At 52.8% G+C, this 244,203-nt stretch overlaps 3 protein-coding genes across 10 annotated transcripts; 2 read left to right on the top strand and 1 right to left on the bottom strand.

The window, feature by feature from the left end:
* Positions 1 to 5,459: 5,459 nt before the first annotated feature.
* NUFIP2 (nuclear FMR1 interacting protein 2) lies at positions 5,460 to 36,253 on the top strand. Its single transcript, XM_063294510.1, has 11 exons — positions 5,460 to 5,694; positions 7,452 to 7,635; positions 9,272 to 9,405; positions 9,618 to 9,780; positions 17,890 to 17,969; positions 18,375 to 18,548; positions 21,894 to 22,505; positions 22,634 to 22,774; positions 29,301 to 31,058; positions 33,473 to 33,505; positions 34,244 to 36,253. Exons 1-11 carry the CDS (start codon positions 5,460 to 5,462, stop codon positions 34,294 to 34,296), a joined length of 3,567 nt encoding a protein of 1,188 aa, XP_063150580.1. The 3' UTR covers positions 34,297 to 36,253.
* A 24,347-nt stretch (positions 36,254 to 60,600) lies between these two features.
* MYO18A (myosin XVIIIA) lies at positions 60,601 to 181,124 on the top strand. Of its 8 annotated transcripts, none has more exons than XM_063294989.1 (42): positions 60,601 to 61,688; positions 105,150 to 105,269; positions 107,460 to 107,547; positions 108,019 to 108,128; positions 108,227 to 108,403; positions 110,291 to 110,501; positions 111,576 to 111,718; positions 112,350 to 112,450; positions 112,808 to 112,871; positions 113,318 to 113,462; positions 118,579 to 118,752; positions 119,556 to 119,646; positions 120,905 to 121,097; positions 123,155 to 123,241; positions 130,956 to 131,097; positions 133,066 to 133,225; positions 133,520 to 133,706; positions 134,148 to 134,385; positions 140,179 to 140,288; positions 140,490 to 140,555; positions 142,084 to 142,212; positions 144,142 to 144,285; positions 145,390 to 145,479; positions 146,119 to 146,238; positions 146,979 to 147,090; positions 147,384 to 147,511; positions 147,963 to 148,117; positions 152,511 to 152,634; positions 152,804 to 153,004; positions 154,322 to 154,432; positions 157,917 to 158,021; positions 158,118 to 158,264; positions 158,456 to 158,569; positions 160,059 to 160,175; positions 161,159 to 161,242; positions 161,348 to 161,485; positions 163,018 to 163,203; positions 166,195 to 166,334; positions 166,959 to 167,003; positions 170,872 to 170,994; positions 173,206 to 174,554; positions 179,793 to 179,909. In XM_063294989.1, the coding sequence occupies exons 1-41, from the start codon at positions 60,690 to 60,692 to the stop codon at positions 174,551 to 174,553; spliced, it is 7,467 nt and encodes a 2,488-aa protein (XP_063151059.1). In that variant the 5' UTR covers positions 60,601 to 60,689; the 3' UTR covers position 174,554; positions 179,793 to 179,909. The 8 variants fall into 8 exon arrangements, with proteins under 8 accessions (XP_063151059.1, XP_063151108.1, XP_063151091.1 ...); XM_063295030.1 differs by lacking the exons at positions 60,601 to 61,688; positions 105,150 to 105,269 and adding exons at positions 100,433 to 100,529; positions 101,558 to 102,226; XM_063295038.1 differs by lacking the exon at positions 173,206 to 174,554 and having other exon boundaries at positions 179,793 to 181,124.
* Positions 181,125 to 195,444: 14,320 nt separating this feature from the next.
* PIPOX (pipecolic acid and sarcosine oxidase) lies at positions 195,445 to 207,534 on the bottom strand. Its single transcript, XM_063295228.1, has 8 exons — positions 207,376 to 207,534; positions 207,044 to 207,192; positions 205,548 to 205,761; positions 202,581 to 202,763; positions 200,298 to 200,450; positions 199,830 to 199,991; positions 196,903 to 196,978; positions 195,445 to 195,821 (listed from the first exon to the last, which is right to left on the bottom strand). The coding sequence occupies exons 1-8, from the start codon at positions 207,493 to 207,495 to the stop codon at positions 195,691 to 195,693; spliced, it is 1,188 nt and encodes a 395-aa protein (XP_063151298.1). The 5' UTR covers positions 207,496 to 207,534; the 3' UTR covers positions 195,445 to 195,690.
* Between the last annotated feature and the right edge of the window lie 36,669 nt (positions 207,535 to 244,203).

The following is a 244,203-nucleotide window of genomic DNA, read 5'->3' as shown; positions in this document are numbered from 1 at the left end:
GTTTCATAAAATTGCGTTGGCAGGAAAAGCGTTTGTAAAGCCGTCGGAGCCCCGTTAAAGGGGATGAAATAGGCTGGCAGGAGCGCCGCAACCGGGCATCGAAATCCTGCCGCGGTCCGGCCGTTCCGCGGCGTCCGGTCCGAAAGCGAACCGTGGTCGCAAGGAGGTCGTGGAGGGGGGTCTCTGGCGGGGACGGGGCGCGGGGCAGCAGGCGCGAAGGCATCGGGGGCGCGGGCGGGGGAGTCGGGGGCGTCCGGGAAGCTCCGGCGTGGGCCGGGGCCGGGGGCGCTCAGAAGCGGGGGGGGTCCAGGCGGAAGGGGGGAGGGAGGGAGGGGGGAGGGGGCGCAGGGGGAGGGTCGAGAAGGGGCCGGGCGGGTGTTTGGGGGAAAAGCAGGGGGTCGGGAGGAGGAAGGCGGAGCAGTGGCGGGGGGGGCGCTGGCGAGGGCCGGGAGCGGCCCGGGGCCAGCCCGCCAGGGCTCCCCTCCCGCCCCTCCGGCCCCTTTCCCACGCCTGCCGCGGGGCCGCTTGGCCCGGGACCTCCGGCTGCCGGCCGGACCGGGGGGGTCGCCGCAGCGGGCGGGGCGGGGCGGGGGCGGGGGCGGGGGGGAGGCCAGCGATCTTCCCCGCAGCCCCCACTTGGCTCAAAGCGAATGAAGCGCGTTGCCTTTTTCCCCCAAGGGGCAGACCGTCCGCGGCCCTCCAGGGTGGGTCGAAGGGCACCGCCTCTCAGCCCGATCCAGCAGGGCACTGGCAAAGGATGATGGGCGCTGTAGTCCAACAGTAGTGTGGGCCTGCAAGGCGCCCATCTCTGCACTGAGAAGAGCTTGCCATTTCTTACTCCTTTCAGCACTGAATAACATCCCTGATTCAGAAAGTAAACTGTCACGGGTATGTGTGTATGTATGTGAAGCTGGCATGTTGTCAAGGAAGTGAAAAATAAATAACCTGGTTTTATGAATTGTGCCAAGCCATCATTATTAGATAAGCCACCATTGGCTTAGTTTGCACACCGTGCAGAGCCATAAATCATGGTTTACAAGCTATACCAGCTGGATGCACATCACACCCTAATCGAGCAAAGGACGGGAAAGGTTATTACAATGAGCAAACTCAGTTTCATCCGCGTATGGCTGTGAATGCCATGAAGCCGAGAAACGTGGTCCTTTAAAACCACTTTGTCCCTCGCAAAAGTCCCAGAAAGTTCTCAAACCAGGGATGGCCCATGTCTGCTGTGAGGAAGCTCTTCTACTCACCGCAAAAGGGCCACTGAAGAGCGCAGGGATGCCACTGAGGAACAAGGTTTTGACCTGCAAAACCTCACCAGGAAAACTTGTTACAGGCTGGAGAGATCAGGATTGTGCATGAATCATGGTTGCGGGCAGGCAGAAGATTGGATTGCAACTATGAAGACCAAGACTGAAATCTCTGCTTGTCCCCCAGATAATGAGGGGCCAAGCTTTGTCTCCCTCCCTGGGTGCTGGTGAGAATAACCCACAGAGAGGAGGTGAACTAGAAATGAGTCAGGAAGATGACCTGGATGGAGATACAGGTAGTCCTCACTTAACAACCATTCATTTAGTGATGGTTCAGACTTAAAACAATCCTGAAAAAAACGACTTACAAATGGTTCTTACACTTAAAACCATCGCAGCATCCCCGCAATCACGTAATCAGGATTTGGGCACTTGGCAACTGGTTAATATTTATGACCATCTCAGCATCCCAGGGTCACATGATCGCCATTTTTGACCGTCCCAGCTGGCTTCTGGCAAGAAAAATCAGGGAAAGAAAAACTGCATGATTTGCTTAACGACTATGTGGTTCACGTAATGCCCACAGGGATTCGCTTAACAACTGCTGCAAAAAAGGTAAAATTGGGTCAGATTCACTTAATGACTGCTTTGCTTAGCAGCTGGAATTCAGGTCTCAATTGTGGTCATTAAGTCCTCTACCTGCATGCAGGTGCTGTGCCTAGGCAAATGGGGCTGAAACAAATTTTAAGTCCAGAAGAGCAAGATAAAAAGCAGCTCAGGCAGGCAGCTCCCTGATTCCATCAAGTATAAGAAGGCGAAGGCACAAGCCGACTTGCCAGATTCTGCTGTTCAAGCCCATCTCGGTAAAAGGAGTTTTAGCCTTCCGGTAGAGCTGATTTCCTGCTTTGGTCTGCCGTGGGGGCTGACAACATGTCATCCTTGCTCCTGGAAAGAAAGGTGATATAGCCCATTTCTTGGCTATGCTAACATCTATGCATTGTTTACTTGGCAATCATATGTATTTATTTTGTACTGTTTAATTGTGTTTAATTGCTTTGATTTATTGTTTATGATTGTAAGCTGCCCAGAGTTATTTGCTGAGATGGGCAGCTATAGAAAACAAACAAACATACATTTTTCAGTTTTTTTTATCCCACCTTTATTGTTTTTGTAATAAATAATTCAAGACAGCAAGCATACCTTACTCCTTACTCCTCCTATTTTCCCCACCACAACAACCCTGTGAGGCGGGTTGGGCTGAGAGGGAGGGACTGGCCCAAAGTCACCCAGCCGACTTCCATGCCCAAGGCGGGACTAGAACTCACTGCCTCCCGGTTTCTAGTCTTAATAGGCAAAGACTTTGCAGATATTAATGGCCATGTTGCCTGCTGCTTTCATGCTTGTGCTCTGTGGCCCTGGCTGATTTTCACTGATCTTGAAACAATTAAGCAGCGCCTAACCTTGTTAGTCCTTGGAAGGAAGGCCATCAGGACATTCCAGCCCTGTCAGACTGGGAAGGGGGGGGAATCCCCAAAGAAGGCAACACAACCCCCTTCCCCTTGGTTGCTTTGAAAGCCCCGTGGCTATGCTTGATCGGGGTCGCTGGGATTCAGTCTTGACCAAGGGACCCTTGACCGTTGTTATTGATTGATGATTGATTATATGCAGACTTGCAACCTTCGGCAGAATGATCCAATAGAAAAAGTGGATCATTTGGAACGGCTGCAAGGATGAGAGAAAGCCTTCTGCGCAAGCAAGGAATAAAACGGCCAGATTGGGGCTGAAAAAAACAAGCATCTGAGGGTGAATCATACATCTGCTGAGCGGAAGAGCCAAACACGGAAGAAGGAAAGAGGCGCAGCCGGTGGATCAATAGATGTGTGGGTTTTGGTGGTGTGTGTGTGAGAGACACAGATATGGGCCTCTGCAACTCTGCCAGGGAGGGAGATGTTCGCCCCCTAAGTCAAAATCAAGGAAGTCACGTTAACTTATGGGTGCCAGTCTGCTTCCGGGTCCAGTTCGAGGTGTTGGTCATCACCTCCAAAGCCCTACATGGCATGGGGCCAGGCTACCTGAAGGACCGCCTCATCCCCGTTATGTCAACCCGTCCCACCCGGTCAGGCAGGGAGGGCATGTTACGAACCCCGTCCGTGAGAGACTGTTGATTGGCGGGGCCCAGGAAGAGAGCCTCCTCTGCCGTGGCCCCCACCCTGTGGAACACTCTCCCCGCAGAGGAGAGGCGCCCCCCCAGCCTTCCGGAAGGGGGTGCAGACCTCTCTCTGACATCTCTCATGGGGCGGGAGGGGGATAATAAATCGTGGGGGTGGTTAGTGCCTTGAAGAGGCCCCAAGGAATTATAAATTACGATCTTTGGATTCTCTGTCTTGGATTTTATATTTATATTTTTATGAAGAATTTTGCTTTTATTGTATTTTAATCTAGTTATTTTAATTTTATTGTAAACTGCCCAGAGTCGCTCTTAGTGAGATGGGCAGTGACTAAATTTGAAATATAAATCCACTCCACTACAGTGTCCACAGGGAGGTCAAAGAAGTCAAGGTGGTACCCACAACGATGCGACGGAAGCCCCGCCCATTTTTTGTACATTGGGCATAGAAAGGGTAGGGCTTTGTTCACCCTAACCCTTACAGGAGCCCCTGACTTGAGAGAGAGCTTGAAACCTTTGGCCATCACCACCGTGGTTGGCCATGCTGGCTGGGGCTTATGGGAATTGCAGTCCAGTGTGTCGGGTTGAAGGTGGCTACCTTCACCTGCAAAGCCACGTGGTCACCCCCAAAGTGTGCGCAGGGCTTGTTTGGAAACAAAATGAATGCCCCACTGATTCGTGTTAAGAAGGTTGCTGTGCTAGTAATTCAGGGCAATAAGCAGAGTTGCTTTCGGGGTGAGATGGGCAGTGTATAAATTTAATAAATAAATTTTAATAAATAAATCAGCTAGTAATAATCCTGTGATTCCATTTATTCAACAAAGAGATTGAAATATGCTCCCGGTTTGTTGATGGACTACACCTCCCAGCATCCCCAGCCGAGAGGGGCAGGGGCAAGATGCTGGGAAATGTGGTTCAGCAACATCTGGAGACTGACCAGCTCCTTCCACCTGTTATTAATTGGTTATTTTTGCAAACTAGGCTTGGGGTAAGATGGTAGTCCTCATGATCACCAAGGAAGTGTGAATGGTGGTAGCAGAAGAAGGCAGCCTGGGCAGATGAGCTTCACATGGCCAACATTGGGCCTGGAATGGGCTGAGGTCTGTTTATTACAATTGGGTGGGTCATGGGTCATCTGGACTGTCCAGACTTGGATACCCGAAGAGAGCAAACTGTAGTAGCTCATGTGCTTCCATCCAAAAATTTTTGCTTCTGAGGTCTTGTGTTCAGCCTCCCTGTATGGAAAGAAATGCTTTAGACCAGTGTTTTTCAACCTTGGCCACTTTAAGATGTGTGGACTTCAACTCCCAGAATTCCCCAGCCAGCCATGGCTGGCTGGGGAATTCTGGGAGTTGAAGTCCACACATCTTAAAGTGGCCAAGGCTGAAAAACACTGCCCTCTAGATAGCCTTCCCATCCATACTGCTGCAAAGCAGCATCAGAAAGCCAGCACGGTTGAGCCTTCGTTAACTGTAGGAAAGATTCACTTCAGTCTGGTTCTGGATTTATACCCAGCTATTCTGTAGGGAAGCCTAATTGTAGCACTGCAAATGAGCAATGCAACAACACAGTGCTAATTACATACTCATGGGAGCAGAAGTTAACAAACTCCAGTAGCAAAGAGCCCTGGTTTTGAGAACAGCCAGCAGAACAAATCCGGAAGGAGTTGCTCGTGACCTCTATCAGCACAGCTGCACAGGCTTCGTGTGCGAGAAGGGAGGCGGAAAAGAGGCTGGGAAGCGTGCCGATGAGGGATGGGATGGAATCCAGTATAAGAAAGAGAAGGAAAGGGGAAAGGATCCGATTGGAAGGGACTGGAATCAGGTATAATAGGAAGGGAAAGATTATCATCATCATCATTATTATTATTATTACCCTCAAAGTTGACCCCAGCCAGAGCATAAAACGACTAAAAGAAGTTGTACAAGATCAGAAAATCTGGAGAGAGCCAGTCCGTAGAACTGCTGAGGATCGGACACAATTGAACGGAGAGCGTCATCATTGTCATCTATTTATTTATTAAACTTGTATGCTGCCCAATGGTCAGTGACTCCGGGCTGCTCACAACCATCAAGCGAAGGAGGACAGTGAGAGAGGAAGAGAGTCCCGAGGAAGAAAACAGGAGGCACCTGAACATTGGTGGGGGTACCTCTGAAGTTTGCCGACGGAGTTCTGACATCCCGGGTCACGGAGGGGAAGACCCCTGCCGGAAAGCCGTATCGCTCTTTGCTGACGCGCTGGAGCAAGGCGGGATCCTGGACGTGCCGCAGCCCAGTAGCTGTTCCTGCTTCTGATGCTGATTGTTAATGTGTGGGTTCCCAGCAGCCTGGCCAAGCACTACCACCCCGCTCTCTGCTGCTGCCTGGGGGTCGGCTTAGCTTGGACCCAGCTGCTCCCCGGGCCCCGCTCAGTCACGCTCCCTGATGCTGGGCCCCCATTTCAGATTCCCCCCATGCCTTTATGTCACATCGCTCTGGGGTACTGTGTGAATTTCAAGTGGTGGCTTCCAGACGTTACCCACGCCATCCACGGTGTTATCGCCTTGCCTTTCTGCTGTCTTTCCATTGTGGAAATACTCTGGCCACATTCCCCCAGAATGCCGACTCGCATGCATGTCAACATTCTTCAGCTGAAGTAACCCAACCACCTGGCTCACGCCATGCGAAGGTACGCAGAGCCACCAACTAGCTAAGCCTGATTGCCTCCCAAGTCATCGGACAGCTTAACCATAGCTTTGTGCATCTGCCATGATCGGCCTGATCGTTGCAGCCTGCTGAGCCACAGCCACAGTTTACGAACTACCACAGCTGGGTTCGTGCTTATGCAGTCTCCGAGCCCATCCTGTTGCCTGACTCAGAACAGTTGGTTTTATGCTACCTTTTAATTTATTGTGCTGCTCTGGACCTGTTTTGAGCAAGTTTTGAGCAGAGCAAGTTTGCACTGGAATCTCATCTGGTGGGGACACCAAAAAACCCCTGTCTCCATCTGGCCTGCCTGAGCACTGCCCCAAAAGAAATTCCTTTGAGCCCATTCTCCCTCTCTTCCCCTCCCCTTCCTTCCCCTTCCCCCCTCCCATGTCCCTACTTCCTGCCTGCCTGCCTGCATCTTTCTGTGCTCCCTGTTTTAATTTTGGGGTGCCCTGGCCCAGAGGCTTGCCTGTTGTCCCCCACATGGACAGGGGCCCCAGCTTGGCAACGGAACTGCTGCTTTAGAGGCATCTGGCGTGCCGGCAGCTGAGTCTGCTGCAGCAAAACAGGTCACCTGCCACCGCTGCTCTTCACTGCCCAGATCCCGGGGAGGCTGTGCAGAAGCTCTCTTTGCGGGGCCCGGGGCTGGCGCAGAAAGGCCCTAAAGACCGAGGCCCCACTGATTCATCCCCACCCAACAGACCTCGGAAGTTGCCTCTCCCCTTCTCAGCCCAGGGCCTGGCTTTGGATGCCATTCACCTTTATTTGGCAAGAACCAGGGCAATTGGGCTGTGGCCTGTCCTGGCAATAGTGGAGCTGAAAGCATCCCCCAGCAACTGAGGTGCATTTTGCTTGCATTCCCCTTCCCTTGGGTAAAGGCAGCTGGTTGCAGACTGGCATTAAAATGAGACCCTTGGCCGACAGAATGGAGCTCTCAGCCGCTCTGGGGATGCCGTGCTGTGCGGAAATAACACTCCCCCACAAAACCAAAAGGGGCTAAATGGATGCGGAGTGACCCTCAGAAAGGAAAAAAAAACCTGAAGGGGTTCCCCCTGGGACACTAGGGGGAGGGGCCTTCAATAGCCAATAGTGCCAATTTGACATCTGCCTTCCTCAACCTGGTGCCCACCGGCTGGCTTGGACTTCAGGTCCCAGCGTCCCTTTGGCCGTGCTGGCTGGGAACGCCAAGAGTCCAAGCTGTCATATCTGGAGTGCCAGGCTGGACCCCAGTCGCCCATGGCTCTGAAGCAACGGCTGGGCCCCGTACCAAGAACCCTCTGCAGGACGAGCGCCAGCTTCCTAGCTGTGACTCATGGGCCCTGTGTCTCCCTGTGTGCCTGGAAGGTTTGGCGTTTGGTGGTGGCAGCTCCAGCCAAAACACCCCTGGGTGGAGGCATGCTGCTGGACCCACTGAAGGGCCGTATCTGTCAAATCAACTCCCGGTGGTTGGGTTGGCACGCCAGAAACCATGGTTCATGAAACGCTGGCCAGTGCACAATATGTCAACACAGGCCGACTGCATCATGGCGTAATGAACTTGGCCAAACCTTCTATCTTGGCTTAGCATATTCTGGACTGTCCACCACAGCCTTTGGCTCAGCAAGCCGCCTGAACCCAGCCAGTGTGATCTAGTCAGCTGCCATGCATAATGGCAACCCGAACGTGCAGCCTCCTTGGCTTGAGTCTATCCTCAACCACGGTGGCTTATTCAACCATAAAGAAACCACAGTTTAATGCACCACGTGAAGTTTGCCTGAGCGGAGGCAGCATGGTTAAGTCCCAATCGAAGCAAATATTTGTAGCTAAGGGTTGAACTGTGGAGTCCCTGGTGCTCTCTGAGCCTGGTTGTTTTCTTGCAGACGTTTCATTGCCAGGCTAGGCAACATCTTCAGTGCGAAGAGGGAGTGGGCCTTGCTCTCAGTTTATAGACCGTGGCTTGCCCTGCAGACACATAAACAACATTGACACACCATTCAAAAGAGACAGTGGAAAAGCCAAAAGACCAGGACACTCCGTTGCCAGCAATCGACACCCAGATATGCAAAAATCAGCACTGGGATCAACACCAGATATACCATCAAACAGCACAATACGCCCCAATCAAGGAACTGTTAACTCAGGCAATCCACCCAGCAGCAAACAGCCCAGTCAAGGAACCCCCAAGGAGAGAACACCCCCCCCCCAGCAATGCAAGCAGGGCAAGCCACGGTGTATAAACTGAGAGCAAGGCCCCCTCCCCCCTCGCACTGAAGGTGTTGCCTAGCCTGGCCATGAAATGTCTGCAAGGAAACAGCCAGGCTCAGAGAGCACCCAGGACTCCATGGTTCAGTCCAGCCAGCTTTGCACCCATGGCTTATCCCGTGACGAGGTGGGGAGAATGAAAGGTGTCCATCGCGCTGGGCTCCGAGGAGGTTAATAGTAATTTATAATAATTTTTATAAAATAAACAATGACACAGTGCAATACATCCTGTGTTGTTGTTCATCTGAGGTTGCATTTGCCTAGTTTTAAGACCTGCTAAGGACCAGATACTGACCACAAAGGTCCACATAGTCAAAGCAATGGTGTTCCCCGTAGTAACATATGGCTGCGAGAGCTGGACCATAAGGAAGGCTGAGCGAAGGAAGATAGATGCTTTTGAACTGTGGTGTTGGAGGAAAATCCTGAGAGTGCCTTGGACTGCAAGAAGATCCAACCAGTCCATCCTCCAGGAAATAAAGCCAGACTGCTCACTTGAGGGGATGATACTAAAGGCAAAACTGAAATACTTTGGCCACATCATGAGAAGACAGGACACCCTGGAGAAGATGCTGATGCTGGGGAGAGTGGAGGGCAAAAGGAAGAGGGGCCGGCCAAGGGCAAGGTGGATGGATGATATTCTGGAGGTGACGGACTCGTCCCTGGGGGAGCTGGGAGTGTTGACGACCGACAGGAAGCTCTGGCGTGGGCTGGTCCATGAAGTCACAAAGAGTCGGAAGTGACTAAATGAATAAACAACAAAAAGGACCAGATGATTTTCATTATGTCCTGATACGTAAAACCATAGAACTCCAAGGGGGTGTACTTTCCTTTTCCCACGACGGTATTTTGTCTGTTTTTAATACTTCTGTCTGTCAACCACATAGGGAGTCACCTCTGCCACTTACTTTTTGCCCCGTTTTCAGCCAGGATTGTATGGATGATCTCAGGACCCCCTGCAAGCACACCCTTGTAACGGACTCCTTTGCCCCCATCTCGATGATTTGGTCAAAAGCCGTAGGAAGCAAGCCTTCTCCGCAGACCTCCTCAGCTGCCTGGGGTGAGGCCACCAACTCGCCAACTTGAAAAGGAACTTAGGCAGCCACTGTCAACAGTAGCACTTCCACCTTCAGAGGCAGTCTACCTCTAAGTAGAAGCTCAGAGTTCTTGTCCCAGAGCTCAGCCAAAGTCGACACAGCCTGGATTCCTCCTGTCCTTTGAGCCCCGCTTGCTCATCGCCTGCTCTTCCTCTCCTCCCCCCTCGCCCCTCAGGGTCCCAGGAGGACAACCGGGACGGTGCCGGACTGGGCATCAGCCGCCAGAGATTTCCGCCTGTCTGGTCCTGCCCTCTAGTGGTCACAGGGGAGAACCACACCCTTGCCCGAGGAAGCTTGAGGGTCTCTTCGGCGATGCTCCCTCCGCCCCGCTGGCTGCTGTTTGTTTGCAATGCCACGTTCTATTTTGCTTACAAGCGTTGGAGGAACTTTCTGGAACCGGAAACAGCAACTTCATTTATATCCCTTTCCTGTCTAAGAAGGCAGGGTATGAAAGGGAAAAGAGGGAATTGGAAGTATTATTTTTTTTACTTATTATTATTATTATTATTATTATTATCACAGGATGTCCTCGTTTAGCGGACACAATTGGGACCGGCAACTCAGTCGTTAAATGAAGAAGTCACTAGCTGAATCCTTGACGGCTTACAATTTTCCTTCAGCTTTCCTTTACTTTACAGACCTGTGAAGGTCGTAAATGTGAGGATTGGCCACAAAGTGACTTTTTTCATCACTGTCATCACTGCGGTCACTAAATGAGGCAGTTGCTAAATGAGGCAGTCGCTAAACAAGGACGACCTGTTTATTTTACACCCCGCCTTTATTTTGTATAACTCAAGGCAACATACATAATGCTCCCCCCTCCTACTTGTCCCAGAACAATAACCCTGCCAGGTAGGCTGGGCTGAGAGAGGCCCAAAGTTGTGCAACCAGCTTTCATTCCTAAGGGAGAACTCGAACTCGCAGTCCCCCAGTTTCCAGCCCAGCACCTTCACCAGTACACCGGACTGGCTCCAATTAGTTTTTAACCTTAAAATGTTCCAGGATTCCTAAAGCGCAGGCAAAGAATGACCAAGCAGCGTGATTCAACTGCAGAAAAAAAAAATCCACAATTTCAGGCTGCATCCATTCCCAAGTCATGGGAATGAAAATCAGGAGTGTCTCTGGTCGTGCTTTTTCTAAGAAATTTTATTAAAAAGTCTCAGCATTCATGAGATGCAGCTCCTTCATCAGAGGTACGGAGTGTTGTAAGATTTAAACTATGATTCGGGATTATTCTGTTATTACATTTTCTTCCCCTTACTGTTCTTCTGCAAGGAGAGTTCCTATGGCTTTGCAAAAATCAGGACGAGTCTGGGAGCACCTTTTCTGATTACCACATGCTTACTTGTGTATAACACATAATTTATAATATTTACTATTTTTTTCTCAGTCCTGGCTTCCAGATCCCGGAAGGCGATTCTGATGGAATGTCAGGAAAAGCTTCCGAAGAGGAACAGTCGTCGGCCAGGGGAGCCTGTGAGCCGGGGGTGGAGCCCACTTCCCTGCAGGGGTCAAGGAGAGGCTGGACAGACACTGGCCAGGGAGGCTTTAATTTGGAGTCTGCCCTGAGCAGGGGAGGTGGATTCAAAGGCCCTTCCAATCTTCAGATGCTGTCAGCCTTGCGAGGTAGTCCACACAATAAGCACCACCAGGAGTACTAGCTCTGTCTTTATTGTAAGGTCACATTAACAGAATCTCGCAAGTCTGGAAGTACATCTCTCCCCTGGTCCCCTTTACAGCCGGAGAAACGAGGGAGGGTCCCTTCTGAGCCTCTTGCCCTTCCCATTGTCCAGCTGCAGGGTATGCCCTCTCTTATCTGACTGTTCCCAGGCAGTGCCTCTTGGCCCCATCTCCCAAGGTCTTTCCCACACAGCATTAATCCATCGTCTTTATAGCCCAAGAAACTAGGGAGGGACCTTCTGAGACGTTTGCCACGCCCTCATTCCTGCTGTGGGCTCAGCGGCTGTCATGAGTAAGGATGGCGAGCAGGGGGCTCCCATCCAGACTGTCAAGCGCATGCGTAGCACTGAGGAACTGTTCAGCCATTCAAAGAGACACAGATTGGGACCGCCTTAACCCTTGGGGGTTATATGTCTGGGTTTTTCCCACGCTTCTTCAGTTTGTTAGGATTCTTGTTAAGTACTAGTAATAAATATTAGAGACCAGTTCCTTGTCTCAGTGTGTTTCCTGGTTGTTAGGACAGCGGCCTCTTATCCAACCGTTGCCGACTAGCCTGCTGCTCTTCCTCCTGTCTCCCAAGGCCATTCCCACAGACCATTACAGATGCTCTAATTCTACAAAGCTGGTTTCTTTCCTGGGTTCAATTCCTCCTTCACTCTGTTTCAGAGTCTCAAGGGACCCCTCCATTTCGTGCAGAGGCCTGCCGCTCGGCTAGCCGGTGTGCTAAGGAGTGGTGCTTCGAAACTTTAAAAGAATTAAATACGGCAAGAGCAGCCGCAACAATTTCGTTTGCCCTCACGGAACGAGAAGGTCAAGATCAGGACTGGGTGGGGGCACCAAACAGGTCTGGGTTTTCCTTTCTTGGCCTCCTGCCTCCTAGCCCCGCGGGCCAGCATCACCCACCACACAATTCCCTTTTGGGGTCAGCAAGGCTGTGCAAAGGACGGAATGGAGGTAAGAGACAGGAGGGCAAAGGAGTAGAACGATTGGGATAGGAAAAGCAGCAGGAGGAGTCTGGTAGCCCCTTTTCCATGCAACTCACAATTTTATTCAAAGTATCGGCACGAAAGCTGGCTGGGGAATTCTGGGAGTTGAAGTCCACCCAGCTTGAAGTTGCCGAGGCTGAGAAACACTGGCCTAGACCAACAAAAAGAAAAGGAGATTCTGTCCCCCTCCACACTTTTCTATTTCTGCAATTCATCCTTCTTTCCTCCTCCACCTCCATCCATCACTTCATAGCTTGCCTTTGTCCTTAAATTTCCCGCTTTTTCTGGATCTCATCAACTCCGTCCCTTCCTCTCAACCCATGGCTCTTCCCTCAACTATCGGCTGTGGAATAAGATTCTCCTCCATCCTCTCTAGTTGGCCAAACCGCCGCAATGTCCTTCGTCCATGCCGGTCAGTCAATTTTGTATGTAGTCTATTTCCTATCAGCACCCTCTCGTTCCCACACTCTTCTTACGCACCCCGTTCCCACTGAATTCAACCTATTTTCATGCTTCTCCAGACAGACCCCATTCTGACTTCTGTAAAGCAAAGTGGGCAGAAACATATTCTTGTGCAGGTTGTTGTCGTTGTTAGTTGCCGTCGAGTCGTTTAGGACCCTACGTATAACAGAACGGAATGCTGTTTGGTCTTGCGCCGTATGCCTGCCTGTTCCAACTTCTGCATCCATTGTTGCGGTAATTGTATCAATCCATCACAATGAAGGGCCTCCTCTTTTGAGAATTTCAGTCGCTAACTGATGCAGTCGTTAAGCGAATCCAACCCAATTTTACGACCTTTTTTGTGGCAGTTGTTAGGCAAATCACCACGATCGTTGAGTGAACCATGCAGTTCCCTGCTGATTTTGCTTGCTGGAAGCCGACCGGAAGGTTGAAAATGGCGTTCATCTGACCACAGGACGCTGCAATGGTCGTAAATGTGAACCAGCCGACAAGCACCCAAATCACCATCACGCGACCGCAGGGATGCTGCGACCGTCGTAAGTGCAAGGACAGGTCATACTTCAGTTTTTTCAGCACCGTCGTAAGTCCAAACCATTCCTAAATGAATGGTCATTAAGCAAGGACTTGTTGTTGTTTATTCGTTTAGTCGCTTCCGACTCTTTGTGACTTCATGGACCAGCCCACGCCAGAGCTTCCTGTCGGTCGTCAACACCCCCAGCTTCCTCAGGGACGAGTCCGTCACCTCTAGAATATCATCCATCCACCTTGCCCTTGGTCGGCCCCTCTTCCTTTTGCCTTCCACTCTCCCTAGCATCAGCATCTTCTCCAGGGTGTCCTGTCTTCTCATTATGTGGCCAAAGTATTTCAGTTTGGCCTTTAATATCATTCCCTCAAGTGAGCAGTCTGGCTTTATTTCCTGGAGGATGGACTGGTTTGATCTTCTTGCAGTCCAAGGCACTCTCAGAATTTTCCTCCAACACCACAGTTCAAAAGCATCGATCTTCCTTCGCTCAGCCTTCCTTATGGTCCAGCTCTCGCAGCCATACGTTACTACGGGGAACACCATTGCTTTAACTATGTGGACCTTTGTGGTCAGTGTGATGTCTCTGCTCTTAAGTATTTTATCGAGATTGGTCATTGCTCTTCTCCCAAGGATTAAGCGTCTTCTGATTTCCTGACTGCAGTCAGCATCTGCAGTAATCTTTGCACCTAGGAATACAAAGTCTTTCACTGCTTCTACATTTTCTCCCTCTATTTGCCAGTTATCAATCAAGCTGGTTGCCATAATCTTGGTTTTTTTGAGGTTTAGCTGCAAACCAGCTTTTGCACTTTCTTCTTTCACCTTCATCATAAGGCTCCTCAGTTCCTCTTCGCTTTCAGCCATCAAAGTGGTATCATCTGCATATCTGAGATTGTTAATGTTTCTTCCAGAGATTTTAACTCCAGCCTTGGATTCCTCAAGGCCAGCTTGTCGCATGATGTGTTCTGCGTACAAGTTGAATAGGTAGGGTGAGAGGATACAGCCCTGCCGTACTCCTTTCCCAATCTTAAACCAGTCTGTTGTTCCGTGGTCTGTTCTTACTGTTGCTACTTGGTCGTTATACAGATTCTTCAGGAGGCATACAAGATGACTTGGTATCCCCATACCACTAAGAACTTGCCACAATTTGTTATGGTCCACACAGTCAAAGGCTTTAGAATAGTCAATAAAACAGAAATAGATGTTTTTCTGAAACTCCCTGGCTTTTTCCATTATCCAGCGGATATTGGCAATTTGGTCTCTAGTTCCTCTGCCTTTTCTAAACCCAGCTTGTACATCTGGCAATTCTCGCTCCATGAACTGCTGAAGTCTACCTTGCAGGATCTTGAGCATTACCTTACTGGCATGTGAAATGAGTGCCACTGTTCGATAGTTTGAACATTCTTTAGTGTTTCCCTTTTTTGGTATGGGGATATAAGTTGATTTTTTCCAGTCTGATGGCCATTCTTGTGTTTTCCAAATTTGCTGGCATATAGCATGCATTACCTTGACAGCATCATCTTGCAAGATTTTGAATAGTTCAGCTGGGATGCCATCGTCTCCTGTTGCCTTGTTATTAGCAATGCTTCTTAAGGCCCACTCAACCTCACTCTTCAGGATGTCTGGCTCTAGCTCACCGACCACACCGTCAAAGCTATCCCCGATATTGTTATCCTTCCTATACAGGTCTTCTGTATATTCTTGCCACCTTTTCTTGATCTCTTCTTCTTCTGTTAGGTCCTTGCCATCTTTGTTTTTGATCATACCCATTTTTGCCTGGAATTTACCTCCGATGGTTCTAATTTTCTGGAAGAGGTCTCTTGTCCTTCCTATTCTATTGTCTTCTTCCACTTCTGCGCATTGCTTGTTTAAAAATAATTCCTTATCTCTTCTGGCTAACCTCTGGAATTTTGCATTCAATTGGGCATATCTCCCCCTATCACTGTTGCCTTTTGCTTTCCTTCTTTCTTGGGCTACTTCTAGTGTCTCAGCAGACAGCCATTTTGCCTTCTTGGTTTTCTCTTTCTTTGGGATGTATTTTGTTGCCGCCTCCTGAACAATGCTGCCAACTTCTGTCCAGCAAGGACTACCTGTACATATTTGGTTTTATTCATTTTTAAAATCACTCCTTGCAAAAGGCTACATGCTACTCACTGCCTTTCTACCCGCATTTGCATATTTCAAAACTTTTCCACGTTGTCCTCTTACTAAACGTATCTAGTTGTTTGCTACTTACGTACAACTTGCAGTTGCTCACTCCGTTACCCTGTCCACATAACGGTATATTAATTTCAGATCCATATTCCTTATTTTGTCATGCAATCTATCTAACATTTGCTGCAAATCATTCAGGTTCTCAGCAAAAACACAGCATTATCTGCAGATAAAATACATGCGCGTTCACACCCCTGACCAACGCTCAAGATCATTACGAGCGGTCACTTTACCTCTGAGCATGAATGTGCTGAACAACCAAGGAGACATGAAACACCCTTGCCTCACTCTCTGCTGCCTGTTGAATCACTTACCAGGTATTTTCACACACCTTTCACTTCGGTCACAGTTCTTAACACATTGAACGATCAACCTTCAACTCCGTACTTGTGCAAAATATTCCATTACTCAAGCCTGTTCACTTTATCACACACCTCCTCTAAAAGGCCCAACAAACTTTCTCATGTTCACGTGTGCCTTGGTGGCCTCCCAAACGGCAAAAACCTGCTCTGCCGAAACACCGCATTGCACTTCTGAATTCGCTCACCGTCACGCTGGGTCCTCTTGTCGTTCTTCCTCTGAATCCCTGAGTTCCAAGCAATTCTTCCTGTAGTTCTCGCCCAGAGATGCAGCTTTCGCACACACATTGAACCAGTGGCGCACTCCTCCCATGAGCAAAACGCATCCACAGTTTTACGTGCAGCCTTGTACCGTCGTGGTCTCCTCACGGCATTTAGGACTTCCTCTTTAAATTATTTTTCCCGGACACAGGCATTTTCAGCTCCACTCTTCAGCTGCCTATCGCTTTCCCTGCCACACAAATCTCTCCCTGCCCCTTCCGGCAGTCACTCGCTTCACTTTCCTCCCACATCTTCCACCTAACCTGCTGGCAGCTTCTTCCCAAACCCTTTACCTGAATCAAAATTCCTCTGCATTTCTCTTTTCGTCTTAATTACCCTTGCTGTCTTTCACAACTTCCTTTGCGAGTATCTTTCGGCCCCTCTTTGAGCATCTCCCTCTGGGGCGGCAATCGTTCCCTTACATGCATTTTCCTTCCGTCGACAGCCACTCCACTTCCATCATCCCCCCAAGTTTTTATTCGTGTCTCCTCAGCACAACCACGCACCCCCAGGAAAGTCATTTGGGTCACGGTTCCAAGCAGCTTTCACATCCCCTTTTCTTACATCCTCTTCCTGATGTTCACTCTGCTGGGGGATTATCAAAGACCTTACTCATATGAGACTCTTACTTTCTCTTCCTGCAATCAGCCCACTTCCACTCCCACTTCCTTCACTTCTTTCAGATCTATTTTTACCCAAGATCCACTCTTGACACTATCAAATAATTATCTGTCCTACACTGGCAGCCTCCCCATCTCTCTTGTACATGTCACCAATTCTTTCGCCAAAACGATCAAACCGATAGCGCTTATAGATTTATATTCATTCCTTTGCATGACATGTGCATGCATGTTTTTTTTTTAATCCGTTCAATCGTGTCCAATTCTCGGAGACTGCCTGGACAAGTCCCTGCAGTTTTCTTGGCAAGGTTTTTCGGAAGGGGTTTGCCATTGCCTCCTTCCCAGGGCTGAGAGGGAGTGACTGGCCCAAGGTCACCCAGCTGGCTTTGTGCCCAAGGCAGGACTAGAACTCAGGGTCTCCTGGTTTCCAGCCTGGTGCCTTGACCACTACATCAAACTGGCTCTTGAGAAGGTTTAGGCCAGTGTTTTTCAAACTTGGCAACTTTAAGCTGGGTGGACTTCAACTCCCAGAACTCCCCACCCATCGTAGAGTTTCCAAGTTTGAAAAAGACCAGTTTAGACCTTTCCTTTCACTTCCCTGCATTTATTCCCATGCACGCCACAAAATCAGACCACCTTCACTCAGATCTATTACATTCTTCCCATTCTCTTGGTTTGACGGATGCACAATACATCTATGAATTACCTTCGGGTAATATGAAAGTTCGGGGGGGGCTCGGCTCTCCACCCCGGATTGTCGACTCGGGAAATGGGTTAGTCGGCTCCTCAAGCTCCCCGGATGCTAGTTCCGACTCTGCCATCGCTAACTGCTTCCCTCACAAGAGTTGGTCTTGGTAGGAGCTAGCGGTGTATTTTGGAGATCCTCAGCTTTATGTAATGGTTGCCTATCCTAAAACACTCTCAGACTCACAAGCATGAGCTTCATAAAATCTGGTTTATTTAAGAATAGTGTGCAAGTACAAAGAAAGCTGAGAATGAGAAAAGCGCGCCAAATGCAAACTAAAAGCCCTCGGTGCAAACGAGATCCCTCCCCCCATAGACTCTTCCCAGGCTCACAATCCCAGGTGCTCCAACGGCTCCTGATGGTGCAGTGGAAAAGTCCTTGAGCAGCGCACATAACCCAAACACATTCCATTGAAATAAACATAGATACAGAGCTTGGCAGGAGGTTTCCCAGCAGCTCCCTCCCAACATCAACGTGCGCTAGCATCATGGCATGTGAAACGTTACGATGTACAGTGCACATTGAAACAGCGAACATGACAATCTATTTCATTGGTTAATTCCTGCGCGTTACCTAACCCTAACCCTCTCCTCCTCTAAGTTGTGATCTTCAATATGGCCATCAGCAGACGGACCCGCTGAAGCGTTCACATAATGATGCTAAAATGGGAGTACGCATTGGTACGGGGTACAAACCAGGTTGCCGGCTTTAGTCACATCCATGCCACGGGTGGCATTCCTTCCTTCCTTACGGCAGGGACAGGACCAGTCAGTTTGGGCCAACAGTTTCCTTCATTCTGTATTGGCAAATTCTCTCCCTTGGGGTCACTTTTGAAAAAGCCATTTCTAACCCGTGGCCCCGACTGGCAAACGCCCGGGTTGGTTTTGCCAGGACTGAGCAGGGTCTAAGGATGGCAGGTGGGTAGGTCAACCAATCAATTCCAGAGTAAAACTGGAACCGGAAGAGCATTGATCAGCCACAGTGAGGAAACAGACCTCTCGCCCAGCAGCCAGCCCGGGAGGGAGGGGAAACCCCAGAGCCCCCCAGGCAGGACGGCCCCTTTGCGGCTCTGCTGCCCTTGGCAGGATGCAAAGCTTTTCCTGGGGCCTCCCGTGGCTCAGGGGACCTGCAGAAGAAGGCCCTCCCCTGGGCGCTCGGGAAGAGCCTGTCCGATAGTGTTTCCTTCAAGGACCCAGCGGTTCTCCTGGAAAGGCAGAAGCAGCAGGAAGAACCATACAGAGATGATGATGATGATGATGGTAATGAGATGATGGTCGCCCTGCTGGTCATCCTATCCTTCTCAGGCAGTGTTTCTCAACCTTGACCACTTGAAGATGTGTGGACTTCAACTCCCAGAATCCCACTCAGATCCGCAGGATGGAGGACGGCTGGGGTCTGTTCTCGGCCCTGTCTTGTTCAGCATAATTATGAATGATGTGGATGAGGGGTTATAAATACGATGATCAGATCTGCAGATGGCTAGGGGAAAGGAGTGCAGCAGGGCTGTATGCTCTCACCATACCTACGGAACCTGTACGCAGAACACATCATGCAACATGCTGGCCTTGAGGAATCCAAGGCTGGAGTTAAAATCGCTGGAAGAAACATGAACAATCTCAGATATGCAGATGATACCACTTTGATGGCTGAAAGTGAAGAGGAACTGAGGAGCCTTATGATGAAGGCGAAAGAAGAAAGTGCAAAAGCTGGCTTGCAGCTAAACCTCAAAAAAGCCAAGATTATGGCAACCAGCTTGATTGATAACTGGCAAATAGAGGGAGAAAATGTAGAAGCAGTGAAAGACTTTGTATTCCTAGGTGCAAAGATTACTGCAGATGCTGACTGCAGTCAGGAAATCAGAAGACGCTTAATCCTTGGGAGAAGAGCAATGAAAAATCTCGATAAAATAGTTAAGAGCAGAGACATCACACTGACAACAAAGGCCCGCATAGTTAAAGCAATGGTGTTCCCCGTAGTAACGTATGGCTGCGAGAGCTGGACCATAAGGAAGGCTGAGCGAAGGAAGATCGATGCTTTTGAACTGTGGTGTTGGAGGAAAATCCTGAGAGTGCCTTGGACTGCCAGAAGATCAAACCAGTCCATCCTCCAGGAAATAAAGCCAGACTGCTCACTTGAGGGAACGGTATTAAAGGCAGAACTGAAATACTTTGGCCACACAATGAGAAGACAGGACACCCTGGAGAAGACGCTGATGCTGGGGAGAGTGGAGGGCAAAAGGAAGAGGGGCCGACCAAGGGCAAGGTGGATGGATGATATTCTAGGGGTGACGGACTCGTCCCTGGGGGAGCTGGGGGTGTTGACCGACAGGAAGCTCTGGCGTGGGCTGGTCCATGAAGTCATGAAGAGTTGGAAGTGCCGAGTCCTACAGCATAAAATTGAGAGAACACACTGGCTATACAAACTGCCCAGAGCAACCTTTATAGTGAGATGAGCGGCATATAAATTTAATAAATAATAATGTGAGAAGGGTCTGGCTGCCTTGGCAGCTCCTAAGTGGAATATGAGCCCTAAGTGTGATGCAGCTGCAAAAAAGGCAAATGCAGTCCTTGGTTGCATCACCACATGATCAAGTTCAAGAGAAGCTGTTGCTCTTCTCTTCCATCAGACCATTCATAGAATATTACGTCCAGCTCTGGCCCTGACCTTTTAGGATGGATGCTGACTATCCAGGGTGTGTCCAGCAGAGAGCAACCAAGATGATAAGGGGCTTGGAGGGGAACAAGGAACAGTTAGCCTGGAAAGCAAATGGCTAAGGGAAGCTTTGTTGCCTGTTTCCTTCCTAGAGAGAGCCAGTTTGGTGCAGTGGTGAAGGCACCAGGCTAGAAGCCGGGAGACGGTGAGTTCTAGTCCCGCCTCAGGCATGAGAACAGGTTGGGTGACCTTGGGCCAGTCACCCTCTCTCAGCCCTAGCAGGGAGGCAGTGGCAAACCACTTCCGAAAAACCTTGCCAAGAAAACTGCAGGGACTTGTCAGGCAGTCTCCGAGGATCAGACATGATTGAATGGATTTTTTTAAAAAAAGGAAAGACAAGAAGACAGCCTTCAAATATCCTACGGGGCATACACAGAGGCTGGATTGTCCTGCTGAGCTTAAATTCCGAGGAAGTAGATTTTGGCTGGACCTCAGGGAGAATTTCCTAACAGGCAGCATGAGGCGGGGGTCTTTTCTTCCCTGGAGGTGTTTAGAGGCTGGGTGGCTCTGTTGGGATGCTACAGCAGTAGATTCCTGCATGGGGCAGGGGGTTAGATTAGATGACCTCCAAGGTCCCTTCCATTCTATGATCCTCCTATAGATTGCGGTCCAAACTTTAAAATCACCTGGTCTCTGCATCCCACCAACAGCAGCAGCTGCTATTGCGGGATGGGGCTTCCTCTGTACTTAGTAGGGGAGGGTACCCTGTGACCCCTTTATGCTCTTTTGATTCAACCAAGCTTTTAAATCACATTTCAGACGAACTTTGGACATCCACCCTGTTCACACAAGCAAGTGAACTACAAACCAGTAGGCCCTGTGTGCCAGGAAGATGATTGACAAGCACCAGGGACCTCCCACCAGCCCAGCCCCGCTCTCTTCTGCCCTGGAGCCGGCAGGTCTGTTTTTCAGCCTGACGCTGGAAGAGATGTGGCCACTTTAAAGGGTCAAACACAGTTAAAGCTGCCCGTTTTTCACACACCTCTAAAAGTCGCCACGGGGTTTTTCTGCCACGGCCACGATGGTATCCCCCGCCACAGCCCATCTCCAAGCCAAGGTCAATTTTCAATTTCCAAATTGATGCAATGTGGCTTAATTATTAAAACTCCCAAATTAAGCTGACCGAGGGCCAAGTCTATTCTGGGAAGCATCATGACCTCGCACAAGGTCACCCCACTTTCCTGATGTCATCACAACACGTATGATGTCATCACAGCCTCCACTGGTCAGCAGTGCCTGTTTACAGACTAAGCTAAGCCATGGCTAATGTTGCTACCTCTTACTGAGTGAACCACTCATGTCTGGATTGATACAACACTATGCCATAAACCATGGTTTATAAGCAGATATGCCACTATATTGTAACCGGGTTTGGTTTCAGCACAGCGTGGATGTGAATCAGGCCTGTTTGTAAAAGGCGATGGGGGGCAGGATTTTGTTAACGTTTTAGGGGGAAGAGTCAGGACGCAGGCAATGTCTTTTTCTGCCCTGGTTTCATGAGAGCACCGTGCCCTGAATTATATTTTATATAAATAGTGTTATAATTTATCTAGTCTAATTTCTCTAATCTGTTTGCTCCAGGGAAGGAGTGGAAAAACAAGCCCTTTGGTCATTCCCACAACACCCCAACAGTGGGCGAAGGCAACATTTTTGCGAGTTTCAGGGGGTTAAGAGGCAACATGTGACAAACCCCTAAAGCCCGTCCACGGAAAATCCGTGCACCCGGTTCTAAGCAGCTGGCGGCGGTCCCCGATCCTTGCCTTTGCTTGCAACAACCCTGTGAGGTGGGCCAGCCTAACCCAACCGAGCCGCACAGCCACCTTTCCTTCCGCCAACGGGTGCCCTGGCGGGGGCTGATGGGCCTTGGAGTGCCGCGCCTTCGGGACCGCCAGGAAAGGCGGAACTGCGTTCCTTCCAGATCTCCCCCCAGGATTCCCCCCGGCCCAGCTCGCTGCCCCGAAAGAGGGGGGGGGGCGCTGCCAGGCTTCCCCGGGAAAGTCGTTCCGAAGCAGGGGAGGGGGCTTTCACCCAGAGGCCGGCTTCCTCGGGCCCCCGGCGCCCCCGAAGGAGGCGGCCTGCGTCCCCACCGCCCGGGGGGGAGCGATGGGCGCGGGAGTCCAGCCAGCAGCCCCGCCCGTCCAGGGGGGGAGGGAGGGGGAGGGGGGAGCGCCGCCGCCCGGCCGCGCTCGAAGGCTCCAGAAGGGAGGGCGCCGTCCGCGCCGCCCCGGCCGCTGCCCGCTGTCCACGTCTCCCTCCGGGGGCGGGCCGGGGGCGGGGCGGGGCGGGCGGCGCGCGCGCGCGCACTGGCCGGCTGCGCGTGAAAGCGCCCTTTATTTTGGCCCGGCGGGGAGCAGCCGGCCGCCCAGCCGGCCAGCGGGGGAGCGGGCAGGCGGCGGCGGCGGCGGGCAGGCCGGGCAGCGAGGCGGCGCGGAGGGGCGCCGCGGGGAGACCCGCTCGGGGCGGGGCCGGCCGGGCCGGAAGCGGCGCGTTGCTGGCGGCCGGCTGTCAGTCCGCCCGGGCCCCGCAGGCCGGCGCCGGAGCGGGGTGCCCGCCGCCGCCGCCCTCGCCCGGAGGCCCCGCGGCTTCCCCATGGAGGAGCCGCCCGCCCCGCTGCCGCCGCCGCAGGCGCCCCCCGCGCCGCCGCCGCCGCCGCCGCTCCAGCTCTTCTTCTACGGCCAGGGCCGCCCCCCGCCCGAGCCGCGGCCCGAGGGCGCCGGAGCCAGCACGGCCGCCGCCCGCCACGGCGCCTCCGGAGCGCCGCCCGCGCGAGCAGGTCTGCGGGGATGCGGGCGGGCGCGGGGCGCGGGGCGCGGGCCGGGCCCGGCTGCCTCCCCGGGAAGGCACCGGCGGCGGGGCGAGGCGAGGCCGGGCCGGGCCGGGCGGCTCCCCTCCCCTCCCCTCCCCTCCCCTCCCCGCTCGCCGGGCCGGGCCGGGCCGGGCCGGGCCGGGCCGGTGACCTTCCGCGCGGCTGCCGCCCCGTCCGGCGCCTCCCGGCCCGCCGCGGCCCTCCCCGCCGCCATGTTGGGCGGGAGGCGAGCCGGTGGCCTCGTGTGCCGCCGCCCGGCCCGGCCCGGCGGCCCCCAGGGCAGCGCGGCGGCCCCGCGCGGGAGCGGCAGGAGCGGCGCTTGGGCCTCCGCCGCCGCCGCTACTGGGCAGGCCGGCCGGGAGGCGCCGGGGTCCCCGGACGGAGCGGGCTGGAGGCGGGGAGGCCGTGCCTGGCGCGTGCAGCCGGCGGGGAGAGGCGTTGCGGCGCCCCGGCCGGGCCGGCGTGGGCGTCGGCGCCCCCCCCGTCCCGGGGTGGCAAGCGGGAAGGCGCCCGCGGGGTGCCCGCTCGGCCAGGCTCGGGAGGGCCGGAGCGCCGCCGCCCGGGCTCAGGTCCAGGTGGGAACGGGCCCCTGCCGGGGAGCAGGCGAAGCGGGGCCGAGACGTCGGTCGGTCGACCGATCGATCCATTGGTCGGGGCCATCGAGCCCGCGCCCGCTGCCAGCGCCCCCCCGGGCAGATCTTCCCCAGGACGACCGTCCCTAACCGGGCCTTCCACCCTCTCGGGGCCGCCCGCCGGTGACCGTGATGGGGGTGGGGGGCGAGCAAAGGGGGCGCCCTTGGGGCTGGTGCAGGGCAGCGCCTTCCCCGGAGCTGCGGGTTTTACAGCCCTGGTCCTTCCTGCGAAGCAGGCCGGGAAGGCCAGGCTGGCTGCTGAACATGGGACTTGTAGTTGCGCCCCTGTGGAAGGGAGGAGGCTCTCGCTCTGTCTCCCACGCTTTTCCGATTCGGCCTTCCCAGGAAGGCCCACCAGTGATCCAAAGTCCCGGGGAGGGCATAGACCAGCGGTTCTCAACGGTGGGCCCTTTAAGAGGGGTGGACTTCAACTCCCAGAGTTCCCCAGCCAGCATGGCTGGCTGGGGAACTCTGGGAGTTGAAGTCCACCCCTCTTAAAGGGCCCACCGTTGAGAACCGCTGGCTTAGACCCAACCGGCATAGCTTGAAGGTTCCCCGACCCTCATTCTGTGTTGTAACTGCTGGTGAGGAAATGGTGGGTCCCTGTTTGTGTGGCTAGGGCAGGTGCTTAAATCTCAAGGAAGCCACAGATGAGGCCCACACATGGGTTGTGTCTAAAGAACCTGCTTTGGAGCTCGGTAACCCCCCCACCCCCCGCCGAAGGAATCTAGGATGTCGCCTGGTACCCATGCTGCGCTATGTGAAATTTAGCCTGCTTGTTTTTTGTGTGCACCAAGCCAGTTGTGGTTTGTAAACCATTTTTGTGGGCTTAATGCATTTCAGCCACTTTGAGCTTAGTTATTAACCGTTCTCCACTATTAATTTAAAAGCATATGCCCTTGAAGGGCATTTTGTGAATGGGAAATGGGGCTAGCAGCTCCTGAGTTGGGGTAACACAGCTCCCTTCCTGCCATGTCTTAGCATCTTTTCTGCAAAAGACCCTTGCCTGAACATTTGGGGAAGTTCGTGCCTTTGCGAGAGCAGATGTTGCACAGCTGCATGGAGTAATTTGGTGAAGGGGAACTTTAGAAGTTCCTTCTAATGCTCTGATGCTTTGGGGAGACCCTTGTTCTCCCATTGGAGTTTTGTGTACAACTTGAAGAATACTAAGAAAAGAATACCAGCCCTGTCCTGAATTTAGGGAATTTAGTTCTAACGTTAGGGCCCGCTTCCAGTCAAAATTCTCATTAGCTCATTTTGGAGTGGCCTAGACTTCTTCCCCATAGTTAAGGGAAGAGCCTTTGGGAGAACATTTTTATTGTTGGAAGTGACTTGTTGTCATGAAATAATAAACAGCTAATCACGAAGTACACAAGGGAACTTTCTGGACCGCGGGCTGTAAAAATTATTTTGGGGGATGATCAAATAAATTCTGTGCTGCTGATTGTAAGGTGAGGTCATTGTTGATACTGATCTAACCAGAGGCATAATCATAGCATTTATGTCCTTAACCGTTAAGTTAGCCCATGAAAATATTGATTGAGAAGATCCTAGCCAGATCGATCTAAAGGTTGGACGGAGTCTCATAGCTCGTTTCTCGTTCTGAAGACCCACCAGGCGGTGATACTTCACAGGCTTTGTTTAACCGTCAGGTCCTGCCTCACCAGAGATGTTCCTTGGCCTGGGGCCTCCAAAAGCATTGGGACTCCCTCTCCCATCGTCACTTGCCAGCATGGCAGTTGAGGCTGATGGAGCCTGCAGCCCAGCACCTCTGGAGGAGGACACAACATTGGCATTTTACTTATTTGCTGGGCTTACGTGCTGCTGCCAAACTGAGAGAGCTGGTAGCGTTATTTTGTGCTTCTCAACCTTAGCAGCTAAGATGTGTGGACTTCAAATCCCAGAATGCCAGCCAGGGAAGTCTGGGATTTGAAGTCCACACAACTTAAAGTTGCTGAGGTTGAGAAGCACTGATCGAGATAGCTATTTTAGTAAGTTAAAAAATGCTTGGAGTTTCTACCTGTCTTAAAAGCCTGGGGAAACTCAAAACTAAGCATATTTGGGACCAATCAAAGGAGATCCAATTTGGGATCCCCCTGCCTTAGCCAGAGCTTCTTAAAATGTGCCGACACAGTGTTCACTCCCCCTCCCAGATGAATTTTCACCATCAGGGTCGCAGCTGTTTCCTCCAGAGTAAGGGATGTTCATCTGCAAGTATTGTTGGCCTCTCGGTTGGCTGACGGTCATTCCAGATTGGTGGTTATTCCTCATTCCGTTGATTTCAGCTGACTGGTTCGGCCTTCTCCAACATGGCACTCTTTGGATCTGCCCCTTGTTGGCTTGCACGTGGGACTGGAGAAGCTTCTGGGGGACCACGTGGGGCCGTGAAAAACATTAGGATAAACTTAACTGCCATTCAGAGTAGCCTTTTCTTCATTTGATGCAGGGCAGCCAAGCCTTTTTTGAGTGAGGTTCTGCAGTTTTTAAGCCTCAACAGACCAGGGTATGGTAGGTTGATGGAAATGGGATTTTCGCCCCAGATTTTTTCAGGTTTTTTGGGGGGAGTTTTGGGGGTGATTCAGAGAAGGGCACTAACCCTCCCTGAGAGCAACAGTACCATTTCTGGGCTTTCACACATTAATCTTCCAAAATACTTTTTTTTTTTTTTTTTTGAAAAACAGCAAAAGGAATGGCCCGCATATGAAGGAATTGTTTTTTTTTTTTTTTTTTAAATAATTGTTTGTTCCTCATCTTTCAGCCAAGACTGTCAGATGTGGACCTTCGTGCTGAGGAATAGTGTGTGGTAGTTTGAATTGCAATCCAGGACATGTGTATAGACACACACACACACACACACATCACATCAGTTCTTGTAACATTTTGGACCACGCTGACAATCTTGGGACAACCAAATCATAAGCTGCATAGCATCAGGGCTAAAAAATGTTCTCATGATCTTGGTTTGCCCTTCATTGCTTTTGATGTTGCCAGTTTGGTCAGGAGAATTTAGGGTTCCTCTTGTTCATATCTCCCCTCCTCAACCTGATGACCTCAGTTTTTATAACCGTAGTCAATATGGCATGAATGAGGGTTATTGGCAGTGAAGTCCAGCATGCCTGGAGAGAATTGGCTTGGCACAGGAGAGCTTTCTTTTGCTTTAGGAAGTGGCATGCTGGCTGTCGTGCCCATTGTGAGATCTTAGCTAGCTCTGTGGCAGTCTTGCTTCTGAAGAGCTGAGTCCTGCTTTGCTTGGAATTGCAGGGGCTCTGCTTGGTCCTAGGACGCTGTTCTCTCTGTTCAAGCGCTGCCTTCTGAGCATTTCCTCGCACTTCTCTCTGTTGGGCCTTGGGCTTGAGGTGCAACTCCTCAAACACAGCATAAGATGAGACTCTCTGGGGACTGGACAGAATGGTGCTCCCTTATCAAGGAACACCTTTTTCTTACAGCAGCTTCTGTGCATAGGAAAAGTGCCTCCTGCAGTGGATTTTGGGTTGTATCTGTCATGCTAGAAGAACTCAGGAGGTTGTGAGCTGAGCTGACTTGGGCTTACCTAGAACGCAGCTTGCCCTGGTCCCAGGGGGTGGTTGCCTCTCTTCGCGAAGCTTCACACCCAACCTGTGCGGCATCCCCCCTTCTCCACACCTGGGGAGGCTGCAGAGTTGGGCCCTCCTGCTTCCCCCCACCTCGGCTTCTAAGTGGATGGAGGTACAGGTAGTCCTCACTTAATGACCACAATAGGGACTGGAAAACTGGTTAAGAGGTGCAGACTTTAAGCGAGTCAGCTCATGACCACAGCCAATTTTACGACCATTTTACGATGGTTAAGCAAATCCAGCTTCCACAACGGATGTTTTTTTGCCAGAAACCAGCAAAAAAGGTCGCAAATCGCTATCATGTGACCACAGAATGCTGGTCGTAAATGCGAGCTGGCTGCCAAGTGCCCAAATTGCAGTCACGTGACTGCGGGGGTGGTGTGATGTGTGATGGTTGTAAGTGTGAGTACAGGCCTTAAAGCACTTTTTCGGAGGCTGTCGTAACTTTGGATTGTCATTAAACGAATGGTCATTAAGCAAGGACTACCTGTATAAGATCAAGCTGCCTCTTGGGTAGATCTGCCTTCAGTCTGAGTGTTTGAAGCTCACAGTAAACTTTCTTTCATGTTGGACTAAGCTGAGCTTTGCTTACATGCTTTTACGCACTACTAAGACTGATTGGTACAACCTGCGGAGGTGAAACCCAGATACCTGGTTAGGTTAGTTTTTCTAAAGGGATGCTATTGGCCCCCTTTCCTGATGCTCCTCTGCCCTGCAAGAAGAAAGAGGTAGACATGGGAGAAGGGCCTGCTAACATCTTTCCCATCAGCTCAGAGTCAGGACATCTCTCCTGGTGCTGGCCAGCCTTGCGAGAGAAGGATGGTTTTGGTGGGTGCTGACGCCAAATGAAGTGCTCAGAAACTAGTCCATTTGTAGCTTTGAACCCCCTTCTGACAAATTCTAAGGCCAGACCTTTCCCTGGTATCTTTTGCCAGCCTCCCCTGGCCTGAAAGTTGTGGGTAGGAAAGGTGCCTGGGTGTCCTTCCAGTTTGTTCTGCCCGCTAGAGTCCCCCATTCTCTTGATGGGGGGGCAGGGTGGAATAAATCTCCAGATAAGAGCAGTTGCTTCCTATATGCAGGAAGGACGGCCTTGTGGCAAATTGCTGGGCCCAAAAAAGGACGGGCATCTGTGGTGGTTCCAGGTGTGTTGTATGTGTAGCGTGCTGGGATGTCCTGTACAACTGGTGGCGTGGTCGGACCATGTGAAGGGCAACTGTGAGGGTGTTGGTTCGAAGATCAGGATGGTTGTGAGCTTGTGCATGGGATTTAGGAGAATTTAGGCTAATCTGGAAGCAAGAGCTAAAGAGGATGGGTTCTCCACTCGCTGCTCTTCAGGCTAATGACTGAAGACACGACGGGCAGTTGAAGGCACCACTCACCGCCTTTATGCCTGGTCTGAACACAGGTTGGACCAGTTCATGCAAGTCCCTGGGGATGAAGGGCTCTTAGGCCCGCAGGCAGTGGGACTTCCTCTGAAGGCCATCTACTGGGAGACTTACGGGCTTTGTGGTGCAGTTGGTTGGCTCCGGGAGAGCAGGCTGCTGAACAGGATGGTCCAGGGGTCCTATTTTCTTATGGCTGAAGAACCAAGGGTAGAGGTTGTTTGGGGTCTGCTTGGAATGGGGTGTGGACTCTTCTCTAAATGGGGAACAGCGGATGCACCTCTCCTAGCAAAATGCAACTGCCAGGGCAGGTTTCTAAGGCTTTGGGTTCAGAGCTGTTTTGGCCTACACAGGGGATCTTACGTAGTTCTTGTCTGCAACTCCTTGAAGCAGGCAAGCCTTTGCTCGGGATCGCATGCCCCCCACTCCCGGACCTTTCTTCTTCAGGACTCAGTTTTGTCCCTGCACCCCCAGCTTCTTCCAGCATCATCTCAGGTCTGGGAATCTAATGATTCCGGGTTCCTGAATGCTGCTGGACGCCCAGATTTATTTTTTATTTGAAATTTGCTTTAGCAACCACAGCCTCTGGAATCTCCTGCGTTTGCACAAAAAGCACACGGTCACGGCCTTCCTGCCTGTGCGTCAAAATGTCGTCTTCCTTCTCACCCTGCCCCCGGGGCAGCGTTGGCCAAATAGGGGCAAGGCCACCGCAGATGTGATGGGGGCGGCTTGCGCGTGGGGAAGATACTTTGACAGCAAGTGTCCGTTGGCAGTTTGGGGTGTCAAGAGAGTGTAAGAACTCGGGGTGTGTCTGAAAGTCTTGTGAACATCTTCAGGCAGGAGATTGGGCTGGATGCTTCTGACCTTTTGCCATTCCTTCCCACAGGCTATGGTGAGCTCAATGGGAGCATCGGTGAACAGGAGCCCTTCCTGAAACCTCCCAGCGCCGGTGACTTGCCCTGCCCGCTTTCCGCGGTTCCCAACGGCGGCCAGCCCTGCAGGGAGCCCGGCCTCGCCCTCAAGCAGACCATAAAGGGTGGCCTGTTTGTCAAAGCTGGGCTGAAGGCCAAGAGCCTCAGCCTGAAAAGCGGCCCGGAGAGAAAGAGCGAGAGGTACTACGAGAGCAAAGCACGGGGGAGCCCGTCCTGGGACAAGGCCGAGACGCACCCGGTCCCCAACGGCATCATCGTCGTCACTGGCGGCAGCCCGGAGTGCGTCGCCAACGGCTGCGTCAGCAGAGGGGCCGACAACGACGGGAGCGGGTCGGAGAGCGGCTACGCCACCCCCAAGAAGCGGAAGGGTCGGTGCAACAGCGGCAAGGGCTGCGAGAACCTGAGCCTGGCACGGGAGAAGACCGTGCCGTGTGGCCCTCCCGCCCCGGCCCTCGTGGCCCCGGCGCTGAAGCTGGAGCCGGAAGCCTTCAAGCCCGATGGCGGGGACCCGAAGGCGGGGCCCTGCTTGGACGGTCTGAAGCCTGCTTGGAAGTGCGAGGCGGGGGGCTTGGGCGCGGGGCGGGGGAAGCCAGGGGTCGGGGACGTGCTCCGGAAGATCTCCGATGCCAAAGTCGGGGTGGCCGGTAGAAAGTTTGAGGAGCGTCCCAAGGGGAAGCACGTGCTGGTGTCCTCGAAAGAGGACTCCTGGACCCTCTTCAAGCCTCCCCCGGTTTTCCCCGTGGATAACAGCAGTGCAAAGATCGTTCCCAAGATCAGTTACGCAAGCAAAGTGAAAGAGAACCTCAACAAGGCCGTGCAGAACTCGGCCCCTTCTCTCTCCTCCTCCTCCTCCTCCTCCTCCTCGTCCTCCTTGTGTTCGTCCTCTGCCGTGGAGGTCCAGGCCTCCAGCCGCCTCTCCCAGGTCCCCATGTCCGCCATGAAATCCGTCACGTCCGCAAACTTCTCCAACGGGCCCGTCTTGGCAGGGGCCGATCGTGGTGTGTGTCCAGCGGGGGTCCAGTCCCTGCTTGTGCCAGCTGCTAGTACGGTCCTTTCGGCTTCTTCCAAATCGGTGTCCCAGGACACCGGTCCCTCCGTGGCGGCTGTGGACCAGCAGAAGTCGAGTCTTTTCATCTACCCCTCAAATATGCACGGCCTGTTCAACGTGGCTGCCCAGGCCGAGTCTCCGTTTCTGGCGACCCAGCAAAACTTGGGGGATATCTTCCAGAACCAGTGGGGGTTATCGTTTATAAATGAGCCCAGCGCGGGCCCGGAGACCACCACCAGGAAGCCGGCGGACAATAAGCCGGCCGAGGTGACCTTTCAAGGGCCCTGCCCCGGCATGTCGGTTTCTCAGGGGGCTGAGACGCCTTCCCCTGGACCCGGCCAGCCTGCGTTCCCCAAGGCTTATGAGCTGGCCAAACGGACTAGTCCCCAGCTCTTGAGTGGCCTCCTCAAGCTGGGGACCGCCGGGGAGGAGAGCGACCTGCTGCTAGAGCCCCACCCGCCGGGCGACCTGCACCAGGCTGAGCTCAGCGGCCCAGGGGCGTGCGTGTTCCTCGCCAAGGACTATAACGTAGACAGTCGCCTGTCTTCTCCCACGGACACTTTGTTAGTCTCCACCAAAGAGCAGAGGTCCCCGTGCGGCCTAGAGAGGAAAGAGAGCTGGGGGGAGTTCGACCTGAGGGCAGCCGTTCTATATCACGTTCAAGGTAACAGCTCTCCAGCTTCCTTGCCTGCCCTGCACCTTCCCCGTCAGGAGGGGCTCCATTTCCCGTCGGCCCCAGGGAACATGGGGAACTGTACTCAGCTTGTGGTTGTTCGGGTAGAGGAGGAGGGGTGTGGACCCTACCCGCCTGAGCTGGCGTTTGGCCTCCTGGGGGTCTGGGAGCTGGGGAGGGCCAGCTGCCACCCCTACCTTGTCCACCCCTTTAATTTTTAATCCTTTTTAAAGTCATCCTCCCTTTTTAAGAGTGGGGGAGTCCCCTTGAGTTGAGTCTTTCTGGATTCGTGTTGGGAGAAAGGCCCAGAAATGGCTGGGGTCCTGCGCAGGGCAGGGGGTGGGCTGTTCTCAGCCCCTTCCCTGCAGGGTGGTGAACCTCTGGGCTGGGATGTTGAGCGGGGTGGTGGTGGAAATTGCTTGGTATCAAAGCACCTAATGGGAGGAATATGACCTGCGTGTCAATATATAATTGTGTTGGGGGTTGTCAACACAGGTGTTCATTGTGCATTGCAACTAAGGGCCTGTTCTGCCCCCGGCAAGGGGCTGTGGGCCTGGGAAACGGGTTCGGGTTGGACCACAGTCTGTTATTCCTGGCCTTTGCGAGGCTGAGCCCGAGCTAAGCCCGGGTGGCCTTGCGAAGAGCGGACCCCTCTTCCTGGCCTTGTTCAGCCAGCAGGATGCCTGCCGAAGTCCTCTCTGGGGATGGGGCCTGCCCGATGGCCTAGTGGTATCTTTTCGTCAGATGCCAGCCACCCACCGGTCCAGCTTCTCTTGATGGTGCAGCTGTGGTGGTGGGTTTCCCCGTGGACAAGAATCAGGCAGTCACTGCAGGTTCGGTGTTCACTCAGCCCCATCATCTGCTGTGGGCCACTCTGCTTGATGGGAGTCGTAGTTCAGCTCACCCAGGAGTGCTGGGTGGGAATGGCAGCTCTCCAGGGCTGGTGTGTTTCTCAGTCGCCTGGCCTCCATACAGAGGTTGGAGTGGCCTGTTTCCCCCCTGACTTTTTTGACCCAGTCCCTCCCTAAGGAGTCAGCTTTGCACCAACAGGTCTCCAAGCATGGCCGGGTGAATTTGTTGCTGAAACAGTGGGAAATCGGCTGGCCATCCCTTTGGGGAGACTTGCTGCGCCCCCCAGTAAGCTTGGGAGATGTTGCAGCAGGGCCGGGTTAAGGCTAGCTGGTGTTTCTCAACCTCGGCTGTTTTAAGATGTGTGGACTTCAAGTCCCAGAATTCCCCAGCCAGCATGTTTGCTGGAGAATTCTGGGAGTTGAAGTCCACACATCTTAAAGAGGCTGAGGCTGAGATACACTGCCCTAAGGGCAGCCTAACAGTGGTGCCCCTCGGTCCTTCCATTGCTTAACTGACAGTAAGACTCAATAAGTGCTGATGGTGAAACAGAAGACTGAAAATGCTGTTTTCTTCCAGGCCAGACCCACAACTCTATTAAATATAAACTTTTTGAAAACATGGTATTTATTTAACACCAAACAGCAAAATAAGCAAATTATTTATTTATAACCAGGACAGTAGAAAAAAAAACATTCCATACAGTACTTTTTAATGTATTTTTAAAGTAACATTGGTATAAGGGGGGAAAATGTTATCAAAAATTTATTGAAAACTAAAGTCGAGTGTGGCAGTGAAAGAGTTAAGGCATGTGCCCCCTTCCCCTGGTGCCCTAGGCACAGGCTGGTTTCCTCGTGGCTGATCCAGGACTGGGCCCCAGCTACTTTTCCCAGAGGAGGACCCCCGTTTCCTTCCCTCAGAGGCTGGCAGGCCCACCTCTCTCTGACAAACACCCAGGCAAAAATGGGAAGACTTAGAAGGATTCCGTTTGGTGTTTTGTCCTCCGTTTTTGAAAGCGTAGCCCTCAGAATCGCAGAGCTATTTGTGGAGAGGGTCTGGGGGCTGCAAGTGGTGCTTCTCCCGCTGGCCCATTTCGGTGGGCATCGCTTGCTGGAAACAGGCTAGAAAACGCGATGCAGGATTTGCAAGAGGGCACCTGGCGGGGTCTCCTACAGAAGGCGGCAGCTTCTGGTGCTCCTTGTCCTCCTTGCTCCCCCTTTCTTGTTCGTGACTTTGGGTAAAGGCCTTCCCCAGCCCCACCCCTGCAGGGGCTCCCCAGCCTTTGTTTGGCTTAGCTGGGAATTGGGGAGTTGTGGGGCCAACGGGCCTCGAGAGCATGAGGTCGGAAGCCTGCGGGGTTTGTGGCTTGTGTTTTGTTTAGTGATTTCTAAGGGGCTGCATAAATCAAACGGGGGTGAGGAACAGGTGGCAGCGGGGCCTGCCTTGTCACCGGGCGCTTTTGGAGCCGGGCTCACGACGGAGCCCAAGTCTCTGGTTTCCAGCTTTGTCAACGTGTCCTGCCATACTGACCCTGTTTCTCCTTTTTGTCTCTGCAGAGATGGAATCGATTTGTAATTTGCAAAAGCGAGGTAAGGAGCGGTGCATGCTTGCCTTAGTCTCCTTAGGAGCAAGCCCTTTATTTATATTTGTGGGGGTTGAGGTGAACCACCAGGGTGGCTTGTCTTGATGCTGGGAGCGGATCTGGCCAAAAGCTCCCCAGCTCAGCGTGGCTTTGAAACCGGAGCTCTTTGGGCCGCCTGGCGGCTGAGTCACCTCTCCTGGGGAGCGTGGGGGGGGGGCGGCCGTTCGGCAGATGCCTGCCGTGCCGCGAGGTCTTTGGTTTGGGCTCCTTGAGGTTCTTCAGTGGAGAAATCCTTCATCCAGAGCTCCCTCGCCAAACAGGGTGGCCAGTATTCCTCTGGGAAAAGACCCAGCGTGACTTTTAGCCCAGCTCAACATTTCAGTCCGGGCGTTCCTTTCTAACATACCGTCTGGGTCATCTTACCCCACAGCCACCCTGCAGGGCACTTTGGCCAGGTCTGGGCTGGGCGCACGCAACGTGCTGAGCCATCCACCTGCTCACAAACCACCCTTGCTGGGCCACGAGACACTCTCTGCCTGCCCAAAAGATGCCACCCGGCTGCAACTGCGCCTTCCGCAGCACTGCTGACAGCCCAGCAGGGCTCCCCCAACGGGCTGGGCTCCCACCCACCCCAACCCGGCCGGGGCGGCAGCTGGACTGTGGCTGGGTTCGGGGCGCTGCTGAGCTTGGCTTCGGTCCGACGCTGGACGGCCAGTTCACGCGGGTCCTGCACTTCCTCTTCCAGACCCCAAGCGGATAATCACTTACGCTGAAGGCCTCGATGGTCCCAGCACCTGAGAAGCAGCCGAAGGTCTCCCTGGGCCCGTGGCGAGCCCCCTGCACCGTCCCTGGAGGGGCCGCTTGGCAGCTCCGGCAGCCCGAACCCAAATCGCAGGATCCTATCTTCAAGTGTGTGTCCGTGTGTATCCCTGTACACACCCACGTAACACAATATATATACTGGGCATGATGAAACTTCACACCAAGTTGGCAGAGACTCCCATGCGATTATTTAAACCCCAGTTCCAAATGTTCAATTCTTTCCCGACTCTCTTTTTTTTTTTCCATTTCATTTTTCTTTATATTTTTTTCCTCTTAAAAGAAACCAGGTGTGGGTAGAGACTTAGCTCGTCCTGGGGCTCTGGGCGTTGCGAGCAAAAGCGTTTCAGGTTCCCATCTTGGTGTTTTTGGGGGCTTTGCAATCATTGGGAACACACTAACCAGGAGGAGACGGGGATGGTTGCCCCCCTCTTCCGCACCCCAGCTTTCTTCACTGGGGGGCAACAATCCTGAATCATTGTGTCTCCCCACCCTGGCCCAAAAAAAAAGTGGAATTTAATCAGTTGCCAAAATGCTGGGTTACACTTTGGGGTGGGGAGTAGAGGCATCGTTTCCACGGAGATGTGTCCATCCTTCAGAACCCTTGACCGTTGGGGTGAGCAAGGTATTTGGGTCCTACTAAGGTATCCAGGGTTGGGGTGTGAATGTGTCTCTGTGCGCAAGATCCAGAGAGAGGCACTCTCTGGAAACCCTTTCCATCACTGTACGCAGAATCCCCCAGGATCAAGCAAAAAACTGGATTTGTTCTGAGTTTTCCCTCCTGCGAGAGGTAGCTGGCAATTCCTGAGTGTTGATTCTTCGCTGCAAAGCTGAAGCCTCTCCTTTTGCGAACGGTATGCGTTGCATGTGTGAGTGCGTGGACCCCCAATGCACATGGCAACTTTTATGGAAGTTAATTTATAAAAGGGAAACAGAACATCCCAGTGCATCTGACTTCCCTCTCGCTGTTCCCCCCCTTCTCCTGGGGTTTGCCTCCCCCCCACTTCCCCAAGCCTGCTTTCCCTCCCTGGTGGTAACTCTGGGCCCCGAGGGCCTTCTGGAGGGTGGGCTGTGCACTTCCGTCTGTCCATTTTTCTTACCCGTTCCTTTTCTTGCAAAAGCCATGTGGAGAAAGGAGAGCGGTTGGCTGGAAACTGGAAACGTTTCAAAGAATTCCTTGGGGTTAAGTCTTTGTTTGGCGGAGCAGGCAGGGTCAGGGATGGGCTTTGGCGCATCCTCAGCTGCAGCCAGGTAGGGCATTCAGAGAAGGGGGTCTTCGGCCTGAGGCAGTTGCCCCCCGATAAGGCAAAAGGCCCTGCCGGGACAAGCAAGGGCTGGCGAATTCTGGGTTGTGCTGCATGCTTTCACAGACAATCCCCAGAGCTGCTGGGCACTACAAGAAATTGCGTTTTTGGGGGGGGGGGAATTGTTTTGATCCCACGAAAGTCTTTTCACAGGGTCTTGATCTCCCAAGGGGAGAGGTTTTGCCACTGTTTTAGACTCCCCCTCAGCACACGTGATGCACGTCCTGCGGCGTTTCCACCCGTAGTGCGTCTACTCAAATGGTTCCTGAGACGATTTTTCCTCCCCTTAGAAGTGCTGCTTTTATTCCGCGATGATTTACTGGCTATCCCGTTGCTTCGACTCCCAAGGAACCGGTTGGGTGGTAGATCCTCCTGTGGTTTTATTTGGGCATCCTGGTGGACACAACTCTTTCCTCCCCTCCCCGAGTGCTTGTATTTTTCTGTGCCCCAAATAGAGCTTAATGATTGTCCTGTAATATCTTCATGGGGGAATTGATCTGTTCCTTCCTGATTATGGACAAAATATTATCCCCTCCCCCATATAAACTTCCCTTGTTTTAAGCCTCCCTCTTTTTGGAAAGTTCTCGCAAAATTCTCTGACAGCTTATTAAACAGAAACACTTCCGTAACCCGCCCTCTTTGTTTAATTTTGTGTTGATGGTGGGAGGGGCAATTCAGTGGAGCTGTGAATGACGTAGCACATGAAAATAATGTATAGAGGTATATATAAATATATATTTTCCTTTTGCTCAAGAGTATTAGTACTGTAGCATAAACCAAACCTGGGCAGAGCTGAGGATGTGTGAATGATGGGAGGAAGGGAGGGTGGTCAGTCTCTCTGTAGGGTGATCGTCGCCTGCAGGATAGCTAGAAACTTGCTGGTATCTGAGGCCAAGATTTAAAACCTGCTGCCAGCTTCCGGTGCTCTGAGCTGGGACTTCGGCCCATTCTTAATGGAAAACAATTGAGGATTTGTGCAATATTCTTTTTGTCCTGCAAAGGGTGTTGAGTGGTAGATGAGATGCCTCCATGCCTGCAGTTTTTCCTGACACTCTTCCCATCCCCCCTCCATTAGTGTTTCGGGAGAGGGCAGCGTACCCACTACAGTCTTGTGTAAATGAGAATGACGTGTGAGAGGTTGTGAAACGCACACCTTGACCTACCTCCCCAACCTGGCACCCTCTGGCTAAATTAGTCTTCAGTTTCCCAGAATCCCAGTGGCTGTGCCATTTGGGGATTCTGGGAGCTTGAACTCCAACAGAGAGAGAGGACCCTGCTACAGAAGACCTCCCAATCGCTCCCCGTCACGGGCGAGTCGAGCATTTGGGCAAGAGATGCTTCCCGTGAAGATGCCTTTCCCCAGCTGCCTGTGGGGATGTGAACTCCAAGACAGACAAAAACGCTGCCTGCTCCCAGCCCATCTTCTGAACCTGGTTTTTCACTTTTGATCTAGCCATTCTGAAAAATAAGCCAAAGCTTGGGAGACCCTTTCCTGGAGGAAGGCGGCCTCTCTCAAATGGTACACTGGAGGCACGTCTGGTGAGAGGGACTGCCTCTTGGGGGCCCAACTCAGGGCTGGGGACCAGGGCCATGCGGTGCAGAAGAATCATCTCCTCAAGCAGGTGGGGACGAGAAGGGGGCATCTCCTCTCCCGGTGGCCCAGAGCAGCAGGAGAGCATCCGCGGGTGAGGGCGTGGGTGTGTGCAGAAGCTCACTCAAAAGCAGAGGTGCCCTTGAGCTGTTGTGACAGTGCAAATCTCCTGTTTGTGAAGAGAAAAGGACTGTGTACTGGTTTTTCCTAGGGACAGGAGGTCACCCTTGGCCAGCGTGTTCCTTAGCCTCCCTCTTCCCATCTCCGTTGAGAAGAAGGGGCTGCCAGAGGCGGGCTCTTGGTGAGAAGATGGTGGCCGCCTCGGCTGGGTCCTGCTGCTGACTCACCTGCCGGGCCCCTCTGCAGGCCACCCTTTTCAGGGTCCTTGTTCTTTCTCAGGTGCAAGAACAGGTGTTTTCTCTCAGGGGGCTGCCCTCGGTGCCTGCTCTCGTGAGACCAAAGTTGCGCTTGACTGAGAAGACCAGCCGAAGGAGGCCAGCCGGAACGGAAGGGCAGCCGAGTTTAGCGGCCTCCCAAGGACCCCAGTGAGCGGCCAGCTCTTGGCGAGGAAGCCCTGTGTTGCTCGCGAGTGCCTCTTCAAGGCGCATGTCAGCCTGCCGCGTAGGTACATTCGGAAGCCGTGCCGCTAGTAGAAACCGCGCGCCGAGTGCGAGGGCTGACACCTACCTCCAACATCCATCGTGTTCCCTGGCTAGGGTGGCAGAACCCAGAGCAAGGAACCAGGGCAGATTTCTGGGGAGCACAAGCCCCTTGGCGAGTGCCGCGTTGAAGGCATGTAAGCGAACTGGGCCAGAAGCCTGCAAGGGTCTCCCACAGCGCTAAAGTGGAGGCCGTTTTCATGCACTGTCCTGGCCCACACGAAGCGGCTGTTGTCTTGGGGGGGCTGGGGGGCGTTAGAGCTGGTAACTGATGAAGCGGGTGGGCTCCCCCTCTTCAGGTAAGGCCGACGGCGGCCAAGGAATCTTGGTTTAGCTTGGGCTGGGATCTGGGGTGTCTTCGTGGTAGGAAAATAGGTTTTTAAAAGTGGAGCAACTCCATAGGAACATTGGGTCTCTGTCCTGGGCAGGTTTGACTCCCATCCTCCCCCATCAGTGGTCCCAGGCTGTCCTCCTGCTGAAAGCTCTTTCGCATCTCTGCACTAAAGTATTCCTTGCTTACGTGTCTTGTGCCTTTTTGTAGTAGGTGGGTGGTTTTTTTTTTTAATGTTTAAGCTGCTCCCTGCCGTGTTTCAGCCCTACATAGTAACGGCTTGGCCTCGTCTTTATCCAGGGACACCTAATTTTCAGCCTCTTGGATTTGCTGCCGTGATGATTCACCACCCAGAAGTCTTTTGACTTGTAACCTTCGTAGCTGAGCCCGATGCGAAGTTTGCATCCTCTTCTTGTATTTCAGGACAGGGTCCAGCAGTCCAGGAAGTGTGTGTGTGTGTGTGTGTGTGTGTGTCACGCGCTCCCGTGTGCTTGTTCTGAGGGTGTAACACCACCCAGTTCAAGTTACTTGCAGGTTGGTGGATCTGAGCTCTTTTTGGAGACCTTAAGCAAGAATGGAGCCTATCTTTGTCGACCAGGAATGGGCAACATGGTGCCCTTCAAATGTATTGGATTGCCACTCCCTAATCCAGTGTTCTTCAACCTTAGCAACTTTTAAGATATCTGGACTGCAACTCCCAGAATTCCCCAACCAGCCGGGAATTCTGGGAGTTGAAGTCCACACATCTTAAAGTTGCCACAGTTGGGAAACACTGCCCTAATCTCTTGCCGCTGGCTGGCATCAAGGCCTCCCCGACGTAGCCCATTCGTTTGGTGTCCCTGCCTGTTTTTTTTTTGTTTTTTTTTTAAGGAGAAAGCAGAAAAACCACCTTGCATTTAAAGTAAGATTGGGTGCATGTGATCTATGGTCAGTGAAATTAAATGTGAATCCCCAACTGTGTATTCTCTCTTTTTTTCACAGCACACATACATACTTCATAGGAGCTCAGGTGTGCTGGTGTCTCTTGATTCCTGGTGCTGGGTGCTAATGGGATGTTGAGAGCTTTGGGCATCCTTTTTTAATGGATGTTGCGCACTAGAGATTCACAGAAGCTGAATGGGGAAGGCATTTGATCCTTAAAATACATTAATAAAACCAGAGCCATTGCGGGGGTGGGTGGGGGGAAGGAACAATTTGTGAGTCATTGATTGAACCATCCTCTATGTGGTCCGGGGCCCTTTTATTAAAAGTGCAACCCTTTACTTTGAGGGTGGTGACTCTAGGAAGTGCATTTCTCAGTCAAAGCTTGTATGTGTACCTGTGTGTTAAGTCAAACCAAAAATTGAGGGCACCTTTTCTCTCCCAAGAACGGTTGCTGATGCTTTTTGTCTCTCCCGTGTGTGTGTGTGTGTGTGTGTGTGTGTGTGTGAGCGTGGTGGTGAGGCCAGGGCTCGGTTTAAGCCAGCTTTGCACACAGCGTGGCTCCCTCAAAGGCCCAGGGCCGGCTCACCTTTTTCCTGCACCTCTTCACCGCTTCAGTCCTGTTCTGAATTATAGGCAGGTGACAGATTTGTTTGATTTTCCCTGTGCTAAGCTCAAATTCTGGAAAGTTTGGCTTGGTTCACCAGATCCAGACTGTCCATTTTATCCAAAGCACTGTGGGGAGGGGGGGTGAAAGAAGGGGGAAATGGCCTTTGCAGACTTGTGTGCATGTGACCGGCGCCCCCTCCCCTCCGTATTAATGCTTCGAGGCCAATGCATGGAGGGAGACAGGCACTGCCTGACCGAACCGCTTCCTCTCAAGGGCTGCTTGGGCCATGCCTCAGGACTGTTCTGAGTTCCTGGTCTTTTCCTCTCGGCCCCCACACCCACAGCGCCAGACATGGCTTGGGGGGGCTTTGGGAAGCTTAGCTTCACCTCTTTTCCCCCTCCCTCTCCCTCCCTCCCTCCCTCCCTCTCTCTCTCTGGATTAGCACTAAACCCGCCCTTTGGGTCAAATACTTGTTTGATTGTTCTGGATTCAGGGGTTGTATTTTTTGCTTGTAGCTTTTCAGTGGTTTTCCGGGTGCCCCCGTCCCTCCCCCCCTTCAGGTACATGGAATCTGCACCTGATGTGCTTCCTCCGTTTGACAACGATGGGCTTTCAGGTTGGCCCAGATTTTCCTTGCCCAGGGGGTGGGGCATGGGGTTTGCTTCTAGCTACTCCAGCGCATGCACACACACACACCCCCGTCCTGCGACCAACTGCGCAAACTCAAGTTGCTGTTCTTTGCCAATAACGGGGCGGGGGGGTAATAGGCTGTTTGCGGCAATCTCTTCCCCAAGAGGAAAATAAAACGGTGGTGGCGTGCTTGGCTCAGTGCCAGATTTGGGAGGGACAGAGGGTGCATCAAAGGTTGGCAAATGAAGCTCCCCTTCCTGGCTGGGGGAGAGGTGGTGAATTTACTTCTTCCACACTCCCCATGTTTTTTCTAGCTGCAGAAACAAGTTGTGCTTCTCAAACTAGCAAAAAAATGGAGGCAGGAGGGAAGCCAAGAGACCCAGAGGCCGGGTTTTCGGTGCGGTGCCCTGGGTTCACCACCGGACAGCCTTGGCTTGGTGGGACTGTGATTTGGGGCGTTGCGTCATCCCAGCCAAAGGCTGAATCCTCCGTCTGTTGGGAGCCATGTGGGGAAATCCTGACCCAGTTGAAGCTCTGCAGGGCATTTACTTCAGACCAGAACCGGGGAGCCAAACCTCCTTCCCTTTTTCTTTCCTACTTCATTTTGAATTCTATTCCACGATAGTGCTTCAGTGCTTAAGTTAACCACCCACCCCATTTTTATATATATTTTAATGAAGAAAAAAAGTGGGCAGAGATGTGTGTAGAACAAATAAATTAAAGAGAGATGCTACATAATGTAAAATTGTTGATTAAAGAACTAAGTTTCCATGGCTTTGGCTCATGTTTCCTTAATGTTGGTTTCTTCTCCATTCCTCAACGCCTTGCATGTCATCCAAAGCACCGTTTCTCGGCCAGCCAGCGTGGGGAATTCTGGGAGCTGATGTCCACACCTCTTAAATTTGCTGTGGTTGAGAAGCGCTGGTCTGAAGAGATGGCAATCTGTCGTGCCGGTCAGGCCTCCAGGCCGCCATTTGCCCACCTTGGACGCTGAAGAACTCCTGCGTACCAGCTGAGCCCAGCAGCAAAACTGGCATTTGCCCTGGCTGTCTTGGGAAGGAGCTCCTTGTCCCTTGTGTGCCCTCAGCAGACATGGAGTTCCTGGCTTTGGTTCATGTGGGAGGGCCCCCCACCCATTCCCTGCAGTTTATAACTAGCCAACTTTGCTATCTTGGGTCAGAGACTGGAGCAGAACTATAGGCCTGGACATAGGAGACCCAGCCGTGCCGGAGCCCAGGCACCTACTCCGGTGGTCAGACGCCTGAGGTGGACTGGGTGCGGGCCTGTCTGCAAGAGGGGAGGTGGGGTTGGCGTGCTGGGCAAGGCAGCTCAGGGTGCCTAACCCATCCCATGCTCCAGTCACTCCTCTCCCCAGCACAGGGCTGCAACTGGGGGGGGGGGCAAGTGGGGCGTGTGCCCCAGGCGCCACGGGGGGGGGTGCGCTAAAATGGGTGCGGGATCCATGTTTGCCCCGGGTGACAGAGACCCTAGTTGCGGCCCTGCCCCAGCGTTATGGGAAGCCCGTTCCGTCCTCCCCGCCACACTTAGAAACTCCCTGCTCCAATTCCAGCTTGGGTCTTGTTGAAAAGATTCGGTGGGGGGCGGTGGAAAGAGCTTTACAAGCCAGGCAGGGCCAGCTGGCTACAGAGGGCAACTGTCTGAATGGCAGAAATGGGGAACCTGCCCTTCTGTGAGCGTGGGGGACGCTGGGGGCTTCCTCCCAGAATTCAGTTGAGAAGGTCCGGCAGCTGCTTTGAGATTGCCAAAGTCTTCAGAGTTGGATTTATTGGCAACCAGCTTGCCCTGGCAGGCCCTGGGCAAACTACATGTCCCCTGCCGTAGCTGGGCCAGAGCTGCGGCTCCTTCCAGCCCGCTAACGCTTCTCCTGACGGTTCCTCCTGAGGAGCCGCAGGGCATCTTGATGGAATTCATTTCATTGTGGCCCCCACCTGTGGCTTGCAGAGAAAGGTGACTCTGGTGGACGTCCCGCCTGTGTTCCAGCGACTTGTTTCAGAAAATGGGGGTAGTTTTGCAGCCCTGGGGGTGCAAAGGCAGCCTAGCATGCGCCATGGCCCAGCCCCACCTCCTTATGAAAAAGCGCATTTGGCGGCTGAGGGAACGACGAAGGGTTTCCACCTGGGCAGGACAGAGTCCCAGCAACTTTCTCTCTGCAAAGCAAGTCAGATGGCTGCTGTTCCCAAGAGCAGCACAACGTTGTCACTGCCCGGGCAGCATCAGAAGGGCGCTCCGGGGCGTTGGGGAAGAGGGTGAATTTGATCTGTTTCCCCAGGAAGTTCTGGTGATTTGAAAGGGGAAAGCGCTGCCAGGAAGCTCTGTCTCCGTTCTGCTCTTCCTGAGCAGAAGTTCACCAAGGTTACAGAGAGCTCCTGTTACCTGTTTTTTGGGGTCCTTTAATTGACCTTTTGCTCCGGAGCATGCCTGCATATATGCATGTACGTACGTCGGGGGGTTTATAAGCGGCTCCAGGTAAACTGACTCAGCAGCACACAATTCCTTCACTCTGTAATCTGAGTCCAGAACAGATGAGATGACAATAACAATCATCTAAACCAAAAAACTGGGTCACAACTATGCGTAACCGCAGCATCTAAGCACTGAAAGCCCCGACGCCAGCACACTGGCCAGAGAAACAGCTGAGTCCTGCTCCCAAGGCTTGATGGGACCAAAATGTCTTTACAGTCTTTCTGAAGGTCGGGAGGGGGCCATTCAGACACCTGGGGGGCCTTACACCAGAGGAGAGGACAGCGACTGAAAAGGTATACAGGTAGTCCTTCTTAACAACCATTCGTTTAGTGACAGATCGGACTTAGTGCTTGAAAAACCAACTTACAACCAGTCCTCACGCTTACGACCATTGCAGCAACACGTGGTCACGTGATCATTTTGACCTTCCCAGCCAGCTTCTGGCAAGCAAAATCAATGGGGAACTGCGTGATTTGCTTAATGACCATATGGTTTGCTTAACACCCATGGCGATTCACTTAACGACCACTGCAAAAAAGGTTGTAAAATCTGGTCAGATTCACTTGATGACAGCTTCACTTAGCAATGGAAATTCCAGTCCCAACTGTGGTCGTTAAGCGAGGACTGCCTGTGCTTCTGTGGTCCCTGCTGATAACAGCCCCTGACTGTTATGGAGACTGCAGGTGAGGAAGGAGGGGGTTTTTTCCCCCTCGATCTCCATAGCACTGACTGAGGGAACGTGGAGAGCCCCCACTCTCAGTCTTCAATCCTATCCGTCAGATGGATGTGCCTGGGAAAAGCCATTATTGGCTTTAAACACGTTTTCAAGCCCCTGAAATTGCACCCGGACGCCAACCGGCAACCAGTGCGGCTCTTGGCGCAGAAGCGTTACATGGGCATCTCAGGGCGCATCGTAGCTTCTCAAGCCACCACGTTCTGGCCAGTTGTGGCTTCTGAAGGCCCTTCAAGGACAGCCCCATGTCGAGAGCATTGCAATAGTCTAATTGTGAAGTGGCCGAGGCACGAGCGACAGCGAGCAAAGCCTCCCATCCCAGGAAAGGCGGTAATTGGTACACCAGATGGAGCTGGCGAAAGCTTCCTTGGCCACAGCTGCCTCCCTCCTCGAAGGAGACGCACTTAGCCTTGTTGGCTTCCTGTCACAGCAAGTGGCATTGACTGATCTTGGGAAGCAAAGCAGGGTCGACTAGTTTATTACGTGGATGGGGACTGAGGTCAAAATACCATTCTACAAGTAGGGAAAGGCGAAAGACATTCTTCCGTGTTGCCGAGAAAATTGGCATGGAAGAGAAACCTTGAAGTCACCAAGAATCAAAGCTGAGTAGGGGGACGCTGTTTCATTCATTGCTAACTTCTGGACTGCCTAGTACGGAAGTGCAAGCGGTTGCTGCTGTGGCTGCCACCTGCACAGGACGGCTGCCAAGGAGAGTGTCCCTGGCGAAGCAGGGAGCTGACAGAGTAGACAGTCTTCAAACTCAGACTTCTCCAGCCTGGTGGTCCCGGTGTTCCCCCTGGGAATTCTGGAAGCCACATCCCAACAGAGATGTTAGGGAAGGTTGCCTGAAATCATGATAATTCTGCTTGACTCGAAAGCAATGCAAGACTCTTTGCTGTGTCAACCTGGGCTGTGACATTTGGAAGATACCTTTTTTGGGCCACGTGGTGCTGGCTGGTGTTCTTCTGAGCCGCCTTGGATGTAGGGATGAAGCAACCAAGGAGGGGTGGGGAAAAGTGCAACCTCATCCTCTTGAAATCTGCTTTTCGGTACCATGGGTGAAGTGTGCGTTTGACCCCTCCTTTAGCCCTGCTTTTTCGTGCCAACGGTGGTGTCTCCAGCAGAGGGCAACATCGGGCAGCTGTGGTCCCCCTCAGCGATGGCAAGAAGTCTCCCAGGGCAGATGCGCAGGAAGCTGAAGTTCCACTTTTTGTTTTCCTCTGCAAAAGAATCGTTTTCCAAATGGCCCTGGATCAACAGGCAGACTGGAGAACTGGAAGCAAAGCTGTTGCTAAGAAAGGGTCAGGCTCGCTGGGAAAACACGAGACTTGCGATCCAGCAGGAAGAGCTGGCTCCAGGCGAGAACGGCGACAGCCTGAACTCATCTGGGATTAGTCCAGCTGAACTCGAGTTTACATCCGAACTCTAAAAATATGCCGGATTTCACAGAGCTTTATCAGTTCTATAAAGCCACTAGGAGGGGTACAAATATTAAATGGGTTGCATGTAAAAACATAAAATAAATGTCTGGCCTCCTGTAGCCACTCAGTGACAGAGCATGAGTCAGGATCAGAAAGCTGGTGGGTCCCTAGAGACCATCTAGCCCTACCCCTTCTCTAAGCAGGGGAGCAGAGCTGAAGTGCCTCTTTCCCCTTTTCCTGTCAGGTTTTCCCTAGTATTTAGATAAAATCTACCTTGTAACTTAAATCCATTTCATCTTTTCTTGCTCCCTTGTACAAATTCTCTCCAAGTGTGGGCATAAACCAACCTTAAGTGCCATCCGAAGCTCAGTGGAACAGAGTAGCCCCTTCAATGCCCACCAGAAGCAGAACGAAGCCTGGGAAATGAGCCGCTCGGGGGTCAGGAGGCTATTACTGAAAGGGGCTTGTCTCGAGGACCCCCGCTCTTGCGCTTCTCACTGGTGGGAAACAGAAGATAGTCAAGTTCTCTGGGCTTCAGGCGATCAATACCAAGGTTATTGATGGTTTTGTTCCTGGTGAAAACAGGATATGAGCATTTTCTGTTGGACAAAGTCCAGTTTGGGGCTAATTACATCTCAGATCTCTAAGCGAACTGAACGTTACAAGATACTCCATGGGCTACTTACCGAGCAGGCTGGCTCTGCTGTACTTCCATGGCTCTCTTGGTCAGACAAGCCTTGGGTCAGTGCACACACAAGGCATCTTGGGCCACCCTGCCTCTCTTGGTCCCCGGAGACTTCAGCAAGGCCGCTCTGCTGTCCAGGTTGCGTTCTCGGCGGAGAACGTTTCCGGTGTGCTGGCTCCGTGAGGGAATGTCTGGCTGGTATTCCACACTTCACGCATTTGGAGAAAGGAGAGGCCATGTGTCTCCTGGTCATGTGTCTCTTTCCATCCCTGTGACAGCCCAAGCTAGCAAACAGCTTCAGAATTGGGCCAAGTCTTAGCAAATGCAGGTAGAGGGCTACCTGGCCGGACTGGGAGGACACTAGAATGACTGTGTGAACCCTGCTGAGGGTGACATTTCTCAAACAGGTCAGGAGGAAAGGTCACGTGTACGTTGGGGAAGAAAAGTAGAAAATGAAGTGTTTTGCAGGAAGGGTGATTGACCACCTAGAAGAGAGAAAATGCGGTAACGCGATGCTGCTTTATGGCGCCTGCCAGAGAGTCTAACGAAAAATCGATGTGCCTCTGCAGGGAAGCCCTTCTGGTTGTTTTGTGTTGGTGCGGTGTGAAAAATTGGACTCTCACCTCTCCATTACAGACCTCCCTGGCTAGGCCCGGAGCACAGGAGACCGCGTCCAAAGGCTTGGGGCCGACCTCTGTAAATCACCAGCAGAATGGCTGGGTTTGCCCACCCCACTTGGCTATTGCACGGTTCAGGGCGTGTATGTAAACCCAGCTGGTATGGTTAGTTTATTATTCAGTCTGTTGTGCATTTCCAGTCAGCTGGTTAATTGAGTTAACTATGGCATGCGCATTGCCTGAATACATCCGTAGAGCCGGTGTGTCCCCCGCTCCCCTCCATCCATTTAGCCAGTCAAATCACCTCACCTGTCATCTGGCAACACACAGTCCCACTAACTGGGTCAAAAGCCACCACCTGGAGAATTCAAAGACCCCCATACTTTCTCCCGGAAGGACCAAATACTTTCCCCGACAGAGTATTGCTAGCTTCATGGCATGCCTAGCTCACGCCAGCTTGACTCCAAAGCGGTTTAAGAGAAGACTGTCCAGACTGAGAGGCTTCAGCAGCAGCTTGCAAAGCATTCACTCCAAATTGCAGGCTGCCATCTTCTCTACCTGGACAGTTCCCCTGCTGCTGTGTCCTCGCCACCGGGACAGCTATGGCCAGTCACCTCATCCTGGGCCCTGCGCTGTCCCACTTGGCTACTGGCGACCCAGATGACACAGAGCCCGGAAAAGTGGCTGATACTTAAGAGAAGGGAGAGAACTTTCAAAAAGGTCTCGACAGTCTGAAATGAGCAGCAGCTGAACAGGGAAAAATGAAAACTCTGCATCTGGGTAGGAAAAAGGGAAGTCACAAGGACAGGGTGGGGGAGGCTTGGCTTGGAAATAATGCATGTGAACGGGGTCTGATGTCCGGATTCCTGCACTGAGAAAGGAGTTGGGACAGGGAGCTTGGATAGCTCCTGCCACCTCTAGGATCCTAGGCCTCCAGCCGGGTACAGCAAGGCTTGCAAAGGGGGCAGGTTTTATCTGGGAAAATAAGCTGAATCAGGTTTCACCTTGGACATTAGAAGACAAAACAGGTGGACACCGGAGAACGGGTTTTTCAGTCAGCTAGCAGAACAGGATTCTTTTGGGTGGGTGGGGGTGTTCAGGAAAACCATGACCCCTGAGGATTAGTTTTGTTTGTCCCTCCGCTTACTTCCAACGGCTCTCTCCGGAGCTACCCCCAGAGCAGTCTTCTCTACTGCGGCGTTTCGCACCGGTCGGGGACTGTGAAATGGCTGCGTCCGGCGAGTCTCCCAAGCAGCCTTCGCGGTGCGTGTTGAGAGGGGGGTAGGGCAGGGTCTCCTGTTTCTCCTGACCTCCCACCTGCAGGGAAGCAGCATTCGCTGGCGGCACGGGCTGGCAAGGGAGAAAAAAGAGGAAGAAATATTCCGCCACAGCGGCGAACCCAGAACAATGGATGCGGAGTCACGAGGTCTGGGCACTAACTGCTGGATGGTTTTGTTTTTCCTTCACTCGGCAGGGAGAGAAGGCCTCCCACGGGGCCCAGAATCACATCCCGGTACTGTCGCTTGCGCGCTCATCCAGGGACGTTGTCTTTATTGATTACGTAACAGGTCCAGGGCTTTCAGGGTCTGCATTTCGGATCAGGGGTCTTCTAGGAAGACAGCTTGAGATGGATCACAACAGTCACGCACACCTTTGTGAATACTCTGGGGGTCGATGACAGGCCAAGAGAAGGGCCGTGAACTTGTGTTCAGTGCTCTGGTATTTGCATCTCAGGAACTTCCTCTAGGATGGTGAGCTGAAAGGTATCGGTAGGACCTCCAGCGAGGCCGGGGCATCTCCTTCCAGGAGATGCTCCATGATGGATCTCAGTTTCCATACAGAAATTGTGGCATTTGATGGCCAGTTTACTGGCATGAGGTCCAGGATTCCACACTACTCCTCGTTCTGCTCGGGAACAATGAAGGATGTTTCTGTTCTGCACCTCTATTCCTTCTGTTTCTCATACTTCCACTGTAACTTCTTTTTTCTTATTTTTAATTGGTACATTACGGAAAATAAAAAACTTTACTTCGTAGGGAACAATGAAGGATGTGTGAAGAGTATGAACCTGAGAATCGGTTGCCTCACGGAAACTGCTCAGTTGTCTGCATGCCAGGAAGGTGGATTTCCTAAAATATTTGGGGATAATTATTCCTAGCAAAATATCTTTGCTGGTGAAAAAGGGTGAAAGGTCCCCTGTGCAAGCACCGAGTCACGTCTGACCCTTGGGAGGGAGGCTGCTTTTGCGACGTTCTCTTGGCAGGCTATAGCGGGGTGGTCTGCCATTGCTGGTAGACCCGACGATTTCGAATTGCATAACACAAATTAATGGTGATATTAATAGATGGTTAACAATACTTATCAGGCTACTGTATGGAGAGGAATAAATGTTCTAAAAAAGAACATATATAACTTCACAATTGTTATATAGTTTAACAGGGATGCCTGTGTTAATTCCCCTCAGATATTTTCGATAATTTAAAATTATTAAATTTGTAAAGAATGGTGAGACTCTAAGGTTATCTCTTTCAAAGTTGTGACTCCCATATGAATGTGGGTGTTTTAATTTTCCAAATTATGACTGTATCATTGAGAATATTTATTAGCCCTTGTTTTTATTGGTATAAAAATTCTACCAGATATGTACCATTTGAGGCACAGTTAGAGAGTTATTATCTGGCAACTCTGAAATCCTGGGAAATATTTTATTTCTAGCATTAGAGGCAATTAGACATACTGGGCTGTTATTGGGGAAAGAAATTAAATTCTATTCTTATTCTCATGAGAAACTGACTCTTTGAAATAACCTTTTTTAAAATGGCAGGTAAAGCAATCCAGTGCTTCTGATTTTACAAAGTCAATGACCTCATGCCTTTAAAATGTACAGGTAGTCCTCACTTAACAACCATTCATTTAGTGATGGTTCCAACTTATGATGGTGCTGAAAAAAACTAACTTACAGCCGGTCCTTACAACCTACTTATGACCGTTGCAGCATCCCCATGGTCATGTGATTCACGATTTGGGTGCTTGACAACTGGTTTGCGTTTATGACCGTTGCAGTGCCCCGTGGTCACGTGATTGCCATTTTTGACTTTCCCGGCCAAGGTTCTGGCAAGCAAAATCAATGGGGAACCACGTGACTTGCTTAACAACCATGTGGTTCCTGTAATGCCTGCCACAAAAAATTGGGTCATAAAATTGGGTTGGATTCCCTTAACGACTGCTTCGCTTAGCAACCAAAATTCCAGTCCTAATTGTGGACGGTAAGTGAGGACTACCTGTAAATATGCTTTTTATGATCTTAATAATGAACGCAGCCAATGAGAACTTCTGCCTTTTAACAAAATGCACGGGTTGGAAAAAGGGCTACCAGACTCGTCTTATTCTTTCCCTTTGGATTTCCCTTGGAGCACCTGGCTAAAGCTAAGGTTAGGGCTAGGGCTAGGACTAGGACCAGGACTAGGACTAAGATTAAGACTAAGCGTGCTGCGCTGCGAGAATAGCCTCGAGGGACAGGAGGAAGAGCCGCAGTCAAGACAATGGCCAGACTAAAGAAATTTTAGTCGGAGGCGGCAGCATCGTAGTTTGAGAAAGTTGCCTGGACCCTCCTGGGCCCTTTGGGGGTGAAGGCAGGGAAGGGGAAGTGCATTCAGACTTGCAAGATTCTGTTCCTGTAACCTTGTGATAAAAGTAGTCCAGGATTAGCATTCTTGGGTTTCTTAGTCTGGTCTACTCTGAAGGGCTGACTTTAGACCAGAGCTTCTCAACCTTGGCCCCTTGAAGACAGTGGACTTCAACTCCCAGAATTCCCCAGCCAGCAGGGCTGGCTGGGGAATTCTGGGAGTTGGTCCACCCTTTAAGGGCCAAGGCTGCGAAGCACTGCTTTAGACTAAGCCGGCCGGCATTTCCCTTGGAGCAGGTCCAGGTCCAGGTCCAGGTCCAGGTCCAGGTCCAGGTCCAGGTCCAGACTAGGATTAGGGCCGGACCAGGCCGGCGTTCTCTGAGGGGAGCCCCACTCCGGGCCACAGGAGGGCATCAGGGGGCTTCCTTCAGCGAAGGAAGGACCCTAACTCTGAGCGAAGCGGCCCCGGCCCGCGGGACCCCCCGCCCCCCTCGGCCGCCCCGCGGCTCCCCCCCTCAGCGAAGCGGCTCCGGGCGCCCAGCAGGGGAGCCGGCGCGCGCCCTCCGCGGTTGCCCGGCCGACCGAAGGCCCGTCTCGCCGCGCGCCCGCCTCCCCCTCAGCGAGCCCGAGGCCGCCCCGCCCCGCCCCGCCGCCCCGCCCCCCGCGCGCCCGCCCCGTCGCCCGATGCCGGCCCGGGAGCGGCCGAGGCAGCCGGAGAGGTGAGGCGCCGCGCGGCCGGAGCGGGGCCGGGCCGGGCCGGGCCGGGCCGCGGTGAGGGAGCGCCGGGCCGGGCCGGGCCGGGCCGGAGGGGCGGCGGTGGCAGCTGTGGGGAAGCGGCGCCTGCTCGGGAGGGCTGAGAGGAGCCGCCAGGCGCGCCTCGGCCTCCCCGGCGCACGCCTGGCGCTGACGCGGGAAGGCGCGCGTGCCTCCTCACGCGTGTCTCGCTGGGGCTGGGCGGGCGCGGGGTGGCTGGAAGGAGCCTGCCCGAGCGGGGCGGGGGGGCCGCGGCCGAACTACAGCCCCCGGCAGCCCCGGCCGGCGGGGCGGGGGCAAGGGATGCTGGGAGCTGTAGTTCGGCAACCTTCGGAGGGCACCGCGGAGCACTGGACCAGCCCGGCGTCCGGGGGGCGCCGTCTTCTGCCCGCTCCCGCGCGATGCCTCTTCGGCAGTTCCGCCCAGGAGGGCTGGGCAGTCCGGGGACGACGGCCGCCGGGGGCTGCCTGCGGTTCCGTGACAGGGTGCTGGGAAGCGGCGCAGGAGAGGCTGGTGCCTCTGTATGTGCCCGCATCCCTCCGCGCGCCCGCTGCCTTTGAAGTGGCCTGGGTGTGTGGTACACCGCTGCCACCGGGAAGGGGCTGGGGGAGACAGCGGTCGCAGGGGGGGATGCTGCAGCATCGCATCCTCCTTGGAAGTAAGAGAAGAAAGGCTGCCCAAAGAGGGCCGGGCGTGCCTGCTAAATCCGGGGTGTAACTGCGCCAGGTTTGGGTGGGCACCGCCAGGCCCCTGAGTGCTAGACCGGAAGGGGGGGGTTGCATGAATCTGCGGAGAGGTGTGTGCGTGCCTGACCAACCCTTGCTGTTTGGAATAGCCTGATCCAGCGCAGACGCCTCCTGGGGTGTGCGTGCTTTTCTTTTGTTAACTTTGTCCCGGTTCTAGCCCTCTGACACACACAGATTGTGTTGCAGGTTGGCACGCCCGATTTCTTTCCAGACAGGTTGGACTCCTATTCCCAGCCGGCTGGTTGGGGAGCCTTGGAGGTGATGTCTTTCACAAGCTTTTGGCGGTGCTTTGTGTGTGCATAGCATGCCGGTGCTCCCCGTCTGATGTGTGGTGCAGTCCGAATGTATAGAGAGGGGTGTGTGCGAGTGCGTATGGGGGCTCTGCTCTTAATCTGTTTGAGGAGTAAGGCATGTTCCCATCCTCCTCGTCCTTCTAGGGCAGGGTTGGCATTTGGAAACCCCTGGCTTTTATAATTTAAGTCCTGGCTTTGATGTATATGGTGCTGTTGACAAATGAAGCAATGATGGAGAACAGCTTTACCTGTTGGACAGGCAGTGTCTTGGTGCGGTTTGTACATTGCAGCAAGGGCTGCGCCTATACTGTTCAGCATCTGTTGTTTTTTGGCCTTTCTGCTTCCTCTGTGGCCCCCCTAAAAGCTGTCACCCCCAACAGAGAAAGAGGTTGTCAGAAAGGGTTTACCCCAGGCTGAACCTCGCAAGTGGAGTTGGAGATGCCAGCTTCCTTGATTAGATCTCTCCTTTTGCCATCCTTGGATCAGCGATACCTCGGTGTGGATGGTCCTGTGTGATCTTCCATTTATTGCTGCACAAGAGCTGCTTACTGAGTTATGGATACTGAACATGCAGTGCATCAGGAGAGATGAACATGAATGTTGGCAGAGGCCCAGCTCGTAAGAGCGGATATGCCAGGGGTGTTCTCAGTCTTTCGTAGAGTCTTATCAAGTTGGGAGTGACCCCAGGGCTCAGCCACCTGTGCTCTGGCTCGTAGCTAGCATGCTGTTTTGTGCGCTTTTGTCAGGCTGATGAATGAATTTGTAAGACGCGTGTGTTTACAAACAAGGGTTGTTGCATTCATTCACTGTGTATTTAATACACCTTTAGTATTTAAGGTTTGCAATAAAAAAGGGAAAAAAAAGGAATACGCAGAAGGACAATTTAATAGTTGCAGTTGGAAGAGGGCTGTCCTGTGTTTTCCATTACAGGGGAATTTTAACGTTGCTTGGACTGAATGTGTTGGGAGCCATTCTTGCTGAGAGCCCCACGAAGGCTGTTGTCAGAGAAGACCATCCCAGGTTAAACGGTCAGTAACTGTGATGCAGTAAAAGGCAGCTTCCTATATTGCTTATTAGTTATGTCCCATCGTTTGCGTGTGCTTCTAGGCAGCTTGCAGTGCTCTTAACAATGAGGGTTTTCCAGCAATGCTGAGTTCTGCCTTTTACGAGGGCCAGTAACAAAGCTTTCTGTGTTGAGTGCAAAAACCACGCCAAGCAGAAAATCCAATCCTGTTTCTGAACTGTTTGTAGGCATTTTCAAGGAGACTGCCTATCAAGGGAAAGATACAGGAATAAAAAGACTTAGGTTAAAGCGTGTTCATTAAATTAAAGCATCTTTTCATGTGTGGAAAGCTGTGGCCTGTGGCCTGTCCACAATCAGGTACGTAGCTGACTCGGCTTTGAAATTCTGTCTTAAGAACCTCAGGAGAGCAAGCAGAGGCAGCGGATTGACAGGATTCCCTTTTCATCCCATCACAGGACATGCGTGTCTGCAAGGCACACTTGGATGGGACGGGGCGCTCGGATTTTTGGCTGTCCATTAATTGTACTGAGTTTGTGGTTTCCATTCCCGGAGCTTCGACCCTTAAACCGCTGTGATTTGAGCCCAGGGGGGAGGGGTGAGAAGCCGTTCCTTGTTCTGGGCTGTCGACGAAGCTACCTCTTGTGCGCTGGCTGCGTCACAGCATACCTGGCATGCTTGTTCAGTGCTTAGGCGTGGGTGTGCCTGAACTCCCCAATCAGGGAAAGCAGGTTCCAGCTGTGGGATGGGGAGGGTGGCTTTTCTGCCTTCCCACCTGTGGTCGCCATTTTTCACCTGTGCAACCTCTCTCTTTACTGCCAATGCCCTACTGGGTTCTAGTCCAGCCTTTGTGGTGAGGGTGGGGCCCTGGTGTGCAAACACTCTGTGTACATCCTCTGGACTCACTCACCTGCCTTCAGGGGGCTGTTCCTGTCTGGAGCGGAGGAGCCTTCAGGGAATTGCTTTTGCCAGCCTTAGCTTGGGGGCCAGCCTCCTGTGAAGGGGCCCGATTGTGGGGGTCCTTTGTGGGAGTGGTTCCGCTGGTGGGTGGCCAAGCTCCAGAAGGCTTTGCAAATCTCTTCGGTGGCATGAGGGGCTACCTTATCTTCCTCTAGGTCAGTGTTTTTCAACCTGGGCAACTTTAAGATGGGTGGACTTCAACTCCCAGTCAGCAAAGCAACTTTAAGATGGATGGACTTCAACTCCCAGAATTCCCCAGCCAGCAAGGCTGCCTGGGGAATTCTGGGAGTTGAAGTCTACCCATCTTAAAGTCGCCAAGGTTGAGAAACACTGCTCCAGCTGTTCCAGTCTGATCTTGGCCTGAGAATTAGTGGCCTGTTCAAAATATGCGTAGGAGGGCTGCTTTGCGTCTTGTGCAGAAATCCCAGGAAGGAGGCCTCGAACTGTTACTCGGTGAACAAAAGTCTGGCGATGGGGGAAGGAAGAGCCGTTAAGTAAATCTGCAGAGGGAATGGACTGTCTTCCTGGATGAGCAGAGTGTTTTTCTCTGCTACATCTTCCCCACCAGAGTAGCCTCCATTTGCCCCTCGAGAAGCCACCAGCTGGCCATGAAAGGAACTGCTGGGAACAGGCTTCCTCTCTAATAATTACACCTTGGTGGTAGTTGAGTTCTGTTTAATTCCAGGCTACATGGCAGGAGAAACCCTGGGAGCTGGTGTTTCGTGACGAGTTCGGAACACGCTGTTAATCATTTATCCATCCTGGCACTGAACTTGATCTGTTTATAGAGTGCAAAGGTGTGGGGAAGCAGTGAAGGAGTTGGGCTAGAAGCAGGCAGACCTGGGTTCTAGTCCATCTTCAGCCACAGAAGCTCACAGTCAGCTTTGGGTCAGCCACCGTCTCTCAGCCTGGTCCACCTCACAGGGTCGTTGTGGTGGGGAAAAGTTAGTCTTGTTCTACCCTTAGACATAAGTGCCTAGCGAATAAAAATGCTACCACCGCTGCTCCTTCCAAGCACCGTCTTGCCTAGCGTGGACTTTAGCAAGGGTCCGTGAAGGTCGCCTTCGGCTTTTAAGTCTTTCTATGTTCCTGTCCTTTTCACCAAAAATAAATAATTGCGCAGTGCCTTTAACTGGGAGCACCAGGAACTTCCCATCTGGAGGCCTCCAACATAAATTAGCAGCTGTTGTGCATGGTGCTTACATGGATGTTTTGGCTGGAGAGGTGCGGTCTCTTCAGGTAGTGGATGCTGGTGATCAACAGAGGAAGGGTGACTATTCCCAGCCCTAAATTTGACATTTAGGGGGAAAAGGCGGTGGGGTTTCCTTGGCCCAGGTAGTCTCAGTGCAACCTGAAACCTGTTTGCACCTTGCAGAGATTGAGCGAAGTAAACTGTTAACACCTCCCTCCTCCCATTTCAGGGCTGTGGACCATCTGTATCTGTTGAGGCCCACCCTCTTTCCATTTTTGCTTTATAAACCGCCTGAATTCCTAAAGCGAGCTGGACGTTATGTTAGTCCTTTGTATGTAGCATTGATGCATCCCATCACACGATTTCTTTTTGGTGTCAGTAGCTAATGCAAAGTTATTAACAGAATGAGAGAAGAAAAAGGGAAGAAAATGTAGCTAAATCAGTTTACACAAACAGTCCACTACACTTCTCCATGTCTTCATGTTCTTTTAAACCACCCTTGCTCCCCTCACTTTAAAATCCTCCCTGTTGTAAACTGGGAGGACGGTGGCCTGCAGAGGGGGTCCCAGCTCTTTTCTTGCAGGTGGAAATGAGAGGACCGCTCCCAAACTCCGTGGGAGGAAGAGAGGGGCGGCTTGCGCCAGCCAGCTCAAGAGGGGCAGGGTTTTTTCCCCCTTGTCCTCAGAAGAGTCTCTGTTTCTGCAACAAGGGCCTTCTTTGTGAACGATTGAGAGCCTGGATGACTCTCGCTGCCACTTGAAGAATGGCTTGCTTACGGCGGGGACGTAAGCCCGCTCCGCTTCAAGAGCCGTTTAGCACGGACAGAGTCATCCTAGGCAATCCCTTGAAAATTGGAATGCCCTTTCTTAAAAGTGGAATGGACTTTGATGTCTTTCAGTCAAGGGGGTCCGCACTGTGTGGTCAAAAAAGCCAAGATGGCGGGCATAACAGTGCAGTTGAAGCTCCACCGGGTTTTTGGATGTCACATCTGTGACACACATAAAACAGACGGAGCTTTGACTGCACCGTCCCATCTATCTGGGCTTTTTTGACCGTACCTTGCGAACACCCCTGCACTTGGTATTGTACAGGTAGTCCTCAACCTATGACCATTTGTTTAACAACCGTTTGATGTTATGACAGTGCTGAAAAAAGTGACTTACAACCGGTCCTCGCGCTTATGACTGTTGCAGCGTCTCCACGATCATGTGATCAAACTTCGGGCACTTGGCAACCAGCGTGTATTTACAATGGTTGCAGCATCCCGGGGTCATGTGATCGCCATTTGTGACCTTCCCAGGGGGCTTCCGACAAGCAAAGTCAGTGGGTGAAGCTGGAATTGCTTGATGACTGAGGCAAAAAAGGTTGTAAAATTGGGTGCAACTCACTCAGTGAAGACGTTGCTTAGTGATGGAAGTTCCAGTCCCATTGTGGTCGTAAGTCGAGGACTATCTGTATACTGGATGGAGTGCTAATACTGGCCCAGGAGAGAGAAAGGCCCAACTCCAGCTCAGCAGTGGAGGTTTCTGGTTAGCTGGGTAAGTGTTGCTCCTCTTTCAGCCTACCTTATAGGTGTGTTGAAAGTAATATGCATGGCTGGCTGGGAGTTGAAGTCCACCCATCTTAAAGTTGCCAAGGTTGAAAAACACTGGTAGAAAGGGTGGCAGTTCAGCAGTTAAGCACTGGCTTTGCCCTTAAAAAGTCCAGAATTACTCCCTGTTAAAGGGCTGAGAAAGACCCTCGCCTGTCCTTTTTCATTAAGTGAAAGATGGTGGAAAGCAGTCCTGGGAGATGTCCCGATTTAAGATACTTTGCCTTGCATTGAGTTTGTTCAGGGCTACTTGGCCCAGCATTCCTGGCCAGAAGAAGCCATCGCTCTTGCTTGGAGAAGCCAAGCCATAATTACGAAGGCGAGGGATGTCTTAATAACCACACGCCGTGGGCGTCCTCCTGGCTAAGCCATGTCTTGCAGGTTGGTTGAATGTGCGTTTGGATCTGTCGGTAACAAATCAGGTACGCAAGGGTTCTCTGTGCTGCCTCCTGGTCCTGTCTGGGCTCAGAAGCGAAGCAGAGTCAGCTTTGGTTAATGCCTGGGTGGGAGGCCTGCAGGGCTGTGAAGGTTGAGAACTTTTGTGTTGCTGCCAAGAAAATGGCACGGACCAGCCCGTGAAGTAATCAGGAGTGGAGCTCGGCTTGAGCTCAGCTTGCTTTATGCAGAGAGTCACTCGTCCAGCAGCTTAGGGCAGAGAAGATGGGCTTCCGGGCACCTGTGCTGTACACCCCTGCAGCTTTTTAAACCTCTCACAAAGGACTGATGCTGGTTTCTGGGCCTGTTGTGGTTTAAAAGGGCCACCGTGTGTAACACTGAGGCCTTGTTTGTGATTCTGCAGCAGAATTCAGACTGCTGATGAGCTGTACTCAGCTCCGAACGAGTCACTCTCGGCGGATTTATTTATTTATTTAGCTAGCACATTTATACAGTCGCTCATCTCACCAAAAGCGACTCTGGGCCACATGCAGCAATTTATTTCGATTTATTTCCTGCATTTCTGCCCTTAGTGTCCTCCCAGATGGTAAACAGACTGGTCTTCAAACTTGGTTACTAGCCTGCAAAAAAAAAGTTAGCTTGCAGTAGGCTGGCAAAGGAGCAACAGAGCGCTGCGCTTTTTCTTCAGCAACTCAATATGTTTTGGGGCTGGGAAGGGTGGAAAGAAAGAGAAGGGGATGACCAGCAGGAATGGGGATGGACTCAGTGACAGTGGCAATGGGTGCATCCTTGGAAGAGCTGAAGGACCAGGTTGGGGACAGATCTTCCTGGAGAAGGTCTATCTGTGTGGTCACTAAGAGTTGACATCGACTTGATGGCACATAACCAACCAACCAACCAACCAACCAACCAACCAACCAGTCAATCAATCAATCAATCAATCAATCAATCAATCAATCAATCAAGGAGCTCTGTATTGGCTACCAGTAGCTTCTGAGTACAATTTGAAGGCCTATTTTTTGCCCTGTGAAGCCATGGAGGGCTTGGGCCCAATACCTGTAGGGGTTTCTACTTCAGGCAGAAGTTCCCCATCCAGTCCATGTGTCCTCTGCAGTTACCTTGAAGAAGGAGCCACTACACAAAAGGAAAAATAGATGGAAAAAAAGGCATAGTCGCTTGTTGAGATGGGCAGCTACAGACATCAAATAAATAAATACAAATAAATAGAATAAAAAATAAAATAGTGGACGAAGAATAAAATATCAGTAAATAAACAAAGGATTTACCATCATCATAACATTTAAAATTAATTATTTCATTATTTTGTTAATTCATTAAATGTACAGAACTGGGTTCCTTGTATCCTCTTCAGAAATAACTAAGTATTTCTATAAAACTCTAAACCTTGACATCACCACTCTCATTGTTCCAGAAATAATGCCCATAATCGTCTAACGGGAAAGAAAAGGGGAAAAAAACATTGTATATAAAAAAGAAGAAAAATCACTAAAAATAATATCGAGTTCTAAATTCCCTGCCATTGTACCCAACCGGTGATTGCATGAAAACATTTACAAACATTGAAATTGCTTCTAATTACTATCTTTACCGCACTTATTTGCTCCTCGAAAACCGTGCCTGAGTTTGCCTTGTTTGTGTGTGATATATTTATAAGGCAATTGTTCCTACTTAGCCTCAGTCAGATCTCTGTTCTGGATGCATACAGTACTGTCAATTTTACCATTTCCCCAAGTTCATGATAACTGTTGGCAGAGTGTCCCTTTCCCAGTGTTGGGCCAAATTTGTCCTTGCAGCTGTCAGCACATATCTCCATAAATTGTGATACTTTTTAGTCATTTGTCCTGGAACAATTGCTAGTCAAAAAACCTGAAGTTTCAATTCAAGCTTTGTTTTTATTTATTTTCTTTTAAACAATGCTGTGTATTTATTAACAGTACTTTGTTGTTGTTTTTAACTGTATCACAGCATTTCCAGCCTTTTTTATTATATGATTTATCTGTTTTTGCAGTTATTGGCAGAATGATATACCATCTGTAAAACATTTTGTCCTTCGTTTCTCTTGGATTATAGCATGGGGCAGATTTTGCTGAGTGTTCCATAAATCCTCTAATCCTTGGAATGTAATGGTTTCTTTAAAATTTTGTATCTGCTTTATCATACCATTTTTTATTTGTTCTATCTCCGTGTCATATTTTAATAGCAATTTATATATATACATCCCAGTAGGTGGTCTTGGTTCCGTACAAGGGTTTCAAATTCTACATTTGTCTTAAAAACCCTCCTTTCTTCAGGTCAAGTCGCTTTTTATTCTTCCAGCAATCCTTAACAAATCCATCAACCACAGTAATTTTTGGCCTTCACCCAATAATTCTTTCTGTGTGCTTCATCTGTTTCTAGAGTCAGGATGTACCATATCCACGCATGTAATTATTGTAAGAAATTATCTCCAGAGTAAATGGTGAGATTGTTGCATTTCATACTGTTTTTGTGGAATTCTGTGTTTTTATCAAACTCTGTCTTACGCCTTTTTAAGTTTGTGTCTTTTGTATCCTTATACAGTAAATACCTGTGAAGTCCATAAGCTCGGCTGGTAACTTTCTAATATTGACATTCTGCTATTTGGGGAGTTTATGCATTTGATTATCCATGGCAAACAACTTGCATGGTGATATAATTTAAGATTTGGGAGAGCAAGCCCACCTTGTAACATTTTTTATTTTACTCTAGGTTTTTTTCTTTTCCAAATGAATTTATTGACTGTTCTTTGCAATCTTGTAAATTTTGGTTCCATTTGAAACAAAAAAAGTTATCTTAGGTAATATATTCATTTTAATAGTTGCAGTGGATCCTAACTAGGAGAGTGTTTTTTCCAACCTTCAAAATCTTTTAAAAATTTCTCTCCATAATTTGGTGTAATTATTTTGAAATATAGCTTTGGTTTGTTTTTTTTTAATTAGTCATGTCTGACTCTTGGAGACTGCCTGGACAAGCTCCTGCAGTTTCCTTGGCAGCATTTTCAGAAGTGGTTTGCCATTGCCTCCTTCCTAGGGCTGAGAGAGAGTGGCTGGCCCACGGTCCCCCAGCTGGCTTGTGCCCAAGGCAGGACTAGAACTCACAGTTTCTAACCTGGTGCCTTAACCACTACGCCAAACTGGCTCTCATATCTTTGTTAATGCCTGCCAAATGCTGCATAGTCCCAAATATTTCACTAGGTCTTTTGTTGACTGACAGCCTGACTCGTTCTGCACAAAGTTTCCTTTTTCTTGGGATGAGTGCCTCGTTATTGTCTTTGTTTTCCTGGTAGGCTTTGATGAGCTTGTAGGGATACTTTGCACAGAATAGATGCAGGGCAGACAAGGGGATGGTCAAACCAGAATCCATCTCTTTCCATCTATCTGGGCAGCTGAATCCATCACCACCGAGATCTGTGCTTTCCTATTCTCTCCCCAGTCCCTCCCTGTGAGCCTGAAGGCAGGGATGGTCTAATTATGACTGATTTCTGAAAGCTTCTCTGGGGAGCCTTTCTGGCTGAACAGCAGGAAGAAAGGCTTTAAACAAACAAGCAAACAAATGTATGTCACAGCAGGAAACTGGCTAGTTCTGTAGACTGCAGTGTGCCACAAACAAGGAGCAGAGGCATGCGGCTTTCGGACATGAACTTACTTATACGGGTGTTTTTCTGTGCTGTATCCATCACAGGGACGCTGGCTGGATGAAGGCTCTGGAGCCCCTGCTTGCTGGCCTCTGCCTTCTCTGAGCCTGGACCTCTCCCCGGTCTGTTTTCCACCATGTTTCACTTAATAAAAAAGGACCGGGACGGGTCCAGGAGGGAGAAGAAGGAGAAGAAGGAACGAATGTCAGCTGCTGAGCTGAAGAGCCTCGAGGAGATGAGCGTGCGCCGGGGATTTTTCAATCTCAGCCGGGCTTCCAAGAGGGACACGAAGAACCGGCTGGAGATCTCCAACCCCATCCCTATCAAGGTGGCCAGTGGCTCTGACCTCCACCTGACGGACATCGACTCGGACAGCAACCGGGGGAGCGTGATCTTGGACTCCGGGCACCTAAGCACGGCCAGCTCCAGCGATGACCTCAAGGTGGACGACGCCAACTTCAAGGGCTCAGTGCTTCAGCGGGCGGCCAAGTTCGGCTCACTGGCCAAGCAGAACTCCCAGATGATCGTCAAGAGGTTCTCCTTCTCCCACAGGAGCCGCGACGAAAGTACCTCGGAGACCTCCACGCCCTCGGAGCACTCGGCGGCCCCTTCTCCGCAGGTGGAAACGCGCACACTGGAGATGCAGCTCGCTAAGCAGGACATGGCTCCGGGGCCTCCCTGTGCCCCTTTGGCCTCTGCCTCCCGCACCCAGTTGCCCGAACTGGTGAGCAAGAGGTTTCCTGCAGAGTTGAAACTGCCCACGGTGGTGCCTCCTCAGCCCCCTGGGCCCAGGCAGCTGGAGCTGCAGCGGCGCAACACAGGCGACTTTGGCTTCTCGCTGCGCCGCACCACCATGCTGGACAGGGCCGCCGACGGGCAGGTGTACAGGCGGGTGGTGCATTTTGCTGAACCGGGCGCCGGGACCAAAGATCTGGCCTTGGGCTTGGTGCCAGGCGACCGGCTGGTGGAGATCAATGGGTGCAACGTGGAGAATAAATCCCGGGACGAGATTGTGGAGATGATCCGGCAGTCGGGGGAGACGGTGCGCCTGAAAGTGCAGCCCATTTTGGAGCTGAGCGAGCTGAGCCGCTGCTGGCTGAAGAGTGGGGAGCAGCTTCACGGAGTAGCCTTTGAGGTGAGTAGCTGCTTTTTGCAGGAGCGTGGCTGGGGGCGGGCGGGGGCCCAGAAGCCCTCCTTGCTAGTTGAGGCCGAGTGCTGGGTTTTGGCTGAGGCAGATTCCTGGGCTGCCTCGGTGGGTCTTGTTATGGCCCCGTCTGTGGTGTTGTGTGGCTGTCGTGGTCATCCCTCCATTTCTGTGGCTGTGGTATGGGAGACTTGCAGTGGAGGAGCCCTTTCTTCTTGTAATGCAAATGATGGGGGACCTTTAGAGGGCCTGGCTGTTGCCCAAATGTGAGGGCTCCTGAAAACTTAATTCTGGATTTCAGCAGTTTTCAAAAGCCCTTGGGGGGCTTTTTGGTGATGATTTTGGTGATGATAGGCAGCCCTGGGGGTGGTTGGTGGCTTAAAACACTCTCTCTGCCTTTTAGTTCCCCTATTTTATCTTCTATTTTTTGTACTTTTCCTATTTTTATAATGGTTTTATAATTTTTGTTTGTAAGCCACCCAGAATCACTTTTATAGTGAGATGGGCAGTGTATAAATTTAATAATAAATACATACATACATACATACATACATACATACATAAATGGTTTTTAAATGATCAGGGATTATGAGGGGTGTATTTCCAAAAAGATTCCTCTACATGGACCAAGAGTGGCTGAGAATTAAAAGAAGAATGCTGGCTAGTATTTTTAGTTGACTGTGGGATCTGTGGGGAAGACAAAGAAGGAACATTTGTTCCCGTTCCCGTGCTGTGGGCTTGGATGGGGATTTAGACCTGATAGATCAGTCCTTCTGAGAAGTCAGATTTTTGCTTAGCTGAAATCCCAAAACCATCCAGTTCTATGTGGCTTGCATGGAAGCTGTGAAAAAAAATAGGGGGGGGTGTTTTCTGGGTACGCTCTCTCCGTTCTCTGTTACGCGGTTGGTCAGTATCGTAGCACTGACAGTGCATTGTCAAAATGTTTTGTTCGCGCACAATAATTCTTTGCGTGTTTAAGTGAACCTGTGGCCTTTGAACCCTAAGTGGGATTTAGAACTCTCCAGCATGTAGCTCCCGCCCTCTGGAACGTCCTCCCCGCAGAGGTGAGGCAGGCCCCCTCGCTCCTGGACTTTCCAAAAAGACTAAAGACCTGGTTTTGCCAGCAGCTTCGAAGGGGAGGGGGATAGCCACACCCGGGGATGGCCAGCGCCCTCAGTCGCCCTGGATGGACCTATCACGCTCACGGACTGATAAAAGAACTCTCAGCCATCTAGATTCCATGATACAGTTACTTTTATTGTATTTATCGTATCCATAAATGTTTCTGATTTTACGTTTGTTTTTTATTGTAAACCGCCCAGAGTCCCTCCTTGGGAGGGAGATGGGTGGTGGTAAAGTCTGATAAATAAATAAAGAGATAAATAAATGTGCTCTTTGGCTGAGTTGGATGCGTATTTTTAGAAGGGCTGGTGATTCAAAACGTATTTTTCTTCTTCACGAAAGCTATTCTGGGAAAAAGTAGCAAAGTCCCTCAGGCATAATTCCATTCAAAATAAGGATTTGTCAGTGCTGACATCTTAAGATTTAAGTGTGATACTAACTGTGGCTGAAGATGATGGTATGTGATTATAGTATGATTTTTCCTACCAGATTATACAGGCTCCCAGAAAGAAAAAGCTGGTAGTCCCAAGATCATTTTACCAGGCTTAACCCTGCCTCTTGTTCCCTTACGTATTCTGCCCTTTGTCTTCATCTTTACTTCGGTTGGAGGGAACAAAATACCACACTAATTGCTGTTCTTCTGATCTGTACAGTATCTAGTACAAGGCTGGTAATATCCTTGGTTGTTTTGGCACTTTGGAGGGTTCCAGTGAAGGATTTTCCCACCCCTGATCAAAACGCATTATGAAACTTTTCTTTTTTTCGTAGATGATTTTCTGCAGAAAGAAAAAAGGTGGAAGTAGTGAGGAATAATATAGAACAGTGTTTCTCAGTCTTGGCCTCTTTAAGATGGGTGGACTTCAGCTCCCAGAACTCCCCAGCCAGCAATGGCTGGGAGTTGAAGTCCACCCATCTTAAAGAGGCCAAGACTGAGAAACACTGATAAAGAAAGATTATAAATGGAAGGCATTGTCTGGACTCGCTTCCCTGTTAAAATTGTGCAGATGAGGCTGGATGATCGGATGAGAAAGGCCTAATCTGGAAGCTCCTTCTGGTTTGTGATTAGCGTCCATCTGGATACAGACTTTTTCTGTCTAAGCCACCCACCCTCCCAAGGCATCGAGGTGTAATGTTTTGGGAGAGAGTGCCTTGCATAATACAGCACCCCTCCCCTATTCAGTAAATGAGGGCACCCTTTTTAGGTTTCCGTGTGAACCAGAAGTCTTGCCTGCTTTAAAGGGTCAGCTCATTGAAGCTAGTGCAACTTTTAAAGCAGCTGCATTCAGTCTTCAGGTTTGTACCGGACCCTGAAAAAGAACAGGCTGCTTTAATGAATAGCAGAGAGATGCAGAGCTTGTGCTCACGTAAGGTCCAGCATGCTTCTTCCGAATCATATTTGAAATGCGTTCAACTTGGTTAAGTTAGATTCACTGCTACAGTTTTCATTTGTTTTCTCTGCTTTTCAGAATGGGGTGGTGCTGATCTTTTTTACTTCAAAAAAAAATTATTGAGGAAGTATAACATGCAAACAATAACTACAGTAATGGAATGCACCAATGGCTGTATTTCCCTCCACCCCCCTGCCACCCCCCAGCATAAATTGGTGGAGTTGATCTGACCGCTGCTGTACTGTATCGGTCCTTCCTGGGAAACCCTGTGCCGTCTGGGAGCATTGTCGCACGTTGTGTGGATGGAAGGGACGGTCCGTAGACCAAGAGTGAAGGCATCGCGGGTAGCAGCGCAATAGCCAGGTGTCCCATATTCTCCTTGTTAACTGCAGCACACTCTTGCTGAGTGCCAAGTCAGAGCCTGGAATGTGGAGACTGCCAGGGCACTTGACAGGGTTGCCCCTGAGTGGCCTCTCCCTGTTTGCTGAACTTGGAGGTCTCCAGAAAATTAAGCAGCAGAAGAGGTGACTGGAGTGGTGGCGGCCGAAGGCCATAAATGAACTTGGTTGCGCTCAAGTCTGAGCCTACACGGGTGATCATGAAAGCAGTAAAGCTTTCTTACTTCTCTGCCCTTATTGTGTCCGGAGAATGTGCTCCAGTGCCCGTATTTAGGGTGACCTGCTCCCTTTTGGTTAGCAAGGTGCAGCGGGAAGGTCCATCTGAGGGTCACCAAGAGATGCTGGTGCTGGACTTTGTTGATAAAATGGCTCAAATTTGCTCCATCAATGCTGCCCGGGCAGGGTCCAAAGAGTCAGTGGAACAGTACCTTGTGAGGCCACCTGGATTTTGTTCAGCTGCTGATTCTGAGGACCTTGGTCGAGCAATCTCAGGAAGGAGCTCTGCCACCTGTGGGCTAGACCCATGGCCAGGCTGGTTTCTGTGTCAGGCGAGCAGTTGAGTGAGGCCAGGAGGTGGTCGGTGCCTTGCTGGGGGAGGCAGTGATTTGATTGCCTTGGAAGGGGCAGCGTCGGGTTCCCTCGTGAAGATGTCCTTCCTGGATCTGGCCAATTTAGGTAACAACTGCTCAGACTCTGACCATCTCTTTTTAGGAAAGGTTGTTGACAGTGGGTGGACCTCCAGCTGCAGAACAACCTACCTAAGGCAGACCATCTGAATCCCTTCCAGTCAGGGTTTAGGCCTGAGCATGGGATGGAAACAGCGGTGGACGTTTCGCTTGATGACTGTCAGGACCTTGGTGTGGGAATTGCACCGCTCCTGGTCCTGTTAGTCCTTTCAGCAGCTTTCAGTGCCTTCAGCTGCAGTGTCCTTCAGGACCACCTGCAAGGGTTGGTAGTTAGGGGCACTGTTCTTCGTCATTCTGCCCCTTTCTAAGTGGGTCGTTCCAGCTGGTGGTGGTGGTGGCGAGGATAAGTCATCCCTGCTCTCTGTCCTCCCTGCTGTTTACTATCTGTATGAAACCACTGGGTGAAGTCATCACCAGCCAGTTCAGTACAAGGATCATCACTATGTGATGGTGTGTGTGTGTGTGTGTGTGTGTGTAAGAGAGAGAACGAGAGAGAGAGAGAGAGAGAGGGAGAGTCTCTTTCCAATCCAGGCCCAAGACTCTGCTAAATTCTTGATCTGGTATTTGAAAGTTGTAATGGGCTAGAGCAGAAGGCAGCAGCTGAAGTATTTCAGTAAGATGGAAACCATCTAAGGTGGCCTTCACCCAGTGCCAGTTGGTGTTTCAGTTATGACTCTTCCTGGAGCAGAAGGCCTGATAGCAGTTGCCCTGCCCTGTTGCCTCTAAGCTGGATTACTGTAATGTGTGCTACATCGGGCTGCCTTTGAAGATGACTCAGAGGCTGCAATGGGTACAGAAAACGCACCGCATTTTCTGGTGGGTGAGAGCCACCACAATCATACAACATCAGTGCTATGGGCACTGCCCCTGTTGCTAGTAGGCTGCTGAGTATCATTCAAAGTTCTGGCTGCTGTCTTGAAAACCCTCCATAGTTTCACCCTTGGTCATCTTCAGGACCGTCTGCTTTGTCAGGTGCCAACTGGTCCAGGACATGCTTTCCCATAGGAGGATCAGGAAGAGGGGCTCCGTCCCTGTCCCCAGATATTTGAATGGTGCCCTCCCTAATGGCTTTTAGAAAGGCAGTCAAAACAGTTCCAGGGCATTTGATCTCCGGTGTCACCGCGGGTTGTCGTCTGCTGTAATTTACAGGAATAGTTTTAGGTAGCTTTTGACATTTTAAGGGGTCTGCGTGCATGTAAATGGCCAGGCTCCCAACTGGAACTGGCTGTCCAGATACACTGTCCTCTAAGGGGCTACTGGCATTTTAGTGAGATTTAAATGTTATTTAAATAAAGAATGTTTAAATCTCATTAAAACCCCTGTGGCCCCCTGGAGACCTACATAGGCCTTGTCTTGCATAGTCTAATCAGGAAGCCAGTTAGAGCATTTCTTTTGACGTGAGAATGAATGGATGAAAGAAAGAGTCCCCCCCCCCCCCCGTGGAAGGGAAGCACATGGTATTTCCATCCCTTGAGTCAGGTGTGCAGCATGCGATGTCAAAAAGCACATGCAGAGGAAGCTGCCAAGACGCTGGGAGGAAGCGTGATGGAGTTACGGGGCACACGTGGAAACTGGCGGACACTGAGGAAGCTCTGAGTGAGGGACCCTTCCCCGAAATCTGTGCCAAGTGGAACTGCCGCTGGGAGAACCGTTTTCCTTCAGGTGCCGTTCTGGATGCTTACCTTAGACAGGGTTTCTCAACCTTGGCCACTCGAAGCTGTGTGGACTTCCACTCCCAGAATTCCCCAGCCAGCCATGATGGCTGGGGAATTCTGGGAGTTGAAGTCCACCCATCTTAAAGCGGCCAAGATCGAGAAACACTGCCTTAGATGGCTGTGGGGGTGCCGTGCCAGACGTCCACCACAGCAGTCCACAGTTGTGGGATGTGGCTTCTGGCTCTGAATTTAGCGGAGTCCCTGGTGCTCTCTGAGCTTGGTGGTTGGTTTGCAAACATTTCATTACCCTACCAGGTAACAACATCAGTGGGAGCGAGCACGGAACTTGCTGCCTGTTTAGATACAGTATTGATACTATCGAATTTAGCATCCTGTGAATAGTTATAAATTGGTGTGCTCAGGCATGCAGATTAACGCATTGTGTAGAAAGTGTTGGCCTAATATTTTTATTAAGGTGGACATACTTGCTTTAAGCCTCTTCATTAGGATGTGAGCAGCTTGTTGTTTGTTTCAGACCTGTTTCTCTCCAAGCCCATTCATCTTTCCTGTCTGGCTAAACCCTTTCACCTTTCTTGTGATTCCCTGGGAGCTGCTGAAGCTTCAAAGAAAAGAGAACAAAACTTCAAAGGAAAGGGAACAAGAGGCAGAGTTAAGCCTGGTAAACTGATCTTGGGACTACCAGCTTTTTCTTTCTGGGAGCAACAAGCAGCACCTTGTTTATTTTGGGGATAGAGGCAGTCCTCGACTTATGACTGCAATTGGGACTGGAATCTCCACTGCTAACGGACTGCTGTTCGGTTTTCTGTGTCTTATATAAACCCCATACATACGGGCAATATCATAAATGAATCTATCCGTCCTGTTAAGAGCTTATTGTGCCAAAATATTTGTGTAAATGTTTCCTTTAAAAGGTAGTCCTCGACTTACGACCATTCGTGTAGTGACCAAAGTTACGATGGTGCTGAAAAAAGTGACTTGCGGCCGACTGGTCCTCACATTTATGACAGTTGCAGCATTCCAGGGTCACGTGATTGCCATTTGCAGCCTTCCCAGTCAGCTTCCAACAAGCAAAATCAATAGGGAAGCCAGATTTGCTTAACGACCATGGTGATTCGCTTAATGAGTATGACAAAAGGTCGTAAAATTGGGCGCAACTCACTTAACAACCTCCTCACTTCGCAACGGAGGTTCCAGTCTCAATTGTGGTTGTAAGTCGAGGACTACCTCTATCCCCAAAATAAATAAGGTGTTGCATGTTGCTCCTAGAAAGAAAAAACTGGTAGTCCCAAAATCATTTTACCAGGCTTAGCTCTCCCTCTTGTTCCCCTTCCTTTGAAGCTTTCAGCTGCTAAGCTGTCCTTCTAAGCTCGCATCACAAAGAAACCCACATTCTTCACAATGGCTAACAAAAACCTTCTTTTTGTCAGCTCTGGCAGGAAGAGCAGGGTGCTTCTGGGGGTTTCGTCTGTTGAAGCTGGGCTTGCCAAAAGGTGTCATAATCTTGGTTCTGCACAAATTCATTTGGAAATGGGCGTGTTCATGAGCATTTCGTAAAGTTTGATGAAATAATTTTTAAGAAAACAGTGCAATCTGTTTTCCTGGTGTCTTTACTGTGACATTGTTTAATGCATTCTTAATTTTTAGCTTGCCTAATCCACCCTGGCTCTGTCTAAGTTGGACCTTGCAGTAGCAGCTGCCCTTGTTTCTGTGGCTTCTTCAGCCCGATGCAAAGCTTTTCCCATCTGGCACAGATGGGTGAGAACTGCCGTTCCCAGCATTCCGTTGGCTGTACTGGCTAGGAATGCTGGGAGTTGTAGTTGGAACACCTCCGGAGAGCGCCAGTCTGGGGCAGGCTGCTGTCCGAATACAAGTCCAAGATTGCAGGGCCTAAATGCGGGCAGCGGGTTTTGTTAGAGCCACGGCTGTCACTCTGGGGCTGTGGGGAGGGGTAGGCTGGCTTATCTGGCAAGTCTCTTCCTCTGGAGTGCTTGTCTCGCTGTGTTTGCTGGAGTCTTCTGGCGCTCCTTATCGTGTTAGGAGCCCTTTTGAGCCCCAGGACTGTGGCTATTGCTTGCACACGATAACCCCTGGCTGGGTGTTGCGCTGCTCTGAACACCTGAGTGTCCTTGAAGACTGTTTGAGACTCCAGCAGGTACTGGACGAGGAAGGCTGACGGCCTGGGCATTTGCACCCTCTGCCCATTCGAGCAGCCCAGGCCTGCCCAGCTGCATCTTTCTCCCTTTAGCACGGAGGTGAGGCCCATACAGATGTGGGACAGAGTGTTCTCTGCAGTGGCATTCTCCTTAGGGAACTTTCTGCCCTTGCTCCTTCTCTGTTGCAGCACCTGCCCTATGGGACAGCCTCCCCCCTGAGATCTGGGGGATCCTTACCCTCTTGGCCTTCCAGAAAGTGGCGAAGGCCGGGAGTTTTTCCCGGGCCTTAGGGCCAGCATGCTGGATGAGCCCAATGTGAGAACCCGCATGGTGCAGGGGTGAAGGTGCTGGTCTAGAAACTGGGAGACGGTGAGTTCCAGCCCTGCCTTAGGCACAACAGCCAGCTGGGTGACTTTGGGCCAGTCACTCTCTCTCAGCCCAGCCCACCTCACAGGGTGGTGGTTGTGGGGAAAATAGGAGGAGGAAGGCGTATTAGGTATGTTCCCTGCCTTGAGTTATTTATAAAAATAATAAAGGTGGGATAAAATAACAATAACAATATAGGCGTGCAACCGTTATACTGTATTGTGCCTCTGTTTTTCTTCTTTGCCCTGGATTATTTTTAATTTTAGTTATGTGGTTTAAAAAAATTTTTTTTTGTACTGACCATTCACCACCCAGAGTCACATATTTAAGAGAGGCAGCTGTATAAATTTTCCAAGTAAATAAATAAATATTTACTAGAGGATTTTATGGGTTTTTTTGGGGGGGGTGTCTGGGTATTAGCATTATTACCCAGACACCCCTGCCTTCTTCAGCAAAGGATCGTTACCTTGTCGTGGTGCTGGAGCTTGAGCACCTCAATGATGCCATGAGCTAAACTGTGAAGGGCCACCCAAGACGGGAAGGTCATGACAGAGCGGTCAGACTAAATGCGATCCCTGGGGAAGGTAACGGCAACCCACCCCAGTATTCTTGCCGTGAAAACTAAATGGATCAGTACAACCAGAGATATGTCGGTATACCATCGGAAGATGAGACCCCCAGGTCGGAAGATGGTCAAAATGCTACTGGGGAGGAACCGAGGATGAGCTCAACTAGCCCCAGACGTGATGACGCAGCTAGCTCAAAGCCGAAAGGACGGCTAGCGGCCGACGGTGCCGGTGGTGAACGGCGAATCCGATGTTCTAAGGATCAACACACCACTGGAACCTGGAATGTAAGATCTATGAGCCAGGGCAAACTGGATGTGGTTATTGGTGAGATGTCAAGATTAAAGATAGACATTTTGGGCGTCAGTGAACTGAAATGGACTGGAATGGGCCACTTCACATCAAATGACCACCAGATCTACTACTGTGGACAAGAGGACCACAGAAGAAATGGAGTAGCCTTCATAATTAATAGTAAAGTGGCTAAAGCAGTGCTTGGATACAACCCAAAAAACGATAGAATGATCTCAGTTCGAATTCAGGGCAAGCCCTCTAACATCACAGTGATCCAAATATACGCCCCAACCACAAATGCTGAAGAAGCTGAAGTAGAGCAGTTCTATGAGGATCTGCAGCACCTGCTGGACAACACGCCTAAAAGAGATGTTATTTTCATCATGGGAGACTGGAATGCTAAGGTGGGCAGTCAAAGGACACCTGGAATGACAGGTAAGCATGGCCTGGGAGAACAAAAGGAAGCAGGACACAGGCTGATAGAGTTTTGCCAAGACAACTCACTCTGCATAACAAACACTCTCTTCCAACAACCTAAGAGACGGCTTTATACGTGGACTTCACCAGATGGACAACACCGAAATCAGATTGACTACATCCTTTGCAGCCAAAGGTGGCGGACATCTACACAGTCGGTAAAAACAAGACCTGGAGCTGACTGTAGTTCTGATCATGAACTTCTTCTTGCACAATTTAGGATCAGACTCAAGAGATTAGGGAAGACCCACAGATCAGCTAGATATGAGCTCACTAATATTCCTGAGGAATATGCAGTGGAGGTGAAGAATAGATTTAAGGGACTGGACTTAGTAGATAGGGTCCCGGAAGAACTCTGGACAGAAGTTGGCAGCATTGTTCAGGAGGCGGCAACAAAATACATCCCAAAGAAAGAGAAAACCAAGAAGGCAAAATGGCTGTCTGCTGAGACACCAGAAGTAGCCCAAGAAAGAAGGAAAGCAAAAGGCAACAGTGATAGGGGGAGATATGCCCAATTGAATGCAAAATTCCAGAGGTTAGCCAGAAGAGATAAGGAATTATTTTTAAACAAGCAATGCGTGGAAGTGGAAGAAGACAATAGAATAGGAAGGACAAGAGACCTCTTCCAGAAAATTAGAACCATCGGAGGTAAATTCCAGGCAAAAATGGGTATGATGAAAAACAAAGATGGCAAGGACCTAACACAAGAAGAAGAGATCAAGAAAAGGTGGCAAGAATATACAGAAGACCTGTATAGGAAGGATAACAATATCGGGGATAGCTTTGACGGTGTGGTCAGTGAGCTAGAGCCAGACATCCTGAAGAGTGAGGTTGAATGGGCCTTAAGAAGCATTGCTAATAACAAGGCAGCAGGAGACGACGGCATCCCAGCTGAACTGTTCAAAATCTTGCAAGATGATGCTGTCAAGGTAGCGCATGCTATATGCCAGCAAATTTGGAAAACACAAGAATGGCCATCAGACTGGAAAAAATCAACTTATATCCCCATACCAAAAAAGGGAAACACTAAAGAATGTTCGAACTATTGAACAGTGGCACTCATTTCACATGCCAGTAAGGTAATGCTCAAGATCCTGCAAGGTAGACTTCAGCAGTTCATGGAGCGAGAATTGCCAGATGTACCAGCTGGGTTTAGAAAAGGCAGAGGAACTAGGGGCCAAATTGCCAATATCCGCTGGATAATGGGAAAAGCCAGGGAGTTTCAGAAAAACATCTATTTCTGTTTTATTGACTATTCTAAAGCCTTTGACTGTGTGGACCATAACAAATTGTGGCAAGTTCTTAGTGGTATGGGGATACCAAGTCATCTTGTCTGCCTCCTGAAGAATCTGTATAACGACCAAGCAGCAACAGTAAGAACAGACCACGGAACAACGGACTGGTTTAAGATTGGGAAAGGAGTACGGCAGGGCTGTATCCTCTCACCCTACCTATTCAACTTGTACGCAGAACACACCGTGCGACAAGCTGGGCTTGAGGAATCCAAGGCTGGAGTTAAAATCTCTGGAAGAAACATTAACAATCTCAGATATGCAGATGATACCACTTTGATGGCTGAAAGCGAAGAGGAACTGAGGAGCCTCATGACGAAGGTGAAAGAAGAAAGTGCAAAAGCTGGCTTGCAGCTAAACCTCAAAAAAGCCAAGATTATGGCAACCAGCTTGATTGATAACTGGCAAATAGAGGGAGAAAATGTAGAAGCAGTGAAAGACTTTGTATTCCTAGGTGCGAAGATTACTGCAGATGCTGACTGCAGTCAGGAAATCAGAAGACGCTTAATCCTTGGGAGAAGAGCAATGACCAATCTCGATAAAATAGTTAAGAGCAGAGACATCACACTGACAACAAAGGCCCGCATAGTTAAAGCAATGGTGTTCCCTGTAGTAACATATGGCTGTGAGAGCTGGACCATAAGGAAGGCTGAGCGAAGGAAGATCGATGCTTTTGAACTGTGGTGTTGGAGGAAAATCCTGAGAGTGCCTTGGACTGCCAGAAGATCAAACCAGTCCATCCTCCAGGAAATAAAGCCAGACTGCTCACTTGAGGGAATGGTATTAAAGGCAAAACTGAAATACTTTGGCCACATAATGAGAAGACAGGACACCCTGGAGAAGACGCTGATGCTGGGGAGAGTGGAGGGCAAAAGGAAGAGGGGCCGACCAAGGGCAAGATGGATGGATGATATTCTAGAGGTGACGGACTCGTCCCTGGGGGAGCTGGGGGTGTTGACGACCGATAGGAAGCTCTGGCGTGGGCTGGTCCATGAAGTCACGAAGAGTCGGAAGCGACTAAATGAATAAACAACACCCCTGCCTTGCAAAAAATGCTGACTGGGGAATTTTGGGATTTGAAGTCTATACTTCTTAAAGTTGCCGAGGTTGAAAAGCTCCGTTTTACATCCTCCCCCTTATTTGTTTGTGTGATGCTATTTCCGTATCAACCAGCCCAAGCTTTTCATGTGTTCTGGAGACTCTGCTCCATATCCTTTCATCTCAAGAGGCAAGATTTCATGGGATGGTGCAATAAATTTTGGGAGGAATGTGCCTTCCTCCTTGCTTTATTTCAGAAGCCGAAATGACTTTTTTAAAAAAAATTCGACAAGGTGTTTGTTCCTGTTTTAAAGTATTTAGTTGCTGCTTTTCATGCCTGATAGTTTTATTTTTAATATTGAGCAGCTTTATTCTTTAGCCTCCAAGTATATATTTATTTCTTTAACGAACTCCTCTGAATATTTATATAGAAAAGGAATTAGTCTTTGAGGTGGAAAAAAATGAACAATTTTACTTGTAACTCCAGCTTGGGGTAAATATTGTTAGGTTTACTTATCATACCAAGCCCAACTCAAACAACCTGTGGCTTAATGCAGAGCTTGACACCTTCCTTCTGGGATAAGGGCTACATTGGTCTTTGAGTGGTGTGCTAGGAATTGTATTCCAAAAAGGTCTGGAGAAAAATTAAATTAAAATGAAATTTAATTTTTTAAATTTTTGTTTAAACAATTAACTCTCCACGCATGTATTTAGTGATCTTCCCTTTTTAGCACAGTAAAAAATGGCAGTCGGTAGAAACTTTTGGAGGTCTGTGAGGGCCACGCTTACATCTTTACATGGGTTTCCTGTGGTCCCCAAAGCCTCAGATTATGGAGCTCTGGCACAATGCGACGGGCAGCTTACTGAACAAACTGTGTTAGAACAAGCTGTAGCTTATCTGGCTTATCCTAACGTGTGGCCGAGCTCCTTACGGTCAGTTGTGCGCTGCTGGGAGACTCAAAGCCATTGAGGGGGTTTGAAATGGGAAGTTCGTTCTTTGTGTTCAGCCAATTTGCAGCATTCACAAAATTTCATGCAAATCGTGCATTTTAATTGTGGCATTCCCCACCCCTCTAGCTTTTCATAGAAAAGGGGAGTTCATGCTGACCAGCAGCACCTGCCTTTATAGAACCAAGGAGAACAGCTGCTGTGGAACAAAGCCCCTTCTGCAGAGCTGGAGGGCTTCTTGTTCTGTGGGGAGATGAGGGAAGGGCAGGAAACACCCCAGACCGGCAGCCTCACAGTTATGGGCAGAGCAGCCCCCCCTTCCCCATCATCTCCCAGCTGGCTGAAGCATTGCCTAACCCCTTTGTCCTGGCTGTGGCTGCATTTTGCAAGCTGTTAGTAGTTCTTCCACCTCTTCGTCTTCTGACTCCATGGATCATGGGGCTGGGTCCCACCATCCCGAATGGCCATTTGGTAGGTTGCATCTCATGGGCTTGGGGTTCTTAAAAGCATTTTGTACTCCTTGCAAGTCAGCCGTAACCAGGATTTCAAAGCAGGAGCTGCATCGGCACAGCCCAAAGCCCTTGAGATGTTTTGGGGTGTCCCTCCCAGAATTTTCAGCCAGCAGGGCTTTTGTAATTGCTCAGCAGGTGTGGGAAAGGTGGTGTTAAAATATTTTCTGTGCATGCCCCATGCTCTCCGTCGAAGGCAAAGAAGCAGAATCCAGAAACTTCCATAGCCAGTCCTTCTGGGGGTTCACAGAAGCTTTGGGTAGTTCATTTCTGAATAGCCCAATGACTTCTGGCTCTCCTCCAGCTGAACTTGTGGTGGTAGTGCCTAATGATCTGCACCAAGTCTCCTGCCATGATGGGCAAATTCCTGCAGGAGGGTTATTTGACAGATAGAAAAGGAGCAGGTGGGTTGAAGTGACTTTGGTTGATTCTACCATGGCCTGAAATGCTGGGACATTCTAGATAGTTCCAATAGAAAAGAAAGTGGAAAGCAACACCCCAAAGAACTACCAAGGAGACAAACAATCAAACAGACAGACAATCAGAAAACAATACCCCACTTAAGGAACTACCAGGGAGAACACCCCCCCCCCCAACCCTGGCAGGGCAAGCCACTGCATATAAACAGGGAGCAACCCCGCCCTCCCTCACACTGATGATGTTGCCTGGTCGGGTAACGAAACGTCTGCAAGCGAACAGCCAAGCTCAGAGGGCACCCAGGACTCCACGTTGTAGATGGCCCCCTACTTGAACTGTCCATCTGTCAGAATGAGATTTTTCAGTGCTTCCAAGTCTTGTCTTCTACTCTGGGCTACAAGTCGAATTGCAACTGACTGTTTGGATTTCAGGATCTAGCAACTTGGGGTGGTGGTATTCATCCCACTTTGACCCACTACTTTGAACCATGAAGTGTCCAAAGAGCTAGGGTTTAAACAACATGCTAAGCCACAAAACAAAGCTATATGTACGAATGTATTATCTCAACCCTCCCCCTAACCATGCTTAGATGCAGCCAGATGCAGCCGCAGGTCTTTAAGTGACCTGGTCAGGTATGCCGGTTTATCCCAGCCGAAATATCATACTGTAGGTAGGAAGTCTGGCCAAGCTCTGCACAGTTGTGGTTAGGCATCTAAGCTCTTTCTAAGCGTGTCTGCTTACAGTGAGTGGAGCAGGGGCTGGTTGAGGAAGGCAAGTTGAGTGAGGGAACCAAAAGATCCTCCCTCCCTACAGAGGGAGAGAAAAGCAGAGCCAACGTAGAGGGTCCAACTGATCAGAAGTACGAGGAGTGGAGATGCTGCTTTTTCAAGTTGACGGTGGCGGCTGGAAGTCTCAGGCATCCGCCCCAGACGAGTTGCCTGCCTTAGCTTTGCTCAGGATGTGGAGATACTGGGGAGCAACGGCAATTCATCCTTTTACCTTCCGAGCCTTTTGGACTTTGCAAGGTTTTATGTGGGGCTGCCGCTGTTGCCTTCCGTTTGGGAGCTGCGGTGACGGATGGGGGCGAGGGAAGGAGGAGTTGGGTTGCAGGCTTATGGGGTCTGTTCCTCAGTACTGGGAAAAACGGCACACTTACAAGATGGGCATCCTTGGAATGGGCAAAGAGGCCTGCCTGATCTCCCCGTTGCGTCCATTAAAACCTCCAGAAGGGACACTGATGTGGAGGTGGAGGAAACAGTTAGACTGGCCTCCCCCATCTTGATGCCCACCAGATGTTTGGGGCACATGCTGGCTGGGAATTTTGGAAGTTGCAGCCCAGTCCATCTGGAGGGAACCAGGTTAGGGAAGGCTGTTGGGATAAATTTCTGTTATTTGTTGCGGTGAAATGTCAGAAACGCTGGGGCTCTGGGGGAAAGGTGCCCCCTTGCTCAGAACTCCCACAGGCCTCGTACACATGCCTGGCCGAGGGCTGGAGGACTGCCACTTCCCCCTTCCTGTGCTCAGCAGCAAGTACTGCACAGCTGTTTTCAGTGTGGTCCAGTAATTAAATGGCTAATTGAAGTGCAGGTTGAGGAGACCTCCTTTGGGGGAAACAGTTGAGGCCGAGGGCTTGTAGGTCAGCCTGTTTATGGGGCTGGGGCTTCTGAAGGGACTCTTCTGGCTGCCAGCAGTTTAGGAGCATGTTCTCTTCCGGTCTGTGGTGGAGTGGTGGGTATCTTGAAAAATTAATAATAAATAAAAAAGGCAAAACTTGAAAAAAAAAAACGGTGCGTGCAGACGGTTTGGGTTGGGGAGCTTCTGACTGAAGACTATGACAGCAGTGGACGGGACTTCTTACTGGCCTGACTCTGCGGATGAGGCAGCTTCTCCTGTTCTTGCAAGACCATCCTGACCCTCATCCCACTTCTTCACCAGTCTTCGTAGGCTTCAGCCGTCTCACAAATAGATTAAGGAGATGAGATCGCAAAGGCCAACTTCCCTTCTCTCCCTGCACTGCCAGCGGCCAGGTTTCCACTGTCTTCTGCTTGGCCCACTTGCCTTTGCGTGGTTGTGTCCCTGTCTTTCGTCTTGTTCCTCCTTGTTCAGAGAGGAGGAAGAACTTTGAGGGACCCAGTCACTTGTTCCAAAACTTCACAGAAGATCTTTTGTTCTCCCCCCTGACCCTTTTTATTCCCCAACAAATATGAATTAGTAAACTAAATTTGCTGCTGTCAACTTCCTCAGGAGGAGAAAACTTTGCAAGTGGACTGAACTGTGGTTGGAATAGAAGCTGCTGCTGGTTTGGCCACAGGGGAGGTTGACCTGGCTTGTGAAGCGGCTGAGATGGCTCCTGAAACTTCTTCTAGAGGCGCAGGGGTGCCCCTATGGCAGCAGCACGCTTGGATGCCCAGCTGCCTTGACGTGCCACAAATGTGGAATAGTTTGCCAAAGAGTTTGGGGTTCGAGAGGGGGCAGAGTAGGTCTTTCTCCTCTTGAAGAACAATGGGTGCCCTAGAAGAAGCAAGAGAAGCCTTTCAGGTACCAAGAGGACAACTCTTGATAAGTAGCGATCTTGAAACGTGAGGAGGGGATTTCTTGCATTAAATGAATGGCCCTGGGATTAAATAACAACCTTGCTGTAGCAAGGAAAGTTTCTTCCATTGCTGTGATAAGAATTTGGAGAAGCTTTATTTTTGCACTGGAAGATTTGCATTGTACCTAGAGAATGACCGTTTCTATACAGGTAGTCCTCACTTAATGACCATTCATTTAGTGATGGCTCAGACTTACGACAGTGCTGGGAAAAAACCCGTCTTACAACCGGTGCTCACACAGCCATCACAGCTTCCCTGCGGTCATGTGATCAAGATTTGGGCGCTCGGCAACCAGTTCGCATTTATGATGGTTGCAGCGTCCCTTGATCACGTGATCACCATTTTCGACCTTCCTGGCTGGCTTCTGGCAAGCAAAATCAGTGGGGAGCCATGTGATTTGCTTAATAACCACATGGTCTGCTTAAAGACCGTGGTGATTTGCATAATGACCACCACAAAAAGGTAGTAAAAATCAGGTCGGATTCACTTAATGACTGCTTTGCTTAGCTAATGAAATTCTGGTCTCAATTGTTAAGCGAGGATTACCTGTATTGTAAATAAAAAATTACCAGATTTTTAAAAATTTTAATCCTGATCCAGCAGCAGAAGTGTTTTATTTGGCCTCCTCCATGCGAGAAAATTTTGCTCCTGGATAACGCTCTCAAGTGCTTCATTGAAAGGATGGCCAACCCCCTCCTGATGCTTCTTACCTTCTGCCCACAAGCAGGCATCACAGAAGCTACTTCCAGAATTTGAAAGCTCACATCTAGGCAGCAGAATAAGTGTGCAAGCTTCACACCATTGTGCATCTGATTGCACAACTGACTCAGAGAATTGAATTTGGCTGAATCTACCTCTCTCCTTTGTCTTCTTTGTTGGTAATATGAGGAAGTTTTGGAAAAAGTGGAATGTTTGCCTAGGAGCAATCGGTACCCCCAGTATTTGAGCACAGTGTCTGAAAAGGGAGGAGATGTACCATGCTGGTAGATCTGGGTCAAGGAGATAGCTGAAGCAAAGAGGGAGAACCTGGATGTGGAGAAGAAGTGGAACCGGGATCCAAGGAAAGGCACAAAAAAATAGATTGAGTGGAGAACACTGTGCTGTACCGAAGGCCTGACACGCTGGAAGGAATTATACAATCCAGACTTCTCCTACATGCTGAACTTCAGATATGCTGAAACTGGAATTCTCAATACAGCTGGAGGGCATCAGTTTGAGGAAGGCTGGCATGAACTGTTAATTTATATATTTGTGGCTCCCAGCTAGCGATGTTCTGACTTGCTGTTCAGAATTATTTCGGGCTGGCCAGTTTTGCCTCCCCGTGTATTTTCTCCTAGACCGCACTACAGAAGATTGCGTCCGTGGCACCTTTTGGGAAGGATTAGCTACTATCTACAATGCACCCAGCCCAGTTCCTGTTTTTGCAGTTGCTTGATCAATCGAGCTGGGAGCCCAGAATGGGAGCATTGCATCATATTCTACCGAGTCTTGGGAAAACAGGACAGAGTTGGAAGTGCATGTTCTCAGCAGATATTAAATCAGTCTAGATCGGTGTCTCTCAACTGCTGCAGCTTTAAGATGGGTGGACTTCAGCTCCCAGAATTCCCCAGCCAGCGTGAAGTTGAGGTTGAACCCCACCCGTCTTAAAGTGGTGGCGATTATTGAGAAACACTGGTCCAGATGAAGCCCTTGTGCCAGTTTCGGTTTTCTGGGGCCGAGGAGGTGCAAGGGGATGCTGCGTACCAGCCCCCTTAACCCTCGTGCTGGAAAAGCCCTGGAGCAGAGGTGAGACAGAGGTTGCATTTCTTCTCCCGGCCAGCTATGCAGCCTGGAATGTTTCTGGTCCTAATTTAAATAAAAAATTATTCTCCCTGCTTTTTAAAACAGGAAATGATACGCATACTTTGGTCCATGGCTTGGAAGCAAGCCTTCCTCTCTTGCCTTGGAGAAACGTGCCTCTCGCAAGGAGACAAGTATTGCAGGTTTTCTGGCCTCTTGATTTAAAACTCTGGCAAGAGGAAAAGCGATTGTGGAGTGAAGGCATTTGCTCCTGGCCTTCATCCATCTGTCTGGGATGGGTAGGTGGGAGCCCTTAAAGGCACCCCCCCCCGGGATGCTTCTGGCCAAATTGGAGAAAAGAGAAAAATAAGAATGCCCTTGGGGCCTCTACCTTTTCCTTCTCTTTCGTGTGCGGCTTGGGGACCCAGTTTCCCCCAGAACTTAAATCCAGACTGCCACAAAATAAAAGCAAGAATACAAAGAAGAGATCAATTACTTCAATTAATTTTCAGGGGCAGGAAGGGCTTTCCTTAACTAAGAATTCTCTGCAGCGCCTGGCTGTTACTAGTGTCTTTTCTGCCTTTCAGGAGAGAACGTTACCCACACCTTGGTACACAAAGTTGTGTTGTTGTGCCTGAGGTGTTGGGAAATCCCTGCCATCCCTGGATTCAGCGGACAGGCGGTCTGACTTGAGAAAGGGTAGACTCCTGTGCCAAAACCCGCCGTGGGTCTTTTGCGGGACCCCTGGCCAGTCTGGAAAGCGGACGGGCAGACTCCAGGCTGCGGACCTTATGGGCTCTCGGCCGTCCTCCTGTCCCAGCTGAACCGGCTGCGTAGTCGAGGCCACGCGCAGTGACGCACGGCCCTTTTGTAGCTGCGTGCTGGAAGGGCAGATTGGAAGGTGGGCAGGCCGTTTTTCCAGGGATCACTGACTCCCGTTGCCGATCTTCTGTGAGATAAGCTTCCAAGAAATACCACAGGCCCCCGGGAACATTGTTGGGAAACTCGAATGCTTTGCTTGCTTGTTTTTTTAATCTCTCTGTGAGAAGATTAAAAAAATATATACCCATGGGAGTTTTGATGGATTTGTTTACACTTGTGGCACAAATCCTCCATCTGACCTTTACACTGCAGGGAGTCCTCTGGTCTAGCTCTGGAAATATGCCATGGGTGAAAGATAACTCATTTGATTTGTGGCTGTGTAACGCAGGGGTAGAGAAAGCCCAGATATTCAAAACATTAACTCCTCACCACCCTGAAAGCAAAGGACCCAGATCCAAAAGGAGGCAAACCATTGCGGACCTAGCCGATCTTCAGCTCAGCCTCTTCCGGATGTCCGGGGGCAGCCCTCCCATTCGCCCACCAGAGTGGACAAGGCCGCTCTGCCTGGAGGTAAGTGGGAGTCTTGATCTAACGTATTCAGAGGCACCGTGCGCTGGCTTTGCACGCGAAATTCTCTGCAAAACAGTGCCCCGACACAAAGGGAATGTCAAACTCTGCCTTTTCTTTCCCTGCTCAATACTGCCTGTCCATATTGCGTCACTTCGTAGATAGGAGCATTTAACCAGCCATTTTGTATCGCGGCCTGTGCGGGGTCACAAAAGTCAGAGCCAATAGTCGTCTAAAATATCTTAAACCAGAAACTATACAAAAGGGAAGAGTTGAAGAGAACAATTTTATCACAAAAAGTTGAAACTATATTTTTAATGAGCCTTCCCCACCCACAAACTTTAAGATGTGCCAGGGCTGCACCTCTGAGAATTTCTGGTTGGCGTGGCCATCGCAGTCACCATGGCAATTTTAACAACTTGTTTTCAAATAGCCAAACATATTCTATCTGCAGAAGGCATGGGGGAGGACTGCCTTTGAAATTAATGGCTCTACCAGATAAATTTTGGGGAAGGTGGCGACTGGGGAAGGCAATGGCAGACCACCCCGCTATAGTCTGCCAAGAAAATGTCGTGGCAGCGGCGTCCCCCCAAAGGGTCAGACATGACTCGGTGCTTGCACAGGGGACCTTTCACCTTTCACCAGATAAATTTAATGGTGGTGGTGATGATGATGATGATGATCATAATGATGTATTAAACTTGTATGTCATCTGACTCTCAACATCTCTGGACAGCTGACAACAATCAAAGAAATTACAGTCAATAAAACATTAAAGATAAAAGATGGCCCACCCGATGAAGCGAGGGGTCTCATTCTTCCTCGCCAAAGGCCTGGGCGAGCAGCCAGGGCTTTATGACTCTTCCAAACACCGGCAGAGCGGGGGCCATCTGGATCTCAGAGGAGCCAAATTGTTCCCAAAGCAGTGACCTCGCTCAGGTGAATTATGTCCAGGAGGTGATTGTCCAGCAGGCGAGTAAAAACGAATGGGTCAGAGTTCCCCCACCTTTAGCCACAGACAGATCTGTTCTGGGAGGAATGCGAAGAATCACAAGTATTTGGGACAGCCCAGATGCTGCACTGCCCAGGAAGGGCTGCCTCTCCTGGTGCTGTGTATGGTGGACAGGATCCAAGCTAAATTCGTTGTGCTTGGCTTCCCTTGAGATTTCAGCAGGCATTACTCACACGGCCGAGAGTTTCTTTTTGTAATTATAAGGTTAAGGTTCCGTCTTCTCTTTTTCAGAAATGAAGGCTCGGATTTTAGGAAGCTGCGTTTTAAGCCTAGGGCCGCTGGGTTTTCTGTTCCTCGGCAAAATCGTGGTATTCGCCTAAAGCCTCTTCCTGACTCTTTTGGAAGGTGGTAATGGGAATGGAGAACTTGCAACTAATTTCTGTACTCTGGTTCTAAACCCTTCTGTAAGTAGTTGGAATTAGAGTCACTCCGTGGATTTATGTGCTGAGCCTAGTAAATCATTCGGGATCCTGTCACTGTCTCCCCTCTGAGAATAGTCCACCTACAGGTAATCCTTGCTTACTGACTGTTAGTCACCATTTGAAGTTACAATGGTGTTAAAAAAAAACCAGCTTTGCGACCAGTCCTTGCATTTATGACCATTGCAGGGTCCCACGGTCACATGATCGCCACTCGCCTGCTTTGCAACCGGCTTGCCACAAGCAGAGTTAATAGAGAAGGTGGAAGTAAACACGTAAGCTGCTATTGTGTGATTAGGTCCCACCTTGGCTTGTGATCAGTAAGCGAGGACCACTTGTGCTCAGGTGAGTAAGGTGTTGATGGTTGTTTTGAGGGAAAGAAGAGGAGCGCGTCAAAAAGATGAATTCAGACTCAGGTCCATCTCCAGGGTACTTTCTGAGATCCTCTGGAATTGCTGCATCCCCTCCGTCCCTGAGGACGAGGCTTTGCGCCTGGACAGGCTGCTGCTGGGCCAGGAGTGAGCAGAAGCTACGACAGCAGCCCGCTGGACAGTTGTCTGCGGGGGATACCTGTCTGGCTTCCTCAGTCCATCGAACTGGCCACTCTGAGGGGTGGAGCTTGGATTAAATGGCTTTAGTCTGATCCAGCAAAAATTCTGCACCCGGATATGCTCTTAATCCAGATTATCTTGTTGTGTTTTGCTGGTACTCACGGTTTATTGCTATTCCCAGTTTCATCCCGCCCTTCAGTCCAGAGAGCCCTTTCCCCAGGAACCAACGTTCTGACCCACGGCACAGGAAGTGGGGGCACAGCCTGGAGGCGAACCCGTGTCATTCCACTTGTCCTTCCTTAGCCCTGATTGCCGCCTTCAGGGCTCCTGGGCATGCCTGCGAAGGCTGTAGATGCAAAGCTCCTTGGCGGACCTCTGAGTCCCAGCCTTCCCCTGCCTTCCAGAGCGCCTGCCACCTTTGTCTGCTGGGGTAAGTGAACGTGGGAACAGTCCCGGGTTGCCGCCGGTGTCAAAGGAGTCGGAACAGCAGGACGGCTGCCTCTGTCCCTGCAGGCTCTGCAGAAAGAGGAATGAGTGGAATCTGCTGGCAGAGAGCAGAACCCTGGGCTGCCAAAAGCCAGATCTTCGGGCGCTGGATTCTTGAGCCTTGGCAGGGCGGTGGGGAGGAGGGCAGCTGCTCCCTCCGTCCCTGCTCTGGCTAGCAGATCAGCGAAGCCTGTGGGGGCCAAGCGGGGAGGCCAGCGGGATTAGGGGGATCTGGCACCGGCTCAGAGCAGGACTTCTGCGGTTCTGGACACTTCCTGGGTGGGCTTCTGACAGTGGAAGGCCTCTAGCCCTGCTGTAGAGCTAGTGGGGGATTCCAGGGAAGGAAGAGATCCTTGAGACCATGTAGTCCACCCCCGTTCAGTGCAGGTATTTGGCTTAAGGGACCGATGACAGCCCAGCCTTTTGAACCCCACCAGCAGATCACCCATCTGGTCATTGGTTCCCCGGCTCAGCTGCTCTTACCCTTAGGACTTTTTTGCATGAGGAAAATCCTCCTGGCTGGTAGGATTGACAGAGAGGCCGGGTCCCTGTTTAAAAGCTTGGAATGGCTTGGCCAGGCCCTGTGTCCTTGAAGCCTCTTCCAGCTGTTTGCACAGTGGTCTGGCTTCTCCTCCTTTGCTGTGTGTGCCTGTTGATATCATTGGTAATTTCAGCTTTTCTCTGTCTCTCCTGCCAACCCTCCCTCCTTCCTTCCTTCCTTCTCTGGAATCCAGGATAACCAGAGGAGTGCAAACATGCAGGTGTGAGGGTTAGTTTTCGGCCAGAGCATTGCTTGCTGTGAGTTTTTGCTTAAGAGGCAATATTTTTATAATTCTTTCTGACAGATCTCTCTTTGGGAGACGTTCATGGGGATGTTTGCTGGAAGCTCTGCAGGAGGTTTGTGGAACAGGCTTGAGAATTGTGTTTGGATTGTTCCTTACAGAAATTGCAATGTTGGAGCATCTTCCTTGGGAGAAAATGGGAAGTGTTTCAAGACTTGGTAAAATAGGAGAGAAAAGGAGATATGGTGGAAGGTTTATCTAGCTGCAAAGATGCCTGGAAAGCATCTCTCTCCCTTTCTCTTGTATGTATGTGCATGCTCAGGCACAATGTTTATCAATTTGTTAATATTGGTCAATACTAGTCAATTTCTTGCGTTGAAATTGACTAATATTCACACCACCCATACCTGGAAATTGTTTCCACAAAGTCCGATGATCCCCATATACCTTGAGTGGTGTTTAAAAGCTTAGCTAAATTTTTAGAGGCATCTCTTAACACCTGTCAGCTGTGATAACTGAGAAAGGCCTTCTGATTCTACCCTGGGAAGGCAGCTGCCGCCTTGAGGGGGACCTGGCCTGCTCTAATTGGAAATGGGATTCTGGCAGGACAACCACTTCCCGAACACTGCAGTCTTCCAGGTTGGGAATTGTTGGGCGGTGTCAATGGCCAGGCCAGAGGATATTGTGGTTTTCGTGTTTCCTGTCCTTGGACACAGGTAAGAGGAGAGATGCTGGTCTGCATCCTGTCCCGTTGGCAGAGCGTCAAGGCCTGGAGGAGGCTGCGAGGGCATGGCGTGGGTCTTCTTCCAGAGTTAATCTGGAGCAGGGACTGCAGATTGCTCTAGTAGCGTGTTTCTCAACCTTGGCCACTTTAAGCTGTGTGGACTTCAACTCCCAGAATCCCCCAGCTTGTGGTTGCAACTTTGTGCGTAGGGGAGAGGTGGTGTCTGCCTCAGTGGACCTTCCTTTTCACTCCCATTGAAACATGCCGAGCAGTTCCCACGGAGCTTCCGAACCGTGAGCAGCCCCAACAGGCCCACGATGGTTGCTCCTGTCGTAAACACTGCGGGAAGTGGTAGGAACCCGACAGGCAGCGCAGGACGAGAGGCTCGGGTCATGCTGAGAGATGAAGCTGACTTCTCTCCAGAGGTGTGTTTCTAGACCCAAAGCCTCCATCCCGGGAGGCTGGATAAAGGAGGCGGCCAGCGGCTCCTGATAACAATAAAAAGGTTGCTTTGGGTAATTGCCCCGTAACGAGTTCGACCCCGGGATGCTCATGCCTCTTTCCAGGATCACTTTGTCGTGCAGTGGTGGGACACACTGAGCACTGCAGTCCGGCTCGTCTGTTGGTTGGCCTTGGGAGGTGAGGAAGCTGGCGAGAACCAGCAGCTGGAAGGGTGACGTTGGCATTCCAGCCCCGGAGCGCCTGCGCTTGTGGCCTGTGGCTCGGAGAGAGGGGCTAGCAGAAGCAGCAGAAGGCAGCTGAGACGTGAGGCACTCTGATTCCAGCGAGCATTTACCTCACTCTTCAGTGCTGCTGGTGGAGGCGGCTGTTGCTGAGTTTTTTAAGCTCACAGCTTCGCCCTCCAATGATGCATGCTCTCCCCACCCTGCCCCATGGAGGGGGGCTGTACTTCAGCCAAGAATGGCAGAGGCAGCTTCCCAGAGACTTATCTCTATACAATGCACTAAACTGTGGCTGATCGATGCATAGTTAGTGCCACTAACCCAGTGTTAGGGATTCCGGCAACGCAGTGGGTTTGCACCAGGCAAAAACGAAGCGGGCTGGTTTAGGGTCCAGTGTGTTATGTGAACACATTCCGAATTGCTGGCTAAAGGCACAGGCTCTTTACGTTAAACAGGCTTGGCTGCCATTCGGGCAGGCCCTGATGTTGAACCAGCATATGGAGACCGCTAGCTTCTACTGACTAATGTATTTATTGTTTATATCTCACCTCTCTGATAATCAGGCAGCCTGTTGTGAGACGTGAAATGTTCCAACTTAAGGATACCAGATGATAAAGGGAGGCAGCCATAAAACAAGTCAACAGCTGCTGCCGTAATATCCAGAGGGAACGCATTAAAACATCAGAGAAGCCGGCTAGAACAGCAGGCCAAAAGCTCCACCTGGTCTGTACCTTCTTTCTACAGGTAGTCCTCGCTTAACAACCATTTGTTTAGTGGCAGTTCAGACTTACGATGGTGCTGAAAAAACTGACTTATGACTGGAACTCACACTTACGACCGCTGCAGTGTCACCAGGGTCCCATGATCGCCATTTGGGTGCTTGGCAACTGGTTCACATTTATTACCATCACAGCGGCACGTGGTCACATCATCACCATTTTTTACCTTTCCAGCTGGTTTTTGGCAAGCAAAATCAGTGGGGAACCATGTGATTTGCTTAACAACCAAATGGTTCTCTTAATGCCCACGGTGACTCACTTAATGACTGCCATGGAAAAGGTCGTAAAATCAGGTCGGATTTGCTTAATGACCGCCATGCTTAGCAATCGAAATTCCGGTCCCAATTGTGGTCGATAAGCTAGGACTACCTGTACAGTGGCCAGCCTTTGCCTCTAAGAAGTCACCCCAGAGAAGCTGAATACAAGAGTTCCCACTCATATTTCTCAGTTTCTGGAGCAGCTGTTGCCTTTGTGACTGTTGACCATTTTATTTAACTTCATTGGACAGGCATCTGAGATACTTATTTTAGATCTAGTATATGGGTAGTCCTTGACTTACAACCACAATTGGGACCGGAATTTCCATTGTAAATCATTGTGGTCGTAAGTTGAGTCACCACATGACTGGACCCAATTTTATGACCATTTTTTATGGCGGTTGTTAAGCGAATCCAGCTTCCCCAATGGATGTTTTTTGCTGGAAAACGGCAAAAAATGTCGCAAAACACAAAAAAGTAGATGCAATCAAGTAAATGATCATAAATGCAAGCCGGTTGCCAGGCACCTGAAATGTGATCATGTGACCGCGGGGTGGTGGTTCAACATTTTGCAGCACTCGAAAGTGCTTTACAGGCCGTAAAGCAGCCATTCCGAGGCTGTCATAACTTTGGACCCTTGTTAAATGGTTGTAAGTCAAGGACTGCCTGTAGAGGGTAGGGCGTAGAATAGCCTTCTTTGATTCTCTGCTTCTGTGGGAGAAACAGAAATCTTCACTGGACACGCTACGCTGAACATAATGTAAATTACGTCCCCTTTCTCCAGGCCATATAAGTTGATTTAAGTAAATAAAGAAAAGTGAACTATTTTCTATGCATATTCACCTTTCTAAGCAACTCCTTCCCTTGTTCCTGGTGTTGTAACCCCCAGTGACATTGTTCCAGCCAGGAGAGCATGCAGGTTCTTCTTTCCTGCACATTTTCCAGTTCAAGTGTCCACTTGAAGGGTGGCACCCAGAATCACCACTAATATCCCTAATCTGCCCCCGCCCTCAGTTCATACAAAGGTATTGTAACCCTGGTAATTTCGTTTGTCCTTTCTTCCTTCTTTCCTTCCTTCCTTCGTTCCGGTAACGATCCCCAGTGCGCAGCTGGTGCCTGTCAGGCAGGCCAACACCCTTGCTGAACGCCGAGGTGTGTGCTGAGCACAGGGTGAGTCCCTTGTCCCCGGCCCATCCTTGCCGAGGCTCGTGGCCGGCCCCTGCCAGGCATGTTAGAGGAGGGCCCTCTCTGACTCTGTGCTGCTTTCGTGGGCTCCACAGAGGGCCAGCTGGCAGAGGGCATCTGTGGCAGGAAGCGCAAGGCCGCCTGTTGCTCCGGGGGCTGCTGTGCACAGTTTCCTCTGTGGAGCAACTTCTCTAGGCTGGAATGTGAGACAAACAGGAAGGTCTGATGATGACGCCCCGGGCTGCTGCACGCTTTCAAGAGACACTCCGGAGCCAGGCTTGCTGTCCATACGGACAGTTCCCTGTCTCCCCCTGCTTCTGTTTCCAGGGCTCAGGATGGCTGAGTCAGGGCTCGTTGGGATGAAGATCACAGAGGACTGCACACAAGCAGGAAGTTAAGGGGACGGATGGATCCCCTAGGCTGTTGGGAACTGGGCCCAGCTTTCAGGGGTGTTGCACACAGTGATCTTCATTCCTCCTTGTCTTCTGGTGGGGATTGGAAGGGAGAGAGCGTGGGTTAAGGGATCTCTTGAGGCACAGGAACTCCGCCTGCTTGTCCTAGAGCCGCTGTCCCGGTTTGGCACGGGGCATCGCAGCTGGGCAAAGTCCTGCTCGCCAGCGCTTTGGGAGTTGCCCTTCCCAGCTCACTGGGGAGACGGTAGGCTGGGGGAAGCAGCCTTACAGCACCTGCTTTTGATTGATTTAAGGGAGGGAAAGACTACGTCAGCTCTGCCGGGGACGTTTCTTAGCTCGGTCGGAGGCCTGCAGCTCTGAGTCCAGGGTGCCGTGCAGGACACCAGACAGTTGATGCCCGGCCTCCAAAACCCTTTCTACAGAAACAGCAGCACCATAAATGTGGCTTTGCTGGCAGAAGGTGCCCGGGTTCTGGGTGGCCCAGAGAGCTTGTGCAGGGAATTAGAACGGATAGTCTTACCCCGCTTCCTCCTGGGAGTCCATAACCAGAATCATAGAGTTGTGGCGTTGGAACGGCCATCTAGACCAGTGTTTCTCAACCTCGGCCACTTTGAGGTGGGTGGACTTTCAACTCCCAGAATCCTGGGAGTTGAAGTCCACCCATCTTAAAGTGGCCGAGGTTGAGAAACACTGCACTAAAATATCTCGGATAAATGGCCATCCAGATTCTGGGTGAAGGCTTCCGGCAAGGGAGCACCCACTCTCCTGGCGGCCCTCCTCCACACGTGCCTGAGTGAGATGCGATGCCCAATGCCCGTCTTGGTTGCTGCTCTGCTGGCTAAGCCTGTTAGGTTCCTCTGCTCCCACGTGTGGCCAGCAGGGGGTGCCAGCGCACAGCAGTTTGTTTAATCCTCTCTCGGTCTGTGGAAGTGTAGCCAGGGCAGGGGTCTGCGGTAGCCAAAAATCAGCCTTTGCTGCAGCGTAACCAAGAAAAATGACTCTGGGTGGAATCACCCACAGAGGAGTACCCGGGGTTCATTGTGCTCGCTTTTATCTCTTAGAATAAATTTCCGTTTCTCCTCCCTTCAGGCCAAAGCGTCACTATTAAATTAAAATAAAATCCACTAAACGTGGCTGCAGAAGCAAAAAGGTGCCTGCGTGTGTTCAGGGCCCCATTTCTTGGCTGTATTAACATCTATGAGCGTAGTTTTACTCAGCGACCGTATATATTTGTTTTGTATTGTTTTAATCGTTTTAGGTTTTTATGATTGTATGCTGCCCCGAGTCACGTTTTGAGATGGGATGCTCTAGAAATCAAACAAATAAATAAATAAACACAGGTAGTCCTCACTTAACAACCACAACAGGGACCAGAAAATTGGTTGTTAAGTGGTGAGGTTGTTAAGTGAGTCGTCATGTGACTGTACCTGATATACAACCATTTTTGCAATGGTCATTAAGTGAATCCAGCTTCCCCAACTGACTTTTTTTGCCAGAAACTGACAAAAAATGGTCGCAGATCACAATCATGTGACTGCAGGATGCTGCCACTGATTGTAAACGCGAGCCGGCTGCCAAGTGCCTAAATTGCAATCACTTGACCATGGGAGTGGTGCGACAGTTTGCGACAGTCGTAAGTGTGAGTGCAGGTCGTAAAGCACTTTTTCTGAGGCTGTTGTGACTTTGGATTGTCGTTAAATGAATGGTTGTTAAGCGAGGACTGCCTGTAAATAAACAAACAGCAAAATCACAGAAGGGAACAATAAAGAGATCCTACAAAATAGTCCATATGTAATACTTTTTGGGCAGGTAGTTTTCATGCAGTGAAAGATTCGCCTCCCCTCCCCTTTTTAAAAAAAATCTGCTTCTATGCTCTTCCTTCCTCTCTGTCACTGTGATAGATAGTCCCCCATTGGGGGAGATGGGCGGTGACATAAGTTTAATAGACAGATGGAAAGATAGATAGATGATAGATAGATAGATAGATAGATAGATAGATAGATAGATAGATAGATAGATGATAGATAGATAGATAGATAGATAGATAGAGAGAGAGAGAGAGATACATGGCAAGGAACTCTCCCTTCTGCCTTCCCACAACTTCTGGGGCCTGGGTGACATAGACGTAAGTGTGAGTTTCAGCGAGTGTGTGTGTTGTTAACCATCTTAGTGATGACGTTTCCATCTTAGTGTCACATTAAGCTGTTTAGAAAAAGGAAAGATCTGCCCAGAAACCCTGTGGCCTGTTAATTAATTAAGAAATGCCCAGAGTTTTGTTGTCAAGGAAGTCAGAGTTCAGAAGTAGTTGGAGGCCATGTGATGCCACAATAACGTTGTCACCGTGTGTATAAAATGTCCTGGCTGAAAATTTAGAGACCTAATTAGAGTGGAGTCCCCTGCCTTTTACCTTTGGGTCAGTCGAGAGGCTTGTAAAAGTGCAAGTGCTGGCGGTGACATTCGTGAGGGGGAGAGGTAGGTGGGATGCATACTAAAAACGGTTAGAACTGTGAATTGAAGTATTGCAGCATGGTAGGTAACAAGGGGTGTGTGGAAGTAAAGCCCACTTTTAAGTTGATTCTGGGAAGTTACCACGTTGTGTGCAATAGCAACTTGGAAGCTGCATTTTTCTGGTTGCTGCTAGTATAGAACTAAATGGGGGAGGCATTTTTTGGTGGTGAGGAAGGTTAAACCTTCCCTCATCTTGTTGTGGCAGCCTGGTAAATGTCTCCCCTGCATATAAATTTTTAAACTACATTGGTAATGCTGTGAGTAACCTATACTGTAAAAAAGGATTTGCCCCCTTTTAGGTTTTCTGAACTTCTGTAGATCTGAGTTTCACGTGGGTCTTACATATGTGTATAAAAGCAGCCTGAATGAACAGGTAACACCAGAGTTTGTGGCTGGTTGCATTTATTTCGTAATGGCACTAAACATGCCGCATGCCAGCATGAAAAGTAATCGTCCCTTTAAATTCCGTAATTGCTTGCATTAATAATTGCACCCGAACGTTTCCTGCAATTGGCGTTCCATTTCTCACGTTGCCGTCTGGGAATCTGGACCCTTCCCTCCTTGCAAACGGCTGGGCTTCACCTCGGGAACTTTGGAGCCCGTTCCGCCTTTCCTTGGCCGACCCCCATTTTTACGGGTCTGGCCCGGACGTCGACTCGGCGGCTGCAAAACGCTGAATTTCTTCTTCACCTGGCAGACTTGCTGGTGCGTTTGGGATCGCTGGCTGGTTGCGTAAGCCACCTGCGCTTCAGCTTCACCTGGTGGACCGACGGCCTGGCGGCCTCCCATCGAGTCCCCCACCACAGGGCAGAGGCTTCCCTCGATGAGGGCAGGTCCTCTGGTCCCGAGGCAGCCGAGCGACCCCAAAGCCCGACCCTCCCACCCGCCTGCCCGGCACTCGGCCTGCTCCGCTTCGGACCCGCCTGTCCGTGGGGCATTCCTCCAGAACAAGGTTTGTCGACCTCGGCAACCTGAAGACGGGTGGACTTCGACTCCCAGAATCCCCCAGCCAGCCTTGGGGAATTCTGGGAGTTGAAGTCCACCCGTCCTAAAGTTGCCAAGGTTGACAATGCTGCTCCAGAAGGTCATCCAGGTGCTTCTTAGCAAACTCAGGAGGAGCATCAACCTCCTCCTTTCGAGCAATGGCTTCCTTCTAGCTCCACTCCCGTAAGTCCCATTTTCTGAAGGGGGAAATGGGAATACTGACTTTATCCAAGGCGGGAGAGACCTGCAGATTCCTGGATGCTGTTGGGGGGTTCATTGTGACTTCTTGCAGCAGTTTCTGTTGTGCCCTTGGAGAGATTTTGACAGGCCACCCCTCTGGGGGAGATACACCCTCGTCCCAAGTCCCCATTTCAAGACTGTGCATTGGATGGTGGTTTGATGGACCACTGGAAATGACTTTTTCCAGATGAACAGGCATCGAGGACTCTTAAGGGAGGTCTTCCAAGATTTCTGTTAAGCTATAAGCTGCGTGGTAAGAGCTTCCCTGCGATGAGGGGAGCCAAACCCCGAGATTCACAGAGGCAGGACCAAATCTGCCTTGATTATCGAACGGGAAACTCATACCTCTGGCCCTACTTATCCCTTTAATTGAATTGATGGGGGAGGGGTATTGATTTTTCCACACACCTTGTGTGTTGAGGAAATAAATTCGGCAAGCATCAACCTTGTGTGTTGTTTTTCAGCCAGACTCCCTTTGTATGTGAGCAGGGCCCACGTGAAGCTCTCGTAAAGGCAGAATCGGAGAACGCAGCAAGGCTGGGTGATTTTTCCGTAGGGTTCTGTCGGGATGGATCTGGATGGAAGGCACTTTGCGGGGCATTGGGACAGCCTCATTCTAAAATCTCTCCGCCAGCGTTGCATCTAGACCGGTGTTTCTCGACCTTGGCCGCTTTACGGCGTCTGGACTTCAACTCCCAGAATTCCCCAGCCAGCTAAGTTGGCTGGGGAATTCTGGGAGTTGAAGTCCAGACGTCATAAAGCGGCCAAGGTCGAGAAACACCGATCCAGACGTTGGGGGTTGCTGCGTGGGAGAAGCAGAAGGGGTCTCAGAGGGAAAAGGGGCAGTCGGGGCTGGTGGGTGGGGGAGTCATGACCCCACGCACTGCCTCCTCCTGCCGGGCCCGCTCTGCGGCCCCCACCTGAGAGACAGTGGTCCTTGGCACAAAGAGAGCGCCCCTCTCGGCCTGGAACGTGCCCACCTTTGCAGGGCGGCTCTTTCTCCTTGGCTATCGGAGGGAAGGCTTAGAGAGGCCCCTGCGTCCTGCCTCCTCTGTCCCCGCTCTCCCCACCCCACTCCACCCCCAGGCCCTCGGCGGCCTCCTGCCTTCCATCAGCCTATTTATAGCGCATTCTCTCAGCCGTTTGGCATGGAGGCAGAGAAGGAGGGACCGAGCCTGAGACACGTGGCCAGGCCAGCGACGGCGTGGGGACTTTGCACGGGACAGCCCCGAGAGCAGAAGTCAAGGGCCAGAGGTTGGCCTTCTTGGACCTCAGGTGCTCCCTGGGCATCCGGCACAAAGGCTGTGTCTTCTCCTGCTGGACATGAGGCTCCTTTCACTTGTCGGGGAGCTGCTGCTGCTGCTGGACGGGTCCTCTTTGAATGTGCTTTGTCCCTTAAAGCTGACTTTCCTGACCTGGCGCCTGCGGTCTTTATCTCTTTATTTAGAGCCAGTGTGGTGTCAGGGCGCAGGTGCCAGGCTAGAAACCAAGAAACCCTGAGTTCCAGTCCTCCCTTAGGCATTAAAGCCAGCTGGGTGACTTTGGGCCAGTCCATCTCCCTCTGCCCAGCCCACCCGGCAGGGTTGTTGTTTTGGGGAAAGTAGGAGGCCAGTGTACTCTTGCCCCTAATCCACAGCCTTTCCCACGGCACCACACAGTCCCAGCACGCCCGGACACCACAGGGCCACCCAGCAGCACTGGGGGCGACATGCCCCTTGTTGGCACTGCTTTCTCTTTGAATCCCCCAAGGGAAAATGAAAGGCTGGCTTCTTCCTGGGAAGGCAGTCTTGAGGCACAAACAGTGCTTGTGATCGAGGGTGTGTGTGTGCTCCCCATGGTACAAACCAGGATGTGCAAACCACGATGGGGTGATTGAAGCGCCTCCTGCTTTTTAATGTGTGTTGCGTCGCTTCAACGGCCCCGTTGCGGCCACCATCTTGACTTCCTTGGCCATGCCCCAGTACAAACCAAGGAGCAGCGACTGTGATGGAAACTGAAGGCACCCCTGTGCCAGTTGGGGCAGCTGGCTGTGCTTCTGAAGCACAGGACGAGATGCTGGTGCTCCATTTGTGGAGGGAAGGGCGAACGGCGGCCCTGCAATTAAAGTGTCTCCTGATGGAGGTGGCTGCTGCTCTGGGCTTCAGGGCGTGCCCAGGGAGGCCCCACGAGTGCCGCTTGCCCGCTTTCCGGGTCGTGTGCCGGCCTGGTGGGCGAGGGATCAGGGAAGGCGCTGCCGGACGGGAGGCTGGCGGTGGCGGCTCCTCGGCTGCCAGACGCCCACATCACTTCCTCCCGTACCAGGAGGCTTCGCTCGCTTCCTTCAACTGCTTCCCCGCAAGCAAGCGTTGTAAAAGCCCTGCTTGTTCTGGGCGGAGATCGGGGGCAGCTGGGCAGCGGGGGCCCCTCCGTGCCTGCCTGACATTCACGGCTATTTTTAGGTGGCCCCTATCAGCTCAGCTGTCCTTTCGCCTCTGGCTGCTGGGCAGGGCGCCGGCCCTTGGCTCGCCGATCGCGTTTTGCTCGCTCTTTCTCCAGCGGAAGCCTGCTGAGACGCCCGCGCTGCCGCTGCCGCCCACGAGAAACTGCTCTGGGCCTCGGCCCCCCAGCGCTCGGTAAGGAGGGCCTGTGCCCCCAGCCCAGGAATCGGTGGTTTGGGCAGGCGAGCTGAGCAAGGGGCCTGCTTTAAATATAAACAGCAGGGGAGGGGAGCCTGATGAACTTTCCTGGCCTGTGGCTCTGTAAGGCAAAGGAGCCGCTCCTTTGCCTTCACCCTGCCCAGGGCCACGGACCTCCAGTGGGCACCTGTTTCCCTGGCACACCTTCCATGCTGGGAGGGAGGGAGCGTGGTTTCCTGGGTGTGGGCTGGGAGTGTGTCCATGTTCCCCTGCCCTTGCCCGTTGCTGCCTCTTTGGTGGGAGAGAAAGGGTATGGACCTGGAGATGCCCTTGGGGCCGGGGGTGAGGGTTGATCCTGGGGTCCCCTCCTTGGTCAGGGCATCCCTGCGACTGTTTGAGAGGGCAGGGATCAGGATTTGAGCTTCTCTTGGTTGCATCCCTTGGCTCCGGGTATCGGGGTCTTTCACGCCCATTCCTAGTCCTTCTGGGCCTTGGAGAGAAGGGGAGAAATGGATGGGCAGAGAGCCCAATTCAGTCAAGGCTGCCTGGCCTACAAGACACGCTGGGTTTCTCTGCTTTGAATGGGCATAGCCATGGGGCTGAGGAAGGGCAGGACCGCCAGTGACTAAGCCCTCCGGTAAGCCTGCTCCTTCGTGCCCACCAGAATTGTGAGAGCGAGGTAAGCAGGATTTGCCAGGGCTCGCAGGCTCTGCTCACCTTCCCGTTTAGGGCCATAAGCAATGCCAGCGTTCGCCAGCCAAGTGGGTGGGCACCTGACCTGGAGTCAGCCTCTCAGAATAACTGCTCAGCAAACAGAGGAAGGGATCTGGTATGTCGAAAAATGCCCTGCCTCTTTGGGGTGGAGGAGCTGCCAGGATCCAGTCGCCCCCAAGGCTCCCCAGGGCACCCATTCTCTTGACCGGAGCTCCGAACGATGGCCTGGGGCAACTCCCCTCTCCCAGACTTGGGGAGGGGAAGCAGTTCTCTTCTAGTACTTGACAGGGGAGTTCCCTGCAGTTACCTGGAGCTCCCGTGAGGCCAAGTGGACGGACCATAACGGACCTGAGGGCCAATTCTGGCAGTCTTTGGCCGGCCTGTTTACAGCCTGGTCAGCCCGGGTGCCTTTTTTTTTTACAGGCAGCCCAGCAAGGCAGCCCAGCGAGCCTTTGGACTCTCTCTCTCTCTGGAGAGTGGGTTGGGTTTCTGGGTTGCAGGTGTGGGCTTCTGCCTTGGCCTGGTGGGAAGAGACACCTGCATGGAAAAGGAGATTCAGGGTTGCTGGATGGTTGAAGATTCAGCTGTTACTCTGGTGATGCTTCTCTTTTCTTCCCAACCTGGACTTCAACTCCCAGAATTCCCCAGCCAGCACTGCTCGCTGGGGAATTCTGGGAGTTGAAGTCCACCCTTCTCAAAGTGCCGGGTTGGAGAAACACAGCGTTAAAGGGCGCCTTTTCTAAAGAAAGACTTTTGCTTTCTGCTGCAAGTCAGCAGGAAATGGTGTGCCTGGCAATTTGCTCTTAGATTTTGGCTCTGTGGTTTCAAGTGAGTTTGGGAGGCACAGCGGATGGGTTTCGGGGCTGCCGTGGGTCATGATCATGAGTTGCCAGCCCCGGTGGGAGGTTAACAAGCCGTGGCTGCCTGTCTCCTATAGTCGTGCTCAAGTGAAGAGAATGCCAAGGCATGCCCCCCCCCCCCCCCCGGTGAACTTTCCTAGGTAGTTAGCGTAACGGCCCATGGAATAATGGGACTTTTCCTGGACAGGTTAGCAGAGTTAACAGCTGCTGTTTTACCCAAGTCCACTGGTGCCTAATTTATTATCCTGGTCAATGGCTTGTTAAGTTTCAAGCTGCCGCTGTAAATATGGTTAGGTTAGCCAAAGGTATCGGATCTCCCAGCAAACAAACAAGGGGATCAGCTGAAGCAGGAAGGCAGAAGGACTCCACAGTGCACTTTGGTGACGTTCAGCCATCCTAGCCCAACGAAGGTTCGCTGAAGAACGTAGCCCGGAAGGAAATTGGGGGTTGCGTTAATCGCAGGTGGAAAAGAGGCGTCAGGAACAGCCCACGCGGTGGGGAGGCACAAAGCAAATATTGTCACAGTTCCTTTGGGTGTTCCGATGCTGTAAAAAATGGGAAAATTGTGCTTGAAGGAGTTGCTGAAGCCGTTATCTGGAGGCTGCCAGACATGGCAAGGGCTGTAGGGGGCATTTGCAGGGAGAGGGCTGCGTGTGTGTGTGTGTGCGTGTGAAAGTCACGATGGCAGCTGCAATGCCTACAAAATTAGGGTTTCCGTGTCCTGAGGTTCAGGTAGCAGTTTGATGCTGAACTGAAATTTGGCTCCAAGGGAGTTACTGTGTGGGTCTTGGTGGGCCTGGGACCCCACGGCCAGACCCCGCGTGGCCTCTTCAGTCTCTGTGCACCTTACTTTCTCTCTCCCCCTTTTCCTTCCCCTCAGGATTTCAGACTTCCAGCCCTGAGCGCCTGCAGCCATGGCCTTTTCATCGCGGTTTGCATTTTGGGAGCAAAAGGGAAGTCTCTTTGCTGCTGTTGCTGCTAATTCCCCCCCCCACACACTTCTTCTTTTCTTGCACACTTTGCATATGAGCCCCCAGAAGCATGTAGAAGGGAGACGGGGGTGGGTGCCAAAAGCAGAAGAGGGAGTTGGCTCCAGACCGCCACAAGACGCACTGAGGTTCTGGGTTCTTTGTCTGTCATCGGGGAGTCGCCCTCTGATCGACCTCGGATCCCATCCAGCTTGAGTGAGGAGCAGAGGTCGCTCATGGGGGAGGTTGGCCTCCCCGATTCCCGGAAGCCCCCCAACCTCTGCTGAGCGAACTGGTGGCCACCCCCTCCAGTGCTCTGCATCACCCTTGACCGGAATAACCTGCACGAGAATTGCCTTGTTTACTAACTGCACCACCTGTCTGAACTCTTTGGTTGTGCAAAGCACGGAGGCTTTATTGATTGATTGATTGATTGATTGATTGATTGATTGATTTTTCAAATTTCTATCACTGCCCATCGCTCCCGAAAAGGGGACTCTGGGGGGTTTACAGTCAGAATCAAAACACATAAATTACAATATAAGTAACTCTATAGAAATAAAATACAAAATATAACATCCAGCAGCGCAGGTCTTGTTTGTTGGGGAGAGATCTATGATACTAGCCACCCCCAAGATGAACTGGTGCCCCTCCCACCCCAAGCGAGGCGGCAGAACCAGGTTTTTAGGTTCTTCCGGAAGGTCTGGAGCGAAGGGGCCTGTCCGGCCTCCGGGGGCAGCGTGTTCCAGAGGGCGGGGGCCGCTGCAGAGAAGGCCCGCCTGCTGGACCCCGCCAGGTGGAATTCCTTTGCTGATGGGGCCCACAGCACGCCCTCTCTGCATGACCGGGAGGGACGGGCCGATGAAGCGGGGAAGAGGCGGTCCCTCAGGTAGCCTGGCCCTGATAACCAACACCTCGAATTGGACCCGGAAGCAGACTGGTATCCAATGCAGCTCACATAGCAAAGGTGTTATGTGCGCCCTTCTAGGGGCACCAAAAATAACCTGCGCGGCCGCATTCTGGACCAGCTGAAGCTTCCGGATACTCTTCAAGGGTAGCCCCATGCAGAGTGCAGTGCAATAGTCTATGTGGGAGATGAGCAGGGCATGAGTGACCGTGCGAAGGGCCTCCCGATCCAGGCAGGGCACAACTGGTGCACAACACGCAGCTGCACAAAGGCCCTTCTGGCCACGGCTGCCACCTGCTTTTTGAGCAGGAGCCGTGAGCCCACAAGGACCCCCAGTTACGCACCGGGTCTGTCTGGGGCGGTGCCACCCCTTCCAGAACCAAGGATGACAAAGTCCCGGATACGGCAGAGCCCTTAACCCACAGCCACTCCGTCTTACCAGGGTTCGGCCGAAGCCTGTTGCTCCCCATCCAGACCCCCACAGCCCCCAGGCACCGAGGGAGGGCAGTCACAGCATCACTTACCTCACCCGGGATGGAGATACACAACTGAGTACCATCGGCATACTGATGATACCTCACCCCGTAGTGACGGATGATCTCGCCCAGTGGTTTCATGCAGATGTTGAATAGGAGAGGAGAGAGCACCGAACCCTGCGGCACCCCACAATGAGAGGTCGAGGGTCGGAGCCCTCCCCCCTATCACCACCAACTGGGACCGGCCCTGGGGGAAGGAGGTGAACCAGCGCAGAACCACGCCGCCCTCCCCCAGCTCCCTGGGCCGACCCAAAAGGGTACCATGGTCGATGGTATCGAAAGCCGCTGAGAGGTCAAGAAGAGCCAGGATGGATGCATGGATGGATGGAGCCAGGCTTTGATTTTGGGGCGGGGGGTGGTCCTTCACACCAAAGTTTTCCACCATTGGTCTTGACTCCCACACCTCCCCCAGTGTGGGCAATCTGGGGAACTTCAGCCCTTTTAGAAGAGGTACCAGTAACCTTTCCTGGGGTATCTGGGCATTGCCATTAGGAGGGTAAACCCCAGAAACCCAGCTTTGAGGGGGCTCTGAGTGTGCGTTTGGCCTTTGCACAGTTTGTGGCATCTTTTCTTTGCTCTGGTGCGTGGACTGAGTGGCTATGGAGCCTGTGGAGCCCATGCCTTGCCCACAGAGTGATGTCCGTGCTCCTTGGAGTCCTTGATCATCGTGATGCTTTTCGAGAAATTTATTCACAGGCCAGGTTGGAAGCAACATCCTGTCAGGTCATCAAATTGTGTCCACGTGAATAAAGCTGCCTACGGTTTGCTTTGATCATATCCTCTGCAAGTTTCCTGCATAATTTTCTGTAAACGGCTTCAGGTTTGGTAACTATAAAACAGCTGCAAAAAATCAGGAAGAGCCTGGTAGCACCTTTTTGACTAACAAATTTTATTAAAAGGCAGAAGCTTTTGTGAGCTTATTAAAAGATGCTGCCAAACTCTTCCTCATTTTTGCAAAACCATTAGAATCCTTTGTTCCACAAGAACAGTAAGATGGAGGAAATACAATAACAAAATTTAAATCCTACATTGGCCTGTAGGCACAAAAGCTCCTGCCTTTAAATATAATGTTTTAGTCAGAAAAGGGGCTACTAAGCTCCTGATATTTGGCTGCCGTAGACTAACACTGCTCTCCTCCTAAAATGTCTATAATCTGGAGAGTCTACAAGGATTGAGGCAGTAAATAAATAAAAACAAATAAGTACAATGATTTCCCACCCCTGCAGATTTCCCTGTGTTTCTTGGGCCTGAAGGCTTCATTGGCAGTGAAGGTGAAGAGCAGTTACTGGCCAAATAGTAGAGTGGGCCACTACAGGTAGTCCTCGCTTAACGACCATTTGTTCAGCAATGGCTTGGACTTATGACGGTGCTGAAAAAACCCAACTTACGACCAGTCCTCTGACAGCCGTCACAGTGTATCCATGATCATGTGATTGCAATTTGGGCATTTAGCAAATGGTTTGCGTTTACAACCATTGCAGCATCCCATGGTCATGTGATTGCCATTTTTGACCTTCCTAGCCAGCTTCTGGCAAGCAAAATCAGTGGGGAACTGTGTGATTTGTTTAACGACTACGTGCTTCACTTAATACCTGTGGTGATTTGCTTAACAACCACCGCAAAAAAGGTTGTAAAATTGGGTCAGATTTGCTTAATGACCGCTTTGCTTACAACTGAAATCCCGGTCCCAATTATGGTCATTAAGCGAGGACTACCTGTATCATGAGGCTGGACTTTCCTTCGAACCCTGCGAATCCCGGCTGTTGCTGGCTTGGCTTTCTTCTTGCTTGGATCCTCCTGGAGCGCTTTTCCGTCCTTGAGACCCCAGGGGTGAAGTTCAGCAGTTGCTGCGAAGTGGATCTAGTACTGGTGTCCAAACAGGGCTCCAGGGAGTAATCCTAACCCCTTCGATGCTGTGGAAACCTGCTGAGCAGGGAACACAAACGGACTAAAAACGTGCAAGCAGAAAAGTGTGGGTGTGTCCGTGTGTGCATGCGGCCTTGACATGGTCCTGACTGGTGTGGGTGAAACGTCGCCTCTTCTCTCTTTGCCTTCCTCAGGTTAAGGATGAAGACAAGCTTTTAGCAGTGAAAAAAAACGGGAAAGAGGAAGGGCCCGTAAGTGAACTTGTGTTTGAGCATGGCGTTCGTTCGTCTGGTCTAGGCCGACTTTAGGGCCCGGATAAGCGTGGCCCCGATGCCCGCTTCACCTGCCTTGGCCAGACCATTTTAGGGCTGAAGGAAACAGGGTTGTGGGATGGGAGGGTCGTGGTTATCTTCAGCCATTCTGTGGGGAGCTGAAGGTTCCTACGGCTTTGCTGGTGGTGTTGATTTTGCTGGAATCTTGGGGGGAGAAGGAGGGGGGAGCAGGATGGTGGCCATGGGAAGATACAGGTAGTTCTCATCTTACGACCACAGTTGGGACCGGAACTTCGGTCACTAAGCAGTGAGGTCATTAATTGAGGCATTACATGACCACGCCCGCTTTTACGACTTTTTTGACTCAGTCGTTAAGCAAATCATGTCGTTAAGCAAATCTGGCTTCCCCCGTTGAGTTTGCTTGTCGGAAGCCAGCTGGGAAGGTCGCAAATGGCGATCACGTGACCCCAGGACACTGAATACATGCCAGTTGCCAAGTGCCCGAATTCGGATCACGTGACCCCGGGGACACTGTAGCAGTCATAAGCATGAGGACCGAACACAAGTCACTTTTCTCAGCGCTGTCGTAACTTTGAACAGTCGCTAAATGGATGGTCGTAGGTCAAGGACTCCCTGTAATCCAGATACAAAGGGGTAGGAGAGAGAAAGGAGGAGGCAGAGGAAGGGAGATAGAGACATGGAGATGGTGGTACAGTTTACAGCTTACCTGACCGTTAGCAAGCCTTCCCAGGGTTTTTTGTGGAGCCCTTCCGGGTAGCCAGCCACCGTTTTTTTCACCTTGTTTCTCGTTGCCCCTCCCCACCCCACTTGGTTGCACTGACCTTGCCTGCACTGCTTCTTTTGAATTCTCCCAAAGCGGGCATTTTCTTGCTGTGGGTCAGCAGTGTGTTGTCCAGGGAGAGCCACCCGGCTGGTCTCTGTCTGTGCATACAGCCAAGCCTTGGGAGATGCCGTGGCATGACCCCTTTGTGTCTCTGTAACCGTAGTCGGATTCCTTGAGTGCAGAGAAGGAAGAACCCCGCAGTCTGCAGAGCCCGGAGCCTCCCAAGCGTTCCGGCAGAGTGAAGAGTCCAGACCCGCTGGTCAACGGGGAGGCCCAGCACTCCAGCGAGGCTGTGAATGGCCTGGAAGGGCCCCGTGGAACCATCTCGGAGTCTCAGCCCAAGGCCCCCAGAGACGATGCCCAGGGCCTCTCCCGGAAAAGAATGGGCAAGGTGGTGCACAAGGTGGTACGCAAAGTTCTTTCTGGGGAGGACGCCGAAGTCTCCAAGGAACCGCCGAAGAATAGCAAGTGCCCCGAGCCAGGCAAAAAGGGGGAAAAGCCTCCCCACAGGGTCCTCTCCCCACCCCCCAGACTGCTCTCTCCCCCTCCTCGTCCGTCTCTGTCCCTGAAGTCCGACCCACCCAAGGAGGCTGCCCTCAAGGACGACCTCTCGGCGGGGCTGAAAAGCCTGATGTCAAGAGCCAAGAGCAGAGAACATCGGCCCCACTCCAGGCAACACGGGAAGAAGGAGGAGGCGGCCCCCCCTGAGAAGGCTAAGCCTCCACCCCTTCCGGAAGGGAAGTCCTTGGATGCCAAAAGCACCCAGGAGCCCAAGCGGTCATCGGAGGCACTGGCAAAGCCGGCCACCCAGGAAGCGGGCGCTGCGAGCCAGGTACCGCTGTGCCCAGTGTGCACGTGCACGGTCTTTGGGCGCATGAGGCTGGCTGGGGGGGTCGGCAAATCCTCTGTGGCATGTGGTTTGTTCTTTGTTTTTGCAGAGAGGGCAATAGGCGTTGGTTAACCTACAGTTCTCTATGCACGGGGCAGCGTTTCTCAATTTTGGCCACTTTAAGATGGGTGGACTTCAGTTCCCAGATTTCTGGGCGTTGGTCCACCCATGTTGAAGTAGCCAAGGTTGAGAAACGCTGGCATGGGGCCTGCTGCTAATCCTGCTGTGCCAAAGCGAAGTGAGTGTCGCTTCTTCCACACCTGTCCCCGAGCTTGCGCCAGTTGTGGGCGCTTTTAGCTGTGAGGATGAGCCAAAAGGCGTGTAGACACCCGCGAGGGGAAGCTGGGAATTCAGTTTCACAAGTCAGTTTGGGTTGTAACTTCATGGCTGGGACATGCTTGCTTTCTCTTGTTAAAGGCCCGGCTGGTTTAAGTCCTTGCCCTGCATTAAACTGGCGCAGTCCTTTGGCTGAGGGCCAACCCATCTTCGGGAGGGAGGGTGCATGTGTGCATTTTCGCACCCTCTCCCCTCTCGCCCCTTGACTGAATTCCTTGTAATCTTGCCACCTCGCCTTGAACCACGAGGGGGTGAAACCTCTGCATCCAGTCCTTGAGAGGCGTATTTTGTTAACTTCCTTGATTAGAGAAAAAACTGTGTCTCCGTTTACGGCTGACTGGAAACCCCTTACAGAGTTTTTGCACGAAGCGGAAAAAAATGCACTTACGATTTGTGGTTTTGGTGATTAGAGAAAAAAATTGGATAATAGAAAAAAGTGAGCTTTTTTTTGTAATCATAGAGTAAGAGTTAATTAAGTAATTGTACTTATATTTGCTGCAGAAGAAATCAGAAGCTTCTTTCTATTTCTTTTTGTTCTCTCTGTACTCCTTCCTTCCTTCCTTCCTTCCTTCCTTCCTTCTTTTATGTTTTATTAGTTTGTGTTTTTATTTTCTTTGTAAAACGTTTAATAAGATTTATATATAAAAAAAGATCTTGAGAGGCATATTTTGGTTTTGCTAACACTGCTTGGTGTGACGCGTTTGACTAATAAGGCTGAAGACCACATATGTGTTGAAGGGAGCAGATGAGCCTCCCAGCTTTGCAACTGAAATAGTGGGATTTCCCATCATTCACACCCTGCTTTTGGCTTGATTGAATTGATGTTTCTACGCTTAACTACTGTATTAACCTATCACTTTATTTTAAAAGTTAGGAGGGAAGAAAAAAAAACACTTCTTTGAGGAGTGACCAATTTTTGCTTAGTTCAAACCTGGAGGGAAATTGGAATAGAGGTAGTCCTTGACTTATGACCACAATGGGGACCGGAAAATTTGTCATTAAGTGGTGCAGTCATTAAGCGAGGCATCACGTGACCATACCTGATTTCACAACATTTTTGTGGTGGTCGTTAAGCGAATCACACAGTTCCCCATTGACTTTGCTTGTCTGAAGCTGGCTGGGAAGGTCGCAAATGGCGATCACGTGACCCTGGGACACTGCAACCGTCATAAATACACGCTGGTTGCCAAGTACTCAGATTCTGATCACGTGACCCTGGGGGTGCTGCAACAGTCGTAAATGCGAGGACAGGTCGTAAGTTACTTTCTCAGTGCCATCATAACTTCAAACAGTCGTTAAACAAATGGTCGTAAGTCGAGGGCTACCTGTAGTTGCACTGCATCCACAGAAGGTGCTTATGGCTGAAGAAATGGGCCTGTCTTCATCCCGATGTATGCTCCGTTCGTTCCACCTGGCACGTGAACAGAATGTGCACTGGGATTTTCCCTGCAGGTGTTCGCAAGTATAGGTGCTTGTGTGTGTGTGTGCATGTGAATGTGCACATGCAGGCCTGCATTGTCACAGGGATTCTGAGGCACAGTCTGACTTGATCTGCTTGCTTCTGCCAAGCCGGCTCCTTCAAAGGAGAAGCCCCAGCCTGCCAAGCCAGAAGTGAAGCCTCCGCCACCCTCGGTCGTGGGAGAGGGGCCAAAGCAGGTGTGTCTTGAGCAGACGGCGTGGAATATGAGGGTGTTGGTGAGCAGAGGCCTCGCAGCTGAGGGAAGAGAGTTGTGCTGGGGGGGGGGGGGGCTGAGTTTTAGCTTCTGGCCTGAGGCCCAGAAGACGGGACCTGCAGGAGGTGATGGGCAGCTGGAGTGTTGGCTGGTGGTTGTTGTCCGGAGACTGGAGCCCAGAGGAAGCTGCCGACGCCCCTCCTTGTCTCCTGGAGGATGGCAATGCCCGCGTCTCCCGGTGCCCTCTCCTGAAGGGGCTGCGTCTCACTTTGATGAACTGCAAGGGGCTCGGTGCTGTCGGTGAGGGCTGCCCTTCTGTTTGTGCCCTGCTGGCGTAACTCAGTCCTTTTCAAACTTGGCAACTGTAAGATGGGTGGACGGGCTGGGGAACTCTGGGAGCTGAAGCCCCGCCATCTTAAAGTTACCAAGTGTGAGAAACCGGGGTGCAACTGCTGCCTTGCTTGCTCAGATCCCCCTGGCTGTGCCAGGAGTGGGTGCTTCCACGTGCAGGTTGTGTAACGCAGCTGCCTTCGCTGGCTTCCCTCGTGGGATTCGGTGAGGAGCCCATTGGATGCCCTTCTCCGTGGGCAGCCCTCCCCGTGTTTTCCTGCTGCTTCCTCTGTCTCTTTACTCACGCCGAAAAAGGGTGGGTGGTAAAGGGAGGCAGGTTTGGTTGGCCTGGGCAGAAGATGCAGCTGCTGGTCCCTCTGTCCCCCCTCCTCCTCCTCCTCCTCCTCCTCCGGCAGCTCTTCTCGCCAAGGTTCCTGTGGGGCAGACCCTTCCCTCTGCTGCCAGGCCCCCCGCCTCACTGCTCACCTCTCTCTCTCCTCTTCTCTTCTCCCACCTTGCTGCCTTAGCCGGAGCCAGAGACTGCCGTGGCTGCACCCAGCCAGGTACGGTATCCCGGCGCCCTGGACCTCCCTCCATCTCCCGCCTGCCTCTGGGTTGATGTGTGTGCTCGTGCAACTTGCTGGAATGTAAGGCTTTCTCCACCTCTTGCGTTTGGCCTGGGTTTTGCTTCCCGACACGCCAGGCGCAGGCTTAGTTTTGCTTTGCCAGGCTGCCGTGGTGGGAGTGAGCTTGCTCCAAAGTGGCCGTGGCCACGCAGAAAAGGGGCGGCTTGCTTGGGAAGGGAAGGGAAGGGAAGGGAAGGGAAGTCACTGTCCGGAGGACCCCCTCTGCCCACAGGTCAGTGGAAACTAAGCAAGGAACTACAGAGGGCAGGGTAATCGCCTGGCCCAATTCCATCACCTTAATCGTCCAGTGCTCCATTGAGGGGATTTGATGTGTCTTAATTATATCTTGAAAAATAAATAATAAATAAATAATAAATAGGATAATTGCCTGGCCTGGAGGAAGAGTGATTCCAGAGCATGGTCGGTTAGCCCTGAGCACACAGGGCAAGGCTTTTTTGGGGGGGGTGTATAAAATGCTCCTACCAATTAATCGTGTGGAGTGCCAACCCCCCAGGTGGGACTTTAGACAGGAACTTAAAAGTTGGGTTTCTGCTCAGAAGAGGTCAGTGCAGCTGAACCAGGGGTGGCCACCGAGGCTCGTCCAGTGAGGAAATCGATTCCCAGCAGAAGCCCTTGCCTTCGGGCCGGAGACTGAAGGCCTTATGGAAGGAGAGGAAATTGAAAGTGGGGGGCCTGGTGCTCCGGGCAGAGCGGTCACTACAGCTACGCGGGCCCCTCTTGTTCCCAGCACTGGCCAGCCACGCACCTCTGGGCGCTCCAGGACGAGTCACGTGCTGGATAGCTCGCCCCCAGAGGCACACCCTTGCAGCCCGCTAGACACTGCTGCTTCACCGTCTGCAGGGGACAGGGGTGTGGCCAGCCACGGAGGGGAAGACCCTCTCAAGGCAGGCCAGCCCACATTATTTGCAAGGGGACCATGGCCCCCTTCCCCTCGCCAAGTGGCCCTTTTCTCACGCCGTGCCTTGGACTTCCTCCTCTCGTTCTAGGACGATGACCCCCTCGGGTTGTGCTCGGGGGAGGCCCCAGAGCTGGGGTGTTCCTTAGTGACGGAGGTGGTGCCGTCCACTTGGGTCTCCTGCCTTGCCTGGAGCCGGCCTGGGCGCTTCTCTTCCTCCCGGCCTCCACGGGCTCAGGCGGACAATGCCCTGTGGTTGCCTTTGGCCTGGATGTGGCTGGTTCTCAGCCACAGATTTGGCGGCTCCGTTCGCAACTCTGGAGCTCGCTGCGTGGGCTGGGGTGTGGCAGCAGAGTAGGTGTTGGTGTTTGTAAACACAGCCTTGTGTGGGTGGGTGAGATGTGTGTGTTGTGTTCTGCGGAGAAGCCATTTCCCTCTGCCAGCGTGCCCTGCAGTGGGGCTCTGCCCTTAGGAGTGCTGTTTAAATGAGGGTTATATGCCTCTCCTGCCCTTTCAAGGTTGGTGATGGGCCAGTTTCCATTATTTTTTAATCGTGGAAAGAGGAAAGGCTTTCAAGGCCACATGATAAAATTTCAAGGGGAGCTGGGTTTTAAACCAGGGTCTGAGAACCTAAATTCCTCCCCCCCTGTCCCCGGCAGACCATGACTGAAAAGGGTCTTCCCACTTTCTCCTTGGGGGTGCCCTCCAGTTGTTGCTTCTGCCTCTCCCCAGCTGCAAAGGCTAGTGTGGGCTGAGGACAAGGCCCATCCTGTACATCTGGGGGAGGTCAGAATGCACAGAGAGAGACTTTAGGTTGGCATTCCCAGAGGATTCCCGACTTGCTTCCTCCTCTTCCCCCAGGTGAGTCCAGGGTCAGGGGTTGCACGCTGTGTCCATCGGTGGCTACCTGCCTTTCTGGGATGGGGTAGCATTGCGTGCCGCATGCTCTGTGCCCTTCTTCTGATGCTGCCGTTGTGGAAAGGTGGAGGTGAACAACAGGAGCCAAAAGGCAGTTGGCCTTGTTGTCACTGGCCTTGTGTGTGCGTGCGTGCGTTATTCCACTAAACAACATGCGGGGAGGTAGAAATTCCAGAGTCGCTCACCAGCCAGACCTCTTAGTGAGCGAAAGGTGGGAAGGTGTGCCGGATGGGAGCCGGGATGGAGAGCGGTTGTGGGCCGATGCGCGGAATGATCCACGGCGAGGCAGAGAAGTGGTTTGGGTCCGTCAGCGCCTTGTGGTCAAAGCGAGGGCTGTGCAGTAACATGTCCCCCCCATTCCCCAACACGCATGGCAGGCCAAGACGGAGGAGCAGATTGCCGCCGAAGAGGCCTGGTACGAGACGGAGAAGGCGTGGCTGGTTCACAAGGATGGCTTCTCCTTGGGTAAGTGGGGGGGCCCTGGGGAGCCGCCTGTGCCCTCTCAGTGCCCCACAACATTTCACGGAGGGTTTCTGGTGGGGCCAGAGGGCTCTGCAAGGTGCGGCGAGGGCTGTGGTTGATTCTGTGGGTTTCTGCATTGTGGCAGCAGGACAGGTAGTAGTGCACAGCAGCATTTTCTTTGAAATGCTGGCACGGTGGATTTCCTCCCCCTGAAATGATCTTGTGGACCGGGAGGGGGGGAGAACAGCCCTGGAAAGTGCCGCTGTGCCCTCATTTCAGGATGTCGTGCTAGCTTTTGGGACGGGGGGGGGCGGGGGCTGTTGCGACCCTTCCTTTGTTTGGCTGGGCCGCCAGGTGGCAGCAGTGCCTGTTTGTGAGGCGGAGGTGGGCTCATCTGGGCGAGGGCATGGCCTTGCTTGGCTAGCTGGGTTCATGGCCCTCACCCCTCCTCTCCTCTCATGGCCGCACCCCCAGCGAGCCAGCTGAAGACTGACGCTGCCGGCGTCTTACCAGAGGGGAAGGTCAAAGTGAAGCTGGACTACGACGGGGCCCTTCTGGAGGTGGATGAAGACGACATTGAAAAGGTGGGCATGGGGAGCCGGGCCAGGCGTGCCCTTCCAAGAGCTGCTCCTGGCCCTGTCCAAACTAACCAGTTTTTTTTTTTAAATCTCTGTTTGTTCAGGCTAATCCTCCATCCTGTGACCGTTTGGAGGACCTGGCCAACCTCGTCTACCTCAACGAGTCCAGTGCCCTGCACACCCTGCGCCAGCGCTATGGCGGCAACCTCATACACACCTACGCCGGCCCCAACCTGGTGGTCATCAACCCTCTCAGCTCTCCCTCCATGTACTCGGAGAAGGTGGGTGCGGTGAGCACAGAGGACACCGGGGACTCCTGGCGGGCCTCGTCAGCCAGAGTTCTCCAGGATCCATGCTCTGACCCTCGGTTGGGAGGGCTTCAGCCAGAGAATTGCTGCCCAGGTGTGGCGATTGGCCTGACTCTCTGCTAGCGGCTCTTCCTTTGTAAGAAGGGTAGGCACCCTGTCTGCCGCTTGGTTTTTGCCACATCCATAACTGCCTGTTTATGGGCAATGCAAATCCCATACCACTGACTCCAGTAGCACTGCTAAGTCACCGTTTAGATTTCCCCCCCACCTCCGGTTAAACTGTCAGAGGAGCTGTGAGTATGGCTGTACTATCCATACATACCGCACGACATGCTGTGTCCAGAATGGTGAGGCGAGGGTTCGGCCTTCAGCCCAAATGACACACCTCCCACGCCAGAGAGAATGTGTCACCGAGTTAGGGAGAGATGCGGCAGTTAAAAAAATCCTCAGACTTCCCAAGAGGAATGAGGCTGTGGCTTTGCCATGACTGCAGAGTTTGTTCTTTGGGAACGGAATTGCTGACTGACTTGGGTAGAGACAGAGGCAGTTTGGTCTAGTGGCTAAGGCACCGGGCTAGAAACCGGGAGACGGTGAGTTCCAGTCCCGCCTTGGGCACAAAGCCAGCTGGGGGACCCTGGGCCAGCCACTCTCTCTCAGCCCTGGGAAGGAGGCAATGGCAAACCCCTTCCGAAAAATCTTGCCAAGAAAACTGCAGGGACTCGTCCAGGCGGTCTCCGAGAATCGGACACGATTGAACGGATAAAAAAGAGAGAGAGACGGTGGAAGAAAATGGTGGTGGGGTTGGTGGGGGATGGAATAGGAAGGTGTGTCCTGGAACATGGCAAGGCTGAGGCTGGACCACTCCCCACTGAACCGTTTCATGGCAGGCCCCTCCCAGAGAGTCCCTGAAATGAGCTGAGAACGAGGAAGCATCCGAGTAAAACGGGCCATCCAGAAGGAAGCTCTCTCAAAAACCTGGAAAAACATAAAAGTCCTTCACGTGGCCCCCTAAAACTTAAGCGCTTTAGCTGGCAAGGGCCTTGAAGAAGAGCCTCTGGTGCGGCGAGTAAGGAATGGGCAGAGGGCCTGTCTTCACGCTGGTCCTTTGCAAATGAATGATGTCCTCGGGCTGCGTCGGAGGCGGCTGGAGCAATCCTGTTGATGATGCCCACCCCTTCCCTACTCTGCCCCTGCCCTCCATCCATCCCTTCGCTGGAGTTTCCCAATGAGGCAGCACCTACAGGTAGTCCTTGCTTAACAACCACAAGTGAGACCAGAATTTTGGTTGCTAAGCAAAGTGGTCATTAAGCGAATCTGACCCGACTTTACAACCTTTTTGTGGTGGTCGTTAAGGGAATCACTGTGGGCGTTAAGTGGACCATGTGGTTGTTAAGTGAATCCCATGGTTCCCCATTGATTTTGCTTGCCAGAAGCTGGCTGGGTAGGTCAAAAATGGCAACCACGTGACCACGGGACGCTGCAACAGACATAAATGCGAACTGGTTGCCGAGCGCCCGAATTGTGATCACGTGACATCAGGGATGCTGTGACAGTCATAAGTGTGAGGACTGGCCATAAGTCAGTTTTCCCAGCAGTGTCATAAGTCCGAACCATCACTAAATGAGTGATCATTAAGCAAGGACTACCTGTACTCTTTGCTTGGAAGGACAGCAGAGAGTCTCCTGATCACAGATCTCCTTTGAAAGGAAGACCGGACCTGGGCTTTCGGCAAAGGCCTTGCCCCCAGGCTCTCTCCTCCTTGCAGGGCCATCAAGCCTTTCCTCTGTCAGCCATGTGTATTTGTCACATCCTTGCGATGCCCGTTCGCTGATGCCACGCTAACCTGGCTGCTTTCTCCAGGTGATGCACATGTTCAAGGGATGCCGCAAGGAGGACACGTCCCCTCATGTTTACGCTATCGCCCAGGCGGCCTACCGGGCCATGCTGATGAGCCGCCAGGACCAGTCTGTTGTCCTCTTGGGGAGCAGCGGCAGTGGCAAAACCACCAACTGCCAGCACGTGGTGCAGTACTTGGCCACCATCGCGGGCAGCTCCGGGAAGGTCTTCTCAGGTGGGCGTGGTGCTGGACCTGAGGAGGGTTGGCGGAACCGCACAGTGGGGCCTCTCCAGCTGGGGCCCGGAAGCCCAGCGGGGAAGGATGGAGCCTCAGTCGTGGGCCCATCCAGTTTCTCTTGAAGGTTTCAGACCAAAAGGGTCTTTCCGAGCTACAGGGAGGGCAGCTGAGACAGAACCTGGCGAATCGGGGCTCCGTCAAAGCGCTGCGGCTCCGTCCCTTTCCTGCCTCAGCAACTCTCGGGAGAAGCCGTGCACAGGCAGGGGGAAGCCTCTGGGGGTCTGGGGCAAGGGCACCTGCTTCCTCCCGACAGCTGTACCTGTCATAGGAGAAGGAACAAAAGTTGCAAGGGTAGGCAGGAGACCATCGGGATCGTCTGGCCAGCCCTGGAGGGACAAAGAGACCATAAGGGGGCATCTCAGCTACGTGTCTGTGGCGGGATGAGAGTATGTCCACAGCGGCCCAGGTGGTTTGTTGGGGCCCTGTAGAAAGTAGCAGGGACGGCTGTAACCTCATGGAGATGATTTTTGCCCCTTCGGGGTCAGGCAGGAGTGAGGAGACCCATAGCCTTGAGTTACTGGATCCAGGACAGAAACCGTCCCTTCTCTCCCCTGTAGGCCACCTGTCACCCCCAACGCTGCTACAACCACTTCCCACTCTCTTTTCCTTAGAGAGACGCTGCCCCCCCACGCGCATGTGTTGCTGGTGGCCCCCTGTGGTTGTAGGTCTTTCTGAGCCTGCAGCCTCCGAAATCCTTTGGGGATTTGGCCTTGCCCCTCGTAGCCTTCAGCCCGGCCAACACCCGAGCATTCAGAGAGGGAATCGCGATCCACCTATTTTGCACAGAATTTTGCACGAAACAGTGCAGCCACCCTGTTGCGGCCCCGTCTGTGAGAGTCTGCGTGTGGGTGGGTGGGTGGGGCGGCAGGTATTAAGAATTGCTCTGGATCCTGGTGATGGCCAGTGGGGGTGCAAACATGCTCTGCGCGGGGGGTGCACTTGCGCATGGACGCCCACAGAGATCACTCTAGGCCCGCACCTGCATGTTTTTTCTCGTTTCTGCCTTGGCAGTGGAGAAATGGCAGGCGCTGTACACCATCCTGGAAGCCTTTGGCAACAGCAGCACAAGCTTGAACAGCAATGCCACGCGCTTCTCACAGATCACCTCCCTGGACTTCGACCAGGCTGGGCAGGTGGCATCAGCTTCCGTCCAGGTGAGCTAGGGGTGTGCGCACGCTTCTCTTTCCTGCAATCCTGATCCATCCCCCTGCACCTGCTTATCGTGCCCGAGAGCCACACTCGTCGACTCTAAGTGGACAGGGCAGGGTTGCCATGGGTGGTGGAGTTTGGTGGGCAAAGTTTGCAGTGAGTGCCCCAGTAGAGTTGGCTAGTCCTGAAGGGGAAGCCAGACACGGTGTCTACCAATTTTCTGGAAAACGATGAAAGGAAGAATTCAAATTCTGGATGTTGACAGCACAGTCCAAAAGGGCCTTGGAGTGGGTATAAAATGGGAGTTTGTGGCCACGCTGACCCAACTGGAAAAACAGTTGCAACACTCTGAGAGTGTAGAAGTGCTTTTTGGGGAAGGGGTCAGCAAGCAGGGTGGTCTTCCAGTTGTGAATGCAGGAAGCTGTCGTGGACCAGCCCAGCCCAAGTGGCCTCGGTTGACTGGCACCTGTCCGCCTTGTCTGGGGATGCTCCAAGGAGAGAATCAGGACCTTCTGCAAGGCCGACGGGGTCACCAGGGTAGCTGCCATCCGAAGCTGAGCAGAGATTGCAGTGGGAGGCCATAGGAGGGGTGGGGGGTGCCACCGCCATGCCCTCTTTCTTAATCGCTTTTGTTAGACAATGCTGCTAGAGAAACTCCGGGTTGCCAAGCGCCCCACCAACGAGGCTACGTTCAACGTGTTCTACTATCTCCTGGCTTGTCCGGACAACGCCCTGCGGTAAGGAGACTCTGCTGTCCACTCAAGGTCTTGGCTTAGAGTTTGGGGGTTCTCAAAAAGGGGGTGCTGTGAAAGGAAGGGAGGGGTCTGACTCTGTTTGGATTGGGACTGCAGAGCGGGTCCACCTTCCTAGTTCTCAGTGCTGGGGCCTCACTGGCCACTGGGCCCCAGGGGGAAGGCTCCCGTCCCCGCTGAGTGTCCTTCAGTTGCCCTGTAGGAGAGCCCTACGTCTTGGGGGGTGAAAGGAGACCGGGTGGGCTGGCCCAGCTTGGTGGGGGTGGGGGTGGGGGGCAAAGGGAGCCTGTCAGGATCCGCCTGCTGCCTCCCATGATCTCCTTCCCTTCCTCCGCTTTGCAGGACGGAGCTGCATTTCAACCACTTGGCTGAACACAACGTCTTTGGGATCGTGCCTTTGGCAAAGGTACCCTCTGTGGCCGAATGGGCAGCATTTGCCTCGCGCTGCTGTGGGGCGGGACGTGGCCCGGGGATGGCCTTGACCAAGGTCTGGTTATGGCCGGCCGTGAGGGAGGGCTCCCCGTCAGTGGAAGTCCTCTCCCTGCACGCAGCAGGGGCTTCCAGAAGCCTTCCAGCCGGCCACTCTGGTGGAACAAAGCTGGCGAAAATCAGCTGCTGAGCAAGGCGGGGGGGCGGGGGCCCCTGTTCCCCCGTCTGGGGGGCTTATGTAGAGCCTTAATTAGAAACGTCCCTGCCTTGCTGAGGGGATCGGAGCCGGGTCCTCCGGCCTGATGCTGGGCTGGCGAAGGGAGCAGTGGCCCTCCCGGCTTTCCTGCGTGTGGCGATGAAAAGGCGCTTGGTTTCTTCAGTAGGCCCGTCCGGTTTTATCCCTGGTTTTCTGTTTGGCTGCAGCCGGAGGAGAAGCAGAAAGCAGCGCAGCGGTTCAGCAAGCTGCAGGCGGCCATGAAGGTGATGGGCATTTCCAGCGACGAGCAGAAGGCCTTCTGGCTCGTCCTGGGGGCTGTTTGCCACCTGGGGGCGGCTGGAGCCACCAAAGGTAGGGGGCGCACTTAGCATCCTGCCCGGAGGGGCTTCCTTGCAAGAAAAGGGACGGGGGTGGGGTCAGTTGGCCACTCCGGAATGTGGCTCCTTCCCCAAAGGGACGGGGCCAGCCGCTGCCACCCGGGGCCCCGCTCCTACCGCGTTGGCACAGGGAAACTGGTCCTCCTCCCCAGGCGGGAACTACCTTGGGACGCGGGGCAGGGCACGCGCTGATAAATGCACCCAGGGGGCCCTCGTAATCCCTGCTGCGTCCTGGGCTGACGGGGCAGGGGTTGCCCGGCCCCGCTGCAGAATCACCAGCGGGCGTGAGTGTGTGTGTGTCTGTATGTGCACGTAAGGTGGAGCCAGTGTCCCCCTGAGACGCACAGAGCCAGTAAAACAGCGATCCAGACGAGCAATATGATGACGCGGCACCTGTCCTAAGCAGCGTCTTTTGTAAAGAAGTCAAATGGGAATTCCCAACCATCACCCAGGAAACCGCTTGCCACGCCGCATGTCTCCCTTCCAGGAGATCTTGCGAGAGGCTCACTGAGCTTGTTGGAGGTCCTTAGCTATACAGGTAGTCCTCGCTGAACAACCATTTGTTTAGTGACGCTTCAGACTTAGGACAGAGCTGGAAAAAATGACTTGTGACCTGTCCTCACACTTATAACCGCTGCAGCGTCCCCTCAGTTATGTGGTCATGGTTTGGGTGCTTGGCAACCGGTTCCCATTTACAACCGTTGCAGCATCCTGCGGTCACATAATCGCCATTTTCGACCTTCCTGCTCGGCTTCTGGCAAGCAAAATCAATGGGGAACCCTGTGATTCGCAACAACAATGTGGTCTGCTTAATGCCCACAGTGATTTGCTTAACAACCGCTGCAAAAAAGGTTGTAAAATTGGGATGGATTCACTTAATGACCGCTTCGCTTAGCAACCAAAATTCTGGTCCCAATTGACATTAAGCGAGGACTACCTGTAATGGGATCCAGCTTGCCGTGGGCCTCGCTCCTCGATGAGCAGGTGGCCCTGCGGAAGACCTGAATGCTGGCCCAGCTGTTAGCCGGGCCCAGGGCCAGACTGGCCCGCACTGCCTCTTGGTGGGCCTGGCGTGGTTGGTCGGCAAGGCTTGCTGGGATGGGGGTAGCGGTGGGGGCAAGATGACGGGCCCTTTCTCGGTTGCAGCTGCTTTCCCCAGGCAGGCAGGGGCACGGAGCATGTCTCCTGTGTGAGTGCTGTCTCTTTCAGTTTCAAGGAAGGGGCACCTTCTTCTCCAGGCTGAAAGGAGGGAGGATCCCTCGCTGCTGGAGATGGGCAAGGGAAGGTGACTTTCCACGTGCCCGGTCTAGTCTGAGGAGGGGACACTGCCGGGGGGTGGGGGTTGGATTAAAGGACGTGGAGGAGCTTGTTAGACCGCCTGGGAATTCCCCACACCTGTTTTTGCTACGTTCCTGTGCTCCAGGTGGGCAGCTTTACCTCATTTATTTGAAGCATTTTACTCTGTTTTTTCACTTAAGAAGACTCCCAAAGTAGGTCACACGGAATCAGAAATAATCCCTAGCTGGTTTGGACCTTCAAGGACTTTAAAGGGATGCAGGAAAGAGAAAAGAAAGCAAACTCAAGGGATCGTTCCGAAAACTTAGTGAAGTTTTGGAATGCCCCATTTGAGTGGAAAGGAAAAAGAGGCCTATTGCTGTGAATCTCCTTAACTTTCTTTTTTTTTGAGCATGGCATGGGCACTTCCTCCTGCCCACGGCTTCTGGGTTTCCTTTAAAGTGCCTGCCCTGGGCATGGTGGGCAACACGGAGGAGGCATCAGTCTGTGCTGCCCATGGCAGACTTTGGCTAGAGAAGTGTGGTAGCAGGGAATTTTTCCCACCCCAGCACGTAAAAATGGTTAGTTTTGCTCCAAGTCCTTCCATAAGCAGCCCAGTGTTCTAAAAATAAAAATGGAATTGCTGTCTTCATCCAGAAGCTGCCATCTTACTCAGATGCCACCAGCAGAGGGCAAACCTGTCTTAAGATTTTGTGCTGCGAAGCTGTGGAATGGGGCCGTTGGGCACCATTTCTGTGGGGGGGGGGGGTTGAACAGCTGTTCCTTCCTGGCACAACACGTGCGTGCTTTGAGACTGTACAGCATGAGTGAAAGAGAAAGTGTTTTCCTAGTTCAGGGTAATTAGTACCCCTGAGGGTTGGCCCTGTCTAGCTAAAGGGTCTTGGCAGAGCCCACCTAAGTCCTCTGGCTCTGTGGCATTACAGGTAGTCCTCGCTTAACAACCATTCGATTAGTGACAGTTTGGACTTACGACGGTGCTGAAAAAACCGACTTATGACTGGTCCTCACGCTTATGTCCGGCACTGCATCCCCGTGGTCACATGATCACAATTTGGGTGTTTTTCAACCGGTTCGCATTTATGGCTGTTGCAGCGTCCTGTGCTCACGTGATCGCCATTTTTGACCTTCCCAGCCGGCTCCTGGCAAGCAAAGTCAATGGGGAACCACATGATTCGCTTAACGACCATGTGGTTCACCTAATGCCGGTGGTGATTTGCTTAACAACCGCTGCAAAAAAGGTAATAAAATTGGATCAGATTCTCTTAATGACTGCTTTGCTTAGTAACTGAAATTCCAGTCCCAATTGTGATCGTTAACCAAGGACTACCTGTACTCAGGTGGTTCCAACACCAGGCGGGCTGTCGGGGGTAACATACCTCCGGTTTTGAATGTCCATGTGAAGGAGCATTAACCCCCTGCCCCCCCTGAACGTGTGTGTGTGTGAGGGTGCTCCCCCCCCACGTTTCATCCAAGAGCTTTGGTGCCGTCGCTGCCTTCTAATTCACTCTTTTTGTGTTTGCATGGTGCATGCCGTTCCCTGTGCAATTCAGACAGCAGCGAAGGTAATGTGCTGTTCCTCGCCCCAAATGACACCTCCTTCCTCCCCTCCGTCTGTTCCGCCCCATCCCCCCCCCGTTTCTTTGCTTCGAGTTCGAGGCTTCACCTGCATGCCGGCCAGTCTGTCCCCACTCGTTCTGCCCCTCTGCTTGGCTCATTGTGCCTGGAATCTTAACCCCTTTCCATGGGGGGGGGGATCCCCAAGGGGTGGTCACAACAGTCAAGATGGTTGGCATGGTTTCTGCGCACGCCACGCGTGCCCCAGTTGCACCAATGTGGCTGCCACCTTGACCTTTTTGACCGTGCCGTGCGGATGGCCCTGTGTTTTCAGCTGGGGCCTGGAATCTCTTTGGCTCCTGGTTTGAAAGGGCCGCCAAGGTGGGCCTGTGAGTTTCCCTTATTTCTGAGTCACGATTGGCAAAATGAGGAGGGGGGCGGGGGAAATAGTAAGTAGGAAGAAACTGGGACTGCAGCCGCTTCCCCCTCTGGCTTGTTCTTCCTGTCCGGTCTGGGAGCCGCCATCCCCGGGGGTCCCTCTCCCACCGTAAGCATCCGCCACCGTGCAGCTTCCCTCCCTTTTGGCCCTTCACGACTGTTTTCGGGGAGGGGCGAAGATAGAAGGGCCAAGGGGAAGGCACAGAACAAGGGCAGGCGTCCTAACTGGATGCCCCATAAGTCCCATGCGGGAGGGAGGGAGGGGAGTAATGAAAGCCCCCGGGGCGTGAATTTGCATGACATTTCCCAGCCCGCCTGGGCGAGGCTGGGAATTTGGTGGCTGCCCTCTCGCCTCCAGTGCAGACTTCTGACCCGAGCATGCTGTGGGCTGGGAGTCTGCGGCAACCTAGAAGAGACGGAGGGCGGTGTCATCTCGGGGGGCGGCTCAGAGCAGCAGTTTTCTGCAGCTTGAGGAGTGGGCTGGCATGGCTCCCATCCTCTCTTGCTTCTCCTCTGAGGCCTGTCCTGCTCTAAAATTAATGCCTTAGAGCCGTGTTTTTCAAACTTGGCCACTTCAAGTCGGGTGGACTTCAACTCCCAGAATTTCCCAGCCAGCCTGGCTGCGCCCGTCTTAAAGTAGCCAGATTTGAACAACCCGGCCTTAGAGGCGGTGGACTTCTCTGGGTGGCTGGGAACCTTCAGTGGTGTTGGCTTCCCGAGGCCTCTCCCCCCGGAACTGGGATCCCGACACCCTGTGCCTCCATGTTGGGATGGAAGCATCCTCCATGACCCCCTGGGCTGGAGACAAAGATCCCTTCCCAGATGTCCTCCCACTCTTTGGTATCTGAGTGGGGATCGTTGACTCTTGGAAGCCTGGAACTCCTGCCTCCCTGAAGATCCACTCCAGGACCTGCTGCTGCTGCTGCTGCTGCTGCTGCTGCCGCCAGGACCTGGGGGGTCACAGGATGGGGAAGGTGACAGGGAAGGATGTTTTGGTGGGGTGGGGAAGTGTAGGGGGTGGACACCTGCCCCGCTGCAGAGAAGTAGCCAGAAGGGGGTCCCACTCTGTAGCCCTCCTAGCCTTGCAGATGGGCTCCCTTGTTGCCTGGCCACTGAGCATTCGAGGGGGGATGTCCCGCCCACCCCCACCCCCGCCTTCAAGGGGAATTGAAGGGGGGGCTCTCCAGCCTGCTTTATGCCGCGGGGACCTCCCAGGCTGTTCCTCTCTGCCCCACCCGCCTCTGGGAAGGCACAGGGGAGGTTCCTCCCCCCCGCCCGCCGCTTTCCAGCCCACGCACAGACAGAGAATGGCTCCGTGCCATGATTAGCCTGGCAGAGACGTTAAGCTGTTGACCTCCAATCTTCTCTCATCAAATTCCTAAATACATTTTCATTAGGGCTCTTTGCTTCCTCCCATCATTTTTCTCCCTGTCTTGTTCTTTCATTTCATACACGATGAATAATGACAAGGCCAGGCAGCGGGTCCTGCCACGCTGGGCCCTGATAAAGCACAGTCTTCCTCCTAATGAAATTTCCCTTCCCTCCTCTGCTCGCCCGCCCAGGAAGAACTGTGCGGTCTGTTCCTGGGAGGCCCCATCCACCTCACCATGGGAGGGAAGAGTGACCCCGGGTTGGGAGGGACCGTGGAGGTCTTCTAGTCCAACCCCCTGCCCAGGACAGGAATCCTCATACCATCTCGGTCAAATGGTTGCCTGATCTTTTTCTCTCCTTGCCCGGGGCTGGCACAGGGGCACCTCCCCCTCCCGGGCTCAGCCCTCAGCCCCCCTGTCTTCTGCTTTCAGCTGGGAGGAAGCAGTTTGCTCGTCACGAGTGGGCCCAGAAAGCCGCCTACCTGCTGGGGTGCACCCTGGAAGAGCTGTCCTCGGCCATCTTCAAGCAGCAGCCCAAAGGCACCCTGCAGAGGTCCACCTCCTTCCGCCAGGGACCAGAGGACGCGGCGCTGGCGGACGGCTCAGGTGGGGAAGGTCAAGGCAGAGCCCGCCCCGGGTGCAAGGCCTTTTCGGAACAGCTTCTCCAACTTCCTGCTTTTAAGTGCTTGCTCCGTCTTTGGAACTCTGCCTTGTGCGCTCGCTGGGCAGGAGATCCAGGTCCCACGACAGATGCAAGAGATCTGATGACAGTGGGTGGTTGAGTCAATGGTTCTCAACTGTGGCTTGGCACCCCCAGGGAGGACACCCAAAATTAGGGGCCGGGCAGTTTTTTTCAAACCCGATCAGGTTTGCCCTTGGCTTGCACAAGCAGTTACCGTGCTGAAGCATAGGTGAAGGTCTGAGTGAAAGAGATGCATTTAATTATTACTCAGCTCTAACCCCGACAGAATGATTAGCCTTGCTTGTGCCGGGTGGGTGCCATGCAAATCCATGTATTACTTTAAGGGGTCCCAGCACTGTGACATTTGAGTCTCTCTCTCACGCACACGCACGCATGCACACGCGCACACCCACGCGCACGAGGAAATCCTCCAGGGTTTATGCAGAACAGACTCTGCACAAAGGAAGGGGAGTGATTTCCCCCTAACCTGCCATATTTAGCGGGGGGGTACCGCTTCTAGCTGGATCCTCACTTCTCCAGCTCATGAAACTTGGATTTGGGCTGCTTACGGAGCAGTGAGCAGGAGAGAGGCGGACCTTCTCCTGCCCACCCCAAGTATCCTGGGCTCTTCTGAGGCCCGCGACGCGTTTCCCGTGCTCCGGCGGGGCAGGTGGCTCTTCCCAGCGAGGCCTGCCTCACCCCGGCCCCCTCTGCCTTGGCTCCGCAGGCCTGAAGACCTCTGCTTTGGAGTGTTTGGAAGCCCTGGCCTCCAGCTTGTACTCGGAAGCGTTCACCCTGCTGATCTCACTCCTCAACAGGTACGGAAGCATCATCGGCGCAGCCCCCAGGCTTCCCCCTTTCCTCCCTCGCCTCATCCTTGCCCATCTCCTGACATTAACAAGCTCTCTCAGTGCCGGAGACCTTTCCAGACCCCAATGCATTAGCCGAGCGAATGAGGACGAAAGCTTTCTAAACTGAGGAAGGCTTTCCGGTTTCTGCCCTGCCATCGTCCTTCTGCAGAAACGAGGGCAGGATGGCCCTTGACCCCACAGGGCCTCCCGGCCAGCTCTGCACCCCCCCCAGGTGGGCGCTTCTCCCTTTCTCAGAGGGAGAGGAGCACCTGCTCATCCGACAGCTGCAGGTGAGGGGGCCCTGACAGGCAGCTTCTCAGCAGCTGGATTCCAAGCGGACTGCTCGGCCTTGGGCAGCACGGCTCCTCCCCTTGGGATCCTTCCTCTGTCCATGCAGGCGTTAATGCTGCGCATGGAGCTTTCTGAAGGCCAGGCCAGGCTAAGCGCATCCTCCAGTTGGGGCAGCCTCGTACGACTTGATTTCTTAGACGATAGGCTAATTAGCACTAAAAGGCTCTTTGGAGTATATGATGCTATGTGGCTGTAATTCTGTAATGCATAAATGCTAAGGATGATTGTAAAAAGTCATTTCATTCTGCATATTTAGCGCCATGACTGGAATGGGCTTATTCCTCTATTAACGTTACAGCGATGTAATGCTATTACAGCCCTGGGATGTTACAGCAGTCTGTCTCTTTTTCATTATAAAAGCACCTAAAATAACACTTGGAAAAGCACCGAATGAAAGAAAGGGGACTGATGGATGGATGGTGGGGTCACAGAAAGGTATTCACCCGCATGGCTTGTAATTAAGGTACACGGAGCTAAGCTGTATCAGCCTCACTTTTCCAAGGCATCCTTGGCCATGCCAACCCCACCATCGAAAAGGGAGACAGGCTGCACCAGATGGTTAAAAAGAGCCAGTCACACCTCGGCCCAGGTGGACCTTGGATTGCATCATCACATTACCAGCCTGAGTTCTTTTACCATCCTCTGCGGCCCCCCCGGGCTGCACCAAAGCAAAGCTGTAGCTGTGTGGATTTTGCCACACTCCTCTTCTGCGAAGGGTCTCCTTTCTGCAGCCTGCCGAGTAGAAGCCTCCCCCTCCCGGGGACGGTACTGTCCCTTTGTCCAGCCAGCCAAGCGGAGTCACCTTGGGGGGGGGGAAATCCCCTCCCAGGGATATCCGCTGCCCACACCTGCCAACCTCCTCTCTTCCCCGCAGGGCTCTCAAGTCCAGCCAGCGCTCCTTGTGTTCCATGATGATCGTGGATACGCCTGGCCTCCAGAACCCTGAGATGGCCGGCCAGAGCCGCGGGGCCACCTTCGAGGAGCTGTGCCACAACTACGCCCAGGAGCGGCTGCAGGCGCTCTTTCACGAGCGAACCTTCGTGCAGGAGCTGGAGCGATACAAGGAGGTACTCCCTGGGCTTGGGGGTGAGCAGAAGGTAAAAGAGAGCAGCTGGGCAGTGCAGGACCTCGCTCTGTCCCGCCCCCCGCCTTGCTTTGCCTGCTAACAGAGTCCCTGTGGAAGTCCTGTAGAGTTTGACTGATTAAAACCAGAGAGGCAGAAGCCTCGTTAACCCAATCAGTAGCTTCTGATCTGCCCCCTTCCAGAAACAGGGGTTTTCCTGGGGAATTCCTCCTCCTCTTCTGGCCACCCTAAATTGGGCCTGGGAACTACAGCTGGTCTCCCTGCTGGGATCTCCGTGGGCTGTTTTCTGAGTCTCTCTTTGGTGAGGTTGGCATGGCAGCATTGGGAAATAATAATAATAATAATAATAATAAAAAACAAAAACAAAAACATGCCACTCAACTCTCAGTGACTCCCACCTGACTCTGGGGACTTCGTAACATCCTTATTCCCCAGTTCACCTGCAACAAGGACCCAGTTGGCACAGCAAACATCTGGATCCAGAAATATGTGCCCCCACCCCTGGGAGGTTTTTCCAGGGTGTGTCTGCCCAAATGGCCTCTTTCAGGCCTGTCTCCTTCCAGTCCTCCTTCACAAAGGGGGGGGCATGATTCGAGCACTACCCACCTCAAAGGGAGGCTGCGATAGGCACCTGCCTTCTCCCAGGAGCTCTGCCCAGATTGGGTGGCACTGAGTCCTTCGGCAAGAGGCGGTCCAAACTCCTGCAAGACTCCCCAACAGGCAGAAACACCAGCGTTGCCCGCCCAAGGCTGGTCCCGCTGCTGAAATGGTTACTGGGCTGCGGTGGAGGGAGAAGCCGGCCTCTGGCCACACTTCAAGATGCAGTGAAGCAGTAAGAAGCAGCTATATTGACCCTTAGCGGACTTTTTATTGAAATTTAAAATCGCCAGGGGTGCGGTAAGTCATATTGCGGACCCTCACGAAGGTCACACAGACGCTCCTGAGCCCTTCCTAGCACAGGTGCAGGGAAGTTCTGTGGCCCTGATTGGCTGACTTGTTGAGCCAAGTCAGAATTCTGATTAATATAATATAATACTGTTCGTTCATTCCTCTGGGGAGATCAAGGTGCCAGAGATAGGAATCCAAGCATTCTCACCCCTGTCCTGCTGCCTTAAAGGTGGAAGGAGAGATTTTGGCTGAAAATTTGCACGCCACCTCTGAACCACAACCTAGCACACCGCATTGTGGCCCAATGTGAGCCTAGATTGTGGTTTATTGTGACAGAAGAATCCAGAAAATTGGATAAACAGATAGGCTTGTGGTGCACACACAGCCCGTTTTAACTACCTGGGCAAGATGGAAGGTGATATTTCCATTTAAGAAGGTTTTTTTTTTCTTCCTTCCTTCCTCCCTCCTTTCTTTTTCTTGCTTCCTCCCCAGTGCTCTTATGTGGGGGTTGGTGCCTGGGGGGGGGTCCTCCTCTCCTTGGCCTTCTCCAATGCGCTGCCTCCAGAGGAGCTGGGCTAGAGCCCCCAGTAGCCCTGTGTGCAGAGCCCAGCTGGTTGTGGATGATGAAAGATGTAGTCCAAATCCCCCGTAGGAGGCCAGGCTGGGGAAGGCTCTGAGATGCGTCTGTTCTGCCCATCCTTCCCCCAGATCCTGAACTCTGGAAATCCAGATTTGGAGACTGGAATGTTCCGAGTTCCTAGAGGCCGTGCCAAGTTTTTAATCCATTCCTGCGGTCTGTTTTTCCAGTCACTCTGGACTTCTTCGTGTCATGTTAGAAGAATGGGAGGGAAGGGAGGGAGCTGAATGTTGGCGTAAGCATTTTGTCCACCGGCGCGTGGGGCGCCAGTGAGCGGCAGATCGGTTCTCCTGCTTCCCAGCTCTGCTCGCTGCAGGAAATCCTCCTCCCCAGGGCTTTTGTCTTTTTCCCCCAGGCGGGGGCTGTCCAAGGAAACCCCTGCTGTGTGTGATTGTAGATTCCCTTTTGACTAATGCACTGACCAGGGCTCTCTGCCCCTCCTCCCTCTGGGTGCCTTTAACTGCAACCCGTAGCCACAGATCACTAATCGCTCCTCCTCTGTCCATCCTCTCTAGGAAAACATAGGCCTTTCCTTAGATGCCTTAGAGCCCAGTACCTCGGGCTCCGTAGCCACAGTAGACCAAGCGTCCCACCAGGCACTGGTAAGCTGCATGCAAGGGCCTTTCAGGGCCATCAGGCCCGTGTCTCTGTCCTCTTCCGCCCCTTCGCTCCCCTCCCTGCCCTGGCAATCAGCAGCTGCTTGGCGGGGGGGTCGTGATGGTTGGGAGACGGGGCTGGGGGTGGGGTGGGGGTCGGGGGGGCTAGTGGGGAGGCCAGAGGCCAGCTTCGAGCCTCTCCCTCCGTCCAGAAGCAGAGCAAAAAGGCTCTTGATGTGAAGCGAGAAGCCATGTTTACTCTGGTCTTTTTGAAGATGTGGCTCCTACCTCAAAGACTGGGAGCAAAAGAAATTGGGAGCATCGTCAGGCTGCTGGGAAGCTTTATCTCCAGGCCAGCTTCTCCTGGTTTATTTGTTGGTTGCTGGTTGGTTGTTTTTTTTCCCAACATGAACCCTTGAAGCCTGTGGCTAAAAAACACAGGCGTGGCCTTGCAAGGTGATTCGGGCATTGGATCCTGGGCTGGAGTTCGGGCGACCGAAGAATCTAGCCAGTTGTTGCTGGGAAATTAGCCCTGAATTGGTCTCCTCCCTTCCTTTGGTCCTTGCAAACCCTCTTTGGATGCTTTTGCATCTTGCATCTTGCACCACGCATCATGATCTGGGTTTATTGGGCAGGCTGAGCTGGGGACAGCAGCCGTTGCTGTTCTGAAGGGGGCGTTACGGACTTTGGTTGCTTTCGGTTTGGAACTCGGGCACATACCTGATGAGCTGAGTTGCCCGCTTGCTGATTCTCCGAGAACCTCCTGGTGCCCTTCTCACCCTAATTTTCTCAGTTCCGGTCCCACCACTGTGCGTAAGGAGGCAGAGGGAGGCGTGGTTGCGGAAGTACGCGGCGAGAGGGAAGATGAAGGGAGAAAGGGTGCCGTGGATTTGCAGCTGCCCGTGCCTGAGCTGGAGAACCAACTTCTTTGCTGGGAGGACCATCTGGGCAGAGCATTCGCTCTCCCAGTTAGCCGCCAGAGACGAGAGCCAGTTTGGTGCGGTGGTGAAGGCACCAGGCCAGAAACCGGGAGACCCTGAGTTCTAGTCCCGCCTTAGGCACAAAGCCAGCTGGGTGACCCTGGCCAGCCACTCTCTCTCAGCCCTAGGAAGGACGCAATGGCAAACCCCTTCTGAAAACCTTGCCAAGAAAACTGCAGTCGCTGAGAATCGGACACGATTGAACAGATTAAAAAAAAAGGAGAATGCTCTGGCTCCAGGTTGGGGGGTGGCTGTTGGGGTCGGTTAGCTGTCTGTGCAAATCTGCCTCCTCAAGAGTGAGGGCACGTGGGCGTGGTGGGTGGGTGTGAGGGGGAGCAGGAGAGCTGCTGCAGCTCCATGACCATCGTAAGCCCCCCCCCCTGCCCCCAGCACTCTGAACTGAGGAGGTCCCTCCTCCAGCTGCTGTGGCAGGCCTGGTGGGTGGGGATGGTAGGGCTGGCCTGCGAAATGGGTTCGGGGGCCGCGGAGAGTCCGACGGGTGCCGAGGCCCCGAGGGAAAGGTGTGGGAGCTTTCCCCCCGTTCTCTTCTCAAGGCGGGAGCTGTTTCGGTTGGAAGGAGTGAGGAGTCATAAAAATGTGGAATTGGAAGGGTCATCTAGTCCAGCCCTGCACCTCTGGTCCTGCAGTGTGCAGGAAAGCCACTTAAAGCACCCTGGAGAGGTGGTTGTCCAGTCTCTTCCTAAACATCTCCAGAGATGGGGAGCCCACCTCCTCCACAGAGAGGCTCTTCCATTACTGGGCAGATCCCACCTCTAGGAAGCTTTTCCTCATATTTAAATGAAATCTCGGTAGCCCAGCTTTTACCTGTTGTTGCTGGTCCTCGGTTCTAGAGTTGCTGACCGTTTCCTCTAGGGCTCCCTCCTGCGGACTTGAGCACAGCGGTCCCGCCTCCCCTTCGTCTTTTCTCCCAACGCAACGTGCCAGGCCCTCCAGTCTGTCCTCACCGGGCATGTCCCCAAGGCCCTGTGCCATCTCTCTCGCCCTCCGTCGGACCCTCTCCACCCTTTCAGTGTCCTTCTGGAAATGGGGTGTCCAGCTTTGCGCACAGTGCTCCAGATGTGCCCTCCCAATTCACCACAACTGCCACTGTTGCTCTTCATAGAGCAAAAGGGCACGCTTGTGAATGGGTGTTGGCTCAGATAATTGTCACATTTTTCTTTTCGAGTTTAGGGGATACTTAAAGCTGGTTTTTCCCCTAATGATCAGGAGGAGTAGAAAGAGTAGAAGCCTTAACATCCCGAGAATTATCTCATCCCATGGGCCTCCTGGGATGGGAGGCAGGATTGTGGATGCTGGAGAAACCGTGGCCAGTGAACAGTTGGGCAACCATTGATGCAGCTGCAACCAAAAATGCTCCTCCCACCAGCCCTGGAGTCTCCTGCGTTTTTCTCATGAGTCCTCTTGACCTTATTTGGTTTCTTCCTGGCAATGGCAGCATTTTTGGAACCGTTTTTGGAAGCTGGTAGACCATCTCTGTTGCCGAGTTATCCTTGCTGACATTTTTCCGCCCACCCCACGATTGGGGCGGCCTAGGGTTCTCCTGCTTCCTGGATCCCTGACTCTGAGAAAACCAACGACAGATTTAAATGCGTTTGTGCATCCTAATATGTGCACACTCTTTTTTAGTGAAGCCCCGTAGGGAGATGGACTTTCATTCAGACCCCCTGCAACGTGGCCTCCGTACGCTCGTCACAATACCCCCGGCAGGCTGCGGTTTGGGGTCCCGTGGAAGTGCAGTGGCGGAGGAGGCTTCCTCCGGATGATGGGAAGGCCAGCCCCAGAGCGGTTGCCGTCCTGTGGGGCTGTCATCCTGGCAGCCCATCGTTTTCCTTTTCCGTCAGGGTCTGGCCCAGTGAAGTAATGGAGAGGCGCTGGGACTTGAACGCATCTGTTGCTGCTTGCCATCCTCCTGTCAGACTGGCGAGGGGCCAGCCCCGATGAATGTCAGATGCCCTGCATTAGGAGCCGGAGAGGTCCCCCGCCCAGACACACACGCACAGACACACACACACACCGATCCTCCCAGCGGAGATGATTTGCAAGGGAAGGGGCCTTTCCCCACCCCGGCACCCAGAGCTGCTGCTAGGAACATCCTCCTCCTGTCCCTGGTGCTGCAGACATGCGTTCCCCTCCCGCCACCCCCAGCTCCCCCCTCCCCAGGGCTTGTCTTTACAAAAGGAGGGACCACTGTTTGGGCTCCTAGCCCCCTTTCAGAGCAGTTTGATTTTTAAAAAATCCTTAAAACAAATTCAATAATCTGCATTTCCTGCTGACCTGTCAAAAACATCAGAATGAGGTTTTAAAAACTGAGTAATCATAGGCGCCGGCATGTGAAGTGGATTGTGGCAAGGTAGTGTTGCTATGGGTCTGACTGGGAGAGCTCCCCCACTTTTTTTTTCCTTTTGTGCCTTCAAATCAGTTTTGATCCCTAGTAAAGGTAGTCCTCACTTAGCAACCATTCGTTTAGTGATGGTTTGGACTTACAGCAGTGCTGAAAAAACTGACTTACGACTGGTCCTCACACTTATGGCTGTCACACTGTCCCCATGGTCATGAGATCGTGGTTTGGGTGCTTGGCAACTGGCTCACATTATTTTATTTTATCTCTCAAATTTTTGCTACTGCTCATCTCCCCCCACAAAAGGGACTCTGAGCGGTTTACACTAAGTTAATCAAGTAAGCATTAAAAACAGTAATCATAAATAAAGCATAAAATATAGTACAATACAATATAAAAATAAAAATCCAGATGGCTATAAAAGATTGTAAATATAAGGGGAACACTCTGAGGTGCCAGCCATCCCCAGGCATGACTATTCCCCTCCCCGCCCCAAGCAAGGCGGCAGAGCCCGGTCTTCAGGGACTTCCGGAAGGCCGGGAGTGAAGGGGCTGCCTCACCTCCAGGGGCAGCATGTTCCAGAAGGCGGGGGCCGCTGCAGAGAAGGCCTGCCTCCTGGACCCTGCCAGAGGGAACTCGCTTACTGACAGGGTCCGCAACATGCCCTCTCTGCCTGACCGGGTGGGATGGGTTGATGTAACGGGAGTGAGGCGGTCCCTTAGCCTGGCCCCATGCCAGGTAGGCTTTGGAGGTGATGACCAACACCTCGAATTGGACCCAGAAGGAAACTGGCACCCAGTGCATCTCCCACAGCAAAGGTGTTACGTGTGCCCTTCTAGGGGCACCAAAGATCGCCCACGTGGCTGTATTCTGGTCCAGCTGTAGCTTCTGGATACTCTTCAAGGGTAGCCCCATGTAGACCGCATTGCAATAGTCTATGTGGGAGATGAGCAGGGCATGAGTGACCGTGCGAAGGGCCTCCCGATCCAGGCAGGGCACAACTGGTGCACAACACGCAGCTGCACAAAGGCCCTCCTGGCCATGGCTGCCACCTGCTCTGGAGCAGGAGCCTTGAGTCCAGGAGGACCCCCAGATTCCACACCAGGTCTCTCTGGGGCAGTGCAACCCCATCCAGAACCAAGGATGACAAAGTCCCGGATACTGAGGAGCACCCCCCCCACAGCCACTCCATCTTACCAGGGTTCGGCCGAAGCCTGTTGCTCCCCATCCAGACCCCCACAGCCCCCAGGGACCTGGAGAGGGCGGTCACGGCATCACTTACTTCGCCCGGGATGGAGATGCGAAGTTGGGTATCATCTGCATATTGATGATACCTCACCCCATGGCGACAGATGATCTCGCCCAGCAGTTTCATGCAGATGTTGAAAAGGAGCTGTTTCTGTCCCATATCTGGGCTTGAAATCTGACTGACAGTTTATGACCGTTGCAGCGTCCCGTAGTCATGTGTTCACCATATTCGACCTTCCCGACTGGCTTCTGGCAAGCAAAATCAATGGGGAACCAAGTGATTTGCTTAATGACCAGATGGTTCACTTAACACCCGCAGTGATTCGCTTAACGACTGCTGCAAAAAAGGTAAAATTGGGTCAGATTCACTTAATGACTGCTTTGCTTAGCAACCAGAATTCAGGTCCCAACTGTGGTCATTAAGCAAGGACTATGTGTGACAAGTCGCTGCTGTTCTTTAAACAACATTTGTGGAAGTGTCTGAGAAAGAAGGACTGGCCCAAAGTCACCCCACTGGCTTCTGTGCCTGTCAGGATTAGAACTCAGGGCCCCCTGCTCCTAGTTCAGCATCTTAACCACCAGACCAAACTTGCTGCCCCCAAATGTATCCCAGAACTGATGATGGAAGGAGGGAGTGTCGGATCGATCCTGCCCCTGCGAAGGAACTTGCAGAGGTGAACCCAGGCTCCTGGGTCTTCCTTCTCTCTGCTCCCTTCCTGGCAGGGAATGCCTCAAAAAACATCAAGGATTTACAGCGCCGCCCACCGGCAGAAGTGGGACTCCGGCTAAATGAAAACGACAATACTCCCAGCCAGAAAGCAAGAGCAAAGCCCACAGGGAGGACAGATGCCCAGCGGGACATTCCGCCTCCCGAGACAGGCTCCTCTGACGCCCTGGGCCGGCGCCTGAAGGCCTCCGCGGCTGCCTCGGAGAGTAGCAGGATCAGGGCCAGGCAGATCCTGGGGTGACGGGGTAGGCAGGCCGTGCCACAGAGCAGGCCGTTCCCCCAGCAGCAGGGAATGGGGGTTTGACTCCCGGGGACCAGGGGAGGCTGCCTTCTCACAAAGCCCCGGGCCTTGTGCTTTTCCTCAGCTGCTTTCGCTGGAGACCACAATTCTCAGAAGAGTGACTTTCAGGCCAGGCCCCGAGCCCCCCGCTCACCCTTGAGCGAGGAGCATTCGGGCAGTGCGTGCAGCCACCTGCCCCCCCCCCCAGTTCTCCCAGGATCTGAATGCCATCGCCACCCCCCATTGGGAACCGCTCTGGATCTTGCTCTGCCTTCCATCCCTTCCCTTTTGGAGACAGTCAAGGGAGGGGAGGCTTTTGAAGATACTGCTGGCTGGTTTCTAGCGGCACTTTGTGTTTTGGACTTTTTCTAAATGCGTGCCTTATGGTTTGGTTCCCATATGTCTTCCTCACTTGAGGAAGTCTGTGGGAAAGGTTAGGAGGAGATAATCCTGTCTGGGGCAGTTACCTGGATAACTACTAGGATACTACCTAGATTTCACTTAAATACAGGTGGTCCTCGATTTACGGCTGTCTGTTTAACAACAGTCTGAAGTGATGAATTGGAATAGGTGAATTACGGCCTGTAAAGCACTTCTGAGCATCACAAAATGTCACGACGACGCCCCCCGGTCACACGATCGCATTTCAGGCACTTGGCAACTGGCTCACATTTATGACCGGTTGCAGTGTCCTGTGGTCACGTGATTGTGTTTTGTGACTTTTTTGCCATTTTCCGGCAAAAAATGCCCATTGGGGAAGCTGGATTCGCTTAATGACTGGTGGTTCACTTAACGGCTGCCATAAAAATGGTCATAAAATTGGGTCCGGTCACGTGGTGAGTCAACTTACGACGACTTGTGATGGAAACTCCGGTCCCAGTGGTGGTCGTGAGTCGAGGACCACCTGTATAAGCAAGAACTTCCTGATGGCGAGATCGGTATGACGGGAACAGTCTTCCTGTGGAAGTGGTGGGTTTTCCATTTCTGGAGGATTTCAAGAGGCGGGACAGCCCCTCCCAGGGAGGGTTTGATTGGCTTTCCTGCCACGGCCGAGGGTGGGTCCTTGTGGTTCTTCCCAGCCTTGCAATTCTGGGATGGTTTCTGGAAGACTTTGGCCTGGGGCTAGGGAGGCTGAAGGCGGTGGAGGAGGCTGACGGGCAGCCCGGGAGGAGGCTGGCCGCCGAGGCTCTTGGCGCGCCGGCCGTGGCTTAGCAGGCCAAGAGATTAGTAAGAGAAGGACGGGCTGGGAAGCGCAAAGAAGCCGGCAAATCCCTACTCTTCGCCGAGACGCTTGCGGACGAAGGCTGCACTAGGAACTTCTCGAAGCCGTCCGGAGTTTTTCTCTTGCCCAGGGTTCCGACAGAGGGTGATCGTTCCCCTAATCCGTTTCAAGGATTTGGTCCAAAAGGGCTGGACTTTGATGGCACAGTTGTGGCCGCCACCTTGACTTCTTTGACTCCCCTGCGGACCCCCCCCCCCCGATCCACTACGAGATCCTTTTAGCTGGTGGCACCTGGGATTCCCCCAGGGCCTTGGAGGCGTGCCCTCGCTGGCAGGGATCGGCCTACGCAGGGGCTGCTTGCTTGCTCCTGCGGGTCAGCCGCGAGCCCGAGGAGGCTCTCTGGGGGCGCCCTCCGCTCGGAGGCCGGGAGCGGCAGGGAGGACCAGGCGGATGTCTCGGTGGGGGGGGGGGGGGCGTGTGCGCGCGTGCGCGTGCTTGAATGGACAGCAGGTGCTCCTCCAAGCGCTCCCCACAGAGCTGCAGGGAGTAATTTCGACGCTTAAGCCTCCAGACTGAATTTCTGCGGAGTGAATGCCTCGCGCGGGAACCCTTTACCAGACAAGGCGTGTTTCTCCAGACCCCGGTATTAAGCATTGATTCCTCGTGGGGGAGGCATTGTTTCTCAGCAAAGCTGTTCCTGCCGTGGCTTGCGGCTCGCTTCCTCCGCTGCGGGGCTTCGGGGCCGGGCCTTGCGGGTGGGGAGGGGCGGCCAGCCACGCACGGCCCCCTGGACGAGGTGCGCGCCCGGCCCCGTTCCCCCACCTCCCCAGCCCCCCAGATCCCAGCCTCTCCCTGGAGCCCCCGGCTCGGGTAGCTTTGTAACGCGTTGGGCGCCTTCCTGCAGGTTCGCACGCTTGCCCGGACCGAAGAAGCCCGTGGCCTGCTGTGGCTCTTGGAAGAGGAGTCCCTTCAGCCAGGAGGCAGCGAGGAGGGCCTTCTGGAGCGTCTCTTCACCTACTGCGGCCCCCGGGATGGAGACAAAAAGGGTAAAAAGGGGGCAAGGAGAGCCACTGGGTTGGAGTCCCGGGGTCGCACCGCCTCCACTTGGTTCTCTGTGGTGGAACATCTCGGCTGCAGCGGTTGTAGCAGAAGCCGCCTTCCCAGCGAAGCCCATCAGTGCAGAGCAGACCTGCTTTTTAAGGACTTCCTAAGAAGCTCTAAAAAGACCTGGCCGGTTCACGCCTTCAGCGTTCTCCGTGACTGGGCTGGACTCTCTCGGAACGCTCCCTCGGGCTCTGGGCCGTTGGCTCCAGGAAACACTCCCAGGGAAGGTGCTCCTGGAAGGAAAGGACCTTCCTGTGGAGCCCTCTGGCCAGAGAAGCCCCTGCCAGCTCTCTGGAAACCAGCCCCAGCTTCCTTTTCTCTCTGTGTACATGTGTGTGTGCGTGCGCGCACGCGTGCGTGCGTGCGTTATACTGCCCTCTTTTGTTTCCTGCTTTGTGTTTGTCTATTTTTATTGTTGGCAGACTGCTTTTGAAATCATTGAAAAAGTGGACAGCAAAATGTTTTAGAAAAATACAAATAAAAGCAAACACACACACACAGAGGGAGAGGGAGAGGGAGAAAGAGGGACTAAGAATGAAGGGCAATGAAATACTACGACAGGAACTTGGGAATAGGCAGCACCTTCAGACAGCATCTGAAAGTTCAGGTCCCTCGAGAAGACTGTTGGCCAGAACAAGCCTAAACTCAGAAAGAAACTTCATGCAGCACCTCCAAAGAAGGCCTTAACAAGGCACGCGGTGCAACATGGACGCAGCTGGTCATTTCCCAAGCTTCGCCAGGGAACAAAACAGCAACTTAGTTGGGGCCAGGAAGGGAGGATGCCGATTTCTTGCCGTAGAGTCTGTGAACAGAATCGTGAGCGCCTGTCTCTCTACTCCACCTTATACCAAGCAGAATCAAGGTGGGGTTATTCTGAGTTCCTTCCCCACCTTGCCTTCTGTCTCTAGACAAAATAATCGCCTCTCCAAGCCCCTCCTGAGCGGGCGGTTCCTCCCTCCCTTCCTCCCTCCCTCCCTTCCCTTTCAGTGTCCTTCCTCCCTCCCTCCCTTTCTTCCCAGCACTCTTGTACCTTCCCCACGATGAGCTCTAAATTCCTTGACCCTTTCTGGTTGTCAGGGATTGAGAAGCAACTGCACTGTTTGCACAGGATCCAGGCTCCGTCTGTCAAATTAGGAAGTCGGAGACCTTTCCTTCTGCAGGAAGTGCTGATGGTGGGAAGGATAAATTGTCCTCCAAAGGTGGGAGACCGTCTCCTTCCCCTGCCTTGCCCCCTCCAGTAGTATTGGGGTACAACTCCCAGAATTCCAGGCTGGACTAGCCACGCCCACAAGGAATTCTGGGCGCTGTTGGCTTAAGACGAGATTGGAGAACTTCTGCATGGAGGTCCTGATTGAGGATGTTGAGTCCCCTTGGCCTGTTCCTGACACAGATCCTCTTCACCTCAAATTAAGCTCAGGGGAAACTCCCCCCCCCCAAAGAAGACACCACCCTTGCCCGGAGCTGCGTGTCCAGCGCGTGCCCCAGCGGTGGTGCTGTTCATTTCCCCCCTCGGAGCAGGGCTGCCCCCGACTGGGATGAGTGGGCCTGGGCTCATTCCGGGAGGAAACACTTCTCCCTTTCAAACCAGGAAAGCTGGCAAAGCGCCAAACGGATCTTTGAGTCTGTACCGGTGGGGAGCGTTTGGTCTGCCAGTGAGATCAAGAGGTTAAAGCAGGCTCTGTGCCCAGTGCTCATCCAGACTTCGCACAGCGCCCTCTGCTTTAATCCTCAAATGGTAATTCTTGGAGAGAAGCGAAGGGGCTCTCTAACGAGGGGCTTCTTCCTGCGTAAAGTGCTTTGGGTGCTGTGCGACTCCCTGTCTCTCAGCAAAGGTGCTCAGGGAGGCCCCAAGGAAGGTGGTCTGGGAGGGGGCCCAGAGTCCTGAGGCTTCCTCTCTCTCACTTTGGCAGGTGCCAACCCACTCCTCCGGAGCAGTAAGCCTCGGCACTTCTTCCTGGGCCACAGTTATGGCACCAACTGGGTGGAGTACGATACCAGCGGCTGGCTGAGCTACGTCCGGCAAAACCCCGCCTCTCAGAATGCCTTGGTTCTCCTCCAGGAGTCCCAGAAGTAAGGCAGGCCTGGGAGGGTGGCTGGGAGACCCCCTAGAACTGCAGGGAGGTGGCTCTCGGGCCGGCCCGCAAGGCGGCATCTGCCTCCGAACAGCACCTGGTTTTCCTTCTGCTTTCATCCGCGCTGCTCACAGTTAACCTGCTCTCCCCCTGCTACCTGGGCATCGGCTCCATGCGGGCAGGAGGCCCTTCTCCGAAACACCGCTGGCCTTTGTGCCATGCTCTTCTCTGGGCAGCTGTGCTGAGAAAGGGGCTGATCCTCTCTTTCTCCCCTTTCCCCTTCCTGTCTCAGGAAGATCATCAGCAGCCTCTTTGCGGGCCGAGCCGGGGCCACCACAGTGCTGTCCGGGTCCATCGCTGGCCTGGAGGGGGGCTCCCAGTTAGCCCTGCGCAGAGCCACCAGCATGCGCAAGACGTTCGCCACTGGGGTCGCTGCCGTGAAGAAGAGGTCCATGTGCATCCAGATCAAGCTGCAGGTGGTGAGTCTCTGGCTGGTTCAGGGCCCAGAGGGAGGCGGCATGTCCGAAGGAATGGCTGCTTTGGACGGCCCAGGGCTGAGTCGGCCTCCAGAAGGACGCCATGCAGCTGTCTGCACCGGCAGTGATGCCAACGGGGCCAGTGCCCTTCTTCCTGCTTTACTGGGTAGTTGTGGATGCTGCTGGTTGGGTTGCAAAATCCTGCCCAGATCTGACTATGGATGAAGTGGGGGGGGGACTCATTGTGGGCGGCCTCGCTAGCCATCTCTCCTTAGGACCCTGTTTGATTTCTGCATGTTTGGGGGCAGGAGATGGCCTGTTTCTTGGCGATGGGGGCACCCTTGGACAGGCTGCTGATCGGGAGTCCTGTGTCCCCAGCAGCACCCCCCGCTGAGCCAGAGGCTGCCGCCCCAGCCCCTCTTGACCGTGGTCTTCTCCCACCAGGATGCCCTGATCGACACCCTCAAGAAGTCTGGGCTCCACTTTGTGCACTGCTTCTTGCCCAAGGCGAACGGCTGGAGAGGGGACTCCAAGGGGCCGTACGCCCAGCGGGTGAGCAGCAGTGAGCTGGACCTCCACGGGGAGCACTGCGAAGCCGGTCTGATGCAGCTGGAGGTGCCCCTGCTGAGGGCCCAGATTCGGGGCTCCCGCCTCCTCGATGCCCTTCGGATGTACCGTCAAGGTGGGTCCTTTTCCTTTCAACTCTGTGGGCAGGCATCAAGAAAGGGAGGGAGAGCCTCTCTCCACCGGGCATGAGGAACAGACTTGGCCCCACACGGTCGTCAGACAAGGGAACCCGTCATATCGGAATGGTGATTTGTTCACCTAGGTCAGGGGGTGTTTGCATCCTGTGTGAGTGACGGTGGGATTTAAAAAAACCCACCTTGGGTACCTGCTTTTGGGCTCCACATTTCAAGCAAAAATTGGAACAGGTCCAGAGAACGGCAAGGAGAAGAATCAGGGGAGTGGAAACTAAGGCCATGGGGGAATGGTGGAAGGAGCTGTGTGTATTTATGTTCAGAAAAAACACAGGTAGTCGTCGACTTAACGACTGTTCAGTTAACCATGGTCTGAAGTTATGACGGCCTCGGAATGGGTGCTTTATGGCCTGTAAAGCACTTCAGAGCGTTGCAAAACTTACACACACACACACAAACACACACATCAAGGTCACATGATCACATTTGGGGCACTTGGCAACCAGCATGCATTTACGACCAGTTGCAGCATCCCGTGGTCATGTGATCATGTTTTGCGACTTTTTTGCCATTTTCTGGCAAAAAACACCCATTGGGGAAGCTGGATTTGCTTAATGATTGCAGTGATTTGCTTAACAACCTGTGATTCACTTAACAACCATCATAAAAATGGTCATAAAATCAAGTCCGGTCACATGGTGACTCGAGTTACAACCACAATGACTTACGATGGAAATTCTGGTCCTAATTGTGGTCGTAAATTGAGGACTACCTGTATGACTCTGAGGCAGTAGGGGAGATGTCCCACGGAAGAAAGCCAGGATCTGTTCTTTCTTGTTCAGAATTCAGGAGGCAGCGGAATGGATTTAAGGTAACGGGGAGGCAGGTTCCACGTGAACATCAAAGAAGCTAGAGAACTAAAGTGGTTGGAGTGTACTGTAGAACCAAATGCCCAGCGAGGTAGCACGCTCCCTGTCACTGAACGTGTTCAAGGGGCTGTTGAGATTCTGTCACAGAGCCTGGAGGCTGGGTGGGCCTGGAGGGGCCATCTCCAACTCAATCCTACCAACTGGGTGCAGGTATTGGGGGTGTGTGTGGTTTCAGGGATGTTCCATCTTTGACCTTGGATGGGGTGGTACTTCAAGTGTGGTGTGCAATCTAGGGGTCTTCTGGGACTCTCAGCTCCTGCTGGATGACCAGGTGGCAGCTGTGGCCCAGAGGGCCTTTGCACAGCTTTATCTGGTGTGCCAGTTGCACCTTTTCCTAGATTGAGCGTCCTTCAGACAGTCCCCCGTGTCCTGGTCACCCCACGGCTCAACTATTGCAATGCGCCCTGCGTGGGGCTGCCCTTGAAGGCCACTCGGAAGCTTCAACTGGTCCAGAATGCAGCAGCATGGGCAGTGATAGGCATGCCTTGAAATGGCCATGTGGCACCTCTGTTCTGTGAGCTGCACTGGTTGCCAGTTTGATTCTGGGTGTGATGCACATGCTGGTTATGACCTATAAAACCTTACGTGGCACAGGGCCCAGTTATTTGAGAGGACCTTTCTCTCCCGTGGTGTGTACCCAGAAATTTGACCTGATGGGTCAGGCGTGCTCGATTCCTCTGAGTAAGCAATCCAGGGAGCGGGCCTTCTCTGCCGCCGGCCCTCTGGAATGCGGGTCCCCCCGAGATCCTTGTGGCTTCCACCACAATTACATTCTGTAAAGCCTCAAAGACCCGGCTCTTCTCCTGGGCCTCGGGTGAAGTCAGCCGGAGTCCCCTTCTCTGGATGTGAGATGGTGGGATGTTCTGGGGCGTCTGCTGGGTTGGCCGTCTTGTTCTTCTTCTTTGCCCTCTTCCATTCTAATTTGGTTTTGTTTGTGGCTTCTTTTGTATTATTTTTATATTGTCTGCTGTATTGTCAGACGCCCAGAGTCGTTTGAATTTGGGCAGCATCCAATCAAAGAAATAAGTAATGAGTGGAGGCTAGGCAGCCATTTGTCTGGGACGGTTTACTTTGGATTTCTGCATTGCACAGGGGTTGGACCGGATGGCCTCAAGAGCCCTGTCCAACTCTAGCATGCCTTGGGCCTGAAAAAGCCCAGGGCTGGGTTGAATGTTTTCTGCCTTAAATATCCTGGTAGCCTTTTCTGTATGGTGGCCATTCTTCCTTAGACACGCTTTTCACTCTGGTTAGCAAAGTTCCTGCTGGTTGTGGCTGGTTTGATGCCATTCCTCCCCCCACCACCCACCGCCCCCCATCGTTGCCTCATCTTTGGATGTCCCATGGGGTGGTTTCACAGACTGAGCAGTGTTTTATGCACCATGGCGACATTGAGGATGACGTCAAGAGTGCACAGAAATAAGCAACTGAGTCCTCCATGGGCGTTGGAAGGTTCTTTTCGGCAGCCTTAGAGCTGTTGGAGGAAAGAACCAATGGTAAATCTTGGCTCCGGATGGGACACCTTTCACATGCCCATGCGCACCCGTGGTGAGTCCGATGCTGATTTCGTCGCTCGGCCTCTTTTCTACCCAAACTGGTGACAGCGTAAATACTGACTCCCCTCTGCCTCTGGTTCCCAGAAAAGATCCTCAAGTCAGCACCCTCCTGCCACCGTCCTTTTGAAAAGCACACCACGGAATTTGTGTTTGCGATTTCAAAGCTAAGTTGTTTGTGGCGTGAAGCAAGCGCTGTGTTGTTCTGTGTGGCAGCCGGGATCAATGGCCCAGCAGGGAAGGGAGGAGGTTCAGCAGCTGGTCGATGATGCTGATGATTAATTAAGACCTGAAGAATCAACACTGCTATCTTTGCCCATAAATTTAATTGCAGTTCGAAGATGGTCGATAGCAGAATCCATTCCGGTTTGTCCTAGGAACACGAGCTGCCAGAAGGACGCGCCGTAGATCCAAAATCCTGTCTGGGCGCCTCCGTTTTAGTTAAGCCATTAGCCTAATGGTTTTCGGACACCCTTGGAGTTTTTGAAGTACTTCGTCAAATGTCCCTTGGAGCCATAGATTTTATGGAGGTTTTAGAGGCCCAGTATTCATCTTAAATCATTCCCTGAGGCAAAATGGTCTTTAGGTACAGCGCTGTTGCAAATTAAAACAAGCAAAAATAATATCCAAGTATTTCGTAGTGGCTTGTAAAGGAATTGTTTCGTAGGCCTCCCTCGACCCTCTGAGCCATCCATTTGAGGTGGCTTTGGCAGGCATTCCCTTTTATAGCTGTCCTTCCCCTTTTTTTTTAAATAAAAATATTTTGGGGGTGAAATATAGCCACCAAAATATAAATAAAAGGGGGGGGGAAATGATACAACAGTGATAAGACCATCAAAAAAGAAATGAACACTTCATTAGTGATTAAAGTGAATGAAAATAGAGCATAAGGGATCTATAGAAAATTAATCCAGAACGAGCACAGTCCTTTAACACACTATCCAGTCCTTCTTAATGTAATATTTATCTTTGGGATGATCTCCAGATAACTTCAGGGATTTGCCTTGTCAACATATTTTGGATAGTTACCGCACAGATCAGACAAGGATGCTATGGGTCTAAGGCAGTGTTTCCCAACCTTAACAACTTTAAGATGTGTGGACTTCAACTCCCAGAATTCTGGGAATTGAAGTCCACACATCTTAAAGTGGCCATGGTTGGGAAACACTGGTCTAAGCCCTTTGTTTTATGGATTTGCCTGGCTCCGAGTCTCACTGATAAAAAAGGGGACCCTTGTGTGCGCACGGCCTCTCTTTCTCTCGGTTGCTCAGGGCCTGGGGGGGTGGAGACATGGGGGGGGCTCTAACAGGATTTGTGTGCGGTGAAAGTGGACAAGTGCATTGGAGTGGGGGGGGAGTGGCGCCGGCAAGGGTTGGCAGAATCTGGCCAGGGGGTCACGAAATGCCATTGCCTGTCCCTTTGCACTAGCTAGATGCAGTCCTCTAAGCCAAAGTCTTTCTGGCAGACTGCAATTTAAATCGGCCCTTTGTTTTTCGGAAATAGGGTGCCCCAAATGCCCAGCTTCCCAATAAAAGGGCACCCTTGAGGCCTGGGCATCTCCTAGGAACTAAGGAGGGGCAGCAGCTCGCTGGCAGCCGGGGATCGCCCCGTCAGGCCTGGGTGACTCCTGGGAACCAGTGCAGATGCTGGAGGGCTGCGTTTGTCAGAGCAGACGATGCTTGGATAAGGCAGCTTCTGCTGCGCCTCTTGATCTGTCTTCTCCCAAAGGAGTTCAGCTTTTCCTTTTTTTAATCTGTGTTTTATGGGGTTTTTCTTTCTGCCCTGGAAGTGGGATTAGAAGATACCCTGAGGCTGTTGCAAGGTTTAGACTCCAAACGATACAGTAAGAAAAGTTCGTGGAAGTACCCCCCGCGAGTGCCGAGTCCGGGCTGGGCTCAGAGTTACAAAGCTCAGGGCAGATTCTCCTTCCAGGTCCCAACCTCTGCTCAGCTTCCCTCACTTGCATCCCCAAGAGCACCACAGCCAAAGATGGCACTGGAACATCGTCGTCTTGCAACACCTCCAGGAGTCTGCCCTTCTCCTTTGTGTCTCAGATAACACCCCCGCCGGCAGCTCTTGGTGCGCCAGCCACGCTTTTTCTGCCGGGAGGCCCCGTCTTCCTCCTCTCTCCTTGAAGCCTTATTTGGAACTCAGGCTTGGCCAGGCTGGGGTGAGCCAGTCCCGCCGCAGACGCTTTCTGCAAGAGGCTGGTGGACTAGCGACCCCTGACCCCGACAGGTCGCATCTCCCCGTCCCTCCTGGCCAGCAGTTCTTTTACACGATGGAGTCTGGGCTCGGCCGGTGGAAAAGTTTCCTGAGAGTGGACATTTGGGTGCTCTGAGTCGGTTGCTGCTGGTGCTGGTGACGGGGGTGTCTCCTAAAGCCGGAGAGACTCTTCCGGGGGGGGGGGGGCGGACGAACAAAATAAGCTCCCCTGGGCTAAAGGGCTGGCTTTGCCCCCACCATCTTCCCAGTTAACCTTAACTAAACCCCACAGCAAGTCTTGGATTTCTCCTTAGCACAGCCTGGTAACAGACTCATCGAAGTCAGTAGCCCACAAAGGGGTTTTGCCAGCTCACTGGCGCAGAGTTCCGGCTTCTGTATCAGGATGGGGGAAGAATGGGGTGCCTCTGATCCCTAGCTGCCTAGGACAGTCGGGTCTCCCCTGCCGCCCTCCGCCCAGTGCTTTCAGGAGCAGCTTCCATGACCCGCAGTCCAGGGGGTTGGCAGTTGATGTCCTCCTGCTCATCTGGAGGGGAAACTGGGCACCCAGGTGAAATACAGGCTATTGGGATGGGAAGAAAAGTCATCCAGGCACTGCTCTCAGACTCCTGGGCCTTTCCCTGACTCCCGCTCAGCACCAGGCTTGGAGGAGACCATGCCTGCCAAGGTGCCTGCAAGAAACCAAGGCCTTGTGCAGGGCCTTTTCTGGCTGGCTGATGGGGAAGGCTGCAGGAAAGGGCTGCGGCTGAGGGGTGGGACTGGCAGGGAGCAGACCTGGGCTGAGCAGGAGGAAAATGCTCTGAATGGGAGGAGCCCTTCAGCTTTGGAACTGCCCATTTGGGCAAGAGACGGACTCTCCTTCCCTGGAAGCTAGGAATGGGGGCTGGCGGGTTGCAGCCAGGACTCCCCAGTTGGCAGGTGCTGAGCATGGAGTTGCACTGGACGTGCCGGGAAGTCTGGTGGAGCCTCTGCGTTTTGTGCCCAGGCTGGCACCTTAAGGAAAGCTGCTCCTTCCCTCCTTTGCCCCTGGCCCGCTCCCCTTCTGATGCCGTCTTTCTGCTGCTGTCCTTCCCAGGTTACCCTGACCACATGGCCTTTGCCGAGTTCCGCCGGCGCTTCGATGTCCTGGCCCCCCACCTGACCAAGAAGCATGGGCGCCATTATATCGTCACAGATGAGAAGCGGGTGCGCAGGCCGGATGGGGGTCTCCCTGCCAGTGCCAGGCAGTGGGGAAAGGAGGAGGGCCTGGGCTTCCCTGCACCAGGATCAGGGGCAGCTGGACCATGACGGAGCCGGGTAGATGGGATGAGCCCGGAGCCCATTACCCAGCAGCTTCTGGGTCGGGGGGGGGGAAGCCTGCTATCTGACCCCTCCCTTCTCTTCCAGGCGGTAGAAGAGCTGCTGCAGTCGCTGGAGTTGGAGAAGAGCTGCCATCACATGGGCCTGAGCCGGGTGAGGTGCCCAGACAAAGGGGATCACCCTGGGCAGTGGCTTCCCGTTGGGGGGCAACGGGGGGTGTCCCTTCCCAGGACGGGGGAAGTAGCGGCTTTGCGTCGGACCAAGAGCAGCTGTGACAAAATCCCCAAAAACTATTCTTAAGTCCAACAAGAAGGGTGTGGTTTTTCACTTGGGGGGGCAGTTTTCAGTTGAGATGCTCCCGTATGGATGGGCCGGGTTCACAGGTTGTACTAAACCATGGCATGCCGTAGCCCTGGTTTGCTGAATAAGGTGGGATGGCCCCCTCCAGATGCCAAAGCCATTACCATTACAGACCCAGTCGTTGCATCAAGGCATCTGCTGTGATTCGCTGCTTGTTTGTTCCTGAACCTGGCATTCAGTGGTAGACTGCCTCTGTGTGTGGAAGCTCCCTTAGAAACAGATTCTGCTCTATTGCTGACTTATCTGTTTATTTATTTATTTGTACAATTTTCTACATAATTTATCCCAGCCTTGCTAGGGCTATGGAGACGTGAAGTGCTCCGCGGAAAAACAACCCTTGTTTCCGGAGAATTAGCCGTGCCTCGCCTGCTCCAAATGGCGTTGCCAGGAGGGGTGCAAGAATTCTGAATTCTGCAGCCAGCTATATTTTGAAGCGGGGGTGGGGGTGCATTCTTCCCTGCTTCCGACGGGACCTGCCTTTCAGAGCAAACCTGGAGGGCGCCTGTGAGCTGAGAGTCACCCCCCACCCCCCAGTTAGCTCAAGCCCCGTTCAGGGCAGGGACGGCCAGTCACAATGATTCTACCTACTCGGGGCATCTGTGGGCAGAAGACAGCTTTTGGCAGGGATGCAGTGCTCCTTGCATGCCTCCTGCACGTGAGTGTGCCCACGCATCCGCACACGCAGCTGTAGTGCTCCCGGGTGAAGCCAGCCCAGTGGCATGCCAAGAAGATGCTCATCCCCCAGGGAGGGGGCGGATGGTAGATTCACTCGCCTGCCTGGTTCCAGGCTTGTTCTGAGTAGCTTTGTCGAGAATATTCTTCTCAGCCAAAGCCTGAAAGTTATGGGGAGCTTCCTGGAGGTGGGTGCTCCAGAACGGGGAGCCTTTGGGCTCCTGACAGCCTTGGTTAGGACGGGGTCTCCTTCCTCAGGGCCTCTCCTTCGCCCGGGCGCACATGGTTGTGAAGGCAAAGGGTCCCCCTCTTGCCACGGACCCCACCTTGCACCAACCCATGCAGGGCTGGGGCAGTCGAGTTGCCCTCTTTTGCCACCTGCGCTGCTCCGGGGAAGGCAGCCCCCACGGGTCCCTCTCGCAACCAAGATGGAGGCACTTGGAGGGCCTTAGCGGGGCCCCTGGAGCGTCCCAGCATCAGCCCTCCCAGAGGATGGCAGGAGGTCAGCGGGGAAGCCCTTCTGAAGCTCCGCAGGTGTTTTCTCAGCACCTGTTGATACCAGCAGGCTTTCAGGAGCCTTCCCTGGGGCTGGAACTGACCCCTCCTTTCTGCACTGCTTTGTCTCCTGCCTCCCTCTGCCCCCCCCCAGGTGTTTTTTCGGGCAGGGACGTTGGCTAAGCTGGAGGAGCAGCGGGATAAGCAGATGAGCCGGAGCATCACACTGTTCCAGGCTGCCTGCCGTGGGTTCCTTGCACGCCAGCAGTTCAAGAAGAGAAAGGTAGGCTCTCTCTGTGCGTGTGTGTGTGTGTAGGGGGTTGCACATATATACAGTATTCCTTAAAAGTCAAGAGAGGCAGAAATGGAGTGAGTCACGCCCCCTTCTCTGCACACACTCCCCCCCCCCGGCTGCTGCTGTGTTTATGTCTCTCTCCTTATCCTAAAATGGGCAGCTCTGCCTCCTGGGAGGCCTGGGCAGTGATCTAGAACCGTGGGCTCTGTAAGGAGGCCGGCAGCAGCAGCAGCAGCAGCAGCTCCCCCCCGCCTCCCCCACCTCGGGAGAAGGCTCTCCAGCCACGCAGCAGGTAGGAGGGCGGCTGGGTGCGCTCTGAGGCAAGGCCGAGGGGGTGTGCGGAGGGCCCCGTTGCCGTCTCAGAGAGAGGAGGGGAAGGTAGGTGGGCTGCGGTGGCACTGGGGGTGGCGGGGGGGGAGGGCAGCCTCCAAAGCAGGGAAGTGGGTCCCCTTCTCTCCCTTGTCCGCCTCTTGCACAAGCTTGCTGAGCTGCTGGGTGCAACCCTGGGGGGCAGGATTCCCCCTCGTATTCTAGTCCACCTTTCATCTCCCTCCTTTTCTGTTTCCGAAGTCCCTTCCTGAGGCCTGTAGGTTGGGCCCCCACCCCTTTAGCTTTCTCCCTCCTCCCCCAAATCCCTGAGGACGTCCAGGCCCTTCGGGGTTCAAGGGACCTCTTGCTCCTTTCCGTGGGTTGCCACAGCCTGCCCCATCGCTCGCCCTCCTCCGGCCCCGGGGTCCCGCTGGGGCTTGGAAAGAAGCGGTGACTCCTGTGAGTTGTGGGCAAGGGCAGGTGTGATGGGGATGCTTCCTTCCAAATGACCCCAGAAACGGTGTCTTCGGAGGGAGCGTCTGGGGAAGGCAATTCCATTCCCTTCTGTTCGCTCTCCCTCGCGTGGCCCATCCTGGGCCTTCCGTGCCTGATGGGGCTGGAGAAAGAGAGTACAGGTAGTCCTCGACGTATGAGCACAGTTGGAACTGGAACTTCTATCACTAAGCAAGGTGATCATCAAGTGAGTCACACCTGATTTTACAACCTTTTTGCTGTGGTCGTTAAGTGAATCACGTGGTTGTTAAGTGAATCCGGCTTCCCCCATTGGCTTTGCTGGGCTAGGAAGGTCGCAAATGGCGATCACGTGACCCTGGGATGCGGCAACGGTCATAAATACATGCCAGTTGCCAAGCACCTGAATTTTGATCATGTATACTGCAGGTACGCTGCACAGTTGTAAGTGTGAGGACCAGTCACAAGTCACTTTTTTCAGCACTGTTGTAACATCATAAACGAATGGTCATAAGTCGAGGACTACCTGTAGCCCAGATTTCTTGTCCCCCCATCCTCTGTAGTGTGTATGTGTGTATTTAGTTAGTTAGTTAGTTAGTTAGTTAGTTAGTTAGTCCCTGCCCATCTCCTCCCATCGGGGGACTCTGGGCGGTTTACAATAATCAATTAAAGCAACAACTGCAGAAGAAGATTGGGTCAGTCTGCCCTGCCTTCTGGCGCCCGGGACGGGAGGGCTTCGCTTTCTACGGCCAGTCCCTCCTGAGGTGGTGCCGCTGAGGGTGGGAGCCGAGGTGCTCCCGTGGCGGGGCGGTTTGCCAAGCGGAAAGAGCTGCACCAGCCCATCACTGAGTGTGGAGGCCCAGCCGCTCAAGCGGGGCCCTGGTTTTCGGCAAGGCTAGGCTGCCCTTGTGGGAAAGGGTGTTTCAGACAGCAAAGGGTAGGTGAGGAGCGGAAGTGGTGGCCGGAGCACGGGGGAACCGGCCCCGTGGGGGCTGCTGTTCTGGCCCTTTGGGAAGCCTTAGAAAGGGCCGCGGGGAGGGGCTCAGGGGCTTGGCTGCTGCTCCCACGTGGGCTGGGGAAGGGCATCCTCGTGGCCTGACCGCCTTTCTCTCCCCCTCTTGCTGCCCCCCAATGCAGATTCAGGACCTTGCTATCCACTGCGTGCAAAAGAACATCAAGAAGAACAAGGGGGTGAAGGACTGGCCCTGGTGGAAACTCTTCACCACCGTTCGCCCTCTCATCGAAGTCCAGCTTACAGAGGACCAGATCCGGGCCAAAGACGTGCGTCTGTCCCCTGGCTGGAGAAGCGGGGCGGGCTGAGACTTTTCTGACAGGCGTCTGCGAATCTTTAAAAACAACTGGGGAGGCTGCCTTCTTGACCATGGATCGCTCTAGCCCCGTGTTTCTCAACCGTGGCCACTTGAAGGTGGGTGGACTTCCACTCCCAGAATTCCCCAGCCAGCATGGCAGGCTGGGGAATTCTGGGAGTCGAAGTCCACCCGTCTTAAAGCAGCCAAGGTGGAGAAACGCTGCTGTGGTCCAGCTTGCTTTTCCCTGATCTTCAAGGAAGCCCTGGGTAGAAAAAGGGCCTATGCACCCTGCCCTGGGAGCCTTTCCCCACAGCCTGGCCTTCCACAGAGAGCGCCTCTCTCCCCCCCTAAGATGGGGTGCTGCTTTGAGCATCTGCCTTGAAGGAAGAGTTCTTTCGTGGAAGAGGCTGCCTGGGCGTGAGGGCTCCCAGCGCGGGAAGGGATGCCACCCTCTCTGCCTGCCAGCTATCCCGTCGCCTCCTGCTTACCCTCAGGCTTCACAACCTTCCTTCAGCATCTCCACGCTGACTTCCCCACGGATGCTGGCAGTTGACCAGGACAGACCCTTTTTTCCCCCCCCAGAAGGCTAGGGAGGTGCCAGCAGCTCTCTGTCATTTTGGCCAGAAAGCAAGGGCCAGCGTCATTTCCGTTGGGAGATTTTGGGCTTGGGGCTGGGGCCCAGACTCCTTCCCTCTGAGTTTGCTCCCTCCCCACCACACTTCAGGAGGAAAACTGCATTTGGATCCTTTCAAGTCAGCTCTGGTCTCACCTCTTGTGTAAAGCTTTTGCAGGGCGGGGGTGGGAGATTTAGGCAGGCGGTGCTCAGACCCCCTGGGAGCCTAGAAGCCCAGTGCAGTGTGGGGCCGGGCTGGCGCTCTGGACCAGCCGATTTTTCTTGGGCGCCCCCCTTCCGGCTCAACGCCCTTCTTGCTCCATTTCCTCTCCACGCCCTGGTGCTTCTAAGCGGGCATCCCGGCCAGGTGGGCGGCCTTCCAGTTAAGCGCAGTTCCAGATCCAGGGCGGAAGAGTCGGGGCACCAAGGTGGCTCCTTAGCAGCCTTTTCTTCCCCTTGCAGGAGGAGGTCCAGCAGCTGAAGAGCCGTCTCGAGAAGGTGGAGAAGGAGCGGAATGAACTGCGACTGACCAGCGACCGCTTGGAGAGCAAGGTGGACCTTGAGAATCCCCCAGCGGAAACGCGTTGCCCCCGTCCCGGGAGTGGACCGGGAGCCGTACGGCCATGGCGTAGCGCCTGCGACTTGCAAGGGCCCCCAGGCTAGGAAGGGAGGGGTGGCTGGGACAGAAAGACCTTGGGGAGTGTGGAGGGAGCAGCAAAGCCTTCTTTTCCCCAGGTCTGGCTTTGGGTCTGCCTGGCCTGTTACCGCCCCCTTTGACAAGCAGCGTCAGAGAGGTCAGCTGAACCTCCAGCCTCAAGCTTGCAAAGGGCAGTTCTGAGCTGCCGTCTTTCTCAGGTCGTCTGAGGGCCTAAGCCAGTCTTTCTCAACCTTGGCCACTTCAAGATGGGTGGACTTCAACTCCCAGCATTTTGCTGGCTGGGAATGCTGGGAGCTGAAGTCCACCCATCTTAAAGTGGCCAAGGTTGAGAAACGCTGGCCTAAGCAACAGGTAGCCCCTGAAGCAGGTGAGGAATGGTGTCCCTGCCCTGACTTGTTCCCCAGAGCCAGATGTTGGGATGGATCTCCTGATGGATCTCCTGATCTGGGATAGCTTTCGGTGCATTCTCAAAGAGGGAAAGGAACTCCGCTTGGGCCTCTGGCTTTGGCCAACTTTTGCTTACCCCTTCTCAGGTCACGGAGCTGACGTCGGAGCTGACGGACGAGAGGAACACGGGAGAATCGGCTTCCCAGCTTCTGGACGCGGAGACAGCGGAGCGCCTGCGGGCCGAGAAGGAGATGAAGGATCTCCAGGTCAGGCAAGAGGGTGGGGAGCTGAGCAGCTGAGTACTTCCCCCCCATTGGTTGGATCCACAAGTGACCCTTCAAGTGCCCCTGGAGTATCTCCTGCCAGTGGTCTGCAGAGTCTGTTGGGCATTCTCGTGTCTCGCCTTTCTGTTCCTTACCAGCTTTCCCCAGCTCAGATGCTCTGGGATTGCAACTGGCTGAATCTGTGGGTCTCCCGCTGTGCTCTAGCAATACTTTGGTGGAGACGATGGCCATGTGGTGGTCCCAACTGCAGCATATCCCAAAAGCAAGCAGCAATCTTAAAGCAGGGTTGAGAAGCAATATAAAAAAATTCTTTAAAAGCCCCAGGAGGCTGTTTTATAAGAAGCCATTGGCCCAGCACCAGAAAGCGAACAGCGTGGGTGCGGGCGGGCTGCCTGGTTCCTGCCAAGAAATAGCATTTCTGGGTTGGCTCCGCTCGATCCCGCCTGCTCCAAGAAGCAGCGTTTGGGGTTGGAGGATGCAGAGGGGAGCCCCCGTTTGCCCAGGGAGAGTGGTGGAACCCCCAAGTCCTCCTGACAAAGAGGCCTCTGGTCCTGATGCCCCCGGCAATTTCCAGCCTTAGCCCCTCCCTGCACCCAGCACCATCCTGCCTTTGGCTGGGCTCCTCCTGTGCAGCGGCAGCCGGTGAGCAGGCCGCCTCCTTTCGGCGTGCGGCCCGGTGTTGGGGCGGCCTCCTGCTGACCCTCTCCCGCCTACCCCAACAGGCCAAATACGATGCGCTCAAGAAGCAGATGGACTCTATGGAGATGGAAGTGATGGAGGCCCGTCTGATCCGCGCTGCGGAGCTCAACGGCGAGGTGGACGATGACGACACAGGTGCGCTCGCTGCTCCCCTCTTGCACTGCCAGCTCCCTCCTCGCCCTCCCCCCAGCCTCGCCCTCCAACCCTGGTAGTGTTGGACCCAGGGTCAGTTTTGGGAAAGGGTCTCTAGAGTCACACGCCTGCCCCTCTTGGCCTGGCGAGGCCGGTTAGAGAGCGTGACGGTGGGGCTTCAGAAGCTGACCAGTCCGCCGTCCCCCTCCACGGGTAGAACAGGACAGGGGCTTGCTTGGTGCGGGGAGTCTCTAGACACCAAGGCACTCTGACCACTGGCTTCCTCCTGCCCGCAGGCGGGGAGTGGCGCCTGAAATACGAGCGGGCAGCCCGGGAGATCGATTTCACCAAAAAGCGTTTGCAGCAGGAGTACGAGGACAAGCTGGAGGTGGAGCAGCAGAGCAAGCGGCAGCTGGAGAGGCGGGTAAGGGTCTCCCTGTGGTGCCCATGGGCACCCGCCTGGCGGTTCTCCTCCTGGGCCCTTGGTATGCTCCTACCCAGGGCTCCAGTCGAGCGTGGGGGGGCAGAGTCTTCCCGAGCCGTGGCTCCCAGCAAGGGCTGGGCGCTCCAGGAGGAAGGGCAATGGCTGGCCCTTCGTTTTGATGGACCATCTTCTGGCACAGTGTTTCCCATCCTTGGCCACTTTAAGATGGGTGGACTTCAACTCCCAGAATTCCCCAGCCAGCTGGCTGGGGAATTCTGGGAGTTGAAGTCCACCCATCTTAAAGTGGCCAAGGATGGGAAACCTGTTCTGGCATTTTGGTGGTGCTTTGAGCCTTTGGCCAGGATTGCTGCTTGCTGGAAGTGCCCCTTGCCCTGCGGCTGGGCGTGAGGGCAGGGCTGGTGCCTGACGCCCCCCGGCTCTTCCTTGGCAGCTGACCGACCTACAGGCAGACAGCGAGGAGGGCCAGCGGGCCCTGCAGACCCTGAAGAAGAAGTGCCAGCGCTTGACGGCGGAGCTACAGGACACCAAGCTGCACCTGGAAGGGCAGCAGGGCCGTAATCATGAGCTGGAGAAGAAGCAGCGCCGGTGAGGAGGCGGGGGGGCGCTCTGGATGCAGGGTGGGGAGAGGAGAACCAACCCGGCTGCTTCTCTGGAAAAGGAGAAGCACCTGCGCTTTGGCTCTTGACAAGCTCTGAAGTTCTCCAGGCACTAAGCAGGGTGGGGCCAGATGCAGCCTGGCAGCTCAGATGGCAGCCTGGCATTCTTTGGGCAACCTTGAGCTTCAGGCTACAGCTCACCCCGTGGCTCAATCAGCAGAGCCCACGTACCTTCGTCCCCTGCTTCCTGTTGAGGTGAGCAGCACGGGCACAGGTGTGTGATCGGTCATAGCTTCTGAGGCCCCCCTCAGCTATTCCCTGCAAAAACGACGCCAGATTAGATCTCAAGGCGGAAGGCCGGAAGGGTAACCCAGCCTGAGCATTGTTTGACGCCGGAGGAGGGGAGAAATGCAGGTTGTGCCCCTTAAAGCCCGTGCCTCCGACTCTTCCCTGCAAATTAAATCAGAAAAAGGAGACGGTCTGAATACTAACAAACGTGTCTCTGGTGGCAGATATTTCCTGGTGGGGGGAGGATTGTCAGCACGTGCCAAGGTGGGATTCCAGGTGGCATCATACCTTCAGAACATCCTTGGCCCCCACCCCCCATTTGGAGGGGTAAGCGGGCCAGGCAGGGAACGCAAGCCCGAGGCAGGCTTGGCAGAGAGCGGGTCTGACTTCAGAGGGAGGCAGCTTCTCCGGTTGATGCGCGAAGGGCCTGGAACACCAGCACTGGCCCAGTTGGCTCCCTGGATGTCCATTGATTTCTGCCTTCCAGATGTGGAAGACTACGGCCCGCTGGCTGGTTGGAGATTGTGGGATGATTGCAGATAGCGTTTGGGACAAGAAGTCCGAAACAGAACGTGTGACCCCTTAATCCGATGGTGTGTTGTGCTCAGCGTAGCATACCCAGTATTAGTACCCGACCCCCGCCCAGTGTGACCCCCAAGAGCTTTGTGAGGTGGGTCAGACTGAGCCTCAGGGCCAAATGGGAAATTACACTTTCACCTCCCCAGCTTAATCCTGCAGCTGAAACTCATGATGGAGGAGCAGATGGAAGGGAATGTTTAGGATCACCTGCCCCCACCTTCGTGTCCTGAATGGCCTGTCTTGACAGTAGGCCTCTTAATGTATTTTTATGAATCAGCCTGCTGGTTTTTATTCGTTTATTTACTGCGTTGTGGTGTTTCCTAATTAAGGGCTCCAGAGCGGCAGTAAAGCTGCCTCTCAGTTGCTTAATCGCTGGTCGTGCCAGTCTTTGCAAAGTGCCAGGGAGTTGGGCTCAGATTTGTTCCTGGTTCCTTGGGTTCAAGCTGGATCAGTTAGGCTTGGGTGCTGCCTTCCAGTGCAATTCACAGGCCTCCCTCTAACCCAAACACAGCCTTGGCTGGTACTCATGGGCTGTGCCACCAGCCAGCCAACCATGTCTTTGCCTGCCAGGTTGTACAACACAGCCCATTGGTCCAGGGGGTCATTCCACAGTCACACAGGGGCGGAACATTGGGTTAACTAAACCATGGTTAAGTTAATAATGAGCTTATAATGACCACAGCCATTGTGGCGCTATTTTGAAACTTTGCCCCACTTCTTCTAGTCTTTGTGGTTCTGGGGCCTCTGTGGGCCTGGCCCAGCTTCTGGCCACGAGAGTCCTGTGGTTGGGCAGCCTTTCCAAGCAGGTTAGGGTTGTGCAACATAGTAGTCTGCAGGGAAGGGGGCCAAAAAGGCAAGACGGTGGGGCAATGCACATAAAAAAGGGTGGTGCTTTGATTGCTCGCCTGCAGTGGCCGTTTTGACTTTTTTTACTCTTCCCCCTACGATCTGCTGCCCCCCCCCCTAGACTTCTGGAAGGCCATAAAGACCTGGTTGTCCCCCCAGGCGCTGAGTGAGAGCGTGGGATGATGGGGGGGGCATCCCAAGAGGATGACTGAAGTGGTGTTCTGTTGTGGTGAGCTGCCCCGAGTTGTGCTCCAGAATGGATGGCCATAAAAATCTTTCAAATAGCTAAAACTCCCTGCAGACACCCCTGCTAGTCTCGGCCGAAATGGGGCCAGGGAGTTCGTTGTAGGAAACCCAGCCACTGTTAGCATGTGACGCTGAAAGGCCATCACGCAAAGCCCCAAGGGGGCTTATTTGGGGGGTGGGCAGAGCAGGTTAAGGGAGGACAATCCCTGTGCTTCGATAATGTGGACTCATTCACGTTTGGGATCCAAGGTGGATTCCCACCCTGCGGTGCGAGGGGGACGCTGGTGCTGGAGTCCTGGGCCTGCATCTCCTTGGCTGCTCTGCTTTAAGGGTTGGGCTCGGCCCCCAAAGCATCACCTTGGCCACCTTTGTCTCAGGTTGAGGTGGCCCACCCAACAGTGAGCAGACAGGGAAGGGTGCAGATGTCTTGGGAGAGACCCCTGGGCAGGGTCTCTGTCCCCTTTGCCCTTGCCTTCCTGGGTCTCCTTCCTTTGAAAGACCTTGCTCCCTTTAAAAAAAAAAGGAAAAAGCCATTTAACCAGCCAAGACACTGTCATCTCATTACAGTAATGATCACACCGCAAAAGGGGGGAGCGGGGGGAAAAAACCCCAGTGAGCGAGAGAATCAGCCTAATTAATTTCAATTTCCAACGAGCAGAGCCAGCTTTAACGCCGCTGTTTATTACCAGGTGCAAAGAAGCGTGGGGATCAGTTGCCTGGACGTTTAACACGCGTCACTACATCAGCGGGCAAACGATGCTGCTGTTGGCTGCAGAGCCAGGCTGGAAATTGGTCTGGCTGCTTTCTCCCCGCCTCCTGCCCCCCCGGGCAGGACAGGGCAAGGTCCCCCCCCCCCCGCTGTTTAAGGCCCCCTTCCTCCCCCCACAACAGTGTGAACTTTATGAACTTCAGCCGAGTCCACAGGGCTCACAGAGGGAGAAAGCATGCTTTATCCGCTCACGGCTGGAATTCTCTAGGGTAGAGTATCTCTGCATATGGAGGTTCCATTGGGCCGTGGGGATGCCTAATCCATTTAAAGTCAGCTGTGCTACTGGCTGCCGTTTGTGTCAAGGAGTTCCACAGGTCAAACAATAGGACCGGAAGATAGGCTGCCAGCTGAAGCACATTTATGCTGCCCCGAGTTAGCTGTCCTTCTGGGGAGAAGTCCTGCTTCCTCACGGCTGGAGGAAAAGGAAGGAGGCTTGACGTGTGAGGGGGGGCTGCCCGCCGGCCCCCCTCCCCCGCCGGGACTGTGAGAGATGGGTGTTGGCTGCGGCCCACTCCAAAGCCAGGCCAGCGGCCGCGAGCGAATCGTAGCTGTGGTCCTTCCCCCCAACCCCACTTCACTCCGTGCCCCTCCTTGCCCTTCCCTCGTCACAAGCCCGTGCCCACACCCCAGCCGGGCAGGGCCTGGTCCCCGCCCTCGCCTCCTTCGCGCCTTGCTCCCTCCCCAACCCCCCCCCTAACTGGCAAGATTTCTCAATTAGCAATTCAGGAAAGGCGCCAGGAGGATTCTCTGCAATTTGCTCCTGGTTTGTGCTCTTCTGGTGGAAATTAAAGGCTTGTAAACAGTGGAGTGTAGGGAGGCCCCCAGCCGAGAGCAGGCTTGGTGGGGGGGGGCTCTTGGCAGGGGACCAGGCTGGCTGGCGGGTGGCAGCAGAATTTTCAAGAGGCAAATGAAGTGGGGGGGCGTTTCAAGGAGGTTCATTTTGTTCAGCGACAGCTTCCGGGCAAGACCATCCGGGGGCCTTTCCCTCCCGTCCAAATGGAGCTTGATTAAAATATAGATGGGAAGTCAAGTCATGGTTTTTGCTACCTCCATTGCACTGTGGAATCAGTTTGATAGTAAGCACCGAATTCCATTTTACGGGAAACTAAAAAAAAAAAAAGGTGGTGATAAAAGCAAAATGCTGGCACCTTCAGTTGCTGTGATACGGTTGAATACGGGTGAGCAGGGCCTGGGGAGACCGCGGGAACCAAAGGCGACTTTTGGGGATTGGGGCACAGCTGGTGTCATTCCTGGGGGCATCGTTGGGAGCCAAGGACCCCCCCCTTCCCCGGTTAACGTTGCTGAATTTATCTGATGTGCGCTCCCCCAAATTTTGAGGTGGTGCCATTCCGGTTGAGGAAGGCGCTTTGTTTACGCTGCTGCCCGCTTGCGCCCGTGAGTTTAGAACTAACTCTGGCAGCAGCTGTGGCCGCATTTGTTCAAGCACTTTGCTGTTTCGAAATGGATTGGATTGGAGATTTATTAAATTTGTGGTTTGCTTTAGAGTCCCACACAGCAGCCCGTCGGCAGGCAAATATTCGGCCGATGGAGTGGGGCTGGGAGCGGACGCTGCTTCCCCCGAGGCCACGTAATTGCCTCTTGGAGTCTGTCTGTCTGTCTGTCTGTCTGTCTGACCCTTCTGTGCCTCGGATAGGTTTGACAGCGAGCTTTCCCAAGCGCACGAGGAGGCCCAGCGTGAGAAGTCGGGCCGGGAAAAGCTGGGGCGAGAGAAGGACATGCTCATTGCCGAGGTGTTCAGCCTCAAGCAGCAGCTCGAGGTGGGTGGTCCCGGCCCGTTGCACCCTGCGTTCGGGGTCCCCCTTCGCTCGGTGGCTTCTGGGGCCCTCAGCCCCCTAAACTGCCCACACTCTCAGGAGCTGCTGCAGAGGGTGGGTGGGGGCAGTTTGCTCCCACTTGACCTTTGCCAATGCTCCCCTCCCCCCCCAGGAGAGGGACGGCCAGATCGCGGCCTCCGCGCAGAAGGTGCAGGCCCTGGAAGCAGAGCTGCAGGACCTGTCTTGCCAGGAGTCCAAAGACGAGGCCTCTCTCGCCAAGGTCCGGAAGCAGCTTCGGGACCTGGAAGCCAGGGCCAAAGACCAGGAGGAGGAGCTGGATGAACAGGCGGGCACCATCCAGATGCTGGAGCAGGTGAGCCAGGCGGGGCGCGGTCCCTCCCTGCCGCGGCTCTGGCTGTGCCGGTTTTCAGGGTGTGCCGGCTTCACGGGGGCAGACCCCGTCCTCCCCTCTCCTCGGCTTGTGCTGCTGCTCTGCTTCTGCCCCTGAGAAGACGCTGCCGGCTTGGCAGTTCGAGTCCCAGGGAGGAGATGAGGCAGCCCCCGTGGGGCCGGCAGGCACCGTCTGACGGTCCCAGCCATGCAGGCCCTAGAAGCAGTGGCGGCAAGGCGTGTGAGTAACTCTCGTTCCGAGCCGCGGATCCGGCGGCGGGCTTCCTGGCCCCGACGAGCCCCCGAGCGGCCCCACGGCACCTTGTCGCCCCGCCAGACTGGCTGCGCAGTGGCAGCTTGTTCTAAATATTGCCCATCCCAGCAGGAAGGGGTGGGGTAGGAGCCGGCAGGAGCTGGCGAAGCAAACCGGATTGAGCTCGCCTGCTCTTAGATAAAGGGGTGGGCGGGCGGGCGGGGCTGGGCTGTAGATTTCAGCTGGGTGTTTAAGAGGAGCGTGCCGGAGGGGCTTCTGGGACCAGCAGAGAGGCCTTGAGTGGTTGGGTTACACATGTGTCTGTAGGCTTAATCAAATTGCTGTTCTGGAGAAGGGGAGCCAAGGGAAGGCCCGTCCTCCCAGCTTTCTTGAGACAAGTGTGTGCTCTGGAGGGTTGCGCTGTTTGTTGCTGGGATTATGCTCAATAAGGCTCCATCTTTCTGCCCAGAGGGCGCTGGCTTTCTCCCCTCCCCGCGTGCTTGCGGGTTCAGTGGCCACAGCTGATACGTTCCTCCCCTGCCTTTCTGCCTCGCTTCAGCAGCAGGGATAGGCTGAGCTTTGGGGGGCCCTGTGTCCCCAGGCCCCCCGTTGTCTTGAGGACCCAAAGCTAAAGACGGGGATCCTGGTGAAAGAAAAGAGGAGGGGATCGGAGGCCTGTTTTGTGGCTCTGAAGTGATGGGAAGTTGGCAAAACCTTTGATTGAAACGGGCTTCTTAAGGGCCTCCTCATTTTCACTTCCCTTTCTGTCCTCTCTTTCCTCCAGGGAGAGAGAGAGGGAGAGGAAGGTGGAACGTGGGGACTCCCCCCTCAGCACCCAGGTGTTGGGTGTTTCACGGGAGGCTGAGCGTTGCCCCAGATTGGAGGCTTTGCCGGCCGGCAGCAGAGGGGCGCTGGGGAAGAGGGCAGGGGGCGAAGGCCACGCCTGGTCCCGTTCCCGTCCTGGGCCCTCCGATCCGCCTTTCCCAGCACGGGGGTCTTGCTGCTCCCCTGGAGGAAGTGAGCGCCTCACCAGCTCTTTCCCGTCAGGCCAAACTGCGGCTGGAGATGGAGATGGAGAGGCTGCGGCAGACGCACACCAAGGAGGTGGAGAGCCGCGACGAGGAGGTGGAGGAGATCCGGCAGTCCTGCCAGAAGAAGGTGAGCGCGGCCCCTGGCCAGGAGCGGTGGGTACCCCTGGAAGCCAGCGCCTCCGAGCCAGACCCGTGCCAGGCTGCCAGGCTTTGGGGAGAGGCTCCTCTTGCCCATCCCTGTCGTGGCCCTTGGCATTTGCAGGTGGGCAGCCCCTCCAGGGTCCCACTGCGTTTGTCCTGCTGAGCGGGGAAGGTGGAGAGTTCCAGGAGACCTGCTTCTGATTTCCAGTTTGCAGGATGGGAGCGGGGCTGGGGCATGGGCAGTGCCAGCAGGAAGGGCAGAGAGGTGGGGCACCTTTCCCCTATTGAGTTCTTCCTGGTTGTACTTTCTTGCTTCATTCACCCAACCTCAGATATCCCCTCCCTGCATTTAGAGTAGTTTTACGAAGTGGAAAAACGATACTTCAGAGCTATAGGGAGTCCTTGACTTACAACCATTCATTTAGCAACCGTTTTGAAGTTGGCACTGAAAAAAGTGACTTACGACTGGTCCTCGCACTTAGGACCGTCGCGGCTTCCCCACAATCGTATGATCAAAATTCAGGCACCTGGCAACCGGCATATATTTACGACGGTTGCAGCGTCCGGGGTCACGTGATCACCATTCGCAGCCTTCCCAGCCAGCTTCTGGCAAGCAAAGTCAATAGGGGAAGCCAGATTCACTTAACGACCATGTGATTCGCTTAATGACCATGGGTAGCCAGTGGAACTAGGTTGGGTGCAGAACTGAATATGGTATGTCCAGAGGAAATCTTTGGGGACTTCCTGGCTCACGGCTCCGTCCTGGCCTCAATGCATCCTACTTTCCTGCCCATTCTGCAGCATTGCTGAATAACAGGCTTGGAATTTCACCATTAGGGATGAGTCAGTGGCAGACAACCTTCAACTCATCCTGGTTGGGTGGGAAAACTTGCCTAAATTACACCAAAGCCATCCTTCCTGCAGATCAGGAGGGAGCCTGTATCAAGCCTCTAAGGCAGCGTTTCTCAACCTTGGCAGCTTGAAGATGGGTGGACTCTATGCTGGCTGGGGAATTCTGGGAGTTGAAGTCCACCCATCTTCAAGCTGCCAAGGTTGAGAAACGCTGGTCTAAGGTACTGGATCAGGGCCTGAATGAAACAGCAGCAGCAGATAGAAATGGTGCAGTGCAATCCACATCTGTATTGCAAAGGGGGTCCCAGTGTGTCCAATATGAAGGTGCTTTGGTGACAGAAAGGCACCCAGGAGTGTCCCTCAAGAAATAAGAGTTTACCAGGCATTTTGGGGAAGGGGGCGAGAGGTGCCTTTTTAATTGGCTGGTCCTGACGAGCCCAGGGCACACCTGTTTTATTCTAAACGCTGGTTTGGTGGCGGAAGGGCATTTTCAAAACGATGGCAGCTTCTGTTCGTTGGACTGGAAGCGTTTGTTCCTTTCCTCTGGTAGTTCTAAAAGGCAAATTTGTTTTAAGTTTGATAGATTAATTAATTGGTTGATATACATATGATTATCTAATTAAAAAGTTCTCTAATCAGTTGACAGCCTGAGAATAATGTCTTTATTTCTTATCCACATTGGTCGTTCATTTCAGCTGAATGTAATAAAGGGATTAATAGTCTCCAGGTTGCGACTTCCTGCCTGCATTTCTTTCCCTTCCTTCCTTTGTGCTTGGACTTGGGTACTGGAAAAGTAAAGCAGAGCCTGGGGCAGTGGCCCGCCCTAGTCAAAAGCTAAGGAAAGCTGAAACGGAGGAAAGTGGGGTGCCTTGAATAGGATGTGTCAAAACACACAGCACATCCAAATTTAGCCCAGGAACTTGTTTTCCTTGCAAGAATCCTGCTCTGGAACTGGTGAAGCATTAGTGGAAAAGGCAGAATGCATTCTTCTCCTGCATATGCTGGCTATGCTAATTTGAACTGACAAATGTTTGCCTACTTGGCATTCGTAAATTTATTTTTGCTTATTTATTTTATTCATTACATTTATATGCCGCTGAATCCAGTGTTCAGGGCAGCTTGCAATCTGAAAAAAGCATGAGTCATAGAAACAATCCACTTGACAATAAACATTCAGTGGTAACTGCCATAATAACCCAACATCAAGTATTAAAATATCCACCGTGAAATAGTCCGTAATAAATCAGAACAAACGCAAAGCCTAACCACAATAAAATTCCTATCAAAAATTCAAACAGCAAGCACTAGTCAAGATGGTCGTCAGCCCCCAAAGACCCTCTGGAACAGTTCTGTCTTAACAGCTTTCTAGAAACCTTTTGTTGCATATAATTTTGGTTTACCTGCACTGTGCTTGTATCAGGGCACACTAAATAAAACCCATATGGCTTCTGCTGAGGGGGCTATAGAATCCCTCTTCCCCAGGGTTGCTGCCATTCCAGAAAAGTATCACCTCCTTTTTGCAACCTTTTGGATATCAAGAGAGTGCAAGACAACCAACAATTTCTCCCAGTTGACCCAACGGGATGGGTCAATTCTAGATGAAGAAGACAGTCTGGGAGACACCTTGGTGCCAAGCCTCACAGGACTTTGTAGACCCAAATCTGCATTTTTAATTGCACCTGGAAGCCTGTTGGGAGCCGAGACCCTCAATCCATCTGAACCCTGCCCAGACCTGACCAGCACAACCTGCTGCTCTTTCCCAGTTGAGCTTCCCCTCTGCCCACAAGGGACACTGCCCTGCCTGGCATAAACCTGCAAGCATCTGCATGAACGGTTATCCTGGCTGGCTCCTGGTAAAGCCTCTGGAGTTTGCAGCACTGGCTGTTCATCACAGCCCTGGTTCCTGGGGAAGCAGCAGGGAAAACTTCCCTCCCCTTTTCTGAAGCGTGATGAGTTTGCCCTGGACCCCAGGTTCCCCCCGCCCTTAAAAAACAAACCTAAACTGGAAGAAGTTGTTCAGAGCTGTTGCAGAAGAACAAGAGGCTTGAATTAGAAGCAAGCAGATTTTGGCTGGACATTTAGAAGAACAGCTTCTTGACGTCCAACCAAAGATGGTTAGTGCTAAGAGCTGTCCAGCAGTGGAGCAGAGCTTTACAGGAGGTGGGGGGCTCTCCTTCTCTGGAGGTGTTTCCACAGAGGCTGGGCTGCTGTCTCTTGAACATGTGGTAGTGGATTCCTGCAATGGTCATGGCATTCTCCAAGGGACTTTCCAACCCCAGCATTCTGCAGTTCTAAGCGTGTTGGAAGTCATTGGTTTAGGTGCCCTTCCTGAGCTCTTGCCCAAGTCTTGCCCTCTCACTCTACCCAGCACAGATGATGTGGCCTTTCTTCTCCCTCTTCCTCTTGGTCCCCCAGCAGAAGAAGGCAGGGGACCTTCTGGGCATGGAGATGGAGCTGGGCTAGTAGCCTGGGATGCGGATGCGCTCTGAGAGGTGTGACTCTAAAAGGGGAGCAGCAGGAAACTCGGTGAAGGGCCCGGCCAGAGAGGGCCAGTAGGCCGAGCCTCTGCCAGGGACATCCTGATCAGCCCCCCTTGGTGTCCTTTGGGTGCCCCACAGTTGAAGCAGCTGGAGATGCAGCTGGAGGAGGCCTATGAGGAGAAGCAGAAAGTGTTGCGAGAGAAGAGGGAACTGGAGAGCAAGCTGGCTGCCGTCAGCGATCAGGTACCCCTGCAGGGTGGGGCCGGCTGGGGAGGGGCCACGGGGGACCAGCGGCCGGCCTCCTAGCCCCGCTCCCCTCCTCTGCCTGCCTCCCGCCAGGTGAACCAGCGGGACTTCGAGACGGAGAAGCGGCTGCGGAAGGACCTCAAGCGCACCAAGGCCCTCTTGGCCGATGCCCAGGTCATGCTGGACCACCTGAAGAACAGCGCGCCCAGCAAGCGGGAGATCGCGCAGCTGAAGAACCAGGTGGGGCCTGGGAAGCCTCCTGGGGTGTCTCTCAGCCAACTCTCAAGGAAAGCGGGGTGCGGGAGAAGATGGCGTGCCCCGAGCCTTTAAGGGTGGGCGATGGGAAGGGGGGCTCTGGGCCGCAGTGGGAGGCTCTGGCTTGCTGACTGTGCCTTTCCCACGGGGCTGGGGCCCGGGGTCTCCCTCTGCAGCTGGAGGAGTCGGAGTTCACCTGCTCAGCGGCCGTCAAAGCTCGGAAATCCATGGAGGTGGAGATTGAGGACCTGCACCTGCAGATCGAGGACCTCTCCAAGGCCAAGGGAGCGGTAGGCAGACGCTCTGCCCAGGCTTGATTTCCCTGTGAGGTCGAGGCGGTGGAGGGCAGGGTCCCCTGCTCCCACCCGTTCCCTCACGAGGCTTGCCTGCCCACTGGCCTCGGCTGGCCAATGCCGCCATCCATTCATTGCGCTGGAGGCATTTGCTGCAGCATTCTGACGTAACTCTGTTCAGAGTTTTTCTGCTTTTGTGGGAAGGAGAACTCGCTTGGAGACACCAAAGCTTCTGGCTAATTGACGGGCTTACACATCCAGTTTTGGGAGTCTGGAGCAGCCCGGAGAAGAAAAGGACATTTTGTGGAGTGGAGTGGAGTGGAGAGAGGATGCTTTCCAACCAGCCCCACTGCTTCCAAAATGCCACAACTGCTCTTGAGGTTACTTTTCCCCAGTCCTGACGAGAATCACCTCCTTGCTGTATGCGCAGGGAGACCGGCTAAGCCTGGTCGGACACCTGCAGGGAGGGGGTAAAAAAAGTCAAGATGGCGATTATAAGCATGTACCGGTAGTCCTCGACTTACGATGACAATTGGGACTGGAATTTCCGTTGTAAGTCGTTGCAGTCATAAGTCAAGTCACCGCGTGACCAGACCCGATGTGATGACCATTTTTATGGCAGTCCATTAAGTCCAAAGGGCATTTCTTGCTGGAAAGTGGCAAAAAACATTGCAAAATGCGATCACATGACCGTGGGATGCTGCAACCAGTCGTAAATATGAGCTGCTTGCCAAGAGCCCGAAATGCAGCCATGTGACCGTGGGGGAGAGTGTGACGTTTTGCGATGCTCAGAAGTGCTTTACAGGCCGTCGTAACTTTGGACCGTCATTAAAGGGACAGTCATAAGTCGAGGACTACCTGTAATCAAAGCCTTGTCCTTTTTTTTACAATGCATGTAAAATGGCTGTGGCTGCCATCTTGACTTTTTTGACACCTGCCCTCCTCCCAGACACCCCTAGAGTGCAAGGCCCTGGGCCAAATTTCTGTTCTTGAGAATTGAACCAAAACTCAGGAGCACAGTACCAGGCCTCGTTTTTCTCCTCTGCTGCCCTCGGGCTTGGCAGAGGCTGTTCTGAGTTAGCTCTCCCCAACTGGGCACCCTCAGCTTGCCAGCTGTCTTGCTTGGTGGGCTTAGAAAAGTGGCTGCTGCCGTCTGGAGAAGCATCTGGAGGTTGAGGAGAGCTGCCCAGAATCCTGGGGTTGGGAGGGGTCCTTTGGGCCAGGGAGCGGGGTCCAGATTAAAGTAGCCCTGAGAGACGGCTGTCTGCCTCTGCTCGAGCCCCTGCAGGGGAGAGGAACGCTCGCCTCCCTCGGCTCCTGGCTCCTCCGTCCAAGGGCTCTGCCTCTTGGGAAGGCTCCCATCCGTAGCACGCCCAGGCGGCTGCTCCAGGCTGAGCCAGGCTGGGATCCAGGGTTCCCAGAGGTCAGCCCCCGTTCGAGGCCTTGGCCCTTCCGGGGGGCTGAAATCTCCACTCTCCCCTCCCAGCTGGAAGAACAGCTGAGCCGCTTGCAGAGGGAGAAGAACGAGGTGCAGAGCCGCCTGGAGGAGGATCAGGAGGACATGAACGAGCTCATGAAGAAGCACAAGGCAGCAGTTGCTCAGGTGGGCCCTGCTCCTTTATTGCCTCTTTCGCTTTTTTTGCCTGGAGGGGGGCGGTTGGGGGATGGGAATTGTGACTGCTTGCTTGAAGGCGCCCTTCGTTAGTTAGTCACTGATTCCGCCTTTGTTCCCACGCAAAGCAACCGTGGTCTTGTAGCATCTCTGTCCCTGCGTTGTGCTTCTCGGAGCTTTGCGTTTGTAGAAGTTTCCCTGCCCTGGGCCTGCCTGCCTGCCTCCCTTTCAACTGCCTTGAGCATGATTTCCTGCCCCCCATCTCCAGCCAAGCGTAGTGGGGTCCCTGTCTGCAGACTGGAGGGGAACAGCCCACGTCAGCTCCTGGCTGGAACCGGAGGAGGAGCAGGAGGTGGGGAGGGACGAGGGGGAGATCTCTGCATCTGATACAAGTCAGTAGCAACTCCTTGGACGAAAGAACGAGGCTAGGGGCAAAGAATCCCACCTCATTTGAAGACATTCCCTCCATCTTATAGCAAAGCGTTTTTTTTAATCCGTTCAGTCGTGTCTGATTCTCAGAGACCGCCTGGACAAGTCCCTGCAGTTTTCTTGGCAAGGTTTTTCAGAAGTGGTTTGCCATTGCCTCCTTCCCAGGGCTGAGAGGGAGTGACTGGCCCAGGGTCACCCAGCTGGCTTTGTGCCCAAGGCGGGACTAGAACTCGTGGCCTCCTGGTTTCCGGCCTTCAGCACTGCACCAAACTGGCTCTCAAGCAAAGCAGTTAATGGGGGCCAAAGCATCCCCTAACATTACTGTCCCCACTTTGCAGCCAAGAGGAATATCTGGGGCAGCGCCCGACCTCCCCCTTGCTGCCCCTTTAGAACCACTGCCTGCCAGGCAGGACCTTGGCCAGTTCCCTGGCAGGAACGGCAAGGAGGTTGGGACAGTGGCAGATGGGGTGGGGGCTTCCCTTTGCTTTGGGACCTTGACCCGTTGGATCGGTTCCCGTCAACCTTGCATCCCTCACCTTCGTTAGGCCTCGCGGGACCTGGGTCAGATCAACGACCTCCAGTCGCAGCTGGAGGACACCAACAAGGAGAAACAGGAGCTGCAGGAGAAGGTATGCCTTGGGACCTGGGGGCTGGGGGTACAGGCCCTCTTGCTCTTTCGTTGGCCTTCTTGTGCACCCCCCGCAGCCCTTTGAGTGAGTTCTCTCCCTTCCCAGCTGCAAGGCCTCCAGAGCCAGCTGGAATTCCTCGAGCAATCCATGGTGGACAAATCCTTGGTGAGCAGACAGGAGGCCAAGATACGTGAGCTGGAGACGAGGCTGGAGTTTGAGAGGACCCAAGCGAAGCGCCTCGAGGTAAGGGCTTTTGGGGGCTTTTGGTGCAGGGAAAGGGGGAGGGAGGGAGGCCCCCCAACATCTGGGCCCTGCTGGGAATGCCAGCCTTGGCAGAAAAACGTTGGCTGCCCCTGGGCGAAAGAAAACCCCATTCTGGGCCAAAGGACGGGAGGGCAAGGAACGTTTGGCCCCTTTTCGGCTCCTGACAAGCAAAGCAGGGGAGCCTTTAAAATATTCCACCTCCCCATCTCCGTTTCCCTCTAGCTCTGGCCCCCCCTCCCCACCACCAAACCCCCGGCCCAGCCCCACTCCTTCCTTTCTGGCCCTGGAACGGCTACCGCCTGGTGCAGACGGCATCCCGGCTTTCCGTGCTGTCCCCACGGGTCCTTCCTTTGGGGAAGCGGAGAAGCTTCTGAGCTCCTTCTTAATATTTCCTTGCCATTCCTCGCTTCCCCTTCCCCTCCCTTCCGCCCCACCGGCAGTGTGATAAATATGCAGGGAACAGCTCTCGGCTGCCGTGAAAGGATGGAATCTATTTTTCTCCCTACATTACATGCTGTAATTACTTCACACAAAGTTAAATCTATTTTTCCAATTCACCAAGGCCCCCCTGATTATTCTGCCCACGCCTGGGGAAGAAAGTTCCTCTCTCCCAGGCCCGGCTCAGCAGCTGCCCTCCCTGCTCTTTCCTTCCTTCCCCTCCAGCCAGGCCTCCCCCCTCATGTAAATTCATAGGGCTGGGTTCGTTTGTTCCATTAGCTCTTGGCGGAGAACGACTGGGCACCGCTCATTCCAGAGCGCCGGCCTCAGTAATTGCTGCTGTCTTCTGCCATTATGCACAGCAGATGAATATGGATGCGCTGGCCCTGCGTCTTCCTGCCGTCTCTTTTTCACCTGCCGCGGCTTGCAGGGGATGGAGAGGGATCACCTCTCTCCGCAGTGAGGAGGGGTTGGGGTGCTGGCCGAGTCAATGCCCAAGGTTGCTTGGGGGCTCTGGGTTCGGCCCCTGTCCGATTGGCTCTGGAGATCCTCTCCAGCTCTGAGGTTGGGTGGGGGAGGGAGGGGAGGGGAGGGGAGGGGGCGTCAGGCTCTTGCTAGGGGCGTTCAAGCACTCTGGGGCATGTGCATTTAACCATCCTTGCTGCTACCCGGAAAGGGAAGAACATGAGCTGCTGCCAGACCAAGGAATGTGGAATCAACCAGGGAAGCCTCCCCCCACCCCCCATTTCCACTGCCCCTTTGCTCCTCTGCAACTGGCTCCCCAGGGTCTTTCCCGGCCCTATCTGGAGATTGAACCTCGGGGTCTGTGTGCAGGATGAGAGCCAACAGGCACGCTGGGCCTTCTCTCCACAAGGTCCCTGCTTGGGGGACTGGCATCAGCCCTTAGAAAGGCGAGGGAGCAGGTGAGGGGAAAGGCCACGGGGACCCTCGAGGCCCAACACTGCCACGCGGGCTGCACTGAGGCAGACAGCTTGGCCAGAGGTGGGTTTGGCATCTTCCTGGGCACCGGTCTCTTCCTCCCTGACCCTCATCCTCCCCCCACCCCTCCGCAGAGCTTGGCGACTCGGTTGAAGGAGAACATGGAGAAGCTGGCGGAGGAGCGCGACCAGCGCGCAGCCGCCGAGAACCGGGAGAAGGAGCAGAACAAGCGTCTTCAGCGCCAGCTCCGGGACGGCAAAGAGGAGATGGCTGAGCTGGCCAAAAAGGAGGCTGAAGCAAGCCGGAAAAAGCACGAACTGGTAAGGGGCAGCCCTCGTGGGACGCGGCCAGGCCCGGTGCCATCTCTGAGGCCGCGTTTCTTCTCTAGGCCCGCCATGCTGGCCTTCTAGGCCCAACTTCCCCTCCCAGAGGTCCACCTCTGCGCTGGTTTCAAAGCAGGACTCCCAAGTCCCTCCAGTGAAGCCCAGCGCAAAATAGTTCAGCCAGGATTAAGGGCAGGATGATGGGTAAGGATCAGAGCCAAACAGCTGCCCCAGGTACCCAAGCACTTCCACCTTGGCCGTATGAAAACCCCCTCTTGGTCCCCTGCCCAAACTTTTCTCATTTTAACAGCTTCACCTGAGACAGAGGAATAAATACACCCCAACGGGTTGTTGAAGCCAGCCTTTCTCAGCCTTTTGACCCTGGAGGAACCCTTGAAATATTTTTTCAGGCCTTGGGGAACCCCTGCACATTCAGGCTCAAACAGAGTCCAGAGTTGCAAAATTATTATGTTCGTTTCATGGGTAGGCCTGTGGATATGCACAAACAGTGTTCTTAAACTGAAAATAAAGAATGAAACTTACCTCTTTAATGTGAAGTGGCCCGAATGTGAAATCATTTTTTAAACAAATCGTGACCTCTCGCGGAACCTGAGGCTGCCACGGAGCCCTGGCTGAGGAACGCTGGCTTAAGCAGTTGGCAGACACACGGTGTGCTCTCCAGAGGCCCGTCTGCCAACCCCCTGCTTCCCTCTCTGTCGTCCTCAAGCGCACAAGTGGCTTGTGCAGAACTTTAGGGTGGGACGTTGGCCGTGCAAGGCAAGAGAGTGCTTCCAGATGGACCCTTTAATGCCTCACAGGCGGGTGTTCTCCATGGTCATTTCGCAGAGCACCCAAAGGGGGGGGTGTCTCCCGCCTGTCATCAGTGGAAGGAAAAATGTCCTGCGTTCGTGGAAAGCTCTGTTTCTACAAAGTTTGCACATAAACGGTTCCTTTTGTCAAGATAAAATAATATAAAACCAGCTGGAGTCTGTGAGGATTTCCTAGATAAATTGCACACAGATATACAGTAAATAAACTTCTCTAAGAAAACACTGATTCTGAAAGGGGACACGAGGGCATGAGGCAATGAACTTTCTGCAGATGATGCCCAAAGTGTTGCTCTCTTGTTATCTTATTATTAAACAATTTACTGTAAATAGTGGCTTTTTCCATTGTTACCCTGTGGTAAGAGAATTCAGCAATCAGGATCTTTTCAAAATCTGGGATGGATGGATGGATGGATCCATCTGAGTTTTGCCCCACCACAATCTTGCCACTCTTGCTGGTTACACTGTCACATAAAAACAACAATTAAAACAACATGCAATCCAAACTGTAAAAAAAAAACAGAAGCAAAGTCGGAGAGAAAAAGAACAACGGGAGGCGCAGGTGAGGTTACAGAAAGCCTCTTTGAAAAAGCTCCGTTTTTAATAACTTCCTCAAAGCAACCAGGAGGGAGGGCAATCTGATTCCAGTGGGGCGCCCCTTCCGTAGAATTGCCAGGGCTACAGAGAAGCAGCATCTTTTGCCTTTGGCTCCCTGGCATCCTGGAAATGTCTAACAGGCCAAGCCAAATCTGGAACGGATTTCTGAGGGGGGAAAAAGGGGTGCTGACACACTGTGGATTTGGGGGGAAGTGATGGAAAGGCAGAAAGGCAGGAATGAGTGAGATAAATATTTATGTACTTATTTATTTACTATTCAAATTTCTATCACTGCCCATCTCCCTGCCAAAAAGGGGGACTCTGGGCGGTTTACAATAAAATTGACCATTTAAAACCATCAACGCATAAATTATAAAGCAAACAACCAACATAATAAAAATAAATAAATATAAAATCCAAGCGGCAAAGATTACATTCGGTAGGGAGGACCCTATGACACCAGCCACCCCCAGGAAGAGCTGTTGCCCTTCCCATCCCAGGCGAGGCGGCAGAACCAGGTCTTCAAATCCTTCCGGAAGGCCGGGAGCGAAGGGGCCTGCCTCACCTCTGGGGGCAGGATATTCCAGAGGGCGGGGGCCGCTGCAGAGAAGGCCCGCCTCCTGGATCCTGCCAGGTGGGATTCCCTTACCTACAGGGTCCGCAACAGGCCCTCTCTGCCTGACCAGGTGGGACGGGTCGATGTTATGGGGACGAGATGGTCCCTCAGGTAGCCTGGTCCCATGCCCTGCAGGGCTTTGGAGGTGATGACCAACACCTCGAATTGGACCCGGAAGCAAACTGGCACCCAGTGCAGCGGGTGGAGCAGCGGTGTCACATGTGCCTCTTCAAGGGCAGCCCGATGTAGAGCGCATTGCAGTAGTCTGTGTGGGAGATGACCAGGGCATGAGTGACTGTTCAGAGAGCATCTCGATTCAGGAAAGGGTGTAACTGGCGCACAACACAAAGTTGCGCAAAGGCCCTCCTGGCCACGACTGCCACCTGCTCTTCGAGCAGGAGCCGTGAGTCCAGGAGGACCCCAGATTCCACACTGGGTCTGTCTGGGGCAGTGCCACCCCATCCAGAATTTGTACTTTCTACCATAAATCATCCATGGTATGATGGATTTCTTGGCAGTACAATCTTTAACCAAAACAAAGTGGGTGGACCTAACGGATTCTGCAAATGAGGCAAAATGGCAATGCAATGATGTATGAAAGAAAGTTCAGTTTGGGGCAGGCCTAGAGATTTTTTACTGGAGTATCTGCAAGGCAACCCCTGTCAGAGGTGCATTCCAAGGAGCTTTCTTGCTACTTTCTCTTTTCCAACACAGAAGCCTTGCAAAGTTTCCAGTTGTCCCACTTTGCCTCTCCTTTGCAGGACCTTCCAGAGTGCAGTGCAAACAAGATTTGCTTGAAAGGCATGGGTAAAAATGGACACCTGGGTGCCCTAGAACATGGCGGACCAGTTGGGTGATCTGGAACATGGCAGACCAGCTGTGTTCCTGAGGGCAGTGCTGCAGGGTATCGGTGCCCTTTGTCACCCTGGATATGGCTCTTCCTTCTAGGAGATGGACCTGGAGAGTTTAGAAGCTGCTAACCAGAGCTTGCAGTCAGATCTGAAGCTGGCCTTCAAGCGGATCGGGGACCTGCAGGCTGCCATTGAAGACGAGATGGACAGTGACGACAACGAGGACCTCATCAACAGGTTGGTTGGTTTGTGATTTATTAAGGGGGCCACCCATCTCACCGATGTGGCACGTTAAAAAAGCGTTAGTGAGATAAAAAGGCTGGGGCTACTTGGGGCCAGGAGAGTAAGAGGATCCTCCGTGGCCCGACTGATAAGACTTCTCCACTTTCCTTAAGTTCTTGAAACACGCCAAGTAATCCTTCACAGGCTGGGGTCAGGGTCTCTCTTGGTGAACATCCTGTGTGGACAGTGGCTGGCCAGATGTGCCACAGGTGTTGTAAAGATGGTGGATGTGCAGTTAGGTGGCAGAAACTGCCTCTGAAAATCGAGGGTCCCTTGGCCAACCCCTTTCCCATTTGATGCCTTCTGCGCTCCTAGCCCCCCTCATTTGTCCCTCTCTGCCACACACAGGAGCTGGAAAACCTAGTCCCCATCGTCCACTTCCTTTCCATCCGAAATGACCCTGGCATTTCTCACCCTGCTACTTCTTCGCTCTCCACTTCTCCTCTTGCTCCATCACATCCATCCTTCCTCCTCCTCCTATGTGGATTTTTTTTTAGAAAAATGTTTCTTTGCCGTGTATTTTATTTTGCATTTTTTCCCTCCCCGCCCCATCCCCTCTCCCTTGACCCGATTTCTCAGTTTGCAGGACGTGGTGTCAAAGTACCAGAAGCGCAAGAATAAGCTGTGAGCAGGCGTTGTTTTCCCCGGGCTCCCAGTAATACCGCATTACGCCTAACCCTGAGCATGCCACAGGCGGAACGGGGGCCGGTCCCCCCCCCCTGCGCAGCCGCATGCCTCAACGTGCATGGATCTTGCCGTTCAAGCTCTAACCCGTGTTTAGCTCTTTCTCAGTTTCTCCCAACATAACCCTGCATATGGAACTAACCGTGGGATCGGAGGAAGGGGGTGTGTGCGTGCGTGTGTGAGAAAGCCCCTCTGAGCCTGGCTTGGTGTCTGCTTGGGAAGGATAAGGGGTTTCATTTGGGGATGGGATGAAACGAGGAATCTTGTTAATTCCCGGCTCAGGATACCAGCCAGGGGATGCTTTGCAGCCTGTCCTCTGGGTTACACAGGTTGGCAGCGGGGTCCTCAGGATATGCGTGCAACGTAAAAAAAACCTGGCAGAGCTTTGATCGCACCCTTGTGGCTGCCATCTTGACTGTTTTGACCGTACCTTGTATACACCCCTGTTGGTTAGCCTCCATTCTGGTTGTGCATCTGTTTATAGCTTAGAAGAATGAATCGTTTTGACAGCTGGAGGGCAATTTGCCATCTTGCTTTTAGAACTGAGGTGCGCAACGCCTTGGCAGTAATCTTCACAGCAAGGGTCTAAACCAGTGTTTTTCAAACTTGGCCACTTTAAGATGGGTGGACCTCAACTCCCAGAATTCCTCAGCCAGGCTGGCTGGGGAATTCTGGGAGTTGAGGTCCACCCATCTTAAAGTGGCCAAGTTTGAAAAACACTGGTCTAAACAGAATGGGCATTCCTTGGAATGCACATGCAGGAAGAGAACCCTTCCCAGAAGTTGGTGGCTGCTCCTGAAATGTGGTGCACGAATGCATCCAAGGGTTCGCAGACACACCGGTCGCACGGGTGGCCATCAGCCTTCGCAGCTGTGGCTCAACTCTTCCAGCATGTTTGTTGTGGTGTAGTACGTGAAGCGGATCTGGGGACTGTGACCTGGGCTTATCGCCGGGATAGCTGAGGAGCGTGGTGCTGTGGGGAAAGCCTGGGATCACGGCTGGCTGACTGGCTGAGGAGCTTTGCAGAATCTAACCATCGTGTCAAGATGCCACCTCTCTGTTCCGCTGGCCTTTCCTGCTGCTGTGCTCAAGGCCCACATTCCATTCTGCAGTCCTTTGGATGGCAAAGTCTCTTTTCTTTTCCTGAGCCAAAGATGGGGCTGGCCGGACCCTGGCAGGATCTCTACCAGCTAATGATAAATGTAATCGTCTGTAGCAGTGATATAGGGCAACTGGAGCCTTGTTGTCACACACAATTAATGTCCCCCACCGTTCAGTCTGCATTTGTTCATTCCCCAGTGATTTGGATCCCGGTTAACTAATGGCATGCAACCCTGGACATAAATTGCCTTTGACGTGAGGTTTAATTCCAACAATTTGAAATCACAGCAGACCCCGGAGTTTGTTTATAGGGCTCTTTGGCTTTTTTGCAGCAAAAAATAACAAGCTGCCTCCCAACATTTGCCTCATCCCAGGGAGAGAGAAAGAGGCGGGCATCGGGCCGAGTTTATGGCTTTGGATTTTGGCTTTGGATTTAACGGGGAGGCTCGGAGACGGAGGTGCTGCTCGTCCGTCCCGCGTTCCTCCCGACAAAGCGTCAGTCTGGAGTGAAGGGCTGGCTGTTCCTAGATGATGCCAGGCAAGGAGCGAATGAGCCAAGTTTCCCGGGGCACACCACAGTTTTCCCACTTAGCGTCCCGGGAAGCCGGAAGGAGAGTTATAGACCCCAGTGGGGAGGTAGGAGAAGAAATAACACTCTGATTTACTTATAGATACAGTTGTTATTGCTATAATCCTAATGAAAGCGATAAACAGCTCGGTATTAGAGGAGAGATTTATACAGACATGGCTTTCAACATGGAGGAATACATTCCCTCTCCCCCCCACCCCACCCTGCGCACAACGGTACTTCCACGCTCAGGGCAATCAATACGGCTATGAACACTGCCACTTGTAAATTTAGAGGCTTTAAGCCGGATGGGGCCGCGTTTACGCGTGCATATAAATCAGGCCGTGCTTCCCAGTGCAGAGGTTGGCTTGCACGGGGCCGTAAATCCTGGCGCTGCCATGTGGCTGCTAAACTCCAGTTTACCAGGGGACAGCCGCATAGCTCTTTCTTGCCATTGCCTTAATTTGACACGCGGCAGCGGAGGGCCATAAAGCAAAGCTCGCCTCCCTCTCCGCACCACTCCTGCCTGCGCGCAGCAGCTGGGCTGTATCCCCGTCCACAGTTTATGAGTTATGCAGGGCCGGCTTCTGGGGAGAGGCTTTCTTCCTAGCTGAGAGAGGAGAAGGATGTGGGGGGGGGGGGGAGAGCAGCATGATTGTGATTAAAGGCCAAAGGGAGGGGAAGCGGAGCAGGACAGAGAGATTTGGGGAAGGAAGGAAGGAAGGCAGGAAGGCAGTTTAAGATGGATGGATGGATGGATGGATGGATGAAGTAAGGGATAGGGAAGGGGAGGGAGGGAAGGAAGGGAGGAAAGAAGGAAAGAAAGGCTTGATTACTGCAACACGCTCTATGAGGCCACCCTGAAGTTTCAGCTGGTCAAGAATCTGGTGGCGTGGACAGTGATGGGCATGCTTCAGTATGCCCATATGACACCCCACTCTGCAAGCTGTACTGGCTCCCAGTAGGCGTCTGGGTGTGATTCAAGGTGCTGGTTTTGACCTATAAAGCCCTACATGACATCGGGCCTGGTTATTTAGGGACCTCCTATCTCCTGTGGCATCTGCCAAGGTTGGCATGCCCTGGGCCCCTTCATTTAAACCGTGTCATCTCTTGGGGCCCAGGAAGTGGGCTTTCTCTCATCTGCCCCCTGGAATGAGGTTCCCCCTGAGATCCATGTGGTTCCCACCCTGAGGGTGTTCTGTAAGGCCTCGACCTGGCTGTTCTCCCAGGCTTTAGGGTAGGGTGGCTGCAGCCCCTGTTGGGTGTATGGTTTATGTGTTAACCAGATTCGCCATCCGTTGACTGTTACTAGTATTTTTATATCACTCGTGAGCTGTCTGGAGTCAGGCAGTGCTAAACCAAACCAATCAATCAATCTCAGGGAGGGTAAATGGTCTCTAGAGCAGCTTTTCCTAACTTCGTGGTCTCCTGTTCTGTCAAAGCCCAGGCTGAGAAGCCAGCTTCAGACGCTCTGCTGTGTGCATTTTCTCAAGGGTAGGAGAATCAGGAGAAGGGTGAGGTGTCCATGGGTGGAAACCAACCGCAGGGGTGCCTAACCGGAAGGTCTGGAGGGGTCTTCTCGCTGAGCGTTGAGATTTGAGGAGCAGCAGCCGCCTCCTCCAGCAACAGAGAGGCTGGGTGGGGGAGACAGGACGTGGCAGGAAGGGGCAGCAGTCATTCCTGCCTGGCCTCGGACTCTCCCTGACCCACGTGGAAGGCGGGAGCCTCTTCTCTTGAGCCGCTCTTGAAAGATGGCCACCATTGGGGAAGGAAGGCTGGAGATTAGCAGCAGCCTAGAGCAGTGTTTCTCAACCTCAGCCGCTTTAAGATGGGTGGACTTCAACTCCCAGAATTCCCCAGCCAGCCCATCTTAAAGCGACTGAGGTTGAGAAACACTGGCCTAGAGCGACACCAAAGGCTTGTGAGGTCCACATCATCCGTCTGTCCCTCTGTCGCCTTTTCCTTGGTCTGAGAGTAGCCGGGCAAAGCTCAGGAGGCTGTTTCCACCGGTGGGGACTGGGTGACGCTTCCGAATGCTGAATTCCCGAACGCTGACTAACCCTTCTCTCACCCGGGCTTTCCAAAGACCCCTGCCTCTGGAGCCCGGCCCTGAATCTCCTCCTGCTCTTTTCTCGCCAGTGAGGGAGACTCGGACGCCGATTCGGAGCTCGAGGACCGCGTGGATGGAGTGAAGTCGTGGCTGTCCAAGAACAAAGGCTCTTCCAAGTCGGTCTCCGAGGACGGCAGTTTGAAGAGCAGCAGGTTGGCCTGGCGTGGGGGGTGGGGGAGGACTCCTGACTTGGTGGTGCCGGTGGGTTGGGGAGGGGGCCAGCCGCACGTGTTGCTCACACACAGCAGAAGCTTCTGTCCTGTTGGGCCGTGTACGAAGACGGCACGCAGCTCCCGATCCGGCGTGGCCGTGGGAGCCGGGCTGCGTTTGCCACCAAAGGTCACGGGGTCAGACCCTGGCCGGAAATCGATGGCAGAGAGCTTGCTGGATGGGCTGTGGCTGTGCCCAGCGTCCCCTGTTTGGACATTCCTGCTGCATCCCGTTGCAAGGCTTGCTCCCCTGGGCTTCCAGGAAGACACAGCGCTTCTTCCTTGGCCCTGCGGCACAGCGGGGTCTGCTCCCGAGCGATCGATCGTTCTTCGTCCTGGATTGTTGCGGGGCTGGGGGAAGGCACAGAAGGGCGCGGCTGTGTGCGTGCGTGTGTGTGTGTCCATGAGCGTGCATGCGTGCATGCGTGCGTGCAAACCCGCGTTCTAAACCTGTCAGGCTCCTCAGCCCCCACCGCGTCAGTTTGCAAGGGCTGCGGATGTTCCTCCCTGGCTCCCTCTGGGCATACCACCCGGTTTGGGCCCTGCCCCTGTGGGAGCCTCCCTCCTGGAGCATGGGGGGGCAGCAGCTGGAGGGCCCCCGCAGCGACCCCGCGATGTCCCTGGGCCCTGCTCCGTGCCACCACGATTCCCTCTTCCTTTGGGGGCACGTTGTCCGAAAAGGCCGCTTCCTTGAGAAAGGGCGCCAGGTGCCCAGGAGGGCCACCCCCTCCCTGTCCCTGGGCAGCCCCCACCCTGGGTTGCCCAGTCATTCCCTGGTAACCCGAAAAGAGCCAGGTGGCTGTTGCGGTGAAGGCTGGAAACCGGGCAGCGGTGAGTTCTAGTCCCGCCTTGGGCGTGAAAGCCGGCCGGGCGACCGTGGGCCAGCCCCTCCCTCTCAGCCCAGCCCACCTCGCAGGGCAGTTGTTGTGGGGAAAAGAGGAGGAGGAAGGCGTACGAGGGATGTTCCCCACCTTGAGTTATTTATAAAAATTACAAAGGCGGGATAATTTTTTTTAAAAAAAAAGCATCAGGCAACACCATCTGGTGACATTTTGGTCACTTGCACCCTGTTTACCTGTCCTTAGGAATCTTTCTGGGTTCAGGGTGTAGATGAATCAAATAAAGAAAAGGATCTGTTTATTTTAAATACCTGCACACCACGTTTCGTGCTCCTCCACCCACCTGCCCGTCTCATCCCCCTTCGGGCCCCCAGCCCGGTCTGATCGTGGGGTCCGGCTGAGCCTCCAAGGAGGTGTCCCTGCCAGGGCCCCCAGACGTTGGCCTCTCACCGCTGCCTCCCCCCACGCCCCCCTCCCCGGCTTTGGGAGTGACCAGCAACCAGACAGGCTATTTATAGGACCTGCGTTGCCATGGCAACCTGCAGCATGGAGGAGCGTGGCAGCCTGATGCGGTTGGCACGGGCAGAGTCGGGCAGAGTTGAGCTGCCTGCCTGCTCCGACTCACAAGTGCCGGGTATTTCGGGAAGGGGCAGGAGACGGGGCCTCCCCCTCTCGGGCTGTGCCAAGACATGCCCCGTGGACTGCCACGGGCTGAGTTGGGGGGAAGTGGCTAGGACTGGTGCCAGTCTGGCGTCTGCACCATTGGAACAGATTTGGCTTTCCCTCTGAGCCCCCTTTGGGGGTCCAGGCGCTGCCCCCCCCGTCCCCATCTTCTTTCTCCTTCTTCCCAGATACCCCCTCTGGGGGAAAATCGGAGGCACCCTCTTAATTGGTTTAATTTATTCCTCCACACGCATGTAAAACATTTTGCTACAGAAGATAACAGTCCGCTTTTATTTTTGGCCACCGCTGGGGGAATCAATTGCGACATGCTGCCAACGTTTCCCAGGTAGCTGACAACAAAATAAATTGAAATCGATGGCAGAGGGCTGTTGTTTTTTTTAAATAAAACAAAACAGAACAAAAATTTTTAAAAAAACTAGTAGTGGCGGGTAGAATAATGCCTTAATTTGCATGATGCTCCTGGGGAAGGCGCCTTCCTGAGAGGGCTCCCTGCTCCCCAGCATTTCTTGGAGCCTTCTTGGGCACCTACCTGCCATGGGTGCGCCTGCCCACCCTCCAGTTAACGGTTTCTCTCTCTCTCCTGCTCTCTTCCCCGCCGTGGTCACCGCCTCCTCCCTCCTGCCTCTGTCAGGCCCAGCCTGGACCCAGCTGGCAAGGAGGTTAAGGAAGGCGAGGAGAGGCCGGCCTCCGTCATGAGCTCCCTCAGCTACCGGAAGCGCGCCAACCTCAAGGACTCCATTGGAGGGAAAGGGGATGAGGAGAGCCTGTTCTCTGCTTTGAGCGAGCGCCCAGCCTCTCCGGACCGCTCCTTCCGCAAGGCCACGCGGAGCTCGGTGGCCGGTGGCCTGGACGAGGGTGGCTCCCTGGCCTCCTGGAAGAAGCCCCCCGGAGGAGGTGTGGAGGAGCTCGGCGAGAGGGGCTTGGTCCTCTCCCAGGCCCTCTCCGAGGCCAGCAGCCGCCTCCCCAAGGGGCTGGAGAAGCGCTGGTCCACCTCGGCCGCCGAATTTGATCGGGCGTCGGTTCTCTCTGCCCCGATCAGCCAGAGCGGGGCCTCCTGGGGCGGCCTGGAGGCCCAGGAAGACGACACACGGTCGTCTCTCAGTTTCGCGCTCTCGAGCCCCGGAAGCTTGCGGCGGAGCACTTCCCGCTTGGACGACCTCAGCCCGTCCTACGGCCGCCCGGGCTCCCGCCTCTCCTTGAGCCGCTCCCAGCTGGACGACGCGGCCAGCGTGGCCCCCAGCGACTCCCGCTCCCTCTGCAGCCAACACTCCCTCCCCCGCAGCCTCTCGGTGCCCCCTCGGCCCCGGACATCCGCCTTGGAGGAGCGGCGGGTGGCCGAACCCGACGTCCGGCCCGTCAGCCACCGGAGTTACCTGGACCCGGATCTGGAGGCGGCGATCAACGAGGTGTTGAACTACAAGCCCGTCAAATTCAGGCGCTCCAGCCGGGACCTTGACTCGGAGGAAGAGGACCGCAGGAGTGTCCAGAGCGCCCGGAGCACCACTCTGCTGGAGGCCGCCGAGCACCCGGCCAGCAGCCTACGCCGGTCCGCCTCGGCCTTGGATTTCTACCGGCCTCATCGGAAGACGAAGGGCAGGAGCAGCCGGAAGAGGAGCAGCAGTTCCTCCAGTGACTCCTCCTCCTCCTCGTCTTCGTCCTCCTCCTCTTCCGAGCGGCAGAGGAAGAGCTCCAGAAAGCACGCCAAGAAGTCCAAGAAGAGGTCCAAGAAGAAGCGTCAGCAGCGGTCCCGGCCGGGCTCTTCTTCGGAGTCGTCTTCCAGCTCCACCGTCTCTTACCGGAGCAACTCCAGCATCAAGAAGGGCCCGAAGCGGTCAGACGGGGAGAGCGGCAGCATCCCTGGGGAGGGGGGCCACGAGGCCGGGACGTCCAGCAAGCAGCTGAAGAAGGAGGAGAAGCGGCACAAGAAGCGAGTGGACAGCCTGATGATGAAGTACTTGTATCGGCCGGAGAGCGACTAAGGCAGGTGGCGGCATGGCGGGTGCCGAGTGCGAGCACGGTGTGCCTGACTAACCTCTAACCCGGGCAGAGGAGGCGGGGAAGGGTGGGCGGTGGGCTTCGGGCTGGGTCGGCAGGTCTTCCAGGAACCGGACCGACCACGAGGATGCCCAAGCGGTCTTCTGCATGGTGGCCGAAAATGGAAGCTCGGAGTCTTGCGTTTGGTGGACTGACCTCAAGCACGGATGCGTGTCTCCAGGAACTAACCTGGTCCTTGTGGGTAGTTGACAGCCCTTCTGTGCCAGCGCCTGCGCCATTTGAGCTGGGATGGCTGCCACCGCTGCGTGCAGCACCGAGGGTCCCTGTTGACCAAGGTTGTCCTCTTTTTCTGGGGTGGAGGTGAGCTGCTGACACTCCAGAACCGTCTTGCGCGGCTTGTGACGGTGGTCCCCTTGCAGCCCGCAAGGAAGTGCGGCAGCTTCTGAAACTCTTCGGGGGGTGGTAGTGAAGAGGCCCTGGCACGCACTTCCTTTTCCCATCAGGATTGGATCCAGAAGAAAACAGGATCCCAGGGAGCTGCTGTCTTCTTGAAAGCCTTCAAGAATTGGCTGCATTTGCTCCTTAGACCAGTGTTCCTCAACCTTGGCCACTTTAAGGTGGGTGGACTTCAACTCCCAGAATTCCCCAGCCAGCCATTCTGGGAGTTGAAGTCCGCCCATCTTAAAGTGGCCAAGGTTGAGGAACACTGCCTTAGACACTTAATGGGTCCGCACCACTCCTCTCCCCACACACGCACTCCCACTTGTATCTGAGAGATGAGGGGCTTTGAGTCTTAAAAATGTTCAGTTTTTTTAGGAAAGGGGCGGGGAGGTGCTTCATTTCAACATCCTGCTCTTGGCTTCTGGAAAGCCCTCTGTGGCCCAGGAAGAAAGCAGTCCGTTGACTGGGCGGTCAGGACTGCTCAGCCGATTCTTGCAGCGCCTTCCCGTATCTAGGTTGAAATGCAGCCGGGGAGGCTGTTCCGGAGGGGAGTCTCCCAGTCTTGTCCGAGCAGGGAGAAGGCTCTTGATAAAGAAGGTCAGGCTCTCTGTGACCTGCCAAACCAGATGCTCTCCGCACCATGAGCTGCCCGGGGTCAGGGGGCTCCTTGCTGGCATAAAGAAGAGCTGGCCTTGAGACCCCCGCCAGGGCAGGAACTGCTGTTCTTCTCCGGAGCCCGGACTCTCCTCTTTGTGCCCACTCCTACTTCTCCATCCACACCCCCCCCCCCGTTTTTTCCTGCACCATGCAGACCCCAGTGAGCCAGGAGGCAAGAGAGCCCTCCACGCCACCCCCAAAGCCTTGCCAGAGCCAGGCCCCCCATGCTTGGCAGCTGTTCCCTCCTGCAGTGGGAGCCTTTGTTTGCCCACCTCGGAGATGTGACAAGGGAGAGGGGGGAGGAGGGAGCTCTGCAGCAAGTGTTAGAAGCCGGGAAGCTGCAGCAGCAAAGGCAAGTGTGTGTGTGCGCGTGCACGCGTGTGTTGGTGCGATTCCCCCATCCGCATGCCCCACCAGAATTATTTGTGTACTAAATTGTTTCCGACAGCTTTGAATGGAAGAACTATCTGGAAAGGCAAGAACGCGTGCGTGCGTGTGTTTTTGTGTGGGTTCCCCCCACCCCCTTTGAAAGCAATTTCTTTTTAAAATGTTCAATTGCCGGTGCAGCCTCCTGCAGCTGGGAGAATGTTGTGCTTTAGATTTCTTAATGCACTTAACGCTCCAGCTGACATAACAGAAATGGAGCCGGGAGGGGTGGAATTGGGTTTGGACAAGTGGAGAGGGGGAGGAAGGAGGAAGGGGGGTCTTCTCGAAGCTTGGGCATGCTGGGCTGTAGCAATACGTGGCTGGAAGGAAAGGGAGAGGGAAAGGTTAGGGAGTGTGTGCCTGCCCCACTCTGTCCACCTCTCTCCTGGGCAAGTCCCCCTCCGCTATGGCCCTTCACAGCAGGTTGCCCGTGGTCCTGCCTGTTAAGTGTCGAAGAACATCAGGAGAAGCGTGTTGGGTCAGCCCACTGGCCCCGCTCAGTCCGGCATTCCATTCCTGGAGTAGCCGACTGGACACCCTCTGTGGGAAGCCGCAAGTGGGACACGGGTGTTCCCTGGCAACTAGATTCACTCCAGATTGCCCCTGCTGTCAGAGATCCTGCGTGTCCCGCAACAGCTCATCCCCTGCCAAGTTGGCCACCCCCACAACATCTTGCGTCGCCATTCCGCAGATCGGTTCTGCGCTCCCTCCTTCCGTCCTAAGCGTCTCCGCGTTCAGCTTCTCTGGATGCCGTTTCTCCTGGGTGCAAGAACAAACGTGCGAGTGGCCGTTGTGCACCCACCTCCTTTCTTCGCGCTGCACGTCTTTGTGTACAGAGGTCTCACGGATGCCCCTCAAAGAGCGTGCATCGTGGGAGCAGGCTGCTTTTAATCCGGGGGGCCGTTCTAGGGAACGAGGCGTCGGAAGCCGATTCTCACAACGCTCCTGGGGTGTTTGCTGGAGCTGAAAAGCTTAGGCACTGTGGGCAAACCCCACCTGCTGCCAACGGGGGCAGGTATTTATCCCAGGCTGAGCTGGGGATTCCATGGTGCCCGTCGCTTGCAGCGGCCAGTTCTTCGGCTGGCTGCGAGTGAGGGATCTTCTGTGGGCCTGTTCCCTGCTCAGACGGATTTTGGCAGGAAGTGTCTCCGTCGCCTCCTGCGCTTGCCTGACGTGTCTCTGGCACCAGGAGGGGCCCCTTTTACTTGCTTCATTGGCACATTCTGCAACCACTTTGAATGAGTGGAGTAACAGGTTTTAATTGCTTTCCATGGCTTGGCTTGGCTTGGCTTGCTGAATGAGGACACTCTTATTTTTTCTGTGGTTTGGTGTTCTTTTATTGTCAAACGTGACCGTATTTGTTTCGTTATTAGCTGCTCACGCTGAAGGGTGACTCATAAGTTCTCTAATAGATAGGGCTACCAAAGCCTGTTGGAGAAGCGTCAGGCGATGAGTCCGGAGGCCTAGGGGGCTCTCCCTCTTGTGGGTCCCCTTGTGGGTTGCAGAGGTGAGGCTGGGACGGTCCTTAAATCTGGCAGGAATTGGGAGCTGGCGGGCCAGGCCCCCAAGCCGTGCCAGGACGCGCGGCATGAGTCTCCCATTCAGCTTCCGCAAGAATCAGGAGTTGATTCCCGCTTACTCGTTTGGGTTGATACAGATTCGAATTTGCGCTGTGTGTGCATTATGGCTCTCCTAATTGCAGCCGGCAAGGCTGCGGTGGAAGCAGCTTAACACATTTGGGGTGACGGGAGGGATCAATTGTAAGGTTCCAGTAGCAAATCTTCCCACCAGCAAATCCTGCATGCCGGGAGGGAATTTTGCAAATAGCTTCATGTAATGAGCAAGTTTGTGAGGTTGTTTCTTCTTTTCTTTTTCTCGGAACGTGGCTCGCAACAGATAAGGGTGAAATTTTCAACAAATGCCTGATTTGCTACAGATTATTTGCTTAGCTCTGATAACTGTGAGGGGGAGCAAATCACCACTGAATGCCCTGGAAGTATCTTTGGGAGGTAGGAAGAAATGAATAACGAGGTCTTGTGAAAGCAAGCGACTAGCTCGGCCATCTCCCCAAGCGAGCCAAGATCGACGGCGCAGGTGGGGCTGCCGGAGAGCGGGCGGAAGATTCGGCTGCCATGTTTGCCACACTCAGACCTTTCGTTTTCTCTCTCGTATCCCCGCGAGACAGTTGCTCCATTTTACAGGCACACTTACGTTCTCTCGGTCATTGGACCTTGAGTCAAAAGGGCCCTTGAGACTCAGGGCTGGAGTCCAAATCAGTGCGCCCCTGGCACATGGCAGTCCAGCCCCCGCCTGAATACATCCAGAGATGTGTCCCCCCTGACCACCACTGCAAGCTCCTCAAGGCCGTCGAGGGGCCGGCCTCGGATTCAGCCGGTTCCTTCTGCAAGCGAGTCTGTTGCACCTGGTGATCTGTCCCCCAGACGGGGGCAAGGTACAGCCTGGGCACATTAAGGTGGTCGCTTCAGGGCCTTCTGCCACTCCTTTATGTAATGCAGAAGAGCCAAAGGGTTGCAGAGTGGGAAAGCTCACAAGGTCCTGCAGAGAGTAGGTTTCTGCTCACTGACCATGGCTGACTGCGGTGCAAAAGCATTTAGTTTTTGGTGTCACAGGAATCTGCATCTCCAAGTCTCTTAACCCACCAAGTTTGTAGGCACCATATCTTAGTCAGAAGAGCAAAGGTGGCAGCGCCTCCCCCATGACCTTGCCAAGCTGGGCCCACCCAGCTAGGTAAGGCTGCCCAACCGAGGCCTGGCCACCTACGTTTTGAATTGGCGTCCTTTCTGAAGCACCAGCCTGTCGGTACTTGCTTTCCCCACCCAGCATGGTTAACATTAACATTATTGTCCCCTGTTAGCCAATAAAGCACAGAATCTGCTGCCTTTGAAACTCAGTCAAGTGAAGGATCTTGTGATGGCAAAAAGGAAATGTTCGAAGGGTCGCGTGGGCTCCCGCACTCGCACCAGCGATGGGAGCAAAGGCCGCAATGGTGGCGACTCGCACAGCACTGGAAACGGGGCTCTGGCCGGCCCCTTCCCCCACAAAAAGGGAAGAACGGGTGGGGGGTAGTCACACCTTCCCTGCAGATGTGGATTTTTTTTCCCCTCTGCTTAGATTAAAAGTTGAAGTTTTTGCTGGGGAGGAGTGTTGCAGAATTCTTCTACGGGTTGGGAGAGAGTTCCCAACATCACGGGAATCAGCGGTCAACAAAAATCAGCCACAGGCTAAAACTGGGGAGGGGGTGGACTTTTCAAAGGGAAATCGTGGCAAGAGGATGGGTTGGGCTGCAGAACCAGGGGGGAGCCCTTAAATGTTGGTCCTTGGAGGTTTCCCAAGACTGCGGAGTTGTCAGTTGTGGTCCTTCACAAAGGGCCACTGCAGCTTGATAACCAGGGGCTTTCTGGGAGGAGGGTGGAAGGGGAAACGTGCAGATGGGGGACACTAACGGATCCTTTTGTCAACATCTCTCTGTGCTTGTGTGTGCATGTGGTGTGTGCACATCCACGTGTGGCCTTGCACTAACGTCATGGCGATGGAATGCAGAAAGAACCCATTTTTGAAGGGAGCCGTCATGGGCACCCAGGCAGGGTTGGCATGGATGACCGGCGTGAAACTTCCAAGCCCCCGACGTAAATGCCGCTCGGCCCTGCCAGATTTGTAACTCTCTGTCTTCCTCTTCAGCCCCCCCGGCCACTGGAAACTGTTTGCCTGTGACCGATCGGATGAGGAGGAGCGAGACGCCTTTGACAGCAGCCACAGGTCCCAGTTCTGCCGGAGTTACCTCAGCGACAGCGACTCAGAGAGCAAGCCAGCCGACGCCACGGCCTAGACCCGGGTGGGAGCCGGCTGGCAGGCCACGTGCCCTTTCCTGGATGTGCCAGGCAGGCCCCCCGGTTGGCCCCTTGGCCAGTGCACTGCTGGAGGGGGGACCCCTCTGCCCCCTGCTGGGGTGCTAGAAGACTGCCATCCTTTGGGGCCAGGGAGAGCCTGGGGGCTGGCTGGAAGGTGGGGGGAGGCCTGGCCCGCCTTTGCTGCCGTCAGGCAGACCTGTCTGTGCCCGAGGGGTTTTGTGCTCCCGCCCAGTTCACCTCCGATGGCCTGGTTGGTGACTGCAGGGCTGCTCCAGCGAAGGAGGGGAGCTGCTGCTGCTCGCCTGTGGTGTCAGTGGGTGCCGTGGGTGGGGGGAGCCTCGCCTGTCCTTCCGATCAGCTCCCTCGAGCCCCTAACTTAAGTCCATCCCGATCCTCATCTGGTCTCTGGAAAGACCAACCTCCCTGCTCCTGGAATTTAATTTTAATTAAAGTAAAACCCGAAGGGGGTGTTTCTGCACACACATGCCCAGTCTCTCTTGCCCCTTTTTTCCTCCCCTTCTTTTTCCCTTCGGTGGGATGGGGAGAGAAAAAGTTAAGGGGGTAAAGCGGTCTGCCCTCCTGGAGGGTCATCTGCTCGGCCCTCCGAATCTCCCAGCACTTGCGCACGTCCCCACGTCGTGGTTTCTTCCCCCATTTCCAGGCACTTGATTCCCAGGGTTGCCACCTGAGTGGAACCTGGGAGCAAAATCAGCACCTCCCCCATTCTGCTGTGGCAGCACATCCACCCCGCACACTTGCACGTGACGCACGAGGTCCAGAGTCGGGAAGGGCCACACCTGCTAGATCTGCTCACAGGCTGCCCGGAACCGTTCCCACCCTTTGAGCCCACCGTTGACTCTGGCAGATTTCCAAAGGAGCCTCTTCAGGCCCCCTCCTGGTCGTTGTCCCTCTTCCCAAAATTCCCACCTCCCTTCTGTGGCCAGGACCCCCTCCCCAATCGCCCCCTCAAAACTTGCTTAAGACTGTGGGAGGGGGTGGCTGGGGAGAGGGTGTCCTGCGCAGTCTTGCTTCTCCTGTGTCTGGGTTGGATTTAGACTTCTTTTGCACTACTTCAATTGTGCGTTTTATTTTATTTCCCCCCCCCAAATCTATCGACTTTAAATAAGAAAATAAATGTCATTTAAGGCTGGTAAATACCCCTGCTTGTTGCTGTCCTCGTTTCTTGGAGTGAACGTTACCTGTCTGCTTGCACAAGAAGGGGGGGGCATGCATCATGCAATGCTGATAGCAAAACAGGCTCTCCTCTCCCCCCTCCCTCCCACCCACCCACCCCTCACCTCAGACTATAATTAGAATGTGCTTCAGTTTGGTGCTCTCAAAGGTTTGTTTCTAGAAAATCAAAGCAGAGCTACTGTGTGTGTTTGGAGGAATGTAAAAGAAGATTCTGAGCTGCGTGGATGCCGCAGGTGCCCGCCGCTGGTGGTAGAAGATCCCGTCCGGGCGCATTTGGTGGGACAATCCAGCCCCTGAACTCAGCTGAGTCTGAGCCTTCCCTTGGCTGAAGCAACTTTGGAAGAGGGTCAGTGAGGCATCCCTCCCCACCCCCAGGGCCTCCCAGCCCTGTGGGGGGGGAGGGCCGAGGATTGGGATGGTTCTGGATGGCCTCCCTTCGTTTTTTGGAGGCGAGAACTTGCCCAGTTGCCCAGGCCACTTCCTGGCTTCGGCTGGGTGTGGGGAGACAGGAACATTGGCGTCGCAAGGGATCCCCCACTTCAGAAAGCCGGAAGTGAGTGCCCTTGGCCCGTGCTAAGCTGTTAAATATCTGGCCCGTCTTTAAGATGGATCCCACCGACTGACAGTGATTTTAAAGACACCTGGCCTGGCCTGCCACCTTTGCATCCTGGGAATAATGGCTGAAGGAAGGTGGGGGGTCTACTGCCCCCTTTCAACTCCCCAGTCACTATTTTTACTCTTTCCTGATGGCCCTTATTCTGCTTTCTGACACATGGCAGTGGTCTTTAAAGGACTAGTTTTTTGGATGGGGGGGGCTGCTCAGGGTCCGGACTAGCCCAGCTGCTCCTCCCTGCTCATCTCCAGCTACATCCTGGGGCCGGTTGTCCCCCAGCCGGTCCAGGAAACCTCTCCCCCGTGTCAGGATCCCAACCTGCTGGGAAAGCTGACGCATGGCTTTGGGCAGCGCAGCCAAGGTGGGCTGTCACTCAGAGCTGGGCTTTTGGCTGGTTCCTTTTCCAGCACAGACAGCTTTGATTGGAGGGCATTGGCGGATGCCCTGGGCCATTCAGGCAGTTACTCCGTGACTGATGGATTGGGCCTTGGACGCCACGATCACAAGTGCCCCCTTCCTTCAGCGTTTTGGCCTCCAGCCCCTGCTGAGTCGGATTCACCCAGGACGCCCTTTTTTCCCACCCAAGAGCCACCTTGGAGGGCAGAAAACAGCTGATCCCCACAAGCAGAACATGTGGGGAGGGTGGCACAGGAAAGGCTTCGTGTTCTGGCTGCTGTGGGAATCTGCTGTTGTGAGCAGCCCAAGGAGTTAATGCCCAACACCCCCAAAGTGCCCTCTTTCCCATGGGTGATGAGAGATTGGCCCCGGATCCTCCTCTGATCCCCCCCACTTCACCTCTCGCCCGCTCCGCCATTCAGCAATACCCACGTACAAAAGTTTAGAATCTCAATTAAATGGACTTGTCTTCCAAAAATGCAAGCTAAACATTCAAATCCCTTTACATTTTTTAAGAAATGTGTTTGAGCTGCCATGATCACGTTGCTGAAAGCATTATGTGGCATTAATTCCGGCATTTGCAAATAATTATTTTTCTGGCTGTCGAATCCCAAGAGCAGGTCTGTCTAGACCTCTTGCAGCCTTACTCTGCTAATGAAAAGTGAGCTGGGGATGTTCCGGGAACCGTTTCCGGGGCTGAAAGGAGGCCTGGCAGGCCAGTGTGGTTCCTCTGCGCATCAGATTAGGACGGCACGGGGACTGGGTGCCCGGCTCTGGGGGGGTGGGGGTGGTTAGGAACAAGGTAGCCCCTGACTCCAAGGATGCCACAGGATCTCAGGTTGTCTCCTCCCCACCTTCAGCTGCTGCGGGTGGCTTTGACTCAGGCGTGTGCGTTGTGGGAAAACGCCAGTCAGGGCCACAAATCCTGGCTTATTTGGAACAGATGGCCCAGGCTTGAGTGCTCTGGTGCTGTGGGCTCCCCCACCAGCTTTGTCGCACAGCGTAATCCTCCCGAGCAACAGCGAGGCATGAATAACAGGTTTGTGACAAGAGGCCTCCATCTCAAAGCCTCTTCTGGCACGGCCTTCCAGAGAGAGGTGCGGGGCAGAGGCAGGCGCTGTGTGGGGAGTGCGGTTCTGCAGGAGCCGAAGCCGCCCCCCCCCCCGGCTCTCCAGTGGGCTTGTGGAAACGGCCAGATCCCGTGTGGAAAGCCCCTTCAAGACAGAGGGTTTGATTTGCATGCAGTGCCCCATGGGCTTCTGGACCCAAACACTACTTCAGAGAGTCAGGGGTCTTGCCATACTTAAGTTGACCCCGACTGGCCTCTCGCTAGCTCAGATGAAACCACCACCCTGGTTCATTGATCAGATGGCAGGCGCCACCCCGAGTCTGCCAGAGTCGACATTCAGCAGCCTGCCTGGGCCAATCCTTTTTCTTGATAGAGCATTGCCTGCCCGACACCAATCTGTGTGCTGGACTCTATTTTCTTTAGAAAGACATATGGTGTGAGGCCAGAAAATCTGTTTAACTCGTGTTTTTTTTAATGTTCTGTTCTCTTATCTTACATTTTTAACATCTCCCCCAGTTAACAAGTATTTCCCTTTGACTTTGAGGAAAGGCAACAGCTGCTCTGGAGACCTTCGTGCTGCGCTTAATTGGAAAAATGCAGCGTTTTGAGGTCAGGATAAATACATTCTGCCCAATTAATTACCCCAGAACTAGCCAATATTCTTTTTAAAGTGCTGGTTGGCTTCCTACCTGAAAAAAACAAAAAACTTCGGGACAATCCTGAGCTGCCTAATGCAAGGGCTGGTACAAAATTAAAGGAAGCAGCAGCTGGTGGATTTGGGAACGCCATTAGGGAATGTAATTAGTTCTTTCATCCACGGTCTGGAGTTGCACTGGGTTGCCCCATTTGGTGGAAAAGCAGCTTGAGCTGAAGAGGGAAGCTGTACCCGTCTCTCTGCCATCAGCGTGCCCCCCACAGCCCAGAAGGCGCAGGGCCCTTTTCGAGCAGCGAAGGTGTGAGCGTTGCCTCCTTTCACATGGTGCCATGGAGCGGCAGGCTATGGCTGTATGCAAATGAGCAGCCTCCACATTATCATAACTTTCAATAATTAATGAGAACAGCTCGAGGGCTCCAATTTTCTGCTCCTCATCTGCATATTTATTAAGGTCTATAAATGATTCAAATCCCCACCCCATTTCTCCAGCCGCGGACACATCCGTTTCTGCCATTCAGCCTTCCCAGCAAGAACCTGGATATTGTCGGCTTTTCATTTTTCATTTTGGGATACAGTTTGGCCTACAGATCCTTCGGAGGGGGAGAGGGCGAAATGGGACTGGGCCTCCCTCAAGGCGGTGATCCTTCCAGCATGCAAAGCCCTCCCTCCGCACTTGGGATAATTCTGTTTTTCTCGTCTCTTGGCCACAATTCTCTTGGCTGGGCAGATGCCTCCAGGTGTGTCTCCAGTTATGCCTTGGACCGGTGTTTCTCAACCGTGACAAGTTTAAGATATGTGGACTTCAGCTCCCAAAACTTTGGGAGTTCAAGTCCACATATCTTAAACTTGCCAAGGTCGAGGAACGCAGCCTTAGATAATGCTTGGTAGCAAACTAAGAAGGTGCAAAATCTAGCTTCCTGAAGCTTGTGAAATCCTGGGGGCTGACTAGGAATCTCAGAAGAACTGCCTAGGCTGGGCAGTATAAAAGGGCTTGTTTGTTGTTGTTTATTCGTTCAGTCACTTCCGACTCTCCGTGACTTCATGGACCAGCCCACGCCAGAGCTTCCTGTCGGTCATCAACACCCCCAGCTCCCCCAGGGACGAGTCCGTCACCTCTAGAGTATCATCCGTCCACCTTGCCCTTGGTTGGCCCCTCTTCCTTTTGCCCTCCACTCTCCCCAGCATCAGCATCTTCTCCAGGGTGTCCTGTCTTCTCATTATATGGCCAAAGTATTTCAGTTTTGCCTTGGATATCATTCCCCCAAGTGAGCAGCCTGGCCTTATTTCCTGGAGTACGGACTATCTAGACGCAGCCTGTCTAGACGCAGCCAAATCGATGTTCCCGAGGAGCTTTATCTCAAGGCTGCTTGCAAGGGCTTGGGGGAGGCTCTGGGCAACATCTGCAGGGACCAGAGGGACCATTCAACAAGCCCTATCAAATTTGTCACCGCCCATCTCCTCTGACTGTAGGGACTCTGGGTGGTTTACAATATAAAACAATAAATATATAATAAAATGTCAATATAAAATACACTATAAAACAATTTCACAAAGCTGTTGTTGTTGTTTATTCGTTCAGTCACTTCCGACTCTCCGTGACTTCATGGACCAGCCCACGCCAGAGCTTCCTGTCGGTCGTCAACACCCCCAGCTCCCCCAGGGACGAGTCCGTCACCTCAAAAGGGCTTGTAATAAATAAATAAATTTGCCTTAAAGCAGGCTTTTTCAGCCTTTTGACCCTGGAGGAACCCTTGAAATATTTTTCAGGCCTCAGGGAAGGAACCCCTGCACATTCAGGTTCAAATAGAGGCCAGAAGTTACAAAATTAATCAAAGAGAATATTTATTTGTAGCTCAGGATTGAACTGTGGAGTCCTTGGTGCTCTCCCCACTGTGAGGATGTTGCCTAGCCTGGCAATGAAACGTTTGCAAGAAAACTACAAGGCTCAGAGAGCACCCAGGACGCCACAGTTACAAAATTATTCTATTCGTTTCATGGGCAGGCTTGCATGTATGCACTAACAGTGTTCTTAAACTGAAAATGAAGAATGAAACTTTCCTCTTTAATGTGAAGCTGCCCGAACTTGAAATAATTTTTTAAAATAAACCATGATCCCCAGGGAACCCCTGGTGACCTCTCGCGGGACCTGAGGGTGCCACGGAGCCCTGGTGGAGACACCCTGGCTTAAAGCCTGGATGCTGATGGTGGTGATGATGCTGATGATGGTTTTATTCTATTTGTTATGGCTGCTCACTCAGTAGACTCTGTTGCTCAGCACTGCTGTGTTGGGAGGCTACATATGAAGTCTTCCCTAGGGCTTTTTACAGTTCCCAATTCCTACTGAGTTTTGGTAAGTAAATTCACACCGGCAGAGAAGCTCCTGTCGCTCTTGGGGGAGGCCTGCCTTCTCACTCATCCCATGGCAAGGCACGGCTCCCGCCAACCCCTTCAGCTTGCTTCCAGCCACCAGGAGTTCCTCCGCTGCTTCTCCAGCTGGGTATCCTCGGCTCTATGCAAACTATTTTCCCTTTCTTAACGTCTCTCAAGTCTTCCCCAAAACGCCTTTAGAGCTCCCCAGAACACCTTGTCCACCCACTGCAGGGACCTTGCAGCTCCCATTCTGCAAGGGTGGCCTGGCAACAAACGTCGCCCCTCCCGGAGGCACGATCTGCGCCTCCTTTGCCTCGGTGAAGGTCAGGCTGAGACACTTGCAAGCACTGCCAGGCGTTTACTGAAGAGGCTCGGTGCGACCATCCTTGTTTGCAAGCCGTTTGCTGGGAGCGTGGTTGAAGGGCAGCAGGTTCCAAGTTTATTATACCCCCCTGGTCTCCTGCCAAACCTTCTGCTATGTCCCCCAAATGGTCCCCTTTAGCAATGTCACGCACTCTCCTTGAGGAGACCAAGAGCTCAGCTCTCCTTCAGAAGCGCTCCGTTCCCGCAGGGAACAAATCTAGGTTGGCACTCCTTTTTGGCCTTGAATTTGAATTGTCTTCTTAGATGATGAAGAATCTCGTACGTGGGCTCCTGCATGTCACCAGTCCTAATCTGAGTGCTTTCAGTGTTGCTGAAGTCAGCGGGAGACCCCTGGGTGAAGCCACAGTCTGTGCCATTCACTTTCTGCTGTAGTGGGAATCTATAAAGGGTAATGGAGGGGGTGGAATTGGCCCTCCATATCTACAGCAAACGGAGGCCTCCCTGTTGCGCTCACTGTCAACCACCTTCAGCCTCTGTGGAGAAAAAGGGCAGAAACCTGGACCAGTTTGGGTGGATTTTTTGATACCCCTGGATGCTCTGTCCTGCCGTATTGCTGACTAGCCAGCACACATGGTCAGATGCCATCCTTGTTTTGGGGAAAAGATATCCCTCTTCCTAGTTCATTTGCCAGAGGACAGGCGGCAGACAGTCCAGGCTTTTCATACGAAAAAGGCTTGTCTGGCCGAGCAGAAATGAAAGGTGGCTTGTCCTGCGACTGGCTCTGCAGCCAACATGATGAGAGCATCTTCTGTTGCTTGGTGTTGCGCCTAGCTCCACCCACTGAACTGGCACTGGAGGCCAGAACAGAGACCCTTCCCTTTAGGGGGGACGGATTATTCTGAAATGACGACACCCTGGAGAAGATTCAGAACTTTTTTTATTGCAGTGCGGAAATGAAGGCACCTCTTTGGCATTGTTTCTCAACCTTGGCAACTTGAAGACAGGTGGACTTCAACTCCCAGAATTCCCCAGCCAGCAAGGGGAATTCTGGGAGTTGAAGTCCACCCGTCTTCAAGTTGCCAAGGTTGAGAAACACTGCTCTTTGGCCTCCTCCAGGCACCATCCGTGGTCCTGCTCACGTTTTGCCCAACAAGTGCCAGTCAGGACAACCATCCTGTTTTACGTTCCCGGCTCTGAGCATTTGGAACAGAGTCTGCCTAGCTGGCACAGCAGAGCTGTAGGCTCAACCTCAAGTTAATGGGTTTTTTGTCTTTGAGGCCATCCATGGTAGCCATTTGGGGACCCCCTGGCTCCCTTTAAAGGCATTTGGACTTCTATCATTAATGGATTTGGGGTGCTATCCATCATTTTGAAGGGATACTAAATCCAGTTACCAGCTAACCCCCTCCCCTCCCTAAATGGTCACTTCTAGGGCATCTCCAGTATTCCATCAAGAAGTTTCCTTCATGCAAAAAGGGTTGATTAGAGCTTGCTCTCAGCAACCGAGTTCCTGTCTCTTTTGCTACGTATTTTACCGTTCGTAAAGAGGAGGGTGCATTTCTGCGGTGTCTTCTTCTAAGACGATTCTTCCCCCCCTTGCAGGAAGAGATGGCTGGCATCTGCAGATCTGCAGGCTGCGCATCGGTGTATAACCATAGCACCTCTCCATCAGTCCTTCCTGCCTCACATATTAGATGGATCTAATTACCAATATTGTAACGTTGGTCTTGAGACAGAACAACACCTCGAGTGTTGTTCTTCAACAATTCAGCCATATGGTGGCTGTGACTTCAGTAGCACAGTTGTGGGTGACAGTTTCCTTGCTGACAGAACCGCCACCCACAGCTGTAAACCACATCCATCAGCAATGACCCTCATTGTCAGCTGCCCACAATAGGCCAGGTCATGGAACAAGAGGAGCAGCAGGGTTTGCGGGGATGTTCCATATTCTGGTAGGTATAATAACAGGATCCCGAAAGCCTGTTAATGCTTGTCTCTACTCCATCTTGCAGCAAACAAAATTAAAGTGGTGCTATTTTGAGTTTCTGGAGTCCTTGGTGCTCTCAGAGAGCACCAAGGACTCCACAGTTCAACCCTGAGCTGCAAATACTCGCTTCGATTGGTATTTTGAGTTTCTTTCTCACACATCTTCCTTCCCCAATAATGCTGCTGGTGCCTGGAGGCTGGGAGGGTCTGGGCGGGGAACAACAGGCCTCGGCTGAGCCCCGGCAAGACTGACTGGCTCTGAGTTTTGGGGCCCTCTGGTTCCGGGACTATGCCGTCTTTGATGCTGGATGGGGTGGCACTGCCCCAGACAGACCCAGTGCAAAATCTGGGCCTCCTCCTGGACTCACTGGACTCCCTCCTGCTCAAGGAGCAGGTGGCTGTTGTGGCCAGGAGGGCCTTTGCGCAGCTTCATGTTGTGCGCCAGTTGTGCCCATTCCTGGATGGGGGGGGCTCTGCTCCCATTCACTCGTGCCCTGGGCACCTCCTGAATGGGCTACTGCAATGCGTTGTACATGGGGCTGCCCTTGAAGAGTATCCGGAAGCTTCAGCTGGTGCAAAATGCAGCGGCACGGGCAGGTATGTGTGCCCCTAGGAGGACGCATGTCATACCTCTGCTCCCTGAGCTGCACTGGTTGCCAGTCTGCTTCCAGGTACAGTTCAAGGTGCTGGTGATGACCTGTAAAGGCCTTTGTGGCATGGGGCCAGGTCATCTGAGGGACCGACTCTCCCCGGTTAAGTCTACCCGTCCCATCCGATCTGGCAGGACAGGCGTGTTGTGGGTCCCGCCTGCTAAGGAGTCCCATCTGGCGGGACCCAGGAGATGGGCCTTTTCTGCCATGGCTCCTGCCTTGTGGAACATCATCTCCCCTGAGGGTGGGGTTGGCCCCAACCCTTAAGGCCATCCGGAAAGCTCTCAAGACCTGCTTTTTCATCAGGCCTGGGGATCCCCTGGCAGCAGGGAGCCCATGTGTCAGCTGCACCATGTATAACATTTTGATTTTAACCCTCTCATGATCTTGTCTTTATTTTTAATTATTAAGTGGTTTTATGACAGCCATTCACAGATATCTCACTCTGCTATAGAAACCAGAATCAAGGACTGACCAGGACTGACCAGCTGGATGATCAAGTCATATGTCATGATGAATTTGGCTGCAGATGAAGGCCAGTGTTGACCAAGAGGCAAAAAAAGGACCTTGTCATCTCCAGAGGGTGTTTTGGTGCCTGAGCGAACGCACCAAGCTTTACATTGAAGGTCTGATGATTGATTAGGTGCCATCAAATCAGTGGCCCCACAGATGGATTGTCTCCAGGAGGATCTGTCCCCAGCCTGGTGCTCCAGGTCTTCCAGTGGTGCACCCACTGTTGTTCTGGTCCATCTTCTCCCCAGATAGTTCAAGGAAGCAGGCCCAAAGGTGTGAACGTGTGCAAACCAGTCACCTCTTCAGATGTTGCCCTTGTCCCTTTGTGCAAACTCAGCACGTGGTGCAAAGAACGCCCACGGGTGGGGCGGGCTGAGATGTGCACATCGCCTTCTCCGCCTGACCCAAGTTATTCCGGCCAAGCGCTCGCTCATGGGCAGGCACTTCCTCGCTCTGTCCTGGAGCCATAAAGCTGGCCTGACGGTAATGTGTCTCGATTAAGCTAAGCTATCTAATGATAATAAAATGGCACATTTAACTTTAAAACATTTGGCTTGACTCTGTGAAGTGTGCCGTGTGGGTGGAGGCCTCATCTCCCCCTCCCTTTCTCTTTAATGAAGCTGAATGTGGAATGACTTCTCCAAAGTTTATTGCACTCTTACGCTTGAGAGGCAGAAAGTTGAGTACCAACTCTGAGGGAATTTCAGGGGGGAAATCCAGACTCTTGGGGGCTTCCAGGTAGGTGGCAATTCATGCCCCAACCAGTTGTGCAATTATTCCACCATTTCTCCTTCCCTAAATGTTGTTGCAGGAAAACAAGAAAAGGAAAATGGGGACAGGTGTGTGTGGGGGTTTGTAAACATCTGGGCCTAAAGTTCTGGGAATGAAGCCATCGCAGAACAGGCTTTTCATCTTCTACTGTTAAACATTCATTTATTCTGGGAATAAACTGGCTCGTTTGCCTCTTCATCCCAGCAGCCCTTGGGGGACCCTTGAGAGGTCACCTAGTGATGCCATTAGCATGGCCAAGTCATTTTCCTGGGGACATTTTATGGAGGTTTTCAAGAAAAAAATTGGACAACCATTATCTGAGATGGTATGAGGATTCCTGCCTTGGGCACTCAGTTGGACTAGAACAGGGTTTCTCAACCTTGGCAACTCTAAGCTGTGCGGACTTCGACTCCCAGAATTCCCCAGCCAGCAAAGCTGGCTGGGGAATTCTGGGAGTCGAAGTCCGCACAGCTTAGAGTTGCCATGGTTGTGGAACCCTGGACTAGAAGACCTTCAAGGTCCCTTCCAACCCAAGGAATCTATGATTCTATGATGAGGTGGTTTGCCCTTGTCTTCTTCTGGATGTGTTTTGCTGTTGTCTAGCCATTGCTGTGAGATGTCCCAGTGGTCTCCCATCTAAGTCCTAAACCACTTTGATCCTGCTTAGTTTTTTCAAGATCAACCAAGGTTGGATGTAGGGTCCTGTCACTGTAACCTATTATTTCTTTCCTGATCTTTATGCATATTTCTGTGTATTCATAGATTAAGGGGGCAGAGAATAGTTAGGTGGGGATTTTGTTTAAGGGTGGCAGGATGTCAGGATGTGACGTTTTAAGGGTTAGAGATTTTGAAATGGGATTTGCAGTAAGTGTATTAGTAGCAATAGGGCTGGGTATTTGCAGGGGGGCGGAGAGGGCCTGAGCCTCTGCAAGGTCAGGAGTGTGAAGTTATTGGTGCTTGTTAGTGTGAGTGTGAGAAGGAGGGGAAGAACTGGCAGGAGATGGAATGGAATTTTACCGTTCGTTAGTTAAGCAGAAAAGGGGGTTTTCGCTGTTTGATGTATGGAGATGTTTGCAGGCTTTGGGAGGGGCAAGGGCTGTAAGGAAGGTTTTAATTTCGCTTTTGCGCCACACTTTTTCTCAGACTGATCTTTGAATTGGAGTGCATATCTGTATCAATAAAGGACTTATTTACCTCACCTGTTGGCGAGTGGCTGTAAGTTCTTGGAGTGATAACGGGGACTCCGTTCGTCACACCCGATTTGAAGGCCTGCAGCCTCCCTTACTGCATGCCAAGGGGGTGCCCACATTTGCACAGCAGATAAGAGACCCACTGAGTTTGCTGGGTTCAGTCCAATCACTCCAGCCATTGGCTAGAAACTGGAGTGCAAGATGTATGGGTGTGTGTGTGTGTATCACACCGATTTCTACCCCTTCGATTTTCCCCTTCTGCATTGCTTTTGTGGGCCAATCTGGATTTAGCTCAATAAATAATTCTATCAATTTAAAAAAAAAACTTGTCACAAGGTTTTTCTTACAGCCGTGCAGTGCATTTCCTTTAAACGTTGCTGCTGCTTCATCGAGGAGATGAAAGACGAATAATTGGATGTAGCCAGGAAGACTGGGCTGCGCACAGAGGTGTTAAAAACGTACACGCTTCACGCCTCTTGTGAAGACAAAGAATGTGCCGCACAATTTGAAATCCAGCCTGAGGAGTTCTGCAGGGCCAGAGCAGAGCGGCCCCTGCTTCAGCAGCAGCCCTTCAGAGGCTCCCTGCCACCCGTAAGCAGGGCCAGGAGGCAGCAGCCCTCCCCCAACGCCGGAGGGGGCTCCTGAGGGCGCCACCGCTGCCCGCTCATGCCCATCTGGTGCCCTGCTCAGCTGGCTTGCTTGGCACCCTTCTGCAAGAGAAGAGAACCTCTGCAGCTCAGGTCTGCACTGGGAAGTCCTTGGTGCTCTCTGAGCTGGGTGGTCAGCTGCAGGCGTTGCAGTACCTGACCAGGCAACGTCACATAACACAATATATAATAGTCTATATACAGTATAATACAGTATACACACAGAGATAAACGACGCTTACACACCATTCAACACCCACATTAGCAGGGATTAACACCAGACAAACAACCAAGCAGACTGTAATGATTGCCTGAACCCGAATAAAACGCTCAGACTCCAAATCAAAGTTTAGGTTCTGATTTTATTTAGAATAGAGTGCAGACAGAAGGAAAGCTGAGAATGAGAAAAGCGCGCCTAAAGTCAAACTAAATAGCCCCGCTTCAAACAACACCCCCCCCCCTTCATTCATTACAATCCCATATTCCCAGGTGGTGCTGATAAACTGTCATTCCCACCCAAATGACAGTTTTCTTTTGACTGGGGGGTAAGTTAGGTGTCCTCTGCGGAGGTTTAGATGGGCGATCCGTAGTTTTAGTCTTGTGACAGTCCGCAGCGCGGTGACCTGGTTTGCCACATTTGATGCATTGCCCACGGGCAAAGCGTCGTCGTTTCTCATCGTCCCACCCTGTGGCAGATGGTTGTCTGGGGCCCTTTCCACTGGAGTGAGGCTTATCTCCTTTAGTGGCTTGCATATAAGTACGCTGGGCATGTTCAGCCTTACCGGCGAGACAGATCCAATCAGGAAGCGAGTCCGGATCGTCCCTGCACAGCGCCCATTTCAAAACCTCTCGATTGAGCCCGTCCTTAAATCTGTCTATCAGGGTAGCTTCCGACCATTCAGGAACTTTACCTGCCAATACCTTGAATTCCAGGGCATAATCGGCAACCAACTTCTGCCCCTGCACAAGTTCCTTTAGAGCTTCCTTAGCCCTCGCCTTAGCCAGGGGATCCTCAAAGTACCGTCTCAAGGCGGCTAAAAACGTGTCGAAGGCACCAAGCGCTGGGGCTTTCGCCTCAGACAACTGTACATACCAGTCAGCAGCCCTGCCTTTGAGCTTTGTGGCCACCGCCGTGATCTTTGCCCCTTCCGAGGTGAAGCAGTGTCCATATTGCTGCATATAATTTGCCGCGTTGGTGAGGAAAGATGACAAATTTGTGGGGTTGCCATCAAACTTCACGGGAAAGTCCTTAGCGACCCCGCCTGTCCTAACAGAGAGACACACGCTGAGACGAGGAGTAGTTCTCTAGTGTTTATTACTGCTACATAAACAGAATCCTAACAAACTGAAGAAGCGTGGGAAAAACCCAGACAGATAAACCCCAAAGGCTAAGGCGGGCCTGATCTGTGTCTCTTTGAATGGCCACCTAATTCCTCAGTGCTACGCATGCGCTTTACAGCCTGGATGGGAGCCCCTTCCTGCTCGCCATCCTCACTCATGACAGCACCCACTGGTGCAGCCCCAACCAGTGGACGAGCTGGGGTCCCTGACACCAGAGTGGGACCCCGGAGACCCAGGGAAGGGTCCTGTGGCTGGCCCCTCCCTCTTGGTGCGGGCGATGGAGGAGGGGGGATGGTGGGTCCCATCGCGGCACCTGGACTATGAACAATCCTCACCAGGTCCCCCCCTGCGGTCGAAATGGATCGTAGCATATACTCCATAGACTCGATCTTGGGTCCAATGACTCTAATCCTGTCAGGCGTGACGGAGTCCTCCAGCCCCGGTGCCTCAGGTTGCTGGCTCGCCGACACTTTGGTGGACTCTCTCTCGGGAGTGAGGGGGCAACGCAGCCTCCATGAGGTGTGAGACGTCCCCGGCCGGGGGTCTCCCATGGTATCCCACATCATCTCTGGGGGAGGGGTACCAGTTGTCACAGGCTGTTCCGTCACCCCCCCTTCCATCAGGTCCCCCAACTCCGGGCTGGAGCTGGACTCTCTGGAATGGGGTGCGAGGTGGGATGGGAGGGGGCTCGGGTCCCTGCTCGGAAATGCCGACTCCAGGAATTGTCTGGTCGCTTCTCCAAACCCCGTGGACTCTTTCCTCGATTCTGCCATCGCTAACTTCTTCTTTCGCAAGAAAATTTCTTGATAGAGACTAGCGAGGTTTTTTCGTGAAATGATTCTCAGCTTTAAGTGATGATTGCCTGAACCCGAATAAAACGCTCAGACTCCAAATCAAAGTTTAGGTTCTGATTTTATTTAGAATAGAGTGCAGACAGAAGGAAAGCTGAGAATGAGAAAAGCGCGCCTAAAGTCAAACTAAATAGCCCCGCTTCAAACAACACCCCCCCCCCTTCATTCATTACAATCCCACATTCCCAGGTGCTCCCAACGAGCTCTGCTGATCAACGGGCAGAAAGACCTTGACATCAAAGGGATAACCCAAACACATTCCTCCACGGCTGAGGCAACCAGAACTTTCTATACAAGGTTTATCAGCAGCACCCTCCCAGCCAGGAACGCGCGTCAACACTCTGGCATGCGAACCCTTACGATGTTCAGCAACATTGAAACGGGGAACATGACACAGACAAACAACCAAGCAGAAAACAGTGCACCAGTCAAGGAACTACCAGGGAGAACACCACCCCCCACCAACCCTGGCAGGGCAAGCCACTGCATATAAACAGGGAGAAAACTCCACACTCCCCCGCACTGATGACGTTGCCTAGATGGGTAATGAAATGTCTGTGAGCACATGGGAAATTGATAAACGGGAAAAGGAAATCATCTGGACGTCTGCAGAAGTCTGCCGATGATAGGGTAATAAAAGCCTCCCCTGTGGGAAGCTTCTTCAGATGTCTCTGGAGCAGCGTTTCTCTACCTCAGCCACTTGAAGATGGGTGGACTTCAATTCCCAGAATTCCCCAGCCAGCAAGGGGAATTCTGGGAATTGAAGTCCACCCGTCTTCAAGTGGCTGAGGGGGAGAAACGCTGCTCTGAAGTTTTCTCTTTCTCTTCCTGCCTCTGCAAAAAAAAACTCCATTTCCTTTGACATGATTAATTCTTTTCAGGGTTAGAGCTGACGGAAGGGTGAAGCAGCAGGCCTGTTCAGCAGATCCCTTTAATAGGAAGCACACCGCGTGGGAGACCCTCTCCTGGCCCAGCACTGTGGGAGGGGGCTCTTCACTTCCTCAGCCTTAAGGGACCCCTTCCCTTGGCACCACCAGGAAGCTTTGCAGCCATCAGGATCTTTGCAGCCTGGAACTGCAGAGCTGAAGCCATGGATCCAGTTTGGATGGATTGCCGTGAAGGAATGTTTGGCCTCTCCTTGGCAATGCCGGGTGGAGCTCATAGGCTGGCTTTAAGCGGGGCCTGGAAGCGGCTAAGCCGAAACGGGGTGAGATCAAAAGCAGGCTCCTCCCCCAGACTCAGTTCGCAAAGGATCTTTCCCACAACTGGTGCAAACTTGAAGCCATGGCCTGTGGAAGAGACAGAAAGGAAAAACAGACACACAATCCCCCTTTGCCTCTGCTTCCTCTTCCTCCCCTACATTTTATCACTATTTGGCTTTTGGACTTTGGACTTTTTAACCGTATTTACTTAACTACACCAGTGTGCCAGCTGCAGCCCTGCCTGCTCAGACCCTTGTCACTGCCTGCTCCGACCGCTGCAATGCGCCCTCCGGGGGGCTGCCTCTGACAACCGCTCTGAAGCTGCAGCCGGTTCAAAGCCCAGTGGTTCACGTGCCGGCCGGTGCTCGCCAGTGGAAGCGCACTCCGCCCTGCACTGGTTGCCAGCAGACCTCGGGGGGCAATCGAAAGGGCTGGCGCTGCCCTATAACGGGCCAAGGCATCTGCAGGGCCACATTCTCCGCTGGCATCGGCCTGGGCAGCTCAATCGACTCGGGAGAAGCTGCTAGCGGGAGGTAGGTGGGGGGGGGGGCTGAGGCCCAGAGGCTGTGTGTCTCTTTACATGTTGTTGTATTCTATTCGTATCCTCCTTCGGATGGTGGAAGTTTTCCTGCACTTTTAGTCTGTCCTTTTGTCACTGTGAACGGCCGAGAGTCCTTTGCTGCAGGGTGTCCCTGGGATCAATCAACCAGCAAGAAGTAGGGTGTGTGAGATGTTTAGAGTTAGTTCAGATCAGAAAAGCAGCAGGAACATCTGCAGGGGGGGCAAAAGAGTCAAGATAGTGCCTGTGCAATTGAAACTCCACCCCTTTTCGCCTGGGCGACACCTGTAAAAAGGGGGCAGGGCTTCAATAGGGTGGGCACCATCTTGACTTTTTGGATTCCCTCATGGACACGCCTTCCTATAAAGGAAACCAGTTGAAGATACAGGTGGCCTCCAGGTGATCTGATTACACTCCCACAATCACTGATGTGGATGGAAGAGGTTGGCCACTGCTGCTAGGCACCTTGTTAATTTCCAGCTGCCTATAATCCTGGGATTTCCTTGTGGTCTCCCTTCCAAGCCTCCGCGACAGAAGGATCGATCCCCTTTTCGTTAGAGAGCATCCTTCCCCTCTCCTCCTGCCATCCTGCCCCATGGCCCCGTTTACCTGAAAACCCGGCTCCAATTACAATGTTTTCAAAATGTGGGTGCCGATCTAATATGAAGTCCCCGTCAGGAGTGTTCTGAAGGGGCGATAAGAAACCAGGAGAAAAAGTGTAAGAGGAAATTCAGGTTCAGACTTTTTGGGAGCCCGAGTCAGCTTCCGGTGCCTGGGACGTCATGGGATACCGGGTGGAAAAAACCCATCACATACATGGGGAGGACCTTCTCCCCTTATTCTTGCCCAAGGGAACAGTATAAGTATCTACACCAGTGTTTCTCAACCTTGGCAACTTGAAGACGGGTGGACTTCCACTCCCAGAATTCCCCAGCCAGCCATGCTGCCTGGGGAATTCTGGGAGTGGAAGTCCACCCGTCTTCAAGTTGCCAAGGTTGAGCAACACTGATCTACACACAGCCTACCAGGTAGTTCTGACAGGGGTTGGTACTTTGGACTACCAGATCCTTCCCAAGGATTTCGGATACTAAAGACACCGTCGGAAAACGTGCTCCATTCCAAGTAATGCAACTGTTTGTCCTGATTCTGTCCATTCCTGTTGGGACCAGATGCTTCTCCAGACTTTTTGAGTTAGCACCAAATGCACCAGCTGTTATCGGTACCCTCACAACTTTCCTTTTCCAACTTGGCTCAATCTCTGTTGGAAGGGCTTCAGATTTCCCCAATTTTTCTAGTTCTTTCTCACGAACCCTTTTATCTCCAGCTCCTACAAGGTCAATTTTCTTTTCTTCTTTTTTCTGGTAACTGCACTCGAGTCTAGCTTATTACAGGCTCACTGTCTATCCACACTGGAAGTTCCACACAATTTCAACATCTTTGCTCTTGGCCACATTTTTCAATACAGGTGGTCCTCAACTTACAACTGTTCATTTAACGAGGGTCCGAAGTTACGACGGCCTCGGAATGGGTGCTTTATGGCCTGTGAAGCACTTCTGAGCATTGCAAAACTTCACACACACACCAAGGTCACATGATCACATTTTGGGCACTTGGCAACCGGCTTGCATTTATGACCAGCTGCAGCATCCCGCGGTCATGTGACTGCGTTTTGGGAAGTCTTTTGCCATTTTCCAGCAAGAAACGCCCATTGGGGAAGCTGGATTTGCTTAACAACCGCCGTAAAAATGGTCATAAAATCGGGTGGTGACTCGACTTACAACCACGATGAAAATTCCAGTGCCGACTGTGGTTGTAAGTTGAGGACTCCCTGTATCTGATTCCCCCAGTTTTTTGTTGCTGGTGAGTTGCAACTCCTGCTAAGACTCCAGGGAACGAAGGGGGACACCTTAGGGCGTCCTTTCAAATGTTCCATCTGTGCCACCTCCCCTCATCCACACCCCGGGGGTTCAGCGCTCTCCTCCTGTTCTTCGCCGGACCAGCATTTACCAGCGTGCTGAGTTTTCCCAATTTCAGCTTTCTTTCCACTGTTAGGTAGTGACCGTTCCAAGTAAGGCGACCTTTTGTCATGGATGAGTCGAGATTCTGTCCGTTCCTGCTGTGCCCAAATGCTCCTCCAGATCTTTTGGGATGCCACCAAATGCACCAACCCTTTTTGGCACCATCGTGACTTTTTCCACCTCTGCTCAGTCTCCGTCTGAAGTTCTTTCTCACTAACCTTCCTATCTCCAGCTCCCGCAAGGTCAGTTGTCTATGAATAATAATAGTATTTAAAGCTCTCTCAAGCCAAGGTCAGGGCTTGCCAGCTTTTCCTTTTGGCGGACTCTGCTGTCGTGGGGCCTTTTGCCGGAACCCAAAATGCAACCGTGAAAGGGATCTCCTGGGAAACTCCGCCAGCATCTTCTCTCAGCACTTATCCTGAAGTGGCTGCTTCAGACCAGAGCCAAGGAAAAAGAGGGTCCTCCTTGACCCATCTCCCCTTAAAATAACTGCCCATTTTTGCTCCTGGCAAAACTTGGTCTGGACTGGATGTTCCTGGCCTTCTGTTGGGACAGACAGAAGCAGTGCAGCAAAGGTGGTTTTTTGTCCCTTGTCCTCCTGAATACAGTCCTCCCTTAATGACCATTCATTTAGTGATGGTTTGGACTTACAATGGCACCAAAAACCCAACTTACAACTGGTCCTCACATTTACGACCATTGCTGTGTCTCCGCCGTCACATGATCGCCATTTTCGACCTTCCCAGCTGGCTTCTAGCAAGCAAAATCAATGGGGAACCGCGTGATTTGCTTAATGACCACTACAAAAATGGTCATAAAATTGGGTCAGATTCGCTTAACGACCACATTGCTTAGTGACTGAAATTCCAGTTCCAATTGTGGTCGTTAAGCGAGGACTACCTGTAAGGAGGTTCCATCAGACAGCTTCACAGCCACCTCATTATGTGTTTTCCTTCCCTTTCCTATTCTCATTTTTAAAAGCTTTCCAAGCAAAAATACCTGGAGGGGGGTGTATTTCAAATATGCCAAGGGAGCTCTTTCTCTCTGCCCCACCCCCCAGTTCTCTGCTTTACACCAGAGGCTGAGCTGGCCCGGAAAGCAGGATGTACCCGTCTCTGGAGGGCCTGGCACCTTCCTAAGGTACCAGCCGATTCACCCAAGACACTTAACCAACTCCCTAATCTAATCCAATTACTGGTCCCCAGAAAAAAAACTGATTTTAACTGCGGCCCCAGAAACCAGCAAACCAAAGTGAAAAGTAACCAGCTTTGCCCAAGGAGTGAGGCGGCTGCTCAGTCTGGCTGGCTGAGCAAAGCGGGCTGTGTGAATGGAGGTGGGAGAGCGGGGCGGTCCCCTCTTCCAGCTGCATGGGGTCCACTGACCATCAGCAGGTCACCACGCGTCTGCATGCTTGTGGGTGGGTGTCGGTGTAAAAAAGGGGCCTCGGTGGGGTTCCCAGATTTGTGTGGAAGACAAGGGGGGCCACGGGTGTCTTCCTCGCAGTCTGCCCCGCCTTACCGTGTATAAGCACCACTCCTGGACGGCAGGCTCCGGATCGAGGCCCGGCAGGTACTTGCTCACAAAATCCTGCAGGCGCTGGAGGTCAGGCAATGGGGGAGAGGCCCGGCCCTGCTGGTTGGGCCTGTCGGGGTCTGTGGGGGAGCCGTGGTGGTAGCAGACCTGGGGGGATGCAGGTGGTCAGCCAAGGATTTAACTTGAGGTGCCTCCCGGCAGGGCCAAAGACACAGCGGGGTGAGAGCCTCTGGTGCCAGGCCAGAGTGAGACGCTCATGGCCCTGTCTGGCTGCCAGGACTGGATCCCCCTGCCCCGGCCTGAGCGTGGCTGGTGGGGCGGGGGAGAGACCAGGTGGCCCATTTCCCATCTGGCGGCCAAGAGGCAGCCCCCTGCCTGGAGCAGCCTGGCACAAAAGTGCAGCCGCAGAGCAACCCCCACTTCCTCCTCCGCCCCACCCCCGTGACTTTTCACCTTGACCAGGTCCGGGTACTCGCCAGCCAGCAAGCCGTAGAAGTGGTGCTTGTCCTGGTTGAGGCCGATGCCCAGAAAGCACGGAGGCTGCCCCAGCAGGCCCTGTGGGCCCGGCTTCTTCGCCCGCAGGTAGCAGACTCGGATGCGCAGTGGCTGCGAGGGAAAGCTGGCTCAGGGAGGTGGGCAATGCCCAGCGTGCCCTTCACTCTGGGCAGGGACCCAACCAGGGCTGGGACTCAGAGCAGGACAAGGGTCTAGGGCGGGCCTGGGACCCAAGTGAATGAGCTCGGCGAGGCAAGCGCACCTCTGCCAGCTTGTCTGGGTGGCATTTGCTCCCTTCCCTGGAGGGCAGAAAAAGGGTGCTGGAATCCTGCAATCGCCCTCCAAACCAGCCTTTGTTTTCCACAATTAGTGCATTTAGCAGGGACCTTCCTCCCTGCATCGGCCTTGCTGGGCTCATTGCCATCCTGATGTGTGGGATTACAGCCCCCATCACCCACAGCCAGCACTGCTTGCATGTCTTCTTTTCAGGAAGATGGTGAACACTGTCCTGCAGCAACCCACTTTTGGGCACAGGAGCATCTCTCTGTGCATGTACAGATAGTCCTCGACTTACAACAATTCATTTAGTGACCGTTTGAAGTTGTGACAATGCTGAAAAAAGTGACTTGCGACCAGTCCTCACATTTACAACTGTCGCAGTGTCCCTGCGGTCACATGCTCCAAATTCAAGCACTTGGCAACTGGCTCACACTTACGACAGTTGCAGTGTTCCGGGGTCATGCGATCACCATCTGCAACCCGCCCAGCTGGCTTCCAGCAAACAAAGTCAATGGGGGAAGCCGGATTTGCTTATCGACCTCAGTGATTCACTTCACGACTGTGGCAAAAAGGTCCTAAAATCGGGTGTGACTCACAACCGCCTCGCTTAGCAACGGAAGTTCCAGTCCCAATTGTGGTCGTAAGTCGAGGACTACCTGAATATTTTTCTTGTGTCTTTAACTGATTGTTTTTTATTATTTGCATTATCTTTGGTTTGTTCTGACCTTGTTGGACACCAGCCAGAGCAGTTAAGCCCAGGCTGATCCACCAACAGCATAAATTAATCAATCCCCCATTAGCAAATAAGTAATTCGAAGTAGCTGGGCTGGGCAAGGCAGCTCTGCATAAACTGCAGGTGTTAAATCCTCCCAGGAGCCCAGAAGTGCAGAATCTGAGACCTGGGTCAGCCTGGGACTCCTGGAGACCTCAGACTGTTAAACTCGGGATGGAGAAAGTTACATTAGCAATATTTGAAGTTAGTGAAATAAAATGAGAAGAATCCCTTTTCTCCTGGACCCTCCCACAAGGATTTGGGGTATGGCCTCCAGCAGGCCTGCCCCCCAACCTCCCCCCACTGGGCCGGGTGGAACTTGTTTGATCCCCCTCCAGCTGCCATGGGTCGTGGGTGCCAGGGGCTCACCTCCCCCTGCCCCGACTTAAAATGCACCAGGGTTATTGGGAAAGGCCACGACAGGGAATCAGTCCACAGCCCAACCGCAAGACCCATGTGGTGCAGCAATGACCGTGTGGGGCCAGGAGTGGGCAGACATGGGTTCAAGCCCATCCTCAGCCCCAAAAGCTCCCTGGGGGACGTGGGGCCTGTCAGCTCAGCCTGCCTCACAGGGCTGTTGTTGTAGGGAAGAACAGGAGGAGCGAGTGCTTGAGATCCTGTACCAAAGGCAGGATATAATTCTAACAAATAACTATAATATCCCTGGCAGATAACACCAGATGCACACAGGGTGGAAGAAAACTGAAGTGTCTCCAGAGACAGTTTTTCCATTATCGAGCAGTTATGTCTACCAAGGAAACACATTCTAATGCACAGCCAAAGTTTGATTCTTCCTAGATTTCAAGAATTAATCGTAGAATATAAACACTGGAAGGGATCTTAGAGATCATCTATTCCAACCCCCTGCCTAGTGCAGGAATTCTGGACTTCTTTCCATCAAAGGCACGCCCTATGGGCATCCATAGTGGAAGTCCCCTGGCACACAACAAAGAGGGCTTTGTGACATAGCCATGGCTTCCATCTTGACTTTTTTGACCCCTTCTGCTGATGCCCCTTGTATAAAACAGCTGGGTGTGATTGTGCTGATATCCCCATGGTGGGGGAATGATGGAAGGAGAGATGTAGGGTGCTCCCCACCACTGATGCCATGGGATGCTCCCTAAGGCCAGCCTTGCACCCCAATTGTTGCAGGTCCTTGGGTCCCAATCCTTCCAGGGCGGCCTGCTTACCTGAAGGGGCAGCTGCAGCCCCAGGGGGGCCAGCAGGTGACTTGTCCATGCACCAGCTGTCACCACGAGGCGTTTTGCCTGGTACCTGCCACGATTGGTTGTGACTGTCACCACTGGTCCCGGGAAGATGCGGAGAACTTTCTCCCCGTCCCTCAGGGTCCCTTGGTGGCTTTGAAAGAGGTCCTGTTGGGGAGAAGCCGAAAGGGGGTCAGTCTTTCCCCGGTCTCTGCTGCTCCAGCGGAGCGATGCCCAGCTTCTGGAGGGCTCCATTCGCAAACGCCCTGACCCTGCTCGGGCACCGCGTGGCTGCACCCGCACCGCCTGGGAAGGGGCTGCTTAGCGTGGCCTAGATTTCCTGGGTGGATAAGGGTAGGTTACAATTCATCATTTTAGGCACACGCAGAACATTGTCCAAGCAATATAAGGACTGCAGCTTTCCTGGAGAGTAAACGCCCTCCTCCCCGCTTCAAAGGCCAGGGTGGGGAGTTCCAGCCTGCACCAAAGGATTTGTGTCAAAGAGTTGGAGGGAATGCGGAACAGATTTGCTGGTGCAACAAGATTGGGTGGAAGAGCTGATGCCTGGAAGACAGAAATTGAATTCAAATGATCCTGATAGCTTAAAGCAGCATTTCTCAGCCTGGCAACTTGAGGATGAGTGGACTTCAACTCAGCCGGCTGGGGAATTCTGGGGGTTGAAGTCCACCCATCTTCAAGTTGCCAAGGCTGAGAAACACTGGCTTAGAGAAAGGGGCTGAAAATCACACAATGACATTTAATACAGATCAGTGCAAAGTTCTCCATTTAGGAAATAAAAATCAATGGTGCCAGGATGAACAGGGGGCACCTGGCTTGGTGAGGGAAAGTGGGGAAAAGATCTTGGCATAAAAGCCAATTGAAAAGTGAGTAAGAGCCAGCAGTGTGATGGGGCTGCAAAAAAGGCCAATGCGATTTCAGGTTGCCTCCACAGAAAAATACTAATTCAGCTTTCCAGGAAGCAAAATGGGCTTTCGGAGGCCAGATTGTCTATCCGTTTTCCTGGGCTGCAAGGAGAGATGTCAATGTGATCCTGCTCACCCAGGAAGCCCCCCACCCCCCGCCATGAGTAACAACTCAGGGTACATGTGTGTGGGTGGGGGAGAGAGGGGCCCTCCCCATAGTGGGTCTGCTTGGCTCCCTTTCCCTGTTGGGAGTTTCTGGCCCCCTGTGCACCGTTCAGTCTCCCACGGGGGGGGGGGAATCTGGGGGTCCTCCGGATGTGCATCCACCTGGGTCTCACCTTATGCTGTGCCTCTGCCAGGCCCCTGAAGGAAGGGCCAAGGGCTGGCATCCCCGTGGAAGTGGGGAGGGAGGGGAGGAAGAAAACGGAACTCAAATTAATTCCATTCCCATAGAAATTTAATTAAAATTAAATATGGTTAATATAAGGGCTCTCCACTGCTGCGTATTTAATCACTCTCCCCTCCCCCCGACTGCGTGCAAAATGAGAACTCGGCAACCCCCGTTTGGAGGTTCCAGGACCCACACCACTGCGTATGACCCAGAGACTCTGCACTAAGATGTGGGTTGTTCTGGCAAGCCACGTTGGCTGGTTCACACAACACACAAACCCCCTTTGTGGCTGAGCCCAAGGGGGTCCCCGCCCGCTGAGTGTGCGGGAGGAAAGCCTTGTCCTGCCCTGGCATCTTCAGCAGCTGTGCAGACAGGGGTCCGGATTCAGCCCCAGTAGGAAAGACAGTGGGGGGAGGCTCTGGAGCAAGGGTCAGAGAGAGAGTCAAGCATGAAAGTGGTGCAATTCCGTCAACAACCATTCCCAGGATTAAACCCTTCCACACCTGTGTGCATCCCTGATCTGGGAAAAAGAGCCAGCCCAGCCCAGCAAGGCATGCAGAGTTGCACTGGGCACCATCCATCATTTAATTAAGGCTTTCATTAACCGTTGAAGCTTTCATAGTCAATTAATGACCCTTCTGTCTGGGACAGCTGGTGCAATTCAGAAACTGCTGTGACAAAGGAATGGGTTCGGATTTCGGCTCTCTTTGAGGCTTGGTGGGGCAGAAGGTCAGGATGGAGACCCCCCCCCCCCATGCTAGCCTTTCATTGAATTGGTAGCCCAATTCAGGGAAGCCCATTGGCTAGTGTGGCTGTGGAAGGAGTGGAGAAAGAAGGGAGGAAACAGGAATGATGTGGCATTTGAATTGGTAGCAGCTGCAACCTGCAGGATTAGGTTACCCGGCAGTTGCATGAGCATGCTGAACAGTAGTAGTCTATCTGAAAGAAAGGATTTGTAATCCCCCTTAAGGCAACTTTACCCAACCCTGGTTGGGAAGTCAACCCCCTGAATAGCCACTCCGCCTGAGAATTATGGGAGTTGGAATCCAACCTATCTGGAGGGCCCAAAGGCTGCTGTAAAACTTGGAAAATCCTGCTGATGGGAGCAAGCAAGCTGTAAAGTTCGTTTTATTTCACCTTCTGATGACATTTGCTTGTTGGTTTTATGGGCCTGCCTGTCTGTTGACTGAAACCATTTTCCTTTCTTTTTCCTTTCTTCTTTCTTTTTAAATGGCCCTGTGATGTTTTATTGTTGTATTTTGATTTGAACTTGTTTTCATTCTGTGAGGGTTTTCGAAGGCCTTTGGGCACGAAGGAAGCTCTGACGTATCAAAACAACAAAGGCAGACAAGAGTCGGCAGCCCCTCTTCCCTTCTGTGGTGGGCAGGAAGGGAATGCAGAATTCTCCCAGGGCTAGAAATATATATTTTAAAGGTTTGCACCAGCATTTGGGGGGGGGGGAAGACCCCTTCCTTCCTGGGAAGGAATTTATTTGTGCTATGCCAGGGTACAAAGCGTGGCCCCAGGGCAAGCAGGGTCTGCTTTGGCCAAAAGGCACATCGGGGAAGGAGGGAAAGGGGGAGACCAAGGTCAGGAATAAAGGTCATTTCCCCTCCCCCAAACACACACAGTTGGTACCTGCACAACCCTAAGCGCCTTGTTGGCATACAGGACGCCCGCCGTGTGGTCAGCTACAGCCATCTCCCCGCCGTAAGGGCGGATCCCTGGGAACCGGTGGGCCAGCTGCTGGGGGGTCAGGATCTCGCTTGGCACCCGGTGGCGCTCCATGGTCTCTCTGTGGCTTTGGAACTCAGGGTTGTCCTGGTGCCCCACCACCAGGGTGAGGATCGGTCTGTGGCAGAGGGAGGGCGGTTATGCCAGGGCAGCAGGACGGGGCAGAAGGGCCACAGGTTGGAAGGGCAGTGGAGGAGGGCCTGGACAAGCCACCACTGCCAGTCCGAGCAGGCGGGCCTGGCCTGGCCTTAGATGCTTCCCAAGAAGTGCCAGCTGCTCCCCAGGTGGTGCTGGCAGTGACAGGCTGCTCGCTAACAAGACAAATGGCTCCCCGCCTCTGACCCGCCAGATGAGATATCATTGAGATGCGCATATCCTTAATGGCTTTCAGGGAATCACATAAATTACTGGGAGAACCCACCTCGGCTGCTGGCAGGGCAAGGGGGGCGCGGTGTGTGGCTGTGCTGGGGGGCAAGGATGGTGGGGGGAGCTCAGCACATTTTGCAGGGAGGGGGTGTCATTCTTGTGGTTCGTGATGGGAAAGAAACACTTCTGGGAAAGAGTCCCCCTCAGCAGCGCCTTTGTGCCTCATTGGGGGAGGCAGGGGAAGAAAGGGGGGTTGCTAAGCCCCCCCCCATGTCCCACTGACTCCTTTTGAGAAGAGGCAGCTGAGAATAAAGAGCTTCAGGGAGAAAAGGTAAAACTGCTGCTACCTTGTCAGGATGCTATTTGGGGCATTAGCGCAAGCTTGGTGCCTGTAGTGCACCGCCCAGCGCCCAGGCCCACACCGCAGTCACCCAGCGTTGTGTGAATGGGGGAATTCAGGGACCCATCTGGACAGAACGGTTAGCCAAGCGGGCGGGCAGGGCTTGTGCCACCCAGCCCTCCAAAGCTCACAAAGTTCAACTGGGATCAGGATGTTGTGCCAAGGCAGCCACGAGGCCTGGATCCGACCTGGTTATGCAAGCTGCACGAACACGCCCCTCGTGTCGGCTAAGGTCGACTGGCGTCAGATGGAAGGCATGAGAAAAACATGCCAGGCTCCTTGTGGTGAATGTGTCATCAGATTGAAAGCTGCAATTCTCCAGGGCCGAGCTCTCTGGGCATGTGCAGAGGGCTGATCTCAGGCCATGGAGGAAACGCCCTGCCCCCAAGCTCCTGTCTGTTGAGAGCAAGGGCCTTGGCCAGAAGCCCCCTCCCCTTTTTGCAGTCCGAGGCTCCCCCAGTCACAGATAGACTATCTGGGGTCGGATCTGCCTCTTGGCGGCGTTCAGCACGGCGCGACGGGGGCGGGGCTTGGTGCAGGGAATCGCAGAACTGGGGGGACCCCAGAGGACATCCAGTCCAGCCCCCTCGGGAGATTCACCCGCGGCTGCCCGGGCAGAGCCCCGGCCTCTCACCTGTGCAGCCGGGTGCCGGCCTCCGCCTCCAGCGCCGCCCAGAGCCGCTTCGCCTCGGCCATCAGGCCCGGGTAGGGGTCGCGCGGGTAGGCGCTGCGGGCGATCCGGGTCTGGCCGTGCGAGCTCCCGCGGGTGTGGGGCAGCGGGAACTGCGGGGGGACAGGGAGCGAGGGTCAGCCGCGGGCGCCCCGGGCGGCGGGGGCAGGAGGCTCTCTGCCCCGGCCCACAGACCCCCGGCGGGCAAAGCCAGGCTTCCGCCGCCGCCGCCCCCCCACCCCCGGGGGACCGGCCGGCGGGCAGAGCCCGGTCCGGGTGGGGGGCGCCGGCGCTACCTGGTCCAGCAGGAGCGTCCGCAGCCGCCGGCGGGCCAGGTGGTAGGCGGCGAAGGAGCCCTGGATGCCGGCCCCCAGCACCAGCGCGTCGAAGGGCGGCCCGTCCGCCCCGTCCGCCATGGCCGCGGCTCTCCCGCCGGGGCAGAGGCCGAGTCCGGCAGGCGGGGCGGCCGGGCGGGGCTCAGCCTTGGCCGGACGAAGGGGCGCCGTCGGGGGAGCCGCCGCCGCCGCCGCCGGCCGCTCCCTCCCCCGCCCCCTCCCCGGCCGGGGGATTCCAGTGACCCCCGAGGAGCCCGAGGGTCGCAGGGCGGGCGAGGGCGGATCGGAGGGGCCGGCTCTTCGGTGCCACTCGGCGGCAGCTCGGCTTCCTCCTCCTCGGGGTGGCTTTGAAAGGGAGGAAGGCGACCCCAAGCCTGCCGCCTGTCCCCCCCCCCCCCACCACGAGAAACGCAGGCCTCCCTCATTTAATACTGGGAGTTTCTGATCTATGTCATAACCAAGGGTAGGTTGTTCCTCTCTCCACGGTTGTAAGGACCCCTCGACACCATCTAGTCCAACCCTCTCAGATTGGAGCACCCCAGACAGAGGGCTGCTGGGGTTGGGGCTGCTGAACTTGTGCACAAGCAGACCTGCCTTAACCCCCTACCCCCCCCCCCCCGAATAATTATGAAAAGCTTCAGAAGATCTCTTTCAACTGGGTGGAAGGTCAACCAGTGGCAGATGTGATTCAACTGAAGCGTCTTTGTTGAATCCGGTGGCTTTATAAATATAAGTGATAAGTGATTAAAAAAACCATGTGGAGTGATGCAGCTTGAGGCCAAAACTTCCAACTCCCCGGGTACATCAGTGGCTCTGAGCTGTCTGTGACTCACTGGGAAGAAGATCCTGGGGCCACAGAGGAGCACCCAGTCAACCCCGAGCACACAGCAGCGGAGAAAGCAAGTTCCACGCTGGGAATCTTAGAAGAGGGACTGACAAGTCCATTTATAGGGCTTATAATGATGACTCTTGACCCTGAGCCGTGCCCAGTCCCACAATGCATAACTGGGATTAAAACTATACAATCGGTTTAAGATTCCCCTCTTATATTAAACAAAGTCCAAGATCTAGTGGTCCTTGGAATTGGTTAAGAATTAACCAACAGCTAGGACTATTTCTATGGATCCAGGAGTCATGGATAAAAACATTAACAAAAGCACAAGTAGTCCTCACTTAACAACCATTTGTTTAGTGATGGTTTGGACTTAAGACGGTGCTGAAAAAACCCGACTTACAACCGGTTCTCACGACCATCGCAGCATCTCCACAGTCAGTGATCCACAGTCAGTGATCATGATTTGGACGCTTGACAACCAGTTCGCATTTATGACCGTTGCGGCATCACGTGGTCGCGTGACTACTATTTTCGACCTTCCTGGCCGGCTTCTGACAAACAAAATCAATGGGGAATGACTCACTTAACAACTATGTGGTTTGCTCAACCCCTATGGTGATTCGCTTAACGGCCACTGCAAAAAAGGTCATAAAATCGGGTCAGATTCACTTAATGGCCTCTTCGTTTAGCAACCAAAATTCTGGTCCCAATTGTGGTCATTAAGCAAGGACTATCTGTAAAGGGAACCCAATCTTATGAATGGGAGGGAACCCTTCCTGGCTAAGTGGAAGAACTAGGTTTTTCTGCAGCTTCCTAAAACCCAGAAGGAAATCACATGGGGGGGGAGTGCTACACCACAGGAGGAGAGCATCAACCAAGGTGGCCAATTACGTGGCTCCTGCAGGAGACCATCTTTAATCAGGTGGACTTTTAGCAAACCTGCCCTACTGGATCTCATCAGGTGGGCAGATGTTACTTGATGGACCTGCAAGATACCCTTTAAATCAGCATTGGTCAGCCTTGGCAACTTTAAGACCTGTGGACTTCAACTTCCAGAATTCCCAGCCAGCCATGCTGGCTAGGGGATTCTGGGAGTTGAAGGCCACGTGTCTTACCACATTTGAAAAACACTGCTCTACAGACTGGAGACAGTCTTTCTGTAGAAACCTGAGAATTAATTAATTCTAGGCAATCTCACAGGTCCAGGGAGCTGAACTGGGCAACGGTGACACACACAGATCCATACCCCGGGGGGGGGGGTAAGGCCACCACTCCACAGCTTTGGAATCCTACCTCTGGATGGCTCCCTCCGAGCTTCTCTAGAACACAGCAAAGTCACTGAAAAAGGCGAGTAAAGATCTGGAGGCGCAACCTGACAGTCCCAGGTAGATTTTCCAAAGACTGGCATGTACAGCTGGTAGAAAACTTGAGGGGAGGATGACAGAAGGAATCAGACAGTCAGGATTCTACCTCCCACGCACAGAGACATTCACCTCTCCACCTCATCTCAATATTCCATTCTGGAATAAGCCGAACAGAACAGAAATAAGAAACAGTCAAATTAAAAACATGAGATGAGAAATAATAGGAAACTGTTAAGATAAGTTTACACTAACACCCCTCTATCCTTCTGCATCAGGCTGTCTTCCATCACCCCCACACCCCGTTTTTATACGTGGCCTTTTGTTCTTTAAACCTCAACTCTTTCTTCTTTTCCCAGGTCACCCAACCATTAATTTCTTGATCTTCCCCTCCCTCTCAAATCATGTGTATTTATATTTTGTCCTGGTCCCTCCTTTTTCTCATCCCAGGTATTCTTCACCCATTGATGGCAGACAGACCTTGAACAACCAAGGGGGCACACACAACACACAGCCATCCTAGTCTTACCCCCTGGTCAATGTTGAGCCATTTGGTAGGCATTCCACTTCTTCTCCCCACTTTTACTGTTTTCACCAAACAACCCTCAACTCCATCTTCACATGAAAGATTTCTGAAATCTATTCATTTTGTAACATGCTTTTTCTAAATCAACAAGCATGCAATAACCTTCCTTTCTCTCATTCATGCATTTCTCAGTGACCCCCTGAAGAGAAGACAGTCTGATCTATGCGCCCCTGGCCTGGCATAAAACCACAGTGCGCTTCCCAAACTTCATTCTCTCCCACCTTCTGTACCCCATTCAGTCAGAATTCTGCCAGCGCCTTCCCACGCACACTTCAGAAACTAATCCTGCTTTGGTTTCTGCATTCTCTCTAGTAGCAGGGAATAATAAGTGGCATTCTTCCAGTTATCAGGTGCAGGCTGAGTGTTCACATGTATGTTAAACGCTGCACAGTCATGCCATCCGCCAACCATACCCACCTTTTCACCGTCCTCCAATCACACCGTCTACATCTACAGCCGTACCGTTCTTTCAGCGTTCTTATGGCGTCTATGGCTTGCTCTTCATCTCTTTTTCTCCCCTTGGATCCTTTCTTTGTAGCATTTGTTTCAGTTCCACTCTTCAGCATACCTCTCTCATTCCTATGATGGGGGGCGAGGGGGTAATTACCACTCCAGGCAATACACTTCATAAAAACATACAATGATTCACAGCGCCATTTCTTTGCTGACTGCTTAATGATGCTCCCTCTTCTCTCCTCCCAACACATGAGCCATGCCTTTCATGGAGCCATGAGAAATTCCTAAGAATAACTGGGAAAGCCTTAACAAAAATACCCACATCCCTTTTCATACAATCATACAGGGTCAGAGGTCCTTTAGGAAATGCTGCTGTTAGGCAAACACCAGATCACGCACGGAGGCTTCTGGAATCTCCTTGGAAACCAGTGAAACGTTCTGGACTGCACATCTTTTGGTCAACTTGATGTAGCCTCAACTGATTGCACAAGTGGATTTCTGGACATTTTATTTAGATGTTTTGTTTATTTGCCAGAATTAAAGCCAGCCTTTGGTCCTGGAGGTTTAGGGAGCATACTGTGCATGGTGTTCCACCCTCCAGTTTTGCACCCCACAGCATGAGGTAGGATGGGCCTGACCTGGTTCACCTAATGAGCCTCCTTCCATGCATAGCGCAGGGTGTCTTGGCTCCTAGTCCCAGGCATTAACCACACCCCACACTGGCCCACATCAAAAAGGGATTTGGGAGGTATATTTCCAGACAGGTAAATCAAAGAAAGGAGGTATAGCGTGAGTCAGAATTCCAAATTAAGAGAACAATTAAAAGGGAATGAAAATGAATGCAACCCAGAGTCAGAGCTGAAGTGCACAGATTATACCACCACCCTGCCCCGCAATCTACATATCTTGATCCACCGGCTGTCAAAGCAGAGGCATTAGATGACAATCTGCATAATGAGGGAATGCCGGGAAACCAGTCAAACCAGAGAGACAGAAGTAAAAGGCCATCCATTCCAGTGATTTATGGAGTCTTAAATCCCAGAGAACCACCTAATTTGTGGCATTGTGTATCTTACTGTGTTGCTTAAGAAACAGTGAATAAACTAAGAATTCCATCTGAAATGTAAATAGTTTAAGTTGCAGCCCTAAAAGAAGAGGCAGAAGGGGAAGGGCCCAGATCTCAGAGAAGAAACATGAAAATTTGATTTGCCAGAGGATAAAGATTAATTCTTCTTATTCAAATGCTTTAAAATGTAAGCAATAGATACATTCCTTGAACAAAAGAGGGGCAATTTGAATGTGAAATTGCTGTTGGTATAGAAAGGGCTATGGATTAAGGATGATTAAGTTTCTAGAACCCTCACCTGAGCTGGCTGTGAATAACCCCAATCACAGCACAGGTCAATTGCGCGCTTTATCTTTTTTTTTTTTTAAAAAAGTGCTGCATTTTGCTGAAGGAGGAATTATTTCAGGAGATGATTTCGGGTAGCAATTACCTAGCCCACCAGACGTGGGGAAGAATCTCTCCTTCCTTGATTGGAGATCAAATCTGAGAGTAGAATTAATGCTGGTAGTGGATCATGCAAGCTCTGCACAGGCTGGACTTCCGCTCTGCCAGGCCCTGTTTCGCTGTCGTCCAGAGCAGCCACAGCGCAAAGGCCTCTGGCCCTCCTGGGCACCTTGGATGGAGAAACAGGAGGCTGGTCATGCCAGGAGCCCTGGCAGCTGCTCTTTGCTAAGTCTCCTAAGTCCTTGGTAACTTCTAACGTGGACCTCCCTTGTCCAAGGAACTTACGGAGTTTGCCAAGCATCTGATGCTTACCCATGCGAAATGTTCGATCCACGGGCATCGGCAGAGAGGGCCAATGATGTCATTTGCTTCCTGGTGTTAGAGCATACTGTAAATGCCACGAACCATACAATTTGCAGCAGTCGCTTAGCATCCCTGAGGTGGCTGATGTAACTTTAATTCCATTTCCATTTCTTCTAGCTCAGCGTTTCTCATGCAAACAGTTAAATCCTTAAAGGAGAGTATGGTGCCTTGGTGCACCCTTTTTCCAAATTTAAACCGTTCAGTTTGCTGGTCAATGACCAAAATAAAATGAGAATAAACAAACCGTTTAGTTGGACCAAATTCCATGCAACCTGTTGGCCATCACGCACGTTCTTCGATGGGCAGATAGGATAGCCTGGTACCCTCGTTTTTTTTAGGGCTGTCCACATGGTTGTGGTTGGCAACGTCAGAAGCCTCAGTATAATCCATTCAGTAGAAACAGATGTCTTTTTGGAACTGCCTAGCCTTTTCCCATCATCCATCAGGTGCTAGCAACGGGATCCTGGGTGCACCTGCCTCTTCCAGATCCCACTTCTGTACATTCTGCAGGTACTTCATCAATTCATGTAGCTTTGCTGTTAGCCATGTTTAACTTCACTTTCCCAAATGTCTGGTTCTCATTCAGTGATCAAACCTTCATTCAGTCGTTGATTCTGAGATATTTTTGTGCTGTTCTTCCATATATTTCTTCCATCTTTTCTTTGTATCTTCTTTCTCCAGTAATCGTTGCCTGCTGTCTTTTACTGTGCTCATATTTGCATAGAAGGTCCCCTTGATTTCTATTATTTTCCTAAATACATCTTTTTTTCTTTCCCATTTGACAGTGACCCTCAGTTTCTTTGCATTGTTTATTTAGACATACAGGTAGTCCTCACTTAACAACCATTTGTTTAGTGATGGTTCAGTCGTACAATGGAGCTGAAAAACCAACTTACAACGGGTCCTCGCAATTACAGTCATCGCAACACCCCCAAGGTCACACGATCATGATTCAGGCGCTTGGCAACCGGTTCACATTTGTGACTATCACAGCATCCCATGGTCACGTGGTCACCATTTTCAACCTTCCAGCTAGCAAAATCAGTGGGGAACTGCATGATTCACTTAACGACCAAGTGGTTCGCTAAACACCCTGGGTGGTTTGCTTAATGACTGCTGTGAAAAGGTTGTAAAATCAGGATGGATTTGCTTAATGACCGCTTTGCTTACCAATTCTGGTCCCAATAGTGGTCGTTAAGCGAGGACTACCTGTAACTCCTTGTCTCTTCTTGCTTTTTTCTGGAACTCAGCATCTGGTTGGCATATTTCCCTCTGTCTTCTGCTTTCTTTCTTCAGTCATTTTCAGGGTGTCAAAAGACACTTCGCTTTTGTTTGCTTTTTGCATTTCAGGATATTTTTTGTTGGCTTCCTCTTTAATGATGTCACAAATTTCAACCAGATTTCTTCAGGCACTCTGTTTGTAATCCAGTAAATCTATTCTTTACCTTCATCACACGATTCTGTGGAATGTGACAGAGGTGATATCTTGCTGGTCCGATGATTTTGTTTTCTTTCCTTTAATTTGTTATTTTGCGTGGGGGTGTTTGTGGTCTCAGCCACAGGGAGCACAAGCTCTCCGTCTTTGCTGATGAAATAGGCCTTCTCCGTTGCAGAGTCGATAGTCAGTCTGATTTTGGCTTGTCCGTCTTGTGGTGACTGTGCGCAGAGCCCTCATTTAGGTTGTTGGAAAAGGTGTCTGCTCTAAGGAATGACTTTCCTCCGCAGAACTCCACGAGCCGGTTTTGTACACCGAGGCCAACACTTCTTATTATTTCAGATGCTTTTTTATTTCCTATACTGGGAAAATTCTGATGCGCCCTCCTTTTGGTATCTTCCCCCAGAGTACCATGGCACAGCTCCCGGCTGGCCCACCTGCTGCATCACGTCCCTGGCACCCAGGGCAGCAAAGTGCCTCTGGGGTGGGCACCTCCGCCCAGGCCTGGGGCCTGGGGCCTCTGAGCATCCCTGCCCCCCTTCCCTAGCCCGGTCCTGGTTTTCCTGGCCTGGGCAGGAGGGCAGCCTGGAAGAGGAAAGACAGTACAGGGAAATACAAGGGCCCGGCCTTCTGGGTCAGGCCAGGGAGGGGCACGTGAATCTCAGTACTAAGCACTGGGGGAGGGGAGAATCATGGCCAGTGTGGGGAGGGAATGATGCAGGGCACAGATTTTCCCACTTGTCAAGGGCTGATAGACCATTTTCCAAGTAAGCCTTGCATCAAAATGTCAGAGGGGTCTTAGGAGCTGCTGAAGAAGGTTTCAGGGCTCAAGTAGCAGGGCCCCAATCTAGCTCTTTATTGGCTCGTAGGCTGACTGGCATCCAAGACTTTGAGTCTGAGGAGATTCTTTCTCAGGCCTGTTTGAAGGTGGAGGGATAAAGCAATGGGCATAGGACTATGGAGCCATCGATTTTCCATGGAACTGCAGCTATTCTCATTATCTATCTATCCATCTATCTATCTATCTTTCATCTATCTATTATCCATCTATCATCTGTCTATAATCTCTCTTTCTCTATCTCTATCTCTATCTGTCCTCTATCTTCTATCCTCTTTATCATCTATCATCTATCTATTATCCATCTATCATCTATCTATCTATCTATCTATCTATCTATCTATCTATCATCTATCTATTATCCATCTATCATATATCTATCTATTATCCATCTATCATCTATCTATCTATCTATCTATCTATCTATCTATCTATCTATCTATCTATCATCTATCTATTATCTATCTATCTATCTATCTATCTATCATCTATCTATTTATCTATCTATCTATCTATCTTTCATCTGTCTATCATCTCTCTCTCTCTGTCCTCTATCTTCTATCCTCTTTATCATCTATCAATCTATCGATCTATCTATCATCTATCTATTATCCATCTATCATCTATCTATCTATCTATCTATCTATCTATCTATCTATCTTTCATCTGTCTATAATCTCTCTTTCTCTATCTCTCTCTATCTCTATCTGTCCTCTATCTTCTATCCTCTTTATCATCTATCATCTATCTATCTATCATCTATCTATCTATCAATCATCTATCTATTATCCATCTATCTATCTATCTATCTATCTATCTATCTATCTATCATTATCTATTATCCATCTATCATCTATCTATCTATCTATCTATCTATCTATCTATCTATCATCATCTATCTATTATCTATCTATCATCTATCTATCTATTTATCTATCTATCTATCTATCTATCTATCTATCATCTGTCTATCATCTCTCTCTCTCTATCTGTCCTCTATCTTCTATCCTCTTTATCATCTATCTATCTATCTATCTATCTATCTATCTATCTATTATCCATCTATCATCTATCTATCTATCTTTCATCTGTCTATAATCTCTCTTTCTCTATCTATCTCTTTATCTCTATCTGTCCTCTATCTTCTATCCTCTTTATCATCTATCAATCTATCTATCATCTATCTATTATCCATCTATCATCTATCTATCTATCTATCTATCTATCATCTATCATCTATCATCTATTTATCTATCTATCTTTCATCTGTCTATCATCTCTCTCTCTCTCTATCTTCTATCCTCTTTATCATCTATCATCTATCAATCTATCTATCATCTATCTATTATCCATCTATCTATCATCTCTATCATCTATCTATCTGTAATCTATCTCTATCATCTATCTATCTATCTATCTATCTCTCTATCTATTTATCTATCTATCATCATCATCTCTATCTCTATGTCTATCTGTCTGTCTGTCTATCATCTATCTATTTATATCTATCTAATCATCCATCATCTATCTATCTATCTCTGTCTCAGAAGCCCTGTGAAAGCAGTTGGCCTTTTCATCTCTCCATCCCCACCCCAAAGTCCCTTTGATTCCACCTTCTCACTCTTATCCAGCTCTCCCTGATGAATTTTTTAAAAAGTCAAGGAAGTAATGAAGAACACTCTTGCTGGCCCCTACTGGAGACCAGCAGCCCACAATAGTGCAAAGTCTGTGACTGGGAAACCACAGGCACCCCTAGCAAATTGGTGGGGGGGGGGGCTGGGAGCAGGGTAGCCATATTAGTTTTTGCTGGCACGGCTGGCCTTTCTGGTTAAGGATGAAGTGAGCGGGGTACGCCGAGGCGCTCCTTCTGGTGAGGCCAACCTCCCTGCTGGGCCGTGACATCCGCCTGCGAGACTAATTGGGCCGCTGTCCGTGGTGCTGAACACACCGTCTCTTTGGCTCTCCTCACCACGTTGCACATGGCCAACCTGGGCCAGAGTTTGGCTTTCAAAAACTTAAGCTGGGGTGTGGGGAGTGGGTGGAGGTCTGCAAATGAGCCGTAAGCCAGGGGGAAGGAGCAAGAGGGGGAGAACAAGGGGAGCAAGAACCGAAGGCTGCGGAGAGAGATTCTCATTGACGGACAAGCCCTTGCTTCGTGGGAGATGGTCCAGGTTCAGCCCGTCTCCTGGAAAGGCTTGACAAAGGAGTTGGGGAGAGGCTCTGGACACCCTTTGCTATACTGGGCAGGCTATAGGGGTATCAGGAGGGCCCACTTTTAGGGAGGGTCACAGCCTAGAATAGAGCTGAACTTTTGAAATTTTTCACCAAATCTGGGGGGAGAAGAATGGGCCGGACAGTTTCTCCCAACTTCCTTGGAAGTCAGGGGAAATTCCCCACCTCCTTTTCAAGGGAAGGACTCTCCCTGAGCTGGGGACATGCCTCCCTCGATGTCTCCCCCTGGGAATGAGTTAAAAGGCAGACTCCAGAGAGGACCTCTTGTCTGCTTCACTCAATCAACCTTAGCAAACTTCTCTTCTGAAAGAAATTTCATGTGCAAATTCTCTTTCCTTCAAAAAATAAGAGCAGAATTCCTCTTCCTCATACCCTGTATGAGCTTAGGAAAGGGCCCCTGCTTTGTATGGCAAGCCCAACCCACCCACAGTTAAAATGGTTTTTCTTGTTTGTTTAAGAAATGTGTATGGCCACCTAGCTCAAACACTGAGCAGGGGAAAATAAACCTAAAGGCAGATGAAAAACCAAAAACGAATGATTCTAATTAAATGTCACCAAAATGTCCATTAATAGCCAATCAAAGACACATAGTACGCTCCTCCGAATCATAACTCCCATAATCAGGACCCCAATGCCAAAGGAAAGAAGGGAGGGAGGGAGGGAGTATTTAAGGTGCCAGTAGTCAGAGAGATCTTGTCTAAGCGAGGCCCCCCACGCACACCCTGCTTGTCAGAGGGCTGAAATTCAACCTGGTAAAAGGCAGCTGGGGATGAGCTCTGCCCAGGGACCAGCATTCAAGTCTGGGCAACCCTTGGCTGAATATTGAGGAATTTGCCAACAAACCCATTTCTTCTTTCTGAACTGCACCTCCAAGGATTCTGGGACAGGAGCTGTGCAACTGGAGGGCACCAGGTTGGAAAAGCTGCCAAAGCTGGTCTATGGGGGAAGAAACCGCAGCACATTCTCTAGGGAGAAAGAGGCTTGCTGTGCTTCTTTAGAATTTCTCCCTATCAAATGCAGCCAACCCATTTCAAGCCAGCAAAAGGAGCTTTCTGGTCTGCTCTTCCTCTCTGCAAAAATAACCCTCACAAATGCCTTCTTATCTATTGGTGCAAAACAGATTTATCATGATTCCACGTTTCTGTGATTAGGATTAATTGGCCATCATTCCATGAGAGGGGGGCATGGGGGAATCTTAAAAATATCCCTCACACAGCACACAGCAATATTTCTTTGTTGGCTGTATCATGGTGGATTCTCTTTCCCTCCCTTCACATGTTCCATCCCACTAATATCTGTGTGGTTGGCAGAAATTCCACAACTACGTCTTTTCCCAGGGAGAAGGGGAGCAGTACCTGTTGAATTTCCGCTTGGCACCCAACTCCTAATGCAGACGTGTTTGGGGCAGGCTAGGAGGGAAGTAAATGGCATGAAAAAGAGGCTGTTTTACATTCATGGCGGGTTTGAATTCCAAACTGCTCGTCACCTCTCTTAAGTCTTCCCTCAACAGGCTATTTTTACAGCAAAGCTTTTGGCCTAACCCCAGATTTTCTGTCCCAGCTGGAATCGGCTTTAAAACATCCATAACCAGTTGTCTCTCGATTCTCTCCTTGGGGGCCCTCATGACAGAAGGACAGCTCCGTTCAGGAGACCATGTTAAGGGGATGCATTGTGTGGGTCCTCATCGAACACACTTCTGTCCCCCACGTTCATTCCTTTCCCTCCCCTCCTTCCCGTTTGGAGGGTTGGCATATATAATATTTACTTATTAAAACCTCGAGCTCTTAAAAAAGCCTTCCACGCTTCTCTGTTCGACAGACTCGCCTTGGCTGTACTGCTGGGGAGGAGGGGCCTCTGGGAGGTGTGGGCAGAAGGCGGCTGCTCTGTTCCCAGGCCCACTCACTCCAAAATTACTCATTGTATTTTCCACATTTCCCCGACATTTTACTACTTCGTGCCAGAGATGGCAAATTGCTGGATGTGTGCCTACAACTGTCTGGGGGCCTGTTTCCCCTCCCTCTGCATTAAAAACCAAGAAACAGGGACCAGCCCTGGTTTGCATTCCAAGGATGTGAAAGATGAGTGGAGGAATCAGGCAAATTCTTGGTCCAGGTGGACACTGGCCGCCCGCAAATGGAAGGGTCAGGAGCAGGCTGGGTTTCCCAGGGGCCCCTTGTCTTTTTTTGGGAGGGGTCCATCTCCCCAATTTCCCACCCCCCCTGGGAGGGGAGTGTCTTGTTTTGAATGGACAGGCAAGACCGCCGAGGGGGAGACAAGAGTGCCCCTGCCTGTGTGGCCCTGGGGGTTGCTCTCTTGGGGGAGGGGGGGCATCGCCAAATGCAGACCTTGTGCCCCTGCCCCCTGATTTCACCCAGGACCAAACGACCCGACCTAGAAGGGCCACCATTCATATGGCTGCAAAGGCAGCACTCAGGTACGGCCCAGAATGTGATGGAAGGGCCTGCGTGTGAGTCCCAGGCGGGCCAGTCTGTGTTACGGTGATCCAGTTCCGTGGCGACTTGCAACCCCTTGTTGATGCAACATCCAAAGAAGGCATTTCTCTGATGTTAGCTGAAGGGAAGGCTAATCCAGATTTTAGGAATCTGGCAGGCTCATGTGGGTTGCTGGTGGCTTTGCCTGGAACTTCCCATCTAGGTGAGTATTGCCCATCAAGCGGAGTAAAGCAAGTGAAGGTGGTGGCTGCAATTGCATGACTGAAGCCCCATCTCTTTTTTACATGTGTTACATGTGCAGTGTACAGGCAGTCCTCGACTTATGACCACAATCAGGACTGGAACCTCTATCACTAAGCAAGGTGGTCGTTAAGTGAGTCACACCCGATTTTATGACCTTTTTTGCAGTGGTCATTAAGCAAATCTGGCTTCCCCCATTGACTTTGCTTGTCAGAAGCTGGCTGGGAAGGTCGCAAATGGCGATCATGTGACCCTGGGACACTGCAACTGTTGTAAATAAATGCTGGCTGCCAAGTGCCCGAGTTTTGAACTCACAACCACGGGGATGCAGCAATGGTCATAAGTGGACTGGTTGTAAGTCACTTTTTCTAGCACCATCATAACTTCGGATGGTCACTAAACGAATGGTCATAAGTCAAGGACTACCTGTATTTAAAAATGGGATGTGGCTTTGATCACACAGTCCTGGCTGTCATCTTGAATTCCTCAACACCCCCCACCCCCCGTATCCTCACCATGCTTGGTTGGACTCCTGAGACCCTTCTGAGGATTGTTGGGATGAATAATTGGGTTAATCTGGCATTGCCAGCAGCCTCCCACTTGGCCATTGGGAAATGTAGCCCTGGGACGAAGCACAAGCCAGGGGTCCTGTGAATGGGGGGGCAGTTATTTAAGAGAAGGCCCCCTCGGCTAGTGCCAAACTCAAGCTTGCCATGCGCACTCGAGAAAGCCTTCGCACTGCTCAGCGCCGGCGTCTGGAGCCGCTGCCCGGCTGCTCCGAAACCATTTGATTTATTTAGATCCTGCGATACTCTTTGCCACATTTATAAAAGTCAAGGCAGAGAACGAAGCAGCCGCTCCCCACTCCCGGCCATGGAGATACCTGGCTTGCGAGCGCCGATAGAAGCGCCCCTTCCCCGTCCCCCGCTCATGATTTATAAGGGGCTGATAAGATCAAGTGTTAAGAAAAGTGTCTAAAGGGAAGAAGGAAACGAGCAAGAGAAATTAAAAGCGGCCCCCTGCAGCCCCCACAGCAATGGGAGAGGGGAGTGATTTATGACAGCAACATGGTTGCTATATTAAAAAAAAAAACTATATATAATCTCTGGCAAAGAGCAGGATGGGGGAGGATTGAGAGTTCTGGATTTGGCAGGGGTGCTTGGAAGGATGCGCTGCCCTTGCTGGTTGGGTCTGCCCCCCCCCCAGCCCCCCAGGCCTGGAGAACAAGGAAGCATCTTTGGCTGCAACGGGCAGTTCGAGCAATGGGGGTCTGGGTGACCTTTTCTTAAGCCTGGCATCCTCGTTGCCTCCCTCCACCCCCGCCTCCCCCAACCCAGCGCCCTCTGGAGATGGTGGGACTGCCAGCCCTGGCATTCCCAGCCAGCCGCCTAGAGGGCGATGGGTGGGGGAAAGCTGGCCCCCGTGGGCCTTCTCACCCAAGGACGGGGACACCCAAGCCTTGCTCCTGCACCGTCCACAAAGCAGGCATGTTGTCTGTTTCTGAAGGGGAGGCAGCAAAACATTTTTAAAATTATTATTAAATTTATGCATCGCCCATCTCACTATAAAAGTGAGATCTTTTACGTCTTGCCTTCCGGGGCCCATTCCTCCCCCTTTGCATTCAAAGCTGGACTGAAGGACCGGAATGTCCTGCACTGGAATCTAATCCTGCCCAAAGCAGAGACACCACAAGACCGGCCACCTTCGAAGCACAAAGAGGCGGGCAGCCCCTTTCCAGACTACGCTGATGCTCGGAGTAAGATGGTTCGTTTCAAAAGGTGCCACCAGGCCTTTCTGAATGTTGGCCAGCATCGACTAACACAGGTCTTCCAAGTAGGCCTTTGGGAAGGCTAGAAGCCCAGGGCAAGAAATCACTCAGGGAGGCAGCAAAGAGTGTCCTTGGTGCATCTCGTTTGTTTCCCAGCGAATGGTCTGGGCTCTGCAATGCCTTACGGAGGACCACCCCTATTTCTGCAACGTCTGTGCAGGCTAATGGTGGCTCTGCAGGAGTTTCGGGAGGACTGGTCCAGATCTGCCCACAGATGGTGGGCATTGAACTTGGGGTCTTCTCTGGGCAAAGGGGGGGGTGTCTTTCAAAGGCCGGGCCCCCAAAGCCTCAGTACTTGCAATGCCTCTTTCCTGTAATTGTCCCTCACTGCTGCGGGGGGAAAATCAGCTTCCAGCAGTTGAATCTGAAATCTCCAGACTAAGCAGGGAAAGATCTGAGTCTGATCTTGGAGACCCTTGCTGGTCAGCACAGACCAAATGAAATTAAGGGACTATCATCTGCAGCAGGAGATGGCAGTCTCACAGAGCCCTCACTGAAGGCAATAAAACTACCGTTGAACTCCTGTATGCTTTATTCACCTCCCTGGGTCCATGTTTTGCATGCGTATCTTCATATCATAAGGACTAGTAACTTTTTAAAAAATGGAATGTTTCAGAAATGTAGTCCATGTCTACATTCTTCATTCCCCCTCCTCCCCCTCCCCACCCCTTTCCTGTCATTTGTTTCCACTGCTTGGTCCCTAAACTGGGAAAAATTGGGATAGGTTCCAGGGTGGGTAGCCTCAGGGTGTGGTCATCAGTGCCCAGATACATGTAATATACAATATTTTTATATGTTTTTTATTATTTTAAAACTGTAAGCCACCCTGAGTCATATATTTGAGATGGGCAGTTCTAAATCTATAGAAAGAGAAAAAGAAAGAAAGAAAGAAAGAGAGAGAGAGAGAGAGAGAAAGAAAGGAGGGAGGGAGGGAGGGAGGGAGGGAGGGAGGGAGGGAGGGAGGGAGGGAGGGACAGGCAGAGCTTCTATTGCACCATTGTGGTTACCAACTTGGCTTTTTTGACCACATGCTGCAGACAGTCCTGATGAGGCCCCTGATGGCTGTTGCAGAAAATGGGTCATCCACCCCATCATGGCTGAGCCCTGCTGCTTCACCCAGTGTCTGCTCTGCCTTGTGGGTGGCATGCTGATGCCCCTGGAAAACAGGTTCTCCTGACTCTGTTGCAGATGGAGGAATGGGGTGGATGAATGAAAATGTGAGAGAGAGAGAGAAAGAGAAAGAAAGATGGGAGGAGGAATCCTTTCCAGCTGCACCTCCACTTCCTCAGGTCCCTGGAAAAGCAGCTGAAAGGCTTGGGGACCTGGGAAAAAATTGCTGCAGGAGTAAGAGAGGAAGGGGCATGAACAGGACAGGAGCGTGTTTCAGGCATGAGAGACCTGCCAGGAACTGCATAGACATGGCATGTCCATGTCCCCCATGTGGTAGGGCAGCCCACACAATTTGGAGGCTGGGGGGAAGTGCAATCATTGAGGAGAGGGGGACCCAAATCCCCCCCCCGAGTCCTGCCCCTTCCCTGCCCTGCTGCGCTTTCATAAGGCCAAGGTCTACGAACATCAGGATTGCAGAACTTGCTGCAGTCTGCCAGTGGGAGAGAGTGGAGGGCCAGGGGGGAGCCAGGCAGGATCCCCATAATTGGCAATGGTGGGGGGCAGAGTCTGGTGGGACCTGGCAGCAACTGGAGAGGGGACCAAGTGAAGTTCCTTCTGGTCTCCATGAGTCACACACCAGGATGATCCCCATACATGGATGTTGTGAGCTGGTACAGAGTTTTTAATGTATTATGGCTCAATCAATAGCAACACGCTGCAACTGGAGTCTGTCAGCCAAATGGAACAAGGAAATCTGGTTGGGGCAAGTTGTTTATCTCTGAATTTTCACGCGGAAGAAAAAGAAAAAAAGAGAAAGAAGTAAAGGGGGTGTCCTTTTTGAGCTGTGATTCAACAGTTGGGGATGGAAATCCCTTTTTGATCTCCTGCCCGTTGCCCAGACGATCAGGCATCCCCCACCCCAACACACGACTTGCGACTTGCGCTGTCCGCGGGGCCCCTCCGCTTCCCCTGGCCCTGTGGGCTGGCATCTGAGCTGCAGAAATGTTGGGCAGCTTCAGAGAGAGGCCGAAAGAGCGAAAGGGAAGCTTTTACAAGAGAAGGAGAAAGATATTTCTCTGCGCCTGACTTACGGCTACTGTCTCGGCTGTGTCAGGAAGAGAAGCGGTGCTGGGGGGGATCCCAGCAAGGGCAGCCTCTGTTAACTGGGTGCCTTTGGAAAGCCCTAATGGAGAGGTGGCATGTCTCCGCGACCCACTCTGCCAGCCCTGCTCTTCGGAGGTAGACTGCTTCGGAAGGGAGAGGTTTCATTCTTGAAAATCAGGTGAAGATTGGACGGGCAGCCCTGTTGGTTAAGACCAAGCCTGTCTCCCCGCTGTTTCCCCCACTACCTGCAGCCAGGAGTCGTCCGAGAGCTGAAGAAATCTGTGCCCCGTCAGACCTGGGGAGCACTGAAAACAGCGACCTCTTTGCCGTGGGCTGTGGATTTCTACAGAATGAGCCTCGCTGATTCCCGTTCCGGAGATGCTGTTCCACCTGCCTGCATTTTAAAATCCTCTTAAAAGCTTTTCTGACTCACTGCAATTCCAGCCCCCTCAGTTTTTGCCCAGGCCCCCAACAGCACCAGAGGCCAGCTGCCGGCCTTGGCCAGCGGGATCGGCAAGGGCTGGAGATGCTCTGGCTGCCCCTTCCCCGGGGCTGGCGGGCAGCACCGCCTTTTCCGCCAGAGATCCCAGCTGGGAAGGGAACTCGGCCATTCAGCCTGGGATCTGGGTGCAGCAGAAGCAACGGGGACAGGAGACAAGAGGGTTGGAGGGTGTGCCTTCCATCAACAAACAGAGCAGAGCCTAACTGGCGGGGCGGGGGGCGGGGGGGAGTCTTCTGTGTAGAGATTGATGGTAAAAAGGGGGTTGGGGAGTCATTAAGATTAACAGGGTGGGAGATAAGTAAAACTCTCCCCCAAGCAGGGTCCAGCCCACCAGCTCAATTGCTGCTTTTGACATCTCACAGGAGAATGTCTTCTTGCAGCTAGCCTCACCAACAACCCTGTAAGGTGGGCCAGTCAGCAGTAAGACCCCACCCAAGAAGAGGAACTGGGGGGCAGCTGATGTGCCATAGGCAAGCCCCTTCTGGTTCCCTGGCCCAGCAACAGGGCATAGTCAACAAAGTGAAAATGGTGGCCAGGGCAATACTGCCCTGTCATGCCCACCATCTTGATTCTTTTGACCACACCTGGCAGGCCCCCTTGCTCAGCTCCTCTAGGATGGCTCTTCCATGCTTAAGAGGCAGAGATAGTGAATTGTGCAACTTATGTTCTAATTGTTTGCGCATCTTCTCCCCCCTGCCCCCCCCCGCTCCTTTTTTACAATGCTGCAATTTAATTGTCAGGAAGTGGAAGGCGCATAAGAACAATTGGTGCTGTGTTTACACTTCAGTGTCTTAATGGCTCTCAGATGCAGGGAAATTGGTTCCCAACCTAATTGAACAGTGAAGGAGGGACCAGTTTTGGAAGAAAATGGATGGTGGGTGGAGGTACCGCTGGAAGCCCCCCCCCATTTCATTACAAAGAGAGAGAGGGGGAGAGAGATGCCTTTCTGCCTCTGAAACACCAAGGTGTGTGGGGAAATAGATTCATCACCGAGAAGTTTTCAATTCCGTTTGCGCGGCACGTACAATTTTTAAAATGCCAGGGGGGGAGTGGGGGGGGGAAGCATGCCATAATGATGAAATATCCCAGTCCTGGGCAGAATTCTTGATGGAGGGGCTGAGCTACTTCTTCCAGGCCTGCAAAGGCCCTGTCTTCCTCTGCGCGCAGAAGTACAAATCGAAGGACCGAGAAAGGGGAGGGGGCGCGAAGGCATTTGTAGGAAGAACAGAAATTCGCCCATTTTTTTCCTGCTTTTCTTACAAGGGGTGCAAGGCGGTGGAAGTGGCCACTCTTATCCTTGCAACCACCCTGGCAAGCAACTCAAGAGGTTTTTAAGAACTGGCTGGAGAAGACCACCAGTGGTGGAGCTGATATCCCTGCACCTTGCAGAGGGTCAGGCTAGATGATCTCGTGGTCTCCTCCAACTAAACAAACCTATGGTTCTAGGCCGCTTCTCCAGGCAGCAGCCTTCTCAAGTGGCAACCTCGGGGCCAGCCCAGGCTCAAGCCAAGGGACTGCCCTGTCCCTCCAAGTCACTGGTCCCACCGTTAAACAGTTGCTTATTTATTGTTTGCTTAGCAAATGCATAGGCCGCCTATCTCATCTGCATGACTCTGGGCGGCTTGCAATCAAAACAGAATAAAAGCAGTAAAAAAAACACACAACAAAAGTTAGAAGCAACAAAAATAATACAAAAACAGCAGCCCAGGTAACTTCAGCTGTTCTCACGTAAAGTCAGAATCTGGGATGGTCTGAGGATTCCTGCTCTGGGAAGCAGGTTGAACCAGAAGACCCCCGGATCCCAACCCTGGGGTGCTCTGATTTAGAGAAGAGGGTTCTGTGAGCTGACATAATTAGGCCATTGTTAAGTTTTCTTCCCTCCCTGCCAGGTGCTGAGCCCTCAAAAAAGACTCTCTGCCCTCTGAGTTATGCTCTTGGCTGCTGGGGGAGGAGGGTGGGGCTTTGGCTGACCCACACCTTGGAGGGAGGGGAGGGGGCCTCTGGCTGGCTCAGCAGCCCCTCTTCCCCTGGGGCCTGGCATCTTCCCCGCACCCACGCACCCACAGCTGAAGCTGGACCAGCAAGGCCCCAAAGTGGGAGGAAAGATGCCTTGCCCCATTGGCTGGCTGGCCTCTGCAGGCAGCATCTGGGTGGCGGGGGGGTTCAAAGCTTCTCCACCTCCGGGGAGAAGGTTTCTCCAAGTGCTGGCCCGAGTCTCCGCTGTCTTTGCTTCCAGCCCTGTCCCACAGATTGAGGAGGTGGGTCGGAGGCAGCTTCTGTGCCTGGCACCAGGGCTGTGGCCTGGTCCCGCCCCACCGGGAGCCCTTGGTGCCCAGAGAACAAGCACTTTGCCTTCTGTGCTGGGCGAGCGGCCCCCCTTGCAGCAAGTCCTGAGCCGGGGCATCCACAGGGGAGGGGAGGGGGAAAAAAAGTCAAGATGGCAGCTGTGAGTGCCCAGGGGAAAACCTGTCCGTGTTTTATACACTGGGACAGGCGGCAGGAACAGGAGCAGGAGGGCAGGGGCCCCCCCGGGGATTCAGCAACTTTGGCTTCACCCATGAACTGGCAATAGTGATCTGCAAGCCGTGGCTTATGTCAGCTTGTGTAAATACGGCCAATTGTGGTTTAGCTTGGCTCAATGAGAACCAGAACGACTGGGGATGCGCCACCTCTCACTCCTTACCCCCAGCCAGCCCTGGATCTTCTCCTGGCCTTTTCCTCCCCCTCTCCAGTTCTCAGTCCCAGCTTGGGGTTGGGGGGGTGAGAAACGGGAGTCCTTTGGCTCTCCCCCCAAGGGGTTGAGAATTACAGTCTGAATTGCCGTCTCTGGCCAACCGAAGTGGCAAGGGAAGTCGCGGTCCCTGCGCTGAGTTCTCCAGAGGGCTCCCTCTCCACCTTCAGTCCCTCATTAATGCTCTTGGGCCTACGTCCCTGTCAGGCAAAGGCAGGGGGAGTTTCAGCTTTTGGAAAATGCCTCATCCCCTAGCAGATGGTCGCTGTTCGTCTGTGGAATAGGGTGCCCAGCCTCCTGGAATCTTAAGTTTCTAGTCCTCTAGAGACTTAGGGGGGCAGAGAGCTGGTTCCGGCCTCTGTTTGAGGGCTACGGTGGCTGGAAAAATGCCACCTCCAGGCTGCCTCATGAACTGTTCCCTCCACTGGAGGATTTCAGAGGCTGGGGAACCATCTGCCCCAAATGCTTATCCTATCCTGCACCAACTGGGGGTTGGACGAGGGGACCCTGAGGGCGATTCTGTGATCCTCTCGCCACGTGGCCTTTGCAGCCGCGGCATCGATCGGCTGCCCTCGGAAGCCTCCTCTTCCTTTGCCCGGCCAGGTGGAAGGGGTGCGGCCCCCCCCGCCCCCCGCGCTTGAATTCCTTTCAGGCATTGGCAGAGCTGTCATTTCCTCCTGAAGCAAAGTGGGAACAGTCCAAGGTACCTCAGCTCTACCAGTTGGGCTGCAGCCCGGCAGCGCCCCCTTTTGTGGACGCCCTCTTTCGTTTTTCTTTCTCGGTGGGTTTTGTTCGTGCCTTTATTGTTTGCATTTTAGTCTCGTTGCAAAGGGCCAAGAGTCGCTTGTGAGCACAGCGGGACACCAGGCCACCCCTGCACCGGCAGGCGCAGAACCGCTGGGCAGGCGGGGCAGAGGTCTGGGCCTCCCTGGGTCCTGCGCCCCGCTTCTCCCCTCCTCCGGCCCCATCTGCCCCTCCCCCCCCGCTCCAGCCCCGGGCGTGGCAACTGCAAGCCCAGCGGGCCAAGAGACGAAGGGGCGGGAGCTTTCCCTCCCGACGGCTCCCAGCCGGCGGCTCACCCGCGGCTGCCTTCCCCTCGCCCGCCCGTCGCCCCGCCGTCTCCCGGCTTTGCAGGCGGCGGCGTGTATTTTTAGCACCGCGGTCTGGCTGCAGCGGCAGAAAGGCAGCAAGTGGGGGCAGCCCCAGCGGTGGGGGGGCAGCGAGAGTGATGTCAGAGAAAATATGCAGCCCCTGCCGCCCTTGGTCGAAGGGGGAGGGAGGCGCGCTCTGCTCCGTACGACTGGCGTATCCGCGGAGAAGGCTGTCAGCGCTGAGCGCGGGCGCCGAGACACGCGAAGCCTTCTTGGGGAGAGGGGGAGCGAGGGGGCTTCTCCGTGCAAGCAGGACTGGCCCCTTGTGGGAAGGGGCAGAGCCCCCACCTTTGTAGTCCTTAAGAGCCCCCCCCCCCCGCACTCTGGGACCCGCCATTCCCAGGTCTGGCGATGCTCCAAGACCATGCTGGGCCTGGGGCGTTGTGAGACGTTGAAAACCTGGTCTCCAGGCCCCTCCGAGGACCGGCCTCTCCTCGCTGGGAGGATCCCGGGTGGGCAGAGGTGAGGCCTTCCCAGGAGTGTGCAGGGGAGGGATCAAAGAGGTGCAGAGAGGGGCTACCACAGGGCAGTTGAGGTCCCGCCCTTTGGCCCCGTAGCAGCTGCCGGCTTCCCTTGTCCGAGGCTGGTCAGGAGGTACTTGCCCGGCCAGATGTTGGGATCACAGCAATTGTCCTCAGAGCAATATGATCGTCACTTGTACGCCATCTTTAGCTTGGGTAGTAGATAAGAGAAAGCAAGAAGGGAGGGAGGGAGGGAGGGAGGTGGGCGCTTGGCCTGGTCCAGGTGAGCACTCTCTAAATTAATCCCTCTGCCCTCCCCATCCTGCTGCCCCCCTGGCTGTGGGCACAGCCACTTCCAAGACACGGGGGAGAAGGCGCCTTGCGTCCCACTCTTTGCTCAGGAGGAGCAGCGGAATGTAAGAAGGAACGGAAGAAAACCTCCGGCTAGCAAGCCTGCAGCGGGGAGAGGAGAGAGGCCAGGACGTGGTCTGACGCTTTCCAGAACAAAAACAACTGCCTACCACACCCTCACCTCCTTCCCAAGAAATTCTCCTGCCGGGGTCCAGCCAGCCAGCGCTCCAGGCCACTCCGTTCATTCTCTCTCCTCTTCCCCAGTGGCATCCCACTTCCCTTGGTTCCCGCATCCCTCCACCCCTCCTCTGCCTTGGCTTGGCTTCCCTTTCTCTTCATCCTTTTTTTTCCCCAGCCGATCCTTGATATCGGGCAGCTGCACACGTTCAGAGGAGGCTTCCTTAATGTCCACTGACATGTCTCTGAATGCTGGCATCTTCCCAAACATGCCACTAATGCAAGGCGCTCTATCCATGCTTGGATTCTGGGGGGAGACACGCCAGGTCCCGTGCGGCCCGGCCCGGGCTTAGCTGCTCCTGCAAGACCTTGGCAAGCTGCAGGTGCACAGCCAGGACTCTCTCCCTGCTCGCCTGCGAGGCCGGAGGATTGGACCGTAGGCTTCTTGCATGTGCAAAATGCATTAGCTATTGTCCTTCCTTGAAAAATAAAGTACAGATAGCCCTTGCTTAACGACCACAACTGGAAACAGAATTTTGGTTGCTAAGTGAAGCAGCCATTAAGCAAATCTGACCCTGTTTTACAACCTTTTTTGAGGCGGTCATTAAGCGAATTACTGCGGCCATTAAGTGAACCATATGGTCATTAAGCGAATTTTCCCCATTGATTTTGCTTGCCAGAAGGTGGCTGGGAAGGTCAGAAATGGTGATCACATGAGCACGGGATGCTGTGACAGTCATAAATGTGAACTGGTTGCTAAGGGCCCAAATCGTGATCAGGTGACCGTGGGGATGCTGCGAAGGTCATAAATGCAAACGGGTTGCCAAGCACCCAGATCATAATCATGTGACCATGGGGATGCTGTGACAATCTTAAGTGTGAGGATCAGTCATAAGTCAGTTTTTCCAGCACCGTTGTAAGTCTGAACCATCACTAAATGGATGGTTGTTAAGTGAGGACTATCTGTAACATTTTATTTTTACATCTACTGATGGAAAACAACAGAGACTCCTTTAAATAGGAGCCTCAGAAGCTTCCTCGTCAAGCTGGGCATTGCTTGATCAGGCCAGAATTATTCCCACAGGGAGGAGTCATCGTTGCAGCTTCCTGAACCTCCCAGGATCAACTCTAGGAGCTGATCCTGGGAATTTCTGCCTGCTAACTCTGTGGTCTGCCTCCTGAGCTGCTTCCTCGGCCTGGAGACAGTCTCCCCTCTTGTTTTCCTGCGGTCCTCGAAGGGAACCCCACTGCCACTCTTTCTCTCCTTCCTTGGACCTTCTCTGGTTCTTTGCTAGCTCCTTCCTTTCTGAGGACGCAGTGAGACCTGTGTAAAATATTAATGGATTGGTACAGTGCCATTATACATTCACGTGTCCCATCCCTTCCCCCGAGGGTTGGTATCCTAGCAATATATATTTTCACCCTTTCAGGTACAGAATTAGGCAAACAAATTTTTCTAACTAGCTTGGCAAAGCCTCCCAGCTTCGGTGCCAGCTCCTGCAGCTCCAGAAGGCAAAGCTGCCAAATGGCCCTCTTTCTGTTGTCTGCGCAAGGCCGTGGGCAAAACCATAAAAAACAAGCTTGGATTGGAAAAGGTGAGGAGGCAAAGGCCTGTGAGGCCCCCTCCCTGGATCGAAGGGGTCTGAGTCTCTGCCAGCAGCCAGACTGCATAGGGTGGAGGAAGCGGGTGGCTGAACAACAGAAGAAATAGTTTCCAGTCCACCCCTTTCTCCCCTTCCTTCCTTCCTTCCTTCCTTCCTTCCTTCCTTCCTTCCTTCCTTCCTTCCTTCCTCCCTCCCTCCCTCCCTCCCTCCCTCCCTCCCTTCCTATCTTAAACTCCATACCGACCTTCCTTCCTTCCTTCCTTCCCCTCTTTTTCCCTTTCTCATCTTCCTTCCTTCCTTTTTTCCTTCTACCCTTCCTCCCTTCCTCTTAAACTCCAGTCCTTCCTCCCTTCCTTCCTCCTTCCACACTTCCTCCCTTCCTATCTTAATCTCCTTCCTTCCTTCCCCTTTTTCCCTTTCTCATCTTCCTTCCTTCCTTCCTTCCTTCCTCCACCCTCCCTCCCTCCCTCCCTATCTTAAACTCCAGACCGACCTTCCTTCCTCCTTCCACCCTTCCTCCCTCCCTTCCTATCTTAATCTCCTTCCTTCCTTCCTTCCTTCCTTCCTTCCTTCCTTCCTTCCTTCCTTCCTTCCTTCCCCTTTTTCCCTTTCTCATCTTCCTTCCTTCCTTCCTTCCTTCCTTCCTTCCTTCCTTCCTTCCTTCCTTCCTTCCTTCCTTCCTTCCTTCCTTCCTTCCTTCCTTCCTTCCTTCCTGCCTTGCCTTGCCTTGCCTTGCCTTGCCTTGCCTTGCCATTCCCTCCCCCGCGCCAACGCGGCGCAGTGGTTTGAAGCTTCCAAGATTGGAAACAAAAGCTCCGTGTTTGTATGTGGGTCCCCCCGCCATCCATGCCAAAGAAAACCAACCTGATTTAATTTTGTAGACACACTAATCTCCGGGAGATGCTGCGAGCTTTGTCTAGTTTATCGTGTGTTTTCGTTCTCCTTTTGACTTCGCCAAATTATTTTTTTAAGCCCCACAGATTGCATCTCATTGGCGGAATGAATAATACATTTAAACACTTCACAAACTGTGTTTGATCCCCAGCACGCCTCGGCGGATGCGGCCGCCCTTCCTCGGCGCGCCTGCTTTGAGCTGTCAGCCGCGTCCTTTGGAGAAGCCGTGATTGATTAGTCCCCGGTCCGTCTTCCAGATAAACAGAGTTTGGCAAAAGAGACGGTCTCAGCCCCGACGAGGCAGCCGAGACGGGTTGGCCGAGCGAGCGGCCCTTCCACGGACCATCTGGCAGGGCAGGCTCCAGGCGGGGGCTGATTCTGTTTACACGGGACGTGCTTCAGCGGAGAACGTGTGAACGGGCCAAGCGGGGGGGGTGAACCTTGGCTGCTCCGGGGTTCACGGGTCTGAGAGGAAGGGGGCTCGGGGCCGCCGCGAGGGGTCCGGCCGTGGGAGAGAAGCAGCTGCTGCCCCCGCCCCTCATTTGCTGGCTCTGCCAGCCCAGCGGCTACTCTCCAGTGGCCCTCTCCTTCCCTGAACGCGGGGGGGGGGGAGGCCTCAGTTTTCCTTCGGCTTTGCCCATGGCTCCTTCCCTCCCTTCCATTGTCTTCCACCTCCCTCCCTCCTTCCTTCCTTCCTTCACTCCAGACCTTCCTCCCTTCCTTCCTTCTTCCTTTCCTCCCTTCCTCTCTCCCTGCCTCCCCTTCCCCTTCCCCTTCCTCTTTCCCATCCCCTCCTCCCTCCCCCTTCTCCCCCTTCCCCTTCCTTCTTCCTTCCTTCCATCCATCCATCCATCCATCTTAAACTTCCTTCCTTCCTTCCTTCCTTCCTTCCTTCCTTCCTTCCTTCCTTCCTTCCCCCTTCTTCTCCCTGCCTCCCCTCCTCCTCCTCCTCCTCCTCCTTCCTTCCCACCCAGCCGCCTTCCTTTATTTCTTTAGCGCTCCGCCTCTGAGAATGCCTTGCTCTGTGTCACCAATATTAAATCTAACAAGCTCTCAAAGGCAGCTCGGAGCTGTCCTGTCTCTCGGAAAGGCCACCTATGTCAAGTGAGATGATCCAGGCACTTGTCAGACGCGGACCTCCAGGCCACAGTGACGGCTCATGAACGAAATGAGGAAAGGGCCTCTGCGCAGATATCCGGCCTCTTCCCGGAGGCATTTCTCCTGCATGGCCACCTGGTTCCCCCCTCCCCAGATCTTTGTGTTTTTGGGTGGGGGGAGACTTCGGCCTCTTCCTTAGTAAACACTGGCCCCTGTTTAAAGTCCCTTTTGGTCTGAGAGTGAAAGGACTCTTTGAAACCCTGGTGAGGGGGCAGAGTGGCAGGAACCCCCACCCGTTCTCTCCTGCCCTGAGAGGGCTGAAGGAGGGAGGGGCAAGAGAGAGAGGCTGGTTGCCCACTTGACTGGCACCTGCTTTCCATCCCCTGTCATCTCCGATGCCACGGCATTGTGGCTGGCAGGGCTTAGCCTGGCAAGCAGGCTGGAAGGAAATCCTAGCTTCCTCCGAGCACAGAGAATTCATTTCCCCACAGTGGGCTGGAGAAATGGATGCTAGGGAGGCCCAAAGCCACATTCCAGATTGGCTTTAAGGGTAAGCAGCAGCTTTCCTTTGGAACCACAGCGATGTGCTGGATCCGGCCAAGGGGAGCCTCACTGATTCTCCTCCTCCCAGCATGGCTTCCAAACCAGATCTCAAATTTCTTCCACTCTGCCTGGATAAGAGAACTGTTTCTACTGCCCTGCTCTGTACAGGTGGCTGCCCTTGAAGAACATCCAGAAGCTGCATGCAGCAGGGCGGGCAGTTCTGGGCACTCTTGGATCAGCGCATGGCACATCTCTGCTCCACAAACTGCATCGGCCACCAGTTGGCTTCAGGGTGTGATTCAAGGTCCTGGTGATGACTTGCAAAGCCCTCCATGGCCTGGGGCCGGGATATCTGAGGGACTGCCTCTCTCCCATTACATCTACCCATCCCATCAGATCTGGCAGCAGGGCATGCTCCAGGCCCCATGCAGCCAGGAAGCGTTCATTGCCCAGGAAGAGAGCCTTTTCTGCTGAGGCCCCCCGCCTTTTGGAACATCATCCCTCGGAGGTCAGATGGGTCCCAACCCTGTTGGCCTTGAAGACGAGGTTTGGCCCCCGAGCTTGGGGCTCAGGAGGTGGGGCTGAGCCTGTGCATTGGTTATGCTGATTGATTATTAATGAGTTTGTTTTTTGCCCTGGCTAATTTTATTTTTTTGCTATTTTTAAAAAAATGTTTTCATGCTGTTTTTTAATACCATCAGCTGCCCAGAGCCATGAATTTGAGATGGGCAGCCATATACATTGAAATAATAAATAAATATATTTCCCTGCCCTCAGCACTGGATGTCTGATTTCTCGGCCCGCAAAATGCTGATCTCCAACTTTTCCACCTCCCCAGAGATGCCCAAGGAGGTTGGCAGCTGCAGTGCACGGCCATCAAACACCTGCAGTTTAAGCAACGTGGCCAAGAAAACCATCTCTGAGAACGGCCGGTGGAAGGCCCCCTGCTTCAGCCCCCCCTTCCACCCCAGCTCCCAAGAGGATGTCCAGCTGCACCGCCAAGCGACTGCTGCCATGCCATAATTCTTGGGTGACTTAAATGGCTGCTGGATTTAAGGCCTTTCATTACTCACCAGGGACAAGCCCTGTCTGAGCTCAGCCCTGGTGCTGGATATTTATGCCCCTCGCCTGAGAGCTCCCTTGGAGCAGGAGCAGAGGAATTCCTCCACCGTACACCCCCTATTGCCAGTGGGGCTGAAGCTGGTTCTCCCTCTGGGTTCTCTTCAATGCCCCTTTTGGGGCTGGGCGGGTGCCTGCTTGGTGCTTCAGAGCCCCAGAGAGGGGTGCATTCCAAAAAGCAGCTGTGAGGTGGCAGGATACACTTCCCCTGCTGACTTTGGAGGCACCCAGTTCAGCTGATGCGTGAGTGGAGATGGGGGCGTCAAAAGGGAGGGTGATGTGCTCTGCGGCTGGCATGCCTCCACTACGGCATGAACTCTACATGGAGCCATGGATTCTGGCCTCTGTCCGAGCCTCCTCCCCACCTGGTCCTTTGCGCTTGAGGTGAGGGGGAAAAGAACAGGGAGGTGGGGAGATGACCCAAGTCAGGGCTTTGAGGTGGGTGCTGTGCTAAGAGCTCTAAGGAGAAGGGACACCCCCCCCCCCAGTTTTCAGTGCAGCTGCCTTACCCTTCTGGCTCATGTTCAGGTCGTGATCCAGCAGGGCAACCAGATCTTTTTCACATGTACTGCTGCCCAGTATGATTCCCCGTGCATCCGATACTAATATATTGGAATTTTCTATGCAAATGAAGGAGTTTAATTTTTCACTGTTGAAATTCATCTTGCAGGGTTATAATCCATTGTATCAAAACCCTTTGAATCTTTGCCCAATGCTTTGCTGAAGTCATGGTATCCTGTGCCCATCCTCTCCGGTCAACTAAACTGGTCATGCTATCAGAAAGGTGATCCGGACGGTTTGACACTGGCATGACTTAGTCTTGATAATCCCATGCTGGCTCTTGCCAAGCTATGCATTCTTTCCCCAGTTTGTTTACTTATTGATCTATCTAATCTACATAGCTGCCCATCTCACAAACAAGCGACTCAGGGTGGCTTCCAAGAAGTTAGAACAGTTGATAAACACCTAAAAATCATTATAATTATTGACAATTAAAACATCAACAACTATAAAAACTGAGCTAAAACAAAAAGTAGATGAAGAGATATTAATAATAGGGGAGTCACCGCACTAAATGCTCAAAAATCAGCTCCAAAAGGCTGTTCCAGAGTTTTGCCTGGTACCAAAGGCCTGGTTTGCCCTTGCCCAGATCCCCCCTTTCCCCCTCTTTCAAGGGAAAATGATTCTGCCAACATTGCCAAAAGGGGTCCCAAGATAACATCCAAGACTCTTGGATGACTTTTGGCTTTCGGGTCCGGCCCCGGGGGCTTAAATTCATTCATAGAGTGAATTAACTTCTCTTCTTTTCTCTGTCATCCTGCAAAAGCTTCTTTTGCGGCAAGACCACAGCAGAACAGAGTTGAGGGGCTCTGCCTTCTTCCTGTCCATTGTTTCTGTCCCATCTTCCCCTCTTAGCAGGACCCCCCACCCCCATTCCCCCTTTCTTTCTCTTGCTGCTGACTTAGCCAAAAGCCCCTTCTGCTTCTAGCTTTCCTTGCAAGCCTAAATTTCTTTTGTGTTTCAGCCTTTCTAACTTTTTCCCTACGGATACTAGCTGCTTGTTGGTATACCTCATTGGTAATCACACCCATCATTACCCATTTCCTGTACGCGTGCCATCAAGATCGTCATGGGGAAAATCTGTCCTCCATTTTGTCCTCATCGGAATGGTGTGCAGCTGAACTTCCAGAATCTTATTTCTGAGAAATTCTCAACCTTTCTGTGCTCCGTTTGACCTGCCAAATATTTTTCTAGGGTGTTGAAACTGGCTGTCCTGAAATGTGGTGTGCGTGTGTAATTATGCTCCGATTCCTTTTCTGTGATAGCCTGAACCCCAAGATGACATCTCTCCCCCACAAGCTTTCCATGGCTTTTGCCCCTTCAACTAGCTCTCCTCTGACGGTTAGAATCAGGGGTAGGAGAGCAAGTCCCCATCTCAGAAATGTGTCTCGTCATCTGGGAATCGAAGCTGTCCCTGTCGGCACCACCTGCACATCCTCCCGTATCTACTTCGTGCTCCCTGTGCCCAAAATACTTTGCCCACTTTATCATACCGTCTTTCACTTGTTCCCCTTCTGTTTCTGATTTCAACAGATGTTTGGACGCTCGGTTGCCGGGCAGCAAGTGGAACCTCAGAGGATGGATGACCCCAACAGCTGAGACACTGGGAACGTTTTCCCCCGAAGCTGTGGGCACATATAGCAATAATAGGTTCGTCACTGGTACAAAGACCAACTTCAAATTCAGTTTTACCACATTCAGAATCAAGCATTGTCCTGTTTAAATCTTTCTAGTAACTGAGCATATGAAAACCGTTGACAGACACAGCCTTCGGATGACAAATCTTCTCTTGATTTTAACTTTAATTCTCTGTGTGAAAAACCCAGTACAAAAACCCAGTACCTATTGATAAACTATCATTATGCAGAATTATCATTATGCAACCCTAAAGGAATTTTCCGACCATCTTGCTTTATATCTATTCCATACCCTCAGTGTGGCACGTCTGACAAAGTGGTCTTTAAAATTGGCATTAACTTTAACTTTAACTTACCATAAATATCCATGCCACCCAAATCTCAAATCATAGTCTTCTAAGCCCAGCAATCTTCTGTTTTTCAAAGTCACCCAGTCTTTCATCCACACTAAACCACAAGCCGTAAAGTCCAATTTCAAATCCAGGAAACGCCTCCTCTTTCTTTAGTGTTGCACAAGTGCTTCCTGAGCCTGCCTGAAGAGGCCCCCCATCTTCCCTGGCAACTGGGGTGGTGGGGGTGGTGGGTAGACAGTTTTCTCCTTGGCCCCTTCCCCTTCCCTTCCACAAGGGCAGCCAACCTGTGGCTGCAGGACCATGACCAGGGCAAGGAGGAAACTTTGTGAAATGAACTGCAGAGGGTAGACCAGGGTTTCCCAAGCAGGGCTCCGTGGCACCCGCAGGCTCTGCGAGAGGTCCCAAGGGGTTCATGGGGAGATCATGATTTCTTTAAAAAATTATTTCAAATTAAGGCAACTTCACATTAGAGAGGGAAGTTTCATTATTTTCAGTTTGAGAACACTGTCAGTGCATATAGACAGGCCTACCCATGAAACGAATATCATAATTTTGAAACTTCTGGCCTATATCTGAGCCTGGCTGTGCAGGGGTTCCCCGAGGCCTGAAAGATATTTCAAGGGTTCCCCAGGGTCAAAAGGCAGAGAAAGGCTGGGGTAGAGTGTGGAGAGCAGCAGGTGTGCACACAGCTTCGGGGGAAAACGTTCCCAGTGTCTCAGCTGTTGGGGTCATCCATCTTCTGAGGTTCCACTTGCTGCCCTGCAACTGAGCGTCCAAAACCAGCTTTGGAAGGCTTGGGAGGGAACGTCTGAAGGCAGGTAAGTGTGATCCACCCATTTCCCTGAATGAGCCTGGCTTTCTGGCATTTGGGGTAGGACTTCTTCGTAACGGGGGTGTCTGCAGGGTGGGGTCAAAAAAGTCAAGTTGGGGGCCTTGACTGTACAGTCAAAGCCCCACCCGTAAAAAAAAAATCATGCCCCCATCTTGACCTCTCTAACCTCTACCACGGATGTGTTTGGCCTTGGCTCCTTGACCAGAAACACCAATCTTGTGGGAAAACGTGGTATTTTCTCTGCCCCGGGAGCCTGCTGGGGAAATGCAGCGCACCCACTCCTGAGCACCTTCTCCTTCCCAGTCAGATGACGGAGCGCCTTTGTGCAATGCGCCCGTCGGAGGAGCCTCTGAAAGGTGGATTTATGTGGAAGGAGACTTTTTTCCAGAGGAGGGGGGGGGGAAACTACTTCCAACCCTCAACCCTTGAAGCTCCCGGAGCTGTTAATTAAAAGCTTTTGTGGGAAGGCAGAAACGGGGGCTCTGGCCTGCCTGCCAGCTGGTTAATTTATGAACTGAGCCTGGCGAGGGCCGTGCCAATGCGCTTCTCCCGTCTGACGGCCCTGCGTATTTCATGGGCTGAAGTGGCTCCCTGTCCCCCCACCCCCCAGGTGGAGGGAGCTGAGCCTGCATCGGAGCTGGCAGAGCCAGCCAGCTCTTTCAAATACGGGAGGACTTCTCGTCTTCCGAGGATGGAGACTTGCCAGCCTGCTCCCTGGGGCTGAGCGGGATGGACCCTGGGAGGCTGTCTCAGCACCCAGCCTTCCTTCGGGCCACAGTAGCCCGCAAGATGGCCGCAGCTCTGTGGAGGAGACGGGACGAGGGCGTGCCACACAGACCCAACAGGGCAAGCCGATGCAGGATGGGCCACTACACTTCCTCGCCCTTAGAAGTTTACAGGTAGTCCTTGACTTACAACCATTCATTTAGTGACTTTGAAGTTATGACAGTGCTGAAAAAAATTACCACTGGTCCTTGCACTTACAACCATCACAGCATTCCTGTGATCACATGATCAAAATTCAGGCGCTTGGCAAACCAGCATGCATTTACGATAGTTGCAGCATCTTGGGGTCACGTGATTGCCATTTGCGACCTTCCCAGCCTGTTTCCGACAAGCAAAATCAATGGGGGAAGCTGGATTTGCTTAACAAGCATGTGATTCACTTAACGACCGTGGCAAAAAGGTGGTAAAATTGGGTATGACTCCCTTAATGACCGCCTCACTTAGCAATGGAAGTTCCGGTCCCAACTGTGGTTGTAAGGACTACCTGTATAACTTTGTGGAAAATAAAAGACTTTTTTTTCTTTCTCTCTCCCTCAAAATACTCGAAGCTGAATGGTAAGAGATTCAAAGCATGGAAAGGACGTTTTTCTTTTCACGGTGCATAGTTAACCTGTGGAATTCAGCACCTCATGATGTAGGGAGGGTCCTGGTGACCTCCTGCCCACCTTCGGGCTGGGCTAACTGTATTGAATAGGTGCAAACTTTTTACGGTCAGGCTGGCTTCTTCCAAAGCAGAGAGCCAGAGGGAAGGCAGGTTGGAACAGCCAAAGGAATGCTTGTAAAGCAAGGATCCCCTTCTTGGGCTAAGCTTCTCCACCGTCGTGCACTCTGGATGCGTTAAGGCTACGAGCTGGAGTATTCTCAGCCACATTGGGGCAGGCTGGGGAAAGAAACTGTCGGTGAGAGCATTGCTGGAAAATATTTTGATGGCTGCATCGTCACTTAAAAGCGGAAGACGTGAGAGCCAGCCAGGGCTTTGAGTGCAACGGAGGGCCTAGTGACAGCACATTTGCACATGTGCCGGTTTGCACGTGAGATCCTGCTTGTCCTCCACTCCTCCTTTTTTATTTGCTTTGATGCTTGACAGCTAATTAGCAGAATTAATTTACTTTTGCCTTTTGCTTTTTTTAAGAAAAGATGTTGTTTAGCAACTAATTGTTGTTATTACAAAATGTTAAATCTCATAATTTATTTCTCTGCCCCTGAACAGCTAATCTTCTGGTAATTTATTAAGTGGCAAGGAATGCCTTAATCACATCTCTCTCTCTCTCTCTCTTTTTAACAAATGGGAAAGTTGAGCACCATGAAGCGGAAGTGGCAATGATTAAAAGAGCCGGGCGCATCCTGGCCTAGTGGGAAAGCATGGAGGGAAGGTGCTCGGAGGAGGAGCACTCGTTTGCACAGGCGCTGGAGGGTGTGAACATCTGATGGAGATAAGATAGCATTAGAAGAGGGCGAGAGCAGGGAACCTTTACAAGGAAGCAATTAGCAGAAAAAAGACTACGCCAAGCTGCGGTTGGCCTTCCCGCCTTCCCGCTCAGACTTTCCCTTCCCGCCTTTTGGTCTTCGCAGCCCACCTGTCTGACGCTGGCTGCCTTGGCCAGGATCACACAGAGGCTCCAGGGCAGCATTTCTCAACCCTGGCCACTCTAAGATGGGTGGACTTCAACTCCCAGAATTCCCCAGCCAGCATGGCCAGCCTCACTCTTGGTTTTGACCTATTAGATCAGTGCTTCTCAACCTCGGCCACTCTAAGATGGGTGGACTTCAACTCCCAGAATTCCCCAGCCAGCGTGGCTAGCTGGGGAATTCTGGGAGCTGAAGTCTACCCATCTGAAAGTGGCCAAGGTTGAGAAACACTGCTGTAGAGGATGCCTCTGCCCTGCAGCTTTGGGGGACAGAGATGTGCAGGGGAGCATCAGGAAGGACACCCACCACACAGGGGTGACTGGCAGCCATCCATTTTGCAAGGCTCAAAGTGAATCTCATTTGGAGCCCCTCCTTCACCCCCCCAAGCCTTTTTTTGGTACTGTAATATTAATCTGAGAGCTAGTTTGGTGTCGTGATTAAGGCATCAGGCTAGAAGCCAGGAGAACGTGAGTTCTAGTCCCACCTTGGGCACAAAGCCAGCTCTCTCAGCCCTAGGAAGGAGGCAATGGCAAACTACTTCTGAAAACCTTGCTAAGAAAACTGCAGGGACTTGTCAGGCAGTTGCTGAGAATTGGACACGATTGAACGGATTAAAAAAAATGCAGCAGTGTTTCTCAATCTTGGTAACTTTAAGATGGGTGGACTTCAACTCCCAGAATTCCCCAGCCAGCATCTAGCCCCATCTTGCTTGCAAAAACCAAGCAAACAAGCTTTCAGGGCTTAGAATGAAAGCCCTTCGGTTGCAGTCTATCTTAGAATTCTGCCTGCTGGCAGCCAACCAACATATCTGGGTGGGCAGCTACCTTTGCATCTTTCCTGCAGGTTTCCCACAAGCCACTGGCAGCTTTGGGACCATGATGCTGGACAACAACAGCAACAGCCAACACAAGTCTTCTGTCTCAGCCAAGCCCCCTCCCCCCCGGCTTGAATGTAGTGTCTTTCATTTCCAAGGAATGCCTTCCCCAAATTCACAAGAAAAAAAGAGAGAACAAGACCCCACCACTGGCCAGGCAAAGCACCAGCGAAAGGCCCAGCTCTGGTCATTGGTGGGGTGGGTACAAGTGACGAGCTGCACATAATCCAAGATTTAATCTTATTTTCCTTTCTCTGGCCAAAGATCGCAAATTGCTGACTGTGTATCTTCAGCCATCTGTTGGCCTCTTTCCCCGCTCTCTGCAAAATATTTATTAATTAATCTAAAAAAATGGGCCAAGCCAGGTTTACATCTCAAGGATGTAAAAAAGGAGTGGAGGAATCAGGCCAATTCTTGCCCCAGCCAGAGAGGTGGGCTGCCATAAGCAGATCTCAACCTCCACTCACCGAATTCATCAAGGACAGAGCAGACCAGCCTGCTGTCCTCCAGGAATATACCTGCCATCATTCCCAGCCATGCCCTCCAAGCCACGCTGGCTGTGTGAGGAGGGAATAATGGGAACTGAAGTCCAACTGCCATGCAGTGACAGCATTGTCAGAAAATCATTTTCTCTGATCCTTAGATCTATTTTCTGGAATTTGCCCTTATCCTCTGTTGAATTCCACTTTACTACAGTTAGTCCTTGCTTAATGACCACAACTGGGGCTGGAGTTTTGGTTGCTAAGCAAAGCAGTCATTAAGCAAATCCAACCCAATTTTACTACCTTTTTTGTGGTCGCCGTTAAGCAAATCAATGCAGGTGTTAAGGGAACTACGTGGTTGTTAAGCGAATCATGCAGTTCCCCATTGACTTTGCTTGCCAGAAGCCGGCTGGGAAGGTTGAAAATGGCAATCACGTGACCATGGGATGCTGTGATGGTCATAAATGTTAACCAGCTGCCAAACTCCCAAATTATGATCATGTGACCGTGGGGATGCTGTGATGGCCATGAAGACCAGTCGTAAGCCAGTGTTTTTCAGCACCGTTGCAAGTCTGAACCGTCATTAACCGAATGGTTGTTAAGTGAGGACTGCCTGGTCATGGGGCCTGTGCATCCCAAAGAGGCTGAGCGCTAAACCGTTGGGAGGTCACACATGATGGGCAGGTCATAGAAGAAGGGGCAGAGTAAATGCAATCCATACAATCCATGAAGAAGGAAATGGCAACCCACTACTGTAAATCCACTGAATAAATGCATATATGTATAAATACACTACATATTCTGCCAACTGCTGCTTGTGATGTGGCTGGGTTACGGACAGAAGGACTGAAGGCAAAAGGAGAGTTTGGGGTTGCAAAGATAAGCAGGCCATGGGCACGTGGTGTGTCAGAATCCACAGCACATTCTGTGCCGCAGTGGGAATGGGAACGCTGAACCTTGGCATTCTGGAAATCAATAACCTGAAATGGGCTGGGCTGGGCCATTTTACATCAGGGAGCACCAGGTGTATCAGACTTCGCAGAGGAAACGGACCAAGCACCATCTTTAACCAGAGTCTCGGAGTCAGTGCTCGGATGCAACCTGAGCCTGGTAGACTGTTCTCAGCGTGAGTCCAAGGCAACCCAGTCAGCGTCACGGTGTTCCAGGTCTGCGTTCCAGACCGGCTGAACCGCTCCACAATGGCTCGCAACACCTTGTTGATGCAACACCAGAATAAGATATCGTACCAATAATGGAATGCTAAAAGTGGGAAGAAAAACAGCGTATGAAAAGATTTGCCCAGGGTAGAAGACAGCAAAGCAGGAGATAGGCTAATAGGATTCTGCCAGGAAAAATCGATGTTCATAGCAAATGTCTTCTTCCCAAAACTTAAAAAGAGAGCTGTGGACAGGACATCACAGGATGAGCAGCACCGAACTCAGATTGATTATATGCTCAACAAGTAAAGATGGAGAAAATCGATTCAGTCAACAGAACGAGACCTAGTGCTGACAGACTCAAATCACAAACTCCTTGCAAAATTATAATTTAAACTAAAAAAAAAAATTAAGACCATCAAACCGCTAGGATATGACTTCTGTAATATTTCTTAGGATTGTGAAAGTAGAGAATAAATATAATGGACTGGATATTATAGAGTGCCTGAAGAACTCTGAACTGAAATTTGTGACATGGTTAAAAATGAAGCAGACAAAAATAGTTAAAAATGCAAAAAAGCAAAATAAGGTGAAATGGTTGTCTGCCAATATGTCAAATGTATCTGAAGAAAGGCTGAAAGCGAAAGGCAGCAGAAGCAGAGGAAAAACACCAAGTTTCAAAAAAGAAGAGACAAGGAGTTATATCTAAACAAACAGTGCAAGGAAACTGAGAATAACAATCAAATGGGAAGAAGAGATATTTCTTAGAACAAGGATAGACATCACAGGAACCTTTTACAGTACGCAAATATAAAGAACGCAAACATGTACAGACAGTCCTTGCTTAACAACCATTCGTTTAGTGACAGTTCAGACTCACAACGGTGCTGAAAAAAACATTCCTCACACGATTGTTACAGCATCCCTGTGGTCATGTGGTCACGATTTGGGCGCTTGGCAACCGGTTTGCATTTACGACCATCGCAGCGTCCTGTGGTCACGTGATCACAATTTTTAACCTTCCCAGCTGGCTTCTGGCAAGCAAAATCAATGGGGAGCTGCGTGATTCGCTTAACAACCACATGGTTCACTTAACGCCCACGTTGATTCACTTAACGGCTGCCACAAAAAAGGTAGTAAGATTGGGTCGGATTTGCTTAATGACCACTTTGCTTAACAACTGCACCCCAGTCCCCATTGTGGTCGTTAAGCAAGGACTACCTGTACCCAAGCAAGAAGATATAAAGAAGCAACATAAATTTAATTATATAAATTTAATTAAAAATATAAATTTAAATAAAGGAGCAATGGTGCAAATGTGTGGAAGAACTGTACAAAAATGATCCCTAAACCCTTGCTGTGTACAAAGGCTTGATCGCTGAAGCAGAGCCAGATACTCTGGAAAGTGAAATTAAATTGGCCTTAAAAAATATTGCTACCAACAAAGCTGCAGGAGTTGATGAAATAGCAGCAGAACTGTTTAAAATCTTACAAGA

Source organism: Candoia aspera, chromosome 1 (assembly GCF_035149785.1).
Source record: "Candoia aspera isolate rCanAsp1 chromosome 1, rCanAsp1.hap2, whole genome shotgun sequence".
NCBI lineage: Eukaryota > Metazoa > Chordata > Lepidosauria > Squamata > Boidae > Candoia > Candoia aspera.
The sequence above is the reverse complement of the archived record's forward strand: the minus strand, read 5'-3'. Positions and strand labels throughout refer to the sequence as shown.

Bases quoted from the DNA above. Each gene is read 5' to 3' on its own strand.
- NUFIP2 (XM_063294510.1), top strand. From the start codon at position 5,460: ATGGTCAGTGACTCCGGGCTGCTCACAACCATCAAGCGAAGGAGGACA. The intron at 17,970-18,374 runs GTACGGGGTACA...TGCCCTTGGCAG, and splicing joins TAAAATGGGAGTACGCATTG to GATGCAAAGCTTTTCCTGGG. The intron at 33,506-34,243 runs GTAAGGAGCGGT...TTCCTCTTCCAG, and splicing joins TTGTAATTTGCAAAAGCGAG to ACCCCAAGCGGATAATCACT.
- MYO18A (XM_063294989.1), top strand. From the start codon at position 60,690: ATGTTTCACTTAATAAAAAAGGACCGGGACGGGTCCAGGAGGGAGAAG. The intron at 134,386-140,178 runs GTGGGTCCTTTT...TGTCCTTCCCAG, and splicing joins CCTTCGGATGTACCGTCAAG to GTTACCCTGACCACATGGCC. The intron at 140,556-142,083 runs GTGAGGTGCCCA...GCCCCCCCCCAG, and splicing joins ATCACATGGGCCTGAGCCGG to GTGTTTTTTCGGGCAGGGAC.
- PIPOX (XM_063295228.1), bottom strand. From the start codon at position 207,495: ATGGCGGACGGGGCGGACGGGCCGCCCTTCGACGCGCTGGTGCTGGGG. The intron at 207,193-207,375 runs GTAGCGCCGGCG...GTCCCCCCGCAG, and splicing joins GGACGCTCCTGCTGGACCAG to TTCCCGCTGCCCCACACCCG. The intron at 196,979-199,829 runs GTAAGGCGGGGC...TCGCCCCTTCAG, and splicing joins AGGAGTGGTGCTTATACACG to AACACTCCTGACGGGGACTT.